This window comes from Nycticebus coucang, chromosome 1 (assembly GCF_027406575.1).
Source record: "Nycticebus coucang isolate mNycCou1 chromosome 1, mNycCou1.pri, whole genome shotgun sequence".
In the NCBI taxonomy this organism is placed as follows: domain Eukaryota; kingdom Metazoa; phylum Chordata; class Mammalia; order Primates; family Lorisidae; genus Nycticebus; species Nycticebus coucang.
The window spans coordinates 128,094,236-128,337,684 of record NC_069780.1 but is presented as its reverse complement, the minus strand read 5'-3'; the positions used below and the strand labels follow the sequence as shown (position 1 = coordinate 128,337,684).

General features: G+C 39.3%; 4 protein-coding genes and 1 non-coding gene across 12 annotated transcripts; 3 read left to right on the top strand and 2 right to left on the bottom strand.

The window, feature by feature from the left end:
• Nucleotides 1–29,192: 29,192 nt before the first annotated feature.
• ZFYVE16 (zinc finger FYVE-type containing 16) lies at nucleotides 29,193–110,469 on the top strand. Its single transcript, XM_053587619.1, has 18 exons — nucleotides 29,193–29,305; nucleotides 44,506–44,614; nucleotides 45,410–47,664; nucleotides 48,888–48,984; nucleotides 51,927–52,088; nucleotides 54,866–55,008; nucleotides 56,640–57,018; nucleotides 58,428–58,547; nucleotides 59,312–59,467; nucleotides 60,430–60,654; nucleotides 89,455–89,537; nucleotides 90,307–90,411; nucleotides 90,959–91,106; nucleotides 93,892–93,972; nucleotides 103,271–103,433; nucleotides 104,509–104,614; nucleotides 105,633–105,800; nucleotides 108,533–110,469. The coding sequence occupies exons 2-18, from the start codon at nucleotides 44,545–44,547 to the stop codon at nucleotides 108,689–108,691; spliced, it is 4,620 nt and encodes a 1,539-aa protein (XP_053443594.1). The 5' UTR covers nucleotides 29,193–29,305; nucleotides 44,506–44,544; the 3' UTR covers nucleotides 108,692–110,469.
• Nucleotides 110,470–125,561: 15,092 nt separating this feature from the next.
• Nucleotides 125,562–185,152, top strand: FAM151B (family with sequence similarity 151 member B). The gene is made up of 8 exons (XM_053587592.1): nucleotides 125,562–126,232; nucleotides 130,329–130,454; nucleotides 143,111–143,276; nucleotides 151,036–151,253; nucleotides 153,155–153,290; nucleotides 173,725–178,091; nucleotides 183,936–184,031; nucleotides 185,030–185,152. The coding sequence occupies exons 1-6, from the start codon at nucleotides 126,208–126,210 to the stop codon at nucleotides 173,882–173,884; spliced, it is 831 nt and encodes a 276-aa protein (XP_053443567.1). The 5' UTR covers nucleotides 125,562–126,207; the 3' UTR covers nucleotides 173,885–178,091; nucleotides 183,936–184,031; nucleotides 185,030–185,152.
• LOC128592354 (U6 spliceosomal RNA) lies at nucleotides 134,673–134,777 on the top strand. The gene has a single exon (XR_008381847.1). It is a non-coding gene; the product is annotated as a U6 spliceosomal RNA (small nuclear RNA).
• Nucleotides 183,045–197,196, bottom strand: ANKRD34B (ankyrin repeat domain 34B). Of its 8 annotated transcripts, none has more exons than XM_053587555.1 (5): nucleotides 197,000–197,196; nucleotides 196,579–196,729; nucleotides 194,008–194,830; nucleotides 191,743–191,822; nucleotides 183,045–185,425 (listed from the first exon to the last, which is right to left on the bottom strand). In XM_053587555.1, exon 5 carries the CDS (start codon nucleotides 185,400–185,402, stop codon nucleotides 183,861–183,863), a length of 1,542 nt encoding a protein of 513 aa, XP_053443530.1. In that variant the 5' UTR covers nucleotides 185,403–185,425; nucleotides 191,743–191,822; nucleotides 194,008–194,830; nucleotides 196,579–196,729; nucleotides 197,000–197,196; the 3' UTR covers nucleotides 183,045–183,860. The 8 variants fall into 8 exon arrangements, with proteins under 8 accessions (XP_053443530.1, XP_053443516.1, XP_053443520.1 ...); XM_053587541.1 differs by having other exon boundaries at nucleotides 194,745–194,830; XM_053587545.1 differs by having other exon boundaries at nucleotides 194,745–194,830; nucleotides 196,583–196,729.
• Nucleotides 197,197–241,722: 44,526 nt separating this feature from the next.
• LOC128583397 (acyl-CoA-binding protein-like) lies at nucleotides 241,723–241,986 on the bottom strand. Its single transcript, XM_053587609.1, has one exon. The coding sequence runs from the start codon at nucleotides 241,984–241,986 to the stop codon at nucleotides 241,723–241,725; it is 264 nt and encodes an 87-aa protein (XP_053443584.1).
• Nucleotides 241,987–243,449: the final 1,463 nt, after the last annotated feature.

Here is a 243,449-nt window from a genome sequence, read left to right as displayed (position 1 = left end):
CCGCCCATAAATCATATTCTTTAGAGATTGTGTTTTTACTAGGTCTTCAATATACAAAAATTTCTATTTTTTTCTTTTTTAAGACAGGGTGTCACTCCTATTGCCCAGGCTGGAGTGCAGTAGTATTATCATAGCTCACTGCAACCTCAAACTCCGGGGCTCAAGTGATCCTCCTGCCTCAGCCTTTGAGTAGTTTGGTCTATAGGTGCATGGTACTAAGCCTAGCTAATTTTTTAAGTTTTTGTGGAAACCAGGGTCTCTCTGTGTTTCTCAGAGTGGTCTTGAACTCCTAGGCTCAAGCAATCCTCCTGCCTTGGCCTCCCAAAGTGCTGGGATTACCTGCATGAGCCACCGCACCCACCCTAATTTATTTTATTGAGTAGAATTCTGGATGCATAAATTCTATTCTTTCATTTTCAAGAAAAATTAAATTGTAGTTTAGAATATATATTAAAATGTTTGTTATTACAGTTTTTAAATTCTGAGATCATTCTAAATATCTTCCTAAATTTGTGAAGCCTTTAACTCTCATTCCAATGTTTCTTATTTATTTATAATGATTGTCTGGAAAGATAAGTTTCCATTGTAACATACATACATGTTTAATATATATGCATGTATGTATGTTACAATGGAAGACATCCGTTTCCTTAAAAGATTTTCTGTAGCTTATCATAAAGGAGCTCTATCTAACATCTATATGTTTACATAAAATAAAACAGAGAACCATCCATGAAAGAGGGTAAAAGGAGATCATAAAGACTGTGTACTCAGTGTGGTTGATCATTTGATTTGCCTCTTAGCTTCCTGGCAACCAGAACCAAACCAAATCCGGGTGATTTCACAATTTCCAGAAAGGGAGAAACATACCTATTCCTCAAGACATACATCATCCTTTCTGGCATTAAATTCTAACAGCAATTTCTGACGAGAGACTCAAAGAGGCCTCAGTACCATTTAATAGCAAAAACAAGATCAAATTTAATATGACTTTCTCTTATAGTAGCTTTAATAAAATTTGAGAGTTTGACATTAAAACTCGATTCAGTATTGGTGATTTCACAAGGAGCCAAATAATGGGCAAGTATGGAGGCTTCATGAAATCTAATTTAATCCAAGGAAAATACTTAGAATACCTAGGAAGGCTATGGAAAACATTAGATAATTCCTCAAGTTATCAATATAGCTGGGTGACACACCTCAGGCCTGTAATCCCAGCGACTCTGGAAGCTCAAGTGGGAGGACTGATTGAGTGCAGGAGTTCAAGACTAGCCTGGGCAACATAGTGAGACCTGTCTCAAAAAAATTTTTTTTTAATTTGTTGAGTGTGTTGGTGCACACTGATATTCCCAGCTGCTCTGGAGGCTGAGGCAGGAAGATCACTTGAGCCTAGGAGTTTGAGGCTATGGTGCACTATGATCAAGCTGTGAACAGCCACTGCACTCCAGCCTGGGCAAAATAGTGAGACCTCATCTTAAATTTAAAAAAAATAAAGAAATCTATGGAGCAGACATAAATCCAACCTACAGCTTGAAGCCAAGCTTAGCAGTCCAGTCTAGATCAGCTTGAACCACATTAGACCCAAAGATGGGCACTAAATAAATGCTTATTGTTATATCACTGAGTTTTGCGGTGATTTGTATGGAACATTATTATCACAATAGCCAACTAATACAGTATCTGTATACTCATCCTAAAACAACTCACCTTTATAAAACTTTTCCATTTAAATAGTTTTCACCATCTCTTAGCAAATTTCTTAGGGACAAGACTTGGTTATGACAGTTGAGAGAAATGCAATGAAGTAGGTTATTTAAAATGTTTCCTTTATAGATGGTAGAAATATGTGTATAAGTTTCCTTTTTTAGATAGAGGATATTGCCACATAGGTGACCATCCATTATTAATTTGAATACCAGGTTGTCTGATTTTCTTTTCCTTATAGTAGTTTCTTATGTAAGAAATGGAATAAACATGTGCACCTCAACCATTGTGTTATTTCAGGATTAGGTAAACTGGGGAAAAGGCAGTTCCTTAGTCTACCATTTACATAGCATCCAAAGAAAAATATTCCTAAATTTTTCTTATTTCAAATAAAGTATCTACTACTACAACAAGCTGTTATCTTCTGTGACAAACATTTCACAGAGTGTCCAATGTATGTGTTTGAGAGCGTGAGATGTTGAACTGACATCCATGGCAATTTTCCATATTACAGGCTCTGATCTAGAGGAGGAAAATGAATCTCGGAAAAGGTCATAAACACTGCGGAAAAGTCAGGATTCAAATACAGATTTCTTTGGTTCTGAAGCAAAGATTCTAGATAAAGCTTCATAGACTATTATTTAACATCACCATTAACCTACCTAATAATGCATTTGGTATGGTCTGTTCAGTGTTTTTCAGAGAACTTGAATGCTAGATGTTTAAAACTAATGGAATAGGCCAGGTGCAGTGGCTCACACCTGTAATCCTAGCACTCTGCGAGGCCGAGGCAGGTGAATTGCTTGGGCTCGTGAGTTTGAGACCAGCCTGAGCAAAAGCAAGACCCTGTCTCTACTAAAAATAGAAAAACTGAGGCAAGAGGATTGCTTGAGCCTGAGTTGGAGGTTGATGTGAGCTATGACACCACAGCACTCTATCCAGGGGACAGCTTGAGACTGTCTCAAAAATAAATAAATAAATAAAAATTAAAATTAAAAACTAACTGAATACACACAGAAATCCAGATTTCTGACTTCTCTTAAAAAATTAATAGAGGTAGCAATTCTGGGCCCAGCCTGGCAACTGTCATTCAAGGTAAGTAATAGAGGGTCCCTTGAGTAGTGCCCATGGCTTTTTAGTGGGAGGTTTCCCTATGCTGCGCCCGTGTTACCAATGGTGCCTGTGAGTACTGCTGGCGTCATGCATGTGGAAACTGTGCAGTCCTACTGGGTCTCACGCTTAGAAGAGTCCAGTGCTCAGTTTAATGTTCTTATACCACCATCTTGAAATTGTTTATAATCTTTGATCAAGGAGTTTCACATTTTTATTTTGCATTAAGCAAATTATGTAGCTGGTCCTGCCAATAGGCTTTGCATTTATCAGCTTTGCCCTAAAATTCCTGCTTTTTTTTTTCTTTACCTTTTGCTGTTTATCTTACCTTTGCTTAAAGTTTCCTCATCAATTTAGTAATGAATTAATACTAGTTTATTCTTATCTATTTTTCAGGGGTGATCCAGATTTTATGGGGCCTGAAGCATATTTAATTCAGAAGACTTTCTTTTAAGATGAAATAAAATTGGCTTGGCGCCCGTAGCTCAGTGAGTAGGATGCCAGCCACATACATGGAGGATGATGGCTTCGAGCCCGGCCTGGGCCTGTTAAACAACAATGACAACCGCAACCAAAAAATAGCCGGGCATTGTGGCAGGCGCCTGTAGTCCCAGCTACTTGGGAGGCTGAGGCAAGAGAATCGCTTAAGCCCAAGAATTTGAGGTTGCTGTGAACTGTGATGCCAAGGCACTCTACCAAGGGCAACATAGTGAGACTCTATCTCAAAAAAAAAGATGAAATAAAATTACCAAAAAATGTATTTAGAATGAGAAAAGAGATCCTGACTTTTGCAAACTTTACAGAATTGTTTGAGCATGTGAACTTGGTACTAAGGCTTCTCTCTGGACCTTCAGTTTTATTAGCATTGCCACAAAATCTGCCTCTAGAAGGAAGACTAATATTTTGTCTTCCTATTTCAGTTGGATTTACATGTTTAGTTTTAGGACTTTGTTACAAAGAAAGAGAATAACCTAGAGAAAGACTCTTGTTTATGCTTGATTCTGAAAAATTTGGTAAGAAAACTAAAAACCAAGCTATCCTCTGAGATATCTTTAAGATGCTAATAGATTTAATTAATATCTTCCCTTTCTTCCTGTTAGAGATTATGGCCAAACTATTTTCAACCTTAGTAGAACATCTGCTCCAGTTCTATCTGCTGCCCTTGTAACTCACCTTATTCATGTCTTTATAATGGCCTTGCCCTATGGAGACACCCTCCACTAAATTTATCTCTTCAAACTGTTTTAGTGTTTTCTTTGTTTTCCCAGCCAAAGTTCTCCAAGACCAGATTGAAAGCTTCACAAGTGACAACAGATCATCCTTAACAAATGCCAGCTGCTTGTCTGTTATTTATTATTATTATTTACTTATTCATTAATGTATTTATATTTTTAGAAACAGGGTATCTGCTGCCCTGGCTGAAGTATAATGGCATAGTCATAGCTCAGTGCAACCTTGAATTGCTGGGCTCAAGAGACCCTCCTGTCTCGGCCTTCCAAGTAGTTGGTACTACAGGTGTGTACCACCACACCTGGCTAATTTTTAAATATTTTTGTACAAACAGAGTGTTATCATATTGCACAGGCTTAAACTCCTGGTCTCAAAAGATCCTCCCACCTTGACCTCCCAGAGGGCTGGAATTATAGGCATGGGCCATGGCACCTGGCCTGCTTGCTTATTCTTTTATTCTTTATGAGTCATTATTTTGAAACACCTCCATGTACACTGGTCATTTAATCTTTACAACAATCCTGTTAGGTAGGTATCATTAGCCTTTTTTAGTAAGTCACTAAACAGGTATAAGAAAGACTCATTATATCAACTTATACTTATCCCTCAAAGGACTTAAAGTTGCTATTTGTACACATATAATTTTTTATATGTTGCAGATACATGTGTAGGTTTAGGTATATAATTCAGATATTCATTCCCCTCAACTATATTTTAAGAGTCTCAATAAAAGATATTGTCTTTAATTTCTTTTTGTAAATCTTCAATAGTATGTAGAGATATGTCTGAGAAATAGTAGACAATTATTTATACTGATTGACAGGTTAAGTAATACAAATCTAAAAATTATGATTATAAGCTATATAGTATTTTTTCCTCTTAAAATGGTTGTACAGTTTATGGTTTACTGATAAGCTCATACATTTAAAAAATTTCTGGGGCGGTGCCTGTGGCTCAGTGAGTAGGGCGCCGGCCCCATATGCCGAGGGTGGCGGGTTCAAACCCGGCCCCGGCCAAACTACAACAACAAAAAAAATAGCCAGGTGTTGTGGCGGGTGCCTGTAGTCCCAGCTGCTCGGGAGGCTGAGGCAAGAGAATCGTGGAAGCCCAAGAGTTAGAGGTTACTGTGAGCTGTGTGACGCCACGGCACTCTACCCGAGGGTGGTACAGTGAGACTCTGTCTCTACAAAAAAAAAAAAAAAAAAAATTTCTGTGAATTCTGGTGGATAATAAAAACGTGGCTTCAAATAGCTGGGTGTTGTGGCGGGCGCCTGTAGTCTCAGCTACTCGGGAGGCTGAGGCAAGAGAATCGCTTAAGCCCAGGAGTTGGAGGTTGCTGTGAGCTGTATGAGGCCATGGCACTCTACTGAGGGCCATAAAGTGAGACTCTGTCTCTACAAAAAAAAAAAAAAAAAGTGGCTTCAGCTAATCAAAACAAGTTAGTCACTTGCTCAGGCACTGAAAGAAAAAGAAGATACTGCAAAACTGAATAAAGCTTAAATTGGGGCGGGTGTGGTGGCTCACACCTAGCACATTAAAGAGTCTAAGGTGGGAGGATTGCTCAAGGCTAGAGTTCTAAGACTAGCCTGGGCAAAATAGCAATATCCTTTCTCCATAAAAAATAGAAAAATTAGCTGAGCATGGTGGAATGCACCTGTAATCCCAGCTACTCGGGAGTCTGAGGCAGGAGGATCACTTGAGCCCAGGAGTTTGAGGTTGCTGTGAGCTATGATGTTGCCACTGTACTCTAGCCCAGGAAATAGAGACCCTGTCTCAAAAATGAAAACAAATCAGATTGAATAGGAAACGTGTTTAAATCACTGTCATAAAACTTGAAAATGCTATGTTTTACATGATCGTATTTATTCAAATTCCCAAATTTTTAACCCCACGGAGTGCACTGGTTCAACCTAGAACCCTTTATTGTGTCAAATTCCACAAAACCTCCTATTAAAATGGCCTTTTGCCATTAGGAGTTGCCTATGATGATAAAAATCCAGTTCGTATCAGAAATAAAGAAGTTTATAACCCTCGGAAAAAAAAGTTTGAATGTCATCATAACTTGAGAAGTTGCCTGTTTTGTCGATATTTCTGATTTTCAGGATTAGTTTACATAATCAAACTTTGTGGAAAAACACTCCTTTTTTTTTTGGTTTTTTAGAGATGGTGGTTCTCACTCTTGCTCAGGCTAGTCTTGAACTCCTGAGCTTGAGCAATCCACCTACCTGGGCCTTGCAGAGTGCTTAGATTACAGGCAACGGCCACCATATCCAGCTGGAAAAACACTCTACAATAGGTGTGTTGGTATAGTGTATTTTGTTTGCAAATCATATTTAAAAGTTGGTTTATTGGCCAACATTCTGAAACTTTGGATGTTACATGATTTAGAAAGAAACACAAAAATCTACTTAAGAATTTAAATATTAATTGCCAGGCATTGTGGCGGGCGCCTGTAATCCCAGCTACTTGGGAGGCTGAAGCAAGAGAATCACTTAAGCCCAAGAGTTTGCAGTTGTTGGAGCTGTGATGACACAGCACTCTATGCAGGGTGACAGCTTGAGACTGTCTCAAAAAAAAAAAAAAAATTAAATATTAAATAAAGAAAAACAGACTGGCTAAGGGAAAAATAGAATTTAAAATTGTATTCCTTTAAGAAATGACAACAATCAGTTGTTGAGTAGAAATCATTGACAAATTAAATGCATTTCTTTCATTCTCCATTCCTTTTTCTGTGTTTTGATTTGTTATAAAAGTTTAGGAATAACACTTTTGCCTTCTACCCAAAAAAACTATGCTAGTGGGACTTTGCCAAGAGGTTATATCTTGGCAGAAGTATATACAAAATACATTACTTTATAGCCCCTTTTCTTGCCAAAATGATTAATACTATAGAGCCTATAACTGTTGTAGAATATTAAGTGCAATCAGGCACTTCTTAGTCATTTTCATGATTTTGATGATAATATTAGGCTACATAATTTTAATTCTGTGCCAGATTTATAGAAAATGAGGTAACATTCTTTTAACATATTGCGGGGATATCTCTCTCTCTATAGCATTAAAATTACATTAATTACATATTGTTAGCAGTTATACTAGAAGTTAGATAAAACTGCATTTCTTGTGTTTTTTTTTTTTGCAGTTTTGGCTGGGGCTGGGTTTGAATCCACCACCTCTGGCATATGGGACCAGTGCCCTACTCCACTGAGCCACAGGCGCCGCCAAATTGCATTTCTTTATTATGGTAATTTTTTTTTCTTTTGTGAGACAGTGTCTCCCTCTGTTACTCTGGCTGGAATACATTGGCATCATTATAGCTCACTGCAACCTCAGACTCCTGGGCTCAAGAAATCTTCCTGTCTCAGCCTCCAGAGTAGCTGAAATTACTGGTATCCACCACCACACCCAGCTGATATTTTTTTAGAGACAGGGTCTCACATATTGCTTGAGCTGATCTCCAACTTTCAGCCTCAAGCAATCCTCTGGCCTATAGGACTCCTATAATTTTTCTAAGCCTGAATTTTCACTTACAGAAAGTGAAAATTTAAAAATGTGATTCTGGACTCTACATGTCCCTTACAGGAAGGACACTGCAGCTTCTGGGCAAAAGCTTCCTTTTAGTCTACTCAGGAAATTTTACCTTCTTACATTGAGATTAACACATTTATTTTGGCTCGGTGCCTGTAGCTCAGTGAGTAGGGCACCAGCCACATACACCGAAGCTGGTGGGTTTGAGCCTGGCCCAGGCCTGCCAAACAACAATGACAACTCCAACCAAAAAATAGCCGGGTGTTGTGGTGGGTGCCTGTAGTCCCAGCTACTTGGGAGGCTGAGGCAAGAGAATTGCTTAAGCCCAAGAGTTTGTGGTTGCTGTGAGCTGTGATGCTACAGCACTCTACCGAGGACAACATAATGAGACTGTCTCAAAAAACAAACAAACAAAAAAAAACATTTATTTCTTGGTTTACATTTTAGGAAGAGAAATTACTTGTGGGATTCCAATTACCTCTCCAGTACTAACACTAGCAATATCTGCTAATTATCTGCTCTCTGCTAAGTGTTATTCCTACATCCCTTACATACAAGAAGAACATAGGGGAACAGCTAGGAACTGAGGCCCTGAGAAGTTAAGAGTCAAGGTCATATACTACAACTAGAATCAAACAGATTGGTGACTCCAGAGCACATGATTTCAGTTGTTACATGGTTAAGTCCTAGCAATTGCTTACATTTTCCTCTGTAGCTTGGGTTTTACCATCTTCAGTTTCAAATTGGGATATGGTTGTCAAGGGAACTGAACAGTTTGGCGTCTCATCTCATTTTATTATGTTAGACATTTTGTTTAGGAAGATTACCCACTTAGCTAAATGTTTAGTTTGGTTATATTAATCCACTTGCTTCAGCTAAATATTTCCCATTATTTTAGCAATTCAGCAAACTGCCTTTTGTTAACTTCTTTTTTTTTTTTTTTTTTGTAGAGACAGAGTCTCACTGTACCGCCCTCGGGTAGAGTGCTGTGGCGTCACATGGCTCACAGCAACCTCCAACTCCTGGACTGAAGCGATTCTCTTGCCTCAGCCTCCGGAGTAGCTGGGACTACAGGCGCCCGCCACAATGCCCGGCTATTTTTCTGTTGCAGTTTGGCCGGGGCTGGGTTTGAACCCGCCACCCTCGGCATATGGGGCCGGCGCCCTACTCACTGAGCCACAGGCACCGCCCTTGTTAACTTCTTTTAATTCAGTTTCAGTTTCTTTTCTCTTCCACTAAAACCACTGGTCTGAAGGTGATCACGACTCTCTTCTTCACCAAACTATGTGACCATCTCCTGGCCCCAGACGGTCACTCCTTTCTCCCAAAGCCCTTTCAGCCTACCCTTTATAAGTCACCTCATGTCTTAATCTGTTCCTGGTGTTATAACAAAATACTTTAGACTGGGTAATTTATAAACAACAGAAATTTATTTCTCATAGCTCTGAATCCAAGCTCAAGGTGCTGGCATGTTCAGTGTTGGTAAGGGCTTGCTGTCTGCTTCCCTCTGGAGGGAATGAACACTGTCTCCCTACATGGCAAAAGGGACAGAGGACAAAAAGAACAAACTCACTCCCTCAACCCCTTTTAAAGGGCAGAGTCCTCATGACCTAATCCTAAAGGCTCCACCTCATAGTATGTCACATTGGGTCTTAGGGTCCAATGTGAATATGGGATTGGGGGCACAGCACTACACTTGCCCAGTTCACCTACCATTTTCTTCTCTGCTCTTACATCCTCCACCCACATCTTAACCAGGAACTTTTCTGTCTCAGGCCTTTCTTCCTTTCCTACTCCCACTTTGGTAGCATTTCTGAGGGTCAGATCCTTGTTTGGACCTCTTACTTATGCTTCAATCCAGTTTTCACCTGCCTACACAACTTGGCCGCCACCTCAAATTCAAAACATTTAACTGAATTGGTCTTCACTACCAAAAGGCCTTCCTCTTTCAGCAGGGCGAGGTGGCTCACACCTGTAATCCTAGCACTCTGGGAGGGCAAGGCAGATTGCCTGAGCTCACGGGTTTGAGACCAGCCTTAGCCAGAACGAGACCCCATCTTTAAAAAATATAGCTGGACGTTGTGGCAGACGTTTGTAGTCCCTGCTACTTGGGAGGCTGAGGCAAAAGAATTGGTAGAGCCCAAGAGTTTGAGGCTGCTGTGAGCTGTGATGCCATAGCACTCTACCGAGGGTGACAAAGTAAGACTGTCTCAAAAAAAAAAAAAAGGCTTCCTCTTTCACATACCTTATTACTTTTACTCACTTTCTTCTAGATTCTGGCTTTCCTCTTTTGGCCTAACCAGGAATCTCAAAAGACTGGTTTCTGTCTGACTCTGCTTGCTCACTTCCCGTCACTTCTCAATCTTTGAATTATTTTCCCCTTTACCCTCAATCTATTCACTGCAACCGATGTTGATAAAATCACCAGCAACTCTATTTAACCTCTTGGTTCCTTTCGACAATGTTGAAATCTTCTTCGTCCGTGGATTTCAGAATAACTAGCTTTCCTAATTCTCAGTCCACTCCCATTGTCCTTTCTGTGACTGTTACTGGATTCTCTTTCTGTCCATCATGTAAATGTTGGTCTGCTCCTTGGGTTATATATCTCTGGCTGTCTTCTCCTTTCATTCTACGTTTTCTATAGTAATCCTCTGTTATCATGCCAAGTATCTGGACCCCCTTTCCCATATTTAGATAATCCTCTACCTTATTCCCATATTTAGATAATCCACTACCTCTATCTTGATGGGAGATAATATTTGAATTCTCTCTCAAAGGAGAAAAAAAGCTAGGAATTCCATTTCCTAGCTTTCCTTGTAGTTAGCACAGGATAAAGATACATAACTTGGACTACCAGATACACCTAATCCAGAATAGCAGGAATCTAAGGATTCCTCAGAGACGGTGATTGTAGAAAGGTAAATTCCATGGATAGTATTGTTAACAGGACTGCAATCACTGTCCTAAATCTAGCAGCAGTGACACTATACCAGTTCTATGGCAGGATTTTGGATCCTGTTTCCATCTGTGACTTTATCCCAGTTCTCCCAATTTCTTGAAAATTATTTGTGATGTTCTGTCCTTTTGAGTAAATTTCTTTCTCCTTAAATCATAATGATGTTTTCTGTTGCTTGTAGCTAATAACCACCCTATCACCTATATGCTCACGGAACCCAAATCTATCTCCTGACCTCTGTTCTCTATAGGCAACACAAAATTTATCATCTCCAAATCTGGATTCATCATCTCCTTTTCCAATCATATCTATCATTCTTATGACTTTTATCACAAATAACACAATTCAGAGAGACAAAATTTAGCTCCATTCAAGACAAAGGAAAACATTTAGACTTATTCTTATTTTTTCACTCTTGTTCATTTATTTATTCAACATATTTGCTGCATACCAACTACATCTTAGGCACTATGATAGATCTTAGATGATTAACCTGACATAGTCTCTGATCTCAAACACTTCATAGGGTAGTGGGATAAATCCTTTAAGAGAAAAGAAAATACTTCACATGTTTAAAATTCAAGTTCATTTGTCTTCTCTTGCCTCTATGACCTTATTTTCTCAATTATAGTCTTTATTTCCTAAATCTTAAACCTCTTCCTCTTCACTGAGTCTTACTCATTAACCCCTTATGCTGTCAATAAACTTACTTTTCTAGCCTTAAAAAAAAGGAAACTAAATGAAGCATAACTGAATTTAGGAAGGTAACCTAAACTAAACATCCAGTCTAGCTAAATTATGAAAACAGTAATCTTTGCTCAGTATTGTTACCTTCTCACTTTTTGTTAAATTGGAAAATATTTTACAAGAATAATGCACAAGTATGCTAAGCAATTTAAAAAGCAGTAATATTAACAACAGTGAATATTTATTGAGTTTTTACTTTGTTCCAGGAATAAGTTTTCAGCCCTGTACAGAAATTACCTCATTCAATCTCAAAACTCTATAAGGTAAGTACTATTATTATAACTATTATATAAATAAATAAACCGAATACAATAAAATTTATAAATGTAAACAGTCCTCTGCCTCAACATTTCCAACCAGAAATTACTCTGCCCAACTCTTTTAAAGTGTCAATTCTAGGCCAGGCAGTGGCTCGTGCTTGTAATTCTAGCACTCTGGGAGGCTGAGGTGAGTGGGTTGCTTGAGCTCAGAAGTTTGAGATCAGCCTAAGCAAAAGCAAGATCCCATCTCTACTAAAATAGGAAAATTAGCCAGGTGTCATGGCAGTTGTCTATGGTCCAAAGTTTCTGTCTTAAGTACAGTTCACTGATGCAGTGAACACTGGAAGAAAAGCTGGTTGACTTAAAATTTTGATATGGGAATTTATTTCTTTTGTGTTTCTTACAGAGCACATTATTAGGTTACATAATATACACAGCATAAAAAATGAAAGTTCATAAATGAAAGTTCTACCTGCTTGTTGGATTATTTAAAGTCTATTGGTCAATTAGCTGGTTATTTGTTGAGTTTTTATTATGTAACCAACACTGTGCTATGAGTGTATTAAGTCCTCATGAGAAATGAGTAAAGGCAATCAGTTAGATTAAGGGGCTGTAACTTAGAAAAGGGATCTGGGGGCAGCGCCTGTGGCTCAGTGAGTAGGGTGCTGGCCCCATATGTTGAGGGTGGCGGGTTCGGACCCAGCCCCGGCCAAACTGCAACAGAAAAATAGCCGGGCGTTGTGGCGGGCGCCTGTGGTCCCAGCTGCTCGGGAGGCTGAGGCAAGAGAATCGTGTAAGCCCAAGAGTTAGAGGTTGCTGTGAGCCATGTGACGCCACGGCATTCTGCCCGAGGGCGGTACAGTGAGACTCTGTCTCTACAAAAAAAAATAAAAAAAAAAGAAAAGGGATCTGGGAATCTTCAGCACATCCTAATAACTGAAGTCTGCAGGAGACAAAGTCATCTGTGTTTAGTGGTGGAGAAGAGAGGAGTTAGAACTGAGCTCTGAGATTACAAAAAGCATCTGGAAGAGCATGGTGTAATAGAATCTAACAGAAGACAGGGTTTTAAGAAGTAGGAATTGTCAGCTTTGCCACATGTTGAGAAGCCAAGGAAGATGACAGAAAGATACCTGATTGATTTAGTTGTATGGAGGTCACTGCTGGCCTTAGCAAGAGCAGTGGAGTAATTAGGGAGAATCCATTTTGGAGAAGGTTGAAGATGAATAGCAGGTGAAGAAATGGAATCAGAAGAGTGGACATTCTTTGTAAAATCGTGAGTGTGGATAGGAAGAGAGAGAATGAGAGGAAGAGAGAGAGCTTTCTTTATTTGACTTTGAAGGTGAAAATTATAGACCGATAAGGTAATCATTAATGGTGTGTTCCAGGGTGACTGATAAGGCAGTCTTTTTTTTTTAATTTTTGTAGAGACAGAGTCTCACTTATGGCCCTCGGTAGAGTGCCGTGGCCTCGCACAGCTCACAGCAACCTCCAACTCCTGGGCTTAAGCGATTCTCTTGCCTCAGCCTCCCGAGTAGCTGGGACCACAGGCGCCCGCCACAACGCCCGGCTATTTTTCGGTTGCAGTTTGGCCGGGGCCGGGTTTGAACCTGCCACCCTCGGTATATGGGGCTGGCGCCTTACGGACTGAGCCACAGGCGCCGCCCTGATAAGGCAGTCTTTATTTGGGAGTTGCAGTAATCATGCAGAGCTCGTCCAGGTTCATGCTATTTGGTGAAATATTGGCTTTTTTTTTTTTTTTTTGCAACAGCAAGCTCCCAATGACACCATGGTTTGGAAAAAGTGTTGCAAATACTCCTAATAACCATTCTCCCCTTAGAGTTTTCAGCTGAACAAAGGGCCTCCAGAAATAAAGACAATTTCCCATATTCTCTGCAATTGCATGCAGCCATGAGAATTAGTTCTGGCCAAAAGATATAAGCAAAAGTGTCCTATAACAGCTTTAGAGACTCTTCCTTAAGGAAAAGCTTATGTGTACCCCTTGACCCACCATGACTCTTTTCTTCTTCCTGCTGTGGAAGTATGGACATGATTGCTGGAGCTGATGTAGCCATCTTGGACCATGAGGTAACCTGTAGAATAGAGGCCACCAATGATAAAGCAAAAAACTAGAAGGATCCAAAATTTCTGTTGACTTCACAGAGAAAAGTTCCATGGCAGCCTTAGACCATCTATAACTGGATGTTAATGCAAGTAGCATGTAGTTTAAGACTCAATATTTTTGGATCTACTGTTATCCTTTGTCAAATCTAAATCTAACCAATAACATATAAAAGGATAGCAAGAAAAGTCCAGATTGTAATAGATATGATAAGCCATCACTGAAATGAAAACAGATGAAAAGCCATTAAAGAAAATTTGATTTAGGAAAAAATAATAGTGTTAACTCAAGACCAGGGATCCTGTCCAGGAGTCCTTGATGTTAGGAAGGAAATGGTCAGGAAAATAACCCGTGATGAAATGTGAAACATATTTCCATATTATCTAGTCCCCTTAATATATCACTGATCAGCCACAGCAGACACTTTGCAAAGCTTTAATTCGGGGGTAGGGAATCTTTTCATGTCAGAAAACCACATTAGTTTAGCTGCAATTAAATAAGGCCACATTCAAGAAACTTCAATTAGATATGCATTACAATGTATATTATTTTGTAAAATGTAACTACTATGTACTTCATAATTTTTTTTTTTTTTTTGAGACAGAGTCTCACTATGTTGCCCTGGGTAGAGTGCCGTGATGTCACAGTTCACAGTAACCTCAAATTCTTGGGCTCAAGCGATTCTCTTGTTTGCCTCAGCCTTCTGAGCAGCTGGGACTACAAGCGTCTGCCACAATGCCCATCTATTTTTGTTGTTGTTGCAATTGCCATCGTTTGTTTAGCTGGCCCAGGACAGGTTCAAACCCGCCAGCCTTGGTGTTTGTGGCTGTTGCCATAACCACTGTGCTACAGGCACTGAGCCAGTACTTTATAATTTTAAAAAGTGAAAACTATTTGTTAATTTTAAAGCTAACCAACTTTTTAATGACTTTGTTGTGTCTGCTTTTCGTTGGAAAGGATTTGAATATTTGGTTACAGCACAGAGGCCACAGTTTCAGTTGATCCTCTAGATGGGTATCAGTTATTTATGAGCTTAAAGGTATCTTGATTTGGGTTAGGTAGGACAATGTAGATTCACAGCAATAAGTGATTGGAAAGCAGAAGCATCATTTGGGCATGTACTTATTTTTCCATATTTCAATCGGATCTTCCTTAGCATAAAACAATTAAAATGTCATCTTCTGAGAGCTCAAATCAATTCCATTTGTAGTTCTTCAGTGCCTGGGTGATAGTCAATAGGTGAGGCTAAAATGCTAATTTGATGATGGTGATGTCATGATTCTCAAAGTCAGTGAACCTTTCTTTGTATTCCTCAATTAATTGAATTGAGGACAATTCAATTTGCAACCTTGCCACACTGTGCTTACATTGGCAGCACTGTACAAACAAGTCAGTAAGGTTTCATAACCTTGGTATATCAGTGTCTCACAGCTGTATTCATGTCAACATGTGGTGGTGTCTTGCTGAGTGGCATTTATTATTATGTATTTTTTTTTATTATGTATTTTTGACAGCTCTGATGGTCATTCCAGAAAAAAAATTCCAAAATTGCTTTTAAGTGTAGACTAGGTGCTGACATCAGTGCATAGCTTCCCCTGGGGAGTATTTTGAAGGTTATAGAAGTGGTATCAAGCAACGAGGTATATAACATTTTTTTTCTAGGATGAGTTCGCTAATTGTCAGACTCTGTACAGACTTAGTTTTACTTTGCAAGGAAATCTCAGGGTCATTTTTATTTCACCTGATATCACACAGAAATGATGAATTACTATGTAAATATTCTTTTTTTTTTTGGCTGGGGCTGGGTTTGAACCCGCCACCTCCGGCATATGGGGCCGGCGCCCTACTCCTTGAGCCACAGGCGCCACCCCGTAAATATTCTTTCAATAATTCACATTGCCGATTCTAAATTTTGGCTAACACCTGTCCCTGGGAAAGCTGATGGACTTTAGAATGATATGACAAATACACCAAATACCTTATTGTTCAACTTTAGCATGTTGGGAAACTGATGATGCCATGTTGCCATTGTGCATATATAATGAATAATACTTATAACTTGTTGCAAATTGTGTCTTTTTTTTTTTTTTTTTTGTGGTTTTTGGCCAGGGCTAGGTTTGAACCTGCCACCTCTGGCATATGGGACTGGCGCCCTACTCCTTGAACCACAGGCGCCGCCCTGCAAATTGTGTCTTAAAATAGTAGCTTTAGCACAAAGACTTTGCTGATGCAAAATACAATGAAAAAAATGAGAGCATCTGGATGTTATTACTTTTCATCTGTGCAATAAACTCTTCATGTTTTCCTGTCATGGAAGGTGCACTATCTGTACATACACTCACTAAATTTACTGAATTCAGTACAACTTCACAACATTTACCTCGAAAGTTATTGAAGATATCTGTTCCCATGTTCTATTCATAAGAGTATCCAAAGTGAGTAACTCCTTGTAGTATGGAAAAATCTTCTTTGTAACCCAAAAGCAGTACAAAACCTGTGCTGAGTCAGTAGTATCAGTTGATTCATGCAAAACAATTAAATAATATGTACTTCCATTAGGAAGTATTGCATGAAGCAGTTCTGTTAAGTCAAATGCTAATGCTGCCAATCAGTTATGGTTCTCCCTGAAAGTGGCAGTTGTTTGTACTTTGAAATGTTATCTGGGTCTGAGCATCCTACAACTTTGACAATGCATTATTTCACAATTCCTACATTACTCAATGGCTTCCTTTTTCCTTAGTACATAAGCTACTTTAGAAGTTGCTTCAGTGGCATTATTTCCAGATTTTACTGCTGCTTGAAAGAATTTGCTTCTGTTTTCATCTTTTAATTTCTGTAATACAACCTTTTGCTCTTGTCCTTCTAATTTAAAATATTTGTGATCCTTATGAGTGTTATAATGCTCATGAGCATTAAATTTCTTTAATGTTGATATTATAGTATGACAAAGCAAGCAAAGCATCTCATCTTTAGCAGAAACAAGATAATATTGAAATTCCCAATCCTCATTAAAAAATGTTTTCTTCAGCATTCTCTTGGTCTTTGACATGATGGGCTATTAAACAGACAAAATTTAAAAATTCTGTTGAGCAGAGCAATTATCACAAATTCTACTTCAAACAGAAACAGAAACCATTGTCAAAAGCTGGTAACAGATTGGCATATGCGACCTCCATAAACACTCACGGACCAGGCTCGTGTGGTAGTACTGCTAGTTAGGCAGGGGAAGTTGGAACTAAATTATGAGGTTAGCAGCTGTCAAATTAGCCCTTATAGCTTATTAATTTTCTAATTGTGCTGGTCAATCTGGGAGTACTATTTCATTGAAACTTACTTAATTCTTTGGTATTTTAAATACGTTCATTTTAAAAATAAAAAATATATAAAAGACAAACAAAAATGTATTAATAAAAACAACAGGATTTGTGCTGTAAAATTTGGCTTTAATCAAAAGGCCACACTTAAGGACCTCAAAGGCCACATGTGGCCTTATGGCTGCAGGTTCTCCATTCTTCCTTAATTTAAGAGAACAAAAGACACAAATGATGATTTTTTTAATTTTTTATTTAGTGAATACTTTCTTTTAACCTGTTTAACTATATATATAATTTGGTGATATATACATATATACTTTAATTTTTATCTTTTTTTTGAGACAGAGTTTCACTATGTCACCCTGGGTAGGACTTCATATTTTACTACGGGTAAGTTTAATTTTTAATTTTTTGAGACAGAGTCTCACTATGTTGCCCTTGGTAGAGTACCCTGGCATCACAGCTCACAGCAACCTCAAACTCTTGGGCTTAAACAATTCTCCTGCCTCAGCCTCCCAAGAAGTGGGGACCACAGGCACCCGCCACAACGTCCAGCTATTTTTTGATGTCATTATTGTTTAGCTGGCCTGGGCTGGATTCGAACCCACCAGCCTCAGTGTATGTGGCTGATGCTGTAACCACTGTGCTACGGGTGCCAAGCCTATATATACTTTAATTTTGGTTGTAACAGTGTCAGAGCCCATATGATTCTGGGTTTGGAAAAAATATTAAGTCAATTATGAAGTACACAGAAAAGATTCATCTGGTTGTCACTCCTTCTTCATTTGAAGGTGTAAGTCAAATAAATTATGTATAATTTATATTTATTTTTATTTTATTTATTTATTTATTTTTTTGAGACAGAGTCTCACTTCATTGCCCTTGGTAGAATGCCATGGCCTCAGCCTCATCCTCCCAAGTAGCTGGGAATATAGGCACTCGCTACAATACCTGGCTATTTTTTATTGTTGTTGTTGTTGTTGTAGATGTCATTGTTGTTTGGCAGGCCCGGGCTGGGTCTGAACCCACCAGCTCTGTTGTATGTGCCTGGCACCCTGGCTGCTGACCTATAGGTGCCAAGCCAAACATATTTTATATTAAAAACTCCTTTGAGCTAACTACTAAATCTTTATTACAAAAAAAAAAAAAAAATCCCTGATTTAACAATGACAACAAACACCAACCAAACTGATACAAAAAAGCTTATGAGAGATTTACTATGAGCTCTTGAAATACAGGACAGAATTTTTATTCTATTTACTGTATATGCTTTTTATTGAGAGATCTACCATTATAAAACTACATTTAATGGGCATGAATTTTATCCTACAATGTCAAGATATAAGAAATATCACATTGCCTTATTTCCTAAATCAAATATAGCCTGTTCTGAGACTGTAGGGAAGATTCAACCAATCTTTTATTTATTTTTTACTTTCTTTTGAGACAGAATTTCACTCTGTTGCCCTTGTAGAGCGCTATGATATCATAGCTCACAGCAATCTCAACTTCTGGGCTTGAGCAATCCTCTTGCCTCAGGCTCCCGAGTAGCTGGGACTATAGGCACTCACTGCTATGCAAGGCTAGTTTTTTCCATTTTAGTAGAAAAGGGGTATCACTCTTGCTTGGGCTGTTGTTAAATTTCTGAGCTTAAGCAATCTATCCACTTCAGCCTCTCAAGAGTGTTAGGATTACAGGCATGAGCCACTGCGCCTGGCTCAACCAATTCTTTTTGAGACTACTTTTTCTCTCCTGGTGAGGGTCCTGGAGCAATCCTGGGTTTCTGTAATGTCAAAATCAGGTGATCGAGCTGGTCCCTTGTTCTCCATGATTGCTGTCTTTCTCATTGCTCTGTTGACTACAGAATGCTGTGGTAGAGTGTGGAGCCTGCCTCTTGGGCACTGAGCCTCTAGGCAGGCTTAGAGGCTAAACCTCTTAGTTATCTTCCCACAGACTTCAAACTGACAAGTAGAGGGTCACTGCATACTGGAGGACTTGGTCCTTATCACCCTGTGATGAGTTTCTTGTCTTCCTCCCAGCTGAAGAAAGGTAAAACTCTTTCTTGAGTATAGATAAGGAAAGGAGGTGATAAAAGCCCAGGTCATTTTTCTCCTAATTATGTACAACGTTAAACTTGTATAGCTCAATAATAATGTTAACCATGTTTTGAGCTTGTTCTCACAAAATATCATTATTTAAGTGACTAACAAGTAAAATACTTTTAATTTTTTTATTTTTTTAATATATTTTTTAAATTAATTTATTTTTATTGTTAAATCATAGCTGTGTACATTAGCGCAATCAAGGGCTACAATGTGTGGGTTTCATACACAATCTGAAATATTCTCATCAAACTGTTCAACGTAGCCTTCATGGCATTTTTTTTTTTTATTTATTAAATCATAGCTGTGTACATTGATATGATCATGGGGCATCATTCACTAGCTTCACAGACCGTTTGACACACTTTCATCACACTGGTTAACATAGATGGCATTTTCTTAGTTACTGTATTTAGGCATTTGTATTCTGCATTTAGTAAGTTTCGCCTGTACCCATTCTAAGATGCACCATAGATGTGGCCCCAACAAGTAAAATACTTAATTTAACTTCTCTTAATTTAAACTTCAGTTCCCTTTCTGTCTTTGGTTTAGATGCTTACAGTGAAATTAGATGACCAACATTTGGCTCTTCTCTCTATAGATTGCCTGATTTTGTTAATTCCATCTTAATGCATTTAAGCCCCAGTGAGTTCCCTTGTGCCAGTTTCTAAACAAAATTAACATATGCCTGTATCTTTGAAAATAATTTTTTTTTTTTTTGAGAAAGAGTCTCACTGTTCTGCCCTGAGTACAGTGCTATGGCATCATAGTTCACAGCAATCTCAAACTGCTGGGGCCAAGTGATCCTCTTACCTTGGGGCCACCCAAGTAGCTGGGAATACAGGCACCTGCCACAACACCTGACTAGTTTTTATTTTTAGAAGTCTAGGCCAGGCCCAGTGGCTCACATTAATAATCTCAGCACTTTGGCAGGCAGAGGCAGGAAGATGGCTTGAACCTAAGAGTTCAAGTCTGCAGTGAGCTATGATAGTGGCACTGCACTCCAGCCTGGGTGACAGAGAGAGACTTCATCTCTAAAAGGAAAGGAAGGAGAGGAGAAATGAGGCAAGGAAAGTTAAAGAAAAGAATCCTTGTCTAGGGGAACAGGGAGGGGGGACAAAGAAGGAGGGACGGAGATTGATGTACTCCCACCTAATGGGCACAATGTAAGGGTATATGGCACACCTCCTAGGTGAGGGCACCTAACCAATGCAAACATTGTAAGCTAACTGTACCCGCCTATTAATCTGAAACAAACAAACAAACAAACGAATCCCAGTCTAGAAATGACACATGCCATTACCACTCACAATTCATTTGCCTGAATCAGCCGTATGACCCTATTCAACCACAAGGGAACCAGGAAGTATATTCCCAGAAGAAAGGAGAACCAAAAATATTTGGCAAACAATTCTAATGACTTCCTCACTAAGACAGTCTGTGTCATGATGTTGAACACATTTAATACTTAAGCCTTGAGAATAACTGTACCTTGTTGCCACACTCTTTTCCACTCTTTTGGGTTGTTTGCGCTTTGTGACTCACAGTCATGCAAAATATTGTACATAGACAATGCATAATGAATATAAGGTAATGGCTGACTTAATTATAAATTGAGCAATACCTTTTAAAAGAAAGTGCTCTTGGGAGGCTGAGGCAGGTGGATTGCTTGAGCTCAGGAGTTGGAGACCTGCCTGACCGAGAGAGAGACCCCATCTCTACTAAAAAAGAGAAAAACAAGCTGAGTGTTCATGCCTATAGTATCAGCTACTTGGGAGGCTGAGGCAAGAGGATTACTCAAGGAAAGAGTTTGAGGTTGCTATGAGCTATGATGATGCCATAGCATTCTACCCAGGGTAACAGAGTTGAGACTCTGTCTAAGAATGAATGAATGAATAAATAAATAAATAAATAAAAGTATTCTACTATTAAAGCATTATATTCTCAGAAAGAAGGGGGGATCATGATGATTCACCACCGAAAGATAATCACACTTAATATTTCAGTGGATTTCTCTTCACTCTTTTCTATGCATTTTTACAAAATTAGCTCTCATGATCAAGATTGTAACATTTTATTTTTTTATTAGTGATTGTTCATTTGTGCTGCTATGACAAGATACCTGAGACTGGGTAATTTATAAAGAACGCAAATTTTGTCATAATTCTGGAGGCTGGGAAGTCTATGACCAAGGTGCCAGCAGGTATCATGTCTGATGAAGGCCTGTTCATCAGACACACACACACACACACACACACACACACACACACACATATATAATATATAAAATATATATATTTAATATATTAAAAATATATACATATATGTATATATATATATTTTTTTTAATTTAAAGACAGAGTCTTACTTTGTCACCCTCGGTAGAGTGCCCTGGCATTATAGGTCGCAGCATCTTCAAACTCTTGGACTCAAGTGATTGTCTTGCCTCAGCCTCCCAAGTAGCTGGGACTACAAGTGCCTGCCACAATGCCCCGCTATTTTTAGAGATGAGGTCTCACTCTGGCTCAGGCTGGTCTTGAACCTGTGAGCTCAAGACAATCCACCTGCCTTAGCCTCCCAAGTGCAGGGATTATAGGCGTGAGCCACTGTGCCTGGTGGCCTGTTCCTTATAGATGGTACTGCCTTGGTGTCTTTGTATGGCAGAAGGTGAACAGAGCAAAACCAAATCCTTTTATTAGGGCTCTAATACCATTCCATGAGGGCTATACCTCATGACTTAATCATCTCCTAAAGGCCTCACATCTTAATAGTATCATACTGGCCATTAAATTCCAACACATTAGTTTTGGGGGACATACACAGTAACAGTGATATTGCTTCAAACTGCTGACTTAAATACTAATGGTTAATAACAGTTTTAGGTCACATTTGGTGTTTGGGGACAATGAATCACTAATTCTAAAACTGTTTGTTAGCATAAATCCAGCCAAGAACAAGAAAGAAATGGTCTCAAACTCCTGACTTCAAGGCATCCTCCCACTTCAGCCTCCCAGAGTGCTAGGATTACAAGCATGAGTCACTGCCCCAGGGCAAAACAAGAAAAAAAAAAAGGAACCTTGTAACACTGTAGCTGAGTTTCATTTTCTTCTGGTATTTTCTCCACCCAGGTTACTTATGAAAAGCAAAGTTTTGGAAGTTCAGGGCAGTGTGGAATTTAAGCCTCTTGAAATTGTTAAAATTATGATTTCCCTTCAAAATTATAAAAACTGTTGATGTTTCAGGCAATGACCAGTTAGTCTAGGGAATAAACTGGCCAAATAAGTTACATTTGAGTTGATTTCCTCAAATGCAGAAACCATTTAGTTGTAAACTGAGCTCTTTACAGGTTAAAGCTGATACATGAAATTTTTCAACAATTATGACCTAAATTTGGCCATTGATTCTTTTTCATTAATTTTTTTTGCCACAGCATTTGATGTGCAAATTTCATTTTCATTTCAATCAACAAAAGAAATCACAGAAAATTTAGTTGACCAAGAATCTACATAAAGACCTTATAACTGTATCTTCTATCAATTTCTCAAATATTTATGCCAGTAAATAAAACAATGACACAGCAGATTGTGAACTTCAAGATGAAACCATGAATTATTCACCTTTGTCCTTCTTCCAACTCCTAGCATAAGGCACTGCACAGAGGAAATACCCATAAACAAAAAAATGTGATACAAAGTACAATTTCATTTGTGTGTGAAAGGCATTTAAGTCTGTGTAGCTTGTTTACTTTTAACATAGCTACATTTCTTGATCTAATGTGTCACAAAATACAATGAATACACAAACATAGCTAAATGTTGAAAAATAACAAGCCTGAAGGAACACAGCTATAGTTCTTGAATCTAATATGTTAACAAAAATAACATAATCTAATGTCAGAAAATAACAATTGGGTTTGGCACCCAATGTTAGAAAATAATAATTTGGCTCCACGCCCATAGCACAGTGGTTACAGCCCTACGGCCAGGGCTAGCTAAATAACCACAACTGCAACAAGAAAATAGCTGGGTGTTGTGGCGGGCACCTGTAGTCCCAGCTGCTTGGGAGGCTGAGGCAAGAGAATTGCTTAAGCCCAAAGGGTGTGAGGTTGCTGTGAGCTGTGATGCCACAGCACTCTACCGAGGGTGACATAATGAAACTCTGTCTATAAATAAATAAATAACAACTGATTTTTGAAAACAATTTGAGGTGTATGCCTTACCAAACATCTCTTCTGTTTATTGAGTATATTTGTAGAGAGTGGATAGGCCAGGTTAATTGAACAAACTTTCATTGAATTGAAAGGTTAAGGAAATCACATTAACATAACACAACTTAACTCTAAAAATTCATGCAATTTTATCTCTTTCTTTGCCAAGTCAAAGGCACTTCAGGATCTTGAGATTAATGCATGATTAATAGTAAAAATAATGTGATTATGTTCCATAAACATATATTTGTTAAAACAAACATCAGTTATTTCTTTTTTTAAACTACTGATGTAGAAAGTTTGTAAGATTTATCAACAAATAAATCTTGCTATGTAATTATCTTTTTTTTTAAGAGACAGACTCTCACTTTATCGCCCACAGTAGAGTGCCGCAGAGTCACATAGCTCACAGCAACCTCCAGCTTTTGCCTCAGACTCCTGAGCAACTGGGACTACAGGCGCCCGCCACAACGCCCTGCTATTTTATTTTTTGTTGTTGTTGCAGTTTGCCCGGGGCTGGGTTTGAACCAACCATCCTCGGTATACGGGGGCCGGCGCCCTACTCACTGAGCCACGGGTGCTATGTAATTATCTTATGGTTTATTTCTTTATCATATATTTTAAAATGTACTCTGAAAAACAATTATCTGACCTTTTTGGCTTTATTAGTTAAAGTAAATAGAGCTATTGTGTTACACCCAAGGATCTATAGTGATTGTCTTTTGAGTACTAGAGTTACAACTTTCCTCAAGGTATTAAAAAGTAGATCTCCCAAGAACCAATGCTAAATTATAGCACTTGGTACAAAGGGGGAATGGGCTTTTGAGTGTTCTTGAGTTTGCTGACAAAGGCTTCCATCAGTAAGTGTTGCTCTACTTATTCACAAAGTAGTTATAACAGCAGGGAGAATTCCTGCACTTCAGGTTTTGTTCATAGATAAGCAAAAATGTCCACACTGGAGTAATGTCTGGTTTACTTATTAGATAAGGGTTGAAAAGTGGTAAGTGGTCAATAAACGACAGCTATTTGTAAACTATTTCTTAGTAATAAGTTATGATTTTGTATATCTGCTAGAACTAAGTCATAGTCCTGAAGCACTGCTCTCTGTCACAGTACAACTGACTAAATGTCTGCACCATAAAAATGGTCATTGTATATCTCCTGTCTAGTTAACTGCCTTATGTACTGATTCCCTAAGCAGGAGTTCAAAATCTAGCCCCGAGTTTCTGAACTCGCATTTGTGCCTCTGGTCATCAAAGAATATAGGAACTGATCATTAGAAGCTAGAAGAAAGATACTAGTTTTAAACCATTCACCAACTAAATCAAAATTTCTCAACCTTGGCAGTATTGATATTTTTAGGCTGAAAAATTCTTTGTTGTTGGGGGTTGTCCTACACATTAGAAGACATTTAGCAGCATCCCTGGGCTTCTATCTACTAGATATTATAAGCATTCCTTCAGTTGTGAAAACCAAAAATGTCTTCAGACATTGTCAGATGTCCTCCACTACTACCATCATCAAAAGATATTGGATTAAATTAGTTACCAACTTAAAGCTTAAGTGTCCAACCTTTATTTTTCTCTAATGCCTAATGGAAGAATAAGTCCAATACCAGAGATAAACAAAAAAAGGCCTCACAAAATCAGCAATTGCCCATGAGCCACAGGTTGACACCCTGATTTAAAGTTTGGTTAGTTGGTTGATTCTATCTCCTGTTTTTACTACTCCAGGGATCAGAAGTTTTGTGGAATCCAAATTAAATACACTTCTATGGCTTAATTAAGAAGGTTGCTATACTTATAAAAATCTACTAAATTATAGCAATTTGCTTTTGTTGGCTTCAGAATTAAATTCCCATCATTAAGTATCTGTCATTAAAAGAGGATCAAGGGCTGTAAATTTTGTATGGAGAAACACATTACTTCTCCTAAAAAAAAAAAAAAGACAGGTCTTCATAAGGGTGGCAATCAGGTAGAATGCCCCGTTTCTTATTTCTGGTTTAGCAGACTAAGAAATTCAGTTTTAAAATATATTAGAAAGTAATGTGCTCCAGGAAACTGATATGCATTAGTCAAATTCATAGCACACTGACATAACATAATCAATAAATTTACAAAAATAAATATCATCAAGGGTAACAAATATCCATTTATATTAAATGCCTCATTTAAGTACTTTACATAGATTAGCTCATGCCATATATTAGTTTATCACATGTCACTATAGGAGCATCTAAGCTTAACAAATTTAGGTCACACTGCTGATAAGTAATAGAACTAGAATGCAAATTCAGGTAGTCTCACTCCAAAGACCCTACTCCTAATGATAGGGGTACTGGATTCTTAGGTTCACTGATCAACTTATCCCATCTGTTACTTTAGAATTTTTTTCCAGAATAAAAAGGTTATATATGCATTGCAGAAAATTTAGAATGCTCAGGGTAACAACATCTCTTTCCAATCAGATAAACATGATCACTATCGTCATTTTAATATACTTTCTTCACTCTTTTACACATATTATATAAGCATAGCTGACCTTATACTATATAAACAAGGTTAAATATTTAAAATGTTTTTTCATGAGGTAATATTCTCAAGTTATGAAAAATTCTTAGCAAACATAATTTTAATAGTTTTAAATATACATGTGGAATAATCTTAATTATTCCCTTAATATTGGATTTTACATTTTTGTCAATTAAAGAAATATAAATATTGCCACAGCAAGTATCTTTCCATACAAATCTTTTGTCTTCTGGAATAGCTCTGTATAATTTTTCTTTCTTTTTTTTTGACAGAGTTTCATTTTGTCACCTTGGTAGAGTGCTATGGTGTCATAGCTCCCACCAACCTCAAACTCTTGGGCTCAAGCAATCCTCCTGTCTCAGCCTCCCCAGTAGCTGGGACTATAGGTGACTGCCACAATGTCCAGGTATTTTTAGGGACAGGGGTCTCAATCTAGCTCAGGCTTGTCCAGAACTCCTGAGCTCAGGCAATCCATCTGCCTTAACCTCCCAGAGTGCTAGGATTATAGGTGTGGGCTACTGCGCCCAGCCTCCGTGTAATTTCCAAAAGAAAAATTTTTGAGCTAGATCATGTGAACATTTGTAAGGTTCTTGATATGATTCGACAAATAATTCTTCCAAATCTTTATCCTTATTTATATCCCCACCAGTATGAGTGTTCACTTCACTCTCCTGTCACCAGGGGAGTTTATTCACATTTTAAACAAATTGGCCAATTAGACCCATGGGAAATAATATGTTTGTCTTTGTGTTATTATTGAGTTTGAACATCACTAAAAATGTGTAGTAGGCATTTGATTTCATATTATGTGAATTGACCATTTATGTATATACTTTTTCCATTTATCTATTTGTTTTACCTTTCTCTTTCTATTCTATTTGTCCTCACGTGGTACTATATAAATACAAGTTCTGACAATTAACTTCACAAAGTCATCTTAGAAAAAGTACTACATACCTCATTGCTGAATATCACTATGGTCACCTTCTAAGTACTCCCCTTGGGAAGCACCAATGCCAGTGCCTAGTCCACTCTTTAGAGAAATTTTGGAAACTTTTTTTCTGCAATGGCCAGAGCTGTTATAGTATTACCCTATAGTATTACATCAGTCTTGAATGTCATTAGTATGTCTTCCTTTCAGTAATTTCCCTTTCCTGCTGGTAAGGAAAAAAAGTCTTTGGGGGGCCAGATCAAGTAAATAGGAAGAGTGTTCCAACACAGTTATTTGTTTACTACCTGAAAACTCCCTCATACACAGTCCCATTTGAGCTGGTGCATTGTTGTGTTGCAACAACCACAAGTTGTTAGCAAAAAGTTCAGGTCAGTTCATCTAACTTGTGTACCAGCCTTTTTAGCACTTCCAAATAGTAAACTTGGTTAACCGTTCATGCAGTTGGCACAAATTCATGATGAACAATTCCTCTGATAGTAAAAAAGGTTAGCAAAATGTTTTGACTGATTTGTACTGATGGAGAATTGGCTAACTTCCATTGTACACGTTGATGCTTTGTTTCAGGGTTGTATGGGTACGCCTGTGTTTCATCACCAGTGGTAAGGCCACCTAAAACATCATCTTGCTTCTCCAAAAGGTTTGGCAAACTTTGACTCTCCTTTCTTTTTATTTACTGGTGAGCTCCTTTGGGAGCATTTTTGCACACCTCTTTCTCATGCCAAGATTTTCAGTTGAAATTTTCCTATTTCTCTATCAATGTTTACTTGGTTGGTTATGCTTCTCAGTCAGCTGATGATTTTGATGTGCGATTTGATGAATTTTTGCAATGTTTTGGTCAGTTCTGCTCGTTACTGGCCACCTGGACCCCTCTTCATCAGTGATGCTTTCTTTCCCCTCAAAGAAAACTTTATTCCACTTGTCCTCTGCTTTTTTCTTCGTGGCACTACCTCCATAAACTTGGACTAACTTTCCCAATTTTGCTCCCACTCTTGCCAAGTTTAACGAGAAATTTAATGTTTGTTCCTTGCTGTAGTTCAAGCTCTGATATTCTCACAAGGCTACACAAAAACATGCAACAGTAATGAACACCATTCAGCAAGACATTGATACATGGTAACATGAACACAGCTTTGAGAACGTGACATACCATTGTTATGAAGCCTTACTGAGTTGTTTGTAGTATGGTAAGCGCTGACGGCAAGTTCGAGAACTTAATTCTCAGATCTTTCCTTCTGTCCCCAATATGCATTCCTATACATGAGCCTGTTACCAGACTGTGGTTCCACAGGGCAGTGGCCGAACTTTCTTTTATCTGTGAACATCGCCTAACACACAGTAGGAAAAATGCATCCTCTATTTTGCATAATTATTCTGAGAATTAAAGGAGATAATGTAGGCAAAGCATCTCACGCATTATCTCACAGGTAGCACATTCTCAATAAATTACAAAAGTTTCCCCATTTAACTAAAACCACACAGTTCCACTGGAGTCTAGGAAAACCTAGATCAGAGATTAAATATCTCTGAAAGATCGGAAACTATAGTGGTAAATTGCAAATTTACGATGAGATCCCTGTTTCTGAAATCACATGCGACTGGAACACTCTTCAGACAGTATAATGCTCGCAAGTTCTGAAAGATCAGTAGGAACTTTGAGGTGTTAGAATCTTTTGGGAACTGATTTTTCCCCCAGTCTGTGATGAAACCCAGATCCCACACGGTGCTCTTCCTTCATTAAATTTATATGAAACTTGTAGTAAAAATAGCAAAGCTCCACGAGCACAAATGTACATCACGTGAGTGACACACTATTCTTCCATTTAGAAGTTAGCTTTTGTTTTTAGACAGGGGAGGCAGCTGTTCCAGAGGCCAGTGTTAGAAACGCAGAACTAAATCTAGAAGAGAAGGGTCGCAGCGGACGGCCCGTAGGCTGGAGCTCAGGATTGCGCTGAGAGCTTTTTATCGCTGCCGGGTGGGAAAAGGTGTGGGGTAGGGCTGCAAAACCAGTTTGAAGTAAAAAAGTTGGGTTCTCAGGAGGCCAGCCGCGCGAAGAGTAGGCCGGGACCGGGCTCGCGCAGCTCAGCCCCGAGCGCCGCGCGCGCCGGGCGGCCGGGGACGGCGGGGGGCGTGTCTAGGTCAGCGAAGGGCAGAGGAAGCCAGACATGACGCCGGTCGCCAGCTGAGCCGGGTTTCTGGTGGGAAACCGAGTCCCGACCTCACGCGAAACCTTCTGGCATCCCCGGCACCCCAGAACCTTCTCGGGCACTTCCGGCAAGTAGCCGGCGACCCCATTCGGACGCTGCGTCGCGCGGCGAAAGCGCCTGGGGATCGGAGGAGGCCGCGGACGCGGAGGAGGGGGCGGGGGTCTGTGAGCCAAAGGGAAGCCGCTTCTGCGCCTGCGCGGTCGGCTCGGCCGGGGAGGCGGAGGGCGGGGAAACAAACCCTGAGCCGGCGTCTCGCATTCCCGCGGCTCCCGCCCGGGGTCGCTCTTCACTCTGACTCGCGCTGCGTCGATCCTCAGAGAGCTCCGCGGGGCTGTGGGGAGGTAAGAGCCCCCCTTGACAGGCGGTCTTGGCCTCTCCTCACCCCTGCTGCCCACACCGAGAGGGGGGGTGGCCGCAGGATCCGCCACCCGGGCGCCGGGTCTAGCCCTCCTCTTCCTCTGGGGGCCGCGCCAGGGTCCCCTACTCGTTCTTTTCCCGAGCCCCGGTAGCTGGGCGGGGAACCCTGTCCCTCAAACCGCTTGTCCCGGCCTGGAGGACCGGACTGAGCTGGGAGGGCAATCTCGGCGGTTGTTTGCCGGGTCCCACCCACCCGGGCCGCAGGAGTGGCGGGCGGAGCTAGGGGAGCGACCCCGGGGCCGCGGCGCCGCCGGTCTCGCCTGGGCAGGGGCTGCGGCTACTGAAGGGGACCGCAGTTCCCCGGAGCGACAGCCTCTGCGCGGAAAGGACTCGGTCCCCGCAGGCTTTCATCGCTGCCGGTGCTCTCGCAATGCCGGTTCCCGCACCAGTGCACTTTCTTGGTCCTTTTCATGGACTAAAGGATGCGGTGTCTTTCTTGCCCAGTCTCTAACCTTTTCTTTGGTACCTTTGAAAAACTAACAGATGACCTTGCTTTTACATGATTAACTCCTTTGTACTACCGTGATTGCAAATCTGACATTCCAGGCTAAGGATGTTTCTTTCAATTCAACTTGTAGAAAAACTAGCCTGTACATTTGATGTATTAAGTTTATCCAATTTATTCAAAAAATAGGCAATTTGTTGCTTGCAGGTTCCTCCATTTTCATTTGAGTTTGTCATTTCTTGAGTTGGCAGAAGTTAGTGGTTTGATCCGGTAGAAGTGTATATGATTTTTCGCCTGGTTTCTTAACTTTTTTCCCCCTTGGATATTAAACTTCATGCTTAGTGGCAAAAATCTGAAAAATATAATAAAGTATGGGGAAAAATAATCAACCATAATTCCACCGTGTAAAAGTAATCAACCACTGTTAATATTTTGACTTTTTTTCCTTCAAGTCTTTTTCCCTTTATGCATTTTCTTAATTTAAGATGAGATTTTGTGCACAGTTGGATTGTCTACTTTCCTAAGTTAAAATTATATTTTAAGTATTTTTCCCTGTTTTTAAAAAGCTTTGTAAACATAACTTTATGAGTTTTAGATTATACAAGTAATTCATGAGTAGAGTTGTTTTCGAAACAGTTATATTACAAGTAAAGCTAAATTCCCTTTTAATTAGCCCCAATCATAATTTTACCACAGTTCATTTAACATTATGATTGGGAATAATCATACTTAAAATTATGGACGACCAAAAGAGTTTGTTTTTTAATGCAGTGTGTTTACCATTTTGGAAATTAAAACTCAGAAAATTTTATATGTTTCATTTATTTGTTGAAAAATAACAAACCTATTATATATTAAATAAGTTTTGAGTGAAAATTTTTCTTAAATAAAACTTATGGGACTCCGCGCCTGTACCTCAAGCGGCTAAGGCGCCAGCCACATATACCAGAGCTGGCGGGTTCGAATCCAGCCCAGGTCCGCCAAACAACAATGACAACTACAACCAAAAAATAGCCGGCCATTGTAGCAGGCGCCTGTAGTCCTAGGTACTTGGGAGGCTGAGGCAAGAGAATCCCTTAAGCCCAGGAGTTGGAGGTTACTGTGAGCTGTGATGCCATAGCACTGTACCCAGGGCCACAGCTTGAGTCTCAGAAAAAAAAAAAAATTAGGGGAAAGGATGGTATTTTAAATTTTTGCAAATCACCTTAATGTCCAGTTTTATAAATACTGCTGAATTTCCGTAGTTGCTCCTCTGGCAGTCTGTTGTGCTATCTTTCTTAGGTTGAAGCATATGAAGAAATTCCAGCCTTACACAGGTACATTGTTGGAAAAGGGAGGGTCTTTCAGGCCTTTTAAAAGGTTCTTGAGTAGGGGTCCCAAGACCACAGTTTGAGAAAGCTTGTTTGATTGATGGACTGTTAGGTTGTTTACAGTTTTACACTGTTCCAACCATTGCAACATTGAAAGTTTTTTGTGTTCTTTTGCACAAGTGTTTTTCTATAAGGATAACTTATTTTTAAGTTTGATAAATATTACCTTTGATGCCTACTTAATTTTTTGTTATATCTTAATGTTGGTATTAGGGTTGTTTTGACAAATGATTTGGTGAAATATATCTTTGCATGCTTTTAGTTGTTTTGAATTATTTTCCTTTGGGGGGGTTCTGGCAAAAACTAGAACAAGTATTACACAAATTCTAAAAGAGTTGTAACACTTGGGATCATTTTTTTCAATTTCTAAAAAGAATTGTTATATTAAAGATTGTGAATCTTTTTGAGGTTGTTGATATTTTGTTATATTGTTTTCCTGAGAGCTATGTCTGAGGTGCTTTTTTAATCACACCCTTACCAACTTTGAGTACCTTCATTATTAAAAAATTTTTGTTTTGATTTAGTAGAACATATACCTACAGTATCTAGTAAAGCAATGAGAATATTGCTTTACTCATTGCTTTACTAGTGTACTGGACATTTTTCGTAATCTTACTAGTTGTTCATATTATTTCCCTATTTAAGGTCCAGTGTTCAAGTGTTTTTCTAACAAATTTTGATTTTTCTTATTGTAAGGACACATACTATAATTTTTTTTTTTTTTTAGGAAAAGAACAAAATTATTTTCTTTTTCTGTTTATGAAAGTATACGCTTATAAAAAAGAATAGTATAAAGACAGGTAGTTCTGAAGGCTTATGTAATCCTATTTCTAGATATATGGCATTAACAGTGTGATGTTTGTTCCTCTATATTTTTTAAACTGGAGCTTTCCTATACTTTTTTTTAACACCTTATTTGTAAAAAATATGTTTATACTGTACATAAAGTTTTGAAATTTGATTTTCTCTCGTTTAACATTATATATTAGTTGTTTTTATATAGAAGCACATAAAACTCTAGTCAGAGTTTTATCCAGAGCAGTTTTAGGAACATGAATTCTGATATTTAGTTATTTGATGGTAGGCTCTTGTCCTCTTCTATATTCTCTTCCTAGGTGACTTATCTGTGTGTTGCCTGTTCTCAAATCTTTGTCTATCTCAGACTGCTCTCCTGCATTCCACATCTTTTGTTCAACTACCTAATGGATATCTTTCCCTGGATGTTCTCAAGGTACTTCACACAGTCCCAACGTGAATTCCTGTCTTCTCTTAAGCCTAATCCTCTTTGTATTGCTTGTCGTGGTCACTGGCACCACCATTTATCTACCCAGTTACCCAGGATGGAAAGCTGGTACACATAGTAACCCTAGCTTTCTCCCTGTTTTCACTCTCCAGGAGTTCTCATTCTTCAGCCATTTTTAGATCTATTTCCTTTTCTTCTCTTTTTTTTTTTTTAAAGACAGAGCCTCAAGCTGTTGCCCTGGGTAGAGTGCTGTGGCATCACAGCTCATAGCAACCTCCAACTCCTGGGCTTAAGCAATTCTCTTGCCTCAGCCTCCCAAGTAGCTAGGACTACAGGCGCCCACCACAATGCCTGTCTATTTTTTGCTGTAGTTGTCAATGTTGTTTAGCAGGCCTGGGCTGGATTCGTACCCGCCAGCTCTGGAGTATGTGGCTGGCGCCTTAGCTGCTTGAGCTACAGGCACCCAGCTGATCTATTTCCTTTTCATTGCCATTGTGTTGTCTCAGCTCAGGCCCTCCATGCTCCTGCCAGTTTTTTTTTTTTTTTTTTTTTTTCTTTTTTTTGAGAGACAGAGTCTCATTTTGTCACTCTTAGTAGAGTGCGTGTTATCATAGCTCATAGCAACCTTAAACCTTAAACATTGAGATTCTTGAGCTCAAGCCATTCTCTTGCTTCAAGTTGCTGGGACTACAGGTACCACCACAGCACCCGGCTATTTTTAGACACAGAGTCTGGCTCTTGCTCAGGCTGGTCTTGAATCTGTGAGCTCAGGCAATCCACCCTCCTTGGCCTCCTAGAGTGCTAGGATTTCAGTATGAGCCACTGCGCCAGGCTAAAAACCATTTTATTGTAAAGTAAATAAGGTAAAGATTTGTTTGTAAATCTGAGAGCACATAAAAAGCTAAGTGAGTAAAAATACCTCCTACAGCAGGTGGTCATCTGTGCACATGAATAAACTTCTTTAGAACAGATACTTTATTTTACTTTTCTATTATGTCTTCTACTGAATATGGTAGGTTGCTGCCACAAAAAAAGTACATCTTGATTGACTGAATGGGGAAATGCATGCAGGTTAATAGGATTTCTGTTAAAAGGCTTCAGTATACAGTATTTACATTGTAATGCCTTTTACCAATTATGGATAATATCCTACCTATTTGTATCTTTCTTTTTAAGCACCTCAAATAACATGATTCTTAGTAGGGCACTCCTATGCAGATGTGTTTTGTAAATAGATGTTATTTAATGAATTCTGTAATTTTTTTTTTTTTTGTAGAGACAGAGTCTTACATTATGGCCCTCGGTAGAGTGCCGTGGCCTCACACAGCTCACAGCAACCTCCAACTCCTGGGCTTAAGCGATTCTCTTGCCTCAGCCTCCCGAGTAGCTGGGACTACAGGCGCCCGCCACAACGCCCGGCTATTTTTTGGTTGCAGTTTGGCCGGGGCTGGGTTTGAACCCGCCACCCTTGGCATATGGGGCCGGCGCCTTACTGACTGAGCCACAGGCGCCGCCCCGTAATTTTTTTTTTTAAATTTTCTGGCTTTGCTAATGAGAAACTATTTCTAGACTTTTCAGTTCCTGTGCTTTATTCTTTAAGCACACCCTGTGTTCAGTAATAAGTTTTACTTATTTATTTTTATTTAGTGTTTATGTTTGTTTGTTTGTTTTTTGAGACGAGAGTCTCACTTTCTTGCTCCTGGTAGAGTGCCATGGTGTCATAGCTCATAGCAACCTCAAACTGTTGGGCTCAAGTGATCCCCTTACCTCAGCCTCCCAGGTAGCTGGGAGTACAGGTGCCGGCCACAGTGCCTGGCTAGTTTTTAGAGGTGGGGTCTTGTTCTTGCTCAGGCTGGTCTTGATCCACCCACTTAGCCTCTCAGAGTGCTGGGATTACAGGCGTTGAGCCACTGCACTTGGCCCTGTTTTATGTTTATTAAAGGCTATGTTAACCAGTTTGTTGTATTTCAAATTGTATATAAAACCAGTACATTGTACCCCATAAATGCATTAATGTACACAGCTATGATTTAATTAAAAAAAAAAGTAATGCCTGTACATAATGAGTCAAATGATACTTCAAGTAACAGTCCTCTGCCCCAATTCTTCTCACCCCTGAATCACATTCTGCAGAAGCAACCATCCTTAATCAGCACTTCCTGTCTGAATCACTCAGTAAGGAAAATGATTTGTACAACTATTTTCTCAAAGTTTCTTAAGGATGGATTGTTCATGATTTAGTAACATGTTAGATGCATAGGAGAGAAGATAATTTATTTTGTAAGTTGGATGCCTTAAGGCATTAAGGATTAAATCTCTTACTGAATGAATCCTTACTGAGAAAAGCTGCTCCAGAGTTAGTGACTTCTAGTTTTTTCAATAACACGTTTAGATGTTTAGCTGTATCTCCTACCCTCTTCCGTTCTATCCCAAGTTTCAGGTCTCTTTTGGTGGTTTCCTATTATAGACGATGAGTATTTTAGTTTGTTGCGCCAACTCCTACTTTAAGCACTGCACAGCACTTCTCCTCTCCACTCTGTATCCCCTAGTTATATGTTAACTTTTAGTTATTCACTATTTACATTATTTTTACTGTATATACACCTGAACCAGGTAAATATGATATTATTTCCTTTCTTGTATAATTATTTGTTTTTCCCACAGTTAATAATGATCTTAATTCTTTTGTATATCTATCATTCATGTATCTTTATAAATATGTTTTATATCTTGTAATGTATCTTTTATATTCTTTATTTGATATATTAATCCTTCAGACAAGATACAACTATCTCCTTTTAGTAGATTAAAATACATTTGATAGTCTGTGTTTGTTTTGCAACATCTTCCTATAATGGTCTGTCACCCTGTTTCCATCTTTTTTTTTTTTTGAGATAGAGTCTCATGCTGTCACCCTGGGTAGAGTGCCATGGCCTTATAGCTCACAGTGACCTCCAACTCTTGGGCTCAAGTCCTCTTGCCTCAGTTTTTCTATTTTTAGTAGAGATAGAGTCTTGCTTTTGCTCAGGCTGGTCTCAAACTCGTGAGTTCAGGCTATCCACCTGCCTTAGCCTCCTAGAGTGGTAGGATTACAGGTGTGAGCTATGGCACCTGGTCCTGCTTCCATCTTGAAGGGTTGTTCTCTACGCCTGTTGCACGGCTCTTTTCCTCAGCTGTCCTTGTATAATTGTCCGTGAATTCCATTTGTCTCTTTGCCGCATTGGATAGCCTATTTTCTGGATTTCAGGTGTTCCTTTTCCTTTATGTCTCCCTCATGTTGGTAGAACACATCTTTCAGTAGCTTCCTGAGAAAGACTGAAAAGGAGGCAAATCTGGTGGCTTTTGCATGTCTAAACCTTTTTTTATTCAATTCTCATATTTCTTTCATATCTAAGTATAAAATTCTAAGGTATAAATTGTTTAATTTTAGAATTTAACTCCATTTTTTGCAGCTTCTAGTATTGCTATTGAGAAGTCAAATGCTAGATATAATAACCAGTCCTTTAATTGTGACCTGATATTTATCCCTGGAAGCTTTTGTATTTATTCAACAAGTATGTATTGAGCACATTTTATACGTCAGGAACTGGTCAAGACACTTTGAATACATGAATGAATAAAAATACAAGTTCCCTGTCCTTAAGCTTAAATTCAGGAAAGGAGGAGTTGCTGCAGATGGTAAATAACAAATCTAATAAATAAATTATACAAAATATTAGAAGATTGTAAAGTAAATAAGTGCTTTAGAAAAGAGAAAAAGAAGAGCAGGAGAGGGTGGAGAGGTCCGTAGTGTTAGAGAGAAGAAAGAGTGGGATGCAGATTGTAGTATTAAATGGGGTGATCTTCCCTTAAACCAATCAGGTATTCTGAAATTTCATAATCATTTGAGTTGGTAAGAGTTTTTCATTTATGTGTTGGGACCTAAATGGACCCTTCACACCTGGAGACCATATCCTTCAGTTCTAGGGTATTTTATTTGGCAATTTCTTCTTTTTTCCCTCTTTTCTTTCTTTCTGAATCTTGTTATTTGAATATCAAACCTCATTAGATTGATTCTCTAATGTTATTATCTTTTCTCTTATTTTCCTTCCCTTTTGGTTTTACTTTTCAGGATATTTTCTAAACTATTTTCTCACATCTTGATTACATTAAAAAATAAACTTTTTATTTTAGAACAGTTTTAGATTTACAGAATTATTGCAGATAATAGAGTTCCCATGTACACCACAGCCAATTTATTATTAACATCTTACATTAATATGGTACATTTGTAAACGATTAGTGAACCAATATTATTATTAACTAAAGTCTGTACTTTATTCACATTTCCTCACTTTTTGCTTATTATGCTTTTACTATTTCAGGATCCCATCCAGAATACCATATTTTGTTGAATAGTCGTGTCTCCTTAGGTACCTCTTGGTTGTGACAGTTTTTTGGATATTTCTTTTCTTTGATGTCCTTGGCAGTATTAAGGACTATTGGTCATGTATTTTATAGAATAGCAATTGGGATTTGTCTCATGTTGTTCTCATGATTAGATAGGGGTAATATGTTTGGAGGAGGAAGACAACGGAGAAAGTGCCATTCTCATCATGTCACGTCAAGCGTATGTACTATCGGTATAATTTATCACTTTTGACTTGAGCTTTGATCACCTGGCTTAAAGTTATGTTTGTTAGCTTTTTTCACTGTAAAGTTATGTTTTTTTCCTCCCTTTCTGTACTCTTTAGAAGCAAGTCACTATATATGGTGGATACTTAAGGCAGTGGGGAGTTCTACTTCCTTGAGAGTAAGAATTGTTTGGAATTGTATTTGCATGAGAGATTTGTTATCTTTCCCATTTATCCAGTCATTTCTTTATGTTGGTATGAAGTCATAGTTTTTTTTTTTTTTATTGTTGAGGATTCGTTGAGGGTACAAGAAACCAGGTCACATTGATTGCATTTGTTAGGTAAAGTCCCTCTTACAACCATGTCTTGCCCCCAAAAGGTGTGGCACACACCAAGGCCCCACCTTCCTCCCTCCTTCCCTCTCTCTTCTCTTCCTTCCCCCACCCCTCCCTCCTTTCTCTCTCTCTGCTGTCCCCTTCCCTACCACCACCATATCCTTAATTGTTCTCATATCAAAATTGAGTACATAGGATTCATGCTTCTCCATTCTTGTGATGCTTTACTAAGAATAATGTCTTCCACTTCCATCCAGGTTAATACAAAGGATGTAAAGTCTCCATTTTTTTTAATGGCTGAATAGTATTCCATGGTGTACATATACCACAGCTTGTTAATCCATTCCTGGGTTGGTGGGCATTTAGGTTGTTTCCATATTTTGGCGATTGTAATTTGAGCTGCAGTAAACACTATAGTGCAAGTGTCCTTATGATAAAAGGATTTTTTTCCTTTTGGGTAGATGCCCAGTAATGGGATTGCAGGATCAAATAGGAGGTCTAGCTTGAGTTCTTTGAGGGTTCTCCATACTTCCTTCCAAAAAGGTTGTATTAGTTTGCAGTCCCACCAGCAGTGTAAAAGTGTTCCCTTCTTTCCACATTCACACCAGTATCTGCAGTTTTGAGATTTTGTGATGTGGGCCATTCTCACCGGGGTTAGATGGTATCTCAGGGTTGTTTTGATTTGCATTTCTCTAATATATAGAGATGATGAACATTTTTTCATGTGTTTGTTAGCCATTCGTCTGTCATCTTTAGAGAAAGTTCTATTCATGTCTCTTGCCCATTGATATAAGGGATTGTTGGCTTTTTTCATGTGGATTAGTTTGAGTTCTCTATAGATCCTGGTTATCAAGCTTTTGTCTGATTGAAAATATGCAAATATCCTTTCCCATTGTGTAGGTTGTCTCTTTGCTTTGGTTATTGTGTCCTTAGCTGTACAGAAGCTTTTCAGTTTAATGAAGTCCCATTTGTTTATTTTTGTTGTTGTTGCAATTGCCATGGCAGTCTTCTTCATGAAGTCTTTCCCCAGGCCAATATCTTCCAGTGTTTTTCCTATGCTTTCTTTGAGGATTTTTATTGTTTCATGCCTTAAATTTAAGTCCTTTATCCATCTCGAATCAATTTTTGTGAGTGGAGAAAGGTGTGGGTCCAGTTTCAGTCTTTTACATGTGGATATCCAGTTCTCCCAGCACCATTTATTGAATAGGAAGTCTTTCCCCCAAGGTATGTTCTTGTTTTGTTTATTGAAGATTAGGTGGTTGTAAGATGTTAGTTTCATTTCCTGGTTTTTTATTCCATTCGAAGTGTCTGTGTCTCTATTTTTGTGCCAGTACCATGCTGTCTTGACCACTATTGCTTTGTAGTACAGCCTAAAATCTGGTATGGTGATGCCCCCGGCTTTTATTACTAGGAACTGCCTTATCTATATGTTTTTTTTTCTGGTTCCATACAAAACGCAGAATCATTTTTTCCAGATCTTGAAAATACAATGTTGATATTTTAATAGGAATGGCATTGAGTAGGTAGATTGCTTTGGGAAGTATAGACATTTTAACAATGTTGATTCTTCCCAGCCATGAGCATGGTGTGTTCTTCCATTTGTTAATATCCTCTGTTATTTCCTTTCTTAGGATTTCATAATTTTCTTTATAGAGGTCCTTCACCTTTTTTGTTAGGTATATTCCTAGGTATTTCATTTTCTTTGAAGCTATGGTGAAGGGAGTTGTGTCCTTAATTAGCCTCTGGTCTTGACTGTTATTGGCATATACAAAGGCAACTGATTTTATATCCTGAGACATTACTGTATTTTTTGATGACTTCCAGGAGTCTTGTGGGGTTCTCTAAGTATAAGATCATGTCATCAGCAAAGAGGGAGAGTTTCACCTCCTCTGCTTCCATTTGAATTCCCTTTATTTCCTTGTCTTGCCTAATTGTATTGGCTACAACTTCCAGCACTATGTTGAAAAGTAATGGTGACAGAGGACAACCTTGTCTGGTTCCAGTTCTAAGAGGAAAAGCTTTCAGTTTTATTCCATTCAGTAAAATATTAGCTGTGGGTTTGCATAGATAGCTTCAGTCAGTTTCAGAAATGTGTCACCTATGCCTATACTCTTCAGTGTTCTAATTAGAAAAGGATGATGGATTTTATTGAATGCATTTTCTGCATCTGTTGAGAGGATCATATGGTCTTTATTTTTGCTTCTGTTAATATGGTGGATAACATTTATAGACTTGCGTATGTTAAACCAGCCTTGCATCCCTGGGATGAAATCTACTTGATCATGATGTGTGACTTTTTTGATGATAAGCTGTAATCTGTTGGCTAGGATTTTGTTGGGAATTTTTGCATCTATATTTATTAATGAAATTGGTCTGAAATTCTCCTTTTTAGTTGGGTCTTTTCCTGGTTTTGGGTATCAGGGTGATGTTTGCTTCACAGAACGTGTTGGGGAAGATTCCTTCTTCCTCAATCTTTTGGAATAATTTCTGCTTTATGGGAATAAGCTCTTCCTTGAAGGTTTGATAGAATTCTGGTGTGAAGCCATCTGGACCAGGACATTTTTTGGTTGGAAGCTTTTTTATTGTTTCTTTAATTTCATCATGAAATTGGTCTGTTCAGAAGCTCTATTTCTTCCTGGCTAAGTCTAGGGAGAGGGTATGATTCCAAATATTGATCCATTTCCTTCACATTGTCAAATTTCTGGGTATAGAGTTTCCGGTAGTATTTAGAGATGATCTTTTGTATATCTGTGGCATTAGTTGTTATTTCCCTTTTATCATTTCTGATTGAGGTTACTACAGATTTTACTTTTCTATTTCTAGTTAGTCTGGCCAAGGTTTATCTATTTTATTTATTTTTTCAAAAAACCAACTTCTTGTTTCATTAATTTTCTGAATGATTCTTTTGTTTTCAATTTCATTGATCTCTGATTTAATTTTATATATTTCTTTTCTTCTACTGGGTTTAGGTTTAGATTGTTATTCTTTTTCCAACTCCATAAGATGGCTTGTGAGTTTATTGATGCACTCTCTTTCTGTTTTTCAAATGTAGGCATCTAAAGTGATAAATTTTCCTCTCAAAACTGCTTTTGCAGTATCCCATAGGTTTTGGTAGCTTGTGTCGTCATTGTTGTTATGCTCAAGGAAGTTAGTCATTTCCTGTTCTATTTCTGCCTGCACCCAAGTGTCATTCAACCAAAGGTTGTTTAATTTCCATGCCTTTGTGTGGGGTTGAACATTTTTGTTGAAGTTCCACCTTTAGTGCCTTGTGGTCTGAGAAGGTAAATTTTACAAGGTAAAATTTCAATTCTTTTGATTCTGTTGAGGTTTGTTTTGTGTCCTAGAATATGATCAATTTTTGAGAATGTTCTGTGGGGTAATGAGAAGAATATATTCTTTGTCTTTGGGTTGGAGTGTTCTATATGCATCTATCAAGCACAGTTGTTCTAGGGTCTCATTTAAGTTCCCTCATATTTTTGTTTAATTTCTGTTTAGAGGATCTGTCCAGCTCTGTAAGAGGAGTGTTAAAGTCCCCTGTTATTATGGTATTATAGGATATCATATTGCTCAGACTGAGTAAGGTCTGTTTCAAGAATCTGGGAGCATTTAAATTGGGTGCGTAAATATTTAGAATTGAAACGTCTTCTTGCTCTATTTTTCCCTTGACCAATATAAAGTGACTTTGTCACAAATACAAAGTCACCAATATAAAGTGACTTTGTCATCTTTGTCTTTTTTGACTTTAGTTGCTTTAAATACACATGCATCTGAAAATAAAATTGCAACTCCTCTTTTCTTCTGAATTCCGTTTGCTTGAAAAATTGTGTTTCAACCCCTAACTTAGAGTTTTAATTTGTTTTTTGAAGCTAAGTGTGTTTCCTGCAGACAGCAAATGGATGGCTTGTGTTTTTTAATCCAGTCAGCCAATCTATGCCTCTTCAGTGGGGAATTCAAGCCATTAACATTTATTGAGATAATTGATAAGTATGTTAGTGTTCTATTCATCTTATTTTGTGAGAGTCCATTGCTTAGTTTTATCTTTTGCATCAGTGTGGAAGTTAGGTTCTGTCCTTTAATTATTGAGTTCTTCCTTTGCTATTGATCCATTGTGATGGTCAGTGTGTAGAACAGGTTGAAGTATTTCCCGTAGAGCTGGTCTTGTTGTGGCAGATTTCCTCAATGTTTGTATATCGGTAAATGATTTGATTTCTCCATCCATTTTAAAGCTTAGCTTAGCAGGATATAGAATTCTGGGCTGGAAATTGTTCTGTTTAAGTAGATTAAAGGTAGATGACCATTGTCTTCTTGCTTGGAAAGTTTCATTAGAGAAGTCTGCAGTCACCCTAATGGATTTGCCCCTGTAGGTCAACGGGCGCTTACTCCTGGCAGCTTGCAGAATCTTTTCTTTTGTCTTGACTTTGCAGTTTTTGGCCGGGGCTGGGTTTGAATCCCCTGCTTCTGGCATATAGGGCCGGCACCGTACTCCTTTGAGACACAGGCACCACCCTTGGCTTGACTTTGGACAGGTTTATCACAATGTGTCTTGAAGAAGCTCAGTTAGAGTTGAGGCGACCTGGGGTCTGATATCCCTCTGAAAGTAGTGTGTCAGATTCTTTGGTGATATTTGGGAAATTTTCATTTATAATATTCTGTAGTATGGCTTCCATTCCCCTGGGGCATTCTTCTTCTCCTTCTGGGATACCTATAACTTGTATGTTTGAACACTTCATAAAGTCCCATAATTCTGCCAGTGAATGTTCTGCTTTCTCTCTCTTCTTTTCTGCCTCTTTAAGTATCTGAGTTATCTCAAGAGCTTTGTCCTCTACCTCTGAGATTCTTTCTTCTGCATGGTCTAATCTGTTGTTGATACTTTCTATTGCATCTTTAAGTTCCCTAATTGACTGCTTCAGTTCCTTCAGCTCTGCTATATCCTTTCCATATTCTTCATATCATTCATCTCTTATTTGATTCTCTTTTTGGATTTCCTTTTGGTTATTTTCCACTTTATCAACAGTTTCCTTCATTGTTTCCATCGTTTCCTTCATTGTTTTCATCATCTGTATTCTAAATTCCCTTTCTGTCATTTCTAACATTTCTTTATAGGTGGAATCCTCTGCATTAGCTACCTCATGGTCCCTTTGTGGGGGGGGGTTGCTCTGGACCTGTTTTTCATGTTGTCAGGATTTTTCTGCTGATTCTTTCTCATGAGTGATTTCTTTTGTCTGTTTTCTTGCCCTAATTTTCCTTTCACTTCCTCTTGGTCTTTAAGTTACCATGCCTCTGGACCAGGGTAAAAGAAAGAAAAAAGAGAAACGAGAGGGGTGAGTAAAAGAGAATATTGACAAAAAGAAGAGGGGCACTGAAAGAGGGAAACTCATAGATTTTTATTATACATTGAGTTATAATCTAACCCTACGATTTTATTTTGTTTCAGCTTTGGCCATTGGGAACTCTTTCACTTACATCTTGTATCCCTCTAACATATTACTGTTGTATATGTGTGCATGGATGTTTGTGTGTGCATAAACTTTTATTATACTTTCTGGCATTACAAGATACTCCATGCTACACTCCCAGAATCAGCCATTTCTCCAAGGAGCCATGGTTACTTTTGTTGGAGAATGGTATTAGACACCAAGATCTAGGTGCTAAGTATGCTCGTTGCCACTGGGATGCCATTGCTTCTAGGCCCTCTCTGCTGATGAAACAAGGGAATTTATGTGTTTATACTAACTTGTATTATACATACCTGTAAGTATTTCTATGTATAAACATTGGTGTACATATTAAGCTGAACATGAATTTATAGTGATGTCTTCAACTCAATTCTATCACCACATAGAACATTTTAGCCACCTCCCCTTATTGTAAATCGTGCTGCGATAAACAATGTAGTGCAAATATCTAAAGTATATATTTTAAATAAAAGGGCAGGATACATTCTTGGCTCTTTTCCCTTAATTGATCAATTTTCAGAGAAATTGGTTAGCAGACCTCCAATGAGTGGTATGTTTTGCTTTTAGTATTGCTATACTCTCTTGGTTTTTCTCTTGTTTGTTTGTTTGTTTTTGAGACAGTGTCACTATATCACACTTGGTAGAATGCTGTGGCATCATAGCTTACAGCAATCTCAAACTCTTGGGCTTAAGCGATTCTCTTCCCTCAGTCTCCCAAACAGCTGGGACTATAGGTGCCTGCCACAATGCCTGGCTATTTTTGGTTGCACTTGTCATTGTTGTTTAGTGGTCTGGGTTGGGCTCGAACCTGCCAGCCTCGGTGTATATGACTGGTGCCCTACTCACTGAGCTGCGGACTCCGAGCTATACTCTCTTGTTTTTTAAAAATCTATTTTATTCCTGTTCAGTCTATTGCAATTTTCATTTTGATGCTCAATTGTCCCTTTAAGCCAGTGAGAGTCATTTCAACTTGGCTTTTTGTCTTTTTGGTGCAGTATCTGCTCCAAATCAGAGGTTCATCTGTTTTATTCATCTTTTCACAAAACTAACTTATAGTTTTTTGTGCCTTTCTCTTATAGGCTTGTTTTTAATTTTTTAAATTTCTGCTCTGGGTCTTGCACTTTTTGTAGTATAAGCATTTAAGATATTAAGCATTCCTTGAAGTACCTCTTTTGTTGAATCTCACAAGTTTTTACATGTAGTATATGTATATGTAGCTTTTATATGTATATGTAATATGATTTATGTTTGATATTTTTTATTTATAAGTAGTTTTAGCTTTCTATTATGAATTCTTATTTTTTTAATTTATTATTTTTTATTGTTAAATCATAGCTGTGTACATTAGTGCAATCAAGGGGTACAATGTGCTGGTTTCATATACAGTCTGAATATTATGAATTATTTTTTGACCAATGAGTTATTTAGGTAGTGTTTTAAGATTTATAATAGTTTGTATATGCAAATGTTATGTTGTTAAAGTTGGTTTTCATGCCATTTTTACATATAGAGAGGCAATTTCCCTAACTAAACTAGATTCCTTTAACTAGTACTCTTAAATTTTATTTCTGTATCTGTTCTTTGATCATTGTTTCTAGGCATGAAATAGATGGCATCATTTATGTTAGAGAATTAAATGAAATATCATACTTTTTTTCCTAGGTATACAAAAATTAAATTCTGAATAAGTCTACAAGTAGAATGGATAGTTACTTTAAAGCAGCTGTCAGTGACTTGGACAAACTCCTTGATGATTTTGAACAGAACCCAGGTTTGTTAGTTTTCCATTTTTACCTGTAATGGAATTTTAAAATGTCTGTAATTTAGTTATTTCAAGTATAGAGTATTATCCATAAAATTTGATTTAAATTTTGGTCACATTGTGTTTTTAGGTAAAAAGTCCACTTATTTAATAATATTAATTGGTTCTTGTATTGAATAGGGCTAATAGCCAGAGATAGAAGAAAACTAGGTTTTTTTCTAGATAAAAGTTAGCTCTAAGATAGACCCCCCCGCCCCTTTTTTTGGTTCTTGTTGAAAGAATAATATAAGAAAGACGTTTCTTTCTTATAGATCATTTGGCATCTGTGGCTCAAAGGAGTAGAGTGTCAGCCCCATGTGCCAGAGGTGGTGGGTTCAAACCCAGCCCCGGCCAAAAACTGCAAAAAAAAAAAAAAAAAAAAAAAAAGATGTTTAAAATCAATATATGAGGAAGCTAAAAGCAACTTGAAAGCTGTACATAAAAACTGGTGTTTCAGGAAATGGGAGGGCAGAACAAAGAAGTTAGATTGTTTTTCAGCTCTTCCTTAGTCTGTTTTTTATAGTGCAGCTGACTTATTTTGAGTGGAGTATCTATCACTTTCTAATATCTACATTCAAAAGTAAAAAACAAAGTATTTTAAAGTCAAATAAAAATAGTTTTGGGGGTTATTTCCATTTTGCAAAAGGGTAATCTATGGTTTTAAAAATTGCTTAGTTTATAAGTCTTAGAAAACGTGATATCTTTATTATAATTTTTACTTGACTTGATTCTCCTAAATAACAGTGTGTCTCTGTTTTTAATTAGATGAACAAGATTATCTCCAAGATGCACGAAATGCAAATGATTCTAACTACTGCTCAGTTTCTTCAGAATTGGCTTTCTCAGAGCTAACTTCACGGCTGTCAAAGAACCAACAATGCATTAATAGTTGTGCCTCATCAGAAACACGATATGAAACAAATAAGAGTTCCCTGAATGATAAGACACTTGAGGGACTATCTTCTACACAAAATGAAAAAAATGTAACAGGACTTGATCTCCTTTCTTCTGTGGATGGTAGTACATCAGATGAAATCCAGCCTTTGTATTTGGGACGATGTGGTAAACCAGTTTGTGATCTCATAAGTGACATGGGTAACTTAGTTCATGCAACTAATAGCGAAGAAAATATTAAAAAATTATTGTCAGATGATTTTAAGTCAGATTCTTTGATTGGATTGGACTTATCTTCAGTGTCAAATACACTCTGTGTTTCCTCAAGAAATCTTGGTAATGATACCGTCAAAGAACAACAGAATAATGTCACCTCTGAATTACAAAACGGAGAAGTTATTGGAACCAAAGAATTAGTTGTAGAAGTAGATACAACAATTTCAGATTCTTGTAATTACAGTGAAACAGAAAATTTAAAGGATAAAAAGACCCCTAATAAATTAGAAATAGTTGTTGATTTTAACATGTCATTGACTCAACAAAATTCCAAAATGTTTGATGCCAAAAACAACCCACAACACAAGAGCCAACCATGTGAATTATTAAAAGATGATGACTGTTTGGTAAAAGATGAGGTAGAGGTGGCAATCATAACTGCTGCAGAACGTTTAAAAGAAGGAAGTAACTCAAGTGCTTTGCCTTGTAGTCTTCCAAAAAACGAAGCTTTATGTTTAAATGATTTAAATTCAAGAGATGAAAATTGCAAACTACCTGACTTTTCCTTTCAGGAAGATAAGGCTGCTGCATTTATAAAACAATCTGCAGATGAAGACTCAAGAAATTTAGACCTTAAAGATAATAACGATAGAGTCCAAGATTCCTCTTCAACTTCACATGCTTCAGGTGAAGCCATACAGTGCTCATTGTCTTGTCTTCTAGAATCTGGGTCTTTGTGTGGATCACTAATTGAAAATAAAGCACATGGTGATTATTTACCTCAGAATGAACATAAAGATAATGTAGAAGATGCAATGACTATGTATGAAGAAATACAAAAGAGTATTGTTCTAGGTGGGGAGCCATTCAAGGAGACTGATTTTTTGAAACAGGAAAAATGTAAAAACTTATCTCTTCAGCCATTAATTGAAAAGACAGAAGATAGAAAGGTAGATGTTGATCAGACAGTAATTAGAGCTGAATCTTTGGATTGTCCTGATAATACCAATTCTTCTGCATCTGCAGAATCTCAAGTAGAGCTTTCTGGTACTAATGTCCCAGGGTCATCTGATTGTTGTGAAGGTTTTACTTTTTCAAGTGATGATATAGACGGGCAAGACTTAGGTTACTTTAATATTTACGAAGGCACCAAAAGTGGTACACTAATTAGTGATGCTGAACTTGATGCCTTTCTGACAGAACAGTATCTTCAGACCAATAACATAAAGTCTTTTGAAGAAAATGTAAATGATTCAAAATCTCCAATGAATCAGATAGATATAAAAGGCTTAGATGATGGAAACACCAATAGCATATATTTCAATGCAGAAGTAGGAGCTACTGGGGAAAGTCATGGTATTGCCATGATTTGTGAAACAGTTGATAAACAAAATACAACTGAAAATGGTGGCCTTTCTTTAGGGGAAAAAAGCGCAATTCCAATTGATCAAGAGTTACCTACCAATAAGTCTGAGATTACAAATGAATTATCAGTCTCTGATATTAATAGCCAATCTAGTGGAGGGGCCAGGCCTAAGCAGTTATTTAACCTTTCATCAAAAACAAGGACTTCAAAGGACCTGAATCAGCTAGATATTCCAAATATGCCAGACAGCGAACCCAATGTAGCAAATACTGTTGTTCCAACCATTTGCGCTACAGATTCCACCACTGATCCTCAGGTTAGCTTCAACTCTAATTATATTGATATAGAAAGTAATTTTGAAGGTGAATCCAGCTTTGCAGCTGCAAATGAAGATTCTCTACCTGAAAACACTTGCAAAGAAGGCTTGGTTTTGGGCCAGAAACAGCCTACTTGGGTTCCTGACTCAGAAGCTCCAAACTGTATGAACTGCCAAGTCAAATTTACTTTTACAAAACGGCGACACCACTGTCGAGCATGTGGGAAAGTAAGTTATAAAAATCTTTGAGTCTTTTATTCTTTCGAGACATTTTAAATGAAATCTAATGTGACAGAAAAGGCTGATTAACAGGGAATTAAGATTGAATTAGTTTAAAATTGGTGCTCTTCATAAAAAATATAGTCATAAAATATATAAATCATTCTCAGTTTGGAGGTTTCTTGATGGTTGAATAAAAGTTACATTGTTGGCTCAGCGCCTGTGGCTTAAGCAGCTAAGGTGCCAGTCACATATACCTGAGCTGGCCGGTTTGAATCCAGCCCAGCCCGCCAAACAACAGTGACAGCTGCAACCAAAAAATAGCTGGGCGTTTTGGCGGGCACCTGTAGTCCCAGCTACTTGGAAGGTGGAGGCAGGAGACTTGCTTGAGCCCAGGAGTTAGAGGTTGCTGTGAGCCGTGATGCCATGGCACTCTACCCAAGGTGACAGCTTGAGACTCTGTCTCAAAAAAAAGAAAAAAAAAGTTACATTGTCATCGTATTATATGCTGGGAAATGAGAAACAATTACTAAATACTAATTTTTGTGAAATTTAAGACCGTGTTCTTCTCTCTCTAACATTGACGAATCAGATATTCCAAATGCACCTGCACCCCCCCTTGTCCTTGAGTACGTAATTTCAAAACCACCATATAGCTAGTGTTGTGGTAAATACCTAGGGAAACAGTGAAAACAAGTTGGCTCAAACATGATTCAGAATACTGAAGCTTATAACAGTCAAGATAAAAAGATTATCTATTGTTTCATACTAAAAAAGAAAAAAAATTGTCTATAAATTCTAAGGATTACCTATAGAAATAATATTGCATTTTTTACTTAGAATTTTTCAGTAATATACTTCAGATCAATCCTGCGTTAGCAAAATAATTTATTCTGCTTTAAAAAGCTTTAAGTAAAGAACTAAATAACGCTTTTAAAATCGTAGACTTATTCTGTTAAAGAAAGTTTTTGTTCCCTTTCCAATTAATAGAATTTATTTAAATAAAAAAAATTTATACCCTCAATGAATCCCCAACAATAAATAAAAAAAAGAGTTGCCATTAAAAAAATAATAATTTATGAACTCTACTTATGTATGGTGATTAGGAAAATGATTTATGTAATAAGAAAAATGAGTTTTGTTAATTAGGTTTAGGACCTCCCCACCCCATGTTTCTAGTAGGTATAAGTACGCTGGAAACAAAAACAAATTTGATATTTTATTCTTTATAGGTATTTTGTGGTGTCTGTTGTAATAGGAAGTGTAAACTGCAATATCTAGAAAAGGAAGCAAGAGTGTGTGTAGTCTGCTATGAGACTATTAGTAAAGGTGAGTATTAAGCTGACATATTTTCTTTCAATAATTGAATATATCTTAAAAACAATTGGATTGTGACAAAGATAAACTTCTTTATTTTCTTAAGGCAAGGACCTAGTGTTGACTTATCTGGCTTAGGTGGGACATCCCAAGGCTTGGTTTCTCTTCTTTTTGTTCCACTCTCACAATTAATACTACCAGTCTGGAAAGGAAGCATTCAATTTCTGGAGTGGCAGTTCATTAACTTTTAACAGGTACCAAGTCCCTAAATGCTGCATTTCATCTGCCTATTTGTTTTTGTCATCATCATTGTCATCTTCATCATCTTAATCTAAACATTTATAGATCACCTACCAATAAATAGTACTCAATATTGTATATTAATAGCATAAGTCAAGATAATAGTTTCCACCCTTTAGAGAATAACAACATAAAATAAGAATAAAAGTTAAGGTAGTAATATTTATGATTATATAAATTCATAGGACTGCCACACTGTTTGCACATGTTTGTCTTGTATATTTTTTTTCATTTCTCAACTTTAGAATTTTGTGTGTATGTATTTCCCATTGCTTTTCTGGCTCTGTAGCTAGCTTCAATTATTAGCAATAGTCTTAGTGGTCATCTTTGAGTTCTCACAGGTTTTATGTGTGTGTGATTTGTTGTGTTTTACCCCCAAATCCTTGTTTGTTCTTTTGAGTATTTATTGGCATTTTCAAAGATTTGTTGACAATTTAATTCCCAGCATTTATTTGGGCCTTTTTTGACCAGATCTGTGCACTAGCTCAGGCACTGCTTCCTATTAGATAGGAGAATAAATACCTGATAACAATTTGTTTTTCTCTTTTGAATTAAGACAAATTTTTTCAGCAGTTCTCCAAAAAGCTCTGATGTGAGTCTGTTAGCCTGAGGTAAGCTGCTTTTACACCCTGCTGTTGACCTCTGCTCTTGAGGATAATAGAGAGCAAATCTTTCAATATTTCCGTGTTGTTTATAAAGAGGTTAGTTTAAGTACTTACAGTTGTCTTGTTTTTTTCTTAAGTTGTTTGCGTAGCCTAGATGGTGATTGCAGGTACTGATAGCCAAGGCAATCTGCTAGAATTCTGAAATTTTAGATCAAGCTCTGCATAATTATCTCCCCTACTTTAAAAAAATGAAACAGCCATGAAGATTTGAAACATTATTTAAGTTGACAGGTCAGATTTTCGAGTGAGTTTTCAGACTACTTTGACTATAAGGGTCCAAGAGGGGAGAAGATACAGTCATTAAAGAGACTTTATAGGACACTGAGATCAAGCTTTGGTTTATCAAAGGAAATATTGTGGAATGGCTATAATTATCTGTTTTAGTTTATTTTGTTTTAACATCTTATAGCATATAATTTCATTTATGGTGCTGTTTATCATTAATTTACACAGTGTAAGAAACATGAATAAAAGTTATTTTAACATCAACTATAGGGTTGAAAATTATAGAAGTAATCACTTAAAATAATGTTGTCAAATAAGAGGAGAAAGATTGTTCTGGGTTTGTGGAAGAAAAAGATAGTTCCACGAGAGATTGTGGATAATGAAAAATTTGAGATGAGTTTATATGAGTTTCAAGGAAGCCTGTGTATGAATGCCAATGGGTAGATTTGGGGCAAGTTGGGAATTATTTTGAAACCCAGAGTAAGACGTTTTGATTTCACTTGGTTAGTGGAAGTCATTTTATCGTAGTGCCATGATTCAGTGGCACTTGAGGAAAATTATTTTAGCAGTAGTAGCACTTAAAATGGATCAGTTTGAAGAAATGCTGAAGGGAGAGCTACCAGGGCTGTTCCTTGTTTTTTGAAGGAAAAATCACTCAGCAATATTCAGGTACTATATGTGCTTAGAACAAAATAGATGCCCTGTTCTCATGAAGTTTATGAATGGATAGTAAGCAAAGAAAATATCAGATGATGATAATAGTGTAAAGGAAAATTTGAAAGTATAAGAGGTAGTAACAGATTAGTGGCAAGAGGAAGTAATTTTTATAATGTGGTCAGAGTAAGACTTTATGAAAATGTGACGTGGGGTGGCGTCTGTGGCTCAAAGGAATAGGGCACCAGCCCCATATGCTGTAGGTGGTGGGTTCAAACCCAGCCCCGGCCAAAAGCTGAAAAAAACAAACAAAACCCAAAAACACCTCTTTGGGCAGCACCTGTGGCTCAAAGGAGTAGGTCGCCGGCCCCATACACCGGAGGTGGCTGGTTCAAATCCAGCCCCGGCCAAAAACTGCAAAAAAAAAAAAAGAAAAAGAAATAAGAAAATGTGACATGTGAACAAAGACTTGAAGGATAAATCTTAGTGAGACAAAGGGAAGAACATTCTAAATTGAGGGAATAATAGGGGCAAAAAGCCTAAATGAGGAGAGTGTTTGCTTAATTTGTTGAAGAGTAAGGAGGCCTGGGTTGCTGGATCATAGAGAGCTGCCTAGGATTGCAGTGAAAGATGAGGTCAAAAAGGTAAATGGGGAAGTAGAGGAGGCAGGGATAGAAATTGTGTAGGGTCTTTTAAGCCATTGTAGTAATTTTCACTCCAGTTAGGAAGTCATTAAAGGATTTTAAATGGGAATGATGAGATATAATTTATATCTGAAAGAATAACTTTGAACTATGTCAGGAATAGACTCGGGTACAATGGGAAAATAGAGTTATATAAAATAAGGATTATTTTCTGTTATAGACAGTCTTATGCCAAATATAATATTTAAATAACTCATTGGTAGCTTTTATTGAAGTGGTGCCAACTAAATAAGTAAGGAACCTATGCTAGTTACTTAGACAGTATGTTTGTTAAGTGCCACTTCTTTTTCTTGTTTAGTCATTTATTTCTTTCTCCTTACATTGTGAAAAATAGAATATTCATTGTAATTTATTTTGAAGTTCAAAAACATCCGAGATTTTAATATTATTGTTTTCTCCTTAATAGCTCAGGCATTTGAAAGGATGATGAGTCCAACTGGTTCTAATCTTAAATCTAATCATTCTGATGAGTGTGCCACTGTCCAGCCTCCTCAGGAGACCCAACCATCCAGTATAGCTTCACCTACAATTTTGCCAATCTCAGCACTTAAACAACCAAATGCTGAAGGTAATTAGAAGAAAATGCTGTTTCTTACACTAAAGATAAATAATTGAAATAGAAGTTATCTAATGTAGTCAGGATCTAGTCAGGAAAGAGAAACCAAACCATATATCAAGGAGGGGTTTAATATAGGAGATTGGTTGTACATGCATGTTGGAAGGCTGAAAGAGCAAAAAGGTCATACACATAAGTGCCTCAGATTACTAACTGCATGGAGAAACCACTATAGCTGGGTTGGGAAAACAAGAGGGGAGAAGCAGTATGCCTAGGGTTTGGTGAGGGACACCAAGAGGTGCTTGATTCAGGCACATGCCAGAACCATCCCGGGGCCTAAAAGTTGGTGCTTAGATGACTCAAGGGGAGTTCAGGTTTGATGATAGGATTACTGAAAATCATGGGACAAAGCAGTTAGATGTGGTGGTGCTACTGCAAAGATGCTGGCAGAAACTAAAACTTTCTTATCTTCCTATCTTCTGGTTTTCCACCAACTCCTACCATTGGCAGAACCTAAACAAAGCCAGCTAGCAAGGGAATCTGCGAATTGTACTTTCCAGGCTTCCAGCCTGGCATTGAAGAAGTTGGGTTTCAGAGACAATAAAATAACTGATGTATCTCCTTTCCTTTAAACATCTGTTATTATTTATTTACCACAATAATACAATGTTCTTGAAACTTATTTTGAAATCTTTGAGTTATTTGTTCTTTTTTATAAACTGTTGTCATTTAGGATATTGAATAAAGCCCATGTACATTTTTAAACATAATATTAAGTCTTACCACAGAATACTATTCAGCCATAAAAATATGGAGATTTTATATCTTTCGTATTGACCTGGATGGAGTTGAAACATATTCTTCTTAGTAAAGTATCAGAAGAATGGAGGAGCAAGAATCCAATGTACTCTATTCTAATATGACGCTAGTAGATGATCTAGTACACACCAACATAAGAGAAAAACTCGATTTAAGGTGGGGGTCGGGGGAAAGAGGGAGAGGGGAGGATGGAGAGTGATGGGTGTGCTCCCACTTAATGGGCACAATTTTAGGGTATATGGCCCATCTCTTGGGGATGGGACATAATTATAAGAGGGACTCTACCTACAAATGCAAACATAGTAACCTAATTCTTTGTACCCTCATATTAACCTGAAACAATAAATAAATAGACTATTAAGTCTGTAACATGCTAGAAGATTATTATATGTTAGTTTAAAGGCAAATTTGGATCCTTTTGACAATTATTTTAGATTTCAGCTTATTCAGGAGTTATTATCTATTTATTATAATGAAAATAAGGAGATTAAGCATATGTGGCCGTATATTTTAGCTCCAGAGATGAAAAAAAATTATGTTTAAAAATCTGTATTTTGGCTCGGTGCCTGTAGCTCAAGTGGCTAAGGCGCCAGCCACATACACCAGAGCTGGCGGGTTCGAATTGTTTGGGCCTGCCAAACAACAATAACAACTACAACCAAAAAATAGACAGGCGTCGTGGTAGGAACCTGTAGCCCCAGCTACTTGGGAGGCTGAGGCAAGAGAATCGCCTAAGCCCAGGAGTTGGAGGTTGATGTGAGCTGTGATGCCATGGCACTCTACCCAAGGTGACAGCTTGAGGGTCTGTCTCAAAAAAAAAAAAAAAAAAAGTATTTTTAGGCTGGGTGCAATGCTCACACCTGTAATCCTTGCACTCTGGGAGGCCAAGGCAGGTGGATTGCTTGAGCTCAGGAGTTGGAGACCAGCCTGAGCAAGAGTGAGACCTCATCTCTACTAAAAATAGAAAAACAAGGTGGGCATTGTGGTGGGTGCCTGTACTCCAGCTACTTGGGAAGCTGAGGCAAGAGGATCACTTGAGCCCAAGAGTTTGAGGTTACTGTGAACTATGACACCACGGCATTCTACCCAAGGCAACTAAGTGAGACTCTGTCTGAAAAAAAAAAAAAAAATATTTTTTATATTGACAACGTAAATGAATAAATTATAAAAATATTGCAAACACAGGAAAGATATCTTACTTCATTATGTTTGCCTATATCACAAAACTAGATATATAATCCCAATTATTTTAGTGTTTTCTCTGTTATATTTTTGAAAGTAGACATCAAAACATTGATTTATTAAAATATATTCTAAAAATCATCTGGCAGAGATTTTCATAACATTGCTGTGTGGAAGGTTTATAAGAAAAAGAAAAATATTTATGCTGGATCTAGTTATTTCCTCCAATTTTGAAAGGAAAAATGTGCTTCTCTTGTTAAATAAAAGAAATGACTTCTGAGGTACAAGTTACCCTGTTTCCTTTTTTAAGGTTTCTTTATTTCTCTGTTTTTTTTTTTTGTTTATCTGCTATGCTCTGATTTACTTTACTACTTTTTGCCCTATGCCTTAGTCCTTAAATCTTATTCTGTCTCCATACTTAAAAACTTAGCCTCCTGTGTGACACCACGGCACTCTACCAAGGGCGATAAAGTGAGACTCTGTCTCTACAAAAAAAAAAACTTAGCCTCAACAGTATAGGCCTTAAGTTTTCCCCCAGTGTTTAAGATATAATCTCTAATGTTTACTCTCTTCAGAGTATGTTATTCCCGGGGCCACCTCTGGTCTAATATACCTCTTTAATTAGATAGAAACAGACTCCACTCAGAGCAGATAAATCATACACAGACACACACACACAACACAAACAAATTAACAAAAAGCTTTGAAAAGATTTCAAAGCTTTGACCTATTTGGTATTCATTCATTGCAATATTTACATATTATAATACTTTTTCAACTGATTCTAGGACTGTGCTCCAAAGAACAAAAGAGAGTATGGTTTGCAGATGGGATATTGCCCAATGGTGAAGTTGTAGATACAGCAAAATTATCATCTGGAAGTAAAAGATGTCCTGAAGATTTTAATTCTCTCTTACCTGATATGCCTATGGTAAGGAATCTAAAAAATAACTTATTAATTAAGAAAAATTTTGTTTTGTAGATACTAGGGTAATTTCTTATGTGATTGTTAGAGTACTTACCTTTTTAATGCTTTGAACTTCCTAAAATAAGAAATATATTGATGTAGTGAATATGTTTTAGATTTTACCCTTTTTAATGTTTAAGGAAATGGTTCTGAAACTTTTGGTCTTGAACCCTGTTATACTTTTAAAAGTTATGGAAAACCCCAAAGAGCTTTAGGTTATATGGGATTAAAATGAGAAATTTAAAAAGTATTTATTATTACAAAATAATAAACTCTTTATGTTAATCAAAATATTTTTATGAAAAATAATTTTTTTTAGAACTAAAGGAGTTTAGTAAGACTAGTGGCATTGTTTTATACTTTTGCAAATGTGTTTAATGTCTGACTTAACTGAAGACAGATTCTCATATTCTGCTGCTACATTCAGTATATTGTGATGTGTTATTTTCATTCAATTATATGAAAAAAATCTCTGTACCACATTTTGATAACCACTGGTGTTGGAAAATTTAACTGAGATTTAGTAATTTAATTTAGACTAATATTTATTTAATGATTTTCAAACATTCAGGGAAATATTTGATGATGATACTTTTGCATTTACCTAAATTTGCGAGGTGTTAAATAGAAGATATATAATACAGAATTCCAGACCACTATGAACTCTCATTGTAAAGTAGCAAAATATTCATAGAAGCAAGTATTAATATATGAACTGGAATATTTTAGTTATTAATATTAAACAGGTTATTTATTGAGCATCTACTCTATGTCTGTCACCTGACTGATCCTAAGTATATACAGGGTGGATATAAAGTTCATGTGCAATTTGAAATAGTTTAGCATAGTAAACTGCACATGAACTTTATGCCCACCCTGTATTAATATGTTAGACAAAATGGATATTTACTTGCTATTTACTCCTTTTGGAGTTCACATACTCTGTTTGTCAGTAAACAGTTGAGAAAGCTAGTTTTGACAAATAGACATAATTACCAAAGGTATGTTTCTTAGCTCATACTGTCAATCACTATTTTACCAAAATGAAAGTTCTAAACAGGCTAATAAATATTACTTGAGTTCATAAATGGTTCTCATTTGATACTGATTTTGGTCAGTCTAAAAAGAATGGGGTTTTATTGAAGCCAACTTAATGAGTAGTTTATTCCAGGTGGTTACTATTATATAATATATTTAATATTCTGTTTCCTAATGACATCCCTGCCCTTCTTTCCCCATTTTCCCTCCTCCCTACCCACGTACGGCTTTTTTGAGTGTCATAAGAAGGGGAAAGCTATGAACTAAGCTTGCTCACTGTGGTATGGTATGAGATCAGCCTAAAGTTCTTCTTGCCTCATTTTTTCAGTCAATATTAAAGTCATTATTACCTACTTGAGCATGCAACATAAATAATACCTTATGCTCCTGAATTTTAAAAAGCAAAATGATACTATTTTGGTGGAAATTTGACTTCAGAAGAATTTGTGAACCCATTTTGTTTTTTGTTGATTTTATTTATTAATATGTTTGGCTATAATGATCAACATTTCACAGAGAATATGAACTGATTTATTTTTTTATTCCATATTTTACAGACAGTAAATACAGTGGATCATTCCCATTCTACTACAGTGGAAAAGCCAAACAATGAGATAGGAGATATTACAAGAAACGAGATAATTCGGAGTCCTATTTCTCAGGTCCCATCAGTGGAAAACCTGCCTATAAACACAGGAAATGAAGGGTTACCTACTTCTGGTTCTTGTACAGTAGATGATGATGTTTTTGTAGAAATTGAGGAACCAGCTAGTCCTATCAGTGTCTTAGTTAACAGCAGTTTACCTGTTGCTGCTATTTCAGATTATAGGTTACTGTGTGGTATTGACAAGTATGTTTGCAATAAGATTAGTCTTCTACCTAATGATGAGGACAGTTTGCCCCCACTTCTGGTTGCATCTGGAGAAAAGGGATCAGGTAGGATAGTAGTTATTTAAATTAAAAAAATTTTTTTAAACAATGTACTAATGGAATTTGTGATATATGAAAAATGCATTTTTTTTAATTGAGACAATTTGGTTGGAGTATGTACTAGAGCTGGTAACTTTAGTTTACAAAAAGTCTTACTTAAAAGCAAATTCTAAAAAGATCTGAACTTTTACAATTCATTTATCACATCTGCGTTTCTAATTTAGCATATGGTAGCAAGCAGCATATATAACTTGGGTCTAAACTTCTTTCACAGACTTGTGAATTTCAGAAATTATAATTAGAGTACCTGGCAAACCGGAATTCACTTTACCAAAGTATTTGTTTTAAAACTTTTAAGGTTTAAAGTAAACCTAAGCAAAGAAATAGACAAAAAAAGTTTCAAGGTGCTGAAATTATATAAATATGCTGTTTGATCAGTCCATTGTATATATACTATATTTAATATATATTGGGATTTATACATTATAGTATAACATTTTTACATGGAGAGAAAAGTATAAGTGGGTATATAATAGTTATTCCAGGCACTGAACATGTTTTACAGACAGTGGAAAGAAACATGTTTACTTTTGTTTTTAAATTCCATGAGATCATTTGTAGATTCATACTTTTTTTCATTGTAAGCATTTTTTGGTAGAGACAGAGTCTCACTTTACCACCTTCAGTAGAGTGCCATGATGTCACAGGACTCACAGCAACCTCTAGCTCTTAGGCTTCTGCGATTCTCCCGCCTCAGCCTCCTGAGCAGCTGGGATTACAGGCGCCAGCCACAACGCCCAGCTATTTTTTTTTTTTTTTTTTTGTAGAGATAGAGTTTCACTTTATTGCCCTCAGTAGGGTGCCATGGTGTCACACAGCTCACAGCAACCTCCAACTCCTGGGCTTAGGCAATTCTCCTGCCTCAGCCTCCCAAGTAGCTGGGACTATAGGCACCTGCCACAACGCCCGGCTATTTTTTTGTTGCAGTTTGGCTGGGGCTGGGTTTGAACCCGCCACCCTCAGTATATGGGGCCGGCGCCCTGCTCACTGAGCCACAGGCGCTGCCCTTTTTTTTTTTTTGAGACAGTCTCACCATGTCACCCTTAGTAGAGTACTGTGGCGTCACAGCTCACAGCAACCTCAAACTCTTGGGTTTAAGTGATTAAGCTATTCTTTTACCTTAGCCTCCCAAGTAGCTGGTACTACAGGCACCCGACACAGTGCCCAGCTGTTTTTTTTTTGTTGTTGTTGTTGTTGTTGTCGTCATTATTGTTTAGCAGGCCTGGGCCAGGTTTGAACCCGCCAGCCCCTGTGTATGTGGCCAGCACCCTAACCACTGAGCTATGGGCGCCAAGCCTATTGTAAGCATGTTGAACATATTATACTAATCCTACTATATTACTTTCATCATTTAGGGCCTGTAGTGGAACACCTGTCTTATGAACAGATCATTGTGCTTCTTGAAGGCGGAGCGTTTCATCCTGTTACATTTGTCCTAAATGCTAATCTGCTCGTGAATGTCAAATTAGTATTTTGTAAGTAATGATTTATTTCTTTGCTTAAGAAGCAATTACATCTTCAGGTTAGATTGATTGGCAATGATGAAAAATAAGTGGGATTGAATATTGGTTTTTCAGTTAAATATGACTATAAATAAATTTTGCAAATTTATAATCATTAATATTTGAAATATGAGTTTATAGATTTTTATTACCATCCCTCATTAATCTTAGGGTTAAGGTCATGATCTTATAGCTGAGCTGAATTTTGATGTTTGTGATAAAATTAATTATATCTCCCCCTCAGCTTTTTGATAAATTGAAATTTGGCAATTGAAGTAAATAGGAATCTTGATTTAGTAGCAATAAAGACAATTTTAAAATAAGTGACATGTGACCTAATTAAAAGTAAAGAAGTAAATAATTCTTTTTTAAAATTTCAAATTAATATGAGGGTATAAATTTTTAGGTTATACTGAAAGAAGTAAATAATTCTTAATAATTAGTAATCCTCACTACTGAATAATGTATCTATCAGCTTTTCATTCTCTTTAGAATCTAATTCTTACCCACTACATTTCAGCATTTAATACATGTTTATTTTAATGTCGTTATTAGTTAATTCCACAAGAATCATTTTTCTTATGTGAATCTTACACAATTCATCTTAAAGTTTTTATGGGAAGAACTTTGGGACAATAAGGAATTTGAAAAGTTTTGTGTTACGATAAAACAATTACTTTTAATTGTTTTAGTTAATAGAAGTTGACATTTATAGCTGTATGCTTTTATCACTTTAGATTCTTCAGAAAAATATTGGTACTTCTCAACCAATGGATTACATGGCTTGGGACAGGCAGAAATTATTATTCTATTGTTATGTTTGCCAGATGAAGATACTATTCCTAAGGACATTTTCAGACTATTAATCACCATATATAAGGATGCTCTAAAAGGTATAACATTTTTTTTTTTTTTGCAGTTTTTGGCCAGGGCTTAGGGTTTGAACCCACCACCTCTGGCATATGGGGCCGGCGCCCTATTCCTTGAGCCACAGGTGCCGCCCCATAAAAGGTATAACATTTTATTTTTAACTGTTCAAACTAAGAGATAGATAAATTAGTTAAGGGCATTTATGCTTTTGGTTATGCTAGCTAAGGTTTATTTTGTGAAGAGATTGCTAATTTCTTAGAATATCTTAATCATCATTTCTAGTCTCCTTAAATCTAACATTTTATGTGATTACACGAATTTTTTAATTTAAAATAATAAATAATAATATATTTATCTCCTTGATTTCTTTTTTTTTTTTTTTTTGAGACAGAGTCTCACTCTGTTGCCCCAGGCTTGAGTACCCTGGCATAAGCCTAGCTCATTTCTCTCTCAAAGAAGCATTTATGATTGCCTTCTGTGCACAAAGCTCAGTTACTCCTAGAGATTTATAGATGTAAGAAAAGTATAGAGACACATTTAAAAAAATCAAGGAGGGGCCCAACATGGTGGCTAACTAGGCCTAGGTGGGAGGATTGCTTGAACTCAAGGCATTCAAAACCAGCCTGATTAAAAGTAAGACCCCTTTTCTCTACTAAAAATAGAAAAAATAAGCCAGGCTTTGTGGTGCTCACCCGTAGTCCTAACTACTTGGGAGACTGAGGTAGGAAGATCACTTGAGCCCAGGCGTTGAGATTGCTGTGAGCTAGGCTGACATCACGGCCTTTACTTAAGAAAGTTTACATTGGCTGGGCACCCTTGGCTCAATGGTTAGAGCGCTGGCCCCGTGCCCCAGGGGTGGTGGGTTCAAACCCAGTCTAGGACTACTAAAAAAAAAAAAAGAAAGTTTACATTAGAATATTCAAACTCAATGTTTTTTCAAAACAGTAGAAAAATAACATCTTTTTATTAATGATTTTATTTCCAGGAAAATATATAAGAAACTTGGACAATATTACCTTTACTGAAAGTTTTCTCAATAGCAAGGATCATGGAGGATTCCTGTTTATTACACCTACCTTTCAGAAACTTGATGATCTTCCATTACCAAATAATCCTTTTCTTTGTGGAATTCTTATCCAGAAGCTGGAGATTCCCTGGGCAAAGGTTTTTCCTATGCGTTTAATGCTAAGATTGGGTGCAGAATATAAAGGTAAGTTTTAGAATATAATAAGTTAATATAAAAGTGTGCCTAATATAAAAGTAAGTTTTAGAAAAGTAAGTTATATTGCATATTTTCAAATATTGAATGTAACATAAGAATTTCAGGGGAATCATTAAAATCAATTTTTAGTGGATTAATAGAACACTTTCGTTTTGGTATACTTTTAAAATTATAAAACAATACTGTTACTACTGGGTTAGTCTATATATCTTTATACAGACACATTTAAAAAAATCAAAGAGGAGCTGGTCACGGTGGCTCATGCCTGTAATCCTGCACTGTGCTGAGGCAGGTGGATTGATTCAGCTCAGGAGTTGGAGACCAGCCTGAGCAAAAGCAAGACCCCATCTCTAAAACCAATAGCCAGGTGTTGTGGGTGCCTGTAGTCCCAGCTACTTGGGAGGCTGAGGCAAGAGGATCACTTGAGCCCAGGAGTTTGAGGTTACTGTGAGCTATGACACCATAGCACTCTACCCAGGGTGACTCTGTCTCAAAAATAAAATAAAATAAAATAAAAATCAAAGAGAGGTCAGGCAAAGTGGCTCGCTGTGGTATGTCATGAAATTTCTAGATAGACATTATTATATTAACTTACTTTAATTTTATTTATTTTTTATTAAGTCTTTTGTACATAGATCATAAATACATTTATGCCAATTTCAGTGTGTTGATTATTTGTACAAATTGGAGTGCTTACATCATATTAATCAGCATGGCTTTCACCTTATTTACCCAATTATAGCATTAGGACATTTGTGTTCTACACGTGATAGAACCAACTTGTACTTGGAATGTGCTCCATAGTTGTGGTCCCCCTGCTATCCCTCCCACCCCCTCCCATTCCTCTCCCTCCCCTTCCCTCCTTCATCCTAGACTAAAGTTGTGTTTCACTTTTCATATGCAATTGTGAGTTATTATAGATTGGTTTCACAGTAGTATTGAGTACATTGGATACTTTTTTTTCCATTCCTGAGATACTTTACTAAGAATATTTTCCAGCTCCATCCATGTAAGCATAAAGGAGGTAAAGTCTCCATTTTTTTTATTGCTGCATAGTATTCCATGGTATACATGTACCACAATTTATTAATCCATTCATGGGTTGATGGGCACTTGGGCTTCTTCCATGACTTGGCAATTATGAATTGAGCTGCAATGAACAATCTGGTGCAAATATCATTATTGCCAAATGATTTTTGGTCCTTTGGATATACACCTAGAATAGGAATTGTGGGATCAAACGGCAGGTCTACATTTAGATCCCTGAGTGTTCTGTAAACTTCCTTCCAAAAGGAACATATTAGCTTGCATTCCCACCAACAGTGCAGAAGTGTTCCCTTTTCTCCACATCCACCAACATCTGTTGTTTTGGGATTTTGTGATGTGGGCTACTCTTGTTGGGGTTAGATGGTATCTCAGAGTAGTTTTGGTTTGCATTTCTCTGATGATTAAAGATGATGAGCATGTTTTCATGTGTCTGTAGGCCATGCGCCTGTCTTCTTCAGAGAAGCTTCTGTTCATGTCTCTTGCCCACAATGAAATGGGATCACTTGTTTTTTGCTTAGTAATAAGTTTGAGTTCTCTATGGATTATAGTTACTAGACTTTTGTCTGTAGTATAACTTGCAAAAATCTTCTCCCGTTCTGAGGCCTGTCTATTTGTTTTACTTAGTGCGTTCTTGGCAGTGCAGAAGCTTTTTAATTTGATCAGATCCCAATAATGTATTTTTGATGTTGCTTCAATTGTCCGGGGTGTCTTCCTCATGAAGTATTCTCCCAGGCCAATTTTCTCAAGCGTTTCCCCAGCACTCTCTCTAAGAATATTTATAGTTTCATGACTTAAGTTTAAGTCCTTTAACCAGAGAGAGTCAATTTTTGTTAGAGGAGAAAGGTGTGGGTCCAGTTTCAGTCTTGTACAAGTTGCCAGCCAATTCATCCAGCACCATTTATTGAATAGGGAATCTTTCCCCCAATTTATATTTTTAATAGGCTTATCGAAAATCAAATGACCATAAGTGTCTGGGTTCACCTCTTGGTCTTCAATTCTGTTCCATACATCTACCTCTCTATTTTTGTGCCAGTGCCATGCTGTCCTGATCACTATCGATTTATAATATAGTCTGAAGTCTGGAAGTGTGATTCCTCCCGATTTGTTTTTATTTATGAGTAATGTCTTGGTTATTCGGGTTTTTTTCTGTTTCCATATAAAACGAAGTACTAATTTTTCCAGGTCTTTAAAATTTGAGAGAAGTGCTTTAATAGGGATCGCGTTAAATCTGTAAATTGCTTTAGGTAGTATAGACATTTTAACAATGTTGATTCTTCCCAGCCATGAGCATGGTATATTTTTCCATTTGTTAACATCTTCAGCTATTTCTTTTCTCAGAGTTTCATAGTTCTCTTTATAGAGATCTTTCACGTCCTTAAATAGATACACTCCTAGATATTTCATCTTTTTTGGCACTATTATAAAGGGAATAGAATCCTTGATTGTTTTTTCCCCTTGACTATTGTTGGTGTATATAAAGGCTACAGATTTATGAGTGTTAATTTTGTATCCTGAGACATCACTATATTCCTTGATCACTTCTAGGAGTTTTGTAGTTGATTCCTTGGGGTTTTCCAGATATATAATCATATCGTCTGTGAAGAGTGACAGTTCGATCTCCTGTGGTCCTATTTGGATCCCCTTGATTGCCTTCTCTTGCCTGATTGTAGTGGCTAAGACTTCTATTACAGTGTTAAAATGCAGTGGAGACAGTGGGCATCCTTGCCTGGTTCCTGATCTGCGTGGAAATGATTTCAATTGTACTCTAGTCGCTATGATATTGGCTGTGGGTGTGCTGTAGATGGCCTCTATTAGTTTAAGAAATCTATACCTATTTTCTTAAGCCTTCTGATATTGTCAAAAGCATTTTCTGCATCAATTGAGAGAATGATATGGTCTTTGTTTTTTCATTTGTTTATGTGATATATTATATTTATAGATTTGCATATATTGAACCATCCTTGGGACGCTGGGATGAAACCCACCTGGTCATGGTGTATAATTTGTTTGATGTGTTGTTGGATTCTTTTTGCTACGATCTTTATTGAATATTTTTGCATCAATATTCATTAGAGATATTGGTCTATAATTTTCTTTTCTTGTTGGGTGTTTTCCTGGTTTGGGTATCAGGTTCATAGAATGATTGGGAAGTATTCCTTCTTTTTCTATGTTTTGGAAAAGATTAAGTAATATAGGTACTAGTTCCTCTTTAAAGGTTTGATAGAATTCTGATGTGAAGTCATCTGGTCCCGGGCTTTTCTTTTTGGGGAGATTTCTTATAGTTGGTGCTATTTCAGAGCTTTTTATAGGCTTGTTTAACATTTCCACTTCTTTCTGGCTAAGTCTAGGAGGGTGGCATGTTTCCAAGTATTGATCTATTTCCTTCAGATTTTCATACTTCTGAGAGTAGAGTTTTATGTAGTATTCATTAAGGATTTGTTGAATTTCTTAGGAGTCTGTTGTTATTTGGCCTTTATCATTTCTGATTGATGAAATTAGGGATTTTACTCTTCTACTTCTGGTTAGGTTAGCCAACAGTTATCTATTTTATTAACCTTTTCAAAAAACCAACTCTTTGGTTGATCTGTTGTGTGATTCTTTTGTTTTCAATTTCATTTAGTTCTGCTCTAATTTTAGTTATTTCTTTTCTTCTGCTGGGTTTAGGGTTGGAAAGTTCTTCCTTTGCCAGTTGCTTGAGATGTCCCATTAAGTTATTGACTTCCTCTCTTTCCATTCTCTTGAGGAAGGCTTGCAACATTATAAATTTTCCTCTTAGGACTGCCTTTGCTGTATCCCAGAGGTTCTGATAGTTCGTTTCTTCATTTTTGTTTTGTTCCAAAAATTTGTCAGTTTCTTTCTTAATCTCTTCTATGACCCAGCTGTTGTTCAGCATGAGGTTGTTTAGTTTCCATGTTTTTGTATGTGTGTGGAGATTCCTGTTGTTACTGAGTTCAACTTTTATTCCGTGATGATCCGAGAAAATACAAGGAATGATTTCTATTATTTTAAATTTGCTGAGGTTAGACTTGTGACCTAAGATGTGATCAGTTTTGGAGGATGATCCATGGGCTGATGAGAAGAATGTGTATTCAGTTTTGTTAGGATGAAATGTTCTATAGATGTCTATTAGATGCAGATGGTTAAGTTTAATTCTAATTAAACTTAATTAGACCTATCCTCTAATTAATTTTAATTCTAAAATTTCTTTGCTTAGCTTCTTTTATGAGGATCTATCCAACACTGCCAAAGGAGTGTTAAAGTCTCCAACAATTATGGTGCTGGGGGAAATCAAGTTGTTCATATCAGTTAGTGTTTCTCTTATAAATTGAGGCGCATTCTGGTTGGGCGCATAAATGTTGATAATTGAAATCTCATCATGTTGAGTGTTGCCCTTAACAAATAAGAAGTGACCCACATTGTCTTTTCTTACTTTGATTGGTTTAAAGCCTATTGTATCTGCGAATAAAATTGCAACACCTGCTTTTTTTCTGATTTCCATTTGCCTGAATTATAGATGATCATCCATTCATCCTGAGTCTGTGTTTATCTTTTAAGATAAGGTGAGATTCTTAAATGCAGCAGATGTCTGGCCTGAGTTTTTGTATCCAGTCAGCCAGTCTGTGTCTCTTTAGAGGGCAATTTAAGCCATTCGCATCAATTGAGAGTAATGATAAGCCAGACAGAATTTTGCTTATTGAGTTTTTTGAAAGTCCAGTGGACATTTTTAATTCTTTTGCCACTATAAAAGTTAGAATTTGATCAAAAGTTTCTGTGTGAGTTTACTTTGGTGCTGGAGGGTTGTGTTGTTCATTATGGAGGATAAGTCTGAGAATATCCTGAAGAGCTGGTTTAGTTATGGCAAATTTCTTCAACATGTGAATGTCATTAAAGTATTTAATTTCTCCATCATAGATGGAACTCAGTTTAGCTGGATGCAGGATCTTGGGTTGAAAGTTATTTTGTTTAAGGAGATTAAAGGTCTATGACCACCCTCTTCTGGCTTGAAAGGTTTCAGCAGAGAGATCTGCAGTCATTCTAATGTTCTTCCCCTTGTATGTAATGGTTTTCTTACGTCTTACAGCTTGAAGAATTTTTTCCTTCATATTAACTTTAGCAAAGTTAATTATAATGTGTCTATGAGAATTTTTATTTGGGTTGAGTCGTGCTGGTGTTCTAAAACTATCTGCTATCTGAATTTCAGAATCTCTGGGCATGTCTGGAAAATTCTCTTTAATTATTTCATGAAGCAAAGCATCTGTATCCTTCACAGCAACCTCATCACTTTCAGGTATTCCCCATAAGGCAAATATTAGACCTGTTTGAATTATCCCAGAGCTCTCTGAGAGAATGATTTATTTTTGTTCTCCACTTTTTTCCTCTTTGAGAGTTTGGGAGTGTTCAAAAGCTTTGTCTTCAATATCGGAGATCCTTTCTTCTGCCTGCTCCATTCTGTTACTGAGGGATTCTACTGTATTTTTTAGATCTTTGAGGGCTGCAAATTCTTGCTTTAAAGTGTCAAAATCTTTGGTCATTTTGTCTTTAAATTCGTTGAATTCTTGAGACATCTTTTGAATTTCTGCTTTGAATTCTAATTTCATCATTTCCTCCATTTTGTTGATCTTACTTGCTATCTAAACTCTGAACTCGATTTCTGACATCTCAGCCATTTGTTTGTGAATGGGATCTTGTGCTGTGTCTGCTTTATTATTTCTTGGGGAAGTTGATCTACACTGATTGTTCATGTTGCCAGAATTTTTCTGCTGATTCCGCCTCATGATTGTTTTTCACTGTTGACTAGGTGGTCTTGTAAGATGAGTTTGGATTAGTGTTTCCTGGAGTTGTAGTTTAAGCAGCCCTTTGTTAAGGATCTGGGACTGATGACTGTAGCTTTTTCCCCTTTAGCTTTGCAGAGGACCTGTAAAGTATTACAGTCTGAGGCTGGGGAAACCTCCTTGGTGTGGTCGGGTTAAGTGGCTCAGTCTTGTATTCAACTGGTTCTTGTCCAATCCCGGTGGATCAGTGACTCTGGTGAGGTCTTAGCTGTGAAGAAATACAAGCATTTAAGAAACCTCACCTCCCCAGACAACAATTGGAATGGGAAAATCGACCCTTCCTGTTACTATACAACCAGGGTATCACCCGAGAGGGTCCTTGGATGATGGTCCCAAGTTAGGGGTTCCAAGCCAATTGACCCAGTCAGTACGAACTCTCAGGTGGGAGACGAAAGGTCTCCAGCAGCTAGATAGCAGAGGTCTACTGGCTGCTCAGATTTGGCTCTCTCTGGTGCTCTACGGAGTCAGAAAGGCCCGCCCAGTAGCACAGTAGGACCAGGGGACTGAGTCTCTTTCTCCACTTTGTTCCTTTTTCACACCCAATCACTGGTGACCCCACAGGGCTATAATCCTGCTCCCTCCAATAATGCGATGTGTCAGGGTTTAGCGCCTGTCAGAGTCAAAGGAAGGTCAATGCCCCTGAGGCCTGGCCACTGCCCTCGGCTACCAGCCAGCTGGGGGAGCTGAGGCCTGCCTGCCTTGGGTGTTCAGTAGCCCCTGGCGAGTATTCCACTTGGGCTCAGTCTAATCCTGGGGGTACCAGGCCAGCAAATGCTTATCTCCCTCAGCCACCGCGCCTTCGCCCTTGCCACTCTGCAGCACAGTATCCCTATAGAGTGAGATCTGGTTTCCTCTGGCAGTGCACAGAGTTGGGGGGTGTTTCTCCAAGATTAGACCCCGGTGTGATCTCTCTATTGTTGCTGGATCTTTGTGGGAAGTGCCTCTGTACAGCTCCTCTGCCACTGCCAAAGCCACAGAGTTCTGGCTGTAGGAGCAGCTCCAGGAGCGTGCTGCACACAGATCTGGCAGCAGGGCAGGGTACTCTGTAAGCGATTCTGGCAGTGTCTAGCGCCTGGTGACTTCCGCAAGGAGAACACTACTCCACTGGTGATTCTGGTCGGGTGGGCATGGCGCGCAGCTTCAGTAGTCTCTGGCCTGGCAGGGCACAGTGCGAAGCCTCAGGGGTCTCTGGATGGGCGGGACATGGTGCATGGCCCCAGGGGTCTCTGGTCAAGTGGGCACGGCACAGAGGCAGGGACTGCACTGGGGGCAGGGCTCGGGACCCATGGCGTGGCTTGGAGATTGGGAGGGTGCGGGGGACCGGCTGGATCAGGGGTGGGGTACTCAGTCAGGCAGGCTGGGGAGGGGGAGTTGCTGCTCATGAGCCTCCTCCCTCAGTCTCTGCAAGGGTTAGGGACCTGGTTTATCCGGTGAGGGGGGAAGGGTGGACTGGAAGTTCAGAATAGCAGGGAAAATGTTAGTTCTATTTTTCTGCCTGGTAAGAGAATGTTGAGAGTCACCGCAGGGTCCCTCTGGAGGAAGTAGTCCCCACTTCCTACTGCTCTCACCCGTGGGTTGAGACAAGAGATCCTCAGTTCACTACTTGCCTGTAGAAAACCCACAGGAGTAAATGAAGAGTGAAAGGAAAAAGAAAAAAGAAACCACAGCTTTCTTGGGGGGGGGGAGGGTCGGACACTTTTCATTTTGGTTGAGTTTTGTATCTGAAGATTGTTGTCTTGGAATTGCAGCTTGCTTCAGGAGGGGTGACCTGCAGTTATCTCTCTTCTCTCTTGGCTGGGCTCCCTGTCTTCAGCTCAATTGGATACTTTCTGGACGTTATCCTTCACTCTGGACAGGAGCTTCTGTCAGAGGCTGCTTCCAGTCGGCCATCTTGCCCAGTGACCTTGATTTTTTTTTTTAATGTCAGTACAAAACAGAAAACTTTGATGATACCCGTTGAATAACCCTTACCCAAATACTTTGACCAGAAGTAGACTTTTTCAGATTTTGAAGTATTTGTAGGGTACATACCATCTGAGTATCCCAAATCCAAAATCTTAGATGCTGCAATGAACATTTCCTTTCAGTGTGATGCTGGCATTCAAAAAGCTTCAGATTTTAGGCCAGGCATGGTGGCTCATGCCTGAAATTAGCCAGGCATGGTGGTGTATGCCTGTAGTCCCAGCTATGTGGGAACCTGAGGCAGGAGAATCACTTGTGCCCAAGAGTTTGAGGTGGTTGTGAGCTATGACACCAGCACTCTAGTCTGGGGCAACAGAGTAAGACTCTGTCTCAAAAAAAACTTTCAGATTTTAGAGCATTTTAGATCTTGGATTTTCAGCATAGGGATAATCAGCCTAAATTTTGCCAATATTTTCTTTTTGCTAAAAATTTTTCTTTTTCTTTCTTTTTTTTTTTTTTTGAGATAGTGCTTTCTTGTTGAGACCACTTGTTTTGAATATCATTAAATATTGGATTGGATGATTTATGAGGTCTCTTTGCAACTCTGCTAATATGTCATTCTAAGGTATAACTTATTGAGAATAGTGCTTTAAATAAAATTATCTCTGTCAGATTGCCAAGGATGTTCCTTCATTCATATAAGCGTGAGGCAAAACATTGGCATTTACTTTAATCATGTCCAGTATCATTTTCATGTCTTCTAATACTAATGTCCTGTGATTTTTTTTTCCATTCTAGACCCTCTGTCCCCCAAATAACTTAGTTGCCCTTTTTAGAATTACAAAATATTATTGTACTATTGATGTGATTACTTTGACTTAAGTCTTTAAAGTAGATGTTGGGTATATGATGTTTTCTTAGAATTTAAAGGAAGTATTTCATTTAATAGGTGTTAGATTAGTTTGCTTGTCTGCTAAGCTGAGATCTGAAAGTTAAAAGTGTGTCTGGTTTTTATCATTGTGGAAAGAGTCTTGCCTGCCTTTTATCACCTTTTTTTTTTATGGTTTGGGATTCATTGAGGGTACAAAGAATCAGGTTATATTGCTTGCATTTGTTAGGTAAAGTCCCTCTTATAATTGTGCCCTGCCCCCAAGAGGTATACCACACACTGTGACCCCCCTCCTTCCCTCTCTCTGCTCCCCAACTCCCACTCCCCACCATGTATTAGCATCAATTGTCCTCATATCAGAATTGAGTACATTGGATTCTTGCTTCTCCTTTCTTGTGATGCTTTACTAGGAAGAATGTGTTTCAGCTCCATCCAGGTTAATGCAAAAGATGTAAAGTCACCATCTTTTTTAGTGGCTGAATAGTAAGTACTGCATGGTATACATATACCATAGCTTGTTAAACCATTCCTGGATTGGTGAGTATTTAGGTTGTTTCCACAATTTAGGAATTGTAAACTGAGCTGCAATAAACAGTCCAGTGCAAATGTCCATGCGATGAAATGATTTTGTTAGTTCTGCCCAGTAGTGGGATTGCAGGATCAAATGGGAGCCCTAGTTTGAGTTCTTTGAGGATTCTTCATACTTCCTTCCAAAAAGGTTGTATTAGTTTGCAGTTTCACGAGCAGTATAAAAATGTTTCCTTCTCTTCACATCACATCTATAGATTTGATACTTTTTTTTTTAAGAGACAGAGTCTCACTTTATCACCCTCAGTAGAGTGCTGTGATGTCACAGCTCACAGCAACCTCCAGCTCTGGGGTTTAGGTGATTCTCTTGCCTCAGCCTCCCGAGTAGCTGGAACTATTGGGGCTGGCCACAATGCCCAGCTATTTTTTTATTGCAGTTTGGCCGGGCCGGGTTCGAATGGGGCCAGATATGGGGCCGGTGCCCTACCCACTGAGCCACAGGCACCGCCCTGCTTTGAGACTTTGTGATGTAGGCCATTCTCACTGGGGTTAGGTGATATCTCAGGATAGTTTTGATTTGCATTTCTCTGATAATTAGGGATGGTGACCATTTTTTCATATGTTTGTTAACTATTTGTCTGTCTTCTCTTTTTTTTTTTTTGAGACAGAGTCTTGCTGTGTTGTCCTCGGTAGAGTGCTATGGCGTCAAAGATCACAGCAACCTCAAACTCTTGGGCTTAAGTGATTCTCTTGCCTCAGCCTCCCAAAGCTGGGACTACAGGTGCCCGCCACAACGCTCAGCTATTTTTTGTTGGAGTTGTTTAGCTGGCCTGGGCCAGGTTTGAACCTGCCACCTTCAGTGTATGTGGCTGGCACCATAACCACTGTGCTATAGGCGCCAAGCCACGTCTGTCTTCTTTAGAGAAGGTTATATTCATCTTAGTTGCCCATTGATATATGGGATTTTTCGCTCTTTTTGTTGCTTAATTTGAGTTCTCTGTGGCTCTTAGTTATCAAGTTTTTGTCCGATTGATAATATGCAAATATCCTTTCCCATTATGTAGGTTGTCTCTTTGCTTTGGTTGTCTGCTTAGCTATACTGAAGCTTTTCAGTTTAATTAAGTCTCATTTGTTTATTTTTGTTGTTGTTTTAATTGCCACTGGAGTCTTCTTCATAAAGTCTTTCCCTAGGCCGATACCTTCAAGTGTTTTCCCTACACTTTCTCCAAGGATTTTTATTGTTTCATGCCTTAGATTTAGATATTTTATTCATCTTGAATCAATTTTAGTGAGTGGGGAAAGGAGTGGGTCCAGTTTCAGTCTTTTACATGTGGGTATCCAGTTCTCCCAGCACCATTTATTCTATAGGGATTCTTTCCCTCAAAGTATGTTCTTGTTTGGTTTATCAAAGATCAGGTGGCTGTAAGATATTACTTTCATCTCATGGTTTTCAATTCAGTTCCAGGTGTCTATGTCTCTTATTTTTGTGTCAATACCATGCTGTTTTGATCACCATGGCCTTCTAGTATAGCCTAACATCTGGGAGGCTGGTGTCTCCAGCATTGTTTTTATTACCAAGAATTGCCTGAGCTATACAGGTTTTTTTTCTGGTACCACACAAAATGAAGAATTATTTTTTCCCAATCTTGAAAGTATGACGTTGATATTTTAATGGGGATGGCATTGAATCAGTAGATTGCTTTGGGAAGTATAGACATTTTAACAATGTTGATTCTTCCCAGTCATGAGCATGGTATGTTCTTCCATTTGTCAATAGCTTCTGCTATTGCTTTTTTAGGGTTTCCTAATTTTCTTTATAAAGATCCTTCACCTCTTTTGTTAGGTATATTCCTGGGTATTTCATTTTCTTTGAAGCTACTGTGAAGGGAATTGTGTTTTTGATTAGCTTCTCGTCTTGGCTGTTATTGGCATATACAAAGGCAACTGATTTGTGGACATTTATTTTATATCCTGAGTCATTACTATATTTTTTGATGACATCTAGAGTCTTGGGGTTGAGTCTTTTGGGTTCTGTGAGTATAAGATCATATCGTCAGCAAACAGGTAGAGTTTAGCTTCCTTTGTCCCCGTTTGGATGTCCTTTATTACCTTCTCTTGCCTGATTGTATTGGCTAGAACTTCTAGCACTATGTTGAATGGTAGTGGTGATAGAGGATAACCTTGTCTTGTTCCAGATCTGAGTACAAAAGCTTTCAGTTCTGCTTCATTCAGTATCGTATTAGCTGTGGGTTTGTTATAGATAGCTTCGATCACTTTAAGAAATGTGCCACCTATGCCTATATTCTTCAGAGTTCTAATTAGAACACCTTTCATTTCTTTCAGAGTGCCTGCTACATTACCAGCGTGATATCTGTTTCTTGGTGTTTAGTATCTGTAGTGCCCTAAAGAAAGAGAAAAGAAGTTAAAAGACAGACCGTATGATATCTTTTTCTTGGTGTTTAGTATCTGTAGTGCCCTAAAGACAGAGAAAAGAAGTTAGATGACAAACCCCATGTTCCTTCCCTTTTTTCTTTTTTTCTTTTATTTATTAAGGTATTTTTTTTTCTTTTCTTTTTTTTTTATTGTTGGGGATTCATTGAGGGTACAATAAGCCAGGTTACACTGATTGCAATTGTTACGTAAAGTCCCTCTTGCAATCATGTCTTGCCCCCATAAAGTGTGACACACACCAAGGCCCCACCCCCCTCCCTCCATCCCTCTTTCTACTTCCCCCCCATAACCTTAATTGTCATTAATTGTCCTCATATCAAAATTGAGTACATAGGATTCATGCTTCTCCATTCTTGTGATGCTTTACTAAGAATAATATCTTCCACTTCCATCCAGGTTAATAGGAAGGATGTAAAGTCTCCATTTTTTTTAATGGCTGAATAGTATTCCATGGTATACATATACCACAGCTTGTTAATCCATTCCTGGGTTGGTGGGCATTTAGGCTGTTTCCACATTTTGGCGATTGTAAATTGAGCTGCAATAAACAGTCTAGTACAAGTGTCCTTATGATAAAAGGATTTCTTTCCTTCTGGGTAGATGCCCAGTAATGGGATTGCAGGATCAAATGGGAGGTCTAGCTTGAGTGCTTTGAGGTTTCTCCATACTTCCTTCCAGAAAGGTTGTACTAGTTTGCAGTCCCACCAGTAGTGTAAAAGTGTTCCCTTCTCTCCACATCCACGCCAGCATCTGCAGTTTTGAGATTTTGTGATGTGGGCCATTCTCACTGGGGTTAGATGATATCTCAGGGTTGTTTTGATTTGCATTTCTCTAATATATAGAGATGATGAACATTTTTTCATGTGTTTGTTAGCCATTCGTCTGTCATCTTTAGAGAAAGTTCTATTCATGTCTCTTGCCCATTGATATATGGGATTGTTGGCTTTTTTCATGTGGATTAATTTGAGTTCTCTATAGATCCTAGTTATCAAGCTTTTGTCTGATTGAAAATATGCAAATATCCTTTCCCATTGTGTAGGTTGTCTCTTTGCTTTGGTTATTGTCTCCTTAGCTGTACAGAAGCTTTTCAGTTTAATGAAGTCCCATTTGTTTATTTTTGTTGTTGTTGCAATTGCCATGGCAGTCTTCTTCATGAAGTCTTTCCCCAGGCCAATATCTTCCAGTGTTTTTCCTATGCTTTCTTGGAGGATTTTTATTGTTTCATGCCTTAAATTTAAGTCCTTTATCCATCTTGAATCAATTTTTGTGAGTGGGGAAAGGTGTGGGTCCAGTTTCAGTCTTTTACATGTAGACATCCAGTTCTCCCAACACCATTTATTGAATAGAGAGTCTTTCCCCCAAGGTATGTTCTTGTTTGGTTTATCAAAGATTAGGTGGTTGTAAGATGTTAGTTTCATTTCTTGGTTTTCAATTATTAAGGTATTTTTTATTATTATTAAATCATAGCTGTGTACATTAATGTGATCATGGGGCACCATACACTGGTTTTATAGACCGTTTGACACATTTTTATCACACTGGTTAACATAGCCTTCCTGGCATTTTCTTAGTTATTGTGTTAAGACATTTATATTCTACATTTACTAAGTTTCACAAGTACCCTTGTAAGATGCACTGCAGGTGTAATCCCACCAATCACCCTCCCTCCGCCCATCCTCCCAGCTCCCTCCCCTCCCTTTCCCCCTATTATTAGGTTATAACTGGGTTACAGCTTTCATGTGAAAGCCATAAATTAGTTTCATAGTAGGGCTGAGTACATTGGATACTTTTTCTTCCATTCTTGAGATACTTTACTAAGAAGAATATGTTCCAGCTCCATCCATGTAAACATGAAAGAGGTAAAGTCTCCATCTTTCTTTAAGGCTGCATAATATACATATACCACAATTTATTAATCCATTCGTGGGTCGATGGGCACTTGGGCTTTTTCCATGACTTAGCAATTATGAATTGGGCTGCAATAAACATTCTGGTACAAATATCTTTGTTATGATGTGACTTTTGGTCTTCTGGGTATATATTAGTTGAGGAATTATAGGATTGAATGGCAGATCTATTTTTAGATCTCTAAGTGCTCTCCAAACATCTTTCCAAAAGGAATGTATTAATTTGCATTCCCACCAGCAGTGTACAAGTGTTCCCTTTTCTCCACATCCACACCAACATCTCTGGTCTTGGGATATTGTGATATGGGCTAATCTTACCGGAGTTAGATGATATCTCAAAGTAGTTTTGATTTGCATTTCTCTGATGATTAAAGATGATGAGCATTTTTTCATATGTCTGTAGGCCGTGCGCCTGTCTTCTTCAGAGAAGTTTCTCTTCAAGTCCCTTGCCCAGCCTGCGATGGGATCACTTATTCTTTTCATTCTGAGGGCTGTCTGCTTGCTTTACTTACTGTGTTCTTGGCTGTGCAGAAGCTTTTTAGTTTGATCAAGTCCCAGTAGTGTATTTTTGAAGCTGCTTCAATTGCCCTGGGGATCCTCCTCATAAAATACCCGCGCAAACTGATTTCTTCAAGGGTTTTCCCTGCACTCTCTTCTAGTATTTTTATAGTTTCACGTCTTAAGTTTAAATCTTTAATCCAGTGAGAGTCTATCTTAGTTAATGGTGAAAGGTGGGTCCAGTTTCAGTCTTCTACAGGTTGCCACCCAGTTCACATGCACCATTTGTTAAATAGGGAATCTTTTCCCCACTGAATGTTTTTAATATGCTTGTCCAAGATCAGATAACGGTAAGTAGCTGGATTCATCTCTTGGTTCTCTGTTCTGTTCCAGACATCTACTTCTCTGTTTTTGTGCCAGTACCATGCTGTTTTGATCACTATCGATTTATAGTATAGTCTAAGGTCTGGTAGCATGATTCCTCCTGCTTTGTTTTTATTTCTGAGTAATGTCTTGGCTATTCGAGGTTTTTTATGATTCCATATAAAACGAAGTATTATTTTTTCAAGATCTTTAAAGTGTGACAGTGGAGCTTTAATAGGGATTACATTAAAATTGTATATTGTTTTGGGTAGGATGGATATTTTAACAATGTTGATTCTTCCCAGCCTTGAGCATGGTATGTTTTTCCATTTGTTAACATTTTCAGCTATTTCTTTTCTTAAAGTTTCATAGTTCTCTTTATAGAGATCTTTCATGTCCTTTGTTAGATAAACTCCCAAATATTTCATCTTCTTTGTCACTACTGTGAATGGAATAGAATCCTTAACTATGTTTTCAGCTTGACTATTGTATATATAAAGGCTACCGATTTATGAATGTTGATTTTGTAACCTGAAACGCTGCTGTATTCCTTGATCACTTCTAAGAGTTTTGTAGTAGAATCCCTGGTGTTTTCCAGATATATAATCAAATCATTTGCGAAGAGCGAAAGTTTGATCTCTTCTGACCCTATGTGGATACCCTTGATCGCCTTTTCTTCCCTAATTGCAGTGGCTAAAACTTCCATTACAATGTTAAAGAGCAGTGGAGACAATGGGCAGCCTTGTCTGGTTCCTGATTTGAGTGGAGATGATTTCAATTTAACTCCATTCAATACGATATTGAAAGTGTGGGTTTGCTGTAGATGGCCTCTATCAGTTTAAGAAATGTCCCTTCTATACCAATTTTCTTAAGTGTTCTGATCATGAAGGGATGCTGGATATTATCAAAAGCTTTTTCTGCATCAATTGAGAGAATCATATAGTCTTTGTTTTTTAATTTGTTTATGTGCTGAATTATACTCATAGATTTACGTATATTGAACCAGCCTTGAGACCCTGTGTTGTGTGACCAGGGACGTGAACGAACAGCAGCTTTGTCGTGGGTGTAAACTCGCTCCTTTAATTATTAAGTCAAGAAACAGACTACACACAGTTAGATGAGATGAAATGGCATGTAGCGAAAAATCTTTATTCCAAGTTTTGGTTTTATACTCTTCCAGTCACATACACACTTTATCTATTATCTATTAGTTTCATCATCATCCTATCTTCTTTTTTACATATCTGAAATTTAACTTGAAATATTTTGTTACCATATCAATGCAATCACCTGTGTAGTAAATCTCTTCTTCTAAACAGTGACTAATTTCTGAGCAGGTCACAAAGACGAAAGTAGCCACAGGGGAATTGAATATCTTCAAGCATTCACTCAGTTTACTCAGTATGAAGTAATGACTGTGTCCTTCCTTCAGGGCAGAGCACCTATAGACCTCCGACAATATGTTGTTAACGTATGTCAACCCTCTGGCCCGTATCTCTGAGGAAGGGCGGCATGCCCTTAGATCTCAGGCTTCATGGGGTATACAGCTTCAGAGAAAAGGCCTAAGGAATTTACAACTCAAAAAAAGCCTAACCCTGCAAGTAACCCAGGGGTTCCAGGTCTCTTAAGCCTCTGGAAGAAAAGCAAGTCATTTTAAACTCACACTGAATTTAGTTTGTGTGCTTGATGTAGGATATGTTTATTTCTAAATATTATCCTACATTTCCCCCTTTTGTTTTTTGACGAATATTTTTCATATCTGTTATCATTAAAGCAAACACCTGTGCATAATGTTTATTTTTGCTTGGAGCATGCTTTATTATTTTACAAATTAAATATAAAATGAATCCAATAATTAAAAATAATGCTAATGATCCTATGGAACTCCCTATAAGTCCTTGTATTTTTGGAATAGGATTCATTTGTTCAATTCCATCAGCTATGCCTTTTAATATCTGATCTCCATCTATTTTTTGTAATTTGTTTTCAAAAGCAGAATGTATCTCATGTTGTAAATTTATAATTTCCTTAGTTAAATTATCATGGTTTAACAAATGCTCTGGCCCGTTAACATTCTCCCAAGGAAATTTACTCTCATTATGTTTAACAGGGGTTATACAAAAAGTAGTTACATTTCAATCACATTTCAACTTCATTTGTTTCTTTAAGCTAACTAACTCATCCTCCAGCATAACAGCAGCTTAGTCAGTAATTTCATTATATAATTTCTTAGTCAGTAATTTCATTATATAATTCAGTGTCAATTTGTTTTTGAGCAGTTCATAATTGTTCAGAGTCTTTATGCCAATCAGCCACAAAATTATGTGTTTTAATTCCTTGGGTTAAAGCCACCCCAGAGACAGCAGCAGAAACTGTCACAGCAATAATTCCTAAAATAACAGCAAATAGAAGTTCAATAAATCTCTTCATTCTTCTCAAAACTTGATCAGCTAGAAGTTGGAGGATTGTCAGGGCAGGAGATTCTTGCCACGGTCTGGTCAAATTCACTAGCATCGACACACCTGTCCTGGCTCTCAACAAATACAGCTGTTCCTTTTGAGGATTAAAACTTAAAGAACTATTAATACAAGTAAACAGTTGACACACAGGACAAAATAATTCTCCTGTTTTTTTATTCCACTTTATGTTGCCCTTAAGCCACACAAAGAGTAATTGAACACAAGCTTGAATGTATCTTTCATCATGGAGAATAAATTCCATAAGTATGAGGTGTGGTGGTTTGATGATAAAACAATCCACCAGTCCAACCCTTCATAAGTTGTAGGGCTGCTGCTACTTTCCACAAATGATTTTGTTTAGGAAAGCCATAAATTCCAGGTGTGGGGGGGTGCAAACCCAACATCTGTCCAACTCATAGGTGTTGTCATATTAATATTAATTTTATTTTTATTTATAGGATAGGTAAACTCATCTCTTGGCAACTCAATGTTAATAGGTCTTTTATTACTGTCAAGTAAAGTTGCCTTTGGACTCCAGTCCATTATAGGACCTTTAGAAGTATTAGTTAAGGAAAAAGTTTGAGGGTGGTGCCTGTGGCTCAGTGAGTAGGGCGCCGGCCACATATGCCGAGGGTGGCGGGTTCAAACCCAGCCCCGGCCAAACTGCAACAAAAAATAGCCGAGCGCTGTGGTGGGTGCCTGTAGTCCCAGATACTAGGGAGGCTGAGGCAAGAGAATTGCGGAAGCCCAAGAGCTGGAGGTTGCTGTGAGCCGTGTGATGCCACGGCACTCTACCGAGGGCGGCACAGTGAAACTCTGTCTCTACAAAAAAAAAAGGAAAAATGAGAATAAGTATCCATAGTATGATGTATATATTTTGTCTTACTAAATTCTGGAAATTGAGTTACATCCATTTGCCATAGTTGATTAGATTTCAATCCTCTAGGATTAACTCCCTTGGGTAAAGGAGGTGCTACTAAAGGTTGTTAAGTGGGGCAAGATCAGACTATGGCTCAGAGTGCCAAGTGATGCCATGTCTCTGTTTTAATGATTTTGCATTAGAATGATGAATATTATGTTCTTGTTGGGCAGTAAGTACTGACCCTATTAATCGATCTACCATATGACTACCTTCTGATAAAGGTCTGGGTAATTCTGTATGGGTTCTAATATGTGTAATATAAATACCTTTTACTCGGGCTCTTACTAACTTTTGTAGTTTGTGAAATAACAAATTTAATTCTGAATTATTTTTAGTTAAAGTAACAGTCTCAATGTTTTCTACTACGATTGTACAAAAGATTGAGTCTTTAATAATATTTATCTCTCGATCTGGATAATCACTTAGTAGCTTTACTATAGCAAATAATTCAGCTTTCTGAACAGATTGATAAGGAGACTGTTCGACCTTTTGTATTTTTTCTCCTATATATCCTGTAATTCCTTTCTTGTTAGCATCGGTATAAAAAGTGAGAGCATTATCTAAAGGATGTTCTTTAATAATTTTTGGTAATATCTAAGTAGTTCTTTTAAGAAATTGAATTCTTTTATCTTTAGTATAATGGTTATCTATAATTCCTAGGTAATCTGAAAGAGCAATTTGCCATTCAATGTTGAAGATAAATAAATTATTAATTTGAGAATTAGTAAGAGGCACAAATATTTTTTCTGGGTCTTTACCAATTAATTGTCTAAATCTTTGACGTCCTTTTAAAATTATTGCAGCTATTTTATATATATATGTTTTCATTTTCTTAACTGTTTTGTTAGGTAGAAAACATCATTCTATAAAATTATTTTTTTGTGTTAACAGTCCAGTAGGAGAATGATTGGAAGGAAACACATATAAATAAAAATGACCGATTTCATTAATTCTATTTGAGATTGCTGGATGTGTTGTTCTATCCACTGTAATTCTTTTTCTGCCTCAGCAGTTAATACTCTAGGGCTTTTTAAATCAGCTGGTCCTTCTAAAGTTGCAAACAAATTTTTTAGAGTATATGTGGGAATTCCTAAACTAGGTCTAATTCAATTTATATTTCCTAATAATTTTTGAAAATCATTCAGAGTTTTTAAAGTATCTCTTTTAATAGTTACCTTTTGTGGAATTATTTTTTGCCTAGTTATTTTATATCCTAAATACTCCCATGGATTTGTATACTGTATTTTGTCTTCAGAAATGACAAGTCCAAACTGCTGGCAATTTTTCTTTACAGCTTCAAACATCTGTTGTAACTTTTCCTTATCAGGGTGTGCTATTAAGATACCATCCATATAATGTAAGCACATACCCTCCGGGAAAAGTGTCCTTACTTTCTCTAAAGGCTGATTTACAAAAAGTTGACATAAGGTGGGGCTATTCAACATGCCTTGAGGAAGAACCTTCAAATGGAAGGTTTTTCTGAGTTCAAGGCAGGAATAGTAAAAGCAAATCTTTCAGCATCTTCGGGATGAAGAGGAATGGTAAAGAAACAGTCTTTTAAATCGATTATGATAATAGAGTAAGTTTTAGGAATTAGAGATGGGTTAGGTATTCCAGATTGTGAGTTTCCCATCGGAGAAATAATTGCATTGATTCTTCTTAAATCAGTCATTATTTTCCATTTTCCAGATTTCTTTTTTACTAGAAATACTGGGCTATTCCATTTACTGGTACTGGGCATAATATGGCCTACTTTTAACTGGTCTTGAACTATATTATGAAGCACTTCTGATTTTTCATAAGGGAGCGGCCACTGTTCAACCCATATCGGTTTATCTGTTAACAATTTTAAGGGCAGGGCGAAGCGCTGAACAGGAGCCGCTATATAAAACCCTCATGAAGAGCAGGCAAGTCTAGTCCAGTTTTGTCATTTCCCATTCTTACAATTTCAGGTTTTAAAGTAGGAGTGGGGTCAATGGGATTATAACCCATATTCATCATTGTAGTCTTGGCTGGTTTGGAAATAGTTGGAAAAGTAATCATAGCTCCCCACTGTTGTAAAAGATCTCTGCCCCATATAGATAATGCAATAGGAGCCACATAAGGGCGTAGTTGAGCTTTCTGACCCTCAGGGCCAAAGCAGTTTAAAATATTTGTACTTTGTTCAATATCAGTTAAAGTTCCCATACCAACAGATGTAGCCTCGATTTTCTTTTTTGGCCAGCCCTTAGGTCACATGTAAGAAGCAATTATTGAAACATCAGTTCCTGAATCTACTAGTCCAGTAATTGCCATTTTATCAGTAAAAGTTACTGTACACCGAGGTCTAGAGTCATTAAGGAAAGTATGCCAGAAAACCTGTTTTCCTGTGCTGCCAAAGCCACCTTCCCACTTCCTGCTTTACAGGAGCGGCCTATCCTTTATGATAAGGCAGTATTAAAATTTGTGCAATTCTTTGACCAGCTTTTAATTTTATATGCTGAGTAGAAGAAGCCATAGGCATAATTTCCCCTTGAAAATCCGAATCAATCACTCCAGGATGTATGTTTAAACCTTCCATTGTTAAACTGCTTCTACCTAAAATAAGTCCCACAGAGTTTGGTGGAATAGGGCCATATATTCCAGTCTGAAGTTTTCTAGGTTTTTGTCAGTTAAGATTTCTTCCTCAGATAGTATTGGTATATCTAAAGCTGCATTTCCTTGAGTTGCATGAAAGAGATCCTGGACATGCAATTTCACAGGCTCTATTTCAATTAGTTGTTCTGATTCGTCTGTGCATGTGTTATCCCATTGTCCACTGGAAATGGACTTTGATTGCTCATATTGTTGATTTCCAGGCCCTGAGCTGGGCCCGATATTTTGTTTTTTGATTCCTGAGCCGGAACAAATTCTACTCTGGGCGGCAGAAGTTTGCCGTTTTTATCCCTAATAGATCTACATTCATTAGTCTAATGTTTACCCTTTCCACAGTGGCAGCATAGGCCAGGTGCTTGCAGCTTGATATCCTGAATTACCACAGCTGAAGTACTCTCAATTTTAGCTTTGGGACATTCAGAACGCAGATGCCCTATTTTCCCACAATTAAAACATTTTGCCATCAGTGTAACCTGGCTTATTGTACCCTCAATGAATCCCAACAATAAAAAAAAAAACACAAAAAACATTTTGCTTTCTTTTTAGTCCCATTAAGTGCCTCCTCCAAGGTGGCAGCATTAAGCTTTGCCTGAAATGCTCCAGAACCAATATCCCTACAAGTGCGGAGATATTGTTCAATGGAAACATTGTCCTGATTCTTGACAGGGGTCAGGGCCAACTTACAATCTGAATTGGCATTCTCAAATGCTAATTGTAATAAAAACATCTGTTTGGCCTGTTCTCCAGGAACAGACCTTTCAATTGCTATCTGAAGTCTAGCTACAAATTCAGAATATGGTTCATTGTTTGTTTGCATGATTTTTGTAAAAAATTGTTTAACCCCATCCTTTTCCTCTAGTCTTTGCCAAGCTCTAATATAAACATCCTTAACCTGCATTAATAAATCTTGTGTTAATTGCAGCTGTTGGTGAATGTCAGCCACAGGGCCAGTACCCATTAAAGAGTTAACTGGAGTTCCCTGAGCTCGGTTTTACAAAGTTGCCTCTTCCAGTCACCAAACCTTGAATTGTAAAAATTGACCAGGGCTCAAGGTAGTACAAGCTAAAGTTTTCCAGTCAGCAGGAATAAAAATATGATTTGTGCAATATGAGTTTAAAGTGCCAATTACAAGGGGTGAGGTGGGTCCATAGGCGTAAATAGCATCTTTTATTGTTCTTAAAAATTTTACTTCTATAGGAGCATGCTGAGCAGCTCCTGATTGACCATTGTCTCTAATTTCCCTGAAGACAGGATGTGCTTGTATAACAGCCTATTTATTATTACTCAATTCTGAAATTTGAACTGAGTTTTTGTTAGATATAGCCAATTCAGAAATATCTAAGGGAAAGTGATACTGTGCTGTGAAGCGAGTATTTGGAGGATTAGGCCACACAGGATTCCTGGTGGAGCATTATGATGTAAAGGGCCTTCCCTCGAGACTATAGGACCTGCTGGTGCAGAAGGAGTTAGAGACTTGTAAGGTGGAAGCACATTTTTATAAGAACCTGCTTTAGAGCTTGCTCTAGAGGAGAGTATTTCAGCTCCCTTCTTTTCTAAGAAGGCAATTCTTTGATTCATTGTTTGAAAATTTTCAGCCATAACCTTTTTAAGGTGTTCAAACTCAGACTCTTTTTGAGCTGATCCATCAGCCATTTCCACTAATTCCGGACAGCTCTCTGCATCACTTTCAAGACTAATTAAGTCACCCACATATTTCTTTTGAGGCTTATTAGATTGGGATTCAGAATGGGTACCTGGCAAATCATACTCATGTTCAGAATTTCTGAGAATTTCCGCAATCTGCTCTGGCTGGTTTAACTTATCCAGCTCAGGCAAAGAAGGCGGGGGTGGCAACTCGTCAGAGCCAATGTCCTCAGTCTCAGAATCTTGCTCTGAACACGTTTGAAACGGTTCCAATGCAATTTGAACCAGTCTAAAGGTTGCCCAGATTTCCCTGCTTATAAAATTGCCTTTTTGGTGGGCACGACACAAAGCCTGACTCACTTTCTTCCAGACTTTTAAATTAAGCTGGACTTTCCGGTCAGGTGTAAACCAGTGGCAATGCTTAACAACCACACGGAAAAGTTCCCTCAGGTTACTGGTTTTTACCGGAATTTTAGTGGTAGAAATCAGAGTTTTTAAAATGGCAATATACTGGTCCTCCAAAGAGGAAGAGAGCTGAAGACTCATATTATTTCCTCCCATGTTTCTTGTTATGCTGGAGACGTCCCACGTACTCTGTGTGGCAATTGCACCGTCCCAGTTACAGGGTTCTCAAGTTTACCTCAAACGGCTTCAGCGAAGATCTCTCCGAGGTGTCCTGGTGGAGGCGGCCGTCCTCCAGCCTGACATTCAGAAAGTCTTTCTGCTCCTTCACGATCCCCTGATCCTGCCGACTACGCCAGTATGTTGCGTGACCAGAGACGTGAATGAACAGCAGCTTTGTCATGGGTGTAAACTCGCTCCTATAATTTATTAAGTCAAGAAACAGATTACACGCACTTAGATGAGATGAAATGGCATGTAGCAAAAATCTTTATTCCAAGTTTTGGTTTTATACTCTTCCAGTCACATACACACTTAATCTATTATCTATTAGTTTCATCATCATCCTATCTTCTTTTTTACATATCTGAAATTTAACTTGAAATATTTTGTTACCATATCAATGCAGTCACCTGTGTAGTAAATCTCTTCTTCTAAACAATGACTAATTTCTGAGCAGGTCACAAAGACGAAAGTAGCCACAGGGGAATTGAATATCTTCAAGCATTCACTCAGTTTACTCAGTATGAAGTAATGACTGTGTCCTTCCTTCAGGGCAGAGCACCTATAGACCTCCGACAATATGTTGTTAACGTATGTCAACCCTCTGGCCCGTATCTCTGAGGAAGGGCGGCATGCCCTTGGATCTCAGGCTTCACGGGGTGTACAGCTTCAGAGAAAAGGCCTAAGGAATTTACAACTCAACAAAAGCCTAACCCTGCAAGTAACCCAGGGGGGTCCAGGTCTCTTAAGCCTCTGGAAGAAAAGCAAGTCATTTTAAACTCACACTGAGTTTACTTTGTGTGCTTGATGTAGGATATGTTTATATCTAAATATTATCCTACGCCCTGAGATAAAACCGATGTGGTCATGATGTATAATTTGTTTGATGTGTTGCTGGATTCTGTTTGTTAGGATCTTGTTGAATATTTTTGCATCTATATTCATTAGTGATATTGGTCTATAATTTTCTTTTCTTGTTGGGTCATTTCCTGGTTTGGGGATCAGGGTGATGTTTGCTTCATAGAACGTGTTGGGTAGTCTTCCTTCTTTTTCTACCTTTTGGAACAGGTTGAGTAATATAGGTACTAGTTCCTCTTTAAAGGTTTAGTAGAATTCTCACATGAAGCCATCTGGTCCTGGGCTTTTCTTTTTAGGGAGATTTTGTATGGTTGATGCTATTTCAGAACTTGATATAGGCCTTTTCAACATTTCCACTTGATTCTGGCTAAGTCTTGGAAGGTGACGCTTCCAAGTATTGGTCAATTTCCTTCAGATTTTCATATTTCTGAGAATAAAGTTTCTTGTAATATTCATTAAGAATTTTTTGAATTTCTGAGGAGTCTGTTATTTCGTTTTTGTCGTTTCTGATTGATTAGATTAGAGATTTTATTCTTTTTTTCCTGGTTAGGTTAGCCAAAGATTTATCTATTTTATTGACCTTTTCAAGAAACCAACTTTTTGATTTATTGATCTGTTGTATAATTCTTTTGTTTTCAATTTCATTTAATTCTGCTCTAATTTTGGTTATTACTTTTCTTCTACTGGGTTTGGGGTTGGAATGTTCTTCCTTTTCCAGTTGCCTGAGGTGTCCCATTAAGTTCTTAACTTCCTCTCTTTTTGTTCTCTTGAGGAAGGCTTGCAGTGCTATACATTTCCCTCTTAGGACTGTCTTTGCAGTATCCCAGAAGTTCTGATAATTCGTGTCTTCATTGTCATTTTGTTCCAAAAATTTGGCAATTTCCTTCTTAATCTCATCTCTGACCCAGCTATCATTCAGCATAAGGTTATTTAAATTCCATGTTCTTATATGAGTATACAGATTCCTGTTGTTCCTGAGTTCAAATTTATTCCATGGTGGTCCGAAGAGATGCAAGGAATAATTTCTATTATTAGAAAGGCCACTGAGGTTAGACTTGTGACCTAAGATGTGATCGATTTTGGAGTATGTTCCATGGGCTGATGAAAAGTATGTGTATTCAGTTTTGTTGGGATGAAATGTTCTGTAGATGTCTGCTAAATCCAGATGTTGGATGGTTAGGTTGAAATCTAAAATTTCTTTGCTCAGCTTCTTATTGGAGGATCTATCCAACACTGCCAAAGGAGTGTTGAAATCTCCGACTATTATGGAGCTGGAGGAAATCAAGTTGCTCATGTCTGTTAGAGTTTCTCTTATAAATTGAGGTGCATTCTGGTTGGGTGCATAGATACTAATAATTGAAATCTCATCATATGGAGTATCACCCTTAATAAATATGAAGTGACCATTCTTGTCCTTCCTTACTTTTGTTGGTTTAAAGCCTATTGTGTCTGCAAATAGAATTGCAACACCTGCTTTTTTCTGATTACCATTTGCCTGAAATGTGGACGACCATCCTTTCACCCTGAGTCTGTATTTATCTTTTAAGGTAAGATGTGACTCTTGTATGGACAAATATCTGGCCTGAGCTTTTGTATCCAGTCGGCTAACTTGTGCCTCTTTAGAGGACAGTTTAAGCCGTTTCCATTAATGGAGAATATCAATAAGTCTGGTAAAATTTTGGGTATCAAGTTTTTCAAAAGTCCAGTGGACAGTTTTAATCCTTTCGCCACTGTGGAAGTTGGAGTTTGATCAAAAGTTTCTGAGGGAGTTTACTTTTGTGGTAGAGGATTGGGTTGGTCATTATGGAGGATAGGTCTGAGAATATCCTGAAGAGCTGGTTTGGTTATGGCAAATTTCTGGAACATATGAATGTCATTAAAGTATTTAATTTCTCCATCATAGATGAAACTCAGTTTAGCTGGATACAGGATCCGGGTTGAAAGTTATTTTGCTTTAGGAGATTAAAAGTTGATGACCACCCTCTTCTGGCTTGAAAAGTTTCAGCAGAGAGATCTGCAGTCATTCTAATATTCTCCCCTTTGTAGGTAATGTATTTCTTACATCTGGCTGCTTTCAGAATTTTCTCCTTCATATTAACTTTTGTGAAGTTACTTATGATATGCCTGGGGGATGTGTTATTTGGATTGAGTCCTGCTGGGGTTCTGAAACTGTCTGCTATCCGAATTTCAGAATCTCTTGGCATGTCTGGAAAATTCTCTTTTATAATTTCATGGAGAGGGCCCTCTGTGCCTTGCGAGGCCACTTCATCACTTTCAGGGATTCAAATGAGGCGGATATTAGCCTTCTTCGAATTATCACAGAGTTGTTTGAGAGAATAATCCATTTTTGCTCTCCATTTCTCTTCCTCTTTGAGAGTTTGGGAGTGTTCAAAGGCTTTGTCTTCAATGTCAGAAATCCTTTCTTCTGCTTGCTCAACTCTGTTACTGAGGGATTCTACTGTATTTTTCAGATCTTCAAGGGCTGCAAATTCTTGCTTCAGTGTGTCAAAATCTTTGGTGGTTTTGTCTTTAAATTCGTTAAATTCTTGAGACAACTTTTGAATTTCTCCTCGAATTTCTAATTCCGACCTTTTAATTGCTCCTCGAATTTCTAATTCCAAATTTTCCTTCATTTTATTAATCTCGTTTGCAATCCAAATTCTGAATTCGATTTCTGACATCTCGGCCAGCTGTTTCTGAATAGGATCTTCAGTTACATCTGTCATATCTTTCCTTGGGGGGGTTGATGTATTCTGGTTATTCATGTTACCAGAGTTTTTCCGCTGATTCCGCCCCATGATTGTTTTACACCATTTGATTTTTCCCCTGGAGCTTTGTCGAGGACCCGTACAGTGGTATGGCCTGAGAAACTGGGGACCTGTTTGGTGTGGTGGGGCTAAATGGTTCTGTCTTGTTTTCAGCTGGTCTCTGTTCGACCCTAGTGAAACAGTTACTCTGTGTTGAAGTCTCAGCTGTGGAGAAATACCAGCAATTAAGTCACCCTGCCCCCACAGGCAACAATTGGAAAAGGAAAATCAAACCTTCCTACAACCACACACCAAGGGCACCACTTGAATAGTTCTTAGGTGATTGGCTCAATTCAAAAGGTCCAAATAAATTGTCTCAGTCAGCACCTGTCTCAGGTGGAAGAGTTTAAAAGGTCTCTGGCAACTGGATCACAGAGGTCTGGTGACAACTCAGATATGACTTGCTCCTGTGCTCTGTGAAGTCAGGAAGACCCACCCTGCAAATAGATTAGTCTGGGAAGGTTGATGCCTCCTTTCCCACCTTGCCCCTCTGTCACGCCCAGTCACTGATAGCCCCGCAGGGCTGTGATCCAGTTGCCTCCAGTGAACAGATACTCCAGGGTTTTGCACCTGCCCGAATCACAAGAAATCTATTTCTGCTCAGCCAGACTGCTGTGCTCTGCCTGTATCCAACAGGGGGAGGTGAGGCCTGAGAACCTAGGGCTTGATGGAGGCTTGGGGGTGTTCACTCAGTTCCAGCCCTGCCCCTGATTGATGTTACTGACAGAACAGAACAGAACAACTTTGCGGGAATTTGTTTCTGTCCCTGCTAAATTCCCCTGCAGAAGAGAAGCTGTTTTGAGTTCCCAGAGCCTGCGCCTCAGGCCCTGTCTTGGCTCCTGCAGGTTTGTATTCAGTTTGCTGTCAGTTCTAGTCTCCTGCCTTCCTTTGTCTATACGCTGACGATCCCTTGAGTGTTGGGTGTGTCTTAGGCTCAGTAAAGCAGTCCTCTCGGTCAGCCCCGCCCTGGGAATTTCCCAGCTCTGCGCATGCGTTTTCTAGTCCCCACGCTGCACCCAGTCCAGTACCGCCTCAGGCAAACCCTTTACTCACGGGGCCTTCGTTTCCGTCCCATATCTGTTCCGCAGTGGTTGCCATCTGGGAAGATGCCTGTCCTCCTCTGGTTGCCCAGGGAGACAGGGGGTCTGGCTTTGGAATATCCGGGAGTGAGCCCTATTGTTGCCAAAAAATGGCTGCTGCTCTGCGCCTTGGGGCACCACTGCTCTGGTGTGGTTCCCTCTCAGCCTATCGTCCTCTCCTCACTCCCATGCTGCAGAATCAGCACTGACCAGCAGCAGTTCAGGCTCTGTTCACACCTCTCGAGAAAACACCCAAGAATCTGGACTCCTGGGGGACAGGCCTCTAGACCTCAGAGTGATAGTGGAGGGGAGTGCTGGGACCTCAGAATTGTAGGTAGAGAATATATACAGTTTTATACAGTTTTACGCCTGGCAGGAGAACGCCGTAGTACCCTAGTAGGGGAGGTAGGTCCAGTTTGTAGAGGGTCTGTCCCATGGAGTGTAGTGGGAGGACCTTTGAACTTTGCTCGTTTGTTTGTGGGGCACTCTGAGCCGTTCTCATGGGGGAGGGGACTCCCATCTGCTTGGTGATGGATTTTGTATCTTTTGTTTGTATCCTTGGGGTCGCAGCTGGCCTCAGTGGGGTTGATGTGCGTTCTTCAACCTTCTCTCTTGGTGCAACTCTAATCTACCAGGTTACTTGCTAAATTTCTGTCCTTTAACTCTCCTCTGAAAGGAAGCCTCTGTGGAAAGCTGGCTTCAGTCAGCCATCTTCCCTTCCCTTTTTTTCATTGGTTTCTGTGACTCTCTATGCTCCTTTTGTCATGCTGAACCAAAAACTATAAAAGTTTACTATCATTTATAAGTTAACACAATTGAATATAATTATAAATGCCTTAAAAGTCTTTGTATTTCTCTTTAAATTGTCAGAATTTTACAGGAACCTAACCCGTGGTTATAGTTTCTCACCCCTCCTAATTTTGTGGAAACAACATGTATTAAGAAAAGATTAAATGCTCTGGAATCAGGCCAGCCTAATTTCAAATCTGTTTCACCAGTTATTAACTTAATTACTACGAGGAAATTTATTAATTTTTGTGTCTCAATGAGAAAGTTCTTCTTTTATGAAATAGGTATAGACACATTTACTCATTTAGGTGTTATTGTATTTAAATGAGATAATGTGTGTAAAGTTCTCTATTCAATATAGCATCTAGTAGATAACACAGTAAGTGTTAATGCCATCTCTCACTTTCTCCCAAGAACTGATTGGGTGGTATTTATGCATACTGTTTGTTTCTAAAATAAGAATTAAAGATATTAATAAAAAAGAATTAAAGATATTATATTCAAGAAATTTGGGGGTTTTGTTGATGGTAAACAGTTTCCCTTTCTTATATATAGCATATCCTGCTCCTGTAACAAGTATCAGAAGCCGAAAACCTCTTTATGGAGAAATAGGACACACTATTATGAACTTACTTGTTGTGAGTAATTGAACTATATTATTAAGTGTTTTTATACTGTTACTTTAAAAGTTTATTTAGCAATTTTTACCATTTATATTTTCTTATTTAATTTGGCAAGCCTGGTATATGAAAGTTCATTTACTGTAAATCCTAATTAGTTTAATACAAACAGCTCTGTTTTTGTTGAATTTCTCTTTTAGAACGTAGTATCTTCTCATTTAGTGTACCAGATTCTCATTGTCTCTTGATTAATTCTGCTGCAGTTCTTACATATTTAGGTAATGTGAGACTTCAACACAAACCTCTAAGGTTTTTGAAGCTTTAGTGAAAGTGTTAGTAAAGCCATCAGTCTTGTGATTTTGAGCAAATTATGGCCTTAGTTCCCTCATTTATAAGAAGGGTTGGCTCAGCAGCTATCCAAAGTTCTCTTCCACCTATAATTTTATCTGTTTATCTGTTACCATAGAAAAGTATTTCAGTGGACTCACTTTTATTCATGTCTGATTCAAAGACCTTTAGTGTCTTGAAAGATCTGTGACTAGGAAGTAAAAATACCCCCAAATACTACAAAATTCTTCCTGAGAATGATAATTCTTTATTATTGATGTGGAGTAACTAGAAAGATTAGTTATTTTTTTAAGTTGGTATTGGCCTTCTGGATAGCATTTTGATAGTTATATGTCAAAAGCCTTTAAATCCTGGATACTCTTAAAAAGGGATTTAATGTTTGGGGAAATGCTCATAGTTAGTAGTTTAAGGCTTATAGAAGTATGATTCTTTTATGTAGGATCTTCGAAATTACCAGTATACCTTGCATAATATAGATCAGCTATTGATTCACATGGAAATGGGTAAAAGCTGCATAAAAATACCACGGAAAAAATATACCGATGTAAGTATGATTGTTTTACTAAAATTCCAGTAACAGTTCTTGAACATTAGAGATCCTTAGAATTGTATCAAATTTTTTGTTTTGAATTAGGCTGTCTACTGTATTATGATAACAAATACTGCTTTTGAAATTGTAGCATTTGTTAACTAGTAATTGGTTTTATCTTATTTTTTAAATCTTTTTTCTTGCTATTTTATTTACTTAATTGAAATGTTTTTATTTTAGCCAGGCATTGTGGTGGGCGCCTATGGTTCCCACTACTCAGGAGTCTGAGGCAAGAGAATCGCCTAAGCCCAAGAGCTGGAGGTTGCTGTGAGTTGTGATGCCACGGCACTCTACTAAGGGTGACAAAGTGAGACTCTGTCTCTTTAAAAAAAAAAAAAGAAGAAGAAAGAAAGAGTTTTATTTTAGAACATTTGTTTCTGTAACATCCACAGGGAGTTGTCCAGACCAAAGCTTGATAGTTACAAAGCTGATCAAGAATGTGGCCCTTAGAATAGGCATCCTGTGTTAAAAGTGTTTCTAAACATGCCTTGTTGTTTTCCAGGTGATGAAAGTGATAAATTCTTCTAATGAGCATGTCATTAGTATTGGAGCTAGTTTTAGTACAGAAGCAGATTCTCATCTAGTCTGTGTACAGAATGATGGAGTTTATCACACACAGGCCAACAGTGCCACTGGCCATCCTAGAAAAGGTAAGCATCATGATTCCTACCAATAATTTATAAAACCACTTCCATTGATGAAATTCAAAAGGAAAACATAACTATATTTATTTGATGAATTAACAGTAATAAAATAGTATGCTTTAAAATTTCAGCTACACAAACAACAAAATAAAGAATTGCTTCTAGGGCAGCGCCTGTGGCTCAAGGAGTAGGGCGCCAGTCCCATATGCCGGAGGTGGCGGGTTCAAATCCAGCCCTGGCCAAAAAAACCACAAAAAAAAAAAAGAATTGCTTCTAATTTTTGTTTTTCTCTCCAGCTACATTAGGCTTAAAGACTCAAAGACTGTATTCTTTTTTATATATATTTTAGGTTTACTGTGCCCCATAGGCTAGGTGTCTTTCTTGGGTAATTTCCCTCCAGAATGAAATGCTTTTTCACATTTGCTCCAACTTGGTTGGAGAGCATAAGGTGGACAAGGACAAAGAATGATTTATAAAGTATAAGAGTCAGAGAATATAAAATGATAAAGATGGTGGAGTGAGCAGTATCTGTGAACAACATTACCCTCAGCTCTGGCGGAATGGCCTCAGTGACTACTGTGATTACCAACACTTGCAGTAGAGGGCATAACAAATTGAAAGTTAATAGAAGTAAATATTTGATAAAATTAATACACTATTATAAGATAACATATTTAGGCTGGGCACCCATAGTTCAGTGGTTAGGGTTCCAGCCACATGCACCAGGGCTGGTGGGTTCAAACCTGACCTGGGCCTGCTAAAAAAAAAACACAAATAGCTGGGCATTGTGGTAAGCACCTGTAGTCCCAGCTACTTGGGAGGCTGAAGCAAGAGAATCACTTAAGCCCAAGAGTTTGAGGTTGCTGTGAGCTACGACACTACGATACTACATACCGAGGGTGACAAAGTGAGACTCTGTCTCAAAACAAAAAAAAAACTTTTAAAATAGCCTGACATTTTAGCTGCCAATAAAATTTTTTTTCTCTGATTATAAAAGAAATGTATGGGGCGGCACCTGTGGCTCAGTGAGTAGGGTGCCGGCCCCATATGCCGAGGGTGACGGGTTCAAACCCAGCCCCGGCCAAACTGCAACAAAAAAATAGCCGGGCATTGTGGCGGGTGCCTGTAGTCCCAGCTGCTCGGGAGGCTGAGGCAAGAGAATCGTGTAAGCCCAAGAGTTAGAGGTTGCTGTGAGCCGTGTGACGCCACGGCACTCTACCCGAGGGCGGTACAGTGAGACTCTGTCTCTACAAAAAAAAAAATAAATAAATAAAAGAAAGAAATGTATGCACATTTGTAGCAAGTTTAGAAAATGTTTTAAAAAATACAAAAAGAGGCTCAGTGCCCATAGCTCAGGGGTTAGGGCGCCAGCCACATACACCAGGGCTGGTGGTTATAATATGGCCCAGGCCTGCTAAACAACATTGATAACTACAGCAAAAAATAGACAGGCATTGTGGCGGGCACCTGTAATCCCAGCTACTTGGGAGGCGGAGGCAAGAGAATAGCTTAAGCCCAAGAGTTTCAGGTTGCTGTGAGCCACAGCACTCTACCGAGGGCAACATAGTAAGACTCTGTCTCAAAAATAAAAATTGTCAACTATTGACAATTTATTATATTTTATTCTTTTAGTAACATAGATGTTAAATAGATGATGTTTTAGTAGATATTTATACTTTCATATTATGCTTTTTTTTAACATGTTGACTTTTTGTCATTAAAATTTAACATTTTAATATTTGTTGAAAAGGTATATAACTATCTGGGAAATTTTGAAAATATAAATATTTATAGTGACAAATCTCCTTTCCTCCCTTGACCATCCAGCCATCCTCTTACTTTCCCTACAGGAAACCAAACCAGTGTTATTAGTTCTTGTATATGTGCTTTTAGAGACAGTTTTGTTTTAATGTATATTCAGAGCTAATACATGTGTACACATATACACACACACATATATTATTTCTTCTACTTTAGGAGTCATAACATTTTTTCCATTTCATACCTTGCTTTGTTGTTGTTCTTAATATACCGTGGATATTATTCTATGCTGGTACATAAAGAATTTTTGCATTCCACATAACTTTCCATTTTATAGGTGATCATTGTTTAACTATTCTTTAGTTTTTACCAATACTCAGCTTTTTATAAAAATGCTACTGTGAATAATCTTGTCCACATGCAATTTTGTACACATGTGAACCTATCTATAAACTCCCAAAAGTAGAATCGGTGTGTCAAAGAAAACATTTATTTGTAATTTTAATAGATAATTGTCAAGTTAGTGCTCCATAGAGATACTTCTGAATTACGCAGTCAGCAGTAGTGAATGTCTAGTTTCCTGCACCCTCACTTACATAGGCACAAACATTATTTTTTTATTTTTTTTTATTTTATTATTTTATTTTTTTATTGTTGGGGATTCATTGAGGGTACAATAAGCCAGGTTACACTGATTGCAATTGTTAGGTAAAGTCCCTCTTGCAATCATGTCTTGCCCCCATAAAGTGTGACACACACCAAGGCCCCACCCACCTCCCTCCTTCCCTCTTTCTGGCATAAACATTTTAAATAGTGTAACAGTCCATCAATTATTAGATATAAACATTAAATGACCTTTATATAGTATTTTAATTTTGTTTGTTTTTTGTTAGCTTTCTAATGTAAGTTGTATGGGCATAACATTTACAGAGTACTTAAAATATGCATGCTTCACATTCTACATTTTATAAATGTATAACATAAAAATGAACAGGTTAAAACATAAATAACTGTTATATTTCTTTATCAGTGACCGGTGCAAGTTTTGTAGTATTCAATGGAGCCCTAAAAACATCTTCAGGATTTCTTGCTAAGTCCAGCATAGTTGAAGGTATGAGTTTCCTTTTTTAAGGTTTTATTTTTTATCTTTTTTTAAGGTTGTTTTAATATGGAATTGTTTTTCTATTACCTTAAAAAAAAAATCTTTGATATTTACAAAAGGATATATATAAGTTATAAAGCACAGTATGACAAGCTTAAGTGAAATCAATAACCCTGCCTGAGAACTAGAGCATGACCAATATTGGGTCCATTTATCCCTTCTTCCTCTACTCCCCAAGAGTGAAATACAGTGTTTATTATACTCTTGCTTAATTTTTTTTACTCTGTATGTACACATGCCTAAACAACCTATTTTTTAATTTGTATTTATTTGGGATATACATAAAAGTGATACTGTTCTTCATATAGTCATATGGGACTTCCTATTTTAACACAACATTCGTTTTTTAAAATTTATGCATGTTGTTGCCTGCAACTATAGCTTGTTCATTTTTAGTGCTATTAAATATTTTACTTTGTGAACATGTAACAGTATATTTATTTCCTGATGATTAACTTCTGGGTTTTCTTGTTTTTCACTGTTACAAATTGTGGTGCTAGTGGCATTTTCATTTGTGTGTGTGGACACAGGACACATGTCCAAGGGTACATGTGTATATCCAGGAGTGGAATTTCTGGGCAGATAGATAAGTAAATGTTCAGTTTTATAAGTTATTGCTAACTTTTTCCCAAAGTGGTTGTGCTGATTTATGTTACGATCAGAATATGTAAGATTTCCCATTGATCTACATATTCTCCAAATGTGATAGTATCAGACTACTTTTGTGTCAGTCTGGTAAACCATATCTCTGACTATGGTCATAATTAGTATAACACTAGTTATCTTATAGAATATCTTACTACATATTTATGGGACATATATGTTGCCTCTTCAGTGAAATGTCTGTTCCCATCTTTTGCTCAGTTTTCTATTGAGTTGTATATATTTTTCTAAATATATAATTATTTTATATATTTTAGATTCCCCTCTCCCCATTTTTGTAATGTCTTTTAAAATAGAAATTCTTATTTTAATACAGTATAATTTGTTAATCTTTTATGGTTAATACTTTTTATTTAAGAAATCTTTTTATGACACCAGTAGAAAGATATTCTCCTATATTGTCCCTGAAGATTTAATGTTTTGCCTTTTACAAATTAGTATTTAATTGGGAATTTGTTTTTATGTATTGTTGAGGTGGGGATCCAATGACATTTTTCTTCTTCTAAATAAGGGTTGATCCAACATTAATGTTTGAATAGTCCTTTTCCCCCAGTAATCTTTAGTGCTACCTTTGTCACATAGCATGTTTTATTTGCACAAGAATCTGTTTTTAGCCTATATTCTTAGCTTTTGTTATTATTTTGGGCCGTTTAATTCTGTACCAGTATCATACTATTTTGTTTTTATTTTTAACTTTTATTATAGAAAACCTCAAACATATATAAAAGTAAAAAGAATGACATATTAATAGTAAACCCTATGGAACTATCACCTACCATTAACAATTGTGACCTTATAGACAATCTAATCTGACTTTATTAATACCCCTTACCTGCTCTACCCTCATTGGATTATTTATTTATTCATTTATTTTGTAGAGACAGAGTCTCACTTTATGGCCCTCTGTAGAGTGCTGTGGCCTCACACAGCTCACAGCAGCCTCCAACTCCTGGGCTTAAGCGATTCTCTTGCCTCAGCCTCCCAAGTAGCTGGGACTACAGGCGCCCACCACAACGCCTGGCTATTTTTTGGTTGCAGTTTGGCCGGGGCCGAGTTTGAACCCGCCACCCTGGGTATATGGGGCCGGCGCCTTACCGACTGAGCCACAGGTACCGCCCCGGATTATTTTTATTATATCACTTCATTCACATATAGTACATATTTCTAAAAGAAAAAATATCTTTCAGAAACATAACCACAATACTATAGGTTGAGCATTCCAAATCCAAAAATCTGAAATCTGAAATCCTCCAAAATCCAAAGTTTTCTGAGAGCTGACATGACACTCAAAGAGCATTTTGTGTCACTTCAAGACATGACACTCCAATGTGCATTTCAAAATTCAAATTTTTGATTTTGGACATTTAGGTAATAAGTATTAATATATAATGCAAATATTCCAAAATCTGGAAAAATCCATAATCTGAAACACTTTTAGCCCCAAGCATTTCAGATAAGGGTTATGCAACCTTTTGTATTATCACACCTACATATATTATCAATAATTCCTACATATCTAATCATCAGTCTCATTTTCCCCATTTTTTTTCTTTTTTAAAATTTGTTCAAATCAGTAGCCAAATAAGATCTGATCACTGCAAGTGAGTATGACAACTCTCTTAGTTATATCCACTTTCAGTTCTTCTTGTGATTACTCTGTTTTAATCAGTTTGGGCTACCATAACAATATACCACAGATTGGGTAAATGAAACAACAGAAATTTATCTTTAGTTTTGAAGGCTGTAAGTTCAAGATCAAGGTGCCAGCAGGGTTGGCTTCTGGCGAAGCCTGTCTTCTGAGCTTGTAGGTGGTTTCTTCTCACTATGTCCTCACCTGCCTTTTCTCTGTGTGTACACTCAGAAAGAGAACAAGCTCTGTTCTTCTTACAAGGACACCAGTCCTTCCAAATTAAGGCCCCATGTTTATGACTTCATTTTACCATAATTATCTCCTTAACCCCAGATACAGTCACATTGGGAGTTAGGGCTTCAACATAGGAATTTTGGGAGACCACAATTCAGTCTACAATATTTAGATTTTCTAATTTTCCTTGAATCAGTTATGGTAGCATGTATCTTTCTAAGAATTTGTCCATTTCATCTAGGTTATCTAATTTGTTGGCTTACAGTTATTCATATTATTCCCTTATAATCCATTATATTTCTGTAAGGTTGACCTTACAGAATAACCCCTCATTCATTCATCACTGATTTTACTAATTTGAATCTTCTCTCATTTTTCCTTGGTCATCTTAGTAAAAGTTTGTCAGTTATATTTTGTTTCTCTGATTCTCTCATGCTGCATTCTTTTGTTAAATATATAATTTCTGTTGTACCATTTTAATTTATGTATCACTTTCCTTAATATGTGTTAGTTCTTAGTTATTTCTTGTTGCCATGGGCATAATGATATGATTCAGATAAATACCAATTCAGTTTCCATGGTATATAAAAGTTTTGCTCCTAGTATTATTTCCTCCCTCTTCCTTTGTGCTGTTATTATCATACAGATTACATATTTGTACATTGTATGCCCATCAGTACTGATTTATAATTATTGCTTTATGCGCATGCTTTTAAATCAGAGAGTAAGAAAAAAGAATTGTGATCAAAAGTGCGTTTATATTATCTTATATACTAACCTATCCATTTACCTTACCTGTGCTTTTTATTTTTTTCAGTATGATGGACTCCCTTTCCTATTTATTTTACCTTAAGTGTGCTAGCGAAACATTTTCTCAGTTTTTATTTACCTAGGAATATATATATATATATATACGCCTTCATTTTTGAAGGAGAGCTTTTTTGGATATAGAATTACTGGTTAACAATATTTTTCTTCTAGCACCTTGAAATGTGTCATTCCACTATCTTCTGGCATCCATGGTTTCTGATAAGAATTAGCTGTTAATTTTATAATATTTTGGATCCTTTGTACTTTGCTAGTTGGCATGTTGCTTCTTTCATGACTCTTTATCTTTGTCTTTCACAGTTTGATTGTGATTTGTCTAGAGCTAGATCCATTTGAGTATATACATGCTTGGAGTTCTTTGTGCTACACAACAGTGTATGTGGGTAATCTCGATATTCACAGTTCTCTGTTCATTTTTCTTCCTTCTTTTTTTCTTTCTGTTCATCAGACTAGATAATCTTTGCTCTTCATTCAGGTTTACTAATTCTTCTGCCTACTCAAATCTGTTGTTGAGCTCTGATAGTGAATTTTTCATTTTAGTAGTTTATTTTTGTTTTGTTGAGACAATCACACTCTATTTCCCTGGCTAGACACAGTGGCATTATCATAGTTCACTGCAACCTCAAACTCCTAGACTCAAGTGATTCTTCTGCCTCAGCCTCCCAAATAGCCGCAACTACAGGCATACACCACACCTAGTTATTCTTTAATTATTATGTAGAGATGGGGTCTAGCTAGCTCAGGCTGGTCTGGAACTCCTAGGCTCAAATGATCCTCTCTCAGCTTCTCAAAGTGCTGGGATTACAGATGTGAGGCACCATGCCCAGATAGTTTTTGTGCTTTCAAAACTCCAAAGTTTATATGGTAGAACCTCCATAGTTGACAATTTGCCTATATTGGCTGCCTCCTTAACTTCACCTAATTTTCATAGACCAGACATGCACTACATGTATGTATTAGTATAGCAGACCTAGTTCCTTATGTTGACCATTTCTGTATGTTGACCAGTTTGTTATATTCCCTAAGGTGGTTAAATTACAGAGATTCTACTGTATTCGGTTCTTTTTTTTATCATTTCTATTTTCTCTTTAGTTAGACATCATTCTCATACTTACTTTTGGTTCTTTAGACATGGTTTTCTTTGGTTCATTGAACATATTTTAAATAGTTGATTTATACTCCTTGTTTAGTAAACACAATGTTTTGGTTTCCTTATTTTTTTGTTGTTGCAGTTTGGCCGGGGCCAGGCCTTAACCAGCCACCCTTGGTATATGGGGCCGGCACCCCACCCACTGAGCCACAGGCACTGCCAATGTTTTGGTTTCCTTTGAAACAGATTCCATTACCTGTATCTCCCCCACCCCGTGTATAGTTCATATTTTCCTGTTTCCTCATGCATGTAATTTTATTTTAAAAACTGGATATTAAAATAATTTGACAACTCTTAAAATCAGATTTTCTCCCCTTTCTCAGAGTTTGTTTTTGTAGCTATTGTTTGTTTAGTAACTTTTCTGAACTAGTTCAGTAAAATATATATTCTTTGTTATACATGTATAGTCAATAAGTCCTCTGCTCAGTTAATCATCTAAAAATTGAAGTGAAATTTCCTAAAAAGCCTAGAGCCGATAAGTTTCCCTGTCTTTGCCAAAGGTCTATGTGCTTGTTAAGGCATGCCTTTAATATTCAAATCAGGCAGTTGACAGTTGTACCTCAGCCTTCACTTCTTGCTTGTACAGAGATTCTAGGTCAGTCTGAGCTGAGAGTTTAGGGCCTTCCCAGGTCTTTCCTGGGCACATCCACGACCTTGCACTTGAATGTGACCTTCTAAATTCCCCAGAATATTTCAGAACTTTTCAAAGCCCTTATAAACGTGTCATTTCTCAGCTTTTCCTTTTAAGTTTTTGGTTAGTATGTAGTTCGCCTTGATTGTTATCTGCAGCTAGAGGGAGCCACAAGGTCAATCGCTTGCTCTCTGCATAATCATTTCCAATTGGAAAAAAGCTTCCTGAAAAAAGACTGTTCCCACTGGGCAAGCTTAGAGTCAGATCTAATAAGACACCCCTTGTAAGTGGGGTCTTCCAGGGTACTACCTGAAAAGTCACATGATAATTCTCCTTTAATTAAGTCTTCGAAGGAGCTCCTGTTCCTTTTTACTCTTCCCAGTGGCTACTAGGCTGTTGGTTTTTAAGGCTCCTGCTGTGCTGGAGATGAGGGAATGGGAATAGGACAGGTTAAAATGACACAAACTGTGTTATCCTTACTAGTATTCAGTTACGTTTATTTAATAAACACTTGCCAGGTTACTTCAAGCTTTTAGTTAAAGAGTTCAGAAAGAGTTGCTTCTGACACTTTGCCAGTTTCCTCATTCCTTTTATAGAGAAGAGTATTCTAGGAGGTTTTTAGTCTAGCACATTCATTAATGCCATCCTTTATACCAGTGATTTTCAACCAGTGTGCTGCAAACATTTTTAAAGATAATTAATTATTTTTTAAAGAAGTTTCAAATATAGTAAGTATATTCTTTTTTTTTTTTACTTTTTTTTTTTTTTAACAACATAATTTAAGTGTGCCATGGAAGTTTAATCATAGGTTCAAGTGTGCCATGAGATTAAAAAAGATTGAAAAACACTGCTGTATACTATCTCAGTTATACAGGGTGGCCATAAAGTTTGAACAGCCCTGGCCAGTTGAAAGAAACCCTTTGATTTTTTATATTAATTTTAAGATCAACTTGTCCTGTTTTAAAAAGAACTGCTGGAATTTTTATTTATTTTGCATTAAATCATTAGTTTAATTTTGAGAAAGTTGGCTTATTTTCCTGTTTTATTGTTCCTATCTATGTACATGGACTACCTTCAATTTATTTAGGTTTTTTTTTTTTTGTAGGGACAGAATCTCACTTTATTGCCCTCAGTAGAATGCCGTGGCATCACACAGCTCATAGCAACCTCCAACTCCTGGGCTTAAGATGCTTTTGCCTCAGCCTTCCAAGTAGCTGGGACTACAGGCACCCATCACGATGCCCAGCTATTTGTTGTTGTTGTTGGAACCTGCTACCCTCAGTATATGGGGCCGGCGCCTTACCCACTGAGCCACAGGCGCCACCCTATTTAGATCATTTTTTAATCTATAGTTATCCATCACTTACCAACAGGGATACATTCTGAGAAATGTGTTAAGTGATTTTGTCATTGTGCAAACATACAGTGTACTTAGCAAACCTACCTGGTTGTAGCCTATTGTTCCTAGAGTATCAACTTATACAATATGTTGCTGTACTGAATACTGTAGGCAATTATAATGCAGTGGTGTCTGTGTATCTATACATATCTAAACATAGAAAGGGTATAATAAAAATATAGCATTATAATTTTATGGGACCAATGTCATATATGTGGTTCATCTTTGAGCAAAATATTGTTATATGGTACATGACTGAATGCCAATAAAATTTTATGGTTTTTTGGTTTAGGCCTTGTATCTTGGTCAGGTGGTTGCCCATCTTCTTGATGAATTTCACGTCCTCATCTAGGAAGTGACTCTCCAGGAAATCACAGAGATGGGGGTCTCTAAGGGCAGAACTCAAGGCATGAAGATGTAAAAGAGCCTGGTTCTGGTTCTTCTCCAGGGCCATAGCAGCTTCCATTGCATCCAGGGTTGCATCTCACTCTTTTTTTTTTTTTTTTTGAGATGGAGTCTCAAGATGTTACCCTGGGTAGACTGTGCCGTGACATCACAGCTCACAGCAACCTCAAACTCTTGGGCTTAAGCGATTCTCTTGCCTCAGCCTCCCAAGTAGCTGGGACTACAGGTGCCAACCACAATGCCTGGCTATTTTTTTGGTTGTAGTTGTCGTTTTGAATCCGGCAGGTCCCGGGTGGATTCAAAACTGCCTGCTCTGGTGTATGTGGCTGACACCCTAGCCGCTGAGCTATAGGCGCTGAGCCCTAACTCATCTTTAGATGGCTTTTGCACACAGTCCTCAACCAGGCTGGTTTTGAGGTTTCAAAAGACACTCAAAGCCTTACTTCTCCTCAGCCAATTCACAGAAGTGGCCCAGGCCTTTTAGAGCCACATGGTGGTGCCAGTCAAAATAGTAGCTCAGAAAGAGGTAGTTTGCATCCAGATGCAAATTGACCAGATGGTTGCTGGCTGCCTCTACATTAGTGGAATAATTCTGATGAGTCTGGGAGCTTGTAGTTGGTCGGCAATGTGGAACTAACTACAGAAAAATGGTGTTAGCTGGCTCAGAAGCAGGAGATGGCTGTGAAGATGGTCCTGGAGATTGCAAGTGGAAAAGAGATCTATATGCTGTCACAGGCTGGAAGAAAGGGAGTCCCGGGCCTCTTCCACAAACTTTGTTGAAGCAAGGGCAGATCTGAGTGGGACTGCCTAAGGCAATCTTGTATTGTTGGTTTTAATTTTGCTCCAGTTCTCAGGGCAGCAGTTTGCCCTGTGACCTGTATTCGCTGATGCATCTAAGAGGAATTGTTTGCTTTTGTTTTGTTCAGCTTTTTATTATTATTGTTATGAAGATGGAAGCCTCAGTTTCTCTTTACATGTTGGAGCAAAAACTGGAAGTTCGTTAGCACTTTTGGTAGTCTGCTGGCTTTTATTCCCGTCTTTATTTCATTCTCATTTACAAAGGATTTTTATTGAATATACAAATCTGCTTTAAAAGTTTTATTTTCTGTTAATATTTTAAAGATGCCATTTCTTTGTCTTCTGGCCACCATTTCTTTTCTTTTTTAGTTTTATTTTTATAAGAACATTTATAATATGAGATCCATTGTCTTAAGAAATTTTTAATAGTACAATACAGTGGTTCTCAACCTTCCTAATGCTGCAGTGTATTTTCATTGTTAAAAGGGGTCGCGATCCACAGGTTGAGAACTGCTGATATAATACATTATTGTTGACTAGGTACAATATTGTATACCAGATCTCTATTGCTTATCCATCTTGGTTTACTAAAACTTTATGCCTGTTGATTAGTAACTCCGATTTCTCCCTTCTTCCAGCCCTTAGCAACTACCATTCCATTCTGATTTTTAAACATTTGGCTGTTTTAGATACTTCACTTAAATATAATCATGTAACATTTGTCTTTCTGTGCTTATTTCATTTAGCATAGTATCCTCAGGATTCATCCATGTTGAAGTTTCCCTTTTTTTTTGAAGCCGAGTAATATTCCATTGTATGTATGCACCATGTTTTCTTTATCTGTTCCTCTGCCAATGGACATTTAGGTTGTTCCCACATCTTTGCTATTTTGACTAGTGCTGTAGTGAACATGGGAATGCTCTCTTTGAGATCCTGATTTCAATTATTTTGGATAAATACCCAGAATAGCACTGTTGGATCATATGGTAGATATGTTTCTAATTTTTTTGTTGTTGTTGTTTCTAATTTTTTAAGTAACCTCTGTACTGGGTAGAGTGCCAAGGCGTCATAGCTCATAGCAACCTCAAACTTTTGGGCTTGAGCGATCCTCCCGCCTCAGCCTCCCAAGTAGATGAGACTGCAGGTGCCCACAACGCCTGGCTAGTTTTTTATTTTTAGTAGAGATGGAGGCTTGTTCTTTTTCAGGTTGGTCTGGAATTCCTGAGCTCAAGCAATTAACCTTCCTCAGCCTCCCAGAGTGCTAGGATTATAGGTGTGAGTCGCCATGCTGGGCCAGAAATTTTTATCTTTGTTTACTCTCACACCCAAAAAAGAATCCTTAACTTTATGAAGTAACTCATTTTCTAATGGAAAACAACCATTAAGATGATTAACAAATGATGTGAAACATATTTCTTACACAGAACGTATTTTGATAGAAAATTTTGTGACTTAGACATGCAAATTGATATTTGGCAAAAGAAATGTGAAACATTCTCTCATTTCTAGATGGCTTAATGGTACAGATAACTCCAGAGACCATGGATGGCTTGCGGCTAGCTCTACGAGAACAAAAAGACTTTAAAATTACATGTGGAAAAGTTGACTCAGTAGACATGAGAGAATATGTGGATATCTGTTGGGTAGATTTTGAAGAAAAAAGAAACAATGGGTAGGAATTTTTTGTTACTAAAATGTAATAGATTTGATGGAGAGGGAAAGATAAAAACATCTTGTTAATAAAATTAAATATTTTATGAATAGACTTTTTTAATTTTAAGTAAATTTATTTCAGGTTAATGTGAAGGTACAAACAACTAGGTCAAAATATTTGATTTTGTTAGGTAGAGACAAGAGGTAGTCTACCAGACTTATATTGTTAATTTAAATGTTTATGCCCAAATTAATGAATACAGTCTATCTTTTTAGACACATAGTTAACCAGCCTCATAAGTGGGTATTTTTTGGGGTTTTTGGCCAGGATACTGTAAATTATTAAAGAGTGGTCAATTTGGGAGTGGAGGGCAATGATCAAATATCCATTGAGTAGCAGTGTGGGTTTGATGTCAGGGCTGAGAGGGGCAAGATTCTTTTTCTGGTATACTGTACCTATTTTCATCAAGTAAGTAAAGGATCCTTTTTGGATGATATACTGTATTATTTTGATTCACTATAAATATTAACAACCAGATTTTATATATATATATAATATATATATTATATACATTATGTATATATTATATACATCTTAGAGGCCTTAGAGAGATTATTACTGCCATTTCTTCCTCTCTTCAGTTACCCATTTTCTTTCTCTTTTGGAGATTGGCTAAGGGGTCTGGAGCAAAGAAGGAAGAAGAGGGCTAATGCTGAAGGATTCCAAAATTGAGTTTTTGAGTTCATGAGTTCATGAGACAGCTTTTCTGTTAGGAGATTATCTAAGGTATTTTAAACCTCAGGTGTGAACTGGGTATATAAAAAAGGAGATATAATTTATTGATGTTGCCTCCTAACAGGCTCTGAAAAAAATATAATTTATTAATGAATAAAAAAAGATTACTACACAATTAGGAAATCTTGGTAAAGAGTATGAACTACAGATTTAATTACTTTGTACATAATTGAAATATTTTTTAGCTGCTTTAAATTTAGAGCTTTTATAATTTTTCTCCTTATTCTGTTTGTTTAATAACTCATTTCACAAAAAGCACTTTGGTACTAATCCTATTCTATCACATTGTATTTGGTAGTGTTATCAGTTCAGTGGATGGAATGTCATTACAAGGATTTCCAAGTGAAAAAATAAAACTGGAAGCAGATTTTGAAACTGATGAGAAGATTGTGAAATGTACTGAGGTAACTGAGAAAGTCCCTTCTCTATAGATGCTATGTTTAGATATGGTTTTTGTGTTTAGAACTTAAATATTGTGCAGACTCAGCCTCTGAACATTACCCTTCTTACATTATACTTAAGACACATTTCTACCTTAGACTGTCTTTTTCTTTCTTTTTTTTCAGCCCAACTTCAGACATTCTTATTTCAAAATATTAAGGAGGCATAAATGTTTTTGGTTTTTGTAATGCTTTTGAATCATGGTTAGGTAGGTTTTTACTCATCCCTTCCACCCTTCTTCCCCCTTCTTGATTTCCAGAGAGTTTTACTTCACCAGAGACTGTCTTTTATACACCAGATTTGGATTTCCATAGACTTAGTGCAGGCTATCATATGGTGTGGTACTGCCTGCTAGCTAATAGTTAAATTTTGACAGCCTTGCCATGTTTGTCCATATTATTGTTATTTTCCTCTTATTTTACAACAAATAAACTATCTTGTTGATATTAATTTATAATCAATATTCACATGTGAAAGTTATTTTTATGTGTTCCAGTTTTTTAAAAAGATAACGTTTCTGTCCTTTTAAGAGGATACAAACTATGGACATCCAGTCACTTAGTCTATCTCCTTATTCCCCCTCATGTTCATCTTTTATGTACTCTTTGTGATTTTATGTGAGTGCAAGACAGATAAAACTATAGTGATATAGAAACTATAGGATATTATTTATTTATCTTAACTGTAAATGTCTTAATAGCATGGATTCATTAGTACCCTACCCTGAACTTACGTTAACAAGACTTTCGTTGCTACAAGTTAACTTGCGGTAAAAATAGCTGAGCCATTCCCATATTCCATAACCTTTGTTTTTTAGTTTTTATTTATATTATAAATCAAGCTATGTATAAAGAATTCTCTCAATAGTGATTTTCATGGTACTTTACATTGGAATTTTATTAAAGTTTAAAGAAGCAATTTTGAGTTTTTAAAGTTACTTTTAATCTTAATCATGACATTTCACAATTAAATATATTTCAGGTGTTTTACTTTGCAAAGGACCAGGATTTATCAATTTTATCAACCTGTTATCAGTTTGCAAAAGAAATAGCCATGGCTTGTAGTGCTGCACTTTGCCCTCACTTGAAAACTCTAAAGAGTAATGGAATGAATAAAATTGGACTCAGAGTTTCCATTGACACCGATACGGTGAGGCCTGTTTTTGTGATGTATTTATAAAATTAATGTGTCACATTAATTTAACATTATTGAAAAATAAAATTTTTTTTCTTTAACCGTTTATTTTGGGATAAAAGAAGGGAGTTAAAATTTGTTGAGTATCACATTTATGCTACACACTCCTCATGTTATAATCTCTACAACAGGATCAGCAAACCTTTTTTCTAAAAGGATATAGTGAAAAGTTTAGATACTGTAGGCAGTGTGGTTTCTTTCGCAGCTCCTCAGCTTTGCCATTATAGTGAGAAAGCAGCTAGTGACAGTATGTAAACAAAAGAGTGTGGCTGAATTCCAGTGAAACTTCCTTTATCCAGCTATCTAGCCAGGTCAGACAGATCTGGTCTGCAGGCCATAGTTTACTGGCCCCTGCTTCATGACTACCCTGCCTGATAGTGTTTTAAATTTACTAATTCTGAATAGATTCTACATGCACATGATTTAAAATCTTTAAAGTCTGAATGTGTATATATAACCGGACCACCTCACTGAACGTTTCCAGAGACCAGCAATTCACACTGTAGTCTATAAAATTGGTAGACTTTGGAGATAAAAACTCTGAGCTACAATGTAAATGGTTCCCGGTACAGTTATGCAAGACAATAGTCCTGGAAATAATCTCTTTCCTACCCTCAATTCCCAGTCTCTCCCTGACAGTATGGAGTTCACCTCCATACTCTCCCTCATTCTCTCTCCCTGGCCATGCAATCAGTGTTAAACAAATTCATTTCTTACATATCTGTGATTTTATGCATGTACAAGTAAGTAGGTATGTTTGTCCTTTTTGTCCCCTCTCTTTTACACTGTTTTTTCCCCATGCTTCTTTAACTTATTATTATGTATTCTTTTTAATAGTTGCATAGTAGTTGATTATATAAAATGTACCATAATTTAACTATTTTTTATGCATATTTGGTATATGTTTATTGACATTTTTTAGGTTGTACACAATATTATGCTTTTGCATAAGTGTGACTTTATCCATTAGAAAAATTCCTAGAATTGCCAGTTATTTATTCAAAAGATATTACCATATTATCCCCAATAGAAGTTATGCCAAATTGTATTTCCCTCCAGCAGTTATGAGCGAGCTCTTTCCTTCACATCCTTACCAAAGAAATATATAATATAAATTTTGAATTTTGACAATTTGGTAAGTGAAATAATATCCCAGTATTATTTCTTTTAATAGTGAGTAATGATCATCTTACACATAAGAGCCTTTTATTTTCTTTCAACTTTTAGTTGTTAGGTATATTTATTTTGTAACTGTTTTCGACATCCAACATAGTGATTTTCAAAGCAAATTCTTCATTAGAATAGTTAAATCTAAACCTGGGTGAATTCATATGCTGAAAGCTTGCTTTTCTCTAGCTAGGATGTGTAATACTCATAGTTCTTGTTGGAAAGAGGATATTTTGTTTTCATCTCACTCTTAAAACTGTGGCTCAAGGAGTAGGGTGCTGGCCCCGTATGCTGGTGGTGATGGGTTCAAACACAGCCCTGGCCAAAAACTGCAAAAATAAATAAATGCCTTAAAAAAAAAAAAAAACTTGCCTTTTCAAGGAAGCACCTGATAATTTTTATTTGAGTAAGCACTATTAATATTTTTTTTCTTTTTTGAGACAGGGTCTCACTATGTTGCCCTTGGTAGAGTACTGTAGCATCACAGCTCACAGCAACCTCAAACTCTTGGGCATAAGCAATTCTCTTGTCTCAGCCTCCCAAGTAGCTGGGACTGTAGGCACCCACCACAACACCTGGCTGTTTTTTTGTTGCAGTTGTCATTGTTGTTTAGCTGGCCCAGGCCAGGTTCAAACCTGCCTGCCTTGGTGTATGTGGCTGGCATCCTACCCACTGAGCTACGGGTGCCACCCACTATTAATATTTTCGTTAGTCAAAAGTATTAAAATATATAATTTCCACCATCAACATTAAATTCTAATATTGCATATTATTGTGATAACCCATTTGAAATATTGTTAAGATTTTTTACTATGGGCTTTTAAAATTTAAATAACCTTAGTAATTATTAAAAGCTTCATCTGGCTTGGCAACTATAGCTAATTGGTTACGGCACCGGCTGTATATACTGGGGCTGGCAGATTTGAACCTGGCCCAGGCCTACTAAACAACAATGACGACAACAACAACAAAAAATAGCCAGCGCTGTGGCGGGCACCTATAGTCCCAGCTACTTGTGAGGCTGAGGCAACAGAATCGCTTAAGCCCAAGAGTTTGAGGTTGCTGTGAGCTGTGACACTATGGCACTTTAGGGTGACATAGTGAGACTCTGTTTCATAAATAAATAAAAGCTTCATCCCTCTAATGTGTTTATGTATTCATTGAGAGGAAACCCAAAGTATGACTTAATGGTAATTTAATCATTGTGATATCAATGGGAGGGATGATTATAATTTATGCCTACTAGGCAGGCAAATACCACATACAGGAGAAAGTGGAACTTTTTTGTATAAATAATATAGAGTATTAGGATTCCTGGTTTTCACCCAGGCAGCCTGGGTTCGACTCCTGGTGTGGGAACAACGACAACAAAAAATAATAATAATACTATAGTGAGTATTTTATTGACATGTTTAAACTGATATTTGAAAATATTTCAATTATTTTACATTCATATTCTGAGCTAAACAAGATTGCTCATTTCTCTGGTTGTCTTATCAAGATTTTTTTTTCCTCCCTAGGTTGAATTTCAGGCAGGATCTGAAGGCCAACTTCTGCCTCAGCATTATCTAAATGATCTTGATAGCGCACTGATACCTGTGATCCATGGTGGGACCTCCAACTCTAATTTACCATTAGAAATAGAATTAGTATTTTTCATTCTAGAAAATCTTTTTTAGTGAAAGAATGTATATATTATATACTGCAAACTGATTTGTTAAAACTAACTCTAGCCATAAAGCTGAAAGGCCACAAACACTAAAAGTAAATATTTCTGATGTCTGAAACACATAAGCTTTGCTCTTTAGGCAGAAATTATCTTTTGAAATCTTTAGCACAATACTTAAATATTTAAAAATTTAAGAGATCCACAGTTTTTAAAGCCTTAAAAATTAAGTACTAAAAGAGTAGGATTTCTTCTATGTTCAAGAAATTTTATAGCATTTACTGTGTTATTTAAATGCTAAGCCAAAGTATCTGCACTTATGTATACCTCTTTATGCCAAGAATGATTTTAATGAAGGCCCTTTCAGATGTAACCTTATGAAGGAAATATCTTTTTTGTGTATATGCTGCTTGGAATACTGGTTTTTAAAATACTGTCAAAAATGTATTTCATTGGCACAGACCAGTTTTGAGATCTTAGACTAAAAATTCTTTGAGTAAAGCTAATAACTTATTTGTATAATTGGAGTGGAGACTTATCTCCATGATTAGATAAACTCTGATTGTTTGGATTAAAATCAGAATTTTGCCTTTTTTCTTCTCAAATTAATACATATACATACACACGGACACATATATAAAAACACATATACATCCATATAGTTTTTCCTGATTAAATGGGTATTCTTAATTGTGGGTGCTTCAGGATTTTGTGCTTCTATATTTAAGTATATTGTTTTTATAACAAGAACATATGAATCTGAATGTGTTTTATAAATCTTTAATAATTTATATATAAGTAATATTTTTATATTATAGTATATTATTTTTCCTCCTTTCCTTCCAAAGTATACCACTGTATTTACCACTTCTAAGAGTGATTGACGACAGGCAAGATAACCTTTGAAGTAGTCATTATGTAGCAATAAATGAAGCTTGAAACAGACTTTTTACTTCTACTTTAATCCTTAGAAATTTCTTGGCAACTGTACATATTTTCATTGACACCAATGTATTAAGTGTAAATTTTAATGAACTAATTACTTTTACATATTTAAAATTCTGTATATGGTAATTATCTTTTTATAACAAGATACTAACATAAGTTAAATTCTATGTATTTGAAATTGTTATAGAGCTTTACTCTTCAACTTCAAACAGCAAAAAAAAAAAAAAAAAAAAGTAAAGGACATATTTTTAGTCCTGTCATTTAAGTTATATAAAATTTAATCATTATTTTGATGCTTTAAAAATTCTTATGTGAAATACATGTTTTTGTATCAAAAACACATATCTCAAGTAAAAGAAACTACACTAAATATCCCTATTTTAAGAAAAATATTTATGAAGCATCTCAACTTGAAGATCAAGTCAAAGTTATAACTCAGGATCTGAGATCTCAAGCTAGTGGGGACTGAGAATTTTATAAGTTTGCCCATATGGTTTGACTGAATCACATCTGTAATACTAGCCAAAGACACAGTTTGGAGGAGACTATCAGCCTTCTGGAAATAGCTACTTCATGAACAATGTAAAATGTTGCAGATATTAAATAAAATGGCAACATGTAATAACTTGTGAAATTTATTGAAATGGTGTGAGATAAAAATTGCCTATCCAGTTTGTTTTCTTTTTATAGTGTGTGTATTTTGCAGTGTAAGTAATTGCACAGTCAATGAATGTTGAACTTACCTTAAAATAACCAAATGGTGGAGGGCTCTTCCTTGATGGGATAACGTAGCATCTGTTTACATGATGTCTTTACATTCAGTAAAATTTGGAGTTATGTGCCCTCAGTTTGGAGGCACATTTTAAAGTATTCCTTGTAAATGTATAGTATATTTTAAAATTCATTTGTTACTTGGTCATGTTCTTTACAATGGTACTTAATTTGAAATTTTAGTTCTTTAGGGGTGAAGAAATAGGATGGCTGTTTGGACTTTGTCAGCAATGATCTATTTTTGGTCTTATGCCACTGAATAATACACTTTTTTCTTGAATTTTGAAATATGAAGTAAAATCTAACTTATTTGTTTTATGCAGCTAATCAACCAACTTTGTGTGTGTCTACTTGCTATGTGCAGAGTCCTTTATTAGGTTTCCAAGTAAAAGTTCCTAAAAGATCAGACATAGTTCTTTATCAGCATTTATGGATTCCATGCCACAAGTAGTATGCGCTAAATGCAGAGAGTGCCAAGAGAAAGAGTAGCATTTGGCCATGTAGGAACAAAGATACAATTGTGGGAAACCTATTCCTGGAAATTGCTTGCCATAGGATATTTACATCATACTCTTGTTGAAAACAACCAAAGCTGATTAAAATAGAAGAATCATCTTAAAACATCAAAGAGATTTAAAGACAACACAGAATTTCCAGTCCAAAAATAAAAAAAATAAAGTTAAATGAGCATGGGTCCCTATTGTGACAATCTTATGGAATGAGGGAGATAGAAATCAAAGCTGAGATCCCATATACAATGATGAGTCTAATAGGAAACCCTCCCACAATAGTCTAAGACTACAAAATAGTTTCACCTTTAGGATGATGATGAACCAGAAGTGGAAGAAGCTATACAAAATAGAAGGAAAGTTTAGAATTGCCTAAATAATCCAGTGAATCTTAAGCATTGAACTTGCTTTAAGGTGTTCCCATTCTGGTAATGTCTGCATGTGTAAGGAAAAATAAAATGTAAATCCTTTCCATTAGAAAAGGAATTGTAAGCCTCAAATTACTTTTCAAATATAATGTGCACTAATATGCAGTAAAAAATAAGTAGACACATAAAGAAACTAAATTCTAGAGGCAAGAATCAGTGGAAACAATGAAAACAAACTCACAGACTTTGGGTATTTAAGGTGTGTTTTCTGTGTTTAAAGAAATAAAGTCAGATGAGAAGGTACCTGCAGAAAATGGGAAACTATAGAGGGTGATGGGGCTATTTGGACTGAGTTATGCAGACAGGGCTGGTCCCCAGCCTGTGAGCAGAGGCTTGCTAGGTGTGGACTGAGACCTGAGAGGAAGGGCGTGGTACCCTGATTCCAACAGAACCCTCAAGCAGTGGCTTACTGGATGTGAACCAAGACCTGAGGGGTAGGGTGTGGTCCCCTGTCTCCAGTGGGGCTGGTGAGCAGAGGCTTACCAGGTGAGGACTGAGACCTGTGGGTGGGGTATGGTACCCTGACTCTTAACAGAGCCTGCAAACAGAGGCTTGCCAGGCAATGGACTGAGACTGGCAGGCGAGGGCGTGGTCCTCTGACTCCAACTGGTCTGGCAAACAGAGGCTAGCTGGATGTGGACTGGGACCAGTGGTTGGGGAGCATGGATCCCTGGCTCCAATTGTACTGTTGGAGACCCTTGAATCCCTCTCTGTTGGGGAGGATTTGCTCAGCCTGAGACAATTTGGTTGAAACCTGTGTCTGGAGCTGTTAACTCGGGGACATTCTGAGGTTGAAGTTCTGTAGTGGAATAGGGTGGGGGCTGGACATTGCAACTGTTTGTATGTCTTCACAGTCAAGATTTAAACCAATACTGTGATTTCTTATGACAGGGTAGAGGTTGGCTGATATCAAAACAAAGCTAGCTTGTGCTATCTCCCCAAGTAGGTCCTCAAAGTCTCCAGCCAAAACTCTGAAAGAGGCATTTGTAAGGTTGTAGAAGATAAACCACAATTTTTTACAAAGCCTGGCACTTTGGTAAGGGGCTATCTCTACTACCTGGGAAGCCCAATTCAATCTCACCCTACCAGTTCTAATAACCAAATGGTAGAAAATAAACATGGTGTGGACCCAACAGAAGAACTCTGGCAACATGAATAACCAGAGTAGATCACCCCTCCCAAGAAATGACAAAGGAGGTAACAATTGCCATACATAGACAAATGGCAGCAATGTCAGAAGTCGAATTCAGAATATGGATTGCAAACAAGATAAACAAAATGGAAGAAAAGATAGGAACTGAATTCCAAAGAGTATTTCTAAAGTTGTCTCAAAATGTTAATAAATTCAAAGCCCAAGTCACCAAAGATATGGACATAATGAGAAAAGAGATAGCGGAGCTCAAAGAAATGAAAAAGTTAGTTGAGGAGCTCCAAAATACAGTAGAATCCCTAAGTAAATAGAGTTGACCAGGCAGAAGAAAGGATCTCTGAAACTGAAGACAAAGCTTTTGAACATTCCCAAACACTCAAAAAGTGATCATTTCCTGAGAGAGTTGTGGGATTACTCCAAAAGATTAAACATTCCTCTTACAAGAATTCCTGAAGGAGAAGAGGATGTCCCTAAAGGTACAGATGCTCTATTCCAAGAGATTTTGGAGGAGAATTTCCTAAACATTGCAAGAGATACAGAACTTCAGATAGCAGTTTCAGAACCCCAGCAAGACTCAATCCAAATAAAGCATCTCCTAGACACATTGCGATTAACTTTGCCAAAGTTAAGACAAAGGAGAAAATTCTGCAAGCAGCCAGACATAACAAAAGCATCACCTACAAAGGGAGAAGTATCAAAATGACTGCAGATCTCTCAGATGAAACATTTCAAGCCAGAAGAAGATAGTCACTGACCTTCAATCTCCTAAAACAAAACAACTTTCAGCCCAGGATCCTGTATCCAGCGAAAATGAGTTTCATTTGTGATGGAGAAATCAAATACTTCAATGACATAGACATGTTAAAGAAATTTGCCATAACTAAACCAGCTCTCCAAGATAGTCTCAGACCCATCTTCCACAATGACCAGCACAATACTCTACCTCCAAAGTAAACTCACCCAGAAATTTTGAACAAAACCCAACTTCCATAGTGGTGAAAGGATTAAAAATGTCCACTGGACATCCAAAAATCATGACACCCAAAATACAACCAGGCTTATCAATTCTCTCAATTAATGTGAATGGTTTAAATTGTCTTCTACAGAGGCACAGACTGGCTGACTGGATACATAAACTTAGACCGAATATCTGCTGTATACAAGAATCTTACCTTACCTTAAAGGATAAAAATAGACTCTGGGTGAAGGATGGAGTTGTATAATACAGGCAAATGGAAACCAGAAAAAAGCAGGGGTTGCAATTTTAGTAGCAGATACAATTGGCTTTAAACCAACAAAGATAAAGAAAGATAATGAAGGTCACTACACATTTGTCAAGGGAAACACCCCATGTGAAGAGACATTGATAATTAACATTTATGGGGATCGGCACCTGTGGCTTAAGAAGCTAAGGTGCCAGCCACATACACCTGAGTTGGTGGGTTCAAATCCAGCCTGGGCCCACCAAACAACAATGATGGCTGCAACCAAAAAAAAAAAAAAATAGCCGGGTGTTGTGGCAGGCACCTATAGTCCCAGCTACTTAGGAGGAGGAGGCAGGAGAATCACTTGAGCCCAGGAGTTGGAGGTTGCTGTGAGCTGTGATGTCATGGCACTCTACCCAGGGTGACAGCTTGGAAAAAAAAAATTATGCCCCCTACCAGAGTGCTCCTCAATTCATAAAGGAGACCCTAATGGATATGAACAACTTGATCTCTTCCTGCACTATAATAGTTGGAAATTTTAACACCCCTTTAACAGTTTTTGATAGATCCTCCAAGAAGAAACTAAACAAAGAAATATTAGACTTAAACCTGACCCTAGAACAAATGGACTTTACAGACCTCTACAGAACATTTCACCCTAATAAAACTGAATATACATTCTTATCAGCCCATGGGTCATCCGCCAAAATAGATTATATCCTAGGATACAAGACTAACTTCAGCAAATTAAGAGTACAGGCATTATTCCTTGTATCTTCTTGGACCACCATGGAATAAAAGTTGAACTCAACAGCAATAGGAATCCTCATACTCAAACAAAGTCATGAAAACTAATAATCTTAGGCTGAATGATAGCTGGGTCAAATACAAGATTAAAAGGAAATCACCAAATTTTTGGAACAAAATGATAATGAAGACACAAATTATCAAAACCTGTGGGGGGTGGTGCCTGTGGCTCAAAGGAGTAGGGTGCCAACCCCATACGCTGGAGGTGGTGGGTTCAAACACAGCCCCAGCCAGAAACTGCAAACAAACAAACAAAAGCCTGTGGATACTGCAGAGGCAGTCTTAAGAGAGAAATTTATAGCATTGGAAACCTTCATTGAGAAAACAGAGAGGAAGCAAACAACTTAATGGATCATCTCAAGCAACTGGAAAAGGAAGAACATTCCAACCCCAAACCCAGCAGAATTAGGGCAGAATTAAATAAAAATGAAAACAAAAGAATCATTCAGAAGATCAATGAAACAAAATGTTGGTTTTTTGAAAAGATTAACATTGATAAACCTTTGGCCAACCTAACCAGAAATAGGAAAGTAAAATCTCTAATAACATCTATTAGAAACAATAAAGGAGAAATAACAACAGACACTTCAGAAATTCAAAAAATCCTCAATGATTACTACAAAAATCTCTATTCCCAGAAATATGAAAATCTGAAGGAAATGGACCAGTATCTGGAAGCATGCCACCTTCCTAGACTCAACTAGAAGGAATTAGAAATCTTGAATAGACCTATATCAATCACTGAAATAGCATCAACAATATGAAATCTCCCCAAAAAGAAAAGTCCAGGACCAGATGGCTTCTATCCGAATTCTATCAAACCTTTCAAGAGGAACTAGAACCTGTATTATACAATGTTTTCCAAAGCATAGAAGAAGAAGGAATACTTCCCAACACAGTCTATGAAGCAAATATCAACCTGATACCCAAACCAGGAAGGGATCCAACAAAGAAAGAAAATTATAGACCAATATCATTAATGAATGTCGATGTAAAAATATTCACTGAGATCTTAGGAAACAGAATTCAACAACACATCAAAAAAAATTATGTATCATGATCAAGTTGGTTTTATTTCAGGGTTACAGGGTTGGTTCAACATACACAAATCTATAAATATAATACATCACGTCAATAAAATAAAAAACAAAGACCATATCATTCTCTCAATTGATGCAGAAAAAGCCTTTGATAATATCCAGCATCCTTTCCATGATCAGAACACTTAAGAAAACAGGCATAGAAGGAACATTTCTTAAACTGATAGAGGCCATCTACAGTAAACCCAGAGCTGATATCATATCGAATGGTATAAAATTGAAAACATTTCCACTCAGATCAGAAATGAGGCAAGGATGCCCACTGTCTCCACTGCTATTCAACATAGTAATGGAAGTCTTAGCCATTGCAATCAGGCAAGAGAAGATGATCAAGAGTATCCAAATAGGGTCAGAGGAGAGCAAACTCTCAGTCTTCACTGATGATATGATCCTATACCTGGAAAAATCTCAGGGACTCAACTTCAAAACTCTTAGAAGTGATCAAGGAATACAGCAGTGTCTCAATACAAAATAAATACTTACAAGTCAGTAGCTTTTATATATGTCAACAATAGTCAAGCTGAACAAGGATTCTATTCCTTTTACAATAGTACCAAAGATGAAATTATCTGGGAATTTACCTAACAAAGGACATGAGAGATCTCTTTAAAGAGAACTATGAAACTTTAAGAAAAGAAATAGCTGAAGATGTTAACAAATGGAAAAACATACCATGCTCATGGCTAGGAAGAATCAACATTGTTAAAATGTCCATACTACCCAGAGCAATCTACGGATTTAATGCAATCCCTATTAAAGCACTATTGTCATACTTTAAAAACTTGAAAAAATACTACTTCGTTTTACATGGAATCAGAAAAAAACCTCGAATAGCAAATACGTTACTCAGAAATAAGAACAAATCAGGAGGTATCGTTACCAGACTTCAGGCTATACTATAAATCTCTGGTGATCAAAATAGAATGGTACTGGCACAAAAACAGAGTGGGAGATTTATGGAACAGAATAGAGAAACAAGAGATGAACCCAGCTACTTATCATGATTTGATCTTCGACAAGCCTATCAAAAATATTCGGTGGGGGAAAGACTCCCTATTTAACAAATGGTGCTGGGTGAACTGGCTGGCGACCTGTAGAAGTCTGAAACTGGACCCCCACCTTTCACCATTAACAAAAATTGATTCTCACTGGATAAAAGATTTAAACTTAAGACATGAAACTATAAAAATAGTGGAAGAGAGTGCAGGGAAAACACTTGAAGAAATTGGCCTGGGAGAATACTTTTTATGAGGAGGACCCCTTGGGCAATTGAAGCAACACCAAAAATACATTACTCGGATCTGATCAAACTAAAAAGCTTTGGCACAGCCAAGAGCACAGTAAGTAAAGCAAACAGACAACCTTCAGCATAGGAGAAAATTTTTGCAGGTTATGCTTCCAACAAAGGTCTGATAACTAGAATCTATAGACAACTCAAACTACTCAACAAGAAAAGAACAAATAACCCATTTCAATGTGGGGAAGAGACTTGAACAGAAACTTCTCTGATGAAGACAGGTGCATGCCCTACAAACACATGAAAAAATGCTCATCATCCTTAATCATGAGAGAAATGCAAATTAAAACCACTTTGGGATATCATCTAACTCCAGTAAGATTAGCCCACATTACTAAATTCCAAAAGTACAGATGTTGGTATGGACGCAGAGAGAAGGGAACGCTTCTACGCTGTTGGTGGGAATGCAAGCTAATACGACCTTTTTGGAAAGAAGTTTGGAGAACACTCAAGGAACAAAAAGTAGACCTACAGTTTGATCCTGCAATTTCTCTACTAGGTATACACCCAGATGATCAAAAATTATTTTACAACAAAGACATTTGCACTAGAATGTTTATTGCAGCCCAATTAATAATAGCTAAGACATGGAAACAGCGCAAGTGCCCATCGACCCATGAATGGATTAACAAATTGTGGTATATGTACACCATGGAATACTATGCAGCCATAAAAAAGATGGAGACGTCACATCTTTTATGTTTACCTGGATGGAGCTGGGAAATATTCTTCTTACTAATATCTCCAGGGGGAAAAAAGTATCCAATGTACTCAATACTACTATGAAATCAATATATAACGACCTACACACTCATATGAATGGCAAAACATAACTATAGTCCAAAAAGTAGAAGGGAAGAGGAGAGAGAAGGAAGGAGAGGGGGAATATGGGAGGAGGGAGAATATTTGGGGGACCTCACCTAATGCATATGATGTGCATTGAAATGCAATGCATTGCATTGAAATACATTGGTACATTTCAAAACTATTAAGAAATGAGTATAATTGTGATGGATGTGTTACTAGTTCAATGTATGCATTTCACATTGTATATCGAAGCAGTACCCTGAACCCCATAAATGCATCAATGTAAAAAGTTATGATTTAATAAAAAATTAAAAAAAAAAAAGAAAAGAAAACAAAAAAATTAATGAAATTAAAATTTTTCAAATAAAAATAGCACACTGGTTATAGCACCAGCCACATACACCAATGATAGCGGGTTCAAACCCAGCCTGGGCCAGCTAAACAACCGCAACAAAATAATAGCCTGGCGTTGTGGTGGGCCCCTATAGTCACAACTACTTGGGAGGCTGACGCAGGACACTCGCTTAAGCCCAAGAGTTTCAGGTTGCTGTGAGCTGTAATGCCACAGCACTCTAACTCAGGGCAACATAGTGAGATTCTGTCTCAAAAAAAACACAAAGAAAGAAAAAACAAAAACCTGAGCTAGAAGACATCCAAAGAACATAGAGGCCTGATTGAGGATTAAAAAATAATTATATCCAGCGACCTGCAGCCGCCGGGACCTCCGTAGGAACGGCACTGTGACCTGCGAACCATGACCTGCGCCCACCCGGAGACCGCAACCCATGACCCGCTCCTGCCAGGACCTCTGTACGAACGGAACCATGACCCGTGACCCGCACCCGCCCAGACTTCCATATGAGCGACGCTGAGACTTGTGGCCGCCGGGCCTCTGCACACCCTGACCAGGAACTCCAGGAGCCGGGCAACCCCGCGTCCTCCCTCCTGTACCCTTCCTGCCTCCACACTGGCCAGCTTGTCTGGCCAGGGACTCTGGTAGCCGCGCACCCTCCGGAGCCTTCCCTGCTTCTGCGGGGAGCCCATCTCCTATCCAGAGACTGCTGGAGCCTTCGGCTCTCTGTGCCAAAGTCATCAGATACCAGGCACTCCCAGAACTGTGTGCACCACCCCCCGCCCTGTTGCTAGATCCAGGTGTGCCACACTCCTGAGCTGCTCCCACAACAAGAACTCCCTGGCTGGGGCAGCCCCAGAGGAGCTACACAGGGTCACTCCCTACAAAGATGCACCAACAATAGAGTGATCCCACTGGGGTCTAATCTTGGAGACACACCTCCCCAACTCTGAGGACGCCCAGAGGCAATGGTGAAAAACAATCATGAGGCAAAATCAATGGAAAAACTCTGGCAATACGAATAATCAGAGTAGATCAACTCCCCCAAGGAACAATGGGGCAGACAGAGCACAAGATCCCATGCACAAACAAAAAGCTGAGATGTCAGAAATCGAATTAAGAATCTGGATAGCACATACGATTGAATTAGAATTCCAAGCAGTAACCCAAAAGATGTCTGAAGAATTCAATGAATTCAAAGACCAAATGACCAAAGATTTTGACACATTCAGACAAGAAGTTGCAGCCCTCAAAGATCTCAGAAACAGAGTAGAATCCCTCAGTAACAGAATGGAGCAAGCCGAAGAAAGGATTTCTGACATTGAAGACAAAGCTTTCAAATGCTCCCAAACTCTTTAAAAAGGAAGAGAAATGGAGGGCAAAAACAGATCACTCTCTCAGAGAGTTCTGGAATAATTCTAAGAAAACCAATATTTGTCTTGTAGGGATCCCTGAAAGTGATGAAGTGGCCTCACAAAGCACAGTCTCTTCTTCAGGAGATTATGAAAGAACTTTACAGACATGCCAAGAGATTCTGAAATTCAGATAGCTGACAGTTTCAGAACTCCAGCACGACTCAACCCAAATAAGACATCCCCCAGACAAATCATAATCAATTTCACTAGTTAATATGAAGGAGAAAATTCTGAAAGCAGTCAGATGAAAGAAAACCATCACCTACAAGGGCAAGAATATTACAATAACTGCAGGTCTCTCTGCTGAAACCTTTCAAGCTAGAAGAGGATGGTCATCGACTTTTAATCTCCTAAAACAAAATAATTTTCAAGCCACTATCCTGTACCCAGCTAAACTGAATTTCATTTATGATGAAGAAATAAAATACTTCAGTGATATTCACATGTTGAAGAAATTTGCCATAACTAAACCACCTCTCCAGGATATTCTCAGACCTATCCTCCATAAGTTCAGGGTAATCTTCCACCACAAAAGTAAACCCACCCAGAAACTTTCAAACAAATTCCACCTTCCACAGTCGGAAAAGGATTAAAAATGTCCACCAGAATCTCGAAAGGCTTATCAATATTCTCAATTAATGTGAATCATTTAAATTGTCCTCTAAAGAGGCACAGGTTGGCTGACTGGATACAAAAACTCGAGCCAGATATCTGCTGCATACACAATCTCATCTACCTTAAAAGACAAATATAGACTCAAGGTGAAGAGATGGACATATATACTCCAGGAAAATGGAAAGCAGAAAAAAGCAGGTGTTGCAGTCCTATTCGCAGATACAGTAGTCTTTAAACCAACCTAAATAAGGAAGGATAAGAATGGACACTTCATATTTGTTAAAGGTAATACTCAATATGATGAGATTTCAATTATTAATATTTATGTACCCAACCAGAATGCACTTCAATTTGTAAGAGAAACTCTGACATGAGCAACTTGATTTCCTCCAGTTCCACAGTAGTTGGAGATTTTAACACCCGTTTAGCAGTGCTGGATAGATCCTCCAAAGAGAAGCTAAGCAAAGAAATTTTAGAATTAAACTTAACCATTCGATATCTGGATTTAACAGACATCTACAGAACATTTCATCACCACAAAACTGAATACACATTCTTCTCATCAGCCCACGGAACATACTCCAAAATCGACCACATTCTAGGCCACAAATCTAGCCTCAGCAAATTTAAAAAAAATAGAAATTATTCCTTGCATCTTCTCAGACCATCATGGAATCAAAGTTGAACTCAATAACAACAGGAATCTGCATACCCATACAAAAACATGGAAGCTAAATAACCTCATGCTGAAGGATACATGGGTTATAGATGAGATTAAGAAGGAAATTACCAAATTTTTTGAACAAAACAACAATGAAAACACAAATTATCAGAATCTCTGGGATACTGTAAAGGCAGTCCTAAAAGGGAAATTTATAGCACTGCAAACCTTCCTCAAGAAAATGGAAAGAGAGGAAGTTAATAACTTAACGGAACATGTTGAGCAACCTGAGAAGGAAGAACAATCCAACCCCAAGCCCAGCAGAAGAAAAGAAATAACCAAAATCAGAGCAGAATTAAATGAAATTGAAAACAAAAGAATTATGCAACAAATCAATAAATCCAAAAGTTGGTTTCTTGAAAATATCAATAAAATAGATAAACCTTTGGCCAACCTAACCAAGAAAAAAAGAGTAAAATCTCTAATTTCATCAATCAGAAATGGTAACAATGAAATAACAACAGACCCCTCAGAAATTAAAAAAATCGGGGCAGCGCCTATGGCTCAGTTGGTAAGGCGCCGGCCCCATATACCAAGGGTGGTGGGTTCAAACCCAGCCCTGGCCAAACTGCAACCAAAAAATAGCCGGGCATTGTGGCGGGCACCTGTAGTCCCACCTACTCGGGAGGCTGAGGCAAGAGAATCGCTTAAGCCCAGGAGTTGGAGCTTGCTCTGAGCTGTGTGAGGCCACGGCACTCTACCAAAGGCCATAAAGTGAGACTCTGTCTCTACAAAAAAAAAAAAAATTAAAAAAATCCTTAACGAATAGTACAAGAAACTTTACTCTCAGAAATATGAAAATCTGAAGGAACTTGACCAATACTTGGAAGTAGACCACCTACCAAGACTTAGCCAGAACGAAGTGGAAATGTTGAACATGCCTTTATCAAGTTCTGAAATAGCATCAGCTATACAAACTCTCCCTAAAAAGAAAAGCCCAGGACCAGATGGCTTTACGTCAGAATTCTACCAAACCTTTAAAGAAGAACTAGTACCTATATTACTAAACCTCTTCCAAAATATAGAAAAAGAAGGAATACTACCCAACACATTCTACAAAGCAAACATAACCTTGATCCCTAAACCAGGGAAAGACCCAACAAGAAAATTATAGATCAATATCACTAATGAATATTGATGCAAAAATACTCAATAAGATCCTAACAAACAGAATCCAACAACACTTCAAAAAAATTATACACCACGACCAAGTGGGATTTATCCTGGGGTCTCAAGGCTGGTTCAATATACATAAATCTATAAATGTAATTCAGCACATAAACAAACTAAAAAATAAAGATCATATGATTCTCTCAATTGATGCACAAAAAGCTTTTTGATAATATCCAGCATCCCTTCATGATCAGAACACTTAAAAAAATTGGTATACAAGGGACATTTCTTTTTATTTATTATATATTTTTTATTGTTGGGGGATTCATTGAGGGTACAATAAGCTAGGTTACACTAATTGCATTTGTTAGGTAAAGTCCCTCTTGCTATCATGTCTTGCCCCCAGAAAGTGTGGCACACACCAAGGCTCCACCCCCCTTCCTCCTTCCCTCTCTCTGCTTTTCCTTTACAAGAAACATTTCTTAAACTCATACAGGTCATCTACAGCAAACCCACAGCCCATATCATATTGAATGGAGTTAAATTGAAATCATTTCCACTTCGATCAGGAACCAGGCAAGGTTGCCCATTGTCTCCATTGCTCTTTAACATTGTAATGGAAGTTTTAGCCATTGCAATTAGGGAAGAAAAGGCGATCAAGGATATCCACATAGGGTCAGAAGAGATCAAACTTTCACTCTTCACACATGATATGATCGTATATCTGGAAAACACTAGGGATTCTACTACAAAACTTTTAGAAGTGATCGAGGAATACAGCAATGTCTCAGGCTACAAAATCAACACCCATAAATCTTCGCCAAGCCGAAAAAACAGTCAAGGACTCTATTCCTTTCATGGTAGCACCAAGGAAGATGAAATATTTGGGAGAATACCTAACAAAGGACGTGAAAGATCTCTATAAAGAGAACTATGAAACTTTAAGAAAAGAAATAGCTGAAGATGTTAACAAATGGAAAAACATACCAGGCTCATGGCTGGGAAGAATCAACATTGTTAAAATGTCTATACTACCCAAAGCAATATATAATTTTAATGCAATTCCTATTAAAGCTCCATTGTTATATTTTAAAGATCTTGAAAAAATAATACTTCGTTTTATATGGAATCAGAAAAAAAACCTCGAGTAGCCAAAACATTACTGAGAAATAAAAACAAAGCAAGAGGAATCACGCTACCAGACCTGAGACTGTACTTAAATCCATAGTGATCAAAACAGCATAGTACTGGCACAAAAGGAGAGAAGTAGATGTCTGGTACAGAATAGAGAACCAAGAAATGAATCCAGCTACTTATCGTTATTTGATCTTTGACAAGCCAATTAAAATCATTCAGTGGGGAAAAGATTCCCTATTTAACAAATGGTGCTGGGTAAACTGGCTGGCAACCTGTAGAAGATTGAAACTGGACCCACACCTTTCACCATTAACTAAGATTCTCACTGGATAAAAGATTTAAACTTAAGACATGAAACTATAAAAATACTTGAAGAAAGTGCAGGGAAAACTCTTGAAGGAATCGCCCTGGGTGAATATTTTATGAGGAGGACTCCCCAGGCAATTGAAGCAGTATCAAAAACACATTACTGGGACCTGATCAAACTAAAAAGCTTCCGCACAGCCAAGAACATAGTAAGTAAAGCAAGCAGACAGCCCTCAGAATGGGAGAAAATATTTGCAGGTTATACCTCCGACAAAGGTTTAAATAACCAGAATCCACAGAGAACTCAAACGTTATTAGTAAGAAAAGAACAAGTGATCCCATCTCAGGTGACAAAGGACTTGAAGAGAAACTTCTCTAAAGAAGACACACGATCTACAGACACATGAAAAAAAGCTCATCATCCTTAATCATCAGAGAAATGCAAATCAAAACTACTTTGAGATATCACCTAACCCCAGTAAGAGTAGCCCACATAACAAAATCCCAAAACCAGAGATGTTAACGTGGATGCGGAGAAAAGGGCACACTTCTACGCTGCTGGTGGGAATGCACACAAATACATTCCTTTTGGAAGGATGTTTGGAAAATATGTAGAGATCTAAAACTAGACCTGCCATTCCATCCTATAATTTCTTTACTAGGTATATACCCAGAAGACAAAAAATCACAATATAACAAAGACATCTGTACCAGAATGTTTATTACAGCCCAATTCATAATTGCTAAGTCATGGAAAAAGCCCTAGTGCCCATGGACCCACGAATGGACTAGCAAATTGTGGTACACGTATACCATGGAATATTATGCTGCCTTAAAGAAAGATGGAGACTTTATCTCTTTCATGTTTACATGGATGGAGCTGGTACATAGTCTTCTTAGCAAAGTATCTCAAGAATGGAAGAAAATGTACTCAGCCCTACTATGAAGCTAATTTATAGCTTTCATATGAAGGCTATAACCCAACTATAGCACAAGAATATGGGGAAAGGGCCAAGGGAGGGGAAGGAAGAGGGGAGTTTGGGGTAGAGGGGATGGTATGGGTGGAGCCACACCTATGGTGCATCTTAGACTGGGTACAGGCAAAACTTACTAAATGCAGAATACAAATGTCTACATACAGTAACTAAGAAAATGCCACAAAGGGTTTGTTGAACAGTTTGACGAGAATATTTCAGATTGTATATGAAACCAGCACATTGTACCCCTTGATTGCACTAATGTACACAGCTATGATTTAACAATAAAAATAATTACATCTCCGGCTAGGCACCTGTTGCTCGCTGGTTATGGCGCCAGCCACATACACAGGGTTCATGCCTGGCCTCAGCGTGCTAAAGGACAATGACAACTACAATAAAAAAAAAAAAAACACGGGTGTTTTGGCCAGCATCTGTAGTCCCAGCCACGTGGGAGGCTGAGGCAAGAGAATCGCTTAAGCCCAAGAGTTTGAGGTTGTTGTGAGCTGTGACGCCACAGCACTCTGTCGAGGGTGACATAGTGAGACTGTCTCAAAAAAAAAAAAAAAAATTACATCCTTAGTCTAAAATAGTTTTCAACTGGTGTGCCATGAAAAAATTAAAGATCAATAGATTCTTTCAAAAGAAGTTCAAAGCACAGTGATTTTTAAATCTTTTTTTTTTTAACAATGTAATTTAAGCGTGCCATGTGAGTTTACCTACGTTCAACTGCGCTGTTAAAAGAAGGTTGAGGGCGGCGCCTGTGGCTCAAAGGAGTAGGGCGTTGGCCCCATAATACGGGAGGTGGCGGGTTCAAACCCAGCCCCGGCCAAAAAAAAAAAAAATTGCAAAAAGAAAAAAAGGTTGAAAAACACTGGTCTGGGAAGACTCAAAAATATTCTTTTTTTATACAGGGTCTAAATGTACTCTTTTTTTAGACAGAGTCTCAAGCTGTAGCCCTGGTAGAGTCCCATGGGGTCACAGCTCTCAGCAATCTCCAACTCTTATGCTCAAGCGATCCTCCTGCCTCAGTTTTTCTTCTATTTTAGTAGAGACGGGGTCTTGCTTTTGCTCAGGCTGGTCTCCAAAACTCATGAGCTCAAGTAATCCACCCACCTCAACCTTCCAGAGTGCTGCAATTACCGGCGTGAGCCACCGCGCCTGGCCCTCTGTACTCTTATCCTAATTTTACAACTGGCAAATTAAGTTGTATTACTTACAGAACTTAAAATGGCAGAGCCATGTTGCTAATTCAGATCAGTCTGATTCCACTGAACTCTTTTTTTCCTGCACCAGGTTGGATTCAGAACAGGAAAGAGTTAAGGAACGCCAAAAAGGCAGTGAGTGGGAGAACCCAGGTGCTGGGAGTGTGTTCTGAGCGAACACTGTTAGAGTAACACAGATGGAGAAGAAAACTTACGCGCTATCAGCACAGTATCCTTGAGCAGAAACGCTCTTTTTTAATGGAGTAATACTCCGTATCTCTAAGGATGCCACTAAAATTAAAAAGAAAACATGTCCAACTTAGGAAGTTCATATCAGTAACCGCTTTCAATCTTGGCACTTCATCCTCGGCCTCTGATTCCCTATAGCAGCGTTACTGGAGTAGACCTGGGGTACCACAGCTCTGAGAAGCCTCTCGGAAGGGAAGTTCCCAACATCTCGCGAGCGAAACTCGAGCGCCCCCCTCTGCGCGTGCGCGCACCTTGCCCTTTACGACTGCGTCCCGCAGGCTCCGCCCGGGAGGCCTCGCGGGCCGAGTTCTCGGCCGGCCGCGGCCGCTTTGTGGAGTCGGGTTTCCAGCCACCCGCGGAAGGTCAGCGGGGACGCCAGCCGCTCGGCGCCTGCGCGGACGTCGGACGTCCGTCACCATGACAGCACCCGCTGGGGGCCCGGGTAAGCGCGGCTTCTCCGCGGTGCCTTCAGCCCCTGCGACCGCGGGATGGAACCCGGTCCGCACGCTCGCAGCGCCCCCTGAGGACTGGGCGAGAACCTTGCTTTGGGGTGGGCGTTAAGGAAGAAGCGTTTGGGGAAGCTAAGGATGGCAGTGTCACTGCCTTTTAAGGTCTTTGTTGAAAAGAGAAGAATGTGACACTTCTCCATTCTTAATTTCAGCAGACTTTTAATGGGGAGTATATGGTCAGTCGGAAATCCGGCGAAGGTTAAGCTTGCGGATGAAGGGGCGTGGCCGAGCGTTATTTCAGCTGCTCAGTGCGCAGCCGCTGAAAGGTGCAGGTGTGTCTCGGGTGTTTGACCCTTGGAATAGCAGGTGTTTTAAACTGCGGGTGAACGATTCCGCTCTAGAACTTCCAATATCGTTCATATAAACTTAAGTAGTCGCATGAGATAGCCTCAGTGACATTTTTTATTAAATATAAAATTGTTTCCTAGTTCACGATAAACACCCATTATAGAACATTCATAAAGTATATTAAAGTAGGAAAAGAAATCCCTGTAATGCCACTACTACTAATAATGCTAGTAGTATTAGAGACACTACCAGTAACTTTTTGGTATTTTGTAACAATCTTAACTTTTAAAAATGGAGTTAAGATCATTCTGAACATGAAATTTTTAAATCCTGTATCTTCTCGTAATATCCCAATATTATAGTTTTTTATAAACATTTTGGGTAACTGAATTGTTTAATCATTTAATTATACTGTTAATGTACTAATTGGACATTAATCAGGTATGGGATTTTTTTGTGTGTGTTATTGTTAGAACTCATTCGGTAAAGAGCATCTTTGTATTGTTCTTCCTTAATTCTGATTTTTTTTTAACTCGGACAAAAGTCTAACTAGGATTACTGAATCAAAGGATGTGGACATTTTTTAAAACGCCTGCGCTATATTTCCATAGAACATTTATCCAGAGCAGGGTTTTCTCTTTTTAAGTCTTGGGCTCTTTACATCTCAGTATAAATCCTTTTAACGTGTAGTTTTTCTAAAACTCCAAATCTGGGACAAAGCTCATACTCCAGACTTTCACCATTCTCATTATCAAGCTGTATGAATACAGGTTCTCTTCTGAATTGATACAGGGTTTACAAAGTCTTGGAAAAGAATGTGTGCTCAAGTGAAAAATGTTCCACACTGTGACACATGCTGTTTTTTAAAAGTAAAGTATATTCGCCTGAGTTATTGGGAAGCTAATTCTTCTATGAGGTGAATGATTTTCTACCCTGAACTTTTTTTTGTTTGGATAGAGTCTTACTCTGTTTCCCAGGCAAGAGTGCTGTGGTGTCAGCCTAGCTCACTGCAACCTCAAACCTCTACGTTCAAATGATCCTCCTGCCTCAGCCTCCCAAGTAGCTGGGACTACAGGTGACCCCCACAACACCTGGCTAATTTTCCTTCTTTCTTTCTTTCTTTTTTTTTTTTTTAGGCAAGGTCTCACTGTGTCACCCTCAGTAGAGTGTCGTGGCGTCACAGATCACAGCAACCTTAAACTCTTGCGCTTAAGCAATTCTCTTGCCTCAGCCTCCAGAGTAGCTATAGTTATCATTGTTGTTTAGCTGGTCTAGACCGGGTTGGAACGCGCCAGCCTGGGTGTATGTGGCTGGCACCATAACCACTGTGCTACAGGATCCAAGCCTAATTTTCCTTCTTTTTTTGTAGAGACAGAGTCTCACATACCATCCTCAGGTAGAGTGCCGTGGCATCACACAGCTCACAGCAACCTCTAACTCTTGGGCTTACGCGATTCTCTTGCCTCAGCCTCCCGAGCAGCTGGGACTACAGGCGCCTGCCACAACGCCCGGCTATTTTTTTGTTGCAATTTGGCCGAGGCTGGGTTTGAACCCGCCACCCTCGGCATATGGGGCCGGCGCCCTACTCACTGAGCCACAGGCGCCGCCCAATTTTCCTTCTTTTAATAGAGACAGGGTCTCACTCTTGCTCAGGCTGTTCTTTTTTTTTTTTGTAGAGACAGAGTCTCACTTTACGGCCCTCGGTAGAGTGCCGTGTGGCCTCACACAGCTCACAGCAACCTCCAACTCCTGGGCTTAAGCGATTCTCTTGCCTCAGTCTCCCAAGTAGCTGGGACTACAGGCGCCCGCCACAACGCCCAGCTATTTTTTTGTTGCAGTTTGGCCGGGGCCGGGTTTGAACCCGCCATCCTCGGTATATTGAGCCAGCGCCTTACCCACTGAGCCACAGGCGCCGCCCACTCAGGCTGTTCTTGAACTCCTGAATTCAAGTGATCCTCCGGCCTTGGCATCCCACAGTACTGAGATTACAGGAGTGAGCTGTGCCCATCCAAAAACTTAGAATTTTAGATAAAGCTTTGGCTTTACCTAAATTTTACTTACATTTGTGAGACCAGGATTATAGAAAACATCATCTGAAAATTCCTGCTTTTAAACATCTGCTTCTTACCAGTTTTATTTTTTTCCCCACATACTTTCTTACGCTTCCGATGTTCAGACTGTCCTGTATGTCTACTAATTATTACATTACATAACATATAACATGTTTTTTTATATATATACTTCCACATGATAATACTTGTTCTCTATTTTTAAAATCTTGTATTTTTTCCAGCCTAATTACTTTGTTATTCTTTGTTAACATATTTCTTCCCTTTTTGTTAATTTTTTTATTTACCCCATAACTCAGCAATCTCTTTCCTGGACATATACCCAAAGAAAATGAAATCACCACTTTGTGAAGATATCTGTCCTCCCATGTTCACTGTATTATTATTCACAATAACCAAAGTATGAAAACAACCTAAGTGTGTGGCTTTTTTTTTCCAACACAGTCTCACTTTGTTGCCCTGGGTAGAGTCTCATGGCATCATAGCTCACTGCAACCTCTAACTTTTGGGTTCAGGCCATACTTTTGCCTCAGCCTCCCAAGTAGCTGGGACTACAGGTGCCTGCCACAACACCCAAATATTTTTTAGAGATGAGGTCTTGCTCTGGTTCAGGCTGGTCTTGTACTCCTGAGCTCAGGCAATCCACCCACCTCAGCCTCCCAAGTGCTGGGATTATAGGTGTGAGCCACAGCACCCGGCCTCAACCTAAATGTGTGTGGATGGACAAGTGGATAAAGAAATTGTGGTACTGGCTGGGTGAGGTGACTTATGTCTTTACTCCCTGCAGTCTTGGAGGCTGAGGCAGGTGGATCATTTGAGCTTAGGAGCTTGAGACCACCCTGAGCAAGAGCAAGACCCTGTCACTACTAAAAATAGAAAAATTAGCCAGGCAGGGTGGCAGCTCCTGTAGCCCAGCTACTCAGGAGGCTGAGGCAAGGTAATTGCTCAAGCCTAAGAGTTTGAGGTTGCTGTGAGTTGTGACACCATAGCACTCTACCCAAGATGACAGAGTGAGACTCTGTCTCAAAAAAAAAAAAGAAAAGAAAAGAGAAGAAATTGTGGTGTCTATGTATAAATATATATCTGTCTATATATATAGACATCTGTATCTGTAGATATAGATATGTAGTATTCAGCCCTATAAAGAGAGCAATCTCGCATTTGCCACATGAATAAGCATGAAAGACATTATTCTAAGTGAAATATACCCAACACAGAAAAATATTGTGGCATGATCTCACATATACTTGGAATCTGAAAAAAATTCAAACATGCAGAGATAGAGATCAAAATAGTGGTTAGCAGGGGTGAGGATATGGGGTAGGTAGAGGTATTGAAAATGGGGTTATATAGGTCAGAAATACAAAGCAGGTATGTAGATGAGCAGGTCTAGAGATCTAATGTGCAACATGAGGACTGTAGGAACAAAATTGTACTTGTATGTGGGATTCACACTAAATTAGTAGATTTTAGCTGCTCTTTCCACAAAAACAGAATGGCATGTGAGATGATGAATATGTTAATTTGCCTCACTATAGTATCATTTTTCCTATGTGTATCCCATAACATCATATTGTATACCTTAAAAATACAAAGTATAATTTATTTTAAAATATTTTACTCTGTAGAAAACAATATCCTTTTCATGTAGATAACTGTACTGTTATTTTAGGATCTTGGAGTGAAAATATACTGGAATATTTTCTAAGAAATAACCAGATTACAACAGAAGATGGCGCTGAGATTGTCTGGTATCATGCAGCTAACCACAAAACACAAATGAATGAAGCACTGAAAAGTAAGTCAGCACAGTTACTTGTTATTTACTTTGGATAATAGATTAATACAACTCCTTTTTGATATCTAGGCGTATTTACAGGTACAAGAGACTAAGGTGATCCAAATGTAAGTTCTAAGCTGACAGAAACTATTTTAAATTTCAGATTAACACGAGGGTACAAATGATTAAGTTATAATGTTTGCATTTGTCAGGTCAGGTCCCTGTTGTAGTTGTGTCCTGCATCAAGGAGGTGTGCCATATACCCTTACATTGTACCCATTAGGTGAGAGCACGCTGATCCTCTCTCCTATACTCACCTCCTCTCCCTCCCCCCCAAAATAAATGTTTTTATGGAGTATTTCATTTTGTTTACAAAATGGGAACAAAGTGCATAATGCAAGAATTTTCTTATTTTCTAGAAGTGATTTGCCTCCTCTTGACTTACTAGAACCATCATACATTATTACACTTTCTTATGCATTCTAGTGATTTGAATAAAACTTTTACGATCAGGATCATATATCTTACATATTTTTGTGTCTTTCATATTATACTAATGAGAGGCTTAATAAATATTTGTTGAGTGGGTGGATAAAGCCATCGAATTCTAGTTTATAGTTGCTCTGGGCATTTATGACTAAGCTAGAAATCAAGTCTTTAGTTTGATGATTCAACCTGTAATCAGAATATATCCCTTCATTATGAATACTTCAGCAGTGCTTAGCAGTGTTTCTCAGCTTTTTCCTGTGAAATACATGTTAGTTGCAGTGGGAAAGGAGAATGAAAGCGTATCACCAGAGGGCTGCGGCATAGCTTACAGTATCTAGCAAGGAGACTTCCTTAAAGTCCTAGATTTTATTGTAAAAATTTATGCATGTTTTGCACCCTATTCCATAATATATCTGGGCTTCTTTTACTGTAAAACCGTTTTAAATCGCTTTCTTTGCTCCTCCAAAGGTAGAACTTTGTTATGTTTAATACTGATTCTCTAATCCCTAAAACAGTGCCCAGCATACAAAAACCATACAGTGATTATTTAATAAATGAATTTTAGCAAAAGTGATACTTCAGGAAAAAGTTGATCAGTGGTTGTCAGGAGCTAGAAGGAGCAAATGCTGATGGGTATAGGGTTTCTTTTTTGGATAATAAAACTTTTCTGGATTAGATAGTGGTGATCATTGTACAACCTTCTGAATATACTAAAAATTACTAACTAGTTTATTTTAAAAGGGTGAATTTTATAGTATGTGACTTATATCTCAATTTTTTAATAGAAAATATAGGGAAGGAAGAAATAAAGCTGTATTGACAGACAGTATGTTTATGTATATAGAAAACAAATTAAGAATCTATAGATAAATGATCATAATAAATAGGTGAATGTGAAAAACCTCAGGATACAAAGTCAAAATAGAAAATCAGTTATCTAACAACTGAATATTTGGAAATAAAACTCAAAAATTATACAATTTGTAATAATGTAGTTTACAAAGCCCTTTTGATATTATAGGCTAGGAGTGGTGAAAAGTTGCTTTTGCTCTGGTGAGCAGGAGCTGGTGAAGCAAAACAAAGTCTGGCTGCAGCACTCTGGAGCTCCTGTGGTCGGGGTGATGCACATCCGTATGTCATGTATATGACTACATCGATATACACACCTCCTCCTCTGGCTTTCTCTGTTATTTGAGACTGCCGTGACTAATCGGTCTCCCAAGCAGGAGCATTTCCTGACCTTTACAAGCCTTCCACCTAAGGGAGAATCAGGAAATGGCCTAGGCAGCTCCTATACACGTGTCCCCCAGGCAGACCCCCCCTCTCTCATTAGGATTAGTGTATCCAACTGCTCATTGATACTTGTGCTTTAGAGACCTTACATACATCCCAACTGTAAGTTATTCAGAATGAAATTCTTTTCTTTTCTTTTTCTTTTTCTCTTTCTTTTTTTGAGACAGAGTCTCACTTTGTCACCCTCAGTAGAGCACTGTGGTGTCACAGCTCACAACAACCCCCAACTCTTGGGCTTAGGCGATTCTCTTGCCTCAGCCTCCTGAGTAGCTGGGACTACAGGCTCCCGCCACAATGCCTGGCTATTTTTTTGTTGCGGTTTGGCTGGGGCTGTTTCGAACCCACCTCTCTTGGTGTATGGGGCTAGTGCCCTACTCACTGGGCCACAGGTGCCGATCCAGAATGAAATTCTTTTTTTGTTTTTGTTTTTTTTTTTCGAGACAGAGCCTCAAGCTATAGCCCTGGGTAGAGTGCCGTGGCATCACAGCTCACAGCAACCTTCAACTCCTGGGCTCAAGTGATTCTCCTGCCTCCACCTCCCAACTAGCTGGGACTAGAGGCACCCGCCACAACACCCAGCTATTTTTTGGTTGCAGCCATCATTGTTGTTTGGCACGCCTGGGCTGGATTCATACCCACCAGTTCAGGTGTAGATGGCTGGCACCTTAGCCGCTTGAGCCACAGGTGCCAAGCCTGAAATTCTTGATTATATTTACCTACCTACACTTCCTATGATTTTTCTTGTCTCAGGAAATAGCACCACAATCTACTTAGATGCTTAAATCAGAAATCTGAGTCATCCACTCTCCCTTTATTTCTTATATTGGATCTATCATCCAATCATTGTAATTCTGTTCCAGAGTACATTTTGCATTATTCCTCATCTTTCCATCTTTTTTATCATTATCCTAGAAGATCCCAGGGTTTCTTACCCTTACTGCTATAGTTCCCCAGTCTTTTTCTTGTAGGAGACCTTAGGAACATACTTTACATGAGGTCTAATTCTCCTCAACTTGCACTTTACTGATTTTTTTTCTATTTATGGGAAATAAATGGAATTAACAGACTGTGGCTATTACTTTTAAACAAGGGATTCCAAGCTCTCATGCCTCTTCATAACTACTGATGGAGGAGAAGATGGAGTACCCTTGTATCTTTTTCTAAATATCACTTTACTGGGAAATCATGCTTACTTTAAAAAAAAATAAAATTAGAAGCTTGATCCATTGCATCTTAAATGGGGCAGTAGATCATTGAGTTGAATGATACCATGGACCCACAACCCTTCTTCCTGAGCCTCATCCTCAGAAAGCAATAAAAGATCAGATCACCTGTTTTTTACAACTCCCTGTTGTTGTGTTTTGTTTGTTTGTTTTTTGGAGACATCCTTGCTCTGTCACCCCAGCTAGAATGCCATGGCATCATGACAGTTCACTTCAACCTGTAACTTCAGAGCTCAAGGTATCCTCTTACCTTAGCCACCCAAGTAGCTGGAATTACTAATTTATCAGTTTTTAGTAGAGATGGAGGTCTTGCTCTTGCTTAGCTGGTCTCAAACTCCTCATGTGATCCTCCTACCTTGGCCTTCCAGAGAGCTAGAATTACAGACATTGGCCACTGTGTCTGGCTTGCCATATATATATATATATATATATATATATATATATATATATATATATATATACACACACACATATATATATACATATATATATATATATGGATATATATATATATTTTTTTTTTGAGACAGAGTCTCATTTTGTCACCCTCACTAGAGTACTCTGGTGTCATAGCTCACAACAGCCTCTAACTCTTGGGCTCAAGAGATTCTCTTGCCTCAGCTTCCCAAGCAGGTGGGACTACAGGTGCCCACCACAATACCTAGCTATTTTTAGTGACAGAGTCTCACTGTACCTCAGGTCTCGAACCCATGAGCTCATGTGATCCACCTACCTTGGCCTCCCAGAGCCACCGTGCCTGGCCCTGCCCTGTCCTTGTTTTATAGGCTGAAAGACAGACTTCTCTGTATCTTCCCTCCCCATTGCCAAGTGAGCCACTCAAGCATCAGGGCTTGGTCCTATTCACATGGGAGAAGAATCCTACCTTTGGTCAAGGGCTGGAAGCCGTTGGATAGTACCTGGACATTGCTTAGAATTGCATTTGATAGAGAATAAAGGGAGTAAAAAACACTTTGTTCTGAGTGTTTTGTTATTCTGCGCTTCTAATACTTCACCATAATTGTAATAAAAGACGCTCAAGATGATCTAGTTTAGGTAAGGGGAAGAGAGACATAGCAAACACCTGTTGGCTATTTACCAGGTCACCATTCCCCTTTTCTTCTTTCCTAAAAGGACTTCACTTTTATTAAAGTATACATTTGTCCTCCTTACAAACATATGGAAAAGTTTACTCCATTTCTACCTCCAGGGGTAGATTAGAAAAAGTTAATCAGTGCTTGCTTCAGCAGCACGTATACTAAAATTGGAATGATACAGGGAAGATTAGCATGGCCCCTGCACAAGGATGACACAAATTCATGAAGCATTCCATAGTTTTGAAAACACTTCTATATATTGGCTTAGACAAAAAATGTATGACTAAGCCCCCAATGGCAATTATAGCAACCACAAAAATAATATAAATGGGATTTGATTAAACTAAAAAACTTCTGCACAGCTAAGAAAATAATTAAAACCGACAATCTACAGAATGGAAGAAAATATTTGCAAATTATACATCCAAATAAAGGGCCAATATCTATGAAGAACTCAAGAAAATCAGCAAGAAGAAACAAACAACCCCATTAAAAAGTAGACAAGAGACATGAGCATGAGTAGAACCCTTTCAAAAGAAGATAAACACATGGCCAATAATCATATGAAAAAATACTCAATATCATATCACTAATCATCAGGGAAATGTAGATTAAAACCACAATAAAATATCACCTTACCCCAGTTAGAATGGGTTTTATTAAAAAGTCCAAAAACAGGCTCCAGCCACATACACTGGGGCTGGTGGGTTCGAGCCTGGCCTGGGCCTGCTAAACAACTACAACTACAACAAAGAAATAGCTGGGTGTTGTGGCTGGTGCCTGTAGTCGCAGCTCCTTGGGAGGCTGAGACAAGAGAATTGCTTAAGCCCAAGAGTTTGAGGTTCCTGTGAGCTATGATGCCACAGCACGCTACCAAGGGCGACATAGGGAGACTGTCTCAAAAAAAAAAAAAGAATAGAAACTGGTATGGATGCAGAAAAGAACACTTACATAATGTTGGTGGGATTGCATGTTAGTACAGCCTCTGTGGAAAACAGTATGGAGATTCCTCAAAAACCTAAAAGTAGACCTATCATTTGATCCAGCAATCCCACTACTAGGTATCTACCCAGAGGAAGTCTTTTTATCAAAAAGACACTTGTGCTTGAATGTTTATTGTAATACCATGCACTGTTGTAAATGTGTGAAAACAACCCAAGTGTCCATCAATTCATGAGTGGATTAATAAGATGTGCTATATGTATACCATGGAGCACTACTGAGCCATAAAAAGGATGAACTATGCCTTTTGCAGCAACTTGGGTGGAATTGAAGACCATTATCTTAGGTATCTAAAGAATGGAAAAACAAGCACTCTGTTAGGCTAAGGTCGTAAGATTGCTTGAGTTCAGGAGTTTAAGGCCAGCCTGAGAAAGAGTGAGACCCTGTCTCTACTAAATAGAAAAATTAGCCAGGCATAGTGGCAGAACCACCCATAGTGCTCCCAGCTACTTGGGAGGCTGAGGCAGGAGGATCACTTGAACCCAAGAGTTTGAGGTTGTTGTGAGTTAGGCTGACGCCACAGCACTCTAACTTGGGCAACAGAGTGAGACTCTGTCTCAAAAAAAAAAAAAAGGAAAGAAAGGAGAAACAAATATCACATTTACTCACTATTAAACTGGCACTAACTGATGAGCACACATGTATATAGAGGGAAGTACAACTCAGTGGGAATCAAGTGAGGGAAGGGGAGACCTAATGAACACGATGAGCACTATTTGGGTGATGGGCACAATTATAGCTGTGACTTAAGCATTTTAAAACAATCCATGTAACCAAAACGTTTGTACCCCCTTAATATTTGGAAGTAAATAAGCTAACAGCACTTGGAGTGTTCCTGATGATTCATATTAGTCTCATGGTGGGCACATGATCTAACTAGGCCCAGTCAGTCCTAAGTAAAGTAATTATATTTGTAACTATTGAAGAATGTTTTTTTGAGATAGAGTCACACTTTGTTGCCCTTGGTAGACTCTTGGGCTCAAGCAGTCCTCTTGTCTCTGCTTCCTGAGTAGCTGGGATTACAGGTACCCACCACAACGCCTGGTTGTTTTTAGAGATGTGGTCTCGCCTCTGGCTCTGGCTGGTCTTGAACCTGTGAGCCCAAGCAGTCCCCCACCTTGGCCTCCCAGAGTGATAGGATTACAAGCGTGAGCCACTGTACCTGGCCCAATAACTTTCTTAAAAACAATAGCCTTTTATATTTAATACCAATTATGCCATGAATTCATGGGGAACAGGTTCCAGCACCAGTGAAGAGAAGAGTCATAAGTCCAGTTCATTTTTCACCCAGCATCCACAGTGGTATATTTAAACATAAATCAGGGCTTTTATTTTTTTTTAACCTCAAGTGTGTTTCATTTAAAACTTTTAATATAAGCTCAGCGCCCATAGCTTAGCAGTTAGGGTGCTGGCCTCATTCACCAGGGCTGGCAGGTTCAAACCCAGCCTGGGCCTGCCAAACAACAATGACAACAACAACAAAAAAAATTGCTGGGCATAGTGGTGGGCACCTGTAGTCCCAGCTACTTTGGAGGCTGAGGCAAGAGAATTGCGTAAGCCCAAGAGTTTAGGGTTGCTGTGAGCTGTGACACCACGTTACTCTACCAAGGGCGACATAATGAGACTCTTGTCTCAAAATAAAAAAAAAATTTTAATACAACCATTAGATGGGCTTGGTGCCTGTAGCACTGTGGTTATGGCACCAGCCACATACACCAAAGGTGGGGGTTCGAGTCCGGCCTGGGCCAGCTAAGCAACAATGACAACTGCAACAAAAAATAGCCGGGCATTGTGGCTGGCACCTGTAGTCCCGGCTACCTGAGAGACTGAGGCAAGAGAATTGCTTAAGCCCATTAGTTTGAGGTTGCTGTGAGTTGTGATGCCACAGCAGTGTCCAAAGGCAGCATAGTGAGACTCTCTCACAAAAAAAAAAAAAAATAAACACACACACATATATATATATATATATATATATATATATATATATAAATAAACGTTAGATGGAAACACATTTGGTTCCACTACTGCAGTTTCCAACAGGAGAGATTTTTCCCCAAATGCTTTGGCCTCTTGCTTTACTCTTTATTCTTCTCACATAGATGAAGAAATTTTTTCTGTGTGTAGTTCTTGACTGGTTAGTGCTAATCTTAAATGCGCTGGGCAAAGGAATAAGTTCTTCTCTCCTCTTCCACTTGGGCAATGGAAAGCAGTCATCTGGGTATTTGTATGTGATAGAACTTTGCTTTGAAGGGGCTATTCTAAAAATTGGACTAGAGGGTGAGTAGCAGTTAGAAGTTAACAGGCTTGTTTAGCTCTCAGCTAGGCTGCATCCTCTGACCTAGCCTTATAGGTAATACAAAGTAATACTTCAATCCCTATCTGCTAACCTGGCTATTTTATTTCTCAGAATCCATTTGGAGAACAGGTTACTATTTACCGGGGCCTTCAAACCAACTCAGTAACCTGAAGGCCCTGCACAAACTGGCCTATTTCTCCAAGTTCACCTGTCACAGTGTTTTCATATTCCATCTATGCTGGCCTTAGGGTTCCTCAAATAGCTGAGTTCTTTTCCTCCTCAGGCCATTTACCTATTCTCTCTTGGAATGTTCTTTTTCCTATACTTTTTGCCTTGCTAACCTCTTACACATCCTTTAGTATCAGATGAATTGCCACTTCTTCAAATCCAGGTTAGCTTCTTATACTTTTCCTTCATGTGGGGCCTTTGGTAACTGGCTTCTTTCACACTTAGTGTGTTTTCAGAGTTCATTATGTTCTAGCACATGTCATTTCTTCATTCCTTTGTATGGCTGAATCATTTGGTTGTATGGATATACCACATTTTGTTTATTCATTCATCAATTGATAGACGTTTAAGTTATTTCCTTTTTTTGCCACTAAGAATACTGCTGCTATTTGTGTGCAAGTTTTGGTGTGGACATACATTTTCAGTTCTCTTGCGTGTATGTCTAGGAGTAGAGTTGCTGAGTCATGTGGTAACTCTATGTTTAACATTTTAAGGAACTGCCAAACTTCTCCAAGGCAGCTATACCTTTTTGCATTCCCACTAGCAGTATGAATAATGGTTCCAGTTTCTCCACATCTTTGCCAACACTTGCTATTGTACATTTTTTTCATCAAAGCTATCTCAGTGGTTGTGAATTAGTATGTCATTGTGATTTACAGAGATATTCCCTAAAGGCAAATGTTGTTGAGCATCTCTCTGTGTGCTGATTGGAAAATAGCTTATATTTGCAGCTGAGTAGCTTTCTTAGACTTCTTCCTGCCTATGGAAATTTGGGAACATACAAAACTCTTTATTTTGAAGTATTTCGGTCTGTCCTTTTCAGTCTATGTGGATACATTACTCTTAAAAATGTAAGGGGCTGTTACATATCAAATTATGAACCTTTCCTTTATTGAAGGCCACACCCCCAAATCTCTCTGAGGTAGTCCTCTCTCTACTTTGGTCTACAAGTTAGGGTGCTATGGACAACACCCTTAAGGTTTTAAAGTCCTTTTATCTAGCTAAGTCGCTACATGAGGGACTGTCTTTCTGAGGTTTTAATAAAGCATCTTGTGGTTGTACCCTTGTTTTGATATTGATGCTAAGGCCACATTTGATTGGCAGTGCTATGATTTGAGTGTTTATCCCCTCCAAAACTCATGTTGGAATTTATTTGCCAATGTAATGCTATTGGAAGGTGATTACACCATGAGGGTCCCACCTTCATGGGTAGGTTTAATGCTAAAATAAAAGGATTTGGGGAAATAGGCTGTCTTCCTTGGCTCCATTGCCTTCTACCATTTGAGGATATAGCAAGAAGGCCTTCACCACATGCGGGCACCTTGATAGAGAACTTCCCAGCCTCCGAGCCAGTGAATTTTTATTATAAATTACGCAGCCTGTGATATTCTGTCATAGCAGCACACAGTGGACTAAGGTAGGTAGCATCCTAGATTTAACTTTGGGCCTGAGGCTTTCCCTTAATCTGAGAATCTTTTGCCAGTTGGAGAGGACAGAAGTGAGAAACAATTTTATTTTCTAATTCAGGAAACTTGAGTTGGGAGTATTTTCTTTATATGCTGCTTAAAATCTGAACAGTTATTAAGCTTGGCTCTCTCTTCTTATTCTTCATGAAAGCCAGTAGGCGCTTTCACTCTTCTCCCTGGAAACCTCATTAGCCAAATACACTGATTTCCAGGCTATCCTTTCTTTACCAGTTGTTTCAGGTGACAATGTTGCCAAAAGTTTTATCACTGTGTGAAACAGTTTGTCTTTTCTCAAGCTTCAAATGAATTTCCACACTGCTCTTCCAACTTCTGTTAACAGTTCTCTCCCTGCATTTTTTAGCCTCTGACGGGTCCCAAAGCCAATACTGTATGTTTCAGGGGGTTGTTATGGCACACTCTACTTCCAGGTATCTGTTTCTGTTTATCTATTTCTGTGTAATAGACTACCTAAAACTTGGTGTCTTAAAATAGCAGTGGTTTGTGGGTGGTGGGTTGTTTTTTTTTTTTTTCCCATGATTTTGTGGGTCAGTAGGGTGGTTTTTCTGTTTTTATCCTGTAGACTAAGGACCTCCATGTAGCTCCATTCAGCTGGGCCTGGAAATTCTAAAATGACCTCACTCACGTGTCAGAGGCCTTCATGTCATCACAGGTGAGAAGTCTTAGTTCTCCGTGTGGCTTCTCTCTCCCCATGTGGTCTCTCAGTCTTCAGTAGTCTGGCTAGATTCCTTACATGTGGCTAGATTTCAAAGGGATGAAAGCAGAAGGGGCCAGGTGTTTTAAGGGCTAGGCCTAGCACTGACCTAGGTTTTATGTCCACTCCCTTCTTTTGGTCAAAGCAGGTCACACTGGTGCTGATCATAATTTTAAAAGACACAATCCCTAATGTTGAAATCCTGAGAGATCAAAATTGTTGAAGTCAAAAATTCCTAACCTCTACCTGAATCCCCAAAATATAATGACAGATTTAGAATTAGTAGCAGTCAAGGCTACTAAAAGTGATTTTCAAGTTGTTACCAATAAAGTTAATTTTTTCCATTCAGCCTGGTGCATTTGGCAAAAAATTCAGAGAAGTGGATTGGCCACATGATATGGCAATGACAAAAACTTCAGTTTTAAAATGCATCATTTTATCTGCATTGGCACTCGTTACATCTGATGAAATTCCAGGAGCTTTTGATAAATTAAAGCTGCATTTGCATGAAGAAGCTAATGAAGTTATTGATTGGTTTGAAGATAATTAGGCACCCAGTAGGGTAAGAAGACACACGACAGTGTTGCATTTCACTCACCAGTAGGATTTGCACCAAGTGTTTAGTCTGTATATGAGTGCATACAACATGAAGTTCTCTGCGCCCAAAATAGCACAGAAGCATGGCAGAGAAGTTGGGAAAATTTAATAGGAGTGCTCATGTTGGTGTATATTAATTCAGAAAAACTTGGAGAAAAGCAGTGCCACACAGAAAACCGAAGCGTACATATCTCTGAGGAGAGGCATGCCCTAAAATAAAAGAAAAAAAATCATTCCTCACAATGTAAGACTTAAAACTTCAAAATATTTTTAATGACCATGAAGGCGGCCAGCTCTTACTGTCTGCTTCTGTGCAATTGCCCATAATCTAGCCCTGTAATATCCTTTGTCATCTGTCAAACTTTCTTTTTCGTTTTTTCTCATTTTTTTTAAGTTTTCCCCCTACTATTTTAAATTGTCAGTATTATTTTTATAATTTGCTATGTATGCTGTGTACAGTAGAACTTGTAAGTTGACCACCCAAGGGAGTGTAACAAAGAGGTTAGAATTTTAAAATGCATCATTTTATCTGCATTACGTCTGATGAAATTCCAGGAGCTTTTGATAAATTAAAGCTGCATTTCCAAGTTGGATTTCAAGAGGTGGTCATCGTAAGGAACTAGGCCTACTGTATTTGATACGTACATGTGGTCCATGTCTGGTCTATGAAAATTAGGTCAACTTAAGGCAGTGGTCAGGTGAGGAGGTTCTACTGTATTTCTTCTTTGCATCATTTCCAGTACTGGATTTATAAATTTTATAAAGCCTTTTAGAGATTTATAATTTTTTTATGCATTTTTGGCAAATTTGACTCTACAAAGGTGCATTATCAAACATTGACTTTGTGTATAGGTATCGTGCATGTATGTAAAAACATGAAACTTCCAGGGCGGCGCCTGTGGCTCAGCGAGTAGGGCGCCGGCCCCATATGCTGAGGGTGATGGGTTCAAACCCAGCCCCGCCCAAACTGCAACAAAAAAATAGCTGGGTGTTGTGGCGGGCACCTGTAGTCCCAGCTGCTCAGGAGGCTGAGGCAAGAGAATCACATAAGCCCAGGAGCTGGAGGTTGCTGTGAGCCGTGTGATGCCACGGCACTCTACCAAGGGCAGTAAAGTGACACTCTGCCTCTACAAAAAAAAAAAAACATGAAACTTCCTCATTAAATGAAGAGCTGCCCTTTTTGTACATCTGTATATGTGAAAGATAAAATTTCTTGAGATCTTGGGTCTTTGGGTGACTGCATATGTGGTGGTGACACACTGAAGTTTATGACTGATTTTACCAAACGCTTAGATTGTCCGTCATTGAATTTCAGACACCTGCAGTCATATAAGCTATATCTTTTTGAATACAGTCTGTCTGCTCATAGCTGTTACACCAGTATAACTCGCTAGGATACCCGAGTGTTTGTGCTTGCAAAAAGTTATCTTATTATTGCCTATTTTATTGTGTAAAGTAGCTTGTGAAGTGTTATTTTGTGTTTTTATGTTTCTCAAATCTCCTTTTAAAATTTTAAATAAATGTCTTTTAAAATAATTTTCAGAATTATTTTTTCCAGAATTATCTTTTTGGGATTTTGATGTTCAGAATTTTAAATTTTAGGGATTTTTATCTTTCAGGATTTCAGATTTCAGGATTATGGCATTGGGGATTATGTCTTTCTGGATTATGGCACATCACTAGACCAGCCCAATTCAAGGGGAGGGGAAAGAGATGGGAAGAGAAGTACGGACGTGTGGGAGGAATTGTTGGCAGCCATCTGGGGGTCAGTCTATCACAGCTTGCTCAGCACCTTCTCAGCAAGTGACTGGTGACACTTATTATCTGTTCAGAGGACACATGCTTTTAAACAGTACCTAAACTATAAGTCAAAGAAATGAATGTTTAATGTAGACTTTCAAACATTAGTAATAAATATTGCTAGTTTCTAATTTGAGGAGTGAGAAGATAGAAGTACTATTTTTATTTCCAGAAAACCTCAACAAATATTTATTGAGCCTCCCATGATGTACTCACTTTGCTAGGTACTGGGAAGAAATTCAGAACTATGACAACAGTTTAAGAGCTATGTGACCTAGGGAAAGTCATTTAACTGCTTAGCACCTGTTTGCTCATCTATAAAAAAGTAACATTCAAGGGCCAACTATAGTATGTGGCATGTAGTAGTTACTACTAAAGAAAAGTGTTACTTTCTTTCATCGTCCTCAAAAGGATACTGGGCACGGCATCTGTAGCTTTGCTCCCTGTTTTACTAGCATTAACTTATTTGGACAGGTACTGCTCACATGATAGAGGCTGATGTCCTTCTTCCAAATGATGGATCAGAGCATGACCAGCCAATAATGGCCCACCCTCCTGAAACAAACAGCGATAATACCCTACAGGAGTGGCTGACTCAAGTTATGAAAAGCAATAAAGGCATCAAGCTGGATTTCAAGAGGTATTTGTACAAGTGTGTTCAATTTTCTGGTTCTTGAAGAATAACTTCAGGGAGAAAAAAGTAATAGCTGCATATATCCGTGCCTGACTACCTATTTTTATACTTTATTCAAACTGAAAATGAATTTGTAGACTCTACTGTTTTAGGAATAGATGTAATACTCACTAAGTTGTTTACTAAAATTGCTTTTTGAGAACCCTTAGAAGCTAAAGTTAGGTTAATTTTCATAAAGGAATTTATCTTAAGTTACCACTGTGATAACAGGTAAATTTAAAATGTTACTTTAGTGCAGGAGAGTGAGATTTGGAAGAATTTTGTTCAGGTAATTAATGTATATCCTATTTGATTTATATATTTATAAAGAAAATTATTTGAAACTCTTTAGTAATGAAGTATTCCTTAACAATACATTTTGGGGAAATCAATTTACAATCACTCACACTTTCATATGAAGAATCGATCACAACTATGGCCCAAGATGAAGGAGGGACGAGGGGGGTTGGGAAGGGAGTGGGGAGGTCAGATCGAAGGAGGGTGAATGGTGGGATCACACCTATGGTGCATAGGTCGTATCTATTAGTATAGAGTACAAATGTCTTAACACAATAACTAAGTAAACGAAATGAGGTATATATTAAACAGTGTGATGTAAGCATTCCTAATTCTATATGAAATCGCACATTGTACCCCATAAATGCATTAATGTATACATGATCTATGTGTTTATGATTTAATAAAAATAAATATAAAAATAAAAAGAGACATGCAAGTTCCAGAAGTAGAACACTGTGGACATAATAAAAGGCACAGACAGATTCTGTCCTTAAAAAAAAAAAACCAACAATACATTTTGGAGGCATTAATAATGAAGAGCAAGATTAGGTGTCATTTCCTTCACTGTGGCCTTCACGGTAAATTTTACTTTTGTGGCATTTTGGCAGTATAAGTGTTATAGACAAAGCCAGGAACCCACTGTGATGCCACAGAAGCACACCATGAGCCTGTATTATGTGTCTTGATAGAAGGCAGCTGCTGTTGAAGTCTAGGATTGCCAGTAGACCCACCTCATCTCTGAGAAGCATTTTGAAGTTGAATTATCTCAAGAAATTGAGGAGTTGGAATCTTTGTAGAGTTTTTTTGTTTTTTTTTTTCTTTTGAGACAAAGTCTGTCTTGGTCCCTTGTAGAGTACAGTGACATGATCATAGCTCACTGCAACCTCAAAGTCCTGGGCTCAAGCAATGCTCTTACATCAACCTGCTGAGTTACAAGGACTACAGCACACCTGGCTAATTTTTTCTTTCTTTTTAAAGAGACATGGTCTTGTTACATTGTCAGGTTGGTTTGCCTCAAATAATCCTCCTACCTTGGCCTCTCAAACTGTAGTATTTTTTAATAATTCTTGGCTTCCCAAATTGTAGTATTTTTAAGATGACTCTAACCATTTGTTGTGTGGCAAAATATACCAATAAACCTCATTATACTGTTGGTAAATGAATGTATATATAAAATCTTGATACACAGGAGTTTGGGTTGATAAGGACTTAGGAATTAAAGAACTATCTTAAGATCATAAACTTTTCTGTTTTATTGACAAAGAAACTTAGTCCTGGAGATGGTAAATGGTCTACTTAAGAACAACAGCTAATCTTTTTTTTTTTTTTTGTAGAGACAGAGTCTCACTTTATGGCCCTCGGTAGAGTGCCATGGCATCACACAGCTCACAGCAACCTCCAACTCCTGGGCTTAAGCGATTCTCTTGCCTCAGCCTCCCGAGTAGCTGGGACTACAGGCACCTGCCACAACACCCAGCTATTTTTTGGTTGCAGTTCAGCTGGGGCCGGGTTTGAACCCGCTGCCCTCGGTATATGGGGCCGGCACCTTACCGACTGAACCACAGGCGCCGCCCACAACAGCTAATCTTTGACAGGCAAGTTAGAACCAGATCCCAGGGCTCTTAAGTAACACTGGAGCTAGTCCTGTATTCTCTGTGCCATGAAATAAAGCATGTGATCTTTAATCCCTGATCACTTAAACTTTCAGATCTCCTTGCCTTGTCATGTGCTCAATTTTTTATAACATATTTAGAGGGAAATCTATTATATCTATTATCACTGTCATTCTCATTTTCCAGATGAGGCAGAGAGGGCTAAGTGGCCTGCTTATGGTCACAGAGTTGGTCATGGAGATGGAGAGCTGTCAGATTTTCACATTCTTCACCAGAATGCTGCACTGCCTCCATAGGAGTAACTAAATGTTATCTTTGAGTCAAATTTTAGTAGTTTTTGTCTTGTGCTTCTAAGTTATTCTGTTTAATATACAAATACTAAGTAATACACTTAAAAATTTTATCTAGAGTTTAACAAACTCTCTAGTATTTTAGCAAAGAATTATTTTCCCTTAAAATGTAATTGTAAATAGTTTATTACAATTTTGAGTATGATTTTAATTTTATCTCCAATTTCTCATGAAATTACTAGGAAAGTAAGATAAGATATTCATAAATTTTATTTACAACAAGAAATTTTATTATTATTTAGGAAAAACAATCTATTCTAATTATGTCATTAGGCTCGGCACCCATAGCTTAATGGTTAGGGTGCCAGCCACATGCATGGGGGCCTGGTGGGTTTGAACCAGCCAGGGCCTGCTAAACAACAATGACAACATTGTAACAAAAAAATAGCTGGGCATTGTGGAGGGTTCCTGTAATCCCAGCTACATGGGAGGCTGAGGCAAGAGAATCACTTAAGCCCAAGAGTTTGAGATTGCCATGAGCTGTGACACCATGGCACTCTCCTGAGGGTGACAAAATGACTCTGTCTCAAACAAAACAAAACAAAAAATTATGTTATTAAATCTGAAGCAGTACAATTGGCCAGACATGGTGACTCATGCCTATAATTCTACCACTCTGGGAGGCTAAGGTGGGTAGATTGCTTGAGCTCAGGAGTTCAAGACCAGCCTAAGCAAAGTGAGACTCCAGTTCTACTATAAATAATAATTTAAGACTCAGCGCCTATAGCTTAGCAGCTGGGGCACCAACCACATATGCCAGAGCTAGCAGGTTCAAATCCAGCCCGGGCCTGCCAAACAACAATGACAGCTGAAACCACAAAAAGGCCAGGCACTGTGGTGGGCACCTGTGGTCCCAGCTACTTGGGAGGCTGAGGCAAGAGAATCACTTAAGCCCAAGATTTTGAGGTTGCTGTGAGCTGTGACACAGCGGCACTCTACCCAGGGCGACATAGTGAGACTCTGTCTCAAAAATAAATAAATAAATAAATATAATTTTAAAAAAACCTAGCCAGACCTTAATGGTGGGTGCCTGTAGTCCTAGCTACTTGGGAGGCTGAGGCAAGAGGATCGTTTAAGCCTAAAAGTCTGATGTTGCTGTGAGCTATGACTTCACTGCACTCTACCTACAGCAACAGAGTGAGACTCTGTCTCAAAAAGAAAGCAGCAGTACAATTAATTGAAGTATGCACCTAAACTCTTGCCTCAGTTTTGTCATGATAAATAATAACATGATAGCTTGTGTGTGCCAGCAGTGAAGAAGCCTGAGGAGTGAGTGGTGACCAAAATCACAAAAGGTGTTTTCCACAGCAGGTTGAAAATGAAATATTTTCCCTTATAAGAAGAGGTCCAAAACCTAGAAGAAGGGGCAGTGAGTTGGTTCAAGGTCCGGTTAATATAGTGGATGACAGAGAGTTTTCAGGTCCAGCTTCTGTAGTTTGAGCAGCTTTGTGTGACAGTGTTGTCATGCAAAAGAGGATTGGCCTGTCTGTAGTGACCGACCAGTCTTGTCTGCATCTTCACAGGCATCTTCTTCATTTGATCTAAGTGGTTGCAGTAGGCATCCGCTGTAATTGATTGACCAGGTTTCATGAATGGATAATAGTAGTGTACAATAACAGTGCTGGACCACTAACCAGACACTATCAGCCTTTTTTGATGAATGTTTTGTTTTGTTTTGGATATTTGGTTTTGGACTGTGTCCATCTTTATCCAGCCGCAGTGCTAAATGCTTGGCAATTGTCAAAAAGAATCCATTTTTCATCACATGTAACAATACGGTGTAGAAATGATCCCCACTTATGTGGTGACAACAAAAAAAAGCAAGCTTCAACATGATTTCTTTTCTGATACTTGTTTAATTCATGCAGAACCCATCTATCCAGCTTCTATACCTTCTAATTTGTGTCAAATGGTCCAGTATTGGTGGAATAGTATCATCAAACCTTGCTGCTAATTTACGTGTAGATTGAAATGGATTCGCTTCCACTACAGCTTTCAGCTTATCATTATCCACCTTGGTTGCCCACATGGCTCATTTTCAAGATTAAAATCAGCAGAATGGAATTATCAGACCATCTATGTACTGTACTGTGCATTCATTAGCCACATCCTTCCTGAACACTTCGTTGATATTTCAAGCTATCTGCCCTACATTGGTTCCACAATGGAACTCACATTCAAAAATAACAGGAATTTTTTGGCTCGGTACCCATAGCTCAGTGGTTAGGGTGCCAGCCACATACACCAGGGCTGGCGGGTTCGAACCTGGCTCTGGGCCTGCTAAACAACAATGACAACTACAACAACCACAAAATAGCTGGGCATTGTAGCAGGCTCCTATAGTTCCAGCTACTTGGGAGGCTGAGGCAAGAGAATCACTTAAGACCAAGTGTTTGAGGTTGTTCTGAGCTGTGATGCACGGCACTCTATCAAGGATGACATAGTGAGACTCTATCTAAAAAAAAAAAAAAAAAAAAAAAAAAGAATTTTTGACTTACTCATCCTTTCACAAAAATTCCCCTAAAAAATATAAAAGGTGATCAGAAGTCAAAATGTGTATTTGAAAGAATGAGGTTGTACCTTTACAACAACAGCAACCACAACAAAAACCTCAAGAAGTGTCAAAGTGAAATGTCAGCGATATCAGTTATCAAACTTAGTACTTAAGTACTGAGCTTATATTCTTTTCTAGAGATTTAAATAAATACTACCAAAAAGCTATTTTGGGTCGTCTTCTAATCAGGACTTTCTTCTTCAGATAATCTTGGCAAAGCTTTTGGCACTTCCTCATAGGAAACTTAACATGTGTAAGAATTGAGAACATTGGCTGTTGGTGTTTTGAATTAGAATTACATGGAATTTATAGATTAATTTGGAAGGATATGTCATTTTATAATGTGTACAATATTGAGTCTTCTAGGCTAGGGACGTGGTGTATTTTACAGTATACAGTATCTCTCTGTTATCTGTAGTTTCTCTTACCTGCAGTAAACTGTGGTCTAAAAATATCAAATGAAAAATTCCAGAAATAAACAATACATAAGTTTTAAATTGCATACATTCTGCATAGCACGATGAAATCTTATACCAGCCCACTCCATCCTGCCTGGAACAGGAATCATTCCTTCCGTTTATCTGGTGTACCGACTCTGCATGTGCTACTCGCCTGTTTATCACTTAGTAGCCATCATGGTTATGAGATTGACAGATGACAAAAAGAAGAAGGTTGAGTACAGTACAAAAAGATGTTTGGATAGAGAAAGAGCGATCACATTGATTTACCTTTATTATAGGATATTATTTTAATTGTTCCCTTTATTATTAGTCATTATTAATCTTTTAATGTGCTTAATTTATAAATTAAATGTTATCATAGGTATGTATTTATAGGAGAACCATAGTATATGTCGGGTTTGATACTGTCTGCTGTTTCAGGCATCCACTGGGAGTCTTGGAATATATCCCCTGCAGATGAAAGAGGACTGACTGCTGTACACTTTATTTTGCTGTTTGTAAAAGTTTATTCTTAATCCTTTTGCCAAAAAGTTTCAGCTTTTCTACCAGAAGAATTTTAGAATTATTTGTCAAGTTCCAGCAAATAAGAACTACAACAACAAAAAGTTTTAAGTTTCTTAATAATGTTTAGAATTTTTTTAAATAATAGATTTTGTTTTTCTTACTTCAGTTTCTGGTTAGGAAAACATGTCATTACCCTAATCTACATTAGTGATAATGAAAATATTTATAGTAAAATGAAATATCATTAAATTCTTCGTTATGTTCTATGTCATAATACTTTGCACGTAGTAGGCACAGAATAAACGCTGGTGGAATTTCTGTTTTGGGAAGAATACCCTGAGACTGGATTTTATCAGATGGCAAATCAACGTTAAACAGCCGTATGTCAGAAAGCATCAGAAGCTCCCTCCTTAAATGTAAACTGGAAATTAGTGTTTAACCTTACCTCCATGGACACTAGATTTCATAAGAAATCAGAGTCCTTTCTGGAAAAGAAGAGTTTGGCAAAAGACATGCATGGATTAGTTTAAGGTTTTCCCTTGCTCCACTCATGAAGAGCAAAACCCCATGGGGACTTGGCTGCTGCTGCTGTAGAACTTACAGATGGGCAAACTTTGGAGTCACGGATACAAGTTGCTTGCTACCCAAAATGAGATTTTGTAAAAAGTACAGTGTTCAGACCTCAGAATTGTGGCTTTAACACAGTGTTGATGCAGTATGAGGCAGGAAACATGTAAAACAGAGAAGTGACATGTAAGTAAGAGTCTGCAAGATCTAGCATTAGAGCTCATTAGTCCATTTAAATCTAGAGTATTTATTCAGGGGCAGAAGAGTGAGAAATAAAGAAGTCTTCCACATATGAGCAAAGTGGCCCCTGTAACCTTTTAAACAATTAGGATTTAGTCAGCCTACATAATTTTTACTTTAAAAAATGAATACACACAGACTTTACTAGAAAACTATACTATTTACAACTATCTTCTGAATCTTTAAAGCCTATATTCATTTATAAGAAAATTAACTTGTAGTAAATATTGTAATGAAAGGCTAAGAATTTTAGAGATGGATTTTGGAGGGGAAAACATTCAGCAACCCCTCCTCACGTTCCTATCTCTCTTAAGGGATTGCAGGGCTCTTGCCTATGCTTCTCTTCTCTTCCCTCTACTCCTTTTGGGCCTCATACTTTAAGAAAAGTAAAGGAGGCTCAGCACCTGTGGCTCAAGCGGCTAAGGCGCCAGCCACGTATACCTAAGCTGGTGGGTTCGAATCCAGCCCAGGCCCGCCAAACAACAATGACAGCTGCAACCAAGAAATAGCCAGGCGTTGTGGCAGGTGCCTGTAGTCCCAGCTACTTGGGAGGCTGAGGCAGGAGAATCGCTTGAGCCCAGGAGTTGGAGGTTGCTGTGAGCTGTGATGCCACGGCACTCTACGCAGGGTGACAGCTTGAGGCTCTGTCTCAAAAAAAAAAAAAATACAGAAAACAGTAGAGCTTCTTTTTAATTTAAACTAAAATATGCTTACCAGAATCAGAAATACAGTGCTTGAGTACACTTGGGTATTCATAAATGTAAATTTCAGGTTATAAGTTTATTTCTCATTTGCTATTTATACATTATCTGATGAGTTAATATTCGTGTCTTCCTTAAATTGTTTTCAATGATCCTGATACGGAGTTTTTAAAACTCTATATTGTCTATAAGTATTGACATTGTTCATACATTTATAGAACCTTTAAGTTACCTTCACAAATAATAATAAGAAATGAACATTTGGAGATATGGAATACGTTAGCTTTTCCCTCTGGTGTTGTTTTATCTTTGATTTTATTTAATTCATACATTTTTTTTTTAGGAATTTGAGAGCATTAAAACCACTAGTCTAAAAGATCTTCTTCTTACTCTGACTTTAGGATTATGTCTTATTGACAACAAACTATGTTTTTAGTCTGGCAGCTGTAGAACCATCCATGATGCTCTTGGAAAATGTGAAGAAGCATCTGAAGCGTCCTGTGTGGATTAATGCTGATATTCTTCCTGGTCCAAATGGAAATAGCAAAGTAGTTGATGCCAAACCATTTATAGAAACTGTGACATCCTTCTTTCCAGATGTGACATTGTCCCTGGGTTGGACAACAGGATGGCATCCTGAGAAAGTCAATGAAGGTGATAATTCTAGTAACATATTCTTGTTGGTCAAATTAAAATATTCTCCAAATACAAAAGTAACATCTTAATACCAAAGCTCAAACACATCCCACAAATCTTAAGAGCCTAATGTAGAGAGACGTCTGACTCTACAGGTATGTGCAGACTCTTCTTTCTGTTATTTCAGTGGACACTGTGTTTGTTGCTAACATCTGTCACCTATTATAGCTTCCATTGGAAACACTTGTTTGCAAGGTCTAGAATAACCAAACCTGCCTCTTCACATACTTTGAACAAATGCTGAGTTGGTCCTTTTGAACTTGTAAAACATTCTAGACTCTCTTTTATTTTCCTTTTTGCCATACCTTAGACCAGGGGTTTCTAATCTTTTTTTTTTTTTAACCTTTTTTTTCTTTCCTCTCTGTGAAACATTGGAAGAATAAGAGTTGTCTTGGGCCACACATTAAATACACAAACACTAATGAAAGCTGATTAGCAAAAAAAGTCCATGCATACTTTTAGTGATATCCAACACCAGATGTAAGCAAAAAAGTCTTCACAAAATCAGCATTCTGCCTGTGGGCTGCAGGTTCGACACCCCTGCCTTAGACCAAGCTTCTTATGACAGGTGAAACATAATAGTAGGGCCCTGGCCCCATATACTGGAGGTGGTGGGTTCAAACCTGGCCCCAGCCAAAAACTGCAACAACAACAACAACAAAAAACATAATAATAAAAGTGGTTGAAGAGTGCAAGTTCTGCTCCCTAGATATTGGTAGGGGCTCTACCAGTAGGTTGCTGAAAGCTTGGTGCCCTCATTATGCTCTCCTTGGCTGGATAGGGCAAAGGGGGGCCATGAGACACTCCTCTTGGCTGGAGCCCTTCTTTCCTACATCTTCCTACAGATGAACCAGACATCATCATCTTCCTGGTTGAAATGTATTGTACCATTGGATTCACCTCTCTGCTTACAGCCAGTAAGCAATCAAATGCTCTGGGACATCTGACCACATGGTAAAAATAATAAACTAAAAACGTATTTATATCTTTTGGATATGTTAGCTTGTATCCTACTGTGTTCAGGGTGTTCATTTTTCACTCATTTGTTATTAGTGTTTTCAGATGTAAGTTGTAACATCCACTATGAAGTTGGAGTCATTGCTATTTAGTGAGTAGTGACATTTATTTAGGTTATGACTACCTTTTCTTTTCCTTTTTTTATTTTATGTAGACAAGAGTTTCTTTATCTTGCCCTCAGTAGAGTACCCTGATGTCATAGCTCACAGCAACCTGAAACTCCTGGGCTCAAGTGATTCTCTGGTCTCAGCCTCCCGAGTAGCTGGGGCTACAGGTGCCCACTACAACGCCTGGCTAGTTTTAGAGACAGGGTGTCACTCCTGTTCAGACTGGTCTTGAACTCCTGAGCTCAATCAATCTGCCCTTCTTGGCTTCCCAAAGTGCTGGGATTACAGGCATGAGCCACCCTGCCCTGCTTTCCCTTTTCTTGAAAAAGAAAATTTAACACAAATAAAACCAAGTTTATAGAGAATGATGCAGGTGGACCTAGGAACCTTAGAATCTTTGAAATAAATGAAAACATAGTAGCGTCTGATTTGCTTTTTTTGTACTTGAGAGATTAGTGACATTTTTTTAGTGTTTTAATTTTCTGTATAAATTTGGTATAGGTCACTTATGGCATAATTTTTTAATCTACATTTTCCATTCAAATTATTTTCATGCATTAAGTGGTATTTTAATTCATTCTGAATCCAAATGGAAATTATTATAAATTACCTGTGAATTCATGTGTGAATTTATGAGTTATCCATGGATTACCTCTTTATAGGTAATTTAGTTTTTTATTTAATTGACTTTCAGATTTCAATCACAAAAGTTAAATTTCTTTCTTTTCATGTAAGGGTACAGTTGGCCAATGGTGAAAGAGATGGAATACATATGTAATGAACTAAATCAGCCCGTAACATTCCCTGTGAGAGCGGCGTTAGTCAGGCAGTCTTGTTCTCAATTACTTTGGCTGTTAAAGAAATCAAACAGGTATGTATGGTAATCATATGTGCGTGTTAATGTGTGTGGGAGACAGAGATAGAAAAAGGCATGTAAATTGATTTTGTAAGGACTGTGTGTGAGAAAGAGAGAATTAAAACTGTGTAAGTGCACAAACTCCCTCACTACATGGAAGCTCCTTGATGAAGCTTAACTACTTAGCATTGCCTCCTTTACCCCAGTTTTTCACAAAAGTTTTTGCATATAGTACGTGCCCAGTAAATGTTAGTCATCTTTTTCGTTGTATTATATATCCACACAAAATGTTGAGTGGATAAAATACTTTGCCTTTGAATTTCATCAAAATTTTAGAAATCATTTCCATGTAAAAATTTTATTATTTTAATAATAAAAATTAAAGTTAAAAATCAGTTGGACCACCTATTAATTACTAAGATATAAAAGCACAGATATTGAGAGAGGATACCTTTTTCCAGACCTCACTGGAAAAAATGAGGTCTAAGAGAACTGAGGTCTTCTCAAGGAGATTCCAAGGACACACCTACAAGGTCCTCCGTGTGGCGACTCAGCTCTTAGGAATTTCTATACTTAACTTCCTGGGACCTGCAAACTAATGCTTCTACTTCTGTAAAAGCCTGCTTCTCCAGCTTGATTCAAACAGTCTAATGCAAAAGGTACCTGTGGGCTGGAACTTTTTGACTATAGAGATAAAAAGGAGAAGACTGAGCCAGTTGGGGAGTGCTGCCATCTCTCCACCAGCTGGAATAAAGCCCTTCCTCTTTTAAACATGGTGTTTGGGTATTCTTTCTCTCTGTTGGGCCTCATCTTCCTGCAACAATGTTAAAACCATTTTGGTACTTTTTTTTTTTTTTTTTTGTAGAGACAGAGTCTCACTGTACTGCCCTCGGGTAGAGTGCCGTGGTATCACATGGCTCACAGCAACCTCTAACTCTTGGGCTTACGCGATTCTCCTGCCTCAGCCTCCCAAACAGCTAGAACCACAGGCGCCCGCCACAACGCCCAGCTATTTTTTTGTTGCAGTTTGGCCGGGGCTGGGTTTGAACCCACCACCCTCGGCATATGGGGCCGGCACCCTACTCACTGAGCCACAGGCGCCGCCCCAGTACTTTTTTTTTTTTAATAGGCTAGTCAGTAGAACAGAAGGGAAAGTCCAAATCTATCGTGGAACTTAGTATAGAAACAAGCCAATATTTCAAATGACTGGAGCCAGAAGTTATCAATAACAGATATTAGGACAACAGGCTATATAGGAAAAACAATGCTGATACCTTTCCTTATTCTTTCCTCCAAAATAAATTCCAAATGAATTAAAGACTTGAACATCAAACAGTAAATGAATAAAGAAAGAAAACAGGGGATGATTTTTTAATATAATTTCAGAATGGAGAAAACTTTTCTTAGTACTGAGGCACAAAACCCAGAAACTGTAAGAAGAAATTTTGATACATTCAAATCCATAAACATGGAAAGAATCTAGTAAAAAAACAAAATAATAAAAACTCTCCATATATTTGTTAAGAATAGCAACAATTCTAACAAAGAATTTTTTACAGATCATCCAGGAAAAGGCCCAGTGTAATGTAGTTCACTATGTTGGAGAGAGCAGAGGAAGCAGATGCTAATACATTGAAAGGGGTGTAATTTCCTCCAGTCATTTCCTTGGAGAGAAATTTGGCATATACGCATGAATTTCACTAATAGAGATTGTCTTACTAATAGAAGTTCATAAAAGCACAGAGACATAGCTAAATGTTTCACCTATTTGAGAAACATTTATAATATAGACAGATAGACTCTATTTTCTTAGAGACATAGTACCCAAATAATCATGTGTGCAAGTACTGTAAGACTGTAGCTGCATTTGTGAGAAATTCTGCCGAGGATGAATTTCATTTGGATTCATTTTAAGTTGTTTGTAATGATGTCACATTGATTTTCACATGGTCACATTCAATCCCAATGGAATTTTCAACTCACAGAGGCACCTAGAGAGACCTCAATCTTTTAAAGATAATCCAAGTGGGTCTTATAAAACTGAATTGTGGCATGATGAGAACTATCAACTGCTAATGGGTATTCCTAAGCTGTTCAATGTAGCAAAGTTAGTCTAAGAAATTTTAGAATTTTTTTTTCCACTAACCATAAATTACATATTTCTTAAGTATCTAGAGTGAGGTCTTTCAAACTAAAAAATATTACTTTATACAGAAAAAAAAATGTGTTTTTATCTATGGTTTTTCACATGTAGGTAGGCCATAACAAAAAGATACTTAAATAAACTAGGGGTGGAGCATGTTAGCTCATGTCTGTAAGCCTAGTACTCTGGGAGTCCAAGGCAGGTGGATTGCTTGAGCTCAAGAGTTCAAGACCAGCCTGAGCAAGAGCGAGAGATTCCCCCTACCCCCGATCTCTAAAAATACCTGGGCATTGTGGCAGCAAGACCCCTCTCTAAAAATAGCTGGGCTTGATGGTGGGTACCTGTACTCCCAGCTACTTGGGAAGCTGAGGTGAGAGAATCTCTTGAGCCCAAGAATTTGAGGTTGCCATGAGCTGTGAATGACAGCACTCTACCAAAGGTGACAAAGTGAGACCCTGTGTCTCAGAAAAAGTAAAAAAATAAAAATAAATAAACTATTTAGACAATTCTTTTTTTTTTTTTTTTTTTGTAGAGACAGAGTCTCACTTTATCGCCCTCGGCAGAGTGCCATGGCATCACACACAGCTCACAGCAACCTCCAACTCCTGGGCTGAAGCGATTGTCTTGCCTCAGCCTCCCGAGTAGCTGGGACTACAGGCGCCCGCCACAACGCCCGGCTATTTTTTGGTTTGCAGTTCAGCCGGGGCCGGGTTTGAACCCGCCACCCTCGGTATATGGGGCCGGCGCCTTACCGACTGAGCCACAGGTGCCGCCCCTAGACAATTCTTTACAGGAAAGGTGACACTAATTTCTTAAAGTGAGGCTTTCTTAAAAAAAAGATGTTAAGCATATTTTTGAGAACAGTGAATATAATTGTCCTTTTTCTCAATCTATATAATAAAGTACTAGAAAACATTAACATATCCGTTAACCCTTGACCTGTATTTTCACAATGAGGGCAAGGTTTGACAGGGTTGGAGAAAGGGATTTTTAAAACAGAATTCAGGCCGGGCGTGGTGGCTCACTCATGCCTATAATCCTAGCACCCTGGAAGACCAAGGCACGTGGATTGCTTGAGCTCAGGAGCAGACTAGCCTGATCAAGGCGGTGCCTGTGGCTCAAGGAGTAGGGTGCTGGTCCCATATGCCGGAGGTGGTGGGTTCAAACCCAGCCCCGGCCAAAAAAAAAAAAACAAAAGAGTGAGATCCCCATCTCTACTAAAAATAGAAAAATTAGCCAGGCACTGTGGCAGGTGCCTGTAGTCTCAGCTATTGGAAAGACTGAGGCAGGAGGATCGTTTGAGCCCAGGAGTTTGAGTTTGCTGTGAGCTATGATACCATGGCACTCTACCCAGGCGACAGCGTGAGACTCTGTCTCAAAAAAAATAAAAAATAGGGTGGCACCTGTGGCTCAGTCAGTAAGGCACTGGCCCCATATACCGAGGGTGGCGGGTTCAAACCCGGCCCCAGCCAAAATGCAACCAAAAAAAAAAATAGCCGGGCGTGTGGCAGGCGCCTGTAGTCCCAGCTACTTGGGAGGCTGAGGCAAGAGAATCGCTTAAGCCCAGGAGTTGGAGGTTGCTGTGAGCTGTGTGAGGCCACGGCACTCTACCGAGGGCCATAAAGTGAGACTCTGTCTCTACAAAAAAAAAAAAAAAAAAAAGTAAAAAAAATAAAATAAATAAAAAATAAAACGAGTTCTAATGCTATAAACTACTCATAAATTACCAATATTCAGAATATTTATATAGAGTAATATGTAAATAGGCATATGAACAAAACTTAAATATTTTCTAAGGATTTAGAAAGCTTTTCAAGATTTTGTTGTATCTTAGGTTATAATTTAGAAATATTAGTTATTATAAAACCTATATTTAATGAATCATTATAAGGAAGAGTATTGTATCACTTCTTCACCTTTTAGCTAAGACTAAGTGAAGAAAAAGTATTGTAGTGGATACATATATAAGGTGCCAGATAATGAAGTTTATTGTATTTCATTATTCATGTTTATGAACTAAATGTTAATTGTTTTAATTATGTGATTTTTGTCATGTGTTGTCATAGCCTTTATTTTTGTATATATATAAATATAATTACTTCTCTGTATGAAAATACTTTTGGGCTCAGTGCCCAGAGGTCAGTGGTTAGGGGACCGACCACATGCACCAGGGCTGGTGGGTGTGAACCCGGCTGGGCTTGCTAAAACAAAAAAATAGCTGGGCGTTGTGGCGGGCACCTGTAATCCCAGCTACTTGGGAGGCTGAGGCAAGAGAATTGCTTGAGCTCAAGAGTTTGAGGTTGCTGTGAACTATTATGCCATGGCACTCTACCAAGGGTAGAGACTGTCTCAAAAACAAAAAACAACTTTTTGTCTAATTTGTGCATATAAATAAGGTTGCCTAGAGCTTGGAGATCTCTGTGAGGAAATGTAAGCCTATATTTAGTGATACAAAACAGAAAACTCTCTTTTCTCTTTCAATCCATCTCTTAACTATGTGCTAAGGAAACTAGGTGAGAATATGTGGCTAAAAGAACATTAAATAATCACCACTAATCCAAAAACAATTTAGAATTTATTTCAAAGTCATATTACTGATGTACAAAGAAAAATATGTTTGTATTTTAATACTGTAGTTATCTTAAGTTAGTGTTAGAATACTTTTTATTTAACTTCATAATATGGCAAAGATTTGAAATTATTAAATATATTTTTGTAAAATTCATAGTTTATAGGTAAATATATTTTCTATAGTAGCCAGAATAAAAGCCCAGCATAAAATAAACATACCCACTTTTTAAAAAATTTTTATTCATTTTTATTATATACATGTACAGCAAGATAATCTGATACATATAACCATTGTAAATGATTTTCAGTCAAGCAAATGAACATATCCACCACCTTATCTCATTACCTTTTTTTGAATGTTATTGGAAGAGAACCTAAAATCTACTCTTTTAGAAAATTTTTCATGTGTATTATTAGTTATAGTCCTGTCCATTAGATCACTAGATTTATTATCCAAACTAACTGCAAGTTTTCACACTTAATATTTTTTAAAAATGCCTATTCAGTCTGTCATTTTACTGTCTGATAGAAGCATATTCATCCTCCCAAAGTTTCAAATTTTTGAGTTTGTTTTCCTAATTATTCTGTAGACTGAAACTATAAGACATTTTTGTTAGTGTTACAGACCTAGAGGTTCTTACACTCTTTGGATTAAAAGGAAAAGTAAATTTATTTTTTAAAAATTAGTGTAAAATCACTGTGGTATACAGTGATGTTGCTGACAGCAGTGTTTTTTTTTTTTTTTAGACAGAGTGTTACTTTGTTGCCCTCAGTAGAGTGCCATGGCATCATAGCTCATAGCAACCTCCAACTCTTGGACCAGGTCTCGCTCTGGCTCAGGCTGGTCTCAAACTGGTGAACTCAGGCAGTCCACCAGCCTCAGCCTCCTGAGTGGTAGGATTTGGCCATCGCGCTCAGGCCAAACAGCAGTGATTTAAATGTGAGTAATAGGGTTCTACTTCAAAAAGCTAAAGGTTAGGCCTGCCATCAGTAGAACAGCCAGCTTGGTGTGCAACTCATTGATAAACTTTCTTTTTCTTGCTTATAAAAAAAAACAAACAAAACAAAACTGAGTATTAGAATTGTCTTTATGACAGACATAGGTGTTTTAATTTTGATCCTAATGATTGTCTCTTATTATCTGATATTTGTAAGATTGCCTTGTTATCTTCATCATCCATAATCACTCATTTTAAAAAGTGCCTAGCACATCACAGGGATTTAGTAAATATTTGTTAAATAAACACAAAACAGCAAAAACAAAAAGAACTGTGCGTGTAGGTACCCTTTCATCCCTAGAGGGTGTGAGAAACCAGTACCTTCCAGACAAGTAGTTTTGGTGTTGAAATATAAAAAATAGGGCGGCGCCTGTGGCTCAGTCGGTAAGGCGCCGGCCCCGTATACCGAGGGTGGCGGGTTCAAACCCGGCCCCAGCCAAAATGCAACCAAAAAATAGCCGGGCGTTGTGGCAGGCGCCTGTAGTCCCAGCTACTTGGGAGGCTGAGGCAAGAGAATCGCTTAAGCCCAGGAGTTGGAGTTGCTGTAAGCTGTGTGAGGCCACGGCACTCTACTGAGGGCCATAAAGTGAGACTCTGTCTCTACCAAAAAAAAAAAAAAAAAAGAAATATAAAAAATAGTTATGAAAGGCAGCATTAACAAAGAGTCTTAGAGGTTATGTTAATTGCTCTGGTGCCAAGCATTGCCTAAATCATCTTGTGATGTGCTCTGATGTCATTAATATAATAATACAAATAATAGACTTGGCATCCATAGTTGAGCGGTTAGGGTGCTGGCCACATACACCAGGGCTGGCAGGTTCAAACCCCACCTGGGCCTGCTAAACCACAGTGACAGCTGCAGCCAAAAAATAGCCAGGCATTGTGGCTGGCGCCTGTAGTCCCAGCTGGAGACTGAGGCAAGAGAATCCCTTAAGCCCAAGAGTGAGGTTGCTGTGAGCTGTGACACTACGGCACTCTACCAAGGGCAACATAGTGAAACTCTGTCTCAAAAAAAAAAAAAAATACAGGGTGTCCCAAAGGTCACCCTAAAGTCACCATACATAGGGAAAATTATAGTTAAATGTATCCTTATTTACAAAATATTCATTACAAAATCTTACAAAGTATTCTCTACATGTTGGCCACCTCTTTGTAAAATTTTGTAACAAATATTTTGTACATTAAGGCACAGTTAGCTACGATTTCCCATTTTCCCTATGCATGGCAACATCAGCCATGGCAACCTGTATATTACAAAGAGGAGTAGTTTCTAGAGAAAAAATGCTTCTAAGAAAATACCTTTAAATAAGAACCTCATCTAGGGCTCAGCACCCAAGCTCAGTGAGTACGGCATTGGCTGCATGTACAAGGCTGGCAGGTTTGAGCCCGGCCCAGGCCTACCAAACAACAATGACAATTACAACCAAAAAATAGCCAGGTCTTGTGGCAGGTGCCTGTAGTCCAGCTACTCAGGAGGCTGAGGCAAGAGAATTGCTTAAGCCCTAGAGTTTGAAGTTGCTGTGAGCTGTGATACCATGGCCCTCCACAAAGGGTGACATAGTGAGACTATCTTAAAAAAAAGCAATAGTACCTGAGTGATCTTGCAGTGTCAAGAGAACCATTGAAAGGACACCATCAGATAGTGTTTCCGTGTCAGGGAACTCAGCAGTGAATGAACTGCCAGTGCCTTTTTGCATCTTGCTTACGCAGTTGGTGAATCCATCCTGCTGTCACAGCCATGAAGCATGGTGACGCTTTAGTTCTTGACAGCGTACCTGTTCAAAGAATGGCTCTGCTGAGATGTTGAAGTCTTTTTTTTTTTCCAATCTTAAACCAGCAAACAAATACAGAACCTTCACTTGACTCTTCTGTGATGCTGAGGGCTTTTAGTTCAAGCACAAGCATGGCAGCCGCTTAGTTCAAATCTTACGTCTTCCTAGAAACCATAAAAAGCATAAGGAGAACAACAATAATAGCAACAAAAACCCAATACTACATTACCAGCCAACCAGTTGCAAAGGAATAAAAATCTCTGTGAATTTCTGATTACTTGTAAACTATTCCAGAAGCGATTGAGACCCATAGACATTCTTATTGAATAATGGCCGTCCAGCTAGAAACCATACTTTCTTTTTTGTTTGTTTGTTTGCAGTTTTTGGCTGGGATTGGGTTTGAACCTGCCACCTCTGGCATATGGGGCCAGCGCCCTACTCCTTTGAGCCACAGGTGCCACCCGAAACCATACTTTTCAGTGTCTATTTGGTAGGTATATTTATGTGACCAAATTTTGGCCAGTGGGGGGGACACATCACATTTGTTCTCGGCTATTTTTCTTTCACCATTTGTGGATTGAGCAAGAACATGATGGTGTAAGTCAGCTTCCGTATGTGGTTGGGAGCACTCGGGGCTAGCAGAGGAATAGACAGAATGAACCTGGGCTCTAGGTGACCACTGGAGCCGAGCATCTACCCAACTGAGACCTTCCTTCCTCTGCACTGTTTTGAGAGAAAAATAGAAACTTCTCTTATGTTTGCATCATTGTTATTTTGAGATTTCTATGTTCAAACGAATTTACCCATATTCTAAACAATAAACTGGCTATTTTTGCTTATTTTTCTCCTCTCATCTAAGAACACATTAATGATGTGTTTCTGCCGTTCTTCTTTGCCTTCCTCAGAAGCATTTAAACTTTTCTCTGTTTAGATATTTAGTGTTGTTTATGAAATGTATTTCTAACTAATATTTCATATTATTTTAAATAGGTCTTTGCTGCCATTATACTTGTGTTTTATGTAAAACATGCATGTATAATATGCATAGACAGATCTATGAAGGTTACTGATTTCTGCACAGACTCATCCCTTGGAATACACTGAGAATTGGATGCAGAGCACCTAGCATACACCAAAACTCACACGTACTGAAAACCCAACTTGGCCCCATGGAACCCACAAATTACAAAAAGTCAGCCTTTTATATGCAAGTTTTATTCTGGGAATTATTTTCCATTCACATTTGGTTAACAAAAATGTGCATACAAATGAGCCTGTACAGTTCAAACTCAAATTGTTTAATTTATGTCCTAAATTTCTCCAAAGTTTCTTACAGTCTTTCAGTTAATTTTCTTGGTTTTTTTGTTTTTGTTTTGTTTGAGACAGAGTCTCACTATGTCACCTTTGGTAGAGTGCCATAGTGTCACAGCTCACAGCAACTTCAAAGTCTTGGGCTTAAGTGACTCTCTTGCCTCCGCCTCCCAAGTAGCTGGGACTACAGGTGCCCGCCACAATGCCGGGCTATTTTGTTGTTGTTGTAGTTGTTGTTGTTTAGCAGGCCCAGGCCAGGTTGGAACCTGCCAGCTCCGGTGGTATGTGACTGGCGCCCTAACCACTGAGCTATGAGCGCCAAGCCTGATTTTCTTGAGTTTTCTAAGAAAAAATTATATTCTATGGATATTGAATTTTACTAAATGCCTTTTCAGTTTCTATGAAAATAATATTTTCCTCCCTATATCTGTTAATAAATTACCTTGATACTTCATGACATTTTAACCATCCTCACATTTTCAAGGTAAACCCCACTTGATCATGATGCATCAGTCTTTTAATGTGTTGTTGGATTTTACTACTATCATTTTAGTTAGTAAATCTGGAATCTCATTTGGAAGTGAGATTGGTCTGGGATTTTGTTTCTTTTTTTCTGTCTCAGTTTTAGGCAATGAATGTCATCCACATTTCAGAAACCTTTTTAAAAATGTATTTAGGGATAGTTAAAACATTGAAATAGACTCTACCTTATTTGTTTCTGTTTTTGTTTTTAAAGAGATAGGAATTTGCGCTGTCACCCAGGCCGGAGTGTAGTGGTGTGATTATAGCTCACTGCAACCTTGAACTCTTGGGTTCAAGGCCTCCTCCCACACCGGCCTTCTAAGTAGCTGGGACTACAGGAATGCACTACTATGCCCAGCTCATTTTTCACTTTTTGCGGAGACAGGATCTCGCTGTGTTGCCCAGCCTGGTTTCAAATTCCTGCCTTCAAGTGATCCTCCCACTTCAGCTTCCCAAAGTGCTAGAATTACAGACATGAGCCACTGTGCCCAGCCCCTTAGTTTTGATAAATTCAACAGTGAAACCATCTAAACTTTATGCTTTAGGGAAAGCTTAACTTCAATGACCATTTACCTTTATAGCAAATGGTAATTTCAGTTTTCTATCTCTTTGCAAATAAATTTTTACCAGCACTTGGATTTATTTATTTTTTGGTTTCTGACTCATACATATGTTCTTGTCTTTTAAATTCTGCTTAATATAGTTTCTTCTGATTTCTTGCATTGGATCCTTAATTTACTTATTTTATTGTATTTATTAGATATTTATAGTTATTAATTACTATCTTTGTTAATGTAGGTGTTTAAGACTATGTTTTTGTCTCTGGTCTCTCCTTTATTTCCCATGGTTCTCATATGTAGATTTTTGTTATTGTACATTTATAAATATTCTGCAATTGGGCTTTTTCTGTTTTACCTAAAAAGAGTTTTTTTAGTCATCTTAGGCGGAGGATTTTTTAAATTTTGACTTTATGAATAGTTTCTAGCTTTATTGTATTGTAACCAGATAGTGTCTTTGTATCTTCTTTGTAGGCTTAATTAAGGTTTTACAAATAAATAAATATATGGAATTTTTTCTAGTTAATGTATTATATTAGGACAGTGTGACCATTTGAACAGAACCTAAATTAAAAATAACTAAAACAAGGGCGGCGCCTGTGGCTCATTCGGTAAGGCACTGGCCCCGGCCAAACTGCAACCAAAAAAAAAAATAGCCGGGCATTGTGGCAGGCGCCTGTAGTCCCAGCTGTTTGGGAGGCTGAGGCAAGAGAATTGCTTAAGGCCAGGAGTGGGAGGTTGCTGTGAGCTGTGTGAGGCCACGGCACTCTACTGAGGGCCATAAAGTGAGACTCTATCTCTACAAAAAAAAATAATAATAATAAATAAAACAAGTCTGTTTCTCTCTCACCTACCTGGCATATCATGAATAGTCCCGGCCTGATCTGGTGCTTCCACAGGGTCAGGGACCAGGTTTCTTCTCTCTTGTTGCTCACCTGTCCTTTGGATATTGACCTAACTTATATGGGCACATTGATGATGAATACCAAGTCTGATTTTCATCTGGTAGGAAGGGGAGAAAAAAGATCCATGGTATAATAACTTGTTTTTCTTTTGGTAAATGCCCAGTAGTAGGATTGATAGGTCTACTTTTAGTTCTTTGAGGAATCTCTGTACTGTTTTCCATGGAGTTTGTACTAATTTGCAATCCCACCAATAGTGTATAAGCATTCCTTTTTCACTACATCCATATCAACATCTATTTTTTGATTCCTTTTTTTTTGAAACAGAGTCTCAAGTTGTCACCCTGGGTAGAATGCTGTGGTGTCACAGCTCACAGCAACCTCAAACTTTTGGGCTTAAGCAATTCTCTTGCCTCAGCCTCCCAAGTATCTGGGACTACAGGAACCTGCCACAACACACAGCTATTCCTTGGTTGCAGTTGTCATTGTTTGGCAGGCCCGGGCTAGATTCAAACCCGCCAGCTCCCGTGTACGTGGCTGGCCACTGAGCTTCAGGCACCAAGCCTTTTTGATTTGCAGGTTATGCCTCCAATAAAGGTTTAATAACCAGAATCCACAGAGAACTCAAACGTATTAGCAAGAAAAGAACACATGATCCCATCTCAGGGTAGGCAAAGGACTTGAAGAGAAAGTTCTCTAAAGAAGACAGACGCACGATCTACAGACACATGACAAAAAGCTCATCATCCTTAATCATCAGAGAAATGCAAATCAAAACTACATTGAGATATCACGTAACCCCAGTAAGAGTAGCCCACATAACAAAATCCCAAAACCAGAGATGTTGGCGTGGATGTGGAGAAAAGGGCACACTTCTACACTGCTGGTGGGAATGCACACTAATACGTTCCTTTTGGAAGGATGTTTGGAAAATACTTAGAGATCTAAAAATAGACCTGCCATTCGATCCTATAATTACTAGGTATATACCCAGAAGACCAAAAATCACAATATAACAAAGACATCTGTACCAGAATGTTTATTGTAGCTCAATTCATAATTGCTAAGTCATGGAAGAAGCCCAAGTGCCCATCGACCCATGAATGGACTAGCAAATTGTGGTACATGTATACCATGGAATATTATGCAGCCTTAAAGAAAGATGGAGACTTTACCTCTTTCATGTTTACATGGATGGAGCTGGAACATATTCTTCTTAGCAGAGTATCTCAAGAATGGAAGAAAAAGTATCCAATGTACTCAGCCCTACTATGAAGCTAATTTATAGCTTTCATATGAAGGCTATGACCCAACTATAGCACAAGAATATGGGGAAAGGGCCAAGGGTGGGGAAGGGAGGGGGGAAGTCAGGGTGGGGCTACACCTACAGTGCATCTTAGAATGGGTACAGGCGAAACCTATGAAATGCAGAATACAAATGTGTACATACAGTAACTAAGAAAATGCCATGAAGGCTACGTTGAACAGTTTGATGAGAATATTTCAGATTGTATATGAAACCACCAGCACATTGTACCGCTTGATTGTACAAATATACACAGCTATGATTTAACAATAAAAAAAAAGAAATAATGGCCATTCTCCTAAGGGTAAAGTGCTATCTCATTGTGGTTTCAATTTGCATTTGCCTAATGATCAGTGAAATTAATCACTTTTTCATATGTCAGCTATTCGTATTTCTTTTGGGAAAAATTCTGTTCATGTTGTTTGCCCTCTTTTTTAATGGGTATTTGCTTTTTTCTTGCTGATTTGTTTGAATTCTTTGTAGACACTAGATCAGTGTTTTTCAAATTTTTGGATCTCATGGCACACTTGAACCTATAATTAAACTTTCATGGCACACTTAAATTATATTGATCCAAAGATTAAAAATAGAATATACTTACTGTATCTTAAACTTCTTTCAAAAATAATTCAACTAATGATGTTTAATCATGGCACACCAGTTGAAAATCACTGCTCTAGATATTACCCCTTTGTCAGATGTATGGTTTGCAAATACAGTAGAGCCTCCATAGTAGACCACCTCCTTAAGTTGACCTAATTGTCATACATCAGACATGCACAGCATGGACATTCCAGCACAGTAGGCCTACTGTCTAATGTTGATCACCTCCATCTGTTGACCAGTGTGTTATAATCCCTTGGGTGGTCAACTTATAGAGGTTCTACTATATTTTCTCCTATTCTGTAGGGGGTCTTCTTACTACCTTTTGACTCTGTTAATTATTTTCTTTGCTATACAGAAACATTTTCATTTAATTAAGTCTCATTTATTTATTTTTATTGTTGTGTTTGCTTTGGGCTCTTAGTCATGAATAGTTTGCCTAGGCCAGTGTCTAGAAGAGGTTTGCCTGTAGTTTCTTCCAGAATTTTTATCATTTCAGATTTTACATTTAGGTCTTTAATCCATCTTGAGTTCACATTTGTATATGGCAAAAGGCATGGATCATGCTTCATTCTTCTGCATGTGGCTATCCAGTTTTCCCAGTACCATTTATAGACTAGGGTTTCCATTCCCTAGGATATGTGTTTGCTTACTCAAAAATCAGCTGGTCATAACTATATGGTTTTTTTTTTGTTTGTTTTGTTGCAGTTTTTGGCCAGGGCTGGGTTTGAACACGCCACCTCCGGTATATGGGGCTGGAGCCCTACTCCTTTGAGCCACAGGCACCACCCAACTATATGGTTTTATATCTGGGTTATCTATTCTTTTGCATTGGTCTATATCCGTACCATGCTGTTTTGGTTTCTATAGCCTTTTACTATAACTTTAAATCAGGTAATGTGATGCCTCCAGCTTTGTTCTTTGTGTTTAAAATTGGTTTGGCTAATCCGGCTCTTTTTTGGTTCCATGTGAAGTTTAGAATTTTTTTCCTAGATCTTTGAAAATGTTGGCATTCTAATGGAAATTGTGTTGAATTTGTAAATCGCTTTGAGCAGTATGGACATTTTAACAATGTTGATTCTTCCAGTCCATGAGCATGGATGTTTTTCATTTTGTTTGTGTCATTTGTGATTCCTTTCATCAGTGTTTTGTGGTTCTCCTTGTAGAAATCTTGCTTATGGATATTCCTAGGTATTTTATTTTCTTTCCAGTTATTGTAAATGGTTTTACATCCTTGATTTGACTCTCAGTTTGACAGTTATTACTACATAGAATTGCTGCTGATTTGTGTACATCTTTTATAACCTGAGACTTTGCTAAATTTATTGATCAATTCCGGAAGTCCTTTGGTGGGGTCTTAAGGGTTTTCTAGATGCAGGATCATATCATCAGCAAACAAGAATAATATGACCTCCTCTTTTCCAATTTGGATGACCCTTATTCTTTCTCTTGCTTGACTGCTCTGGCTAGTACTTCCAGTATTATGTTGAATAGAAGCAATGACCACGGCAACATTGTCTTGTTCCAGTTCTTAGGGAGAACGCTTTCAACTTCTCCCCATTAATCTATTTCTTTATGATTCAGTTTTAGTAGGTTGTATGTTTCAAGGAAATGTATTCATTTCTTCTAGATTATTCAGTTTGTTGTATAATTCATAGTAGTCTCTCATGATCCTTTGTATTTCTCTGATAATCAGTTGTAACATCTCCTCTTTCATTTATAATTTTAATTATTTGAGTCTTCTCTTTTTTTCTAGGTTAGCCTAGCTGAAAGCTTGTCAATTTTACCTTTTCAAAAACTTTCAGGTTTCATTGATCTTTTCTATTATTTTTCTAGTCTTTGTTTCATTATTTCCTTACTTCTGCTAACTTTAGGCTCAACTTGTTCTTTATTTTGCCTTCAAGTGTAAAGTTCAGTTATTTTTAGAAATATGTTTTTTTCTTTACATACATGTTTAGCACTATAATCCCCTTGGCACTGCTTTTGCTGCACCTTGTAGATTTTATGTTGTGTTTCCATTTTTATTTGTCTCAAAGTTTATTTTTATTCCCCTTTTGATTTCTTTTCTGACCCATTGGCCATTTAAGGATGTGTTATTTGCTTTCCACATATTTGCAAATTTTCCAGTTTTCCTCCTGTTACTGATTTCCAGGTTTATACCATTGCAGTTAAAATAGATGCTTGAGGGTGGCGCCTGTGGGTCAGTGGGTAGGGCGCCGGCCCCATATACAGAGTGTGGCGGGTTCAAACCTGGCCCTGGCCAAACTGCAACAAAAAAATAGCCGGGCATTGTGGCGGGCACCTGTAGTCCCAGCAACTCGTAGGCTGAGGCAAGAGAATCATCTAAGTCCAGGAGTTGGAGGTTGCTGTGAGTTGTGATGCCACAGCGCTCTACCGAGGGCAATACAGTGAGACTCTATCTCTAAAAATAAAAATGCTTACTATGCTCTCACTTTTCTTAAATTTGTTTGGATTTGTTTTGGCCCAATATGTAATCTATCCTAGATGTTCCATGTGCACTTGAGAAGACTGTATACAATTCCTGTTGGGTGGAATGTTCTGTCTGGGCTTGTTAGATCCATTTGGTCTAAAGAGCAGTTCACGTTCAGTGTCTCCTTATTCATTTTCTGTCCAAATGATCTGCTCATTGTTGACAGTGAGTTCTCAAAGTCCCCCACTGTTTTGTTGTAGTCTATCTCTCCCTTCAAATCCATTAATATTTCTTTATGTTTACATGCTCCCATTAGGAATATATATGTATTTATGATGGTTTATATCCTCTCGATGAATTGGCTCTTTTTTTTTTTTTTTTTTTTTTGTATATTTAGCTTCTAATGTGACAGTTTTTGACTTAAGATCTACTTTTTCTGATATAAGCCATATCTCCTTCACCCAGATTCCCCAACTGGTAACATTTTCCTGCATTTGTCCATTATTTCTCACTATATAAAATTTTCTATTTATGGATGGTGCCCATAGCTCAGTTGGCAGGGCACTGGCCACATACACCAAGGGTGGTGGGTTTGAATCCGGCCCAGGCCAGCTAAAACAACACTGACAACTGCAACAACAACAACAAAAAATAGTCTGGCATTGTGGCTGGTGCCTGTAGTCCCAGCTACTTGGGAGGCTGAGGCAGGAGAATCACTTAAGCCCAAGAGGTTGCTGTGAGCTGTGACACCAGGGTACTCTACCCAAGGTGACAGCTTGAGACTCTGTCTCAAAAAAAAGTTTTTTTTTCTATTTATGTTTTTTTCTCACATAAGCCTCATTATCCTTAAATATGCCAGAGCATACTTCTCCAAACAAGGACACTCTTCTATATTTTTCCTATGTAGCCTCCCAATCAGGAAATCACCATTGATACAACACTATTGTACAGTCCTCATTCAGATTTTACCAAGCATTGCAACTATAGTTGCAAGAGGTATACCTCTTTCTTCCTGATCCAGGAAACTCTCCACATGCATCGCATTTAGGTATCATGTCTCCTCAACAGTCCAGAATAGTTTCTTAGTATTTCTTTTTCTCTCATATACTTAACAGTCTTAAAGCTCATGAGGACTGAGAGGGAAGGAGAGATTATAATAAAGCAGTGACATGCAGGTGCCCCCTGAGGTGCTGGTTGCATTCTTTTTTTTTTTTTTTTTTTAATGGGGACGGGGCCTGCTGTGGCTGAGCCCAGCACCACAGTCCCCAGCACCACAGTCCCCAGCACCAGGATCCATGCTGTAGCCATGGCCAGATAGCAACTGCCTGCCTGGTGCATGGCTTTGCTTTTTAGGCGCACTAAGTGAGGGACCCTGGATGATGTATGTAAAGCAAAAAGGCAACTTGTCTTTTTTTTTTTAATTTGTGTTTTGATTACACTAGAGTTCACTTCATAATAATTTGTTAAAATCTACATTTATGGGCGGCGCCTGTGGCTCATTGAGTAGGGCACCGGCCCCATGTGCTGAGTGTGGCAGGTTCAAACCCAGCCCCTGCCAAACTGCAGCAAAAAAATAGCTGGGCATTGTGGCAGGCACCTGTAGTCCCAGCTGCTCAGGAGGCTGAGGCAAGAGAATCGCGTAAGCCCCAGAGTTAGAGGTTGCTGTGAGCCGTGTGACGCCCTGGCACTCTACCGGAGGACGGTACAGTGTATAAAAAAAAAAATCTACATTTATGTTTTTTGTACCTTTTTGTATGTGTGATATTTCACAATAAAAAAGGTTTAAGAAATGAAACCTATGAATTTATTTGAATAAATACAATTTAAGATATCGTTAGGCAATTTCTTTTTCCCATTTCAATTTAAATACAATGAAGGAATATTAAAGGAGGCAAAATAACATTAGAAAGCTCTTCTTTTAACCTAAATGCTCATAACCATGTCTTTTTATAAGGTTTGTCACCATGGTGCCCAGATAAAGTTATAAAGATTATATTTTAGCAAAATATATAGGTTTCAAAATTAATTTTCATTTTTCCTTTCCTGTGTTCTCAGCTGTAGCTTGAAATTCTTTTTGGTTTATCATGTAATACTGCTGTGGGACGATATCCGAATTACTTCCCTCTGTTAGATTTCCAGAATGATGTCACCATCCTTAAGAACAAGAATGTGTCAATATATTTTTTTGTTGTTGTTGTTGGGGATTCATTGAGGGTACAATAAGCCAGGTTACACTGATTGCAATTGTTAGGCAAAGTCCCTCTTGCAATCATGTCTTGCCCCCATAAAGTGTGACACACACCAAGGCCCCACCCCCCTCCCTCCTTCCCTCTTTCTGTCCCCCCCCCATAACCATAATTGTCATTAATTGTCCTCATATCAAAATTGAGTACATAGGATTCATGCTTCTCCATTCTTGTGATGCTTTACTAAGAATAATGTCTTCCACGTCCATCCAGGTTAATACGAAGGATGTAAAGTCTCCATTTTTTTTAATGGCTGAATAGTATTCCGTGGTATACATATACCACAGCTTGTTAATCCATTCCTGGGTTGGTGGGCATTTAGGCTGTTTCCACATTTTGGCGATTGTAAATTGAGCTGCAATAAACAGTCTAGTACAAGTGTCCTTATGATAAAAGGGTTTCTTTCCTTCTGGGTAGATGCCCAGTAATGGGATTGCAGGATCAAATGGGAGGTCTAGCTTGAGTGCTTTGAGGTTTCTCCATACTTCCTTCCAGAAAGGTTGTACTAGTTTGCAGTCCCACCAGCAGTGTAAAAGTGTTCCCTTCTCTCCACATCCACGCCAGCATCTGCAGTTTTGAGATTTTGTGATGTGGGCCATTCTCACTGGGGTTAGATGATATCTCAGGGTTGTTTTGATTTGCATTTCTCTAATATATAGAGATGATGAACATTTTTTCATGTGTTTGTTAGCCATTCGTCTGTCGTCTTTAGAGAAAGTTCTATTCATGTCTCTTGCCCATTGATATATGGGATTGTTGGCTTTTTTCATGTGGATTAATTTGAGTTCTCTATAGATCCTAGTTATCAAGCTTTTGTCTGATTGAAAATATGCAAATATCCTTTCCCATTGTGTGGGTTGTCTCTTTGCTTTGGTTATTGTCTCCTTAGCTGTACAGAAGCTTTTCAGTTTAATGAAGTCCCATTTGTTTATTTTTGTTGTTGTTGCAATTGCCATGGCAGTCTTCTTCATGAAGTCTTTCCCCAGGCCAATATCTTCCAGTGTTTTTCCTATGCTTTCTTGGAGGATTTTTATTGTTTCATGCCTTAAATTTAAGTCCTTTATCCATCTTGAATCCATTTTTGTGAGTGGGGAAAGGTGTGGGTCCAGTTTCAGTCTTTTACATGTAGACATCCAGTTCTCCCAACACCATTTATTGAATAGGGAGTCTTTCCCCCAAGGTATGTTCTTGTTTGGTTTATCAAAGATTAGGTGGTTGTAAAATGTTAGTTTCATTTCTTGGTTTTCAATTCGATTCCAAGTGTCTATGTCTCTGTTTTTGTGCCAGTACCATGCTGTCTTGAGCACTATGGCTTTGTAGTACAGACTAAAATCTGGTATGCTGATGCCCCCAGCTTTATTTTTGTTACAGAGAACTGCCTTAGCTATGCGGGGTTTTTTCCAGTTCCATACAAAACGCAGAATCATTTTTTCCAAATCTTGAAAGTACGATGTTGGTATTTTGATAGGAATGGCATTGAATAGGTAGATTGCTTTGGGAAGTATAGACATTTTAACAATGTTGATTCTTCCCATCCATGAGCATGGTATGTTCTTCCATTTGTTAATATCCTCTGCTATTTCCTTTCTGAGGATTTCATAGTTTTCTTTATAGAGGTCCTTCACCTCCTTCGTTAGGTATACTCCTAGGTATTTTATTTTCTTTGAAACTATGGTGAAGGGAGTTGTGTCCTTAATTAGCTTCTCATCTTGACTGTTATTGGTGTACACAAAGGCTACTGACTTGTGGACATTGATTTTATATCCTGAAACATTACTGTATTTTTTGATGACTTCTAGGAGTCTTGTGGTTGAGTCTTTGGGGTTCTCTAAGTATAAGATCATGTCATCAGCAAAGAGGGAGAGTTTGACCTCCTCTGCTCCGATTTGGATTCCCTTGATTTCCTTGTCTTGCCTAATTGTATTGGCTAGAACTTCCAGCACTACGTTGAATAGTAAAGGTGACAGAGGACAACCTTGTGTGGTTCCAGTTCTAAGAGGAAAAGCTTTCAGTTTTACTCCATTCAGTAAAATATTGGCTGTGGGTTTGTCATAGATAGCTTCAATCAGTTTTAGAAATGTGCCACCTATGCCTATACTCTTCAGTGTTCTAATTAGAAAAGGATGCTGGATTTTATCAAATGCTTTTTCTGCATCTATTGAGAGGATCATGTGATCTTTATTTTTGCCTCTGTTAATATGGTGGATAACGTTTATAGACTTGCGTATGTTAAACCAGCCTTGCATCCCTGTGTCAATATATTAATAACAGCACCGTGTACCTCGGCTACATAGCTCTTAGCATTAGTAGAAGAAGCCCTTTGGAGATTTTCCTTGGATTCTGACTGATTTATGGGGGAAAAAAAATATGAAACTACTGAATTGCTTTGCATTCCCGTAGACGCAAATGCAACAGTAGTAGTGTCCCTAGAAATGAAAATGCGCCATTTAAATAACATTCAAATTCTGAACATATACTTACATTCATAATATATTTGCATATAATTTTTTTAACCCTTCAGAAACTTTATTCTGTTTGTCATTTTTAATGTCATCTCTGCATCTTTGTATTTCATACAAAACTCCCCAAAGCGATAGCAGGGCGACCACACAGCTGTGCTATGCGTGCGGCTGGGCAGGGACGCTGCGTCTCTTCCCATTTCCTTCTCTTCCTGCTTTTCACTCTGACCAGGCTGCTCAACAGCCCTAGGTTACAGCTGTAAACTTTGTGTGGCAGAACAGATTCCTTAATCAGCAACATAGTCTCTTCGGTTCCTTTTTCTAAAACTGGACCCATTTCCATTGCCACCAGCCTGAGTTTTCTAAGTCTGCTTAACATTCCTGAAATTCAGATAGAGCAGTTGTGTAATTACACAGCAACAGTGTGATTTGTTTCTGTCTCTAGTCCTGCTGATGCTGATGAAAGGATTAAGTAGGAAAGTACAATTACACCGTTGCAAATTAATTTTTTCATCTGTGTACATTTGGGTTAGAGATAAATGAGAATATTTTTAGGCTTATTGAAAAGTGCTGATCGCTTTCTTATGTTTCACTTTTAACTGTCTAATTCTATTTTATTTTAATGTAGATACAGCCTGACTATTTGGACTGGGAAAAATGATCACTATTCCACTGAAGACTTACTTTATATTAGAGACCATTTTGACAAAAACCAAGTTTTCTATGACATCTTGGAACCACAAAACCATGAATTTAAACAAGCTATTGGAATCAAAGTTAACCGCTAAGAAGAAGAGTCTTCTAAGTATGGTTTCGTAACCCTTCTCTGCATTGGTCTGAATTAACTATCCTGTAAATTATGATTATAGGCTTACGCTCTAATTCACCCTATCAGGAAACATTGATTGTATGCTTACTCTGTGGGCATATGTTCTTACAATAGTGCATCTATGTAAAAAATTTGGAAAGGAGATTTCAGTGGCCTGGTATAACAATAATTTAGGAAAATGATACTCTGAATCCCTTTATAAAGAATAACTTTGATATAACTGAAGATGAATAAGAGAATCCACATGTGTCATAAAACAGGTATAAATCACATTTTATTGCCACTTGCATTACAGAGAGTATGAAAAATAAGGCACTCTTTTCCTTTTCCTTAAAAACTGATTATTTAGAGATAAAAGTAGGAGGGCTTTAAAAATGTTTTGAACTTTCACAGGGGTGAGCATCTGTCTCATATCAAGATCTATAGATTAAATTAGATGGATCTAGAATTTACATTTTGTTGGGAAACATAGGAGCAGCTAAATATATTTTTTCTTTCTACAGTATCTTATCTGTAGTGAAAAGTAGACTGTTGGAGAGCAGTTCTAAGCCTTGTATCATTTGCTTCCCAAATTTCTTACTGCCACCACCTTCATTCAGGTCCTTGTTCTACTATTAGAATCTCATGAGCTACTTCTGACTGCATTCCTCACTCAACTCAGAGATGCCCTAAGTTTTTCTGCAAAACAAAACTTTCTTAGGCTGGGTGCAGAGGCTCATGCCTGTAATCCTAGCACTCTGGGAGGCCAAGGCAGGTGGATTGCCCTGAGCTTACAGGTTCGAGACCATCCTAAGCAAAAGCAAGACCCCGTTTCTAAAAATAGCTGGGCATTGTGGCTGGCACCTATAGTCCCAGCTACTTGGGAGGCTGAGACAAGAGAATGGCTTAAGCCAAACAGTTGGATGTTGCTATGAGCTATGACACCATGGCACTCTACCAAGGGTGACAAAATGAGACTCTGTCTCAAAAAAAACCCCCAAAACTTTCTTTATTAAATACCCTTTTTTCATGCCAAATAAAAAATCTTCAAGGCCTTAAATTCAATTTTACTCCGTTTTCCTCTTTCAGGACCCTTCATAATGTGGTCCCACCCTAACAGTCAACTTCATGTACTCCAACACAGCCCTTCATTTCAAAAATTCCTTCAGCATCAGTTGTCTGTAGATCCTACATGAACAGTTAGTGTTGACTGTTTGATGAACTGACTGTGTCATGTGCGTCTCCTCCACTCTGTGGTAAATCCTTCATGGTAAGGGTGCATACTTCAATATCCCTTACAGCGCCTGGCATAGTCCTGAGCAAAGCGTTCACAAAAATATGTACTTCTTTGATTTATTAAAAAGAAATTTACCAGTGAATGTCCTAAAGTATGTAATTTCCTCTTTTATTAATACACCATTTTTCTCCAAGAGAAGAAAGCAGTTCTATTTAGAGAAAAAAGCTTGGACTTTGAATTCAGACAAACTTCCCTTACAGCTCCATATCGAATCCTTCCTAGCAATAGACTTTAGGAAATCCATAATGTCTTTAACTATAGGTTTACTCATCTGTAAAATGGGGAAAAAATGAGAATTCTCTCACAGGGTTCTTTTTTTTTGGAGACAGAGTCTCACTATGTCACCCTCGGTAGAGTGCTGTGGAGTCACAGTTCACAGCAACCTCAAACTCGTGGGCTTAAGCGATTCTCTTGCCTCCGCCTCCCAAGTAGATGGGATTACAGGCGCCTATCATAATGCCCGACTATTTTTTTTTTTTGTAATTGTCATTGTTGTTTGGCAGGTTCAAACCCACCAGCCCTGGTGCATGTGGCCAGCGCCCTAGCCCCTGAGCTACAGGCACCAAGTCTCTCATAGGGTTCTTGTGAGAATTAAGTGAGATTCATGTGATTGAGACTTTCTAGCTCAATGACATACTAAACGCTTAACAGACTAGGTTAGTTTCTCTTGTTTTAGACTTGTCATGTGATCATGTCCATTAGGGATAGATAACACTAAGAAAAACTAAGATAGCACTAATTATGAAGTACTGTAGTCATATAGACGCTTAAAGACAACAATTACAGTATTTCCACTTTAAATTTCAGCTCCAGTTGAATGGAGTGTTATTTGTAAATGATACCTAAAACTTCACTTTCTATGGTTGTTTGGCAAAGGTGCAATTTTATTATAAAATTTCAACAATTGCAATAGAGCATAATCTTTTAACTATAATAAAAAATATTTACAAATGTTCTACGATGATCATGCATTACTAAAGACATCTGAATTTATAACTTAACTACTATTGGTTGAAGTTTGAAATAAAATTCATTGGTCTAGAATATTCTTGTTACTACTTATCCTTGATTTTTTAAAAATATTATGGTAAAATAATTTTGTATTGAGAAATCTATAAGCCAAATATCACTTAGATTAGATTTAGAGGTGTATTTTAAACTGTTACTAGGAATAAAAACACATAAGAGAATTGTAAAACATATATTGTTGAAAAGTAAATTTTTAATGGTTTAACCATATGGAAAAAAATAACCTACCTTACATCATACACAAATAATTTGAGCTGAATCTTAGGTTTACATGTGAAAGCCAAAACTATAAAGCATTTAGAAGAGAATAAGGAGAATGTTTCCGTGACTTTGGAGTAGGTATTGGTTTCTTACAATCCACAAAGCACCAGCCATAAAGGAAATGTTGAAAAATGAACTTTATCAAAATTTAAAACTTCTCATCAAAAGATACTATTGACACATATGTGAGAGAAGTCATATTCAGAATATGGAAAGAACTCCTGTAAACTGATAAGAAAAAAAACAAATCTAATTAAAAATGGACAAAAGACTTGATACTTCACACACACAACAAGATATTCAGATGGCTATAAGACTAACAAAGGGAACTCAATAGAATTATTTATCCAGGGAAGGCAAATTTAAACCATAATGAACACCAGTACATACCTACAAGAAAGACTAATATTATAAAAATGGATGATACCTTTTAGGAAAAAAAAGAAAGCGATTTGGCAGTTTCTAATAAGTTTCATCTACCTTAAGACCCAGCCATTCTATTTATAGGCATATACTCAAGAGAAAAGAGCTCATACATTCATATGAAAGAAACGAGAATATTCTTAGCAACTATTCTTAATAGCTAAAAACTGGGAACAACCCAAATTTTCATCAACAAGGGAATTAATGATGGTAAATTCATACAATGAAGTTACTACACAGCACCAGAACACTTTGAACTACTGATGCATAGAACAATAGGGTGAATATTAAAAACGCTGCAAATGAAGCAGACACAAATGAGTGCATACTATGTGGATCCATTTATATGAAGATCAAGCACAGCCAAAAGTAACAGACGGTGCTAGAAGTCAGAATAGTAATTACCTGTGAGGTTCTACGGGGTATTTTCTGGGATGGAGCATGTGGGAACTTTTTGGGGTGATGAAAATATTCTGGGGTGGCACCTTTGGCTCAGTTGGTAAGGCGCCGGCCCCATATACTGAGGGTGGCGGGTTCAAACCCAGCCCCGGCTGAACTGCAACCAAAAAATAGCCGGGCGTTGTGGCGGGCGCCTGTAGTCCCAGCTGCTCTGGAGGCTGAGGCAAGAGAATCGTGGAAGCCCAAGAGCTGGAGGTTGCTGTGAGTCCTGTGACATCATGGCGCTCTACCCAAGGCAGTAAAGTGAGACTCTGTCTCTACAAAAAAAAAAAAAATAATATTCTGTACCTTGTTCTGTGGGCAGTTATTTTGATGCGTACATAAGGCAAAAATATGAGTTAAACATTTAGTATTTGTACATTTTACTACATGTAAATTACACATCAATTTTCAATATTTTTAAAGGCCTTGATATAGAAACATGCAGTAAGTACAGTGCTATGCAGACACTGAAAAGTTGATAGTGTCTATTTTCAGATGTTGCAGAATATTACTGCAGGTTGTAAAAGCATGTATGGTATACCATTTATGTAAAATTATGTGTTTTTTATGTACATAGAAACATTTTGGAAAGACATTCAAACACACAAAGTAAGCGAATGATTAAATGCCACCTACTTGTCTCCTCTAGACTTGGGTCTAATATATTGGTGTTATATAGCATCTGAAGGCTATTTCCCAAGACTGGCAGAGCAATCCACTTCCAAAAAATTCAAGGGTTTTTGATAAGTGTAGCAGCTTATGGTCTTATTAAGAGTGATATAATCGCTAATTATCCAGATATGTACTCATTTATCCGGTGGGAAACTTATTAAAATAATTTGTAACAGTTTGCTTGTTTCTTTGAGTTGGGGTCTTGGGTTTTTTTCCTCTGTGAATATATAGAAAAATGCGCTCTCTCTCACTTTGTTATTTAAGATACGAGCCTACCTAGTAGGAGCCTAAAGTCTACTTAGAGCCATAAGTTCATGAATCAAAAAAAAAAAAAAAATAGTTGAGTGTCCAAAGAAAAGATGGGTACATAGTGCTAAAGAAATTCTCTCTACAGAAAATTGGGGTATAAGGAACAGGAGAACCCAAGAAGAGCTGACAGTCAGGTGTTAGAGATGCAGGGTGGGCTCCAAGGGGGCTCGGGGCCTGGTGTCCTGCACCTCAGCGGCACTCTGACTGCACCATAGTTGCTTCTCTCTCATCTTTATAACCATCAGCCTCTGGCCTGGGAGCCACAATTTGTCGGCTCACCTGTGTCTTTCCTGAGGGAATCTCGTGACATGACTTCATAGTTCAGCAGGAACTCTGCGAGAGGGGCAAGCGGCAGGCATTGACACTGAGCTTTGCGAATAATGCAGAAATCATTCCTATAATTTAGAAATGGGGCTTACAGTCTAGTAGGGGGAGATAGACCTGTAAATTATAAGTTGAGTATTTACTGAAGGTTCTGTGATGGAACTATAGGTGGGTTGGGGGAGAGCCCCAAAGACACAGCTATCTGTTTTAATTTGGAAGGGGCTCCCGCAGCTGCCTGTGGACTGAGGGTGGGGTGCGGGGAGGGGCTGCCTTTTATTTTGCTTCTGCTTGCTGGAGGAACCTGTCCTGCTCAGTCGGGCAACTAAGCTGCTTGGGTTTGATGGCTGCTGGAGAATCTTCAGTAAGGCTTGTCATAGTGCCTTTCTCCCTTCCTTGGAGTGAAAGAATAAAGTTCAAACAGTTCAACTGACCTAGTGGATGTGAGAATCTGTTGTCATTTTGTCAATTCAGGGCCTAATAGAAAAACTCTGGATTAAAAAAGAAGGGTGTGGGTGGAGCCCATAGCTCAGTGGGTAGGGTGCTGGCCACGTGCACCAGGGCTGGTGGGTTGGAAGCCAGCCCGGGCCTGCTAAAACAAAAAAATAGCCAGGTATTGTGGCGGGCACCTGTACTCCCAGCTACGCAGGAGGCTGAGGCAGAAGAATCGCTTGAGCCCAGGAGTTTGACATTGCTGTGAGGTATGATGCCACAGCACTCTACCAAGGGTGACATAGTGTGACTCTTGTCTCAATAAAAAAAAAGGAAGAAGAATAAAGAAAAGGGAGTGAGCTCTTCAGATAGCCTGGTGAACTGAGGATCCTTCAAGGAGCCTGTCATGACTTCCCCATGCAGACCTATGGGCCTTCTGATGGCTGTGGGCAGGAAGAGATAGTCAAGAAAGTTGAGCCAGCTCTAGTGGTGCACAACTGTAGACCTCGCTATGTGGGAGGCTGAGGCATGAGCATCACTGGGGCCCAGGGGTTTGAGACCTACCTGGGCAACATTGTGAGACCTTATTACAAAAAATAAAAGTGCCTGGTGGTGGTGTTCCTTTTTTTCTCTTCCTTCCTTCCTTCCCTCCCTCCCGCCTTCCTTCCTTGCTTCCTTCTTTCTTTCTTTTTTTTTTTTAGATAGAGTCTCACTCTGTCACCCTGGGTTGAGTGCCATGGCATCACAGCAACTCAAACTCATTGGCTTAAGCAATCGTCTTGCCTCAGCCTCCCGAGTAGCTGGGACAAGAGTGCTGTGGCATCATAGCTCATAGCAACTCAAACTCCTGGGCTCAACAATCTTCTTGCCTCAGCATCCCAAGTAGCTGGGACGAGAGGTGTCTACCACTATGCCTGACTAGTTTTTCTATTTTTAGTAGAGATGGGGTCTCACTCTTGCTCAGGCCGGTCTCGAACTCCTGAGCTCCAGCAATCCACCCGCCTCATTCTCCCAGAGAGTTAGGATTACAGTCGTGATCGCCATTCTCAGCCTAGAGGGATCTACTGGTTTTAAAATGTAAAATGTAAGTTTTATTATTATTCAGGTATGGAGAGGCCAACAGATTGAGAGACAATTGATACTGACAAGACATCTGTTACTCTCAGTTCCCACAAGGAGATGGGGTTGGGGCACCCCCGCTATGCAGCACCAGATGGGGAAGGACCAGGGTCTCTTAGGAGAAAAAAGGAGCAAGGGAAAAAGATGAACAAGAACCTTTATTTATGGTGTTTGTGGGCAGGATTAGGCAGGCAGTGTAGGCAGGTGGGCTCTGGGGTGCAGGAGCTGTCTGCCCCTAGCTGTCTGGCACCTGCCCTAGGGTGATTAGGGCAGAGACTGTGAAAGCCCAAAAAGAAGGTTGTTGGAATCTGGGCTCTGGTTGGTTTGCATAGGAAAGGCATGTTCCCTGGGGGAAGTGTTCTCATCTCTAGGAATTAGTGAACCCAGGGAGGGGCTATTTCTCCAGTGTCAGGAAGGCCCCAGGCTGTCAAAGCATCAAAAAATATAAAAAGTAGAAAACATGATGAGTACATTTCTCATCACCCTGACAAGTTTATTCTCCTTTAAACAAGCTATAAAGGAATCAAATTATTAAATGGCTACACAGTGCATAATTAATAAGGGTAGTTAATTTTATCATACGAAATTTTAAAAGGTTCAAGTATTAGATGCCTGGCATGAGTGTCTCCACCAAGGAATATGTCAGGTAAGTGTTCACCACTTTCCTGGGCGCCGCCTGTCTGGGCCCTGTCAACACCTCTCCGTAAATGGGGTTGCACTCTATCTTCAAAATGGCTCCTGCCCTGAATCAGCACTAGCTGTACTCATTGAATATCTTAGTTCCTAGTAACTATAAAATGAATAAATGCAATCACATCATACCTCTAAGTAAAAGTTAAATCATACTCTCACAAGAAGTTAAAATATAACAAATGCATTTGAAAATATACATGTATACATATCTGATTCCTGTCGCAAACATCTGTGACTCAACCACTGAGATCACAATGATATATTTTACTTGGAGAGCAAGTCTAATGGTTTGACTTTCAACCATACTCAAACACAAAAATGCTCTTAGAATTGCTAGCAGGTTAAAAATTCTTCCAAATATGGCTCAAAAAGTTTTAGTCCTACTAAATATCTGTTTCATGTTGGGGCAAGAATAGCAATAAAAGTTATTCTTTCCTTATTTTCTGTTCATTCAAAGTAACACTTGTGGCATAATTTCTCTTATGTTGAAATACTATTAGTACAGAATTAGTATTTGGGAGATAAAGAAAAATCAGCAATAATCAAAATAGTATTTTAAATCTTTATTGATACCATTTGTTTATGAACCAATCTATTTATAATTCTTCCAAACTGTATCCTTACAACTTGAAATTAGTATTTTTCTCAATATTAAGCTTGCAGAAAGCATTTAGCTAGCTACCTATGTAAACATCAGGCACAATGCTAAGTTCTGAATCAAAAACTATTTCCAATGTAATTTCACGTTAATGTTCTTCAAAACATTAAATGGAAAAACCTGAATTACTTTTCAAAATAAAAGCCATAAATAATTAAATTCTTATTATGTGCATTACAAGTTACTTACATCAAATGACCAAGGAAAGCATTATGTCAATTCTAAGGATCATCTCTACTCATAGAAGGCAAAGAAAAGTTATATATGACAATCATCAAATTAGTACACTCAGGCTTGATATAGTCTGATTTATTCTTTGTTGTAAAACTGTTAGGTTGAAATATCTTGAAGTTATATAGATACTTTAGTTATTTTATAGTATTTCATAATAGTAGCATGGCATTCATTTATTTTGTGAGAAGTTATTCAGAGGTCCTAAAATACTAGATGGCTGGAATGTCACATTAAGGAAATTATCATTATATATCCTTATATATATCAATGTCTAATAACTACATATTTGAAATTAAAAAATCATTTAATATTGACTAAATATTTAGTATATTTTGTGATTTTTCTGCTGGATTTCTTAATTTGAGCTAACCACATCTAATAATCAGTTTTTCTGTTTAAAATAAAGCAAGCACTTAGTTTCTATTTATGATAAATCCCAAACTTTTGTTATTATTGATGTTTCTCTTGAAAGATAAGAATAATTTGATATAAGTAAAGAGGAATGCTTTTTAACTTTTGTATTATATTACCTTGATATTGGAAACCTACGGATTGGCCTCCAGAAATAATAACAGTACTTAAAAGATATGGAGAAAGAATAATTCCATGTGACAACATTATAGGTAAGATTATTTAAAAAACAAAACAAAAAAGCAAAAACCAGCACACAAACAATAGGACTAGGCTTTGATTATTAGTAGCTTGTATAACTCAGAACTGCCAGTTTGACACTGATTAAGCTGACACCACAAATATTTTAGTTGCCCATTCTACCATAGTTTTTAAAATTTTTTAATTTGATTTTTACCTACCTGCAGTCAACATTTTTTAGGAATTAGTTCATTCTTTCTTTGTAGCTTGTTATCACTATTAGAGTATTCTGTCATGCTTTGGGGGGTCACAGTCAATTACAATCTTATTTATTAACTTGAAATGTTAAAAAAACTTATTGACCGGGCGGCGCCTGTGGCTCAGTGAGTAGGGCGCCGGCCCCATATGCCGAGGGTGGCGGGTTCAAACCCAGCCCCGGCCAAATTGCAACAAAAAAATAGCCGGGCGTTGTGGCAGGCGCCTGTAGTCCCAGCTGCTCGGGAGGCTGAGGCAAGAGAATCATGTAAGCCCAAGAGTTAGAGGTTGCTGTGAGCTGTGTGATGCCACGGCACTCTACCTGAGGGCGGTATGTGAGACTCTGTCTCTACAAAAAAAAAAAAAAAAAAAAAAACTTATTGACCTGAGAACCATTTCCTAATAAAATATTTGGCCATTCTGAATTTTTTTTTTTTGAGAGAGTCTCATTATGTCGCCCTCGGTAGAGTGCTATGGCATTACAGCTCACAGCAACCTCTAACTCTTGGGCTTAAGTGATTCTTCTGCCTCAGCCTCCCGCCCAGCTAGGACTATAGGAGCTGCCACAACGCCTGGCTATTTTTTGGTTGCAGTTGTCATTGTTGTTTAGCAGGCCCGGGCCAGGCTCGAACCCGCTAGCCACAGTGTATGTGGCCAGCACCCTACTTGCTGAGCTACAGGCACCGAGCCAGCCAATCTGAAATTTAAATATAAATTATCTCCAACATATGCGGCCTTCTTTCACTGCCTTTTATTTTATTTTTCTTCTTTCTTTCTTCTCTCTTTTTCTTTCTTCTATTTTTAAACATAGAGACAAGGTCTTGCTCTTGCTCAGTCTGGTCTCAAATACCTGTGCTCAAACAGTCCTCCCACCTGGGCCTCCAGAGTGCTAGGATTACAAATAGAGCTAGGATTACAAGTATGAGCCACTGTGCCTGGGCATGCTTTTTGTTTAAATGATTTAAATGACAAATTTGGACCACATGAAAATTGTTAAATATTGGAGGGTTTGAGAAAAATAGTTTTCATTTTGTTTGAGAGAATTCCCTTAGCTGAAACTGTATTTGTGAGTTCGTGGTGAATAGTACAACACTTGCTACCTTTTGATCTGCCTAACCATTAAGGACTAGCCAATTACAAGATTTAAAAGAATGAATATTTACGATTTATTCTCTAGTTTTATATTTCTCTGATAGAGGCATATTTGAAGAAAATGTGTTTTCAAAAATTTACTAATTGCTTAATTTGTTCTGTTTGCAAGGACTGTCTCCTTAACAACATTTTTTTACTCTTGAGTTCTTTAGGGAAAATAGGAACTGTTGGAACAAACACTTTTTGACCACAAGAAAAAAGACTGCAAATCTTGCTGACATTGACATCTGAGCTGGCAGGGTGAGAATTTACATTTAAGGGTGGCAGGAATCCTGGCCTGGTCTGGGTAATATTGTGATCTAAAGGGAAAGCTCCTGAACCACGCCTTTCTAGAACTGCGTGGTTTCTCCTGCTCAGGACCCCTGGTGGCATGTTCTCGAACAATTCTTTGCCCCCTGACAACTGCAATGGGGATGGCGAAAGGACCTTTTTCTTTCCTGTAAGTGCTTTGCCATCTTCTGAAGTTGGTGGGGTAACACCTGCAGCAAGCTGGGAATCAGAGCTGTAGTGATTCGCCCCCGAGTTTCTTTTTTGAACTATACTCCCTAAGGTGGAAGCAAACATTGTCTGGTTAGAATCTGGGTCCTGGTCAACAGGGATTTCAATGCATTGCTGATTTCCTTCTGGAAAAAAAGACTGATAATTAATTTCATCATATGACATCTTCCTTGAGCTAGCTTGATCCAAGGCTCTTAGCAAATGTGCCGTGTCTTTTACATCAATGCTCTGGTGCCTGGTGATGAATCTCTTGGAAAGCGCCAAGCCATTGGTTTTATAGGATAATTCTTCCTCTGGCGTAATATCCTGGAGCTCCTCTTGCAAGGAGGCCACTCTGACCTGGTGCATTAATAATGGGGGACTCTTGAGCCAGGGAGGAGCCTGGGCCAGCTTGGGCCCATTAGGGGCCACAGGAAGCTTTTTCCCAGGGGAGCTTGGGTCCTGGGCATCATCACTGCTTCCGGAAGGCTCACGATCTTTAAAGCCAGAAAGCATCAATTCAGCTTCAGAAGAATGTGAACGTGGCAATGAGGCTGTTTTGATGTCTATTTCAGAAGGAGTGGTGCAGGAGGCTGAGGAGTGACTCCCACCCATGTCCGCCGGCGGCATGTTCAAGAACTGCCTAGTTCTGTGTCTTCCAGAGGGCGATTTCGCTGTTGTGATGATGATGACCTCTTTCCCCTTTGCTTTGCAAGCACTCAGCAGAACTTTCAGGGTCTCTCTGTCTTCTGAATTTATAGCATAAACGAGAGCCGAGTAACTGGAATGGTCCTGCAAGCTGAGGTCAGCCCCACTCTGCAGGAGCAAAGAAACAACTTCGGGCCCAGCTTTCTCTAAGCAAGCGTGCATCAGGGCAGTTTTCCCAGACTTGTCCTGGATGTTGGGATCGGCATTGTTCTCTAACAGGTATTTAACCATTTTGGCTTTACTGACACTCTGATGATCAACATGTTTGGTCTTACAGGCGATCATTAAAGGGGTTTCCCCCCGGTCATTGCTTTCATTAATGTAGGCACCGCCTTCCAGCAAAAGTCTTGTAAGGCGAAGCCGGCTCTGGTGGACTGCTTTGATCAAGGAATTTCCATCGCTGGAAATTTCTATACCTTCATCCATCTTCAAAAGTCGAAAATCAATACCTGCTTAACAGAGAAGATGAAGACCAATTGATTAGCCAGAATCACCACCCCAATTTATATTCATTTTGTAAATAGGACATAAGCCACTGCCTACTCTAACATTAATATAAGAGACACAATGTCTGAAATTCACACTGCAATCAGAATGGTGAGCCTGCAAATACGTATTTTTCTTGATTCCATTATTTAAATCATTTGCTGACTAGATTATGGAGTTAGCAACAACTACTGGGTTAAATTCTGACAGCAGTACATTTGCTCTGAAAAAGGAGAATGGTAGGCAAGAAACTAGAAAGGAGCCATGTAGACTTTGTAAACACTACTTTTCATCACTGAAACTAAAAAAAATTATATTTAATTTATTTAAATATTTTAGATTCTTAGATTCCATGTCCTTTAACAAATTCCATTAGCTGGTAAGAATTATGTCTTCATCAAAGTCTAAGGACTATTTTGTCTTTTAACAATCCTTAGAGTGGGGGAGAAAACTCAGATAAACAAATGTAAAATATTTAAGTCTATTTAATTAATTTGGTAGTTTTTAGAAATGAAAAAACATTCTACCCATTTACTTTTTTTTTTTTTTGAGACAGAGTCTCCCTCTGTTGTCCTCAGTAGAGTGCTGTGTCGTTAACAGCTCACAGCAACCTCAAACTCTTGGGCTCAGTGATCCTCTTGCTTCAGCCTCCCACGTAGATGCGACCACAGGCGCCTGCCTAATTTTTACAGAAGAGGTTTTGCTCTGGCTCTGGCTCAGGCTGGTTTCAAACTCCTGAGCTCAGGCAATCCACCCGCCATGGCCTCCAGAGTACCCATTTACTTTTTTTTTTTTTTGTAGAGACAGAGTTTCACTTTATCGCCCTCAGTAGAGTGCTGTGGCATCAGACAGATCACAGCAACCTCCAGCTCCTGGGCTTAAGCGATTCTCTTGCCTCAGCCTCCCGAGTAGCTGGGACTACGGGGGCCCACCACAACGCCCGGCTATTTTTTGGTTGCAGTTTGGCCAGGGCCGGGTTTGAACCCGCCACCCTCGGTATATGGGCCGGCGCCTTACCGACTGAGCCACAGGCGCCGCCCCCCCATTTACTTTTTAAAGTAAGATTATGGAACATGAATTTCTGTCTGATAATACAATAGATGTGTTATCTAATAGCCTCTTAACAGAAAGAGATGAAGAGAGCAGAAAGAAAGGGAAGGAAAAACGAGAACAGTGGCATGCACACAGAAACTACTCCACTGTTAAACATCTAAAAGATGCTGAGAGGTGCTAGGAACTGAGCTGTGACGATACAAGCCCTACCCACAAGGAGCTCACAGTTTTTTGGAAGAGATACTGAATAAGTAGCTGGTTACAGTACCAGTCATGGGCACATGGAAGCTTTAAATACTCAGGGCCCAAGGAGGGGGCCTCCCATAAGCCAGCCATTTGAGCTGGGACTTGAAGACCGTATACGAATTTGGCAGGCAAAGGAGGGAGGGAGAAGTGAGAGCCCTCCTTGTAAGAAGACCTAAAGGCATAAAAGAGCAGTTGTTTATAGAATGGGACAGGCTCTATTTACACAGATACAGGGAAATAGGAAAACATGTCAGCAGATGTTTGGAGTTAGGGTTAATATGGGCAGAACCCCACGCATAATTTTGTTCCTTCTTGAAATCTCCTAAAACTAAAAAAATTTTTGAAAGACATAAATTCTTTTATTGTTATTATTTTTTAAAGAGACAGGGTCTCATTCTGTCACTCTCGGTAGAGTGATATGATGTCACAGCTCACAGCAACCTCCAGCTCCTGGGCTCAGGTGATTCTCTTGCCTCAGCCTCCCGAGCAACTGGGACCGCAGGTGCCCGCCACAACGCCCGGCTATTTTTTTTTTTTTTGTTGTTGTTGCAGTTTGGCCGGGGCAACCTGCCACCCTCAGAGTATGGGGCAAGCGCCCTACTCACTGAGCCACAGGCGCAGCCCGACAGAAACTCTTAAAGACAGAGAGAAAAGGCAGGAAGATGGCAGCAACAACGGTTTGGAAACCAGAAAGCAGATAGGCCAGTAGTAACTGTCACTCAGAAAGCTGAGCCTCAAGTCAGCAGGGGTGAACGCAGAAAGCAGGGGTAAAGCATACAGCTCAAATAAGGAGGACGAGGTGAGAAGCGTCAGACTCCCATATCCTGGCTACTCGAACGTGACCCTACCCTGGACCGGCAGTGGCAGGGGTATCATCATCACCAGAAACCTCATTAGATGTGCAAAATCTCAGACTCCGACCCGGAGCTGCTACATCACAGCCTACACTGTAACCAGATCCCCAAGTGATGCATACACATTAAAGATTGAGAAGCACTGTCCTCGGCCATTCCTCCAACTCCAAGCCACTAGGAGATGGAAACAACCTCTCTCCATTCTAGGGAGATGTGAAACAGAGGGTCTCTGGACTAGGAGACATGAGGCATATTTGAGAACAAGAAAATAGGGGAATAAGTGATTGCCTACTAAGCTCTGCTGAAGAAACAGACAGCCTTCTCCCTCAGCTTGGCCCACGAAGGCTGGCAGCTATGCTGTATCTCTCTCTCAGGCAAAAACTATTCACTCCTCTCTCAAGAATCTGACCTGCCTAAGAGAAAACACCTAAGAGTACTGACCACAGGATTCCTGGACATGCCACCCACGTCATCCTCCAGTGAGCCTTCTAGGTGACAAGCCTCATCATCTCTGTGCTCGAGATTTCTCATCTTCTTTTTTGAACCAGAGTCCATTCTGTCACCCTGGAGAAAGTGCAGCGCCATTGTCATAGCTCACAGCAACCTCAAACTCCAGTGCTCAAGTGATCCTCCTGCCTCAGTCTTCCCAGTAGCTGGGACTACAGGTGCTTGCTATGATACTCAGCTAATTTTTCTATTGTTAGTGGAGACAGGGTCTTGCTTTTTCTTGGGCTGGTCTCAACTCCTGAGAGCTCAAGTAATCCATGATGATAAAGTTGACCCTCCTCAGCCTCCCAGCCACTGGGCCAGCTTCTCTTCTTCTTCTTCTTTTTTTTTTAGAGACAGAGTCTCATTTTATCACCCTCGGTAGAATGCTGTGGTGTCACAGCTCACAGCAACCTCCAACTCCTGGGCTTAGGCAATTCTCTTGCCTCAACCTCCTGAGTAGCTCGGACTACAGCCGCCCGCCACAACACCTGGTTATTTTTTTGGTGCAGTTTGGCCTGGGCCGGGTTGGAACCCCCCACCCTCAGTATATGGGGCCATCGCCCTACCCACTGAGCCACAGACACAGCCCTTCTCATCTTCTTTTTAATCTCAACCCTTTAATCATGAATGCAAACAAAAATCAAAAAAGAGAAATGCCTCTTACATTAAGGATTAGAATAAACAGGAAAAAACAACTACCAGGAAACAAGTATTAGCCAGGAAAATGAAAATTTCAAAAATGCATTATCCTCCATGGGATAAGAAGATGTATCTGTGAAACAAGAATGAGATTCTATATTAAAGGAGTGTTCAGAAACTATAAAAAGAGATTCCAAAAGGTAAAAGTAAAAACATGATACTGTTTTCATTTTTCAGATTGTTAATGGAGAAAAGCTCCAAACTGGGAGAGTACCATTCATGTATATATTTCTGCCAAAATGACTGTGTGTAATCTGAAAAGAAATGAGTTAACAGCTTCACAGCCTTCTACAAAATATTTTAATAGTTGTAGAATATAACTTTCAAAGTACCACTATTTGAGTTTATCTTTCCTTACCAAATAAACTATAGACTGTAAAAAAAAAAAAAAAACAAAAAAACATGATAACAATTCTGCAAAACTCAACGGAAGAGCAGGATGATAAAGTTGATAAAATCACTAATACCGTAACAACAACAACAAAACCGCAAGACAATTAGACCAGGAACTCCAACACAAGTAATAGAAGTTTCAGCAATAGTGGAGAGAGGAAGAAAAAGGGGCAAACAAAAGACAAAATCACTAATCAGATCAAGAAAAATTTCTACACCTGAGTGACACGAGTTACCAAACTGAAACAGACCAATAGCATAGTGGAATGAATGAAAATAGCCCCTGATTATGGGGCACGATTGTAAATTTCCAGAACAGGAGAACAGAAAACATTTTACAAGCTTGGGGGCAGGGGAAGGAGGCTGCGGGTGGAAGTAAGTCACACACTAAAGGATCCTGAATTAGTCTAGATTCCAGTAAGTCAACAACAATGAAAGACAGCGGGGCAATGTCTTTCAAAATCTAAAGAAAAATAATTCTCAGCTTAGACTTCTATATTTAGCAAAATCATCAGGCAAGAATTAGGATATGTGCTCACAAATTTGCTGGAGGATATAAACTATAAAGATGAAATGGGACAGTAAGAAAAAAAGAAAACACGAGGTACCAGAGCTGGAGATCATCACAGAGGCCCCCAACTTCCAGGAAAATGGCAAAGGGGGATGCCGGGGTAACAGATGTCACAGACAGCCCCTCTGAGAACACCCTGCCTCTGCACCAGCCTGCCAGCCGAGGAACCAAACGCCCAGGGGAGCCTGCCCTCAGGTCCTGTCTCTAAGGCCTTGCTTTGTCCTGGCCTTATCTCTGCTCACTCCTCCAGGTCCTCACTTCACCACTCTCAACCACTCTGCCTTCTCTGCCTGGTGATGAGCCCTGGTGCCCTCAGGAGGAGACAGACTGGACCAGTCCCCAGTCTACACTGCAGCCCTTCCGGCAGCCCTGTAATGGTGACCCCACATTTCCCGGGACTCACTTGTATGAATGTGCTGGGAGGCTGAGCTGACTAAGACCTGGAGATTACTCAGCTTATCTTCTCCTGAGAGCTTTCATGATACTCAAGCATCTAATTTTGTGCCTACTATCCATTTCTTTTAAAATAAGCATTTTGGGTCAGGTGCAGTAGGCAGCTCATGCCTGTAATCCTAGCACTCTGGGAGGCCAAGGTGAGTAGGGTAGATTGCTTGAGATCAGGAGTTCAAGGGCAGCCTGAGTAAGAGTAAGACCCCATCTCTACTAAAAATAGAAAAACTAGCCAAGCATCATGGTAGGTGCCTGTGGTCCCAGCTACTTAGGAAGCTGAGGCAAGAGGATGGCTTGAGCCCCGAAAGTTTGAGGTTGCTGTGAGCTATGACACCATGGCAGGAAGACTCTGTCTCAAGAATTCAAAATAGGCTGAGCAAGAAGACATCTTGACCTCAGGAGTTCGAGACTCTATCTCAAAAAAAAAAAAAAAAAAAAAAGGAAATAAACTTCTATATGTAACTCAAAAAAAAAAAAGAATTCAAAATAAATAAGTAAAAAATAAAAATAAGCATTTTACTTAGGGGTTGACAAACGAATGATTAATACAAAAGTCAAGAGAAAGCTCCCTCTTGCTGGGGACTGGGAGGGACTGAAGGAGGCCTCTAGGTTCAGGTGATGCGATTTCTTAGTCTGGGTGGTCTGTAAGTGGATGTCCATTTTTTTTTTTTTTTTTTGAGACAGACCCTCAAGCTGTCGCCCTGGGTAGAGTGCCGTAGCATCACAGCTGGCAAATGCTTTGATACTTGCAAGATGTTTAAGGAATAATTGTAATGATGATGGCTAACAATTGTTGAACTATATGAACTAGGCCCTGTTTTTAAGAACCTTATGTATGACACTACAATCCGATGAGGGGGGCATAATCTTTGTACTCTAGTGATGGGGAAATTGAAGTTTGGAATTTACAGATTGGAAGTGGAGTGGGGAATATCCACATCTAGCTGATTCCAGCTGGGACTACAGGCGCTCGCCACGATGCCTGGCTATTTTTTGGTTGTGGTTGTCATTGTTGTTTGGCAGGCCCAGGCTGGATTCGAACCTGCCAGCTCAGGTGTATGTGGCTGGCGCCTTAGCCACTTGAGCTACAGGCGCTAAGCCAGGGTGTCCATTTTTTATTATTCTTTAAACGGTTCATATTTCACATACTGTCCTGTATCATAACACTCTTCTCTATTTAATGTATAACAGAACACGTATAAAGAAAAGCACACCACACGTGTGCAAGACACATGTCAATCCTAAAATTTACAAAGAGTCATATTAGGTCTTACTTTTTATACTATAATTCCATCATGGTATGACCATAGTATTTGTGCCTAGACTTTTAACTGGAGTCTCAACTCACTGTAGTAAGCTCCTGAGAGGCAGTGTTCAAAAGGACATGCTTGTTCATCTCTCCCTTGTATAACTCACGATGCAAAGAACTACTCATCATATCCACACACAAACAATGCAAGTGAATGCTGTGATTTCATGTCCCCGGTGCCATATTCTATAAAAGCTATTCCAGAGCCAGACATACCTGCAACCCAGGAATTTAGGAATGTAGGATCTGCTGACAGCTTGTGTCCAACTTGGAGGTCTAGTCTGAGAGCAAAGCATCTGAAAAGAGCGCATGTGAGACAATGATCATGAAAGAAACCCTCTTCACCATTTTTCATTTACAAACGAGTTTAATAGTGCAAAGAAATTTAGAGAATTGAGTTGGAACATAATATCAAATATAGAAGCCACTTAGTAACTGCAATTCAAGAAACTATACATAAAAACAAAACAAACAAAAATCCTTTGACCAAAAGTAGCATTTAAGAAACAGATATTCAAAGAAAAACAAGTTGCTAGATACTGGATTTCTTTCTTTCTTTCTTTCTTTTTTTTTGCAGTTTTTGGCCAAGGCCAGGTTTGAACCCACCACCTCTGTTACATGGGGCTGGCACCTTACTGCTTGAGCCAAAGGTGCCGCCCAATACCAGATTTCAATATTACACTCTTATATAGTTTCTATTATGTGAGCCAATCTTTTTTTTTTAAGTCTTTTAAGAATCTTTTGAAAAAGGCAGCGTCCGTGGCTCAGAGGGTAGGGCACCAGCCACATACACCAAGGCTGGCGGGTTTGAACCAGCCTGGGCCAGCTAAAATAACAATGACAACTGCAACAACAACAACAAAAATAGCCAGACGTTGTGGCAGGCCCCTGTAGTCCCAGCTACTTGGGAGACTGAGGCAAGAGAATCACTTAAGCCCAAGGCTTTGAGATTGCTGTGAGCTGTGATGCCATGGCATTCTACCCAGGGCAACAGCTTGAGACTCTGCCTCAAAAAAAAAAAAAAAAAAAATCTTTTAGAAAAGACTTTCTACAGAGTTCTATAGAAATTGTAGTTAAATGCACCTTTATTTTATTTTTATTTTTATTATTATTTTGGTTGCAGTTGTCATTGTTTAGCAGGCCTGGGCCGGGCTCAAATCTGCCACCTTTGGTGAATGTGGCTGGCGTCCTACTCACTGAGCTACAGGTGCCGAGCCTTGCTATAAACACTTTTAAAGCTCTCTTTTTTTTTTTAATTTAGTAGAACAATTTTAAAATTGTTTAAACACTAACATTTTTGGGGAAAAAACATTGTCAAATACTTTATTCTCTAAATGTCAATGTGCCTTAATGGAATAGCCCCATGTCTTCAAGCCTTCATCTTTTTTAGTTGATTCTTTTATCTTGCTCAATCTTTTTGTACTTCAAAGATGCCAATATTTAAGTCTGAAACTATACTTTTGATGAAGAATGCTTCTCGTTCCTAGAATGCCCTTTCCTCCTGGGAAACATCCTGACTGAACATCAAGTGCCAATGTTCTCAACTCAGCAATTTTCAAATTCAGCTACAACTTCCACACAGATAACAGTTCATCTGCAGAAAATCTGGGGATCAGACAGACCAGGTTTCAATCCTAAGTCTACAACTCTTTAACTTATTACTGCGTGCCCTCATCATGTCTCTTGGCCTCTGAGAGTTCTGAGTGTCTTGTGTGTGCAACAATAACCATAAAACATCCATCCCATCAGGGTGTGGTAAAGAAATCGGATAATATTGGCCAAGCATGGTGGCTCGCACATGTAATCCTAGCACTCTGGGAAGCCCAGGTCAGAGGATTCCTTAAGCTTAGGAGTTCAACACCAGCCTGAGCAAGAGCAAGACCCCTATCTCTACTAAAAATAGAAAAATTAGCCTGGCATTATGCCAGGCATCTGTAGTCACAGCTACTCAGGAAGCTGAGGCAAAGGGATATCTTGAACCCAGGAGTTAGAGGTTGCTGTGAGCTAGGCTGACACCATGGCACTTTAGCTTCAGCAACAGAGTGGGGCTTTGTCTCAAATTTAAAAGAAGAAGAAATTAAATAATGCCTAGAAAAAGACTTTTTTGTTGTGCTTTCTAACTCACTGCATTCTTTAAAGATTTTATTTCAAGATTAGCTTTCTTTTATGTATTTATTTATTTATTTATTGAGATTAGGTCTCACTCTTTTGCCTGGGCTAGAGTGAAGTGGCATCATCATAGTTTACTATAACTTCCAGTACTTGGGCTCAAGTATTTTCCTGTCTTAACCTCCTGAGTAGCTGGGACTACAGGTGCTCACAACCACACTTGTGTAGTTTTTACATTTTTTTAATAGCGACAGTATCTTGCTATGTTGCTCAGGCTGGTCTCAAACTCCTGGCTCCAAGTGATCCTCCCACTTTGGCCCCCCAAAGTGCAGGGAAAAAATGAAAAACTTAGTGGGGAAAGGTGGCATATACCTGTGGTCCCAGATACTCCGAAGGCAGAGGCAGGAGAATCACTTGAGCTTAGAAGTTTAAGGCTGCAGGGAGCTATGATCACACCACTGCACTCCAGCCTGGTGACAGAGTGAGACCCCATCTTCTTATATATGGGTTTTTTCCACAAGAAAAAACAGAGCAGAAATATCAGATGAGTGATTTCAAACAGGCTTTTGAAACAGAGGGGAATAGTGGAATGGCAAATGGCCTTAGCATAGCAGAAGAGTCTACCAAATAAAGAGCCAGGGTAGGTGGGCCCTGATGGGAAGAGACCCATGAAATTTAGGGCATGGACACCCCAGGTGCCCCAGAAAGTGGCGATGGGTAACAAGGCTAAAAACAGGAGGATGGTTACCAGTCTGTGGACAGAACAACAGTGCCCCTAGGTATTTTATCTTACCCTAAGTAGCAGGCAATTGTTTTTTGAGGCAAGAAAATAAAGATTTTACTCTGAACATACTGATCAGAAAAGCTCCAAATGTATAGGCAGCATGCTGAAAACAGGGGATTGGAGTGAGAGCCTGCTGGCCGAATGGTGGGATCCCCAGATCCCTGCCCTGCTACCAGGAAACTGGAGGGCAGGAAAAAGAAGCAAAAAGCACTGCATCTTAGCATTATGAGTTTTATTAAAAATATCTGTTGATAAATGAAACAATTCAAACCATAACTGCATTTACCCTTCCAAACACCCACTCTAAGTGGAAATAGAAAGTTACCTGAAAACATTATTCAAAATTTCATACTTCACTTTTGTCTCTTCTCTCCCTGAATGAGTTTTTTGCCAGCCAGCTGTCAGTTCCTACTAAAGGAAATCAAAGCTATTCAGAATTACATAAACACCAATAATTTGTTGCATACATCTTCCCCATTTGGAGTCTAGTTTTTTAATTCCTTGTTAAGAAATCCCTACAGTGTTTGTTCAGTTAATCATATTTCACTGATTATGAGTTCGTAAAAGTGTCTGGAGTGGATTTTGTGCTCAGCAAGCCATTCGTGTCTGTCTGCCAGATGGAGCCTCCCTGGGAGAACTGCCGGGGTTGGGGAGGCCTGGGCACTTATCTGCAGATGAGGAGGCTAAGGAAGGAAAGGAAGGCCCATCTCACTTATCTGCTTGCAGGGTTCAGTTACACATGTGTGTCCTTTATCAGCCTAGCTCCCTGCCTCTGGGACAACCAGCTTCCCACAGAGCCAGGTTGGGTCTTGAGTACTTGACAGCCCACCATAGGGCTGGTGGGCCAAGGTGCTTTAAAAGCCCTCTTGGAGATGATGGGCTGGAAGCCCGTTCTGTGGCTTTTTCTCTCCACAGCACCCCCAGTTTTCCTTTCATTAAGGCTGAAAAGTTACCTTCTTTTGCACTTCTTACTCTACTTCCAAATAGGAAGTAAAGTTCATTGTCTGGGTAGGAAGGGGGTTAAAACTTAACAAGGGGTTTGAAGCCCACAATTCAGCCCCCTCACCCTTGCCCCAGTCCCTGCCCTTGGCTGCCCACAAGGGGACTGGAGCCTGCTCAGAAGAGGCAGCATCAGGGTGTATATCAGGAACCTGGGTCTGTCTCTCTCCCAGATTCCAACCTTTGGGAAGTCACTCATTGGAGCCTTAGTTTCCTCATCCCTAAAATGGGGATAGTATCTCCCTTATAATAGATGATTGTGAGGATTTCTGAAGATCTGAATCAGTTGCCAGTTAGGCATTCCATAAAGGTCAGTTTCTAAGCATGCATCAGCCCATACAGCACTGCCTTTGTGAATCTTCTGGGCTGGTGGGGTCTGATGATGGGAGGCCAGTGGGTTCTAGGCACAGGAATCACAGGTAGAGCCTGTTAAAAATAAAATTCCAGGCTCTACCCCCAGTTATTCAATAGGAGGTGCTTCCTGTGCACACTTGGGGAAAATCTGAGGCCAACTCTTCATTCCTCGTTCCAGGCCCACTTCCTGTTTGCTGTCAACCCTTGGGATTGACACAGGGCCGCCTCCATCCTCACTTCCCAGCCATGGATGCACAGCTCCCCCGCTGGAGTGAAGGGTGGGAATGGCCGCCCAGCAGAGACAGCGGTAAAAGGAGCCCACAGGTCCCAGAGAGGAGGACAAGCTGAGAGGAGGGAGAACCAGCCAGAGACTGCAGATTGCTGCCCTGCCTTTCCCAGACAGGTCTGAAAAAATCCCGAGTCCTAGTGGGCAGCCCAAGGCCAGGATACAGAGGTCAGCTGCACTTGAAATAGGCAGCCTGCCTGCCGCAAGCAAAATGTCTCCTGCCGGTGCAAGGGGCAGAGCCAGAATAAAAGAGATGGCATCTGAGCTTGTCCAGGGAAATGTAAGGACTGGCTAGGAAGAGTGTTCTTCCCCGGCACCATTTTATAAGAAATATTTAGAAACTGCCCAAAGAGAAGAGGAGCTGGTAAGGTCTGCTGTGTTCTCCCCACACGCCCCCAAAGGACTGGCTGTCTTCTCTGGGTTACTTCGGCTATCCCCCAGGCCTCTCGGGCTGGGGCCTTGGGCATCTACACCCCAAACTCTGTCAGTAGAGTCCCCTACCCCCAACACACACACCAACCTACACTTCCAAGTCTCAGGGAAGACTCAGGAACCAAGGGTGTCCACGCTGTTGAAGATGCTGGCAGCGTCTCCACGGTCCCCTCCGCGTCCTGGAACCGAGAGCGTTTCCTCAGCTTCTTCCGAGAACCACGGGGAAGGAGCCCATGGTGCTGTCGGAGAAGGGCAAAGGAAGGTGACTGGGGCGACAGCGCCAGGGCACCGATGGGGGCGGGGTGCACGTTTCGTCGCCTCATCTCTCAACCAGGGCGGGCCGGAGCTGGCGGACTGAGGCGATCGCCATCCACGAAAACCGATTGTGCCCAGAGCCGCTGCGGTGCGGTCCTTGCACCTCCGCCCTCCCACCCAGAGGTCGCGGCCCTCCCTTGGGCAATGGCGCGTCCGAGGGGACAGCCACGGCTCCCATCCGGGAGCAGGCGCACCTCTGCACCCCGGCTCTCTGCGACAGGGGTCCGGCATCCTGGTGCCGAGGCTGTGCGCGCCGGTGAGGCGCGGGGACCCGGCTATCCATCCCTGCGCCGCTGCTGCTTCCCGAGCCTGAGGCTGCAAACGGCTCCACGGCCCCCAGCCCGCAGTCCGCGTCCTGCCCGCACCTCCCGCCGCCCAACCGCCCGCGGCACCTGCGGAGACGCGCCTGAGTCGGACTCCGCGACCCGCGCGCTCCTGCGGCCGAGTGCGCGCCGCTCCGGCTAAGGCGCTGACCTGCGCCAGCGAAGCCCCCGGCCGGGATCCTCCTGGACACTCCGCAGCCTGGCAGCCTGGGGTCGGTCTCTGACCCGCGGCGGGGCCCAGAAGGAGGCGGAACCCGAGTCCCCGCGGGGTCCTGGAGCCGACCACGGGCGCGGGTCGCGGGAGACACTAGGGCGAACTCAAGCGGAGCGCGTCCCGGGGTGGCGGGGCAGTGTTCGGAGAGACCCCTGCAGCCCAGTGAGTTTCGGTTGGCGCTGGGTCTAGAACCCCGCTGGGACACTGCAGTGTCAGGATGCGCGGGCTCCCAGGGCCTGCGCGCACCGGGCAGGGCGCACCGAGGCGTGTGGCCGCGGGGCGCCCGGCTGCGCCCTCAGTGCCCTCTTCCGGGGGGCCGCCACTGCAAACCAAAGTTTCCCCAAGTGCAGGCGGCAGAGTTGGCTCCGCACACTGGCCTGGGACGCGCTGTCCAGCTGGCCGCGCTGGCAGCCTCTCCGGGGGCCATCCGACCCTGGATGCAGTGGCTCTGGGGCGCCGTCGGAGCTGGCTTGTGATCTTCAGCTCCTCCGCGGCTGGAATCGCGCCCTGTCCCCGCCCCCGCTCTGGGAGACAGGGAGGGCGGCGGGCTACGAAGCGCTGGAGCGGGGCCCAGAGGCGCGCACCTCGCCAGACACCCGGGCTGCGGGGCGCTTCCGCTGGGAGTGACGCGCCGGCTCCCCGCGGCGCTGCAGGTGAGAGCGGCTGGGCCGGTACGGACTCCAGGGGCCAGAAGCTGCTTTCCGAAGCTCCGCCTTCTGTCCCCACAAGCCCCACTCCCCGTCTCCTCTGTGGCCACCGCTCTGTGGCGAAGACAACGTGGCTGAGAGCTGGGGCATCGGGGTCTGGCCTTTGTGGAGACCTGCATCACGGTCCCTGGGCGCTGCCGCCCGTATCCGTCTTCTCAGCTCATATCCGCCCGCCGGCCTACGGTCCAGACCCCACCCGTCCCCATGCCCCCCACGTCCCTGTACCCACTTTAGGAACAGCCAGAGCCTCACTCTGGGGGGTTAGTAGGAGCAATCGTTCTTACGTTTCTTTTAAAGAGCTGAGAACTTTATTACACTATTAAAACATTAATAGACCATTTTAACAAAATTTCACAAAATACATTTCATTCAAACTCCACGGAGAGAGAGGGAAAAAGAGGAAATTAAGTGAAAGCAATTTTGTTTTTTTAACCCTTCATTTGTCTTGGAGGGTCTGGTAGAAAAAAAAAAAACCATCACTCTTTTTTGTTACTCGAGTAATGTCAATAGAAACTAGTTTGTAGTCCGAGTCCTCAGAGCAGGAGAAGCCTCTCTCTGGACAGGCTTCCTTTGTTAAGAAAAATGACCCACTGAAAAGGGCTCTTCAGTAAACACATGTAAAGCAAGTGCAGAGGACATTCCACCCCAGATCTGGGCTCTAGGAAGCAGGAATCTGGGTTGCTCTTTGCCTACATTCGTCTAATCTGGAGCTTAGCAGGAAGGATCGGGGAAATGCGGGTGAAGACAGGGGTCTCTTCCCCTTTTCCCAACTGGCTTTGTTTGTTTTAGTTTTATTGATGTATTCTGTACATACTAAAAGGTGAACATTTCACAAGTTCAAAGATTTTGCACAAACTGAAGCATCATCCAGATGAAGAAACAACATTCCCAGCTCCCCAGGAGACTCCCTGGGAGGAGAGTGGCGGCTGCAGACAGCACAGGCTAGTTTTGCTTGTTTTTGCACTTTCCAGCAATTGACTCACACAGATGACACTGTTGTTTGCTTCTTTTACTCAACACTGTGACTAAGAGATGCCCACTGTGGGTGGTGGTGGTTGTTGGTTCATTCTTTCTGCCACATAGTGTTCCATTGTGTGAACGCACCTCCGTTCTCAAGGTGGGGACACTGCAGGTGCTGCTGCTGTGAACATTGTAGTAGGTATCTTCTGGGGAACATATGTGCGTCTTTCTGTCTGGCACATACTTACCAGTGGAATTCTGAGTCATGACGTAGGCCTATGTTCGGCTTCTGCAGATACTGCCAGACAGCTTTTCAAAGTAGATGATCCAGTTTTCACTCTTATTTTATTAGTTTTGTTACAACAAACAAATCACCACAAATTTAGTGGCTTATAACATTACAAATTTATTCTCTTAACGGTTCTAAAGGTCAAAAGTCCAAAGTGGGTTTTTAGTTTTATGTGGCTAAAATCCAGGTGTCAGCAGGCCTGCGTTACTTCTGGAGGCTCTGGGCTCTGTTTCCTTGCCTTTCTAGCTTTTAGAGGCCGTAGGGGCTACCTGCACTCCTTGGCTGGTGGCTACCCCCATTTTCAAATATTCTCTGTCTCACACACACTCAACGTGGCTTCCGTTGTCACACATCTATTTCTCCCAGACTTTTCTGCCTCACTTTTTTGTTTTTTTGTTTGATTGGTTGGTTTTTTTGGAGACAGGGTATTCCTTTGTCACCCAGGCTGGCGTACATGGAAGTCATCACAGTTCACTGCAACCTCTAACTCCTGGACTCAAGCGATCCGTCAGCCTCAGCCTCCCAAGAAGCTGGGACCACAGGTGTGCACCAGTAGGCCCGGCTAATTTCTCTACTTTTTGTGGAGATGGGTTCTCACTTTTGCTTGACCTTGTCTGGAACTCTTGGCCTCAAGCAATCTTTCTGCCTTGGCCTCCCAAAGTTCGAGCATTACATGTGGGAGCCACTGTGCCCGGCCCTGCCTCATTTTTATAAGGATCTTTATGATTACTCTGGACCCACTTGGGTAATCTAGGATAAACTTCCATTTTATCTACAAAATTCCTCTTTCCACGAAGATTAATATATTGACAGTTTCCATGGATTAGGACATGAACCACTTTGGCCCTCCATTATTCAGCCCACTATACCCGTCAGCAGGTTTTTTTTTGTTTTTTTTTTTTTGAGACCGTGCCTCAAGCTGTTGCCTGGGTAGAGTGCTGTGAGATCAAGTTCACAGCAACCTCCAACTCCTGGGCTTAAGCGATTCTCTTGCCTCAGCCTCCCAAGTAGCTGGGGCTACAGGCGCCCACCACAACGCTCAGCTACTTTTTGGTTGTAGTTGTCATTGTTGTTTGGAAGGCCTGGGCTGGATTTGAACCTGTCAGCTCTGGTGTATGTGGCTGGCACCTTAGCCGCCTGAGCTACAGGTGCCGAGCCCTGTCAGCAGGGTACTGAAACATGGTGCTGTGTGTCTGAGAAAAGGACAATGACACCTCGAGACACAATTTACCTGGAGGATTTTCCTGTTGAATTGGGTGCGGTGCCAGGACTGGTGGCAGGAGAGGGAGGCTGATACAAGAACACCACTTCTGGCCACCACCATCCTGCGGCCACCACATGTCTGGGGCAAGGGACTTTCACACAGAGAATGAGAATCTGTGTTGATTTGTGCCGGGGGCCCCTAGGCTGGGTGAAATGTTAGGGAAGGCAGCCCCTCCTTCGTGGGAGTTGATAGCAGCAGGAACAGTAGTGAACCCATGACATTTTGCTCTAGAGCAAGGCCTTGTGGTCAGTGGACGGTGCCCCCATTCTGTGCCATGTCCCTTTCCATCCTCCAGCTCTGGGGACAAATCTGTTCAGGCTTGATGGTACAACGGGATACTTCCTACATCATGGGTGATAAAGAGGGCTTATCTGAAATAAGGAATTCCCTGGCCTCATGGTTTTATGCCATTAAAGATAGTCATAGTAAAAGTAGAAGCATGTGTTTGATAAACATCTCAACCAGAAACCTGTCCATCTACTTTCTGTCTTCTAGAAATAAGTTGAAAACTCTAGTCTCCTGATGAAATCACCCCAGTTCTCTTCACAATTGTGGTTTAAACTCAATTCATTTACTCCCAATTAAATTCAGATCTCAAAGAGACGTGTGGTCAGTGTGCCATCATGAATTAAAGATCCCGTGGCTATCAGAATCATAGTCATCATCATCAACATTTTATTAAAGGAGATAGAATCCTAAATTTACAGTGAAGACAAAACCACCCGCTGACAATGCAGAAACCAAAATACTCAGAAATTGGTAGCATTAGTTAGCTTAGAACTGGGAGTGAAAAGGGAATTAAAATAAGAAGTAGTTGAAAGTCTATTTTGCCCAATTGGACATAATAATTAATGGCAAAAAAACAAAAGCTTTCCCTCTAAGATTAGGAATGAGATAAGTATGCCAAACAAATAAACAAACAGAAATACTCAAATTTGAAGGAAAAAGAAAATGCAGAGAGAAGAAAACATCAAAAACATTAATATAGTAGATGCACTATCTCAACCATAAAATAACAGAATATTATAAAAAAGAAAACAATCAGAAATCAAGAAAAGGCTTTTCAAATTTCAAAATTAAGAGCAGATAGGAAAAACTTAGATAACCTGAAAAGAAGGATTAGACAATAAAAACAAAGTCATCTCTGAGGAATTGTACCCTCCTTACAAAAGAGGGAGAAAACATGGAGAATGGATTTAAAATGTCCAACATCTGGCTGGGCACAGTGGCTCATGCCCTTAATCCTAGCAGCCCAGGAGGCCAAGGCAGGAGAATTGCTTCAGCTCAGGACTAAGTGACCAGCCTGAGCAATAGCAAGACCCCATCCACTAGAAATAGAAAAACTAGGGCAGCACCTGTGGCTCAGTGAGTAGGACACTGGCCCCATATACCGAGGGTGGCAGGTTTGAACCTGGCCCCGGCCAAACTGCAACAAAAAAAATAGCAGGGCATTGAGGTGGGCGCCTACAGTCCCAACTACTCAGGAGGCTGAGACAAGAAAATTGTGCAAGCCCAAGAGCTGGAGGTTGCTTATGAGCTGCCATGGGTGACAGCTACCCTACTGAGGGTGACAAAGTGAGACTCTGTCTCTTCAAAAAAAAAGAAAGAAAGAAAGAAAGAAAAACTAGCTGGATGTTGTGGCGAGTGCCTATAGACACATATTTGGGAGGCTGAGGCCGGAGGATTCCTTGAACCCAGGAGTTTGAGGCTGCTGTGAACTATGATGATGCCACAGCTCTCTAGCCTGGCTGCAGAGTGAGAGTCTAGCTCTGGGAAAAAAAAAAAAAGAAAGAAAAGAAAAAAGAAAATGTCCAACATCTGACCATAAGTCCCAGAAATAGTGGACAAAGCAGACATAAGAGGAAATTATTATTAGCAAAACATTTTAAGAAAAATTTCCAAAACTGAACATGACTTTCTGTATGTAAAAAAGCTTATTAAATGCCTAAAATATTACATGAAAATAGACCAAATTAAGTCAAATAATAGGGAAATTTGAGACCACCACAGAAAAAAAGTAAAGTCTGACATGTTTCCAAAGAGAGGGGAAAAATATCACAAATAAAAAATTGGGAATCAGAGTGGCTTTATATTTTCTCCCAACAACCCTGGAAACAAGAAAACAGAGAAGAAATGCCTGCAAGTATCTGAAGGATATTTGTTTTCGATTTAGAATTCTATACTCCACGTGTCCTGTCTAGATGTGTACCAACGAACAGAGGAAGGAAATTACCAAAGGGGACGACACAGGACCATCCAAAGACTTGACACTACCCTTAGGAATGTGGAACAATATAAGTAAGCGGTAAAGTTAGGCAGAGAAACTTTAACAGAGGTGGAGGGGAAGATGAAAACATTCTCGCTGGAGAAAAAGCTGCTCGCAAAAGGAAAGCAGTTATTATGCAGAGGGGTGAGTAATGCATGCAGTCACAGTGGTACAAACTCATGATTGCTAGCTTTTTTTTTTTTTTTTTTTTTGAGATAGAGTATCACTTTGTTGCCCTCAGTAGAGGGCTATGGCATTATAGCTCACAGCAACCTCAAACGCTCGGGCTCAAGTGATTCTCTTGCCCGACTACAGGTGCCTGCCACAATGCCTGGCTATTTTTAGAGATGGGGTCTCTAAAAGATGGGGTCTTACCAGCTCAGGCTGGTCTGGAACCTGTGAGCTCAGGAAATACACCCACCTCGGCCTCCCAGAGTGCTGGGGTTACAGGTGTGAGCCGCTGCACCCGGCCCTCATGATTGTTAGCTTTAAAGACACTGTGGACTTCATCATGATGGCAGGAGAGAATAACCTTTTATCAACCTTAATGGGGTCTGGAGGCCAGTCCCGGTCGGGGTCGGTCGGCGGAGAGGAGACTGTACCAGAGTGACGGTTCCCTGAGGCACAGTGCGACAGCCGTCTTTTGGTGACAATACGGCCAGGCATAAAACTGTGTAGAGATCTGTGTGTTCTCTGCCCGCAACCCCAGGCTCCCAGCGCTCCCTGCACTCCCCTCTGCTGTGGCTCCAAGGTCTGGAGGCCTGTCCCCCAGGGGTCCAGACTCTTGGGTGATTGCTTGAGGGGGTGTAGACAGTGCTGGGCTGCAGCCTGTTGGTGCAGACTCTGGGGGTACGGGGCGGAGAGAGGACGGTTGGCCGGAGGGGAGCTACACGGGAGTAGCCGTTGCCTGAGCCATAAAGCAGCAGCCCTCTTTTGCTAGCAATATGGCTCACTACCGAATATTCTGAAGCCACACCCCCTGTCTCCCTGGGCAACCAGAGACTCTGAGTTCGCCTGAAGCAACTCCAACTTGCAAACCAGGGAAACTCCCAGGGTGGGGCTGACCCAGAGTTCTGCTTTACTAAACCTAAGACGCACCTGGCCCTCAGGGGATCATCAGCCTATAGACAATACAAGAGCAAAGACAAGCTGATTTGGAGCTCAATTCAGCTTCTCTACTGCAGGGGAACTGCAGAGTTGTTCTGTTCTGTCAGTAACATTAATCAGGGGCGAGACTGGACCTGAGTGAAAACCCCTCAACCTTCATCAAGCGCCTGAGGTTGTCAGGCCTCACCTCCTCCTGTTGGAGAGAGGCAGAGCGCAGCAGCCTGGCAGACTTCCTTGTGATTCAGGCAGGTACAAACTCTTGGGAGTACCGATTCACTACAGACAACTGGGTCAGCCAACTGCAGGGCTATCAGTGACTGGATGTGAAGTGGTGCAAGGTGGGGAAGGAGGCAGCAACCTTCCCAGATTTATTGGCTGGGTGGCTTCTCCTGACTCCATGCAGCACTGGAGCAAGCCACACCAGAGTAGTCACCAGACCCCTGTGATCCAGTTTCCAGAGACCTCTTAAACTCTCTCACCCGAGACAGGTGCAGACTGAGACAATTGATTTGGACCTTTTTGAACTGAACCAATCACCTGAGGACAAATCAGGTGGTGCCCTGGGTGCACAGTGGTAGGAAGGTTTGATTTTTCTTTTCCAATTGTTTGCCGGTGGGGGGTGGGGTGACTTAATTCCTGATATTTCTCCACAGCTCAGACTTCAATCCAAAGTATCTGTTTAACTAGGGTGGAACAGAGACCAGCTGAAAACAAGACAGAACCACTTAGCCCCACCACACCAGACAGGGCCCCAGTTTCTCAGGCCACAACACTGTACAGGCCCTCGACAAAGCCCCAGGGGAAAAAAATCAGAGGAAGTAAAACAACCATGGGGTGGAATCAGTGGAAAAACTCTGGTAACATGAATAACCAGAATAGATCAACCCCCCCAAGGAAAGATATGGCAGATGCAATTGAAGATCCCATTCATAAACAACTGGCTGAGATGTCAGAAATCGAATTCAGAATTTGGATTGCAGACAAGATTAACAAAGTGGAATTAGGAATTCGAGGAGAAATTCAAAAGTTGTCTCAAGAATTTAACGAATTTAAAGACAAAACCACCGAAGACTTGGACACACTGAAGCAAGAATTTGCAGCCCTCAAAGATATGAAAAATACAGTAGAATCCCTCAGCAACAGAATGGAGCAAGCAGAAGAAAGGATTTCTGACATCGAAGATAAAGCCTTTGAACACTCCCAAACTTTCAAAAAGGAAGAGAAATAGAGAGCAAAAATGGATCATTCTCTCCGAGAGCTTTGGGATAATTCGAAGAAGGCAAATATCTGAATCATAGGGGTTCCAGAAACAGATGAAGTGGCCTCACTGGGCACAGAGGCCCTTCTGCATGAAATTATGAAAGAGAATTTTCCAGACATGCCTAGAGATTCTGAAATTCAGATAGTGGACAGCTTCAGAACCCCAGCATGACTCAACCCCAATAAGACATCCCCAAGGCATATCATAGTTAACTTCACTAAAGTTAATATGCAGGAGAAAATCCTCAAAGCTGCCAGGAGAAAGAAAACCATTACCTTCAAAGGGAAGAATATTAGAATGACTGCACATCTCTCTGCTGAAACTTTTCAAGCCAGAAGAGGGTGGTCACCGACTTTTAATCTCCTAAAGCAAAATAACTTTCAACCCTGGATCTTGTATCCAGCTAAACTGAGTTTCACTTATGATGGAGAAATTAAATACTTTAATGACATTCATATGTTGAAGAAATTTGCCATAACCAAACCAGCTCTTCAGGATATTCTCAGACCTATCCTCCATAATGACCAACCCAATCCTATATCACAAAAGTAAACTCACTCAGAAACTTTGGATCAAACTCCAATTTCCACACTGGCAAAAGGATTACAAATGCCCACTGGACTTTTGAAAAACTCGATACCCAAAACTTCACCAGACTTATCAATATTCTCCATTAATGTGAACGGCTTAAACTGTCCTCTAAAGAGGCACAGGTTAACTGATTGGATACAAAAACTCAGGCCAGATATTTGTTGCATACAAGAGTCACATCTTAACTTAAAAGACAAATACAGACTCAGGGTGAAATGATGGTCGTCCATATTTCAGGCAAATGGTAATCAGAAAAAAGCAGGTGTTGCAATTTTATTTGTAGATACAATAGGCTTTAAACCAACAAAAGTAAGGAAGGACAAGAATGGTCACTTCATATTTGTTAAGGGTAATACTCAATATGATGAGATCTCAATTATTAATATCTATGCACCCAACCAGAATGCACCTCAATTTATAAGAGAAACTCTAACAGACATGAGCAACTTGATTTCCTCCAGCTCCATAATCGTCGGAGATTTCAACACTCCTTTGGCAGTGTTGGATCGATCCTCCAACAAGAAGCTGAGCAAAGAAATCTTAGATTTAAACCTAACCATCCAACATTTGGATTTAGCAGACATCTACAGAACATTTCATCCCAACAAAACGGAATACACATACTTTTCATCAGCCCATGCAACTTACTCCAAAATCGATCACATCTTAGGTCACAAGTCTAACCTCAGTAAATTTAAAGGAATAGTAATTATTCCATGCATCTTCTCGGACCACCATGGAATAAAACTTGAGCTGAGTAACAACAGGAATCTGCATACTCATACAAAAACATGGAAGTTAAATAACCTTATGCTGAATGATAGCTGGGTCAGAGATGAGATTAAGAAAGAAATCGCCAATTTTTTTGAAGAAAACAACAATGAAGACACGAACTATCAGAACCTCTGGGACACCACAAAGGCAGTTCTAAGAGGGAAATTTATAGCACTGCAAGCCTTCCTCAAGAGAACGGAAAGAGAGGAAGTTAACAACTTAATGAGACATCTCAAGCAACTGGAAAAGGAAGAACACTCCAACCCCAAACCCAGAAGAAAAGAAATAACCAAAATCAGAGCAGAACTAAGTGAAATTGAAAACAAAAGAATAATACAACAGATCAATAAATCAAAAAGCTTGTTTTTTTAAAAGGTCAATAAAATAGATAAACCTTTGGCCAACCTAATCAGGAAAAAAAGAGTAAAATCTCTAATCTCATCAATCAGAAACAACAAAGACGAAATAACAACAGACTCCTCAGAAATCCAAAAAATCCTTAATGAATACTACAAGAAACTTTATTCTCAGAAATATGAAAATCTGAAGGAAATTGACCAATACTTGGAAGCGTCACCTTCCAAGACTTAGCCAGAATCAAGTGGAAATGTTGAACAAGCCCATATGAAGTTCAGAAATAGCATCAACCATACAAAACCTCCCTAAAAAGAAAAGCCCGGGACCAGATGGTTTCACGTCTGAATTCTACCAAACCTTTAAAGAGGAATTAGTACCTATATTACTCAACCTGTTCCAAAAGGTAGAAAAAGAAGGAAGACTACCCAACACGTTCTATGAAGCAAACATCACCCTGATCCCCAAACCAGGAAAAGACCCAATAAGAAAAGAAAATTATAGACCGATATCACTAATGAATATAGATGCAAAAATATTCAACAAGATCCTAACAAACAGAATCCAGCAACACATCAAACAAATTATACATCATGACCAAGTCGGTTTTATCCCAGGGTCTCAAGGCTGGTTCAATATACGTAAATCTATAAATGTAATCCAGCACATAAACAAATTAAAAAACAAAGACCATATGATTCTCTCAATTGATGCAGAAAAAGCTTTTGATAATATCCAGCATCCCTTCATGATCAGAACACTTAAGAAAATTGGTATAGAAGGGACATTTCTTAAACTGATAGAGGCTATCTACAGCAAACCCACAGCCAATATCATACTGAATGGAGTTAAATTGGAATCATTTCCACTCAGATCAGGAACCAGACAAGGCTGCTCATTGTCTCCATTGCTTTTTAACATTGTAATGGAAGTTTTAGCCACTGCAATTAGGGAAGGAAAGGAGATCAAGGGTATCCATATAGGGTCAGAAGAGATCAAACTTTTGCTCTTCACAGATGATATGATAGTATATCTGGAAAACACTAGGGACTCTACTACAAAACTTTTAGAAGTAATCAAGGAATACAGCAGCGTCTCAGGTTACAAAATCAACATTCATAAATCGGTAGCCTTTATATATACCAACAACAGTCAAGTTGAAAAAACAGTTAAGGACTCTATCCCATTCACAGTAGTGCCAAAGAAGATGAAATATTTGGGAATTTATCTAACAAAGGACATGAAAGATCTCTATAAAGAGAACTATGAAGCTCTAAGAAAAGAAATAGCTGAAAATATTAACAAATGGAAAACATACCATGCTAATGGCTGGGAAGAATCAATATTGTTAAAATGTCAATACTACCCAAAGCAATATATAATTTCAATGCAATCCCTATTAAAGCTCCACTGTCATACTTTAAAGATCTTGAAAAAACAATACTTCATTTTATATGGAATCAGAAAAAACCTCGAATAGCCAAGACATTACTCAGAAATAAAAACAAAGCAGGAGGAATTATGCTACCAGACCTCAGACTATACGACAAATCAATAGTGATCAAAACAGCATGGTATTGGCACAAAAACAGAGAAGAAGATGTCTGGAACAGAATAGAGAACCAAGAGATGAATCCAGCTACTTACCGTTTTTTAATCTTTGACAAGCCAATTAAAAACATTCAGTGGGGAAAAGATTCCCTATTTAACAAATGGTGTTGGGTGAACTGGCTGGCAACCTGTAGAAGACTGAAAGTGGACCCACACCTTTCACCATTAATTAAGATAGACTCTCACTGGATCAAAGATTTAAACTTAAGACATGAAACTATAAAAATACTAGAGGAGAGTGCAGGGAAAACCCTTGAAGAAATCTGGCTGGGCGAGTGTTTTATGAGGAGGACCCCCCGGGCAATTGAAGCAGCTTCAAAAATACACTACTGGAACTTGATCAAACTAAAAAGCTTCTGCACAGCCAAGAACACAGTAAGTAAAGCAAGCAAACAGCCCTCAGAATGGGAGAAGATATTTGCAGGTTATGTATCCGACAAAGGTTTAATAACCAGAATCCACAGAGAACTCAAACGCATTAGCAAGAATAGAACAAGGGATCCCATCGCAGGCTGGGCAAGGGATTTGAAGAGAAACTTCTCTGAAGAAGACAGGCGTGCGGCCTTCAGACATATGAAAAAATGCTCATCATCTTTAATCATCAGAGAAATACAAATCAAAACTACTTTGAGATACCATCTAACTCCAGTGAGATAGCCTATATCACAAAATCCCAAGACCAGAGATGTTGGCGTGGATGTGGAGAAAATGGAACACTTTTGCACTGCTGGTGGGAATGCAAATTAATACATTCCTTTTGGAAAGAGATATGGAGAACACTTAGAGATCTAAAAATAGATCTGCCATTCAATCCTGTAATCCCTCTACTGGGCATATACCCAGAAGACCAAAAAGCACACCATAACAAAGATATTTGTACCAAAATGTTTATTGCAGCTCAATTCATAATTGCTAAGTCATGGAAGAAGCCCAAGTGCCCATTGATCCACGAATGGATTAATAAATTGTGGTATATGTACACCATGGAATATTATGCAGCCTTAAAGAAAGATGGAGACTTTACCTCTTTCATGTTTACATGGATGGAGCTGGAACATATTCTTCTTAGTAAAGTATCTCAAGAATGGAAGAAAAAGTACCCAATGTACTCAGCCCTACTATGAAACTAATTTAGGGTTTTCACATGAAAGCTATAACCCAGTTACACCCTAAGAATAGGGGGAAGGAGGAAAGGGAGGGGAGGGAGGGGGGAGGTGGGTAGAAGGAAGGGAATTGGTGGGATTACACCAGGGTGCATCTTACAAGGGTATATGTGAAACTTGGTAAATGGTCTGTAAAGCTAGTGAATGATGCCCCATGATCATATCAATGTACACAGCTATGATTTAATAAAAAAAATCTTAATGATAGAAAATACAAGTATAGATGACAGAGCTGGAAGTTCAGAGACAGAACATGAGTGAAAGCAAAGGCAGGTCTCTGATGCCCTCGTCTTGTAGAGCAGTGGCTTGTGCTGAAGTGTCCACATCATCACCAACACTTCTTTTCTTTCTTTTTTTATTTTTTATTATAGCCATCCTAGTGGGTATGAATCTAATAACTTGTAGGCATAGTTTCAATAATTGAGATGCTGAGATGGAGCATCTTTCCATAAAACTGTTGGAAGGGGCCACTTTGGAAGAATGTGTGTCTTCTCTCCACCCCTAACGTGGGAGGCTTTTGGGATGCGGGATGGTGCAAATGAGCTAAACCTCCTGGGTCATTGCAGGTCAAGAAATAAATGTCTAAAATTGATAACTCATAACAGTGTATGCATATTATTAGGAATATAGAGTCATGACAATAAAAACTGAAAATAGACATGAAAGAGTTGAAATGCTCCCATCTGGGGAGTGGTGCTGGGTGGAGAGGAGCAGTGCAAGGGCCAGTGCTTCTCAGTAGAAGCCCTTCTACAGCATCAGTATTTGATTTTTTTATTTTTGCCAGGGCTGGGTTTGAACCCGCCACCTCCAGCATCCCAGTATTTGATTTTTTAAAACCATAGGTGGTGCCTGTGGCTCAATGGAGTAGGGCATCAGCCCCATATGCCAGAGGTGGTGGGTTCAAACACAGCCCTGGCCAAAAACTGCAAAAAAAAAAAAAAAAAAAAAAAAAAATATATATATATATATATATATATATACACATTTATTACTTTAATAAAAAATGTAAATGCTAATTAAAAAACAAATGCTAGCTAATATATATATATATATATATATATATCATCTCATCCCTCTGGGCACCCCACAAGCCTGTGTGTACAATGGGGGGAGTTGGAGGTGGGAGTGGCAACGGGGAGGAGGCATTGTGGGAAAGAGGTTCGGCTGTCACCCCTCCCCCCTGTTTACACATGCACACACATATATGTATACGGCCATCCCTTGGTATATATGTGAGGAATTGTTTCCAGGACCCAGACCCATTGTATACCAAATGCTGCTCATACTCAAGTCCTCAAATTGGCCTTCCTTATGCTCAAGGTTTGCCTCCTGCCAATACTTTGTTTCCGATTAGACTTTGGTTGGAAAAAACCCAGGTATAAGTGAAGCCATTGCAGTTCAAACACTAGTTGTTCAAGGGTCAGCATATGAATGGAGAGGGAGAGTGGGAGTGGTAAGACGTTAACACTGGGTGGGAAGCTGGGCGAAATTGCATGAAAAGTGTTTTTACTGTTCTTGAGATTTTTCTTAAAGTCTCAAGTTATTTCAAAATAAAAGGTAAAACTAATGCTGGTCAGTGCTTACTTCCCATGGGTCTGGCCAGGTAAGCACCTCTCACACATGGCTTCATTTAGTCTCACAACTTGTAATCATCTCCTCCTAACAAAACTGAGGCCCAGAAAACTCAGGTGACACAAGCTCAAAGTCACACAACTGTCTAGTTGTCTCTCTTTGGAGCCAAGGTTCTTACCCACTGGCTCCCAAATGTAGAGCGGGAAGAGAGAGAGCTGGTTAGAAAGGGCCACACCCTCTCTGTACTTCCAAGGAGGGAACGCATGGGACTATCCATGTGCCGCCCAACGGACCCCTTTCTTCCACTAACACCCTTCCGTCTGTCCTGCCTCCTTCTCTGAGCTTCTGCTGCACAGGGGAGCCCACCCCAGGACATCTGCTGCGTGTTGGAGTGAGGCCTTCTCATCCCTCTGGGCACCCCACAAACCTGTGTGTGCAATGGGGGAGTTGGAGGTGGGAGTGGCAATGAGGAGGAGGCATTGTGGGAAAGAGGTTCAGCTGTCACCCCTCCCACCTGTTTTCAAGAGGACCATAAAATTACTTAGCTTTGTTTTTAAATTTCAGCTTAATATGAGGGTATGGATGATTAGATTACATTATTTGCATTTGTTAGGTAAAATCCAAGTTGTAGTTGTGCCCCTCATCCAGGAGGTGTGCCTTATACCCCAACATTGTGCCCATTAGGTGAGACTTCACTGATCTCCCCTCTTTCTCCTCTTTCCTCCCTCCCCCCTTCAGTTTAATTGTGTTTTTCTCTTATGTGGGCATGTATTTGTTTATCTAGGGTATTCATATTAGTATTGAGTACACTAGATTCTTGCTTTTCCATTCTTTTTTTTTTGTGGTTTTTGGCCGGGGCTAGGTTTGAACCCGCCACCTCCGGCATATGGGACTGGTGCCCTACTCCTTGAGCCACAGGCGCCGCCTGCTTTTCCATTCTTGTGACATTTTCTCCAAGTAGAATGTTCTCAAAGTCCATTCAAGTTAATACAAAAGATATAAGGTCTCCATTTTTTTATGGTTGAATAGTATTCCATGGTAGACATACACCACAGTTTATCAGTCCATTCATGTGTAGATGACCACTTCATAAAATTTTTTTAATCTGGGAAGTAGGGGAGGGAAAGTTTATATTTTGAGTAATTATATTAGAAAGCCTCAAATAGCAGTAATCTGTTGTCCTGAACCTTGGCATCTTAGCAGACTTGATTTTTATTGTGATTTGATGGGATATTGCATAAATATGTAAGAGAAGCATTTATGCAAATATGTGTTTTTAATGTTAACTATATTCTCTTATCATGAAAGTAATACATGATTGTTAACTGTTCAGAAAACTGAAAATATAAAAAAGGAAAAATAGTATATTTTCTTTCAGTCTTGTCTCTGTCCAGATATATTTTTAACAAAATTTTGATTCTAATAAACCTTTTTCTGTCTTGCTCTTTTCACCTTTTAGGTTTCAAATATGTTGTTTTCAATTAAATACTTTTAAAATATTTAATGACTGCATAATATTCCACACTAGGGATAGATAATAATAGTGATTATATATATCCTGCCTATTATTCATTCCCAATTGTTGGTATTTATTGCTTCTGGTTTTTAATATTATATATATATTTTTTATTGATAAATCATAGCTGTGTACATTAGTGCAATCAAGGGGTACAATGTGCTGGTTTCATATACAATCTGAAATATTCTCATCAAACCGTTCAACGTAGCCTTCATGGCATTTTCTTAGTTATTGTATGTAGACATTTGTATTCTGCCTTTAGTAAGTTTCACCTGTACCCATTCTAAGATGCACCGTAGGTGTGGCCCCACCCATTACCCTCCCTCCACCCTAACCTCTCCACTCCCTTCCCCTTCCGAGGCCCTTTCCTCATAGTCTTGTGCTATAGTTTGGTTATAGCCTTCATGTGATAGCTATAATTTAGCTTCATAGTAGGGCTGAGTACATTGGATACTTTTTCTTCCATTCCTGAGATACTTTGCTAAGAAGAATATGTTCCAGCTCCATCCATGTAAACACGAAAGAGGTAAAGTCTCCATCTTTCTTTCTTTAAGGCTGCATAATATTCCATGGTATACATGTACCACAATTTGCTAGTCCATTCGTGGGTCCATGGGCACTTGGGCTTCTTCCATGACTTAGCAATTATGAATTGGGCTGCAATAAACAATTTGTTACGGATGTCTTTGTTATATTATGATTTTTGGTCTTCTGGGTATAAACCTAGTAAAGGAATTATAGGATCGAATGGCAGGTCTATTTTTAATTCTCCAAGTATTCTCTAAACATCTTTCCAGAAGGAACATACTAGTCTGCATTCCCACCAGCAGTGTAGAAGTGTGCCCTTTTCTCCACATCCACGCCAACATCTCTAGTTTTGGGATTTTGTTATGAGGGCTACTCTTACTGGGGTTAGGTGATATCTCAAAGTAGTTTTGATTTGCATTTCTCTGATGATTAAGGATGATGAGCTTTTTTTCATGTGTTTGTAGATTGTGCATCTGTCTTTTTTAGAGAAGTTTCTCTTCAAGTCCCTTGCCCCCCTGAGATGGGATCATGTGTTCTTTTCTTGCTAATACGTTTGAGTCTCTGTGGATTCTGGTTATTAGACCTTTATCGGAGGTATAACCTGCACATACTTTCTCCCATTCTGAGGGCTGTCTGCTTGCTTTACTCACTATGTTCTTGGCTGTGCAGAAGCTTTTTAGTTTGACCAGGTCCCAGTAGTGTATTTTTGATACTGCTTCAATTGCCTGGGGAGTCCTCCTCATAAAATATTCACCCAGTCTGATTCCTTCAAGAGTTTTCCCTGCACTTCCTTCAAGTATTTTTTTTTTCCTTCAAGTATTTTTATAGTTTCATGTCTTTAAGTTTAAATGTTTTATCCAGTGTGAGTCTATCTTAGTTAATGGTGAAAGGTGTGGGTCCAGTTTCAAACTTCTTTTTTTTTTTTTTTGTAGAGACAGAGTCTCACTTTATGGCCCTTGGTAGAGTGCCATGGCCTCACACAGCTCACAGCAACCTCCCACTCCTGGGCTTAGGCGATTCTCTTGCCTCAGCCTCCCGAGTAGCTGGGACTACAGGCACCTGCCACAATGCCTGGCTACAGTTTCAATCTTCTACAGTTTGCCAGCCAGTTCACCCAGCACCATTTGTTAAATAGGGAATCTTTTTTCCACTGAATGTTTTTAATTGGCTTGTCAAAGATCAAATAATGGTAAGTAGCTGGATTCATCTCTTGGTTCTCTATTCTGTTCCAGACATCTACTTCTGTGCTTTTGTTCCAATACCATGCTGTTTTGATCACTATCGATTTATAGTACAGTCTCAGGTGTGGTAGCGTGATTCCTCCTGCTGTGTTTTTATTGCTGAGTAATGTTTTGGCTATTCAAGGTTTTTTTCTGATTCCATATAAAACTAAGTATTATTTTTCAAGATCTTTAAAACATAACAATGGAGCTTTAATAGGAATTGCATTAAAATTATATATTGCTTTGAGTAGTATAGACATTTTAACAATGTTGATTCTTCCCAGCCATGAGCATTTTCCATTTGTTTTTCCATTTGTTAACATCTTCAGCTATTTCTTTTCTTAAAGTTTCATAGTTCTCTTTGTAGAGATCTTTCACAACCTTTGTTTGGTAAACTGCCAAATATTTCATCTTCTTTGGCACTACTGTGAAAGGAATAGAGTCCTTGACTGTTTTTTCAGCTTGGTTATTGTTGTATATATAAAGGCTACAGATTTATGGGTGTTGATTTTGTAGCCTGAGACATTGCTGTATCCTTGATCACTTCTAAAAGTTTTGTAGTAGAATCCCTAGTGTTTTCCGCATATATGATTGTATCATCTGCGAAGAGTGAAAGTTTGATCTCTTCTGACCCTATGTGGATACCTTTGATCGCCTTTTCTTCCCTGATTGCAATGGCTAAAGCTTCCATGACAATGTTAAAGAGCAATGGAGACAATGGGCAACCTTGCCTCGTTCCTGATCTAAGTGGAAATGATTTCAATTTAACTCCATTCAATGTGATATTGGCTGTGGGTTTGCTGTAGATGGCCTCTATCAGTTTAAGAAATGTCCCTTCTATACCAATTTTCTTAAGTGTTCTGATCATAAAGCAATGCTGGATATTATCAAAAGCTTTTTCTGCACTATTTGAAAGAATCATACGGTCCTTATTTTTTAGTTTATGTGTTGAATTACATTTATAGATTTATGTATATTGAACCAACCTTGAGACCCTGGAATAAATCCCACTTGGTCATGGTGTATAATTTTTTTGATGTGTTGTTGGATTCTGTTTGTTAGGATCTTATTGAGTATTTTTATATCGATATTCGTTAGTGATATTGGTCTGTAATTTTCTTTTCTTGTTGGGTCTTTCCCTGGTTTGGGGATCAAGGTGATGTTTGCTTCGTAGAATGTGTTGGGTAATAGTCCTTATTTTTCTATATTTTGGAAGAGGTTTAGTAATATAGGTACTAGTTCTTTAATGGTTTGGTAGAATTCTGATGTAAAGCCATCTGGTCCTGGGCTTTTCTTTTTAGGGAGATTTTGTATAGTTGATGCTATTTCAGAACTTGATATAGGCCTGTTCAACATTTCCACTTCATTCTGGCTAAGTCTTGGTAGGTGGCGTACTTCTAAGTATTGTTCGATTTCTTTCAGATTTTCATATCTCTGAGAGTAGAGTTTCTTGTAGTATTCGTTAAGGATTTTTTGAATTACTGAGGGGGTCTGTTGTTATTTCATCATTACCATTTCTGATTGATGAAATTAGAGATTTTACTTTTTTTTTTCCTGGTTAGGTTGGCCAAAGGTTTATCTATTTTATTAATCTTTTCAAAAAACCAACTTTTGGATTTATTGATCTGTTGTGTAATTCGTTTGTTTTCAATTTCATTTAATTCTGTTCTGATTTTGGTTATTTCTTTTTTTCTGCTGGGTTTGGGGTTGGAGTGTTCTTCCTTCTCCAGTTGCTTGAGATGTCCCATTAAGTTATTAACTTCCTCTCTTTGCGTTTTCTTGAGGAAGGCTTGCAGTGCTATAAATTTCCCTCTTAGAACTGCCTTTGCAGTATCCCAGAGGTTCTGGTAATTTGTGTCTTGATTATTGTTTTGTTCCAAAAATTTGTGATTTCCTACTTAATCTCGTCTATAACCCATCTATCCTTCAGCATAAGGTTGTTTAGCTTCCATGTTTTTGTATGGGTACGCAGATTCCTGTTGTTATTGAGTTCAACTTTGATTCCATTATGGTCTGAGAAGATGCAAGGAATAATTTCTGTTTTTTTAAATTTGCTGAGGTTATATTTGTGGCCTAGGATGTGGTCGATTTTTTTTTTTTTTTGTAGAAGCAGAGTCTTGCTTCATAGCCCTCGGTAGAGTGCCGTGGCATCACACAGCTCACAGCAACCTCCAACTCCTGGGCTTAGGCAATCTCTTGCCTCAGCCTCCCGAGTAACTGGGACCACAGGCGTCCGCCACAACACCCGGCCATTTTTTTGTTGCAGTTTGGCCGGGGCTGGGCTTGAACACACCACCCTCAGCATATGGGGCCAGCGCCCTACCTATTGAGCCACAGGCGCTGCCCGGATGTGGTTGATTTTGGAGTACGTTCCATGGGCTGATGAAAAGAATGTGTATTCAGTTTTGTTGGGATGAAATGTTCTGTAGATGTCTGTTAAGTCCAGATGTTGAGTGGTTAAGTTTAAATCTAAAATTTCTTTGCTTAGCTTCTTTTTGGAGGATCTATCCAGCACTGCTAAAGGGGTGTTAAAATCTCCAACTACTATGGAACTGGAGGAAATCAAGTTGCTCATGTCTGTTAGAGTTTCTCTTATAAATTGAGGTGCATCCTGGTTGGGTGCATAAATATTAATAATTGAAATCTCATCATATTGAGTATTACCTTTAACAAATATGAAGTGTCCATTCTTATCCTTCCTTATTTCAGTTGGTTTAAAGCCTATTGCATCTGCGAATAGGATTGCAATGCCTGCTTTGTTCTGCTTTCCATTTGCCTTGAGTATAGATGACCATCCCTTCACCTTGAGTCTATATTTGTCTTTTAATGTAAGATGCGATTCTTGTATGCAGCAGATATCTGGCTTGAGTTTTTGTATCCAGTCAGCCAATCTGCGCCTCTTTAGAGGACAATTTAAACCATTCACATTAATTGAGAATATTGATAAGACTTTTGAGAGTCTGGTGGACATTTTTAATCCTTTTGCGACTGTGGAAGTTGGTATTTGATCAAAATTTTCTGGGTGTGTTTACTTTTGTGGTGGAAGATTATGTTGGTCTTTATGGAGGATAGGTCTGAGAATATCCCGGAGAGCTGGTTTAGTTATGGCAAATTTCTTCAACATGTGAATGTCATTAAAGTATTTAATTTCTCCATCATAAATGAAACTCAGTTTAGCTGGGTACAGGATCCTGGGTTGAAAGTTATTTTGTTTTAGGGGATTAAAAGTCGATGACCATCCTCTTCTAGCTTGAAAGGTTTCAGCAGAGAGATCTGCAGTTATTGTAATATTCTTGCCCTTGTAGGTGATGGTTTTCTTTCATCTGGCTGCTTTTGGAATTTCTCCTTCATATTAACTTTAGTAAAATTGATTATGATGTGCTTGGGGGATGTCTTATTTGGGTTGAGTCATGCTGGAGTTCTGAAACTGTCAGCTATCTGAATTTCAGAATCTCTTGGCATGTCTGGTATGTTCTCTTTCATAATCTTATGGAGAGGAGACTCTGTGCCTTGTGAAGCCATTTTGTCACTTTTGGGGATCCCTATAAGATGAATATTGGTTTTCTTGGAATTATTCCAGAGCTCTCTGAGAGAGTGCTCTGTCTCTGCCCTCCATTTCTCTTCCTCTTTGAGAGTTTGGGAGCATTCAAAAGCTTTGTCTTCAATGTCAGAAATCCTTTCTTCTGCTTGCTCCATTCTGTTACTGAGGGATTCTACTGTGTTTCTCAGATCTTTGAGGGCTGCAACTTCTTGTCTCAATTTGTCAAAATCTTTGGTCATTTGGTCTTTGAATTCATTGAATTCTTGAGATATCTTTTGGGTTACTGCTTGGAATTCTAATTCAATCTTGTTTGCTATCCAGATTCTGAATTAGATTTCTGACATCTCAGCTACTTGTTCGTGCATGGGATCTTGTGCTGTGTCTGCCCAATTGATCCTTGGGGGAGTTGATCTACTCTGACTATTCATATTCCCAGAGTTTTTCTGTTGATTTCACCTTATGATTGTTTTTCACTGTTGCCTTTGGCTGTCCTCAGAGTTGGGGAGGTGTCTCTCCAAGATTAGACCCCAGCAGGATCACTCTATCGTTGCTGGATCTTTGTATGGAGTGACCCTGTGTAGTTCCTCTGGGGCTATCCCAGCCAGGGAGTTCTGGTTGTGGAAGCAGATCCGGTGTGTGACACACCCGGATCCAGCAACAGGGTGGCAGGTGGCGTGCACAGTTTTGGGAGTGCCTGGCGCCCAGTGACTTTGGCACAGAGAGCCCAAGGCTCCAGCAGTCTCTGGCCAGGAGAAGGGCTCTGTGCAGAGGCAGGGAGAGTTCTGGAGGGCACGTGGGTACCAGGGTCCCTGACCAGATGAGCGGGCCTGTGTGGAGGCAGTGAGGGTACAGGAGGGAGGACACAGGGTTTCCCAGGTCCCGCAGTTCCTGGTCAGGGCATGCGGAGGCCTGGCGGGCGCGGGTCGCAGGTCAGGGGTCGTGGAGCAGCTCTTATGGAGGTTCAGGCGGCGCCAAGCCCGGGAGTTTGAGGTTGCTATGAGCTGTGATGCCACGGCACTCTGCCCAGGGCAACAGCCCGAACTCCAGTGTGCCAAAACCGGTCTCACTCTGCCCCTGAGAGTTAAGGCTGTAAGGCAGCTCAGTCCCCGCCTTTAGGCTGCTCAGTCACTAGGTTACTAGCTCCTGCCGGATCCTTGCTCTGTGACCCTGAGGGCGGAGCTTGCCAGGGTAGTTCTCTTACAGTGGCTCCCTGCAGCCCACAGTTGAACACTATTAGCTCCATCTGGCTCAGTGGCTCAGTCTGGAGCCCTAGACAATGCCCAAAGTTCTCCGCACTCCTGCTCAAGCACTCCCCAAGGCAGTTCAACTGAGTGCCAAGTCCAAAAACACTGAAACAGTTCACAGGTAAGACCTTTCCAGTTTGCAGCCTCACTGCTGCTTGTACTTATGGCTGCTGTCAGGATTAGGTCAACGCAACCACTTGCCAGTTTTCCACTGTTTTTGTCCTCCTCTTGGGGTCCAGAGTCCCTTGCTGACTCCCTGTATCCTCAAAGGGATGATTATAGGCAGATCCCACCAGCCTGAGATGCCTGGAGTCTTATCTCCCCAGTCTCACCGTGCCCTGTTGCAGGGAAGCTGTTACTCAGCCACCATCTTGGATTTTTCCTGGTTTTTAATATTATAAATAACTATTCAATAAACATCCTGAATCTTTATCACCTCTTATCACTTCCTAAAATTGATGAAATATTTGTTGAATTCACTCTTCATGTTGAGCAGTGGAAAATAAACTCACCAGCATCATTAATTACTTCTTCCCAGCCTCCTTCCCTCTCTTCCTTTTTTTTTAAATAAACATCTAAAATGCAGGAATAGAGGCCGGGCCTGGTGGCTCATGCCTGTAATCCTAGCACATGGGAGGCTGAGGCAGATGGATTGCCTGAGTTCACAGGTTCAAGACCAGCCTGAGACAGAGCACAACCTCGTCTCTAAAAAAAATAGCTGAGGGTTCTGGCGGGTGCTGTAGTCCCAGCTACTTGGGAGGCTGAGGCAAGAGAATCACTTAAGCCCAGAAATTTGAGGTTGCTGTGAATTATGATGCCATAGCACCGTATAGGGGGTGACAAAGTGAGACTCTGTCGCAGGAAAATAAATAAATAAAATAAAAATGTAGGAATGCACATCCTGACTGGTTTAGTATGTGAGTTTTTTCACCTAAAAACAAAACCTGACTTGGTGTGTGCCACACATTTTGGGGGCAAGACACGATTGTAAGAGGGACTTTACCTAACAAATGCAATTAGCGTAACCTGGTTTCTTGTACCCTCAATAAATCCCCAACAATAAATTAAGAAAAAAAAAAAAACTTGGCAGAGGAGGAGGCGGAGCAAGACGGCAGCCGAGTAACAGCTTCCTTGCATCTGGGCACTGTGAGTCTGGGGATATAGGACTCCAGGCATCTCTGGATGGTGGGATCTGCCTATCATCACCCCTGAGAGGATACAGGGAGTCAGCGAGAGACTTCTGGACCCCAAGAGGAGGACTAAAACAGTGGAAAACCGGCAAGTGGTCGCGTGTGTTCAATCTGTCTAAACCCGCCCGCAACTGTAACTTCAGTAGCAGCGAGACTGCAAACCAGAAAGGCCTTACCTGTGACCTGTTTTGGTGTCTTTGGACTTGGCACTCAGCTGAACTGCCTTGGGGAGAGCCTGAGCGGGAGTGCGGAGAACTTTGGCCTTTGTCTAGGGCCCCAGTCTGAGCCGCTGAGCCAGATGGAGCTAATAGTGTTTGGCTCTGGGTCACAGGCAGCCACTGTGAGCGATCTGCCCCAGCAAGCTCCACCCTCAGGGTCGCAGAGCTAGAATTGGGTGGAAGCTGGTAACCCAGCAACCAAGTAGCCTAAGGGTGGGGTCTGAACCGCCTTGCAGCCCTAACCCTCTGGGGCAGAGGGAGACCAGGTTGACACACAGGGTAAGTGGATAGCCACTTCAGCAGTGATTCCAGCGACAAGCACTTCCCTGAGAAAGCTTCTGCTCAGCAAGTGAACAAGTTCAAAGTGCCTTTTAAGTGGGCTGAAGAGAGATTTAGGGTGTCTACCTGCTGGGGTTTGAGAAACTAGCAGCCTCCAGTTGTATCAGAACTGGGATTAACATCTCATACCCCAGAAGACCACGTGTTGCCCAGACAATATTCAATAACATATACATTTGTTTTTCGTTGTTTTTTTTTTCTTTTTGGTTTGGTTGTTTTTTTTGTTTATTTTGATGTTGTTGATTGTTGTTTTGTTTTCTAAGTTCAAACTTTTCCATACAGATCCTTTTTCTTTCTCAATTTTTCTAGTTTAATTATAATTTCCCATTGCTGCCTATTTCAATAATTACAACTTCATTTTTGTTAGTGTTTCTACCGCTATTATTTGGTTTTTCTAGCCAATTTTATCCTGTAAAGTTTTCTGTTTGCTTGTTTTGGTTTGATTTATAGCATTTTTGTCTTTCCTCTCTACTTGGTGGAGGTGGGGTACTGTGTCTGATCAGGTTAGCAAAGAGCTGCTGACCTCAAGGGAACCACCCAACTGGGCACCCGCAAAAGGTGGTTTTTTTTTTTAAGGTTGTATCAAGGTACCCTACTGTACACCTATATTGCTCTGTCTCCCTCTTTCTGTGCCTCTTTTCTTTTTGTCAATATTCCTTTTACCCACCCCCTCTCCTTTGTCTATTTTTCGTTTTTTTTTTCTTATCACTCTGTCCTCCTTTCTTTCATCCCTTTTTTGCTCTTCAACCTTCTCACCTTTCTGGTCCTGTAACCCTTAGTGCACAGGCATGAGAACTTAAAGAGCAAGAGGAAGTGAAAGGAAAATTAGGGCAAGGAAACAGATAAAAGAAATCACCCATGAGGAAGAATCAGCAGAAAACTCCAGGCAACATGAAGAACCAGTACAGAACAACCCCACCAAGGGACCATGAGGTAGCTACTGCAGAGGATTCCACCTATACAGAAATGTTAGGAATGACAGAAAGGGAATTTAGAATACACATGTTGAAAACAATGAAAGAAATGATGGAAACAATGAAGGAAACTGATAATAAAGTGGAAAATAACCAAAAGGAAATCCAAAAACAGAATCAAATCAGAGATGAACGATATGAAGAATATAAAAAGGATATAGCAGAGCTGAAGGAAATGAAACAGTCAATCAGGGAACTTAAAGATGCAGTGGACAGTATCAGCAACAGGTTAGACCATGCAGAAGAAAGAATTTCAGAGGTAGAAGACAAAGTTTTTGAGATAACTCAGATAGTAAAAGAGGCAGAAAAGAAGAGAGAGAAAGCAGAACGTTCACTGTCAGAATTATGGGACTTTATGAAGCGTTCCAACATACGAGTTATAGGAATTCCAGAAGGGGAAGAAGAATGCCCCAGAGGAATGGAAGCCATACTAGAGAATATTATAAAAGAAAATTTCCCAAATATCACCAAAGATTCTGACACACTGCTTTCAGAGGGCTATCGGACCCCAGGTCACCTCAACTCTAACTGAGCTTCTCCAAGACACATTGTGATGAACCTGTCCAAAGTCAAGACAAAAGAAAAGATTCTGCAAGCTGCCAGGAGGAAGCGCCAGTTGACCTACAGGGGCAAATCCATCAGAGTGACCGCAGACTTCTCTAATGAAACTTTCCAAGCAAGAAGACAATGGTCATCTACCTTTAATCTACTTAAACAGAACAATTTCCAGCCCAGAATTCTGTACCCTGCTAAGCCAAGCTTAAAAATTGACGAAGAAATCAAATCATTTACGGATATACAAACATTGAGGAAATTTGCCACAACAAGACCAGCTCTACAGGAAATATTTCAACCTGTTCTGCACACTGACCACCACAATGGATCAGCAGCAAAGTAAGAACTCAGAAATTAAAGGACAGAACCTAACCTCCACACTGATGCAAAAGACAAACTAAGCAATGGACCCTCACAAAATAAGACAAATAGAATACTACCACACTTATCAATTATCTCAATAAATGTTAATGGCTTGAATTCCCCACTGAAGAGACATAGATTGGTTGACTGGATTAAAAAACACAAGCCATCCATTTGCTGTCTGCAAGAAACACACCTGGCTTGAAAAGACAAATTAAAGCTCTGAGTCAAGGGTTGGAAGACAATTTTTCAGGCAAATGGAATTCCGAAGAAAAGAGGAGTTGCAATCTTATTTTCAGATACATGTGGATTTAAAGCAACTAAAGTCAAAAAAGACAAAGATGGTCACTTTATATTGGTCAAGGGAAAAATACAAGAAGACATTTCAATTCTAAATATCTATGCACCCAATTTAAATGCTCCCAGATTCTTGAAACAGACCTTACTCAGTCTGAGCAATGTGATATCTGATAATACCATTATAACAGGGGACCTTAACACTCCTCTTACACAGCTGGACAGATCCTCTAAACAGAAATTAAACAAGGATATAAGAGACTTAAATGAGACCCTAGAACAACTGTGCTTGATAGACTAATAGAGAACACTCCATCCCAAAGACAAAGAATATACATTCTTCTCATCACCCCATGGAACATTCTCCAAAATTGATCATATCCTGGGACACAAAACAAATATCAACAGAATCAAAAGAATTGAAATTTTACCTTGTATCTTCTCAGACCATAAGGCACTAAAGGTGGAACTCAACTCTAACAAAAATGCTCGACCCCACCCAAAAGCATGGAGATTAAACAATCTTCTGTCGAATAACAGATGGGTGAAGGAAGAAATAAGACAGGAAATCATTAAGTTCCTTGAGCATAACAACAATGAAGACACAAGCTACCAAAACCTGTGGGATACTGCAAAAGCAGTTTTGAGAGGAAAATTCATCACTTTAGATGCCTACATTCGAAAAACAGAAAGAGAGCACATCAACAATCTCACAAGAGATCTTATGGAATTGGAAAAAGAAGAACAATCTAAGCCTAAACTCAGTAGAAGAAAAGAAATATCCAAAATCAAATCAGAGATCAATGAAATTGAAAACAAAAGAATCATTCAGAAAATTAATGAAACAAGGAGTTGGTTTTTTGAAAAAATATATAAAATAGATAAACCATTGGCCAGACTAACGAGGAATAGAAAAGTAAAATCTCTGGTAACCTCAATCAGAAATGATAAAGGGGAAATAACAACTGATCCCACAGAGATACAAGAGATCACATCTCTGAATACTACCAGAAACTCTATGCCCAGAAATTTGACAATGTGAAAGAAATGGATCAATATTTGGAATCACACCCTCTCCCTAGACTCAGCCAGGAAGAAATAGAGCTCCTGAACAGACCAATTTCAAGCACTGAGATCAAAGAAACAATAAAAAATCTTCCAACCAAAAAATGCTCTGGTCCAGATGGCTTCCCTCCAGAATTCTGTCAAACCTTCAAGGAAGAGCTTATTCCTGTACTGCAGAAATTATTCCAAAAAATTGAGGAAAAAGGAATCTTCCCCAACACATTGTATGAAGCAAACATCACCCTGATACCAAAACCAGGAAAAGACCCAAACAAAAAGGAGAATTTCAGACCAATCTCACTCATGAATATAGATGCAAAAATTCTCAACAAAATCCTAGCCAATAGATTACAGCTTATCATCAAAAAAGTCATTCATCATGATCTAGTAGGCTTCATCCCAGGGATGCAAGGCTGGTTTAACATATGCAAGTCCATAAACGTTATCCACCATATTAACAGAGGCAAAAATAAAGATCACATGATCCTCTCAATAGATGCAGAAAAAGCATTTGATAAAATCCAGCATCCTTTTCTAATTAGAACACTGAAGAATATAGGCATAGGTGGCACATTTATAAAACTGATTGAAGCTATCTATGACAAACCCACAGCCAATATTTTACTGAATGGAGTAAAACTGAAAGCTTTTCCTCTTAGAACTGGAACCAGACAAGGTTGTCCTCTGTCACCTTTACTATTCAACATAGTGCTGGAAGTTCTAGCCAATACAATTAGGCAAGACAAGGAAATCAAGGGAATCCAAATGGGATCAGAGGAGGTCAAACTCTCCCTCTTTGCTGATGACATGATCTTATACTTAGAGAACCCCAAAGACTCAACCACAAGACTCCTAGAAGTCATCAAAAAATACAGTAATGTTTCAGGATATAAAATCAATGTCCACAAGTCAGTAGCCTTTGTGTACACCAATAACAGTCAAGATGAGAAGCTAATTAAGGACACAACTCCCTTCACCATAGTTTCAAAGAAAATGATATACCTAGGAGTATACCTAACGAAGAAGGTGAAGGACCTCTATAAAGAAAACTATGAAATCCTCAGAAAGGAAATAGCAGAGGATATTAACAAATGGAAGAACATACCATGCTCATGGATGGGAAGAATCAACATTGTTAAAATGTCTATACTTCCCAAAGCAATCTACCTATTCAATGCCATTCCTATCAAAAGACCAACACGGTACTTTCAAGATTTGGAAAAAATGGATCTGCGTTTTGTATGGATCATTGGATAAAATGATTCTGCGTTTTATATGGAACCGGAAAAAACCCTGTATAGCTAAGGCAGTTCTCTGTAACAAAAATAAAGCTGGGGGCATCAGCATACCAGATTTTAGTCTGTACTACAAAGCCATAGTGCTCAAGACAGCATGGTACTGGCACAAAAACAGAGACATAGACACTTGGAATCGAATTGAAAACCAAGAAATGAAACTAACATTTTACAACCACCTAATCTTTGATAAACCAAACAAGAACATACCTTGGGGGAAAGACTCCCTATTCAATAAATGGTGTTGGGAGAACTGGATGCCTACATGTAAAAGACTGAAACTGGACCCACACCTTTCCCCACTCACAAAAATTGATTCAAGATGGATAAAGGACTTAAACTTAAGGCATGAAACAATACAAATCCTCCAAGGAAGCATAGGAAAAACACTGGAAGATATTGGCCTGGGGAAAGACTTCATGAAGAAGACTGCCATGGCAATTGCAACAACAACAAAAATAAACAAATGGGACTTCATTAAACTGAAAAGCTTCTGTACAGCTAAGGAGACAATAACCAAAGCAAAGCGACAATGGGAAAGGATATTTGCATATTTTCAATCAGACAAAAGCTTGATAACTAGGATCTATAGAGAACTCAAATTAATCCACATGAAAAAAGCCAACAATCCCTTATATCAATGGGCAAGAGACATGAATAGAACTTTCTCTAAAGACGACAGACGAATGGCTAACAAACACATGAAAAAATGCTCATCATCTCTATATATTAGAGAAATGCAAATCAAAACAACCCTGAGATATCATCTAACCCCAGTGAGAATGGCCCACATCACAAAATCTCAAAACTGCAGATGCTGGCGTGGATGTGGAGAGAAGGGAACACTTTTACACTGCTGGTGGCACTGCAAACTAGTACAATCTTTCTGGAAGGAAGTATGGAGAAACCTCAAAGCACTCAAGCTAGACCTTCCATTTGATCCTGCAATCCCATTACTGGGCATCTACCCAGAAGGAAAGAAATCCTTTTATCATAAGGACACTTGTACTAGACTGTTTATTGCAGCTCAATTTACAATCGCCAAAATGTGGAAACAGCCTAAATGCCCACCAACCCAGGAATGGATTAACAAGCTGTGGTATATGTATACCATGGAATACTATTCAGCTATTAAAAAAAATGGAGACTTTACATCCTTCGTATTAACCTGGATGGACGTGGAAGACATTATTCTTAGTAAAGCATCACAAGAATGGAGAAGCATGAATCCTATGTACTCAATTTTGATATGAGGACAATTAATGACAATTATGGTTATGGGGAGGGAAACAGAAAGAGGGAAGGAGGGAGGTGGGTGGGGCCTTGGTGTGTGTCACACTTTATGGGGGCAAGACATGATTGCAAGAGGGACTTTACCTAACAATTGCAATCAGTGTAACCTGGCTTATTGTACCCTCAATGAATCCCCAGCAATAAAAAAAAAAAAAAAAAACTTGAGAAACTTATTCTTATTTAGAATTTTTTTCCTTTGAACATTATAAATAAAACTATAAAGCTATTTTTTAAGGAATGTTGAGGGTCAGAATTCAGAAGGGCAATCCTAATTCTTCCTATCTGTGACAATAGGTCCTCAGCTACTCAGCAGTATTTCCAGATTTGTGGTTATCACCAGGACACAGTGACACTGGTTTTGGTGCCTCATAATTCCGGGTCCGAGGTGCCCTCACCAGTGGCCTTATTACTGGAATTACTTCTGCAGTAGGTCTTTGGTCTCTTGGATTTGAAGAGTGAAGCCACGAACCACAGATTAGTAGTAAGATCGGATTTTATTAGACAGAAAGGAATACAGAAGGAATAAAAAAGCACCAGAGTTTCTGTCTAGGGATATATATTGTCTGGAGAATTATATTTTGGCCAGGACTTGATAGGTGGAAAAACATCTTTTCAAAGTTAGTGAGTATATTAACAATATGTTAATGAATGAATGCAGTCCCTTCCTCCCTTCCCCTGGGGCAAGGTTATTAAGTCTTTGCAGTTTTTGTCTCAGGGAAGGGATTAGACTGTGTATTCCCTTCTCAAGGTGGAACCACCCAAAACATGGTTCAGGCTGCTCTATTTATGACCTTGCTAGAGCCCAGAGAGTGTGGCCTGGAAAGGGCGACCTGTTTGTGCCTAGAGGTGGGGGTTTGATTTCTGAGCTCATCTGGTCCTACAGAATGGGGTGGGGGACCCTGTCCAGCCGTGAGTGCGGGATCAGCCTCATTGGGTGATAGAGTCAAATGTAGAGACCCACCCAAATAAAACCGTCCTGCCCAGAAAGAAATGAACGCATAAATGTGCCAACCGGGAAAGAGTGACTGTGCCAATCCCTACCCCTGTGACCCTTTAAATTTCCATCCACCTGAACCCATGCTGACTACTTTCTTAAACTCAGCTTGCTCCGCTCCCACCCCCCACCCCCCCGGGTGGAAATAAAGGCCGTGTTGCCCACACAGAACCTGGACTCTGATTTCCTTTTGTTTGTGTTTCAGAATAATCTTATTTTCGGTCCTTGACCTCTCTCACTGGGGACAATTTTGTACCTAGTTAGAGGTGAGCAGGAGGTGTCTGTATAAAATGTCAAAGTCTCAGGCAGTTTTTGCAAACCTTAAGGGATGCAGTTGAGGGGGAGCACTGGGGGGTCCTTCTGCCACGCAGCTCCCACTGCAGCTCCAGCCCATGGCAGCCACTCACCCCCACCTCAGCTGCCCACAGCCCCTGATATTTTCATGGTTCAAACGCTGGAAAATATTTCGCTTCAGCACTTGAGATCCGAATACATTTTCAAGGCCTTTTTTCATTTCAGAAAAGATTCAAATATTATCTTTTTTGGAAGGGGTCCTCGTTAGGACAAGAGAGGATGCAGGAAAAGGTTAAGCAGCTTCTAGACACACTGGGCAAAAGAGAGCGAGTGTTGCTCCTGCAGAAAACAGAATTTCCTCCTGTTCTCTTTGTGTCTCCCCCTTTCTCCTCGCTGCTCTGATGTTTTGGATGAGCCTTTCTTTCCCCAACATTTTCTAAACCTTAACAGCTTAGAGTGGGGAGAGGCTGCTGTCTCCATGCTGCCAGCAGTTTTCTGATTCATCATTGGGAGATAATTGCTTCCCTGTTACGGGAAAGAAAAATATACTTCTGATGTGTTAGAAAGATCAGGAGTGAAGGTTAACGCCTCCTCGCGAGAGTCCACACTGCAAATATGTGAGCCTTGAGCTTGGATGTGCTTAGTTTTCCAAAACCCCCAGCTGACTCTGCACCACAGTCCCTACATGTCCATTACACTTTTACTGAGAGAGTGAAAGAGAAGCTTCCTAAGAGCCTTTGGGAGGTTCCCAGATAGCAATAAAACATAAAGTTTATGTCCAACTCTTATACCTGTCTCCCTGGGGTGGGCTCTAGGGCTCTGTCTCTCTATCCACATCACACAGCAAGTAAGTATAACATGGCTCTTTCGAATTGAAAACTGAGTCCTAGGCCAGGGTGGTGGCTCATGCCTGTAATCCCAGCACTCTGGGAGGCCGAGGCGGGGTGAGCTCACGGGTTCAGACCAGCCTTAGCCAGAGAGAGACTTCGTGTCTAAAAGTAGCGAGGGGTCGTGACAGGCATCTGTAGTCCCAGTTACTCAGGAGGCTGAGGCAAGAGAATCACTTGAGGCCAAGAGTTTGAGGTTGCTATGATGCCACGGTACCCTACCAGAGGTGACAAAAGTGAGACTCTGTCTCAAAAAAAAAAAAAAAAGAAAGAAAGAAAAGAAAACTGAGTCCTTCAGTTTAGTTTAGTCCTTTACCATTAGGGGTACCCTTAAAGGGTGACAACTGATGTCTGGCCTTGGGAATGATCAGAAGAATCTATATTTAAATATCAGTTAAGATAGCTTTCGGCAAATTTTAGTGTTTTAAACAATTGGACCATATACCATTTATATAGTATATTTATATTATATATAATATTTTTTCCCATAACAAGTCCAGAGCTGATGCAGTTGGCTTATTTTTCATGCAATCATTCCTAGTTTGTAGCTTTTGTGTCATGATGACAAAATGACTGCTTCGCTTCCAGACATCATATTCATTTTACAGGCCAGAGTAGTAAGAGGCCAAGGGCAAGATGCATGCCATTTGTATTTCTTCTACTTTATCAGAAAAACAATAGCTTCCCTGGGTGCCTGACACAATGATCTCCACTTACAGTCGTTGGCCTGACCTGGTGAGATGGCTATCTCCACCTGCACGGGAAATAAGAATTTTTTACTGAGGTCACTGGAATAACAATGAAATCAGAGTTCTGTCAGTAAAAAAGGTAGAATAGCATAGATTTCTAGCTGTGACCCTGTGTAACTATTTAACTGCTCATTGCTCTGGTTTTCTCTTCTGTAAAATGGACCTTGGATCATAATAGTGCCTACAATCAGAGCGTTAATATGAATTTTAAATGAGTTCATTATTTTAATGAGTTCATTTTTATAAAGCACACAGAACATAGCACTATAAACATGTTTGTTAAATAATAAATGGAAGAGTATTCACTGGGTGGGCAGTTAGTAAGGCCCACTACTAAGCATGACTATTCTGCAAGGTAATCTTTTACAATAATAGGCTGTTATACTTCACAACCTGGTATTAGCTGTACTTCAGGGGAAGGGCTGCCGCCTTTGGGTGGCAGGGACAAATGATAGCAGCCTGGAAAAGTACTGTAAGTTGACCTGTAGAGATCAGGCCAGGGGCTAAGCAAACTCAGTTCCTTAAAGTAACAATCACACAAATGGTGGTGGGGTTATAGCTGAGACATGGCTGTATTTCCCAGCTTCTCTTGCAGCTAGTGTGGCCATGTGACTAAATTTATCAATAGAGAGTGAGTAGAGGTGAACTGTGCATAGGACAAAATCCTTGACCTTTTACCTTCCACTCCTTCCCCCAACCATTGGCAAGAACAACAATGGCTGAAGCTGCCAAGAAGCCTGGATCCCTGAATGACTGCCTGTTACAAAGCCACCCAGGGCCCTGGAACACCTAATCTGAACTGTTACAAAGGAAAGAAAAAAAATGTCTGTTTTGTTGGAGTTTTGGACTTTGGAACTCTTCTTTCTACCCTTTGACCTCAACCAATCATAAATCAATTAGTTTCATAATTTTAAAGTGTATTTTTAAATTTTACTTACAATATGTATAAAATATTTCAGAAAGGATATTTAGGACGTTATAATATCATAGGCTACCTACAGAGAGGGAACTGAGAGCCTGGAGGATATGATGGGAAGGAGTCTGATTTTGACTCTGTATCTGTTTATATTGTTGAAAATTGAAACATAATGTGTATGAATGTAACACTCAAGAAATGCAAGTGAAGTAAATGAATTCATTTGAAGTTTTGCTCTTGCACCACTGCAGTTTGTTCAGATTCATTACTGATTGGTACTCAGCTTGCACTGGGGTCTCTTATCTGCTGTTTGTGACAGGGCAAGGAGAGGGGAGGGATGAAGCTGGCAGAGGCGCAGGAGGGTGGACGTCTGCGAGGAAGGCCAGTGCTCTGCTCTGCCTCAGCCCCTGCCCTGCACCGCCCGGGGGCGACAGCAATTGCACCACTCACCTCCCCCTCACACCGTCTCCGCTAGAGGGAGGTCAGCCCTGCGTACAGATTAATGTCACGTCCATTTCCCAAGAACCCTGTCTCCAGAGATGCTATCTTTTAATCTGAGGCACTCAGAGAGAATCATCCTGAATTGTTGGTTGGATGAGCAACGTGACATTTTGCAACCCACTAAAAGAATATTCAGTTTTCATTCTTGTGACATGATTTAATTTTTCCTGCCTCCTATGCTGTATGTTGGGATACTTGACTTATTATTTTCCTAATTCATGATTTCCAACCAAAGCCAAAAGAAAAGGGGCAATACAATACTTAGTAATTTTTCTCCTGAAGCACAAAACGAGGGTTTCTTATTTAATATGGATTGAGGGAGGGCACTGTGTGATTGATAGGAGTTCAGCATTTTCCTAAAATCTAATGAATATAGGGTGGTGCCTGTGGCTCAGTTGGTAAGTCGCTGGCCCCATATACCAAGGGTGGCGGGTTCAAACCCGGCCCTGGCTGAACTGCAACCAAAAAAAAAAAAAAAATCTAATGAATATAGATGAAAGTATCATTTTATTCTTGCTTCTATACAATGGCTCTTTTTGTAAACCAACACCCCCGAGAGATCGCCCACTCTGGAGTTACACTGACGGCACTTTCCTCACTCAGGCTTCCTGGAACTCAATCCCTTTTTCTAGGAGAGTATGCCAGGTGGGGTTTTTTGGTACACTAACAGCAGAAAAAAATTCAGATAGCTTCAGAAACCACTCTTTACTGTTTTGAAAGTTAGAAAATCAAAGAACTGATACATTGTTGAATTGTCTCTCGGTCCTTGGCTGACCACCAGACTGAGATCGCTGTGTCCCCAGAGTCCTGGCACCGTCAGCGCAACCCTTCCCATTCTTCCCACATCCCTCTGTGGGATTCATCTTGGGCTACAGCTGGACTGGATGCTGGTGATTCCACACAGCACTTGACTCACTTCACACCTCTCACATGTCACCTTGTCTTGAAGTGTTTTCCCTCAAGCTAGAGGCTGCAAGTGCAGTTTGGGGGTTCATATCACTGCCAGCCCTATCTTACAGAATTCAGATCTATGGCACTGGTCTTAGAGGCAGAGAGCAGGTCTCAGCTGTCTTTACCATCTGGCTCAGTGCTGGGCACATAGTAGGTGTTTATGAATGTAAATTGCACTAAATATATATAGAGAATAAAGAAAGAACCCAAAGTTAGCGATTCTTCTCTACCAAAAAATGTGCTCTCTAAAAGGGATCAGCACATTGGGCCAAGTTCAGCCACTGCCTGTTTTTGCAAAGCCTGGGAGCAAACAATATTTTACATTGTTAAATGGCTGAAAAAACTCAAAAGAAGAAGAATATTTCATGACATACTAAAATTATATAAAATTCAAATTTCGGTGTTCATAAAAAAAGTTTTATTGTGGCTCGGCGCCTGTAGTGCAGTGGTTACGGTGCCAGCCACATACACCGAGGGTGGCAGGTTCAGATCCAGCTCAGGCCTGCTAAACAATAATGACAACTGCAACAAAAAAATAGTTGGGTGTTGTGGTGGGCGACTGTAGTCCCAGCTACTTGGGAGGCTGGGGCAAGAGAATCGCTTCAGCCCAAGAGTTTGAGGTTGCTGTGAGCTGTGAGGCCACAGCACTCCACTGAGGGCGACTTAGTGAGACTATGTCTCAAAAAATAAAAAAAGATTTTATTGAAATATAACCATACCTGTTCGTGTATATATTATCTGTTGTAGCTTTTATACCACTAGGGCAGAGTTGAATAGTTTGCAATCCATGATTTTAAAGCCAAAAATACTTATTATCGGTCACTTTATAGAGAATGTTTGCTGACTCCTGCCCTGTAAGCTAAGTTGGAAATATTTACAACTTAGATTTTACCTACTAAACACAAACAATGTAACCTAATTGTTTGTACCCGTTTATAAATTTGAAATTAAAAATGAAAAGAAAGAATGATTTGTTCCTGCTCTTTTCCAAATCCTCAGTTATACTAGAGGCATAAATGGTTACAATCTCACTGGTTTGGTTTATTTTTTTAAATAATATTTACTTTTTTGAAACCTTCTAGGCAACAGCCCTTTGTATAATTAACCAGAAGCATTCAATGCCTGCCACCCTTGAGAACATTCCACAAATACGTACCTGTGACGTGTAGATGAGAGGCAGGCCCTCTGAAATATGGTGAGGAGCAAAATAAACATGGCCCCTAACCTTGTGTTGCTAATTCTAATTTGGGGAAAAATTAAACATTCCATAACAAAAACAATAAATATTTTTTTCCATAGAGAAACCAGAAGATACTCAGAGAACAGGGTGGAAATACTTAGCTTTTGTGTACAGAGTATCAAGGAGGGCTTCTCAGAGGAGGTGACATTTCCAGTGATCTCTGAAACACAAGTAGCTATCACACCAGCAAAGAGTGAGCTGTTTCTCTTGGAGAGAAACACACTTGTCTGTCTTATTTAAGTTGTTGTTGTGTGAGGGTCTTTGTTACATGCATCAAATCCCGAACGATGATTACTGCATTCTTTATACCAAAATCGCATGACCTACTTCCTTCTTTGGAACTGGGAACCACTGTGCAGACTGGTATGAGGAGGAACTTGAAGTTTTAAGGGCACTAGCGGTGGTGGCTACACTTCTTTTTTTTTTTTTTTTTTATTAATCATAGCTGTGTACATTAATGCAATCATGGGGCACCATACACTGGTTTTATAGACCATTTGACGTATTTTCATCACACTGGTTAACATAGCCTTCCTGGCATTTTCTTAGTTATTGTGTTAAGACATTTCTATTCTACATTTAGTAAGTTTCACATGTACCCTTGTAAGATGCACTACAGGTGTAATCCCACCAATCACCCTCCCTCTGCCCATCCTCCCCACTCCCCTCCTCTCCCTCTTGTAATTTCAGAACTTTGGGGTGTTAAGGTGGAAGGATTGCTAGAGCCCAGAAGTTCTAGACCAGCCTGGGCAACATGGTGAGACCCCATCTCTACAGATTTTTTTTTTTAATTAGCTACGTAGAGCAGCGCCTGTGGCTCAAAGGAGTAGGACACTGGCCCCATATACTGGAGGTGGCGGGTTCAAACCCAGCCCTGGCCAAAAACGGCAATAATAATAATAATAATAATAATAACAATGATAACATAATAAAAATTAGCTATGCATGATGAGGGGATCAGTTGGGCCCAAAAGGTCAATGCTACAGTGAACTATGATTTTTGCCACTGCATTCCAGCTTGGGTGACAGAGCAAGATTATGTCTCAAAACAAACAAACAAACAAATAAATAAACTCCAAGACAGGTGGATTGCTTGAGCTCAGGAGTTCAAGACCAGCCTGAACAAGAGTGAGACCCCGTCTCTAAAAATAGCCGGGTGCTGTGGTGGGTGCCTGTGGAATTACCTGAGCCCAAGAGTTTGAGATTACAGTGAGCTGTGATGCCAGGACACTCAACACCAGGGTGGCTGAGTGAGACTCTGTCTCAAAAAAACAAAACAAAACAAGAAACAAAAAAGTCAATGACAGCCTGTACTGGGAATGAAGATGTGTTTCCCCCCTCCCCGCCCCCACCACCCCGTGATTCATTATTCACTCTTAAATACTCATTTTCTCATTCAGAGGAATCATGTACATATGAAAAGCTAGCCCAATAAATTAGTCAGGGTACTGACAAATATGTTTCCATTAACTGGAGAAACAACTGATTCACATAAATCCTAGTTTGGGGAATCCAAGATGAGTGAAGTCCAGTATCTCACTTCCCACTCTGGAAGCTGGAGAGGAATGACTCATCCCCTCCAGGTCCCTGGAACCTATGTCTGGACATTTGACCAAGGCTCTGTCAAGCAGATGCTCTTTCCGGGACTTTGGAGCTTCTGGATGTGATACCAAAGGTCAGAAATACTGAGACATCATTCAGTGTGGCTGGATGGAGTTACACTGCAGGGGCAGGGACAAGTGTCCAGGGCTGATGATGTTAGAGCTGGTACCTTATGCCGACTTTAACTTAGGGGCAATCCTGGCTGTGCCATGTGTAGCTGAGTTCCTGTCTCCAATTATCCATTCTTCCTGAAATTTTTGAGACATCCAGTGTCCTTCTGATAAATTTCTTTTCTGTATATGTTAGCCAGGTGTTGGTTCATTATTTGCAAAAATCCTGGCTGATTCATACTCTGCGTGAGAATAAGATAAATAGTATTATGCAAGAAGAAAACTTTATTCTATACCTGGTCCAATTCTAGACTAGGAAGAATTAATTTTAAAATCTCAGTCACTTTAAAGATCCAAGTGACAAGAAAGCACATATTTTACAAAGAATGTTGTGTCGTAACCTGATTGTTTGGTGCACTTAATTGCGACTCATCCTGTCTGTGAACAAAGGACTAATCCGGGACAGGCCACAGTCTCTAGGAGCCTGACAGAGAGGCAGTGGTATTCCAGAATTCAAAGAGATCTTTGAAACTATTTCATCCAAACACCTCATTTTACAATGAGAAAACTGAGGCTCTGACTGGCCAAATGATTTACTCCAAATTACACAGCCAATTAGAGAAAGAGCAGGGATTCTAATCAGACACCAATCCTGGGGAGCTGAGTTATTTGCCAGAAAAGACAGACAGGTCTTAGGGAAGAGAGTAGTAGAGACATGTATCTGGTTCACAGAATGGAGATCATCAAGGGTCCATTTGGTCAGGTGCTCAGGTCAGAGCACGTCCACACGGAAAGGCGGACAGCAGGGCTGGAGAAGAAGAGGACAGTCTCAGAGATGCCCCCAAATCTAAACCCTCCTCTTGTCTCCAGGCTTGTATGGATAAGGAGCCTAAGAATTTAAACACCCCAATGTGAGGGCACATGGTACACCTCCTGGGTGCAGGACACAACTATAATAGGATGCTAACATTGGAACCTAATCATTTGTACCCTCACATCAATTGGAAAATTTTAAAAATATTTTGGTAAAAAAAATAATTTAATAAACGCCCACTCCTCCTTCCTCTTTTAATCCTGTAGGAATTTTCCCTCTTTCTAAAGTTCTCATGAATCCAGCAGTAACCTCTGGAACTTAGGTCCTGTCTTCCTTTGGGCTGTGTGTTGACATGCCTCATAGAATTTGGGCCACGATTGGACATGGCACCAGTTGGTGCCACTAGCTGACTTTCAGGTAGAATTATTCCTTTTTTTTCTTTCTTTTTTTTTTTTTAATTATTCCTTTAGTTTGAGGTGTTTACATGTCTGACAGATATTAGTTATACAAACCATGGAAGAGACTAATATAAATCATTTAGAAGGAGGAAATTTGACTCATTTAGACTTGAAAATAAGAGATTTTAAAATAAAACTGCTTTATCTGGCATCACTATACTTGGATGTTATGTTATTGACAGATGGGATATGTTCAAAGCACTGATATGCTTCAGGATAACTCATAACTCATCTCTTCTGCATGCTATTACCGTTTAGCGTTGGTTTTGTTCAGCCGATTGATTTACGCCCAACAGAGCTCCTACTATTTTTTAAAGTTATGATGCCAGATGAGCAAAGGAACTACAGGGAAGCCAGCCTGAGGACCATTCAGGGAATTGGGGGTGTCACAGGACAAAGAAGACAAGATAAAATACAGGCCAAATCGAGACAGGCCTTAGTGGGAAATGTTCATTCATTATCTCACAGAAAAAGAAGAGCCAACAGGAAGTGTTCCCATAAGGCTGAGGTTGTAGTTCCTGTTAACAAACACATAGAAGGAAGAAAGAAGACTAAGACGTGATAATGGTTAAGGTACAATATTAAAACTAAATTCTTTTTAAAACTTTAAAAATATCTGATGAATATTTTTACCTTATAGTGTTATTATGAAAAGAACAAATTGTTATAGTCCATACTGAAGTAATATTTAGGTGATGGACCAAGTGTGGAGGCTCAGGCCTGTAATCCCAGCACTTTGGGAAGTCAAGGAAGGAGAATCACTTGAGCTCTGGAGTCTGAGAACAGCCTGAACAAAGGGAGAGAAATTAGCTGGGCATGGTGGCAAGTGCCTGTAGTCCCATCTACGGGGGAGGCTGAGGCAGGAGGATGGCTTACACCCAGGAGTTTGAGGTTGCAGTGAGCTAGGCTGATGCCACTACACTCTAGCCTGGATGACAGAAGGAAACATTGTCTCAAAACATTTCAAAACGATTAAGAAATGGATATAATTGTGATGGATGTGTTACTTAGGTCAATGTAAGCATTTCGCATTGTATATTAAAGCAATACCCTGAACCCCATAAATTATCAATGTACAAAGTTATGATTTAATAAAAAATAATTTTAAAAAATTAAATGATAATATGTTTTTTAAAATGTAGGCGATGTTAACTATTCATTGTATAATAGGATAATTTGATGGTTTACGGGTTTCAGTGGGGGATGTCCAATTTCTTGGAGATTGAGGAGGTTAAGAACTAGAAAATCAACCAATAATTAACATAACTTTCAGTTTTGCTTTCAACTCAAAGGAGATCATATTAAGCATGAAATGTTAGAATGGATGATAATGCCTTCAATGCTAAAATGATATAATCCATATCTCTAAATTCTGTGGAAAAATATGTATGTATCAAAGCTCTTCGTGGGGGGGAATCACTTTTTGTTTTTGTTAGAAAGCCTTTCTGAGGCCGGGCACGCGGTGGCTCATGCCTGTAATCCTAGCACTCTGGGAGTAAGAGGCAGGTGGATTGCCTGAGCTCACAAGTTCGAGACCAGCCTGAGCCAGAGTGAGACCCCCAGCTCTGAAAATAGCCAGGCACCTGTAGTCCCAGCTACTTGGGAGGCTGAGGCAAGAGAATCACTTAAGCCCAAGAGTTTGAGGTTGCTGTGAGCTGTGACATCACAGCACTCTACTAAGGGTGACAAACTGAGACCCTGTCTCAAAAAGAAAGAAAGAAAAGAAACGCTTTCTGGTGGCTAAATTTTAAGTATTCTTTGATCCTAGTAAAGACTGAATAAGCATGTGACTGTGCAAGAGAGTTCACCCAGGACATTACCAAAGACATGTTCTGTGCAGGTTTCAAGGTTTTGCACAAGTAAAGCAATGACTGAGTTGTAATTTAAAAAGAACAGGAGGGTATCTTCAACATCCTTATAGATTATTCTAGTTTACCATGCTGACCAGCATCAGTGTGGATGGAGTTCCTGTTCCCACAGGTCTCGTAATTTCTAGTACTGGAGATGGACCGGCCACCTTCCTTTCCCTGGTCCTTGGCTTGCTCTGACCTTTGCCTTCCCTGCCCTCTCCCCTCTTGGCTTTTCTCACGTGCACACTCCTTGGGAGCCCAGCTTCACTCCTCCTTGGAGCCTTTGCTAACCAGCCCCACCACGGCTTATCCCTGTTGTGAGCTCCTGTAATACTTCCATGGGAGCAGTCATCAGGTCCTTGGTGTGTTATTTGAATTTTTCATACCTTCTCAGCATATTTTCAGTTCTTCGAGGTCTAAGATCATGTCTTCTCTCTCCGAGTCTCTGAGAGTGCCCATTCTAGGACAGGCGCTGAGCCTTAGTGGACTGTTGGCAGGTCCCCCCACTAATGCTGGTGGTGGGAGAGCATCTTGAAGGTTAGAACAGGAGAGGCTGGTACATTCTTAATTCTTAAAGATTTAAAGAACTGGCTAGCTGATTTGCAGTTCAGTGTTACAGTAACAACACATAAAATGTCATAGAATTAAAACCCACCTAATCACCACCAATGAGCAGAGGCTTAAGTGTTTGGCCAGTGTTAAAGTCTGTCTGAACCCCCTTACATTGGACAATTGTTTACATGCATGTGTATTTTTCTGGGGACAGAACCCAAGGCTCTTCTGCCTGCTCTTCATCCAGGTGGTTCCTCACTTTCTCCCTCCCTCCGCACAGTCCCGTTTTCCGGGCTCTTCCTTCCCCACCTGCTCCTGCTCTTGGTTAGGACAAGGATAGGGAAGGGGGTAGCAAAGAGAGGTATCTGGTTCACAGAACTGAGATCACCAAGTGTCCTTCAAGACCCCTCTGAGCACCATGGCCTCTGAGCCCGGTAGGGACAAAAACCCACCTTGTCCTTAGGCAGGATGCAGGCCCTCTGGGACATGTATAAGTGGCAACTCAGTCTCCTGTGTCCATGTCTCATCCCTCAGACCTGAAGCATGACGGCTCATCCTCACCCGAGCAGAGAAGAAAGTGACGTGCAGAGGGGGCAACTTCAGACCTCTGAATCCAAACTCAGCTTCGGCTCATTTTGGGATTCCTGGGATGTTCCACAGCATTGTGGTAAATACCCCTGAGCCTAAGCTAGCAAGAGAAGACCTCTCTTACTTGCTCCAAAGACATACGGACCTGACAAAATGAAATGAGGTCCTAGGATGCAGCTGGAAAAGGAAAAGTGCAGCTTCTCCTCAGATGACTTTTTTTTTGCGGGGTGGGGAGGAGACAGAGTTTCACTATGTCCCCCCTCGGTAGAGTGCTGTGGCATCACAGCTTACAGCAACTTCATACTCTTGGGCTTAAGCAATTCTCTTGTTTCAGCCTCCCAAGTAGCTGGGACTCCAGGTGCCCACCACAATGCCCAGCTTCTTTTTGTTGTATTTGTCATTGTTGTTTGACAGGCCCGGGTTGGGGGGTGAGGGGATATGAATCCACCAGTCTCGGTGTATGTGGCTGGCACCCTAACCACTGAGCTATGGGCACCAAGCTGTGGCTGTCCCTGATTGGAGCAGGAAGCTTGGTGCCAGTAGCATGGATTAATCAACTCTGAAAGCTTTCACTGGGTCTTTTGAGCATAAGGCAAGCAAGATTCTAGGCTACAGGTTCTCAGCCTGTGGGTCACGACCCACAGGAACTGTATTAAAGGGCTGTGGCATTAGGAAGGTTGAGAACCACTGCTCTAGGCCTATGGGTATAGTAGATGCTCTGGGTGCCTCATGTCACCTCTGATTTCAACCAGGTCACCATGACCTATAATAGTGACCTGAGAATGGATCTTTTATTTACTTATTTTTCTTTTTTTGAGACAGAGTCTCACTCAGTTGCCCTTGGTAGAGAGCCATGCCATCATAGCTCATAGCAACCTCAAACTCTTGGGCTTAAGCAATCCTCCTGACTCAGCCTCCTAAGTGGCTGGTACTACAGGCACCTGCTATAAAGCCCGGTTAGTTTTTCTATTTTTAGTAGAGACAGGGTCTCACTCTTGCTCGGGCTGGTGTCAAACTCCTGAGCTGGAGCAATCCATCCACCTCGGCCTCCCAGCGTTCCAGGATTACAGGTGTGAGCCACTGCACCCGGCCAAGAATGCATCTTTTAAAGGCTGTTTTCTCGTCTCCTGTTTACTCTCATTTTCTGCTTCCCAATTTCTGCTTCCTAGGATTGCATCCCAAATAAACTACCAGTCCCCAGACTTTGTTGAGGTTCTGTTTTAATGGAAACTCAAATACGAAAGATATATAAAATATGATATTTACCCACAGAACACTTGTATGTTTAGTTGGAGTATTTGAACAAATACTCCTGGCAAACAACAAAATAAAAATAAAAGGTAGATTTCAATTAACTGACATATGAATAGAACAGATTCTATTTTTAATAAAATAGATTGATATTTTATTAAATTTTAGTATTAATTATTCTAGCTCTGATTGCTCTAACCAGGAATATTTGGTTCTTCCAGACTTATTATTTCTTTGGATATTTTATTAATCTCATATCTTACCAAAGCACTCTGTTCTCAGCTAAGTATGAAGAGGTGGGATTGGTACACTTTGTACCATATCCTTAATGATCTGTAATTATACCCTGTCATTCAAATGCTAGTCTATTCAACTTTACAGAGCTTAAACATCCCTGAACATTTACTTCTTCATAATACTAAATGAAACTCTAGGTCTTCACAAAATCATATTGGAACATGTCATGAGAGTAAACAAAATAAATTAAAGTTATCATTTTATACTTCGGGCCAATTGTTTTTGTTTTTGTTTGAGATAGAGTCTCACGTTGTTGCCCTGGGTAGAGCGCCCTGGTGTCACAGCTCACAGCAACTTCAAACTCTTGAGCTCGAGTGATTCTCTTGCTTCAGCCTCCCAAGTAGCTGGGACTACAGGCGCCCATCACAACGCCCAAGTATTTTTAGAGATGGGGTCTCACTCTGGTTCAGCCTGGTCTTGAACACTGTGAGCTCAGATGATCCATCCCCCTCGGTCTCCCAGGGTGCTAGGATGACAGCCGTGAGCACCTGGCCCTCAGGCCAATTATTTTAGAGGAAAAAAACAAAATTTAATTTTTATTTTAAAGTAACAAATCCATTTTTAATTGATATCTGATACAAAACTACTCAGGGAAGGTCAGGAATCATTTTGGTCCTTAATCTGTTAGAGCTGTATCCTCAACAGCCTCGAGGAATGGGTTAGCTGGTTATTGTCACTGCTTCTGTTCATCCATAATATTAGAAAAAATGGAACATTATATCAGTTTAGGTTAAATGCATGGCTGGCAACCAAATCCAGTCTCTCATATCCTATACTTTTTCTTTAGCTCTTCTACTATGCTGGTGTAAGTTTCAATGGCGTCTTCCTTGACAGTCCCTTCCAGCTCGTTCCAGGCACTCCACTTGGCCATTCCTTGGAGGTCCAAAATCCTGGGTCCTTCTGTATTTATGTCGCCCACAGTCATTTGTTTGCAGCAGCTGTATATGAACAACATCTCATCATCCACTGGCTTGGCCTTAAGGTGCTTAATATCCTCAGCAGCCTTCTCAAACTCACGCTGAGACATGCTGGTGGGGTTCAAGGTTTCCCTGGAACCCATTGAGAGGGTAAGAAGCAGGAGGCTATTGGAAGTCATTCTTTTCTATTTCTTTTTTTTTTTTTTTTTTTTATTGTTGGGGATTCATTGAGGGTACAATAAGCCAGGTTACACTGATTGCAATTGTTAGGTAAAGTCCCTCTTGCAATCATGTCTTGCCCCCATAAAGTGTGACACACACCAAGGCCCCACCCACCTCCCTCCTTCCCTCTTTCTGTTCCCCCCCCATAACCATAATTGTCATTAATTGTCCTCATATCAAAATTGAGTACATAGGATTCATGCTTCTCCATTCTTGTGATGCTTTACTAAGAATAATGTCTTCCACATCCATCCAGGTTAATACGAAGGATGTAAAGTCTCCATTTTTTTTAATGGCTGAATAGTATTCCATGGTATGCATATACCACAGCTTGTTAATCCATTCCTGGGTTGGTGGGCATTTAGGCTGTTTCCACATTTTGGCGATTGTAAATTGAGCTGCAATAAACAGTCTAGTACAAGTGTCCTTATGATAAAAGGATTTCTTTCCTTCTGGGTAGATGCCCAGTAATGGGATTGCAGGATCAAATGGGAGGTCTAGCTTGAGTGCTTTGAGGTTTCTCCATACTTCCTTCCAGAAAGGTTGTACTAGTTTGCCATCCCACCAGCAGTGTAAAAGTGTTCCCTTCTCTCCACATCCACGCCAGCATCTGCAGTTTTGAGATTTTGTGATGTGGGCCATTCTCACTGGGGTTAGATGATATCTCAGGGTTGTTTTCATTTGCATTTCTCTAATATATAGAGATGATGAACAGTTTTTCATGTGTTTGTTAGCCATTCATCTGTCGTCTTTAGAGAAAGTTCTATTCATGTCTCTTGCCCATTGATATACAGGATTGTTGGCTTTTTTCATGTGGATTAATTTGAGTTCTCTATAGATCCTAGTTATCAAGCTTTTGTCTAATTGAAAATATGCAAATATCCTTTCCCATTGTGTAGGTTGTCTCTTTGCTTTGGTTATTGTCTCCTTAGCTGTACAGAAGCTTTTCAGTTTAATGAAGTCCCATTTGTTTATTTTTGTTGTTGTTGCAATTGCCATGGCAGTCTTCTTCATGAAGTCTTTCCCCAGGCCAATATCTTCCAGTGTTTTTCCTATGCTTCCTTGGAGGATTTTTATTGTTTCATGCCTTAAGTTTAAGTCCTTTATACATCTTGAATCAATTTTTGTGAGTGGGGAAAGGTGTGGGTCCAGTTTCAGTCTTTTACATGTAGACATCCAGTTCTCCCAACACCATTTATTGAATAGGGAGTCTTTCCCCCAAGGTATGTTCTTGTTTGGTTTATCAAAGATTAGGTGGTTGTAAAATGTTAGTTTCATTTCTTGGTTTTCAATTCGAATCCAAGTGTCTATGTCTCTGTTTTTGTGCCAGTACCGTGCTGTCTTGAGCACT

Coding starts and splice junctions, on each gene's coding strand:
- FAM151B (XM_053587592.1), top strand. CDS start 126,208: ATGACAGCACCCGCTGGGGGCCCGG. Junction 143,277..151,035: donor ATCAAGCTGGATTTCAAGAG/GTATTTGTACAA, acceptor CTATGTTTTTAG/TCTGGCAGCTGTAGAACCAT. Junction 153,291..173,724: donor CTGTTAAAGAAATCAAACAG/GTATGTATGGTA, acceptor ATTTTAATGTAG/ATACAGCCTGACTATTTGGA.
- LOC128583397 (XM_053587609.1), bottom strand. CDS start 241,986: ATGTCTCAGCGTGAGTTTGAGAAGGCTGCTGAGGATATTAAGCACCTT.
- ANKRD34B (XM_053587511.1), bottom strand. CDS start 196,813: ATGAGGCGACGAAACGTGCACCCCGCCCCCATCGGTGCCCTGGCGCTG. Junction 194,828..196,582: donor CTTCCCTGAGACTTGGAAGT/GTAGGTTGGTGT, acceptor TTCCTTTAGTAG/GAACTGACAGCTGGCTGGCA. Junction 185,429..191,742: donor CCTAAATTCCTGGGTTGCAG/GTATGTCTGGCT, acceptor TTCTCTGTTAAG/CAGGTATTGATTTTCGACTT.
- ZFYVE16 (XM_053587619.1), top strand. CDS start 44,545: ATGGATAGTTACTTTAAAGCAGCTGTCAGTGACTTGGACAAACTCCTT. Junction 55,009..56,639: donor TCTTACCTGATATGCCTATG/GTAAGGAATCTA, acceptor CATATTTTACAG/ACAGTAAATACAGTGGATCA. Junction 60,655..89,454: donor ATTGGGTGCAGAATATAAAG/GTAAGTTTTAGA, acceptor TCTTATATATAG/CATATCCTGCTCCTGTAACA.